The sequence below is a fragment of the Eublepharis macularius genome, chromosome 9, assembly GCF_028583425.1.
Source record: "Eublepharis macularius isolate TG4126 chromosome 9, MPM_Emac_v1.0, whole genome shotgun sequence".
In the NCBI taxonomy this organism is placed as follows: Eukaryota; Metazoa; Chordata; class Lepidosauria; order Squamata; family Eublepharidae; genus Eublepharis; species Eublepharis macularius.
The window spans coordinates 57,188,917-57,477,274 of record NC_072798.1 but is presented as its reverse complement, the minus strand read 5'-3'; the positions used below and the strand labels follow the sequence as shown (position 1 = coordinate 57,477,274).

At 41.8% G+C, this 288,358-nt stretch overlaps 1 protein-coding gene across 1 annotated transcript; it reads left to right on the top strand.

The window, feature by feature from the left end:
* Positions 1–84,779: 84,779 nt before the first annotated feature.
* SYT1 (synaptotagmin 1) lies at positions 84,780–285,291 on the top strand. Its single transcript, XM_054988878.1, has 8 exons — positions 84,780–84,966; positions 125,292–125,476; positions 140,666–140,788; positions 161,634–161,801; positions 176,943–177,110; positions 206,592–206,709; positions 282,178–282,311; positions 285,085–285,291. Exons 1-8 carry the CDS (start codon positions 84,780–84,782, stop codon positions 285,289–285,291), a joined length of 1,290 nt encoding a protein of 429 aa, XP_054844853.1.
* The last annotated feature ends 3,067 nt before the right edge of the window (positions 285,292–288,358 follow it).

Below are 288,358 nucleotides of genomic sequence, written 5' to 3'. Positions count from 1 at the left end.
CTACACTACACTGGCTTTTGTGGGGGGGGGGATACAGCTGTTGAACAGTAGCAAGCAGCCAGTCCTGGGTAGACATGGGCATGAAGGGGGAAAAACCCCCAAACACCCTGTTCGTTGTTTGGTGCCAACTGTTCCCAGACATGTTCGTTGTTCATTGTTCATGGGGGCCAGAACCCCCCCACCCCACCCCCCCAATCCCCCCCACTTAGCCCCCTTCCCCCCTGCCACCTGCCTGCTGATAGTTTAAAGGGCCCTTTCCTGCCACATGCAAGGGGCAGGGCCCTTTAAACACCCCACAAACTGACCTTCCCAATGTCCAATACCCACCAAATTTGCAGGGGACATAGTCCTCACTGTTGTCTGAAGACTCCCCCAAGTTTCAGAGAGATTGCACCCCAGGAAAGGCATGATCCTCGGGTCTCCCCGTTGGCTGTCATTTTCTCTTCACATTGGCAAAAACGGGACTCTCTGCTGGAAGTACTTTGAAGGGTTAAAGCCAGAAGGAAAGCCAGAAGGAGTTCAGACAGAGGGTTTTTTTTTAACAAACTTTATTTTAATTAACAGTTCAGTACAACAACATTTAACAGGTCAACATACAAACATAAAACATCTTTCACATAGGAATTGAAACGTGATTTCAGACAGAGTTCAGTCCCTCCTTGCCTCCAGTTACCAAGGGGATTGATTGCAGCAGGTGCCAGACTGGCTTGCTGAATGGCTGCCGAAGGCAACGAACGAGGCTTTTAACGACCACCTGTTCATTTAGGATGGGGCCTCACGAACAGCTTGTTCAAGAACAGCAGATTAGGCTGTTCGTGGGTTTTTTCTGTTCGTAATGCTGTTCGTGCCCATGTCTAGTCCTGGGTGAGTCATGTAAATTATCTGGTATTAAGTAGTGCAGTGGTGGTTTCTGGGCCTTGCCCTCAAAGTCCAAAAGAGTCCTGGAAAGTGCCCTCCTCCTGCCTTTTCCTGACAGAAATGAAGCCAGAATACTGGCTAAACTGTTATGGTTGCCTACCAGCAGCCACTGAGGGCATCCAGTTAAAGCAACAGGTGCTCCTTTTATCATTTTGGGTTTTTTTAACCCTACCAATGTATTTTTTTTTTTTTTAGATTTCAGATTTTTCTGCTAACCTGGGTCATTTTTGCAGATGTGTAGGAATATCTGTCTTGTCCATTCATGGCTTCAGTCTCCAGATTTAAGTATCCACAGATCTGGGCCACATAGCAATTACTATATAAGATATGAGACATTTACAACTTGTATGTAAGGCAAAATGAGAATATGTAGTGATGTTCTGTATGTGTAATGTACGTATGTATTTTGTATGTGTTTTGAAGAGCTTACTACTGTTTACTTTGTAGTAAAATGGGTGGTGGTGGTGGTGGTGGTGTGTGTGTGTGTGTGTGTGTGTGTGTGTGTGAGAGAGAGAGAGAGAGAGAGAGAGCAGATTAGGATATTGTACAATAAAAAGTCTGGAATGTCATCAACAGTCTAAAGAATCAAAGAGAAAATTTTTTGCTGAGGAAATACTTTGAGAGAGTTTGATTTCAAGGTTGATATCTGGGCAGACCAACCATGCAGGATGGTCTCTAACTAGGATGCATAAAATCAAAGCAGCATATCCTTATGCAGAGAGGAATAGAATATCCTGTTTAAAAACACTGGACATGGCCCAGACAAGGTAATTTTCCTAGAGAAACTCTTATTCCAGATTTTTCAGAGGAACAAGTCAGAGTCCTGGAAGTTGTTCTGGTAGTTTTTCATTACTTTTTGAATCATATCTAGCATCCTTCTTTTGAAAGATGAGTGCACTGACTCATGTCCGGCTTTCACTTTTATAGATATATTACCTGGAATCTCATTGCTTAGTGACATATATGTGTAGTCTTATTGCCTGATTGTTTCAGATTTCTATAATCCTAGTATAATTACTTTGCTTATTAGATTTATTATTAGAACTATTCCATCAAGCTTTGGCTCTTAACATCTCTTTATTGTGAGGCACAGTTGACTTGCTGGATACTGTAATTAATGGTAATACTGATATTATCTGTAGGATTTTATAATCTAGGGCTGGAATTGGTGTGGTTTTATGTGTTGTGTATTATGTTGTATGTTCTGTTTGGATTTTGTTGGATTTTTATTGTTTTGTTGATTTTAACTGATGTCATAGATATGAAACACTTCAAGTTTTTAACCAAAGAGAAGCAGTATAAAAAAACAAATGTGTCCAGCTGAGTGCATTGAATTACGCTGTTATCTGCCTTGAGTCTCAATAAGAAAAGCAGACTAAAAGTAACATAAATAAACTCCAGTGAATACAGTGACTCTTCCTTCTGATGACTTCCTATGCATTCATTTTGGATGTACCTACTAAAGAATCAAGAGAAGATAGATAACAAAAATGGCATATAAAATTAGAAATATTTGGACATCCCTAGTTGTCTTCCTTATTAAATTTCATACCTAGTCCTTTAACCAACTCAGTGACTTACGGCAAATGTATAAACTCGGTGTATGTGCTGATATAAGAAGCAAGTCAGTGGTGTTTGATCTGTGATGGTTGTTATGCATATCCACTTGATTTGGCAGCCATCTAGTGATCTTTTGATTCACCCAAAGCCCATATGTGTGGGGCATTTTAGCCAATGCTGGTCCTATAAGCCAGGGGAAAGCTGTCAGGGAAAGCTGTAGAGAAAAAAATGCCTACCATCTGGACATGCCATAGCTGGCTGCTTTAATACTACAGCTGACTGGTGGCCTTGGCTGATAATTGAAAAGGCAGAGTTCTGTGAGCTATAGTAATAACAATCTTGCACTGCTAGATGTAGGTGAATCATTTTAGTATTATAATTTGGTTGTCTAGATCTGTCTGTTGCTTGCTGAAAAAGTAGTGAGCAGAGAAACCTTTAGAAGTGCATCTAAATGTCATAATTTAAACTTTCAAATGAATTACTCACTGGCAAGATTCACAAATATCTTACTTTGCAGCTATGGACACTGGTCAATGCAGGTTAATTTTTTTATCTTAAGTAATCATGAGAAGTCACTATTCTCTCACCTAATGAAACAATTTCTCCCATTTACTTTTTATATGTCATGCTATATTTCTCTTTCCCTCTAGGTTTATCATGTGTGCCTTGCTTCTTCCTTTCTCCCAAACTATACATTCAGTCATAAGAGCATTTAGACTAGAGATGGGCATGAACCTAAATACGAACCAAAAAAACCCATGAACCAAGGTTTGTGGAAGCTTCTTTCCACAAACTTCCACAAACTGGACTACTGGTTTGTTTGGTTCGTATTAAAGGGCCTGTTTAAATGGCCATTTCCCTGGGGGAAATGGCCATTTAAACTTTTCCTGCCACTTGCAAGTGGCAGGTTCCTTTAAACTATCAGCTGGCAGGAGGCAGGAGGGGATCCCCCCTCGCTGACTGCCAGCTGATGGTTTAAAGGGACCTGCTGCTTGTGAGCGGCAGGGCTTTTTCAATGGCCTAACCCCCAGACACCCAGCCCAAACCCCCACCCCCCAGCTCCAGCCCTGCACCCCCCTCCCAAGCCCCAACCCCAGCCTCCCACTTACCTTCCATCTGATGCTGGGGTGATGGAGGCCTCCTCCGCTGCCCTGCAGGCCCGTGCGGCAGCGGAGGAGGCAGAAAAGGGCCCTCCCGCCCCTCAAATGGCAGCCTACTGGAAAGGGGCATTTAAACCCCACAAACCACGCACTGGTTCGTAACTGGGCTAGTTCCATGCCAGTTCATGGTTCGTGGTTTGTGGGGGAGATTCCCTTGCCTGCCAGCTGATCGTTTAAAGGGTCCTGCCCCTTGCAAGCAGCAGGAAAGTGCCCTTTAAATGATTAAATGCCCTTTTCCCTGCCGGAAAGGACATTTAAACCCCATGAACTGGTTCGTAACCAGTTCGTGGTTCATGGAAACCCCACAAACCCCATGGTTTGGGTTTTTTTCTGGTTTGTGCCCATGTCTAATTTAGACACTGCACTGGAGCCCTGTAGTTATGATCATTCAGCACCAAGCATCACCCTCCCCTTGGGCTGTTACTGAATGCCTTCCAGAGGTACAAGCATCATTCCTTTTTGAATTCATTTGAGATTCTGATATTTTTTAAAAGGTGAAAAGTGTTCCACATTAATTGCCAGCATTGCATTTTTCAAAGTGTTAGCTACATCATCTACAACAGAAAATCTATTTAACAAAAAATAAGAACATAAGAACATAAGAACATAAGCAAAGCCATGTTGGATCAGGCCAGTGGCCCATCCAGTCCAACATTCTGTCACACACAGTGGCTAGAAATCCAGTGCCATCTAAAGGACTGTCAGTGAGGCCAGGACACCAGAAGCCCTCCCACTGCCTTCCTTCCAGCACCAAGACAACAGAGCACCACCTCCCCACAAAGAGAATACCATCTATCTCCTGTGGCTAATAGCCACTGATGGACCTCTGCTCCATATATTTGTCCAGTCCCCTCTTGAAGCTGGCAATGCTTGTAGCTGCCACCACCTCCTGTGGCAACGAATTCCATGTGTTTATCACCTTTTGTGTAAAGTAGTATTTTCTTCTATCTGTTCTAACCCGACTGCTTAATAATTTCATAGAGTGCCCACGAGTTCTTGTATTGTGAGAAAGGGAGAAAAACACATCTTTCTCTACCTTCTCTAACCTGTGCATTATCTTGTAAACCTCTATCATGTCTCCCCTCAGTCGTCTTTTCTCCAGGCTAAAGAGCCCCAAGCGCCTCAATCTTTCCTCATAGGGAAAGTGTTCCAACCCTTTAATCATTTTAGTTGCCCTTCTCTGTACTTTTTCCAGTGCTATGATATCTTTTTTAAGGTGTGGCGACCAGAACTGTACACAGTACTCCAAATGAGGCCTCACCATCAATTTATACAGAGGCATTATGATACCGGCTGATTTGTTTTCAATCCCTTTCCTAATAACCCCTAGCATAGCATTAGCTTTTTTTATGGCAGTCGCACACTGTGCTGACGTTTTTAGTGAGTTATCTATCATGACTCCAAGATCTCTCTCTTGGTCAGTCTCCGCCAGTTCAGACCCCATCAACTTGTATTTATATTTTGGATTTTTGGTTCCAATGTGCATTACTTTGCACTTGGCTACATTGAACCTCATTTGCCACATGGATGCCCACTCTTCTAGCCTCGACAGATCCCTTTGGAGTGCCTCACAATCCTCTCTGGCTTTCACCACCCTGAACAATTTCGTGTCATCTGCAAATTTAGCCACTTCACTGCTTAATCCCAATTCCAAATCATTAATAAACAAGTTAAAAAGCATTGGACCCAATACCGACCCCTGTGGCACCCCACTGCTCACCACCCTCCACTGTGAGAAGTGCCCATTTATACTCACTCTCTGTTTCCTATTAATTAGCCAGTTTTCGATCCACAAGAGGACTTGGCCCTTTATCCCATAGCTACTGAGCTTACTTAGGAGCCTTTGATGAGGAACTTTGTCAAAAGCTTTCTGGAAGTCAAGATAAACAATATCTATCGGGTCTCCCTTGTCCACTTGTTTGTTCACTCCCTCAAAGAACTCTAACAGATTGGTGAGACAAGATCTTCCCTTACAGAACCCATGCTGAGTTTTCCTCATCAGCTTTTGGTCATCAATGTGCCCACTAATTTTATTTTTGATAATAGTTTCCACCAACTTACCCGGTATTGACGTCAGGCTGACTGGCCTGTAATTTCCCGGATCTCCCCTGGAACCTTTTTTAAAGATGGGGACAACATTAGCTACCTTCCAGTCCTCAGGAACAGATGCAGAGTTTAATGACAGATTACATATTTTTGTGAGGAGATCTACAAGTTCACACTTGAGTTCTTTCAGAACTCTTGGATGTATGCCATCTGGGCCCGGTGATTTATCAGTTTTTAAATTATCTAGCAGTCGCCTAAAAGAATCCTTTTTACCTTTTACAGCTTGTTAACCATGCTGGCCTTTTCCTAAACCTATTTGTGCCTTTCCTAACCAGCGGTATATATTTAATTTGAGCTTCCAGGATTGTAGTTTTAAATAGTCTCCAAGATTCCCCAAGTGTTTTGACCTTTTTTACTTTCCCTTTCAGTTTCTTCTTCACGTACCCCCTCATCTCAGAAAAGTTACCCCTTTTGAAGTTAAACATGGCTGTGTTGGTTTTATTAGGCAATTTCCTATTTATACATATGTTGTACTCAATAACATTATGGTCACTGTTCCCAAGTGGTGCAATCACATTTACATCTCTCACCAGGTCTTCAGCATTACTGAGGACCAAATCCAGGATCACCTCTCCCCTAGTAGGTTCTGTAACCATCTGTTCCATAGCACAGTCATTGAGACAGTCTAGAAACTCACTTTCTTTCCCCCGATTCGAACACCCATTGGCCCAGTCAATGTGTGGGTAGTTAAAATCGCCCATTACAACAAAGTTTTTTTGTTTAGCAGCCATCTTTAATCCTGTCATCATTTTATAATCCTCCTCTATTTTCTGATCTGGAGGGCGATAACAAACTCCCACAGTTAAGTTTCCATTTGGGCCCGTAATTTCAACCCATAGCATTTCCAGAAGCGAATCTAATTCAGTTACCTTCTCAATCTTACTGGAATGTATACCTTCTCTGACATATAGAGCCACCCCACCACCAACCCTTCCCTCCCTATCCTTCCGATATAATTTATATCCAGGAATCACCGTGTCCCACTGATTTTCCTCATCCCACCAAGTTTCTGATATGCCCACAATGTCTATGGATTCGCCCAACACTAAACATTCCAGCTCCCCAATTCTACCGCGGACACTTCTAGCATTTGTATATAAACACCTGTAACTTCCCCGGCACACTTTGCCTCGAGACGTAGTTAGGTCATCTGCACTGTTTGTCTCCATCTCAGTTGACAACTCTAATCTATCTCCCTGTAGAAGTGTTATACCTAGCCCTTCATCTCTCTGAGATGAACCATCCTGAACCAGAGACACTTTATCTCTTGTCGGCTTTCCCCTAGCATTTAGTTTAAAAACTGCTCTGCCACCTTTTTGATTTTAAGTGCCAGCAGCCGGGTTCCTTCTCGGGACAAGTGGAGACCGTCTCTCTTGTACAGCTCCCGCTTGTCCCAAAAAGAATCCCAGTGCCTAACAAACTTGAACCCTTCCTCCCTACACCATCGTCTCATCCACGCATTGAGACTCCTGATCTGCGTTTGTCTCTCTGGCCCTGCGCGTGGAACAGGTAGCACTTCTGAGAAGGCTACCTTGGAGGTCCTGGCCTTGAGTCTCCTGCCTAACAGCCTAAATTTTTGTTCCAAGACCTCACGACTGCATTTCCCAACATCGTTGGTTCCAACATGGACCACGACCGCTGACTCCTCCCCAGCACTATCTACCAGCCTATCTATAACACGCGTAATGTCCACTACCTTCGCACCAGGCAGGCAAGTCACCATACGGTCAGAACGCGGTTGTGCCACCCAGCTATCTACTTGTCTAAGGATCGAATCACCAACTACCAAGAGCCTCCCTCCCGCCCCACCCAGGGATGGTTCCTTGATGCGAAAGGAAACCTGCTCACCAACTGAAGAAGAGGTCCCTTCTGAGGGCATGTTCCCCTTATCCTCAGTACGGTGCCCTGATTCCACAAGATCCTCATTCTCCTTGACAACAAGAACGCTGCCATTTTTAGAGTGGGACACATCTATCCTGTCCCTGAGAATCTTGTCCTCGTGCCTATCTAACTGTCTCCGCTTCTCCAGGTCAGCCACCTTGGCCTCAAGGGTACGTACTCGTTCCCTGAGAACCATGAGCTCCTTGCAGCGAGCACACATCCAGGACTTCTGACCAGAAGGCAGATAGTTATACATGTGACACTCAGTGCAATACACTGGAAAGCCCCCAACCCCCTGCTGGCATTCTGACTTCATTATTCTGTTTTAGGAATAACACACTAAGAGGAAAGAAAACGGCTATGATCCCCCGGCTAAGAGCCACAGGCCAAGAGCCCTTTAGCTCTCGCCCTTCGGCTCGCGCCAAGGGCTCGCGCCCCTGCCCAGCAGTTGCCTTTTCAATGCAAAAGGTCACTTCCTGCTAAGCACAGGAGGTGAGCACAAAGGGGGTGTGTGGCTTGTACTCCAGCAACCCCCAGCAGCCTTACAAACACACTCACCCTCAAACACAATCAAGCCCAAACACACTCAGCCTCAAAACTACACTCAAATCAACACAAAACTACACACAAAAAGCCCCAAAGCTAGAGAGGACCACCCTTAGCTTCTCAGCTTAACCCACCACAGCCAAGAAAGGCAAAAAGCCCTTACCTCCTCTAGCAGCTGCAGACCATGTGCTCCTGAGCCCAGGTGATAGCATTTTTTGTGGGAGGGGGGATCTGAAAGGTTTATTTTCAGTGTAGGGATACATAAAATATGGCAGCTAAAGTTGATCTCCCTCTCTTTTTCTCACTGTATACTATACCTGAAGTTGAAATCCTTTTGCCTGTGTTTTATGCTGGTTGTGTTTCATTTTTGCTTCGTTTATGATACATCTGTTGCTATTTTTTTATTGTTTTACGTGCTTTGAATTCCATGCCTTTAATAAAGAATGCTGAGTATAAAATTATAAATACCTGTAAATATTACAAAGGCTATCATTATTACAAAATAGTAAAATGTTCATCATTAATACTTGTGGAAGACCCATGGAACTGAAACATCTAAGATGACCCATAGACAAGGATGGAGGACAGATTATGTTCTCATATCTGGTATCTCCCAGTGCCACACGTTATATTTCTCTATACTGTATGAATGAAATGGAAGGAATAAACTCCAGAGACTTTTTGGTGGTGGCTAAACTGTCTTCATGTCTGTGGTGACACGAGGAACTTCCAACTAGGGTTGCCAGCCCCTCCCTCTTACCTCAGGAGCAGGGGATGGAGAGTTACAAGACAGGCATGGGGCTCTAATCCAGGCTCCTCACATGCTTTCCTCACATGCTTTCAGAGGTCCCAGTGAAATGATCAAGGTGTCTCCCCTACCAGGTGGTCACATACAACCCTCAGCCCAAATCAGTTCAACACATCATCAATGACTTGCAACCTTTGCTGGATAATGATACTGTTCTCTCACAAGCACTAATGCACTTCTTAACACTGAGACAGACTCTTGGTCCAGAGCCTGCAATAAACCAAGATGCCAACTCTATCCCCATATTTACACTGAAAGCACAATCACTGGATCAACAACACCACTGATACCATCTCAGCTTCATTCACTTGTGCTCAACAAATGGTACAATACCACCAGCCCCCTGCTTTTCATGTGCCATTATCCCCCCGTCATTTAAATTTACAAATGTGGGCCCAAAGGAAGCAATCCATTTTTAATGACGTATTACATGAACCCAACTTTGTACTGAATCTGTTTTTTTAGTAATCAGAAGCACAATAAAAGTAGAACACAATACAGCCTTTATGGACAAGTTTTTATTCAAATACCTTTCAAGATTTTGCAGGAGAATTAGGTAATCCCATCACCTTCTCTTTTCTGTGTGAGATGAAAAGATACAGTTTGCACTGTCTTAGCAGTTATTCAGCATGCAGTATATATTTTGGTTGATAAGAAAAATATAAAAGGAACAAGACCTAACTTTCCTAGGTATGATTGTGTCCAGTGCTGTTTTTTTACTGTTTTAGTTTTCCACATAGTCTTCTAGTCAAGAAGCAAAGTCAACTCAGCTGCTTCTCTTTTTTAAAAAAAATATATATATTGGCTGTTTGAATGTGCCTTATTTTGAGGCAACAGTTTCTTGTATAACATGTTTCCAGTGAATGGAATATCAGCACTTATCACATCTACGGAGACACCACTGGAAATGATTGATGAAAAAAGCCCACCTCGTGGCATTTAAATTTAACTTTCAAGTGTTTACAAGTGTGAGCAAAGCCTCTAAGAAGAGTGATGGGGAAGGCTTGTATTTTCTTCTTATTGTTGCTTCAGCCTAAAAGGTTCAAGTCTATCAGACTTTGGAAAGGTTATCTTTGAAACCAGAAAGGATAGAAGCATCATGGCTGTAGAAATTAAAATCCTTATTTCAGAAGACAGAATAGACTGCACATTTATAAATGTTGATATTGAGCAAATTAGTAGTTATACAAAATTAGTATTTTTACTGTGCAATCTTAAGCAGAATTGGATCCTTATAAGCCCATTGACAAAGTTGCACTCTGAAGATATTGGCTATTAGACAATTATATTCATTCCTTTATTCAATGACATATTTAGTAAATTTAAAGAAATTCTAGGTTTTTAGAATTGTGATTCTAAACCCTTCTATTCATGGAGTATTATCAATTGACTTTTTTAAAGGCAAGGCTATATCTGTTGGTCCCGTTACAATTCTGAAGTCACCCATTACTAGACATGGGCACGAACCAAAACAATTAACGAACCTGTGGTTCGTGGTTTGATGCCACCGCCGTACCTGAACAAACAAACTGTAATGAACATTTCCCGTTACCGAACCGGTTCATGGGTGTCGGAATGGCCCCCATTGCACTTAGAGAGCCCATATTCACAGGGAGTGTTTAGCAGGCTCTCCTCCAGCCAGCACCCAAGTTTGGTTAAGATTGCAATAGGGATCTTGCAGTTATACCCTCTCCAATCCGAAGTCCCCAGAAAACTCCCACTTGATACAATTAGAGCCACCAGTTGACGATGGCCCAGTGTACAAGGGTTTGGCCATCAGAACTGCTTATCAGGCTTTGCAGGGATGAGATTGGAGTGCCCATGGCTACAGAACACCCCCCTTCCCCCTTCCTCCCCCGGGTGTCTTCTCCCATGTAACCAATTGTAACCAATTTGCAGCTCCATGGTTGGAAGGAAGACCTGCTGATCAAGGTAAGCTGGGCTTCAATTCGGGTTTCCAGGGTGACAGAAGGAGTGCAGACAGAGTTCAGGCATTCCCCCAGCTCCGTTTCCAAGGGAATTGATTGATGGTGCCTTATTGTCTGGCTTTACGAACCATGGGCGAACACAATGAACCAGGCTTCCAATGAACGCTGGTTCGTTGGCCATGAACCCTCACGAACCGCTGGATCACAAACAGACGATCAGGCAGTCCGTGGGTTTTTTTGGTTCGTAATGTGGTTCATGCCCATGTCTGCCCATTACTATTCTTCCAAACCTAGATTAGCTGTTTACATTATTTTTAATTTGCAGACCCACAATGAATTTCTCACACAAAATTGATTAAAATACTATCCATATCTATGTGTATTAAAAGTTAAAGTGGCAGTTTGGTTACCCTTTACTGCAATACATATGATAGATGCATGATGAAGTGCATGCTGAGATGGCAAAGTCACAGTGAGATTTTTTTTCTAGTTGGCAGCCACTTGTATGAATCCTTTGGTATATCTCACAGAAAATGTTTTAAGTATGGATTTGAACCACAAAGGGGCAAACTGTACTCTATACCTGTGAGATGCCAGTTCATTTATAGTGCAATCCTAAACAGACCTATACCCCTCTAAGTGCATTTACTTCAATCTATATATATAAAGACAAGTGTTCTGACAGACTCATCAATGCCCAGCCCAAACCGCTGGACATAGAAATGTGAAATTTGGACAGGACATTTCTTTTGTGATATAGGGGCTCACTAAGAAGGGATTTTAAGAAATTCTACCCCTAAGGGGGTAAAAAGGGGTAAAATTAGGTTTTCCATAGGGATACAGCTTCCCTGTGTGGCTGGCAGGGTCCCCCCCCCCACCGCCACCAGCTGCCACTCTTCCCTGAGACCATTTGCATATGCAGCCTCGATTGGTCATCTCTCCAACATTCTAAAGAGTATATACTTGCTATTGGGAGTCACTGAATGTGTCCTGATGTAAAAATACACCTCCCGATCTAGGGTTGCCAAACTCCCTGTGGGGCCTAGCTTTCCTATGTGGCTGGGAAGCTGATGGGTCAGCTGTGGAACTCTGTGTTCTGAGGTAAAACTTAAGTAAAGGAAACTGCAGACAGTTGAAGCAAGACAGTACAAGACTCCTGAAAAGGGGTTTTATATAAAAAAGGAGGAAGCCGGTGCTAAAAGGAGATAGCAACAGAGATGTGGCAAAGAAATATGCACATCGTACTCCTGCAGTGCACTGAGCAGCAGTGGCCAAGTATCAGCAAGTCCCAAGTCCAAAGGAAAGGTGACCATCTCTGCAGGCCTGGGCACAGTAGTGACGACCCTAGCATACCTAGATACTGAAAGTGGCAGAAATTGCCTTGAGGGAGGACTGCTTCTCACATGGGCAGTTCTATGTGGCTACTTCAAAGTGAGGTCACCCAGCAGCCTGGTGATCCTAGCACCTGAGGGGGAAACCACCAATGAGGTCTACAAAGAGGTCCTTAAGGGGGAAAAAAGGCTGTACGTATTTTTCACTTTATTTATTGCACTACAATCTTTCCTGTTTAAAATCTATTCAATAAATGTTACTTTTCAAAATTCACTTCATCAGTTTTCAGCATCAACACACTTCACTTTATTCAAACTCCTTTGTGAAGCTCAAGTACTATGCTATTATACTACAAAACCAACTAAAGAACGCCCCCACAAACCAAAAAATGTTACATACCCGTAAGTATTATAACTGGATTTAAAGTAGTTAAACACCGTAGCGAAGCACGGGCATCAAGCTTGTCTCTCTATATAAAGACAAGTGTCCTGACTGACTCATCAATGCCCAGCCCAAACCCCTGGACCTAGAAACGTGAAATTTGGGCAGAACATTCCTTTTGTGGTGTAGAGGCTCACTAAGAAGGGATTTTAAGAAATTTGCCCCTTAAGGGGTAAAAAGGGGTAAAATGTGTTTTCCCATAACTTCCCTGTGTCGGTGGCAGGCTGCTCATCCCCCCCTCCACCAACTGCCAACTCAGCCTCCCTGAGGTCATTTGCATATGCAGCCTTGATTGGTCATCATCCCAACATTCTAAACAGTATGCAGGACACATGTAGTACCTCAGGACGTATTCAATGACTCCCAGTCATTGAATGTATCCTGAGGTAAAAATACACCTCCCAGCCTGTCCCTCTAGGGTTACCAATCTCCGTATGGGGCCTGGCTTTCTTGTGTGGCTGGTAGGCTGATGGGTCAGCTGTGGAACTATGTTTTGAGGTAAAAATCAGGTAAAGAAAACTGGAGACAGTTGAAGAAAGACAGTACAAGACTCCTGAAAAGGGATTTTATATAAAAGTCAGTATGGCAACTGAGTTTTTAAATGTTCATGTGGAGATGGTGCACAACGTTTCTAGGGGCCATTTCAATTCAAACCACTCACATGAACCTGCTGAAATGTCCACCACACCACTCCTCCCACAGTCCAACTCCACCTCACACCTCTTGGAGCCTTCATCTCTTATTGCCCCCAAGAAGCGTCCTGGCAGATGTTGTGCAAGATATACTGATGCTAAAAGGAGGAAGCAACTTAGAGATGTGGCAAAGAAATATGTACATTGTACTCCTGCAGTGCACTGAGCAGTAGTGGGCAGGTACTAGCAAGTCCTGAGTCCAAGGGAAAGGTGACCATCCCTGCAGGCCTGAGCACAGTAGTGACAACCCTAGCAGATCTTACAGCCACAGTATACCCTGATATCATCACTATCATGGACAGGCTGTGCAAGTGTGCCACTCTGACCCCCAAGAAAGACAAGGCTGCCATCATTAATGAAACACAACTCCCTCGAAGGGGCAGAAATGGAGTACAGATCTGTGGACTCAGTGGCGCAAATGGATGATGCGGTCCACTACCCTATGGAGTTGCTCAACATGCTCAACCCTCCTGGCTTCCAAGCCCACAAGCTTCTACTCAAAGTGGGGGCTCCAAAGTGGCGGAAAACCACTAATGAGGTCTACAAAGAGGTCCTTCAGTAGAAAAATAAGGTTGTACATATTTTTCACTATTTCTTGCATTACAATCTTTTCCTTTTAAAAATCTCTTCAATAAATTACATTTTGAAATTCACTTCATCAGTTTTAGGCATCAACATGCTTCGCTTTATTCAAACACTTTTGTGAAGCTCGGGTACTATGCTATTATGCTACAAAACCAACTCAACCCGTTCCCCCCCAACCAAAAATATTACTTACCCATAAATATTATAACTGGATTTAAAGTGGTTAAATACCATAGCAAAGCACAGGTATCAAGCTAGTGGATTTATAAGGGTGTAACTCTGTTTAGAATTGCACTGATTTTCAGTCAGCAATCGGGGGGGGGGGTCACTTTATGGTGTCTTTCATTCTTCAGCTAGCATTGTGTTTCACTGGAGCCACTTTCAGAGCTATATTCATCTGCAAGTTATACTAGAAGCATACTTTTCCGTAGCAGTTACATACCTCACTTGTCTACCTGCTGTCATAAATTATAGTTGTATATCTGAGTGACCAGACAAAGCCATCCCATCACTAATAGTTGCCCATTTCTTTCATTTCTCACTTGTTCCCCCTTAATAAATCTATCAAGTCAGTCTAAATTACTTTTGATTGGTTTGCCTTGATACTGCAGCCAAATGCAGCCAAACATTTGATCAGTACTAAAAATTAAACCACTTTTCCCACAATGTAAGAATTTTCTACATTTTGTAAAAAACAAAATATATTTGATAACCAGATGGAATTCCCTCTTCCATCTGTTTTTTTTCCTTGAGCAGTTCTCTCTTTTAATGTTAAGTATGTTATCCATGTTATTTTAACTAAACAGAGATTGGCCTTTCTAGCTTCAAAACTAGGTAGGAAGTTGTGTTTTAATGCCAGTAAGCTTCCTGAAAATGCAATGGAAGATAAATGTGCTAATGAGGAAGTATTCAGAAGAGCCTCCAATGTCTTCTTTTCATTTACTGGATTGACTGTTAAGTAAGTAAAGCTTCTTAATTACATATAACTTTATAGTAATGTGCCAAAGCAATTAAAAGGTATGTGACTATTAGTACTGAAATACAGGGTTTCTAATTAGCAACAGAGAGAACTCACCTGGTTGGCGATCTTGATGATTAATCACTTTTTATTATATTTCTATATTAAAAGGAAGAAGAAATTACCTGAGCTTAGCAGTCAGCAGTATATTTCATATTTTTAATACATTTGTACATAATCATCTGTTTCACTTTCCTGGGAGTAAGACCCATTGACTGAACCTGAGTAGGATTCTGAGTAGGATTTCTCCCTAAGCTGCACTAAAGCCATTGGCCTGTAAGATTTTAGCAAAGCATCTTTCATGGGTTTTCATGAAATGCTACTTCACAACCAAATATAATAGGTAGAATCCAATGTGAAGTGAGAAAGTTTCCACTTGATAATGCACCCCTTTTCTTCTACGGAAGGATTTTTCCAGCAGTGGAAGGTTCCTAACTTAGTGGAAGGGACTCACTGGATCCAACTTATTATTTCTTTTAAAGCTTTCTGGATCACCTATCCATCAAAATGAACACTCAGGGCGAGGTATAACCAGAACACCTAACATGCCTCCTGCTAGCAATGTTAGTTTAGTATATGGAAGAAGCTTTAGTATTGGGAGACAAAACAGTTTCTCTTCCTTCTGAAGTCTGTAATGTTACTATTCAGCAGAAATATATATAATTCTGTAAATCTGTTGATCATGTAGCTTGACAGTAGGTGGCTTGTATCCAAGCTCACATCCAAAAGACTTCAGGGCACTTTTTCTTAACGGTTTTGTAATCAATGAGATCAACCCAGTTTAAGTCCAAGTATTCCATTTTCCCTTTGTTTAGGCAGACAGTAGTCCTGATACACACTTTGTTTGCGTGCTTTTATATAAGAATATGCTGCACTCAGTAACCTACAGTGTAAAAACACATGTGGAAAAACACTTATTATCACTCATCTGTGTTTTCAGCAAGCTTGGTTACCTAGAAATGGTTGTTTCTCCTGGTCAGGTGTTTAATTATGACTGTTCATGTCTCAGTTGCCCATGAACAGTTGTGATCAGTTTATTTATGTTTCATCTTTATATCCTGCCCATTTGACTCCATTGCTCTGTACGCAAACTGTATAGATGTTTTCTCTATAAATAAAACAATCTCTAGAAATAAAACAAAGTATAGGAAATAATGTGACAGAAATAAATGATACCAAATTGATGATATACCAACAACTATTTAGTCCAAGCTGTTTAGTGCTGTTGAATTGTTCTACTGCCTTTTATAGATGATTTATCACAGAGTGCACTGGTCCTTTCTATAAGCTCAAATAGATGTTCTGTCTAGTTCTGTCTGTGGATCAAATTAGATGTTACAACATCCACAGGTCCAACCCACAGATGCTGTTGGCATTTTAGAGCTGAATTTGGGACGCTTAAAAATAACTGTGGGCCTGCTCCTGATTGGACCCGCAGCACAGCAGGGCCAAGAGTTCTTGTCCCCTGCCCCCAAGGCTTTCCAAGATCTCCAAAACAACCACGCTGTAGCCCTAACCCTTGCAACATTTTCAAACGGCCTAAGTTCAGCTCTAAAATGCCTCCCTCCCTATGTTCCCCCATGGCAGCTTCATTCAACTGAACAAGGTCTCTTGCAGGTGCCACCTTACACATGGGCAAAATCAACCGCAGCCTGTACACGGGCTTCCTTTGTGGTGGCCCCTACCCTGCGGAATGGCCTGCCTGAGGAGGTCAGGAGAGCCTCCACTCTCCTAGCTTTCTGCAAATGATCCAAAATAAAATTATTCAAAAACTCAGATAGGAGGGCAGTATTATAGGGAGGGGGGTCTCAGATGCTTCACTAATGAGTTAGGGACCTTAGACATCATCACTGCATTGCCTTAGATTTTATCTGGTGCTTTAAATATGTGCTCCTATGAGCTACCTGTGCCTCATGTTGTCTGTTGTCAGTTCTAAAATTGTTTATGTTCTGTTTCAGCATTTCTTCAACTCTGTATTGGATTTTTGCTAATGCTATGTCTTGTAAACTTGTATTTATTACCCATGATACTGACTGTACTAATCTCACACTGTGTAATCCACCTTGAGTCTCAGTGAGAAAGATGGACTATTAATGAAATGAATAAATAAATAAATATTAAATGGTAGTGACATCCAAGAGTCTGATCTATGGACACTGTAACATCTGGTTTAGCCCTATGCTCTGGCATTGTGACATTCTGTCATTCATTGGTAGAAATAAGCGGGGGGGGGCTCATTTAGGAGTTCTCAGAAAGACACTGTTCCAGATGCATGCCTGCAACCCCCCACACTTCCTAGCCTTCCCTGCAGCTGGCTTCTCCCCACTTCCTTTCCCAAATTTATCTTATGAAGTAAAATGAGGAAAACCATCTTCAGGGAAGACCCCCCACACACATACACCTCATTAGAACAACAGTGACCTATGTGTAGAGTTATTGAGAATCTGAAAGGTAAGACATGAACAAGGTGCAAAAGGAAAAACTGGAAGATGGTGTGTGTGTGTATGTGTCTGTCTGTTTCTGTGTCTCTGTGTGTGCGTTATGTGTGTATTAGGTCTTTTATGATGCTTCTTGGTTTTATGGAGTGGGTGTTAATTTTAATGAGTTTATATTTTATATTGTGATCGACCTTGAGCAGGTCTTTTTAAGAAGAGGCATTCAAATGTTTAATGAAGTGTTATCATTTTTTTATAACTGCCGTCTGTCTGTCTGTCTGTCTATACATGTATATGGATGGCAATGTTTACAATTTTTTTTATAATAGTCATCTTAGCTATCTATTGGGTGGATCCAACCACATCCAAGTAGCCTTCCTCCAGCTTAAATGGCTTTTCCTCCAATGAAAGAGAAACTTAAGTTGGAGGAAGGTCTCTTAAGATTGGAGATAGGCTTTAAACTTGAGCCAAATAGAAAGGTGGGGTATCAGTAATTAAGAAATAAATAAGCTTTGCTCAGTGGAGTGATAGGATAGGAGTTGGATCCTTCCCACTATCTATATCCATATGTATGCACATATGTGAATGGCATTTTTAAAAAAAGATAAAATAACACTTCTTTATCTACTATCTGGCTTTATTGAGTCAGATTGTATCCAAACAATGGTGGCAGTGGCTTTTGCAACCTGTCAGGGTTACCAGTACAATCCTGGTCCATCCCTTTCCCCCCACCTGTAACTTCTTCAGCCACAAGAACCTGTAATGGATAAGAGACTTCTCTTTGTCAGGCAAACTGGCCAAAGACTCAAAGAAGTAGGCAGCTGGGAAGCTAACAGTACCCCGGAAGGAGATACCTCCAGTAGCCCCCTTGGATGTGCAGGAAGAGCCCTAAGAGTCTGAATCAGCCTGCTCAGCGTAGAATACAGTCCTTCCTTCTGATTCATACTTGAACTTTGAACTCTCTACCCCAGAGCTTGCTGCTTCACCAGAGGTCACTCCCCAACTGACCCTTTGAGCCTCTCAAGGCCCTGAACCACCCCAACCCCATCACAGTACTAGCCACTGTAACCTGGCCTGGCACCATTCAGTTCTGGTAGCCTGCTCCTGGAGGGGAGGGGCCTGTATCTCCACCTTCTCGCAAGACTATTTAAGTCTTCTGTTCATCCTCAACCTTTTCTGGAGCAACATCCATTCCATAATGTAGTGTTGTTGTCTCCAGCACCCTGCCTAGACTCCCCTTAACCTTGAGCAGATCTAAACCTACGTTGTGGGCACTTGGGTGCTAAGTGGCTGCCTGTTGCAAAATAAGAACTTGTAAGTTCCGTGAAGCTCTGAACAAAGAGAGCTTTACTGCCAATGTCACTATAAGAGAAGTTGCAAGTTCTAAATCAAACCAGGAAATGTCCAATTGTGCTAAGAATTACATGTATATTAGTAATAATTGTGTGGGGAACAGAAAAAACACATTGTATTGGGACTGTATGGGGTCATTGATTCAGAATACTTTGATGGACAGCAGGACTCAGCCTTCCTATCAACAACTTGAGATCGAAAATTAGCATACGGTTCCCTTGATTGTGCATGAGAATAATAACTGAGAGGAAGGTGAAATGGAAATATTGAAATGGAACTATTTTGAAGTACCATGTGTTAATCCTGTTTGTCTGCACTGTATATTAGGGAAGCTCCTTAAAACTATTAGGTCTGTTGCTGAGTGATCAATGAAAAGCCAGTGCTAGACTTGTGTCTCACCCAAGCAAATCAGGGCAAGGTCACTGCATAGAGTTCCAAAGAGGTACCATAGATGGTTCCAGTTAAGACCTTCATCACTGTGTCTTATTTTCTGTCACTACTCCTGGAAAGTGGTAACACAAAGAAAGCAATTCATTCCCCCCCCCCCCCGCCCTTTATTCCATCAAAAAAGGTGCAGGTCCCGATATACACTCTTTCTTATCTTAATCATGTGAATCCTTTCACAAGTAAATTCCCATTACTTTCAATGGAATTTACTTCCAGGAAGGAATGTGGATTTATTTTTTTTAAAAAAAAATTAAAAACAACTATCTCAACACTAAATTTCTCTGGAAAAAATATCAGCCTTGATGTAACCAGCCAACAGAGACAGGCAACATGACTTTATATTAATGCCACATGCCAAGGAACATTGTGTCACTAACAGAGAGATGGATGGAACAAAACGTTTCTCCATTTGGCATAAGGCTTAAAATGAAGAAACTGCAATCAATCAAAGGCTCTGCAGCACTAGTAAAACAGAAAAAATACCATGTAAGCCTAAGAACATCCTGAATAACTGTCGACTCTTAGCCCTCATCCATTTAACACACAATAGTGTAAGATTTCAGTCTTATCCTTACATTGTTAGGCACACAGTTCATGTTAAATGTGCATGGATCTAGTAATTGAAAGTATTTTTTATACTTTGTTCATCATCAGTTCATCTATATAAAAGGCACAATGCTGTAATACTTCACTATCAGCCACAGAAAAATGGGAGGAGTACTTTTTGAATAAAGAAATTGGGAGAAATAGGTATGACTGGTTTCAGTTTTTATTTCACATACCAGCTCATGCTCACAGAATATAAAGCATTTCCAAGGAAGGCTTTAGGTGGCCAGTTTTTCTGCTTCCAGTGTACAATGATGTGGCAGTCACACCCAAAGTCCCACCAATTCCCCAGGGCTCTGCATTAATCCTTGTGATTTTGGTCTCATGCAAATCTAAGTGATTGTCAGCCAATCAGAGCCCCTGGAACTCCACTGGATGGGAGGGGTGAGCCAACCACAGCTTTGTTAAACTTTTTCCTTCCTGTGGGGTACTGCAGATCTGGATAAGGGCATCAGTTTAGCATGATTTTTGTTTGGCTTTTAGGTAGGATTTTGGGTAGGCTTAGGGAAGAAAGTTTATTTTTAGGTGGTAAATAAGCACCCTGGTGAAAGGCAGAAACACTCAATCTACCTGGGCAGTTTCTGAGAACCAGAGACTGTGAGGTGATAGTATAATCCTATACTTTTGAGATAACATATCTGGAGAAGGAGAATCAAATCTCCCCTCAGTATTTGTGAGCTGCTGTCGCATAGTAGTTAAGTGGCTCTGTTATGAATCTGTTAGTTTAACCCCCACCACTGCTGTTGAACTCTGGGAAATTGAAAGCCTGTTGTACGTTATATACTGAAGTATTCCACACAAAACCTTCACCTTGTCACATGTTATTTTTCTGTAAATAAATTTTTGTTGTTCATCTCTGTCCAGTTAAAATAGCTTTGAAAGGGGCTTTATACTTACCTCACAATTAAGAACAGTACTGTTGTAAGGTCTCAAATGAGAGCCATTTAGGGAACACAGAGCTTACAAGCTACCAACCAGTTAATCAAGCAAATGTCCCCACCCCCTTTTACTGATTGTGGGAAGCTGAGGTTTAAACAAATAATATGAGAGTCTAGAGAATGTGGGAGTGGAAAGCAATATGTTCAGAAGGCAGTTACCTCAGAAGCCCCTCTCTCTCCTCATTCCTCCCTACTCATCACTGGTCACCACACACATGGACTTCCACACTTTCAGTAGTTTGGAAAGAAATCAGCTAAGTTGCACTAAGTAATTCTGGTACAATCCAATCAAAGATATGTTTGTTGATGACTCATTGATTGCAATGGGAGACATTTTAAGCATGTGCTTATCTTTTTCCCACTGAGGGACTCCGCGGTGCTTGTCTTTGTCTGTGTCATACTTGGCTATATTCCTAGCCTCAAGTCCACTTGATTAGAGGCAGTGTGGTAATGGTTTAAGTGTCAGACTAAAATGAGAAGACATAAATCCCTGCTTATCCATGAAGCTCACTAGGTCAGCAGTCCTAAGCAGAACTACTCAGAAGTATCATTTTATTCAATGGGGCTTAATACCCAGGAAATATCCTCACTTGATTACTTCTGGCTACTTACTATCCTTCATCCTGACTTAACTCACAGGGTTGTTGTAAGGATACAGTGACAATCTGGTATACACCACCCTGAAGAAGGGCCAGATCATAATAATAATTGTAAAACCTACTGAAAACAATAGAGCCAACTACTCAAGAACTACAGAAATCGCATTAGTTTTAATGGAATTTATCATGGCTACTGTAGTTGAATTAGGACTCCTGACTAGACATGGGCACGAACCCAAAAAATGTAATGAACCAGCGATTCGTGGTTCGGTGCCAGCGGCGATCCCGAGGTCATGAACCGCAACAAACATTTTCCGTTACCGAACCAGTTCACTGTTCATTGGGTGCGGAACGGTCCCCATGGCACTTAGAGAACCCATATTCCCGGGGAGTCTTTTGCAGGCTCTCCTACCGCCATCACCCAAGTTTGGACAAGATTGCAAAAGGGATCTTGGAGTTATACCCTCTCCAATCCAAGGCCCCCAGGAAACTCCCATTGGCACAATTAGAGCCACCGGTTGATGTTGGCCCAGTGTACAGAAGGTGGGAGTTGACGGCGGCCACCAGGCCTGGCGGGCACGGGGAGGCAGTGACGAGCCACCTCCCCTTTAGGGGGAACCAGCGGCACCCCCCATGTGCCCGCCCGCCAGGCCAAAGAGGAGTGCACGTATTCCCGGCATGGATGGGAGAGGACATGTCATTCGGATGGGGGCCTGATCCCCCAGGAAGCAAGAGTCCTCATCCAAGGGTCCGACTGAGGAACAGTGCAGCAGCAGCCAACAGCACCCACCTTCCTGCCTTGCCGGAAAGGACGGGAGGGAGAGGAGATGTCATTTGGAGGGGAAGTGGGAAGATCCACCAACAGCCGCGAGGCCTCCTCCGAAGCTCCCACTGAGCTACTCTGTGGCGGCAGCCGACAGTACCCACCTTCCTGCCTTCGCGGAAAGGACAAGAGGGAGAGGAGATATCGTTTGGAGGGGTTGAAGTACTCCAGAGAGGGACAGGTTGAAAGAGGGTCTGTGAAGTCGGAAGATCCCAACAGCCGCGAGGCCTCCTACAAGGATCCCACTGAGGAACTCTGCAACAGCAGCCAGCATCAACCACCTTCTTGCCTTTGCAGAAAGGATGGAATAGGACAGGACCGGAGAGGTCGTTGGGAGGGGACTCAGTGTTCTGGAGAGGGCGAGGTGAGAAGAGGGACCGTGTACTTGTGTGGGAGAGGAGGGCCGAGCCCGAGGCTTCCTGGACGCATTGCGCAGCAGGACCGGGACAGAGGGACCCCACATCCACCCTGAAGGAGTGCACAGACTGCTGTGGCAGAGGCTTGTCCGCTCCCCCTGTGTCACAGTGGAGGCTGTCACCAGCATCAATCACCTTCCTGCCTTCGCAGAAAGGATGTGACTGGTCGTGGCGGCATTTCCTGTTCACCCCTGCCCAGAGGGGACCACCGGTGCTGTTGGCAGGGGCCACCATGATGTGCAATTTTATGCACAACAGCAGTTGATCTGTCCCTCGTGGCCCAAAGCTGAAGCATCATACAGCACCCACCATCTGGCCTTCATGGGAAGGGTGTGAGGGTGAGGGACCCATTCCCCCCTGCTCAGTGGGGGCAGCAGGTGCCAATGGAAAGGGGGGTACCGTGCAGTGCCACGCTAACACCAGCAACAGAAGCAGAGCTGCTCCTCATGGCAGAAAGTGGCATCAGCTCGCAGCACCACACCTTCCTGCCTTTGCGGAAAGGACATGACTGGTTGTAGCGGCATTACCCATTCACCCCTGCCCAGAAGGGACAACTGCTGCTGTTGGCAGGGGCCACCGTGATGTACAATTTTATGTGTAACAGTAGTTGATCTGTCCCTCGTGGCCCAAAGCTGAAGCATCATACAGCACCCACCACCCAGCCTTCACAGAAAGGGTGTGAGGGCGAGGTACCCATTCCCCCCTGCTCAGCGGGGGCAGCAGGTGCCCATGGAAGGGGGGGTACCATGCGGTGCCACACTAACACCAGCAACAGCTCCTGAGCTGCCCATCGTGTCCAAAAGCAGCAGCAGCAGACCTCAACCACCTTCCTGCCTTTGCGGAAAGGACACGTGACTGGTCGCGGGTCCCATTCCCCCCATGCACAGAGAGGACAGCAGGTACACATGGATAGGGGTGCACTGTGCAACCTGTCAAGCTCAAACCTGTCAAGCTCAGCAAAAGCTTCTGAGCTGCCCCTTGGGGTCCAAAGTGGCGACAGCAGACAGCACCCACCTTCCTGCCTTGGTGGAAAGGGTGGGAGGGACCCATTCCCCCCTGCTCAGAGGGGACACCAGGTGCCATGGAAGGGGGGGTACCGTACGGTGCCACTCTCACATCAGCAACAGCAGCAGAGCTGTTCCTCGTGGCCAAAAGCAGAGTCAGCTGGCAGCACCACACCTTCCTGCCTTCGTGGAAAGGATGGGATGGGAAAGACAGGAGAGCTTGGGAGGCATCTGAGCAGATCCTGAGAGGGAGAGGTGTGAAGAGGGAATGGGAACTTGTCTGGGAGACGAGGGCAAAGGGTCACTAGCCATGGAAGCAGCCCCAAGAACTGAGGGAGGCTTGAGTCTGCTGTGGACGAGCTGGGTCGGCTACAACCCCAGGGTGGCCCAGAGCCCGGGTAGGTCCAGATCCATGGGAGTGTGCCCCAGTAGGCTGAGGTTCACCTTGATGAACATCAACATGTCCACCAGGTCCAGGTGCAGACGTGCGCAGCGGGGACGGAGGAGGTCTCCCAGGTGAGAGAACATCCGCTAACTCTGCACGCTGGTGGGAGGGCAGGACAGGATGTTGGTGGCGATGATGGACAGGTCTGGCCATCGGTCAGATTTCCTCACCCAGTACTGCAATGGGTTGGCATGGGGGGGCTCGGGGGGCTCAGAAAGGTACTCGTGCACCAAGGCCCCCGCCGAGTCCTCCACTGAGAGGGATGTGCCCACCGTGCAGCGGCCAACCACGCAGCCCACCGATGAGGCCCAGAGATCAAATGTGGCTGTTGGGGTTGCTCTTCCTTGGCTTGGCTCTCTTCCCACCGCCTGCCCCTCGCCGCTGCCCGGTTCCTTCTCTCCTGCCCTCTGTCTCTGGAAACGGAGCACCGCTCTGCAGAGCTCCTTTTTCCAGTGCTGAATCTGACCCGCCTGCACGGCGATGCTGCCCTTGATCCGGGGGTCACAGAGGGAGGCCAATTGGTAGGGCGTCTTGAACATGTTTGGCCGGTGTAGTTAACAGCAAGTAGAAAGCAGTGGGGCTTACCATCTAGGTTGATGTCTTTCCTGCAAAAGGTGCCACTGGAATCTTTACTATTCTGCAAAAAGAAGCGAGAGCAAGAACAAAGCTGTGGTAGTGGCACATGGATGGCTAAAGGGGCAATCCTTCCCCACCCTCAACACAGTGCACTCAAGTGAGGCAGTGGGGCCACACTACCGGTTGAGCTGTCCAACGAGCAAGCCCTCTTGACTAGAGCTAGCCCACTGCACATCTGGGGGGTTTACAGCTCTGTGTTAATAAAGTACAACTTCATTAAAAATGGTGACAGTAGACACAGGTTTAAATCCAGAAAAAACATCACTTGTAGCTTGGCCCTTGGGCATAACTTAAGAAGATCTTACAAATGAAATCTTGCACAGCCCAGTGTCTCATTTACATTGAATTGCTATGTCTATACTGCCATGCTTGCAACATTCACAGTCCAGCACAGTCAGTAGCAGAATGGGAAGTAAAGATGGCTCTGTATCAAGCCAAGCTAAACTATCTTTGTGGACTATGAGCCAGTTCTGCAGGGAACACCGAATAGTGTGAAATGGGCATTATTAGCTCACTCGTGAATTCTTCCAGCAAGCTGAATGCCCTGCAGTAGGGAACAATTCATGAACTTGACATTGTCTTGTGCCTGGTCAGATGATCTCCTCAGGAGTTGATTACTTGGCCAGCTGGCCTGCAAGGAATCTTGGAGCTGGAACACAAGGCTTGTACAAAGTGAACTGGTTGATCCAGCACTAAAGCTCTGTGAAGCCTCAGCCAAAATAGGCTGAGGGGTCATTTGGCTCAGCTGCATCTTCCAGCAGGCATTGGTGCTCAGGATTAGACATGGGCACAAACCCAAAAAAATTAACAAACCTGCAGTTTGTAGTTTGGTGCTGCCGACGAACTTGAACAAACGAACCGAAATGAACATTTCCTGTTACCAAACTGGTTCATGGTTCGTAGTTCATGGGGCTCAGAACAGCCCCTGTTGCACATAGAGAGCCCATATTCACAGGGAGTGTTTAGCAGGCTCTCCTCCAGCCAGCATCCAAGTTTGGTCAAGATTGCAATAGGGATCTTGCAGTTATACCCTCTCCAATCCGAGGCCCCCAGGAAACTCCCACTCGATACAATTAGAGCCACCAGTTGACGTTGGCCCAGTGTACAAGGGGTTGGCCATCAGAACTGCCTATCAGGGTTTGCAGGGATGAGATTGGAGTGCCCATGGCTACAGAACACCCCCCTTCCCCCTTCCTCACCCGGGTGTCTTCTCCCACGTAACTAATTGTAACCAATTTGCAGCTCCATGGTTGGAAGGAAGACCTGCCGATCAAGGTAAGCTGGGCTTTGATTCGGGTTTCCAGGGTGACAGAAGGAGTGCAGACAGAGTTCAGGCATTCCCCCAGCTCCATTTCCAAGGGAATTGATTGATGGTGCCTGACTGTCTGGCTTCATTGGAAGCCTGGTTCATTGCGTTCGCCCGCGGTTCATGAACGCTGGTTCATTGGCCATGGACCCTCACAAACCGCTGGATCGCAAACTGATGATCAGATGGTTCATGGGTTTTTTTAAGTTCGTAATGTGGTTCGTGCCCATGTCTACTCAGGAGGCTCTGCTCTGCTTTGGCCATCATCCTGCAAGGAAGTATCCATGTCAGAGTCCTTGCCAGAGAGTACAAGGAGACAGCGTGTTGCCAGCCTTGTACTTCACTTTCTCTGTGCCACTTCTGCCTGGGCCCTTTGCCACCATTGCTCCCTTGGCATGGGAAGCAATCCAGAGGGGCTATGAGCCCTGGTTCATGTCCTGCCTGAGGCCCTAATGGTGGTCTCTGAGGCAGGTGGCAAGGACTCACTTCCAGGTTCTGTTGGGGTGGTCTCAGGTGCTGCTGGGGCAGGGTTGGCCACAGCCCTGGTTGCAGGTTCCAATGGAGCAGTCTCTAGTGTGGGGTCAGTTGGTGCTTCTGTAGCACCAGGCCCGTCTTGACCTCACTGATTCCCAGTCTCTTCCTCTAAGCTTTCTGGGTCTGAGTCACTGGCCTGGTCACAGAACTGGTCAGAGGGGGTCATGACAGACATCATTGTCAACGAAAGGTTTGAGCCAAATGTTGGCAGAGTTACTAGGGCTTGGATCTGTTTACTCCTGGCCATCAGTGGCTGTCTAGGACAGTGGTCCAATGAGAAATTCCTCTATATATTAAATAGCCAATCCACCCCTCAGCACAATGCCCACCTGGCTATGGATTTCTATCATGCTGAAGCTGCACAAGAAGCAACTGAATGCCCAGAGGTTCTGGACAAATGAAACATTGCACAGATAAGATCCTATTATCAGCCATCGACTCATTTTAAACAGGCCCAGTTTCAAGAACATAACCCTCCATCTGCATCTATACTACACGAATTCCTGTATTTACCTCTAGCTGGCAAGAAATGGGTTGTATATATGTTAGATACATGTATGGAACAGTAGTAATGCCTGGGTAAGTGGGAAGGCAACTGTGAACTTTTCTACAAATAACAGTATGTAAGCTCATCAGTACAAATATTTTACTTGTTTTCTTTGTGATGCTAAAGTCACCATATATAAAGGTCTATTCATACGCCAATACATTAAGAAAACTATATGGTAAATAATGGTCAAATCAGTGTAGAAATTAGCATTCTTGTCACAATGCATTTATTTTATGACATTAGCAGAGCAGACTAATATAAACTGCTTGTAGATGTTATTACAACCAGAGGTAATTGCAACACCATCTGAGAGGCAAAAATTAATAACAATAGTCCAAGCAAATCAATTGATCAATCAGTCAAGTTTATTACAATGCAAGATCAGCTCCAGAAAGTCGGCAATAATGGAAATGAGAATAAAAAAATAAATGAAGCAAAAATAAAATAAAAATAGGGAGGGCACACACAGTGCAACAAGCTCAAAGTAGTGAACACAGATTGTGGGGGGACAGAGAGATAAAACCTTCCTCCGACAAAGAAAGAAAGTTATTGAGGCTCAGTCAGCCTCTTGTGTATCCCACATGCCCAAAGGCAAAATATAGTAACTTTACTGGTTATCTCCTGGGAAGAGTCTGCAAGGAGGGAGGCATTAATTTGTTCAGATCTTTTTGGTAAAGTTGGAAAATATTGGAGCTATATATTGAGATTGGATGTTGTTATAGAATGACCAGTGCAGCAAAACATATTCAATAGATTCTACTTTCCTTATATGGCATGGGCAGAGCTGTTGAGGGAGTGGAACATGTTGGTATCTGCCTTCCAGGAGGGCTAAAGATAGAAGTTGAAGCATGCAAGGGTAAATATTCTCCAATATTTGGAAATCTTAAGGGATCTGAGATAATCTGCTAGTTGGAATCATTTGGCATACTGCAGAATAATTGGATATTTCTATATCTGTGCCCTATCTGATTGTAGGGTGTGATCCCAGAGCATCTGTTTAATTGTTTCTTTTGTTTTTGGTACCCAAGATGCAGAAAAAATGGGGGGGGACTCCTGGAGTTTCCCCTCAATTGCTCTTTGCCAGGTTGAACAGTGGCTATCAACAAGGATCAAGGGTACTAAACCCACTGGATTAAAAGGAGCTTTATCTAATATGTGGATGTGTGTAGCCACATATGAGTCTCCAAGGGGATCAGCCCAAGGCATTCAGGCTACGTCATGGGACTCCAAGGATCTTTCACAGGAACTTGGATTGTACTGCTTCCAGTGAGCACCTTTCTTTGTAGATACAGGGCTGAGAAACATATGAGCTGAGATATAACCTTTCCTTGGAAGACCTTGATTGCTGCAGGTATAAAGGAGGCTCATTTTGTAAAGCAGAATCTTAAAATGGTGGAGTATGCTCTATGCAGAGCCGGCTCCAGCATCGCTGGCTCCTGAAGCAGCTTAAGACCTCACCGGACTGCGTGATGATGCCACTGCGTGTGACATCATCATGCAGGGGCTGGTGCATGCACAGGGGGCCTTCTAGCCCTCCCATTCAGTGGCCCGCAGAGTGGCCCGCAGAGCAACTGAACAGGAGGCTGCCCGCTCAGCTGCCCCACGTTGCCACCGCCAGCACACGCTCCTGGCCACCACCGCCAGCAGCTCCATGGTGCGCGCCTGTGCCCCTGGGCCGGTGCCCCTCTGGTGCCTTAGCGCCCTGAAGCAGTGGCCTCACTAGCCTCAATGGGCGGGCCAGCCCTGGCTCTATGGGCAGTCTCTGCGGCATGCAATGCCTGAGCTCTTCAATGTCCAGATGACTGGAAGAGTATTCCAAGATATTTAAAGGTTTTTGTTTGTTCAATGTAGTGGCCCTCTATTTGCCATCTATGAATTTGATGTTTTTTGGTAAAGATAAGGACTTTTGTTTTTTGATAGTTTATCTGAAGCTGCTTCTCTTTATAGTATATGGTGAAGGATCAGAGTGCTCTCCTGAGGCCCACTTCTGAATAAGATGATGGTATCATCTGCATATAATAAAGCAGGAATAGTTTTGTCAGCAAGCTTTGGCAAATGGAAGCTTGAATGTCTTAGATGTCACACCAGGAAGTTGATACAGTAATTAAAAAATAAAGAGGTCAGGATACAACACTGTTTAACTCCTTTGTCAAGTGGAATCTTACTGAAGAGATGGCCTTGAAGATTGCATCTTACTTTTAGAAAATTTCTTTCATACAATGAGCAAATAAATAGTCTTTCGTCTATTGAGGAGTTCTCAAGCTTTGCCCAGAACCTGTTCCTGGAGATGCTGTCAAACGTAGACTTCAAGTCCACAAGGCAGCATAGAGTGCTCCATTTGGCTTAGAGCTATATTTCTCCACAAGATGGTGCAAAATCAGACACTGGTCTATGGTGAAATGGCCAGTTCTGAAGCCTACTTGTTTGTCCATCCGTATGTTTTCTTGATCTAACCTGTCAAGGAATTTCCAGCATAAGTATCTTGAATATAATTTACTAACAGCACTAAGGAGGTTAATTGGTCAGTAGTTGGTAGGGTTCGGTTTTTCTCCTTTTTGTATACTGGAACACTAATTTCAAGGCCCCAATCTAAGGGGATGCAAGCCAACAGATTAATGTAAGTAAAAAGTGCAGCAAGCATTTGGGCCCACCAATCAATGTTACATTTTATCATATCTGGAGATATCATATCATTTCCAGGAGCCTTGCCAGATTTTAATTGGTTTATTAATTTTTAACTTCCTTAACTGTTACCAGTGGCCATGATGGAAGATTTTGTACTTTGATTTCCAGGGAAGTGTGTGGGTCTGTTTCAGACAAATAGAGCGGCTAGACGTGAGAATCCCAGAGTTGAGGGGAGATGTTGCAGCTTATCCTTGGGGGCTCTGTGTGAAGTTCAGCCCGGATTAAGTGCCAAAAGGTTGTTGAGTTATTTGATTTGGAAGCTAGTCCAAGCAAATAAAACAGCAAGTCTCAAGAAGTCAAAAAAAGTTGACAAATGAATTGTTCTGCCGCAACGTGTGGGCAAAATTGAAGTGCAATCATAGAAATTTTTTTAAATGGAAACATTGGTGAGAGTAAGAAAATTGTAGAAAAATGGCATGGAATTACAGCTTTTTTTTTAAGGTTCTTTCATAAGGCATCATCACAAGTGAGCAGCAAATACTTTTCTCTTTCAAGTGCTTGTAAGAACCACAAGAAATAATCTTTAAGAGCAGACAGTTCAAGCCTATCTCTATACTGACCTTTACTAGCTTTTACAAACAGGATATTTAATTGCCTGAGATGTTAAAAGTGCTTTTGGTGCAGAAAGGAGGCAATCTTTGTCGTTGTACCATTGACCTACTTGCTTAGTACATTTTATACCATTGCTCCAATCTGTGCCACTTTCCTGTAGCCTTTTGAGCAAACTTCAAGATGACCTAAAGTAACCTAAGAAGTTTAGGCCTTTTGTTCACTGTGGAACATCTCTTTCCTTCTGTCCATAACTGAGAGCAACCTCTTAATAATTTCATCAAAAGGCATTGGCTATATCACAGCAAATGAAACAGCCTTCATCTCCTGGCTTACAAAAATCAGATAAATTTCCATCTTTTTCTTTTGGGCTGGCATTTGAAGTTAAGCCAATAAGTTTTCTTAAAAAAAACCCTTTAAACTCTTTATTTTTGCTTAAACCTGTTTACATGCCTTCTGCTTTGGCACAAGGCCAAAAACAAGAGTAGCTGAATCAGTAATATTGGTGTGTTAGTAATCAGGGGTAATAACCTGTAAAAAGCAGTTGCTGGTGTAGCAGAAATTGTAGACATAATTAAGCTCAGAGTCAGGTTAAAGGAGGATAAAAAAGACAAGCCTGAACACTGATTTGAGTTTCTTGGAGGAAGAGATAAAAATACAACAGAAAACCCGAATAAGGTACCTAGAATGAAACAATAGAAAGCATTCACCATGCCAGAAACATCATGCAGATCTTATGCCTCATGGTTCCTGGGCTTTCTAGTATGTCTTGCTTCAACACAAATAGAGAGTGACCCCCAGAATCTTGTATGACATCACAGTGGGTTCTAGTACACACTCTCAGTTTGCATAGCCATGTTCGCAAACTACTCTTAGCCAGCCCAGGTTAGGTCCATTGCTTTGAGAGATCTTTCTTTGTGTGGCAGATCTGTTTCGCAAAGTGACAATTATGTGTGAAAGGGCATTTTGGTTCCTTTTTCCTTAATCATGGATAGCTTCAAACAATAACTGCAAGGAACAAAATAGCTGTATTCTGTCATTACTGCGGTTCTGCCTTTCTCTGTATTCACTAAAATTAGATTAAGTTCTGAAGCTATAAAACAATAATGATCATAGGCTAGTTCAATCTGTATTAAAATATCCATAATTCTGTTGTAGGAGAGTAATGTATGGATGTATTATTCGGTGTTCTTTATTAAGTCTGTAATTAATGTATTCAAACTGCATAGGGCTAGCTGACCCATTTTATAAAGTTTGAATAATTAGATTTGAGATTCTTGTTCGGATTAGTTAGTATACATGAAAAGATTTAGGACTGTTGCCAGTGGATGGTAAGATTCTATATCCTTGTTTTCAAGGAACATAAAAGCTATCACATGAGAAGAATAAGCATGTTATTTTATATTTTAGTAAACAACAGCTGGAATCTTCTGAGAATGTTGTTTAAATCAGATTTAGAAAGCCTGAAGCAAAATCTCTGTTTATTTTCTTATTTTATTTGACTTGACTGGTCTCTGTTTTCATTAACATTTTCTATTTTGACCTTTTGAATGGGAGAACCTGGCACAAGACATATTTCACATAAAAGTCCTTATATAAAAAGTGCTGTGTTTGCTCTTAAAGACTGTCCAATTCTAATCCAGTTCTCTGGGTTTTTGGAACAATGTTGTGGAAAATAAGACTGGCACAGGTGAGCATTGCGAGTGCAAGAAAGTGGTACTTTTGATAGGTCAGAAAAGGGCCCCCATATAATTGTCCTGCTTTCCTCTTTCAAATGTGTTTGAGCATGATCATTAGTTGGTTCAGCATCAGCACCACTTCTTAAAACTGGGGCTTCTTCACAATGGTTGTGTGATCCATAGTTCAGTATAATGTCTTTATGGCACCAGGTAGGTAATCAGATGCAGCATTCTGAACTCTTTACTCATGGTCGGAAGTTCTTGCAGAAGAATGGCGAGTTAACTTAAAACTGTGAACTTTTAAAAAAAAAATTCCCTCTGGTCAGTGACTCAGAAGTATTCTTTCCAGATTTCACACTGGAGTTTCATGCAATGGATATGTCATTAAAGAGCAGCCTTGAATCTTTCAAGATTGTTTGGGCAATCAGAGTTGAGTGAATTTGACTAGTTGTAAAAGAGAAATAATGTAACACCAGATCCTTCTATCCATGTGTAAACATTATTTGTTTCTTCTCCTGGGCCAGCAGTTAATCACCAAGGCTCTGAGATTTAGTCGTTAATGGTCATGAGGAAGAATTGTACTACAGTACTCTCATTACAGCTTAGCTAGAACATCTCATTCACAGCAACCTTGAAATGCTAAAGGCCTATGAATAGATTTCTGGCGATTTCTAAAACATGGCAGAGAGCCATTAGACAAAATAGATGCCTAATCCCATCATACATTATAAAATAGGTTGTCCCAGAGAGGGGCCTTGATTTGCCCACTGTCTGGCTATCAAATCATTAATCAGGGACTCTGATTAATCAGTATAGTTTTAGCCACAAGAAGGATTTGTCATATTAGTATTTCACAAAGAAACTTTCCCATCTTGAACTCACTGGTTCTGTGATCCAATTTAAATTATTGTCCTCATATTACAGTCCAGGCCAAGGTTCTGTAAGCATAGCCTTTCCTGTGTGGAAGCCACACCTATTATACTTGGTTTGGAACTTTTCCTAGGATCCCAATCTGCCCTTTCCTAATATGGCAGTCACACACTTTGCCCCTCCCTTTTAAAACATGGAATGAAAAAAAAACCCCTTTGCTCTCAGCAGCATGCAGTTGGGGACAGAATCCATCTTCAAATTAAGCTGCCTTGTTCTTTGCTATGTGCACTTTTGACTGTCTCCAAACTACCCATGCTTGAGTAGCTGCGTGAAGTCTTGTTGATATACAAAACATGTCCCTGCTTTGCTTTCCTTTTTAGATTTGCTGCCTGGATGCTTGAACACCTGTTTTGGGACTCAGTCCTCTGTTTGGGATCTGCATGATTGATAGCTATAGCTGCCTCTGCTTTCTCTCTTGGGCCCCTCTTGCATATCCTCTTGAGTAGAGTGAACTGAACACTTGTTTGGATACTTGGAGTGACTAGTTCTTTAGGTGGTCTTCTTCTGGTATTGGGTACTATTTTCCTCAATAAAATTTATTTCTGTTTTTACCCTGTCAGAATTTCAGTGTGGCTTCCAAGCTTGTAGCAGCACCTTGTGCCTAAATTATAGATTCCTTATTACTGTTGTGTGGGTCAGTGCCTTGATGTGAGAGTTCCTCTAATAAACTGGCTGTAGAGCTTAAGCAGTGGGTCCTAGGAAAAGAGACTACTCTGGCTGCTTTTCTATTGATGTAGGCTTGAAGTAGAGAGTGTGCCACATGTTTCTAGAGTACTATTTCCTTGACCACATATGGTAGCAGCATCGGGATTTCTGCATGGAGAAATACCACAACAAAATTCTGGTACTCACCTTTGAAGCTGAGTGCCTTTGATGGCAGATTCATATGGGTCAAAGTAGTCTGAAGGATAATACCCTTATTCTGTCTAGACAATCCCTGGCACTCATGGAGAACAGCAGAACTAGTCCGGACCATTTTGATCAGCAAGAGTTTCTGTGGGAGTGGCAGTGCAGCTGGGTCAGAGGCAAGCCCTGAAGAGCTGTCAGTGCTGTGGGCTCAGCTTGCTCCCAGTGAGTCTTGTCAACTTGAAACCTTGCCTCTCCCTGTCTCCCCAGTTTGGTGGCATGTCAATGTTTCATAGGTAAATAATTGTGGTATTTGCACTAATGGAAGCTTCTGAACTGGCTTCAAGGACAATCAAGAATGGGAGAATTTCTTGCAACATCTGTCTGTCTGTCTGTCTGTCTAAATTTATATCCTGCCTTTCTGCTCTCACGGGGCCACCAAGGAAGCTAACAAGTTAAGATATCCATAATAAATCCTAATTTTAAAACTATTAAAATCAACCAAAACAATAGCAACAAATCATTAGTTCAAGAAGAACTAAAAACATGCAGACACATAAAAACAACAGTTAAAACATTTAAAACAGTTAAAAACATTGGACATGAAAGAGGGATCACTGAGAGAATGCCAAATAAAACAAAGAAGTCTTTGCTGATATAAAAATGCTGATATACAAATGCAACAAAAGGGGACAGATGAATCTTCCTGGGAGAAAAATTCCAGGGTTTTGGTGCCACAACCAAGAAGGCCCTTTCCTGGATCACCACCCGCCTAATCTCAGAAGGTGGAGGCACCCAAAACAGGACCTCTGAAGATGTCCAGAGTGGTTGGGTAGTTTTGTAAGGGAGTAAGCGGTTCTTGGGATGATAGCCAGGATGATCAGTTTCACATGTGCTTGCACTGCATTTCTGGCTGTAATAGAGGGACGTTGGAGCATGGATTTAAGCAGGGCTTTTTTCTGGAAAAAGAGGTGGTGGAACTCAGGACCACACAATGACATCAGTTTGGGTCAGCTGGAACAAAGGGGGAGTTTTTTAAAGTTTAAATTGCCCTCAGTGAAAATGGTCACATGGCCAGTGGCCCCGCCCCCTGATCTCCAGACAGAGGGGAGTTGAGATTGCCCTCTGCGCCACTGGCGTGGAGGGCAATCCCGACTCCCCTCTGTCTGGAGATCAGGGGGCAGAGCCACCAGCCATGTGACCATTTTCAAGAGGTGCCAGAACTCTGTTCCACCGCGTTCCTGCTGAAAAAAAGCCCTGGATTTAAGACAAGTGGTACATACATATTAGGCTATGTACAGATAATTCTTTGATACACTTGCCTTATACAATATGGATTCTTCTCACATAGTTCCATGTCTATTGAATTCAGCATCAAGTGAGGGGTTAAAGCTATTTCAGCACAAAGGAGGCCACAACTAAGAAAGAACACCCACAGAGTTTTTAGTTATTGTTCTCAGGGTCAGTGATCCTTTTGTCTGGATGGACTAGCAGGCTGGCCTGTAAGACTAACATTTTGATTTGAGAAAGATACTTCAGTTTGTAAATGAAAAACCTGCTTCCATTTGGCTTTAAGTGAATTGTTGCAGGCCCATTTGGCTTAGTACCTTGGAACACATACATTTCTCCTCAAATCACATTAAAGCTATGCACAATGAAGTCTAGGTGAAAAGCTTATTGTAAATCCCCAAGACCTCACAGGAAAAGCTGAAAGCAGAGCTTCAAATTAAGGTCTAAATTATACAGAGGCTTTAAAAAAAAACTGAGCCACTGAACTGTGAAAAACTTAAATGGTCTTTATCAGAGTAGCATGAAGTTTACTAATGGAGTGCCTTTGTTAGAAATAGGCATGTATGCAGAATGTATTTTAAAGCTCTGAGCTTATAGTTTTAATGTAGTTCAGTGCCTCTTCTTCCCCTATCCTACATTGTATCTTTTAATAACTTTGGATCTGTTCAGTTAATGATGGGCCAAATCCACATGCACTCACCATCCGCTTATCTTACGCAGTCATGGCAGTTGGGTTCATTCCGCTACCATGCTGTACATCATCACATTCACCCTCCCAGTGTGTCTTCATGGCGCAATCAGTTCTCCACACGCCACTGAGTAAAGTGTTATAGTGGGTAGTTCCCTCCTCCATCGTCAGCGTTGACGGCGCACATCACTTCCCTTTTTTTAAAAAAAGAAAAAGTTAATTTTGCGCTATACCAATATTCCGACTCTTATGTAGGCAGAGCCAGGGAAAAGCCAGGGTATTTATAGGGAGGAACCAGGTTCCATTCAAAGCCGAGAGCAGAAAGTAACTGATGGTAAGATAAGGGACCATCATCTGTTTCTTTTCCCGTGCAAACCGCTGCTCATTAAAGTAGGTTTTGCTGTATACCAACCTTTCTTTATTGTGCAAATGCGCTATGAAAGCCAGGCAAAAACAGATTTCAGCCATTATCACGTGGTATGGAAAGGAGGCGCAATTGTGGCGTGGTGATGGTGGGGAACACGTGGAATCGGAAAGCGTGTGAGTATCTGCTTGAACAGCGCTGCAGTTGCGAAAAAGGCATGGAAACAAAAAGGAAGTGTGGATTCAGCCATGGATACTTTCCTCCAATCTAAGGAGCTCTCCACTGATTCAAAAGGCTTATATACTGGAGGAAGTGCCAATTTATTAATTTATTTACATTATTTGTAGTCCACCTTTCTCACTGAAACTCAAGATGGATTACACAATGTGAGTCAGTACAGTTAATAGCAAAGGCAATTCAATAAACAGGTAATGAGTATATATATGCAAATTTGCAAAGATTTAAAACCAGCAGAAATCCAGTACAGAGCTGAAGAAATGTTGAAACAGAGTGTAAGCAATTCTATGACTGATATATTAAACAAGAACTATCCAGTAGGATGTTACTGATATCCATTGTAGTAAAGTCTATGGTCCCTCAATATTCACAATACCAGTAAAGTCTTTGGTCCCTCTTTATCCCTTTATTGATGGGTTTCCTAACCCTTTACTGATGGCTCTCTTGAGACCTCTTCTTTACAGTACAGCCCTCCTATCTGAGTAAAAAGCCCTCTTGCCCTGAGTAAAAAGCCCTCTTCAGTTTTGCATCGTTTGCAGAAGGCCAGGAGAGTGGGTGCTTTCCTAATCTCCTCAGATAGCCCATTCCATGAAGTGGGGGCCACCACAGAGATTGCACATGTACAAGCAGCTGTTGATTTTTGCCCATGTGCAAGCTGGCACCTGCAGAAGACCCTGTTCAGATGAGCAAAATTACTGTGATGGAACATAGGGAGAGAGGCAGTCCTGTAGATATAAGGGACCAAAGCCATGAAAAGCATCTGTTGAAAACTCCTTGCTCCAGAGCAAAGTGTCACCATTAGCAGAATGGGTCTGTGGAATGCAACCAATTGTTTCTGCTCATTCTAACTATGAAATTCACATGCTCAGAAAGAAAATCACTTCCTCTAAACTTCATCTGGACTGTTACCATTGGACTGTTGCTGCTTCTCATTGCTAGTGTATGTCTTTCCTCTGGTAAAGATTAAAAATATCTTTTCATATTCTTCATCATAGATTGCTAAATAGAGTCCTGTTTCTGAAGAAAGAATGATAATCTGAGTAACTGCTAAGAAAATTGCCATATTTTATCTGAGATAAGGAATCTTGGAGAGCCAGGGAAAATGGAATTTTCAGCTTCTTCCATCACATAGTTTAAATAATGCAGAAAATTGCTCTTGAGAAATATCATCCACCTATAGATTTCAAAAAGCTGGGAGCCCAGTCCTGCATGGAATATAGTTTTTTTGCATACACTATTTTGGCGGTTACTATATGATACTCCAGAACAATAATGCTAATCCAGGCTTCTTGGGAATAATGGAACCCCCTCCAAGAATAATTCCATACCCCCCTCGATTTCCGGTGCTTCCCAGCCATAGAGCGTGAGCCTGTGTTTCCTTTTGATTTTAGTGATTTTATGGACAATGGTGTTTCTCCCTTCCATTCCGATCCCAGCAAGAGAGAAGCATAGAGTACTCCCTGCCAGTCCCAAGCTGCAGAGAGATGCCATTCTCCTTCTCCCCTCCTTGTGGGGTGGAGAGAAAATTCCTTCCCCCTCCGAAAGTAGAAAGCTGGCCTTTGTCCAATTTGGGAGTACTTTGGTGGACAGGTGGAAGAAGCTCTGCTGCAATTTTGGTGACATTTTGTTGAAAAAATGTCTCCAGCCCACCAAGAGTCCCCCATATGGAATAATGGCAGACTGCTGGGGTGGGTAGGGGGTTCTGAAAGGAAGCCTCCCTCACTTTGTAAAATAAAACAAATGGAAGACTATAACAAAGAAAGATGGCAAATGCAGAGTTCTCAGCAAAAAGGTTTAAAAATGTATTGTCAGTCACTGTAATAGTAGGGAAATGAAATGAATGCAGACTGAGCTTGTTTTTTTAAAAAAATGCTGGTGGCCAGGTGGAGGTCTCCTGCTGGCTGCTACCATTTTAGAAATTAGTAGAGAGAACTTAGTGTGGCTGCTTTTTGGTTCTGTAAAATCAATCTTCTTTGTTCAATCTACTTGAAACTTAGGTGGTCTTTAGATTAGAGGGAGGACTATGTTCTCTGCAAATTTGCTGCCATTATTTTTATAAACAGCTGCCCTGGACTGTCATATACATTCTCCAATGAAAATAATGGTCCCAGAACTCCAGAACTTGGGGGGAAAACTCATGGATTTTAATCCAAACAGGCAATGTTCTGCCTGGAAATAAGCTGTCTCAGACCACCACCACACCCAAACGCCAGGTCTGAAGTTATAATGACATGTTTTTCAGTTCAAACCCCAAGTTACAGGGCCCTAAGTGTGCCATTACAGTCCTCTTTACAATGGAGTGTATGTATTTCTTATGTTCCTTCTCTTGTATGAGTGAAGGGAAGGGTAATATGAAGGGAGAATGCAGGCACTGATGTGAATTGCTTGGCAGCTTTCATGTATGCCAGACACAGAGCCAGTGTTGATATGCTGCTCTGTGATTGGTGGGTGTGGGTTGTGGTGCTATGGACTTCAGTGGGATTGTTATTTCTCAGCTCCATTTAATTCTATCCTTTCTGCTATAGCATAAAATACTGACTAGCTACGCCGGCACCGTGTCAGTATCAGAAATGTGCCGGCATCCTTTGTCTAAGATTGAACTGCCTGACAGGCAACATGTACATGCAAATTATTGTTGTGTATAATTAGTAATATTATGAATCAGAGCTTATACGTCTGTGCAGACATACTGCTACTGAATGTGTGTTATAAGAATGTATTGGGGACAAAGGTGAAAAAAATAGATGTGGTAGCACTCATGTTAATGCTTTTAAAGTGTGAGAAATTTCCTTTTCAATCTTTCCCATTATTTTGTCTCATGTCAGTTGTTTACTTTTTCATGTCCAGAAAAGGAAACTGCATTTTCTCTGTTCTTTGTCATCTAAATGAGGTCTGATTAAACAGTCTGGTAGCATTTCATTTCAAATCATATATTAATTTTGCAATTTGTCATCTCTTAATGCAAGGAGGACAAAAGCTATTAAAGTCTGCAACGATTTAACCCATAAATTACCTGAAATCTATTGAGTTTAAATAGATTTCATCTATCTGTTTTACAGACAACAATTCTAGGCTTTATAACACTCATCTAATCTTATATGTAAAACCCTCCACAACAAATAAAAATTGTTGTGTGAACTTGACTCACATTATTCTGAATTGGCTTCTGTCAAAACACTCTCAGCAAATTAGAATGATTATGAAACCTTTTACTATTTTCTCAAATCAGTGGGAGAGTGCAAACTCACAAGGTAAGAAAAGTTGATCCATGGATTAGGAGGGGAGGATATAGTACATTTCAATTTGCTTAATTTTTGAAAACACAAAGCAAGGCTTTTGTGCCATCCTGCAATACTTCTCTTAAATACACTGGAGAAGTACAAGGTATTCAAATAATTAAATTCCGCCATTTTAGAAATACGCAAGTGTTGAAAAAATGGAATTTGTGGCTTTTTAAGATGTCTAAGGGGTTTTATTCATCCCTTCAATTAGGGCTTTTATTTAAAAGTTGCTTCAGCCCAATTTTGTTGGTCCAGTCCCAACAATTTGCCACTTTCCCTAGTGTCAGAACAAGACAAGATGTTGGATCCAGCCTGCTTTTCTCCTGGTGAAAAAGGGGGAATGGATCCCTTTTGGTCACCGAAAAGGCTATGCTGAGGATCATAGTCCCTGTATGGACAAAAGCAATATAGGATGGAGGCTGTAATCAGAAGGGGACTGGCCAAGACTGAGTGAAACAGTTGGCTGCATCCAGCTCAAGGAAAGCTATGAGGATAGAAAAGAAGATAACCTAGACTGCAACCCATCTCCAAGTCAATGGTATCCCAGTAAAACTATAATTCTTGTGATATCTGTACTCAACATTTTGATGTATATGGTCATTAAAGAGTGATACTATGCTTTGTTTAAGGTTCTTAAGTGTTTCCAACAAAAAGAGCCACATATTTTGAAAATTCATGTAACATTTCCCAATTAAGGCCTGACCGAAGTCCTCTTGGCACATTACACTTTTAAATGTCAACCTAAGGTGCTTTAAGTTTAAACATGACAATATAAAATGTGAATGTTACAAATGCAAGTTTTCAAATGCATTTTAAATAGGTAGACACATCAGAGAGCCATTGTAGCCTGCAGATCCCTGTTGAATGTACACTTGGAAGTAAACATAGTTTGCCTTTGTGTAATTTGCAAAATTGTCTGTAACAGCCTTAGTGGTCATGCAAACCTATGTTGCATTACTGGAAGAAAGAAATTCACCCCCAAACTATCTGATTATTGGCTTGTCAGCTTGAAGTGAGTTGTGCATTATTTCAAAAGGCTTGGTTTCAAATATGATGAGAACCTGTAGTTATGAATACATAGTGATTTCTGTGCCAATAATGTTCCTGCTTTTACTTAACATTTCCAGTTGGTATAGTCTATTAAAGTTTCAGACTTACAACTGCAGAATGTTAAATTGATTTCAGAATAGGGTTGCCAACTCAAAGTTGGTAAATTTCTGATGATTTTAGGGGTGGAGCCTAGAAAGGGTGGAGTTTGGAAAGGGGAGGAACCTCAGCAGGGTATAATGTCACAGAGCCCAACCTCCAAAGCAGTGATTTTCTCCAGGGTAACTGATCTCTATGGCCTGGAGATCAGTTGTAATTCCTGGAGATCTCCAGCCTGGAGACCAGCAAACCTATTTCAGAATAGTAGACATGTTGGTCTGCTGTAGCCAAAATAAAAAGAAACCTGAGATCTAACAAATTTGTTGTGGCATGTTTGAACTCATGCATCTTTTGGGAAAGAGTGGAATCGCTTTTCAACTTGGTATAGCTGTTTAAAAATTGTTTATAAATAAATGAGTACACAGTTTCCTGGAGGTAAAGTGAAGATGACTGGGGAAGGCAATGACAAACCACCCCATAAAAAGTCTGCTAAGAAAACATTGTGATGCAGTGTCCCCCCATGGGTCAGTAATGACTCGGTGCTTGTACAGGGGACTACCATTACCTAATACCAATTTATTACATGATTACAAGGAAATCTATGTCAACTCTAAAAGAATATAGCACATTGAGAACAATTGTACTTTTGTGTTACAAGCTTATTTATTTTCCTATTTTTGATATAATTTTATGTCCCCTCCCCCAACATTTGTGCATTAAGTAAAAAAAGAGCAAATGAATTTATAATATGGTATCCTTTTCTTGAGGGAAAATGAGAAAAAATGTTTTCACCTCTAAAAATATTCACTTCTAATTATTTATAATTTTAATAGAAATTTGGGGGCAACATATATATGCCTCTCTTGTATTATTTGCAGCTAAACATTATATGATCAGCATATTGTTCCAGATGTATGCAGAGCTCTACTGAAATGCCAAATATAAGTCAGTATTTGTTGTTCTACTCGGTAGAACAGAACAGAAACCACAGCTGTTGCAAAATTGTGAACTAATTTTTGCTTTAGAATGTTTAAATTAAGCATTCTAGAGGGGTAGCCATGTTGTTCGGTTGCAGCAAAAATAAACAGGAGACTAGTTATGCTAAGCTAGATAATGTTTCTACTGAGTGGATTTTCCTGGTAGTTAACACCTATAATGAGTGAGAAATTCTTGTTTAACCTGGGGAGGTAGTGTGAATAAGTTTAGAGGTTTCATACTATACTCCCCCTTTTCTGCTGAACAAACAGATTTCTTAAGTCATTACAAGTGTTGGCTAATGTAGCATAACTAGTGAGTGGTTTCTGTATCTTTCTGGACTAAATTTGATTTTTACATAATTTCATTCTGTACTTCCTGCATATTATGGATCCTTCACTTGCTAGGCTGTTGTTGTTTTAACCTTAACATAAAAAGACTACAGAGTAGGGGTGCCATTCCCCCATCCGGATTGGGGGATCCCCTACTCCCACCCTTCCCCCCATGCCCACTTACTTGGGTGGCAGGGGGCATGCACCCCAGGGCACCCCCCTGGGTGGCACGGCATGCTCCCATGGCCACAGCGACCTGATTCAGGCTGAATCGTGCCCTGCAGTGGGCCGATCCAGTCCACAGGAGTGCTCCCAGCTGCCCTTTGACACCACGTGATGACATCACTTCCTGAAAGTGATGTCATTGTGCAAGCTGGGATCACAGGACCCAGGGGCACAACAAGATAGGTGCCAGGCTCCCAATCTCCTGCTGGGGGAATCAAGGGACCTGGCAACCCTAGTACAGAGTAAGGATCTACTCAGTGGCTCAGATCCAGCCATGCACAATCAGAAAAATAAACTGACTTGGCATAGTTATCTTGTCCGAGATATTCTGCTATACACTATCTCTTTTCTTCCAATATCGGATATTGCCCAGAAATTACATGACATCTTGCATAAGCAGAAAAGGCAGCATTCCAATATTCCACGATTCTGGAAAAATTCACTTATCCAATGATAGGCAATCACAAAATTATTTTCCTTGCAAAGTTCATCTCAGTAATGACATGGTGGCAGGTATGCCACCTACTGACTGAAGTAACATTATTGTCAAGCTAATGGACAGATGTGTGAAGGTGGCCTTTGGGGCAGCCCAGCCAAAAACACCCATTAATTAATTCTTTGTGTGGTAAGTAAATATAAAATGAGTATGATAAATTTAGACAGGTGCAGAGAAGTTATTATTTATACCTCATATTTTTAAATTAACAGCTGTGTTTAGTGGAGTGTGGAGCAGCTGAGGGAGTCAGGAACCATTACCTTTTATAAAGCTACTGTTCAGAAATGCCTTCATGTGATACTGTTCTTAATTGCTCTTTTCCAAAGATAACCTGCTTTGTAAGCACTTCTTGACTAATAGAATTCATTAGTGTATGACCCATGTTAACTGCTGGAGCCATCTAGTCAAGTCTCATGGAGCTTATCCTGAGTTCTTTGTCATGGTATCACTTGTTTTCCCCTGCTCTCTGCTTGTTGCAACCCATAAAGCAGAATGTCTAGGGTGCATCATCTTTTGGAAATCCCATGCTAGGATTTTGCAGCATTTGTTATGAAGTCTCTGGTCTGCACTGGTACATCTGCACAGCAATTCCAGGTTCCTCTATAGCAGTGATGGCGAACCTTTTTGAGCCCGAGTGCCCAAACTGCAACACAAAACCAACTTATTTCAAAGTGCCAGAACTGCAATTAAACCTGAATACTGAGGTTTTAGTTAAGAAAAAACAACTCATACAGTTGTCCCAACTAATTAACATCTCTCTCTCTCTCTCTCTCACTCACTCACTCACTCACTCACGAGCCACGAATGAAAGTAAAGCAAGTTAAATCAAAGCTGTTTGCCCTTCTTTAGACCAGCAGCCCTGCTTGCAAGCACTCTCTCTCTCTCTCATTCAAGAGCTATGACTGAAAGTAAAGCAAGTTAAATCAAAGCAGTTTGCCCTTCTTTAGACCAGCAGCCCTGCTTGCAAACTCTCTCTCGCTCTCTCTCTCTCTCTCTCTCTCTCTCTCTCTCTCACTCAAGAGCCACGACTGAAAGTAAAGCAAGATAATCAAAGCAGTTTGCCCTTCTTTAGACCAGCAGCCCTGCTTGCAAGCACTCTCTCTCTCTCACGAGCCACGACTGAAAGTAAAGCAAGTTAAATCAAAGCATGTATTGTCGAAGGCTTTCACGGCCGGAGAACGATGGTTGTTGTGGGTTTTCCGGGCTGTATTGCCGTGGTCTTGGCATTGTAGTTCCTGACGTTTCACCAGCAGCTGTGGCTGGCATCTTCAGAGGTGTAGCACCAAAAGACAGAGATCTCTCAGTGTCACAGTGTGGAAAAAGATGTTGGCAGGTCATTTATATCTACTCAGGAGGGGTGGGGTTGAGCTGAGTCATCCTGTAAGAGTTTCCCAGGGTGTGGAATGCTAATGGCAGGAGGCTTCACTGTATCCTGAGGAGGTTCTTTTGCATATGGATTGGTACTTGATGTGCTAATCTTCTCTGCAGGGCTATTGTCGGGGATAGAATGTTTTGTTAGCCTGGTGTTTTTCAGAACTGGAAACCATGCTCTGTTCATTCTTAAGGTTTCTTCTTTCCTGTTGAAGTTTTGCTTATGCTTGTGAATTTCAATGGCTTCCCTGTGCAGTCTGACAAAGTAGTTGGAAGTGTTGTCCAGTATTTTGGTGTCCTGGAATAAGATACTGTGCCCTGTTTGAGTTAGGCTGTGTTCAGCCACTGCTGATTTTTCAGGTTGTCCAAGTCTGCAGTGTCTTTCATGTTCTTTTATTCTTGTCTGGATGCTACGCTTTGTGGTCCCAATGTAAACTTGTCCACAGCTGCAGGGTATACAGTATACTCCTGCAGAGGTGAGGGGGTCTCTATTGTCTTTTGCTGATCGTAGCATCTGTTGTATTTTTCGGGTGGGTCTGAATACTGCTGGAAGGTTATGCTTTTTCATAAGCTTTCCCATCTGATCAGTAATTCCTTTGGTATATGGCAAAAACACTTTTCCTGTAGGAGACTGTTTTTCCTTGGTTGTTTGATTCATCCTGGGTTTGATTGCTCTTCGGATTTCATTTCTGGAGTAGCCATTTGCCTGAAGTGCGTGGTTTAGATTATTAATTTCCTCATTGAGAAAGTGTGGCTCACATATCCGTCTTGCACAATCCACTAATGTTTTCATTATGCCTCTTTTCTGTCGGGGGTGGTGATTGGAGTTTTTGTGTAAGTACCGATCAGTATTCAGACCCACCCGAAAAATACAACAGATGCTACGATCAGCAAAAGACAGTAGAGACCCCCTCACCTCTGCAGGAGTATACCGTATACCCTGCAGCTGTGGACAAGTTTACATTGGGACCACAAAGCGTAGCATCCAGACAAGAATAAAAGAACATGAAAGACACTGCAGACTTGGACAACCTGAAAAATCAGCAGTGGCTGAACATAGCCTAACTCAAACAGGGCACAGTATCTTATTCCAGGACACCAAAATACTGGACAACACTTCCAACTACTTTGTCAGACTGCACAGGGAAGCCATTGAAATTCACAAGCATAAGCAAAACTTCAACAGGAAAGAAGAAACCTTAAGAATGAACAGAGCATGGTTTCCAGTTCTGAAAAACACCAGGCTAACAAAACACTCTATACCCGAAAATAGCCCTGCAGAGAAGATTAGCACATCAAGTACCAATCCATATGCAAAAGAACCTCCTCAGGATACAGTGAAGCCTCCTGCCATTAGCATTCAACACCCTGGGAAACTCTTACAGGATGACTCAGCTCAACCCCACCCCTCCTGAGTAGATATAAATGACCTGCCAACATCTTTTCCACACTGTGACACTGAGAGATCTCTGTCTTTTGGTGCTATACCTCTGAAGATGCCAGCCACAGCTGCTGGCGAAACGTCAGGAACTACAATGCCAAGACCACGGCAATACAGCCCGGAAAACCCACAACAACCATAAATCAAAGCAGCTTACTCTTCTTTAGAAAGCCAGCCCCAGCAGCCTTGCTGCTGCCTCTACTTCCTGCTGCTAAAGAGACAGGCAGCAGGGAGGCAGCCTTGAGGAAAAGGAATCATGTGGCCAGGGCCAAAACCCATGTGATCTCTGCTCAGAGCTACTGGAACGCCATTGCAGGCATTCCCCCTCCAAATGAGCCCTGGACCTAGCAATTGGCGACTTGGCTCGCGTGCCCACAGAGAGGGCTCTGCGTGCCAGCTGTGGCACACATGCCATAGGTTCGCCATCGCTGCTCTATAGTCTTGACTATAATACTATCTCTGTAACCCTTATTTTAATTCTTTGGGTCCCTTTATTTCGATCCTCCGTTTGGGCCAAGCTCATTAGGTCTTGGGATCTAAGCATAGTCAGCCAGAGTCAGTACTTGGATGGGAGACCACCAAGGAAGGCTGAAGCTGCTATGAGGAGGAAGGCAATGGCAAACCACCTCTGCTCATCTCATGCCTGGAAGGGGTCATCATGAGTTGGATGCAACTCACAGTCACATTCTTTTTCTTCCATTCTTACTTTTCTACCTTCTGTTGTTTCTTGAACAGGCTGCACATCACTTCCTTTAGTTCTCCTGAAAGCACAAACACCTCACATTTTTTCTTCATTAGTACCAGCTATGCTGAATACCAACCTTACCTCTCCTTTGTCAAATAGTGTCCAGTGATTCCTCTATTTCTGCCCTACCATCTCTGAGCTTATCAACAAGACAATCAGATGGTTTGGTTATTATTAGACCTACAGTACAATCTTAACACGTTCCTGCGAGGAAGCCCAATTCAATAATTCCTGCGAATAACCCCTGTTCAATAGAATTCTGAGTAGACACACTCAGCATTGTTGCCTTTATTAGGTTAGATTACAAATGGAGGTACACATTTCACAATGCAATTTATCCTTTGGACATTATAAATAAGCATACTATTGGTCTGGTCCCACCATGGATATTGCATTATTGTTGTGCCGTAATAATTATTCTGTGTGGACAAGTCAAGCAGGAGGTGAATGACAATGATAACTCAGATGTAGCACACTAGCCAACACTGTGTGGATCCAGCATTTGTATGGTTTGCTTGTTGTTTTTGTTTTAGGATTTGTTTAGACTTGTAACATTCATCTATTGTTAGGGTTGGGGACATAATAACGGCTGTATTTTTAAAGCACTAATTTTAGAAGAACAACCAAAATATTTTTTTAAATTATTAATAAGTTGATTTGTATGTTAATTACAAAAAAACCCAAATTAACTAATGGTTATTTTGAACAAATGTAACTGTTCGTATTTTAAAATGTTAAATAATGTGAGGTAAGGTTTCTGTGCATGTGAACAGCTGCTTGCTTTTGCCTTTCCATATAAAACATCAGGGTCAATTGGTAACTGCAAAGATTTTTTTTAATGACATGGAGAATATAAAGAATGCAAAGTGTAATCATAAGAGTGCAAACCATAGTAATGTAAAGAATAAAAAAAAATTTAAGTTGATTTTAAAGATGGCTGTGCTAAATATGGGATAGCCCCGTTCTTCTTCATCCATTGGCCAGCCCCTCATGTAAGTATTGCTGAGCAGACATCCAAATCACATAGATGAGGATTCTCCTGGCTCCTGCAGCCTGTCAGATGAACCCATTGCAGCTTGTAGACTTTGCCACTGATGGCATCTTCTGCTCCTGTTTCAAGATGACTGTGTTTTAGCAGATGGCCAGAAGGAGCTGTTATGCTGCTGGGTTTGACTCTGGCTGTTGAAAGGGTAGGAGGAAAGGAGTCACCACTCTTGCTGTTGTAAAAACCAATATCCTTGTGACACAAAATAACAACAACAAAAACCCTGCCACTTACACAATGGCATTCTCGGATTAATGGCATATTTAACAATGATCAAATAATAGACATTCAACTGAGAGTGGTCAATTAACAGAGCTGGACAAGACAGTTAACCAACATGCCGACCTTTTATTCCATTGTGAGTATCCATGACTCTATTGGCTGGCATCGTTAGTTTTAAAAAAACACCAAAAACTGAGTTCTATTGGGAAAATGACCCCCTCAAGGTATGTAACAGATACAAAACTTAGACGCAAGACCTAAAACAAATATTTCTGCATTTTAAGGACTTCTACTTGCACAGTCCTGTATTAAAATACAAGGTTTATGTAAAAAGATTATTCTAGATTACATACTGAGATCATAAAATTATGAATGACATTTACAAATTCCTATGTTCAGTCCTTTTATATGCTCTACAGTATAGCTTGACACCTTCCTTATGTGCCTTTGAAATACTGAAAAATAGAGTATGCTTCCAGTTTGACAAAAAAGGATGACACAGGAACTTTCAAACATGATACAGACTTCGAGGATTAAGGAGCTATCACATTAAAATAAATTCAGTACTTCTCAGTTCAGAAATTACAATGAAGTTGAGAAGGGGAAGTCAACTGGGAAACAAACTACTTTGTCTCATTCTAGATCTCATCACATCAGTGATGTTCAATATAATATGAAGAGGTCTTAGAAATATCCATTTCAGAAGTATATTTCTTGTAGAAAAATAGAATATAAGTATTTATATTATCAGCTATTGTGAAAATATATTTTCAGCTTATTTGTCAATAAATATTTGAGAATATTTATTAGAGTAAACAACATTTGCACTGATACACTATTATTTGAACCCAGATGGTTTTTGCATCTATTGGTAGGAATTTTCATTTATTTATTGAATTTGCAATTATGATAGAGATGTTCAGAACAATATAGTGAGTACAAACTTTGGATTCTGAGCATCTCCAAAAAGACCTTTTTGGAGTCAGATATGTGGCCTTTATGGTATAATTGTGTGGATCTATCATGCCATCCAGTGGTTGGTCTAGTTAGTGTTAGATTTGTTCATTCTTTTTCTTACCAGCACTATTGTCCATATTCTTATTTTAACAGTAACACAGTGATGGCATATAGGGACTGATTTCGTAGAGTCTCTCTAAGTAGGCTATTTCTTCTGATGAGACTTTTCTATGTACTGAAGGCACATAGCAGTGATTACCGAGATGATCCCATGGCAACTATTTATGCAACATGTGGAAAACGACCCTTGTTTGCATCAAGTAGTTTTTAAACAAATATAATTTTTAAAATGTGCAGAACGTAGCAGCAGGGGAATTCTACAGGGTAATGTTATATGAACCAGCATGTTAGCTCAAGCAAAACTAAAAAGCAACATTAAAGGACAATAGCTAGCTGTGAAAGTTGAAAATTATGCAGGTAGTCTTTATTAAAGGAGTTGTATCATAAATAAAACATGCCTAAGAGTCTTTTCTCTTGCTTTGTAGACTACACCGGCTTTCAGCACTGTACAGAGTGTTCTACATCTAGCAAGTAAGGTAATGGTCAGAGCTGATTGAAGATGGGAATAAGTCCATTTGATCATAGAATAAACAGATATAGATGTGAGGGGAGGGGACTGGAGGTCTTTCAGGCTCTGAGCGAATCAAGAGAGAGGAAAGAAAATCTGAAAGATTGAGGCCCCTCTCCTAAATTTAGAACAAGACAAAATTCAAATGTTTATATGTTTTCTTTAATTAGAATACAAGAGCATTCATCAATCACTGCTTTACAAAAATATCACAGGTTTCTAAAAGGTCCATGGCTATTTCATTACATAGAAATGGACAAATAGATAGGGATGACAGTGGTGGGCCATTTTCCTGTTGAAGGTCTTCCTTGTAAACTATAACCCCATGGTTTGCTTTTAGATGAGACATGGGAGATCTAGGATCAGATTTGCTGAGATTTCTATTTTTTTCTTTGAAGCAACTGTGGATTGGAACTGGAAAAGAGAGGGATGTTATCTCTTTTCCCCATGCTGTATTTCCAATGTAACCCCCCACACACACGCACACACATATGTGCACAAACTCCCTAAACCCTGCTGTTTGACTTGCTGAGCACCAAATCCCCAATCCAACTTAAGGTCAGCCACGCCACAGCAACTATAAAGGGAAATACAAACTGTGGCAGATATCATCACGGAACTCCTGTATTATGTCTAGTTTATCTGTAAGTTGAAGGAGTCCATAAAAGTATATAGCTCACACATTTTTACCAACCCACCATATACCAAGTTCTTTGTGGCACATCAGTGAGGTCAAGAAACAACACTCTTCTAATTTGCCAGATCTTTCTTAAAGTTAGCCTAAAGATGAAGAATGTCAAAGACCTTCGTTCTGAATGTTGGATAACATGTTATAACCTAGACCAGCACTATTTATTTATTAAACTGTAAGCCTGTTACATGCTCCCCAAGTCTGACTTGCATAAGAGTCTGTCCAAGAGGAAAAACTGAAAGGTCAAATGTCAAATTGAATGATAGTTGGAGTGACGTTGAATGGTTCTCATGAGGACTCAAGAGTGAAAGGTTTTACCTGAGCATGTCTCAGTGCAATCCTAAGAATTAGGAATGCCAGATCCAGGTTATAAAAATTCCTGGAGGTTTTTTTTGGGAGGGAGGGGTAGAGCCTGGAGAGGGCAGAACAGATTTCTGTAGCTTGGAGATCCATTGTAATTCCAGGAGATCTCCAGTCACCACCTGGAAGCTAGCAGCCTTACTACAAACACTTTCCTGGAAGTATGGTCAAATCCACATTACTCATTCTAAGTCGCATGTTCCCCGCATTCCCCATGCAATCCCGAGTGCCAGTCACATTACCTCATTAAACAGACGCATTTCATTCGCATTTCTCCCGAATATGTGGTCACAGGTTTTCAACGGGAGTTTCACAGTGGCCGTGAACGGGCTAATGCGCAATTTACGTGTTTTTTTTTAAAAAACCACCCCCCTTCCTGTCTCTCCGGCCGTTCCGAGAGTTCCTATTGGCTGATTCAACTTGCAAGTGCTCTGTAGTCTGCAAAAGACTGTTTTTGACTTCATAGCATTGGATTTATTGATTATGCTGTTTCTGAATCAAATCTGGTAGTTTGAAAAATCATTTTAGGGTGAATCCATCCTCAGAACGGACTCGCGAAACTTCCTTTTTAACTGTTTTTTATTTTTTTATTTTATATTACTGTAATATCGAAATTACGAAATATCAAAATAATGACACTCCAAGGAAGTGAAACTTCAGTAAAATTCAGGCACTGAACTGTCCTGCATAGGAAATGCCCACGAAAGCTTCCCAGATGCTTCCAAATTTCCAAAAAAGAAATGGGAGAGAGCCATCAGTGCTGTCAGTGGGGGAAAGAGAGGCATCATTATCTTCAATGATGTTTCTTTATAAGGCAAGATCGAAATAACGGAAAAGTGCGCTCAAAAAAATTAAAAAAAATGGGCGGGAAAAAAGGTCCCGCCCAAAAAAGTGGTTTTCGAGCGGCCATGTGACCGGAGGGACGCGCGAGAAAGACGGATTGGAAGCAGGAATGTGAATGAAGAGGGAAAAATCACGGATTGGAGGCAAACGGAAGATACCCGATAAACATGCGGGTAATGGGTGAATGTGGATTTGACCTATGTCTCACTGAATAGACTGGTATAGAATTCTGAGTAGACCTGCTTAGGATTGCTTTCTCTGAAGACTAGGAGGCACCCTCAGCCTGTCATGATAGATATAGAAATATTCTGAATAAAAGAGAATTAGTGCTCTGAAGCTCTACTGGGCCGATCTCACTATACATCTAATAATTCTCAGAGAAAGGTTGAAAACTAACTGGAACACTCCAAGATTTGGAATACAACGTCTGTTGCTTCTCTCTTCCCCTTAAACAGTTTGATTTATATCCTACTTATTCATCATATCATTCTTTTGGATTACTTTTTTCAGTTTAGGACTGTATACTAACGGGTATGGCTATCTGTACATATTATTTAAATTTTAACAACAATAATAATGAATGTTCTTATATACTGCTGTTTTAGATAGATTAGTGCCCCACCCAGAATAGTGAACAAAATCAGTGTTATTATTATCCTCACAATATATCAGGGGAGCTAGAGCTGAGAGGAGTGGCTTACCCAAGGCCACCGGCTGAGCTCAGATGGATTCAAACCAGCAGAGTGCCAACTCGCAACCCAACTGCTTGTACAGCTTCGAGCATATAGTTTGTTATGTGTTAATTAATAACTAATCATATGAACATAAAAGTGAGGCTTAATGCAGAGTGGGTGTGTCCATATTTTTGTAAATATACCAGTTTATCTGAAACAGGTATATTTTATCTGAAAAGCAGGAGTGAGTTGAAACTATTTGCTTTAATAATTTTGTGTTTGTAAGAAAATGCTTCCTTTTTGAAATTTTTAGCACCTATTATGAACACATTCATGTTGTTGCAGTGCTGTTGTTCAGGCTACTATCAATGCAAATATCAAAATTAGAGTGTATGTGGTAGAGCCCCTAGTAAAGAGAGCATTCCCTTCAGAGCCACTAGCAAGTTTATTGTTGCTGTTGTTGCTATTGTTGTCATTTATAGTCCACCCTTCTCAGTGAGACTCAGGGCAGATTATGCAGTGTGAGATTAGTACAGTCAGTATCAAGGACATTTCCATAAACATTGCCATAGGGTAAATAAATACAAGTTTACAAGACATAGCATTAGCAAGAATCCAACAGAGAGTTGAAGAAATGCTGAAACAGAGCATAAGCAATTCTGGCACTGGCATTAAACAACATGAAACACAGCTAGCATATAGGAGCACATATTTAAAGCAACAGATAGTATGTAAGGCAACATAGTGGTGAAGTCTATGGTCCCTAACTCATTAGCAAAGTATCTGAGACCCCCTCCCTACAATACAGTCCTTCTATCTGAGTAAAAAGCCTTTTTGATTCATTCAGTTTTGCATAGTTTGTGGAAAGCCAAGAAAGTGGGGGCTTTCTTGACCCCTTCAGGCAGGCCATTCCACAGGGATGGGGCTGCCACAGAGAAAGCCCATGTACGGGCTGCAGTTGATTCTGCCCATGTGCAAGGTGTCACCTGCAGGAGACTCTGTTCAGATGAGCAATGCTGCCGTTTAAAAGTCAGATCAGAACCAATGGGTTGAAATTAAATCAAAAAAGTTTGCCATCTTCTGGACATGGAGCAAGGGACACTGTGGGTATGGGGAGGAGGCTGTTGTGAATTTCCTGCAGGGAGTTGGACTAGATGACCCTAGAGGTCCCTTCCAACCCTATGATTCTATGCTGTCGAGTCGCAACCAACTTTTTAACACTATATTTATCCAGTCATCCATTCCAATACACAGACTTTCCTAAGGTCTAGTTATTTATCATTGCTATATGGTTTGTTATATAGAAACAAGACCAATCAAGCAAAAAAAAAATGGAAAGGAGTCCAAGCAGCAGGACTGGAAATAGGTTTAAAAAATAAATGCAAAGCTTGCAAAACTGTCTAAGCTGCATAGCACACAAGAGATGTTGTTGCAAATTTTCCCAACATCTTCAAGTAATGGAAATATTGGCAACAGTGCCTTGGTTGGTTTCCTTCAGATGAGACCAGCCTGAACTCTTGCGATGTTTTTAATGCACACTTTTGAGAAGGAAAAACAAGGATGGGGAATAATAATGATGAGCAAGACAGTTTTCATCTTTCCACCAAGACCAGATAATAGAACATTTCTTCTTTCTATAACTTGTATGGAATTTGCTAAGATTTATCTGACAATACATGTGTTCTTTCAAACCTTGCTCTAGCATGCAATTATAACTATTATTAGTAATTGTTTGCATTTATATGTCTCTCTTTCTATCATCCCAGCCTTTTTCTGTCTTTGCCCTCTTGTTAAAAACCCTGTTGTATTGGAGTGTTTTAACTTTCCACAAGTAGACAGCCAGGCACATAGAAAAAGAAAACAAACAAAATCATTTCGATCTGGATCTGGATTTCAGGGATGCCATAAAAATTGAGTATCCCTCAACTCCAGCTCAGATTCTCTGATCACTTTTGGTAGGATTAGAGAACCCCAAATTTATCCATCCATTATTCCCTATGGGGAACTATCTGGGTTCATGGGGACATTTTTTTAAGCAAACCCAACCAAATTTGCAGGAAACCTACTACTTACTATCCACTAAAGACCCCCCCCCCAAGTTTCAGGAAGATTGAACATGGTCCAATTCTATGGGCCCCTGAACAAGCTTTCCAAGCCACTCTCCATTGTTTCTTGTGGGGAAAACATTTCCAAGGCTTTCCAGGCAAAGAGAAGCCTTAAGCCAAGGCAACCCCTGGAAAAGCCAATCCCAATGCTAGTCCCACTCCCAATGCAAGCTGAACCAGCAAAGCCCAACAGAACCAACTAGATAACCAATGCCAAACCACAGAATCCCAATGTAGAACCAGAGAATCCTCAAAATGAAGCAAGGGGGGCTCGACAGAGCCAGATCAACTGTGATGCAGTGTTTAAAAGGCAGCCAACAGCAGCTTTTGGAGCTTGGGGTGGAGGCAGGATGGCTCTCACAGAGGAGAAAAGTGGGCAGCAGATGTAGAGCAGCAGCAAGAGGGCAGGGCAGTGGTGCAAAGTGGATCAAAGTGCCAAGAGGACTCAGGAGAGCGGTGGTGGGGTAGGAAATGCAGACATCAGAGAGGCTGGGAGAGGAGCCTGCCAGGAGCATGGGGAGCCATGAGGGCATGGGCTGAGAGAAATGGTCTTGCCTTCCCTCCCCCATGCTTGGGGAAAAAAGCTTGGCGAAACCATTTGCTGGATTAAACTGAATAATCCAGCCCATCAGAGTTTGGCTTCCTAGAACTGATCCAGGATTCTCCAATGTGATCTGACGTAGCTGGAGTATGCTGAACTGGCATAAATATGGCTAGCATTCCTTCAACTCTTTATTGGATTCTTGCTAATGTCATGTCTTTGTAAACTTGTGTTTATTTACCCTATGGCTTGATTATGAAATTGTCTTTGATACTGACCATACTAATCTCATACTGTGTAATCTGCCTTGAGTCTCAGTGAGAAAGGTGAACCATACATGACATTAATAATAATAATAATAATAATAATAATAATAATAATAATAATAATATAAGAAGACGGTTCACGAATCCCAGATTGCACACTCCTACTTAACAATAGCAATAGCAATAACAATAACATTCAATTTATACACCGCCCTTCAGGACAACTTAATGCCCACTCCGAGTGGTTGACAAAGCATGTTATCATTATCCCCACAACGAAACACCCTGTGAGGTGGGTGGGGCTGAGAAAGCTCCAGAGAGCTGTGACTAGCCCAAGGTCACCCAGCTGGCTTCAAGTGGAGGAGTGGGGAATCAAACCTGGCTCTCCAGATTAGAGTCCTGCGCTCATAACCACTACACCAAACTGGGTCTCTGGCTCTACTTTCATCTGGGTCCTGTATACATTTACTTAGAACTTGTCCTATGTAAATGTATATGTATTTCAGCTGCAGCAGTCCAAGAAAAAATTTCAATCTTTATAGCACATTATTTCCTGGCATGAATGAACTACATTTACTTAGCTTGTTGATGAACCAGCCTAGAAAAGATCTTTCAGTGTTGTAGGCATTCTGTGAACATTTCATTATAGATAAATCATGCCCTAAGCAATGTGTAGGCTAAACAAACAAGACAGATGGGGTGTCTATAATCTAGTCAGCAGTTTTTCAGTTTTACACTGTTCTAGTTAGATTTTTGAGAACAACAGAGACAGCTGTTATGCAAACTGAGTGAAGAGTGAAACCTGAATTAAAAGCAGTGCAACAAGACCTAGCGAGAACAATCCTGAGGAGGTCTACTCAGAATCTGTCTCAGGTCTGTTCAGAGGGGCTCACATCCAGGAAAGCAATCTTAGGATTGCACTGAGCATCTAAAAAGAGGAAGAAATGTGCAGCCTAGTTGTGCTACAGAGCTGGAGTGACGAGAAAAGTTGCACCCACCCACCAAAATTCCCTCTTAGAGGAACTCAATCCCTTCTCACCTGTATCTTTATGAAGACCAACATCTGATAAGTAACTTCTACATTGAAATAACATTTGTATCATGAATCAGGCATGTTCTGCCTTAGCCTTACCATATAATTCCTACTTCAGTTGTCAAGGAAGGCCTAAAAATGGGCAAGAGACTCTCTGTTCTTAAGAATGGGACAGGAGAAAATGGCAGAGCATGTTGCCATTGTATTTATGTATTAGATTCCCTAATAAAATAGTGCCATATAATTCCTAAGATACATGAAGCTTTGTACATGCTGGACATTATGGCTAGGTTCTTTTATACTTGATTTGTTCTTGGTTGCTGCTTCTCCCCCTGCGCCCCCACCCCTAGTATCTTGCAATTGTCTTTGGCTACAAGCAATAAAGACTCTTTGACTTCTGACTGTGCATTAGGAGCTAATCAACATAGGTGATTGGAGTCTAATTTTTCTGCCACTTGATTGTTTAGCTTTAAGGGGAAGTAGCGCATGCTTCAATATGAATTCCTTATTATCTGAAGTGCCTCAGTATTCTCAGCATGGCGGTAGGAAATTGGTGGGACGCAGTGCTCTATCGCCATGAGTTATTGCTGTCAATTGATAGTTGAAGCTGTTGGGAGGCAAAGTCTTCACTTTTGTTCCCTAAGAGTCCTCAACCGATTATGGACTCCTGGGACTTGTCTGCAGGATAAACAAGTAATTAGTCAGGCAATCACCAAGCTTTAATCAGGGTTGTCAAGCCACAAGCGATGGCAAGGGATGCTTTGTGTAGGAGGAAAAGAAGTTCAATTGGAGGATGCTAAAGATCACTAAAAAAAACAAAAGGACATTGTGTTTATTTTTGCAAAATGTTCCTTGCTATGATGAAAATGTTACAAGCCTGTATGGAATGGGGTTGCCCAAGCTTTTGGAGAATGATAGTATTGCTAGATTTGCTGAATCCAGAAATTTGAGGAAGTTCAGGACTGTACTGAATGGTGGCAAAGTGTCTTTCCCTTACCATATTTCCCTACCACTTTATACTTGTATGGAAAATAACATTCTCCCACTTGGGAGATAGCCAGCTGCTTCTGTATTCCTCCATTCTCTCTCCCTGCTATATTTTTGCACTAGATTTCTTTTACAGCTGTGATTACAATTTGCATTTACAGAGTACTGGCTTAAGAAGAAGAGGTGTTTAACAGTACTGACAGATATTGTCCTAAATATGAAATGATGATGGAAATTCTTGGTAGATTAAAAACTACTTTTAATTTTTTAAAACATTGGCAAGACATTCTGTTCTATCTCAACAACTTATCAACTCAACAGCAAATCATTGCTACAGCATCACCATTTTGTTAAAATTGGTAATACTACAAGCATTCTTTTTAAATTTTTGGTCCTCATTGATGGAGTATGGAGAACCATGAGAAGAGTTCCACTGGTTCCAAACTGTTTTTATAACCCTTTTGTATTGCACATTCCCAGTGCGGATAATTGACAAGAAGAATTCAGTAAAGATTACTAGTTCTTGCTATTTTGTTTTCACAAATCTAATAGGAAGTAAATGAAACATTTTATTTAGTAGAACCAAAACTTCTGAAAGCAAATAATGAATACCAAAAATATGTTTCTTGATAAGATCTTGATTAAAGGTGTCAATGATTGCATATCTAATTCTAAAAGTTTGGTGGGCTTATCCAGAAAAAGAAAATATGTATTTGTTGATGGCACAGATTTTGGAATTTGGATACATTCCTCATCCTGAATCCTTTAAATGCATTTTAATAATCCCATTGTAGAAGGAAATAGGGGGAAATAAAATAAACAATTGCAGAATCAATTGTACCTCTGCAGAAGCAGAAGTACTGGAGCAAGCATATTAAAGTTCTTTTCTTCATTTAATATTACACTTTAAATAGTATAATTCTTTTAGAAATTTAACAGCTTTGCAGTCGCTTTTGTGGAATAGTAATAGTAACAGCCTTTGTGGATTTTCATAATTTTTCTAGGATTTATTAAAGGTAGTAATTTGGAAGTAATCAACTATATGACTATAAATATATGTATGTAGAACAAACAACAAGAATTTTATTGACATGATTTGTAAAGCTGCACTAAAATTACTTTGAAATAGCAAGAAATCTCTAAAAGATATTGGAATATCATGGCTAAATGCAGTTGAACGTTACTTTTTATATGAGTGTTTTCTTCCCTGATGCAGTATAAAAGAAACTCGCTTGTTGGAACTAAATATCAGGGGAGCACAAATGCAGATTAAAGCTTTAGGAAACAAGATGTAAGTGTGAAAGATGACAGAGTGATCATGTGGGAGGAACTTGCTTATTCACAATTCTGGCAACAGGAAAGGCGAAATGACCCTTAGTCATTTTACTGCAGTATTTGCATATAATGATGGAAGATGAGGTTTAAATCATACACATTCATACATCTTTAAAGGTTTTGATAATCTTAATACATGTCTAGAAAATCCTTGATTAGGCACTTCTGTTCTGAATGTCCAGGTTTGCTTTTTGGCGTGTGAAAGAACAGGGTGGAGGTGGTGAATAATGGCTCAAAGGGTAAATGCAGAGTTTTTTATCATTCAAAAACTTGTAATGTGCTAATCTTAGAGCCCTTTAATTTGAAACCTGAGCCCTTTAATTTGAAACCTGAGCCAAAACCTGAGCCAAAAGGATTGGTGGGTGATAAATCTTTAAATAAGAAAATACATACATAAATAATCATTGCTCAATGGAATGGTAGGATAGGTGTAGGATCCACTCCACTACTACTACTACTACTACTACTACTACTACTAGTAGTAGTAGTAGTAGTAGTAGTAGTAGTAGTAGTAGTAGTAGTAGTAGTAGTAGTAGTAATTTCTTTGATTTATAGCCCTCCCTCCCAGCAAGCAGGCTCAGGGTGGATTACAACAATATAGTAATGCAGAATAAAACCATTCAAATATATTAAAACCAGATCAGCAAGGCCTGAAGTTCTGCTACTGGTGGGTAATCAGAAATGACTAAGAGCACAATTTCACTTTTAAGGATCTCTTCAATAAAGCGGAAATAAAAAGTACTATGAAAGAAGATTCTGTATATCTTGGGTCAGAGAAATATATATTCACTTTCAGTTAGAATAATTACCAAACTTCCTAATATCTAAGAAAATAGCCAGGATCATTGTAATAAGAACATTATGATGGGCTAAAACAAAATGTCCTTTAACAGAGCGCTAAAAAAGTTGACATCCTACAGCAGCAATGATTTATTTCAGTATTTTTCATTAGAAAATTGGACTATGCTTTAGCTTTATTGGAATTTACAGCACAAGAGTCCATTCTTTGACTCGCCATTCCCATCTCCCTGTTGAACATGGGCTCTCTGTAGCGTAGCAGTAGAGATCTTATTTCATTTTAGATCTTCTAGCATTTATTAGGAATGACATACCAGTTTCCTATTGGAAAAGCCATTATAGGCATTTTTATACAGGTTAGACCTTCTTTGTCTCAAAGACGGAAAATGTTACAAATTAGCCTATTAAATCTGCTATAGGAATACTCCAGCCGATTTTTCTGGAGAGGGATATTTGCAGCCTAGTTTGGAAGTTTTGTCCACGATGAAGTTGACCAAGTTTTGGCAGTATATTCTGAGTAATGAAGGGGAGTTAAAAGTTGGGAGTTAAGGTAAGTGTCCCATAAAAGGGAGAAAAAAAGGAAACAGCAACTAATCATAAGAGTATTAAAATACATAATGATTGCAATAGTCTAAAATTAGGGTTGCCAGCAGCAGATAGTCAAATTCCTAGAGATTTGGAGGGAGACCCTGAGGAGGGCAGAGTTAGGGAGCGGAGAGCTCAGAAAGGATGTTTCCATAATAGATTTTTTTATTGGATGGGTCAATATATATTCAATTTCAAATACAAATACATTCCATTTCAATTCCCCTGTGTATATTTCCCCATCCCTCCCCTCCTCCCTTTTCAATAATGACTTCCAGCAGCACTCCAACCCCCCGTTATTAATAATACCTTATTTCTGTACTAAAGTTGTTCTTTTCTTATTAGTAGTAAAGATCTTAATTATATCTTATCTTACTTAATTTCTTTAAACCCCCTCGAAAGACCATAATTGTCCCTTAACATCCCATTTCTTTTCCATGTATTTTTTCAACTTTTTCCAATCTTCCAAAAATGCTTCTGGATCTTGCTCCTTCAAATTTCTTGTTAATTTGTCCATTCAGCCATGTACAACAATTTCCTTGTCCATTCTTCAATTTCAGGTATTTCTTCTCTCTTCCAGTACTGAGCATATATTATTCCAGCTGCTGATATCATATAATATAACAATATCTTATCATTTCTATTACCATCTTCCAAATGCAATGATAATAACAACATTTCTGGATTTTTTGCAACATTATAACGAAGTATCAAAGACATCTCAGTACATATTTTGGTCCAAAAGTTTCTAGCCTTACGACAAGTCCACCACATATGAAATAGAGAACCTTCATGCTCCTTACATTTTCAGCACTTATTAGATAGCTGTTTGTTGGCTATGGCTAATTTTTTTGGTGTTAAGTACCATCTATATAACATTTTATAGCCATTCTCTCTAATACTGGTACATGTTGATATTTTTAAAGTATTTTTCCATAATTGTTCCCATGCTTCCATCGTTATTTCATTATTACAATTTATAGCCCACTTTACCATTTGCACCTTGACTGTTTCATCTGAGAGCTCAGAAAGGATGTGATGCCACACAGTCCACTCTTGGAAGCTGCCGTTTTCTCCTGTCATCTGGAGATCAGCTATAATTTTGGGAGATCCCCAAGTCCTATCTGGAGCTTGACAACAGTAAATAAAATAGTAGTGATAACTAAGAGCTCACCCAAATTCCAGGAAAGCAACTCATCCCCAGCACACCCCCAGATGTTCCAGAGAACAAAGCTTTGGATGCTAGGAATACTGGATTATTTAGCTGTTTTGAAATATAATTTCATTCAGCTTTTCAACAAAATAGTTGCACAAATCTAAAAAATACTGAGCCGTAATATTATGCAACTAATTAATATTCTCAATGAAGAAGCTTTTACACAATTGAGCTAATTAATTTCAAGATTAATTAGGTTGCTAATATGAAATACATATAATTATTTAAATAGTGAAATACAAATATATGCAGTTCATTTAACTGAAGAATTGTACATAGTATGTTATGCTCCTCTATGACAGTTTCACTCATCGGAGCAATGCCTTCTGAAAGTTCCCACTGCAAATGGGTAAGCTCAACTGCTGCCTGTACTCATGCATTCTCTGTTGTGGCTCCCACTTCATGTAACGTCCAGCCTGAGGAGATCAGGAAGGCTCTTACATTTCTGTCATTCCACAGTTTGTTCTTCTTTTAAACAGGAGTCTTACAAACTTCCTTTGTCTCCCCATCTTGCTTTGTTTTAATACTTTTGATTCACTCCCCCCATTCACTCCCCCATTATCAAATTTTAATTACTTTAGCTGGAAGTTGTTGCATACAACGTTTTACTACTTTGGAACACCTTTTTCTCGTTTGTTATCCAGGTTGTCCAAGAGCACTGTGAAGACACATTTGTCTTCAAAAGTCACCTGTTGACTCTCTCAAAATCTATTTATTTCAAATAAGATAAGCAAAAATTTCTTAAAATTCTGCTATGTAGTCTTCTGTATGACTCTAACTTTGATTTTGCAATTCACTTGTTTTCTGCTTTGGGGATTTAAAATATATTTCTTTGTTTTAAAAACATCTATACTCCAATAAACCAAATAAACTTAAAGTTTTAATGTTGGCAGATCTCAAAATTATTTTAATAAATTATCATCAGCATTAAGGGATATAAAATTGCAAGTTGTGACTATTTTTTAAAAGCCAATCCATTGTTTCTCCTCTCCTTATGTTGGATTGATCAAAGATGTTAGATAAATCAACCTGTTCTCTTCTTTTGAGGTGGACCTTTGGGACTGGGCCTGAATCCACGTTACCTTGGCGCGTCCCAGTGTTGCACTAAATGTTCACTAAACAACCGGAAGTATAGTGTCTTTCAAGCGTGATTTCTGAATCGCTCGAGAAAGACGCTATACTTCCGGGTGTTTAGCAAACATTTAGTGCAACACCAGGACGCACCGAGGTAATGTGGATTCAGCCTGAGTGCATTTACTAGAGACCAAAGGAGTAACTTTTAAGGTTTTAAGGAAACTTAGGGGAAATGCCATGTGAATGCAACCACTCAGCATTAGACATAATCAAAGATGAGGTTGGTTGTTGTGGGTTTTCCGGGCTGTATTGCCGTGGTCTTGGCATTGTAGTTCCTGACGTTTCGCCAGCAGCTGTGGCTGGCATCTTCAGAGGTGTAGCACCAAAAGACAGAGATCTCTCAGTGTCACAGCGAAACGTCAGGAACTACAATGCCAAGACCATGGCAATACAGCCCGGAAAACCCACAACAACCATCGTTCTCCGGCCGTGAAAGCCTTCGACAATACAAAGATGAGGTTCTAGATGCTTTAGATTCCCTCCCCCCTCCGCCTGCCCAAGTCTGGCTTTTCTTTATGGTTTTAATATGGGGAAAGCAAGTCACATTGCATGGATCTGAGCAAAGGGTTGTTCTATTTTAGAGAGATGAAACAAAGAGAAATGAGAAAGGAAACAGAAACCCTGTCCAACTCTTTGGCAGCTGCTTCCCCCTAAATGAGAAATGTATATCTCTTCAAATCTCACAGGCATGGAAAAGAAAATCTTGGAAGAGTTATGTGCTCAGAGGGACTCATCACTCTTAGGATACATGTTGATATTAAGATGAGGCAGGAAGAGTACCTCAGAACACATACGTCCATCAAAATCATGTGATTTGATCATGCTTATTGATGTTCCATTGATTTCAGTGCAATTTAGTCACAGCTAACTTCTGTTGGATTGTGTTCTTAGTACTATATCATTCAAGTTTTCATATATACATTCAGATTATATTGGTAAACTTGTTAATACATTATCATTACATTTTAGCCATTTAAAATCCCTAGTAAAGAGTTAACTTTTTTTTTTATTGGCTCCAACTCCTGTGGAATGCATTTTGTGTTTGGTGTCGTTACCCCCTCTCCAAAGTTGCCCACTCACTGAAAAAGGATGGAGACACCATCTGCAGTATAATTAAATGGAGGGTGTTTTTTTAAAGGGAACAGAACTATCTTGTACGTCTTGTCTTATTTTATCTATCATCTTTCTCTTACTGCATTGTTTTCTACTTTTGTAATACCATTTTTGCACTGTTTATGACATACCATGACTGATTCTCTTTTGCATTATTTCTTATTTTATGACCCTAGTCCTATTGTGTCAGCGCTTCCTGTGTCACTTGCAAATGGTGCATGCAATAAACTGGAAAGGGGCTGTGACTCTAGAGTCAACACTCCCCTAGAACCATTCAGACCACACCAAAGACCAGTTCAAGTCATGTTTGTTGAGGACTATTTAACTTCACCTCCTCTGTGGTCTTCTAGACCTGTATTACTGGGTTTCAGTTAAGGCACATTAACTAAATGCAGAAAGCTCTCATCCAAGTTAGAGAACCAATAACTTTATTTATCTAAAGAAATATATTTACATAAGTTTAGTGGTGAGAAAGAACTAGTAACTGATCTAACTAGTTAGGATGGCTTTAGATTGAAAGTAAGCCATCTCTCTCAGGAGGAGACACCATGCCGCCTCTCCTGGTGCATGCAGAGAGAGGAGAGGGAGAGAAGGGAAGGAAGTTCCTCTGGCAGGAAGGAGGCCGATAGCAGCCTATCTATCTAAGTGACTCTATGGCTGTTGCCTTCCTTCTTCTCTGCTGGCCGTCCTAAACACCTCAGCAAGAGACATCACCAGTCCCTTCTTCTAACACCCCCTCTCGATGGATCTTGGCTCAGTGTACCAGGCCCATCTTCAGTCGGAGAGCTTCAAAATGTTCTCTCTGGAGAGGTTTAGTTAAAACATCAGCAATCATTTCGTTGGTAGGACAGTAGACTAATCTAATAGTCCCATCTTTGTACAGATGCTTAACTATGTGGTACTTCAGGTCAATGTGCTTCAAAGATGTACTGATGTATCTGTTTGTGAAATACAAATGCATGTTTCATTATCCTCATATATGATGACAGATGTAGGTATATTTAGGCCTAGATCTTTATTTTGAGTAACCACCGAATTTCTCTGCATCCTAATGCTACTGAAGCGTATTCAGCTTCTGCAGTAGATCCAGCAGTGATGGTCTGTTTCTTAACTTGCCCAGTTTACAGCGCCACCACCATAGAAGATTATGTTGCCGCTTCTGGACTTCCTGTCAGATTTGTCCCTGGCATGATCTGCATTCACGTAAAGTGTCAATTTAGGCATGTTGTCTGCTGGTAGCCTAAGTTTAAGGCTTGCAGTTTGCTTTAAATATCTTACTAAAGTCATTAGGGATTTCCAGTCTTTCTTTGTGGGTTTGGTAAACTTTCTGCACAATAGTCCTACTGCTGAACTAATGTCTGTTTGTGTCAAGGTTGAAATGTATAAGATCTTACCCAAGATTTCACAATATCTGTTCTCTTTGGGTAGCTCTTCAAATGCTTCATTTTCTTTGATATAGTTAGGCTCCATTGGAATGTATTTGGGAGAACTGTCTTCCAATTTCAGGTCTTTCAATAAATCTCTGATCTTTTGTTCTTGGCTGAGAGGGAAGCTTCCATTAGCTTCTTTCTGTGTTTGAATACCTAAATAGTTAGTCATGTTCCCAAGCTGTTTGATTGTGACTTCCTTTCTCAGATGATCTACAACTTCTTTGCCATCATGTGAGTTCTCATAGGCTAAAATTAGATCATCAACATGAACTAGAATGTAAGTCCATTGTTGATTTTTACATCGCGTGTATAGTCATGGGTCAGACTCACTTCTTTGGAAGCTTGCCTTTAGAAGAATGTCATTCAGTTTGTCGTTCCAGCATTTTACACTTTATTTTAGGTTGTAGATTTGTTTCTGAAGCTTGCATACAGTATCTTTCTTGCCTTTTTTGATCTGGTTTTGTAACGTTGGATTTTACCTTCATTGTCTTGTTTCCACTTGCTCCCCAAAGCTTTCTTATTTCTAGGGAGTTCAGTGAGCACCCATGTGTTATTCTTGTACATGGCATTTAACTCTGTTCTTGCAGCTTGCTTCCATTCCTGTGCTTGAGGAGGTAGTAAGCTTGAGATGTCTGTCCAGGATCTGTCCAGTTCTTCCTCAGCCCTATTCATCAGGTTTAACTTTCGGGCCGGGATACCTTTGTTGGAGCATTCTGACCGTCTCAAATCATATGTTCTGATAATTAACTTGGTGAGGCTGGGTCCATAACCATTATTGGGTTTTAGTTAACTAAACAAACTGCACACAGAAAGCTCTCATCCAAGTTAGAGAACCAATAACTATTTATCTAAAGAAATATATTTACATAAGTTTAGTGGAGAGAAAGAACTAGTAACTGATCTAACCAGCTAGAATGGCTTTAGATTAAAAGTAGGCCATCTCTCTCAGGAGGAGACACCATGCTGTCTCTCCTGGTGCATGCAGGGAAGAAGAGAGAGAGGAGGGGGGAGAAGGGAAGGAAGTTCCCCTGGCAGGAAGGAGACTGATAGCAGCCTATCTATCTAAGTGACTGTATGGTTGTCGCCTTCCTTCTTCTCTGTTGTCAGTCCTAAAGGCCTGAGCAAGATACATTGCCAGTCCCTTCTTCTAACACTGTATCCCCAGGTTTTGATTTACCATCCTTTTGATTTGACCCTCGGCATTTATGAATAAAGCTTTGGATTGCAGCAGTGGTCTTTTGGCGTGTCCTTAGTGTGCCTTTGCTTTGGAGTTTGGGACCGTTCCCCCTGTCCTTTGCTTTGATTTACCATCACCATTCCTGGCCCATTGACTCCCCCTCCTCTCTGCCCACTTCTATCCACCACAAAGTGCATTGGATAACTGCTTGTAATGCCCTCCCCAACATCCAGTCCTGCCAGTGGGCTCTACCTCTGCTGTTGGCCAAACTCTTCTCAATCCCAAGTTCACACAGTGCAGTTAAGACAACAGGAGCAGACAGCTGGGTTCACCACACCAGAGTGAAACGCGCAAACCCACCAGGTGATCCAGACAACTCACCAGGAGATGATCCCAGAGACACCACAACACCAGCAGCAGACAGCAGCAGCCCTCAAGAGGACATCCAGTCATTGCAAGAACCTCCAGCAGCATCGACACCACCAGAGAGAGATTGGAGAGCGATTTTGTGACCACAACCATCCATAGCAGAGACCTGACTCCGCCCCAGGGAGAAGGATGCATGAACAGGAATCTGGAGGACACCCCCCCCCCAGGCAGCTGTCAGACCAGCAGTTTGGACAGCCGCCAGTACTACTGATTGCCCCACCCCCCTCACCAGAGGCAATCTACCATTACTTTCAGTTTCGATTCTGGCCGGAGGCAGGACTTCTTGGAAACAGCCTCATAGTTGAAGGTACTCTGCAGGTCTGGTGGTGCATTGAACAAGTTTTCCTGAGAACTGATAACCCCTGCCCGCACGGAAGGTATACCTGGTCCCAGATATCCAACTTCTATGGCACAGTCGAGCTTTGTGAGTGGGAGCACCACACTTCCACTGAACTGGAGCTCCAAGACCAATCTGTGGGTGAGCCTTGCAAACCACATGAACATTTCTTCATTTTGCCTGCACAGTGGACTATCAGGGGATGAGATGTTTTCATCCTGCCTTTGGGGAATACCCACCACTCCACAAGCACTGTACAATGCAACCAAGTTCTCCTACTTCCGAGAACCGATGGCCTTCCAACATCTTTACCAATGGGCACATGAACCAGTTAAAATGCAGACCCCATGCATAATGACAATCGGACTGTCTAAAGTATTGCCTACACAAGAATGCTTCCAGTTTCCAGCCTGCACGAAGCAAGGAGGAGGCTGCTTTGATCTATCACATGGACATACCCTGCGCTGCAACAAGACATATCCACTCAGGCATGAGAAAGGGAATGTGGAACTGTCTTCGGGATGGTTCATGCTATGTGGGACTGTACCTTTTTCCTATATTCCTGAGTACTCATCGGGAGGACCCTGCACAATAGGGAGACTAACGCCATTATTGGTCCCCTGGAAGAAAGAGACACGTAAACCCTTGTCCTCCTGCAACAAAAGGACTTTAGTAATTGATGACCACTGCAATCCCAAGCTAGCACTTGTCACCACCACAGGAGAAGCACTTTTGGCAGGATTCCTGGTAGGAGTACCAGGGCTGGCTGTTCGGAATACCAGGAACATTGATGGACTGGCCTGCCTAGTGGCTAAAGTAATGAATGAGACATCACAAGCATTAACGGGGCTACTCCAAGATCTTCAAGCCACCGAAAGAGCGACGCTGCAGAACTGTATGGCCATAGACTTTTTGCTTCTGAAATCCAACCATGGCTGTGCGGAATTTGAGGGAATGTGCTGCCTGAACCTGACTGACCACTCCCACACTGTCGAATCACACATTTAGAAATTGCAAGACTTTGCAGAAAAGATTTCCAAGAGCACGAGCTGGTTTGACAAATGGTTTAGAGGGTGGTTCAGAGGATTGGGGTCAAAATTTAAGGCTATACACATTTATGTAGCAGTAGGGACTTTAGCAGTAGTATGTGTATGCACTTGTATCCAATGCCTGCCTCTTCTCGCTTCCTTTGCTCAATGTTTTATACCAAAGCCCACCCCACAGACCAAAGAGGAGCATTTGATGATGATGGTGCGCCCACTGTGCGAACAAAGTAATCAGAGTGAACAGAATGCAGAGGAGTCTCAGTGGGCTGAGCAAACATGCAATGAGACCTCAGAGTTGTAAAAATGCACAGTTTACACTGCACATTTCTACAAAATGAAAAGGGGGATCCGTGGGAAATGGATTTAATGAAAGATTTTATGTGACTTTATGTGCCTTCTATCACTGTTATGCACTTTTACTATTCTCAGGAGCTAATGTCGTATTTGGAATGCAACATGCAAGAAAATGAAACTTGAAACAAAAGACCAAAGCTGAATGTATGTTACACATGTAAATCACTGTGAGATGTCAGATCAAAGCACTGAGAAGCTTGCTATCAGGTAGATTGCGCTTAATAAGTTTAAGAAGCACCTGTTTGATTTCTGACACCTGTTTCTTACTTGATATAGAAACCCCTTTGTGAAATTGTCCATGCAAAATGTTGCAATGAAAGCTAGCTAGATTAGCAACATCTCTCAAGGCTGAGAGAGAAAACCACGTAGAGGAAAAGGGGGACTGAATGTAATTATAAGCACGTTCCTGGGGAGGAGAGCATTTCTCTCCCACGGAACCCAGAGAAATGTTCTTCGCTTGAAGCCTCCAATGTTGCAAGAAGCAACATAAGGGCACCACTATTAAATGTTACATAGACCAAAGGAATGGGCATGAATGAGAAGCCCATGAAAGAGATGGGTGAGAACAGAAGGAAGATGTTCCTTCCAGAGATAAAACCAAGGACAGATAAAATAAGAAATTGCAATCGGGTAATGCTGTAACTATGCTGTTGACCTAAGTTGTTTCTCCCAATCAGAATACCCTTAGACACTTGTATCATGAAAGGTGGTCACCCACTTGAGCCAATGGGGGCCACTGTATTCTTTGAGCCAATAGAATAAGAAATATTATAATTAACCAAAAGGTATTAATTGCTTTGTACAGCTATTGTAACTTTGATGAGCATTGGGCACGAGGGGACCTTTTACTCTTTGTGTAAACCTTCATTCCTCCATCATTTAATAAATGGTTATAGATTGCTTCATCTGCAGGACTCCGCATTTGTCTGTTATTATGATTGGCTAAAGGGACAATCAGGACACCACTTGTGTCCAACAACACTCTACCATCTTAAAGGCACTGAAACAACCAGCTAGCCCCATTTGACAGTGAGAGAATTGGGCCAAACCCTTCCTAGCACTCATGCAGGCAACCTTCACTGAGGTCCCTGTGCAGGGACTAGTCTACCCCAGGTAGGGTTGCCAGAGCCCTTACCTTCCCAGTGCAAGGGGAGATCTGACATCACCTTTGTCCCTCACGTGCATGCTTTGCGTGCACACACTCCCAGGCCTGTGCATTGACATCTGTTCCAGGAAATGTCATCATCATGCAGGCCTCGGAGTGCATGTGTGTTTCGCAGCAGGCCAATTTGAGCCCCAAACGTGCCCCCGTTTGGGGACCAAATCATCCCACTGCAAAGTGTGGGAATGCTCGGTGGTGCGATGGTGTCACTCCTGGGAGTGATGTTGTCACACTGCCCTGGGTGTGCGCCTAGGAGGCCGATTTTCCCACTTTTCCCCATCCCACTAGCCAGGTGTGTGTGTGGGGAGGGGGTGGAGGCTGGGAGCAGGGTATCCCTGCCCCCTCTGGGGGACCTGGGATCCGTAGCCCCAGACCTCTCTCTGCAGTTGCCACTCTGGGGCTTGTTTCTCCATAGACACTTGCAGCTCAGAGCAATTTGCCCCAGCCTTCCTTGGCTACAATGTCTCATGCTGTATGATTGGATTGTCTTACATTGTGTGGACTGTCTTGAGTCTTAGCAAGGAAGGAAGGCTATAAATAAAGTAAATATATAAATAAATATTCTCAAATATGGAACAGGAGATAATTCTGTTTGTGTGCAGGGGGACAGAAATAATTTTGACAGTGTGGGATAATAATTTGTACTGGTAAACAAGCAAATTAAGTTCACAATTGATAAGGTAATAAATATAAGTTATATGGAACCAATAAAAATTTAAAGATTTATCTCATCCAATTGCTTGATTCTAAATTGAATGTTTTACACACACACAAAGAACTAAAACTATAGAATTCCTTTAATTGATAAATTATAAACATCTTGTAGAAAAAAGAAAAATGCAGAAATTTAAGAGTGTTAGTAGAATAAACATACAGCTATACAATGGTGCTTAGAGAACTATCTAAAATTTATTAACAGGAGTGAGCAATAAACCATAAAGCAATCAATAAGTAATAAGAATATACAAATGAGTCTCTGAGGTCAAGTGTTAATTATCTACAAATTGATATCTGAGTCAACTAAACAAATGAGATTTATACTGCTGATCAATTTATATTGTTCACTGAATTTAAATATGGTAATACAAAGTTCTTTAACTTTATTTGGTTTATTGGAGCATAGATGTTTTTAAAACAAAGGAATATGCCATTTTAAATCCCCAGAGCAGCAAACAAGTGAATTACAAAATCAAAGTTAAATAAGAGTCATACAGGATGAAGACTACATAGCAGTATTTTAAAAATGTTTTTACTAATCTTATTGAAATAAATAGATTTTGAGAGAGACAACAGGTGACTTTTGACAACAAATGTATCTTCACAATGCTCTTGGAAAACCTGGATAACAAAGGAGAAAAGGTTGTTCCAAAGAAGTAAAATGTCACCATTCATACAGGAAAGCTTCCATTTGCTCCACAAAAATAAACCAGTCCTCTGTTGTCCACTTGTACTAAGGGTGAATGTTGCAGGAAACATTAGAAAGCATGTTACATTTTTTCTTCACTCAACGCCTTCATTTTTTATTGATTTTCATTTTAGAACATATGAAGAAAAATATGAATTTAAGATAGTGTGGGTCTCTAGGTTAATGGTCCCTTACTTAATTTTTTTCAATAGGTCATATTTAATAGAATACCAGAATTCTTGTTTCTCTAAAGTTGGATTTTGATTTTAGCAGTCTATTAGTGACCATATGAGTTCTTGCAATATAAAGTTGATACTCAAGATAGGCTTAAAGGGTCCCTTAAAGAGACAAAATAACCCATATTCCCTTTCATCTTTTGTTCAGGCACTCTTCTAATTCATAAATTGTATCTCTGAGAATTACTCAGAAAGTCAATAGTTTTATTTTTCTGGTATTGTGTCTCTCCCCCATACGTGCAGTCCACATTCAAACAGATCAGCCATTCTCCCCTAGGGTGTGAAAAGTCAGATAACTTTTTATTTCAGATCTATTAAGTGACTCTGAATAGAGTAGAGTACTATTTCATAGGAATAAAACATGAAAAGCCAAAACACCTACAAGTGCTTCTTGAGTACTGTGTTTCATGGACTGTTTGTTAGATAAAGTAGCATCTTTAGAAAGTTACTAGATTAACCCTTCAATTTAGCTTTCATTGGGGGCATTCACCAAAGCAATTTTTTTAGCCTCAGAAGCAACAACTCATTACATAAGGTTAGAGAATGGATTATGCCAGCCTGGCAAACATTAAAGATCTAAATATCATTAATATTCCTGTGGAGTAGTAGAACTTAAAAGAGATGTGTTCTGTAAGTTTTTAGAATATCCTTAACATCTAATGCTAGTTCCCTGATATTTCAAATATATTTTTAGAAAATTGTATGCCAAAGGCACAGGCTGAATTATGGTGCAAATACTGTGTATATATGGATTATACTGAAATATACAGTAAGAGCTTTTTCCAATAAGATGTGCAGGTCATATTGCTGCGGTGGTCAGGATTCTTGGAAGTTTGAAAACTAACACCTGCATGTGCCTCCCTTGCCCCTCTTCTCTATTAAATCTGCTGAGGGGGTTGACAGACTGGATCTCAGAAACAGTAAATGCCTCCCTGAGAGAGAGGGGTAGTTGCTCCTGCCTTGAAGCAAAAAAAGGAGAGAGATCATGGTACAAAGAAGAGACAATTAAGGAATGACCACCATGATAATCTAACTACTACTACAGTTTAATCAAAGTTCTCTTGTGAAATATAACTATATCTATATATATTTTTGTGTAAATATACAAAATTGTCTTCTCTCCATATACCTATTTAAAAGCTGCTAACATTATCATAGCCAATTGAGATTCACAAAAATTATATAAATTGAAACAAATCAGTATATAATGCACTTCAATTTACTGCTGTCTTCTGAACAAAACAACTCCCCAAAAGCAATCCAAGAGCAAGTGTTTGTTTTTATTAATTTATTTATTCAATAATTTTTCAAATAAACAAACATTAAACTGATTTAAAACATTTGAATATGTTGTTCTAGTCTCTTTAACATTAATATAGCAATATCGACGAAATAGCATAAAATATTTACAAACTATTTACAAATGTACAACTATACAGTATTCTAAGAAAAAATTCAAAGATATGCCAGTCTTTGATAGTATTCCATTCTTGGGGATGTTTGGTTTGTGGATTCATTATTAGTTAGATATTCTAAAATACTCTCCACGTCAACTTAAATACCTGTTTTAATTTTGCTTTGAGGTGCGTTTCTTGTAGCACCAATATATCAGGGCATTGCTTTAAAACCATTGTTGAAATTCTTTTTTTCTTAACTAAATTGTTCAGTCCCCTACAATAGAGAGACAAAACTTTAAGGGACTTACCAAAAAAAGTAAAAAGTTGCTGACTTGTATATCCACCTTATTGCTGCTGTTATAATTGTATATTGAGGTGACTTGCCCTGGTGGAATACAGTGAGTCCTGTAGAAGCTACCCAACAAAATCTAATATTGGCTACCAACAGTTTGGAAACAATTGGCTTTAACTCTCTCCTTTTAGTAAGCTTCTCTGTGGACAAGTCCTGGTAAATAAAGATCCTTTTATCCTGAAAGGAGAGAGAGCCTCTAGTTCTTGCAGCTTTCATAATTTTCTCCTTTGTTCTGTAGTCCATAAACTGAATCATGACTATATCTCTTTGCCTTTTTATGTTTGGGTTCCTTGCATATCCCAGTCTATAAGCATTTGTTATAGTGAGGGCAATTCCTTCTTCCAGCTTCAATTCTTGGGCCAGCCAACCTGCTAGGAATGCTGTGAGATCAGTGGTACCTTCTTCGTTGTAATCAAAGCCTCTTAGCTTGATGTTATTTATTCTTAATTTATTGTCAAGATCGATTAATTTGTTTTCAAGCCCTTCTTCTGTGTTTTGTATTTCACATACCTCCTCTTGTAGAGTAATTCCCAACTCCATTGCAGTATCAGCAGTCTGTGCCACCTGGTACAATGAGTCTTTAATCTTAGTTGCCGCTCTGTAATAGGCTTATGGAATCCTTCAATTTTTGATACAGTTTTTCCTTCCATTTTTTTGATGGCTGTTTTAAGTTCCCTTTCTAAGGCTTGCAAAATAGTAGAGTCCTTTAAGACTAACCAACTTTATTTTAGCATAAGCTTTTGAGAACCTCAGCTCTCTTCGTCAGATGCATCTTTACTAGACTTTACTGGGCTAGTCTTTACTATTTTGCAACTCTTAACAAGGCTAACTCCTCTGGATACATTTCTAAGGCTTGTATTTCTTCCATTTCGTCTATGTCCATTTTTTTTCTTGCCACGTCTTCTGTTGCTTCTGCAGTTGCCAAAAATGCTTTCATGGAAGGGTTAGTCTGACCCAAGGGCTTCCCTTTGCCTCCCGCAACTTTACCCATCTTTATTTTAGAAGGCTCGCTGCTTAAAATGCTTTAAATCAGTCAAAGGTGGGAGATGGGGCTTGGAGAGAGGAATTCAAGCATATGCCATGTTCACATGATGCTGCGCCTCCTGTCAAGGGTGAGTGTTTGTCAATTGCAGATGGAGGATATACAGTGGGTTGCTTGTTGATTCTAAATCCCATTTCTGTCAAGATCTTCATCAGCTGTCCAGCCATATCCCAAACAAATCTCATATGATCGCATCAAAAGCCCATTTTCATTGGGCCTCCACATGCAAGCAGCCTGAATACATAACACATTTCCAAAATACTTTTACACACAGATTCTCATTGAGCCTTCAGAATCAAGCAGTTAGATTATCACAGTGGTTATTCCTTTATCTTCTCTTCCTGTCCTGAAGTAAGCAGCAGTGTGTCCACTCCTAAAGAAACCGACTCTAGATGCATGGAAGTTAAATAACTGCTTCCGGTTTTAAATGTACCCTTCTTGAGCAAGGTGAATGAATGACTTGTAGCAGGCCAGCTCCAGGGATTTCTGAATGATGCAGATTGTTTGGATCCATTCCAGTCTGGTTTCAGGCCTGAAAAATCCTTGGTTGCACTGATGGATGATATGCACTGGGAGATGGACAAGGAGGCTACTCAAGGCCTGAGGAGCCTTCCCTGCTCCCCCCACACCGAGGATCCCTGTACCCTACAACCTCCTTCTTTCTCAGTTGCAGGAAATTCCTATTCAAGGTCCACTGAAACAAACTTACCAGGAACCCCCAGTGTGAATCTTTCCATGAACAGCTCTCCCAAAATCCTCCTCTGGGACATCAGCAAAAAGAAGGCAGAGAGACAGAGCAATGGAGCGCATGCCTGGCCAGCTGAGTTATCCTGTTTTCCTGTCTCATGTAGGATGAGAGCACCACTATCTAGATCTTTGGATCCAGGACTCAAGGCTAGTAACAAAAGGGGCAGGGTGTCTAAATAAGCCTTCAGTAAACTGGAACTGAAACCTTCACTGTTTCACCAGTTATCCAGCTGTCCTGGGCAGCTCCTGACAGCAAGGCTCCTGCTGTTTAGCTCTTATACCAAGTGTCTGCTGCTGCCTGCCAGAGACCTTGGTTGGCTGGGCAGAGAATGGAAACAAACAATGGACCTACCACGGACAGTTCTAACTGGCCTATAATATTAACAAGACACCATACAGCTGTTAGATAGCATAAATATGCCACACACTTTAACAAAATAGATCACATTTATGTAAAGCAGTTAGGTGTTCATACATTCAGTTCTTGAACAGCATATATATCAGTAATAATCCACAATCAATATAACAAATTAATAACAGATGAGAGCATCGTATTCCCAATGGCAGAGAATGGGACAGTCACATTTTTTCACCTCAGCAATGTCCAAATTATGTATATCCTTAATTAAACAAATGTTTGGTGCTATCTTTGTAGGTGTGTTTATCTATGTCCTGTTATAAATCATAAGGCTTATTGCACAGAACTTTCTACCAATCAAGATTTTTTATTTAGCCTGCTACTCACCTATTAACTGTCTTTGGCATATAACATTCAGAGGCTTTGTAGCAAATCTCAGAGCATTTGTGCATGCCTCATTAAATGTAGTGACCTCCAGCTGCACTGTAAGTCCACTGAGAATTGTTACTGGAGATCAGAAGGCTCTACTTGTTTCATTACTTTTCCTTTCTTTCAGAAAAAAAAGAAAAAGGAAAGGAAAAAGAGATGTAGTGCTTTGCATCAGCACTACCAACACAGTTTCCAAATATGATGCCAAAATTGGAAGCAAATAAATTACAACATTTGACTTAATGTTTAATTAACTGCAAGTTATCACTGCAAATTGTGTCTTCCATTACAAGCCAGAATTCTCAACTGCCAGACCTGAAATAATTAAGCAATATATTACAATTAAGAAATGTAATTTTAATTTAATTATGATATATCATACAACTGTTTGTGATTTAGCTGACATTCATTGAGCAAAGTGCTATAATATCCAATAACAACCCAATATGCAACTAATGATTTCTCAAGCTTTGTTTCATAGTATTTGGTGTTTCCCAGAATAAACAGGAAAAGAGGGTTGCACTTACTTGTGACTGTTGTTCATCAAGCGGTCTTTTGTGCAAGTGCACATTGGGATTGTGCATGCTCAGGCCAGCCATGGAAAAATTTCCAGAACTGTCTAGAAGACTAGAAGCACCCCTCCTCCTCTTAGTGCTTTCCCATCAAAAACATCATAAGACCGGGAGGAGGGGTGCTATCCCATCAGTTCTCTCCATGCTTCTGCTGGAGACTCCCCAGAAACTAAGGTCCCAGGGAGTTCACATTGGGGCAGGAGGGAAGGATGTGTGGCTGCACAGAAGACCACTCCATGAACAACAGTTACAGGTAAATACAACCGTTTTCACCTTCATGGCTCCTGTTCAGTCCCACAAGGGGAGAGTAGTACACTCTCTTACTGAAGGATGTAGATGTGAAGTTTTCAAAGCAAGAGACTAGGGATCCCAACAGATGCTTAGCATCTCCTTGACATTCACCCAGAAGTGCCTCTAAAGAAGCAGGGAGCTCTCTGAAAGTGCCCCTGACAAAATACAGGCAAGAATTTGGCAAGGAAAAACAGTGCTCTGGTGTGGAGAGCTGTGCTAGGTAAAGGACACTGAGCATTCAAGAGAAAGTGTGATAGCCTCTACCAACCCACAAAGGAAGAGTTGTTGAGAATACTTCCAAGTATCTCTTGCAGCCTAAATGACTAATACAACTGATAGCATTGTGAGACATAAGGGCTGAAAGTTAATCCCTGATACAGAATCCTGGCCAAAGCATTGGACAAATGAATGGGGAACATAGATTAGAACCCACAGTGTGCTAATCAATAGCACAAGGAGCAAGGTCCAAGTCCTGCTATAGTTTCAACAGAGATTCTTGCCTACTTAGAGGTGCAAGATATGGTAGTCAAGGAGTGGCAGTTGCCTCTCAGAAAAAAAACTGAGGCTACTGCTATAGTGCAGGAAAAGAAACTGACTAAAATTGCCGAAGTTGTCAGCAGAAGTGAAAACATAGTAGACACACACTAGAATAAAGAAAACAGTGAAACAGCCAAAGAAAGCACAGACAGTATGCACCATGAATGAACCCATGAATGAACCTTGTGCTGTTAGCAGAGCAACTTGTACAGTCAGAAGATAAAATATAAAAACAGTGTACCTTGCCATTAGATTAGCAATGGAAATCCCCAATGACAGAGGGTCAGTGGCAGCAAAGGAACAAACAGAACTTTTTCACGGTCAGAGTAGTTCAAAAGTGGAATCAGCTGCCTAGGGAGGTGGTGAGCTCCCCCTCACTGGCAGTTTTCAAGAAGAGGCTGGATGAATACTTGTCAGAGATGCGTTAGGCTGATCCTACACTGGGCAGGGGGTTGGACTAGATGGTCTGTATGGCCCCTTCCAACTCTATGATTCTATGATTCTAAGGGCAGGGCATGGGTAATCACAGTGTGTGGCAAGGCCAAATAGCAGGGCCGGATCTACAGGGGGGCAGGGGGGTAGTCTGCCTCCGGTGCCGCCAGGGAGGGGGCACTGGGAGCAGCTCCCAGCTGCCGGAGTGCGCAGGCGGCAGTGCGGGCAGCCTCGCAACCCCCGTGCTGCCTTTTGCCTGCCCTGCAGGGCAGGGGGTGTGCGGCAAGCCGGCCGCCCCCTGTCCTGCAGGGAGGCGAATGGCACGGGCGGCCTTGCAGCCCCCCGCGCTGCTTTTGCCTGCCCTGGAGGGCAGGGGGGTGCGCGGCAAGCCGCCTGCTCCCTGTACTGCAGTGCAGGCGAAAGCAGCGCAGGGAGCCGCACTGCCTCTTGCCTGCCTTGGAGGGCAGGGGGTGCCCGGCAAGCCAGCCGCCCCCTGTCCTGCGGGGAGGCGAATGCCGCGGGCAGCCTCACAGCTCCCCGCGCTGCTTTCGCCTGCCCTGGAGGGCAGGGGGTGCCCGGCAAGCCGGCCACCCCCTGTTCTGCAGGGAGGCGAATGCCGCGGGCAGCCTCGCAGCTCCCCGCGCTGCTTTCGCCTGCCCTGGAGGGCAGGGGGAGCGCAGCAAGCCGGCTGCCCCCTGTCCTGCGGAGCAGGCGAAAGCAGTGCGGGGGGCTGCGAGGCTGCCTGTGGCATTTGCCTGCAGGGAGGCGAATGGGGCGGGCGGCTTCTCAGCCCCACACGCTGCCTCCGTCCGCCCTGCGTGATGATGTCACCAAAGTGACGTCATCATGCAGCGCGGGAAGCAGCGCACGCACGAGGCAGTAAGCCAAGGGTTGCCGCGGGCATGGGCAACCCTGGATACAGCACTGCCAAATAGCCCATGCCTACATCAGGGTATCTAGGAGTTGGCACCAGTTAACTGAGGAAAATATAATTGCGATGCATTGCAATAATGTGGAGCATTTGCAGCAAAACTAAAGATGAAGAAAGATAAGGAATGTCTAGTACTCTAGGTGAGAGTAGTAATAGTATGAGAAAGTCATTTTGCAGAAGACCAGGAACCACATGGACTCACATCCTCATAGCAGGGCCCCACACTGCAGCACCTGAGATGGCACTAACTGTCAGAGGCAGAGATTTACGAGAGTGCCCTGGGAAGAACAGAGTGAGGAAAGCACGAGAATGGTGCACATAACACTCTGCTAGGGGGGAAAAAGGAAACAAATCTGGGTCCACTTTGAACTTGAAGTGTGAAACTTAAAGACCAAATTGTGTCATGGTGTCATGCTGGATGAATATTTGTCAGAGATGCTTTAGGCTGATCCTGCACTGGGCAGGGGGTTGGACTAGATGGTCTGTATGGCCCCTTCCAACTCTATGAGTCTATGAGTATGTAAGAACACAGAAGTGCAATTGTGAAAGTGAAAAGCCTAACAGTATTTAGCAAAAAGTGGATTGACTTAAGACTTCAAAGGCAAAGGAAAACTCTTTTGCAACTAATACGACAAAAAAGGGGTTTGCCCTGGAAAGGGTCAATAAAAAAATGGGAAGCTAAACATGTGACAGCTAAATGTGTGACAGAATCAATCCATAGCAGATGTGAAGTATGGCTCTAGATCTTTCAAATCCAAGATCAAATGTCTATTTACTAAACAGCTTTGATTCTAGAATCTTTGTAAGTTCATCATTAATATAGGAATAATAATAATAGTGAATTACCATACATTTTATTAGCTAATGGGGTAAGTGGCTGGAAGTACACTAATCAATTAGAATACTAATCCAGTAATGCCCATCATAAATTGTCTAATCAAAACACCATTACTTTTGACATGTGGGAGTGGTAATGTTGCAGTCTGATGAGTATTCTCATGTCTTGCTACCTGGTTTCATTTTCTTCAGCAGTAGGAGAGGTAGAGAAGAAAGAGATATGCTTGTGAGATATGTCATCAAGCAAAAACAGTCTAGGTCTAACAGGATTTTTCCTATGAACATTTCACTTTTTACAAATTATATTATTGCCTCACTGGCTTTGGGAGAAATTTCCTGTTGCTTCTAAGCTGTGACTACTAGGCCGGCTTCACTTGTATATTTATTATTTTATTTAAAAAATTATGCCTCCTTTTCTATCCTCTTCAGAGCCAAGAAAACTGCTAACAGATTAAAGATATACATAATAGAAACATGACTTTAAAAACTATGGAAATCAAACAAAACACATTAAACCAATTAAAACAATTAAAATACACATACAAAAATATACAAACAACAATTAAAACAAAGAACAGAAAGGAGTCAGCACTGAGGGAATGCCGGATTGCGGGGGAGGGGGAGAAACTTTACCAACTGGTAGAAGATGACAACAGGAGGAGAGAGATGAGTCTCCCTGGGCAGAGAGCACCAGAGTTTTGATGCCATTTCAGAGATGACCCTCTCCCAGGTTGCTACCTGCCTAATTGTTGTTGTTGTTGTTGTTATAACATTTCAATTTATAAACCGCCCATCCTCAGGGGCTCTGGGTGGTGAACAAGTTAAAATCAATAAAAACAAGAAAACAACAATTCTAAAATCAACATACAACATACAATAAACAATAATGAAATAAATTAACTAGATACATTAAGGTGCAATGGTGGGGAGAACCCCTCCCACCCCAAAGATGGGAGGCCGACATGGCACCGCCCCCTTACACAAAAATAACACAACTCACTTCACATTAAAGAATCACCCCAAAAAATTGCTGTCAAAAGCACTTTATTTCTGTAACTGCTTTAGGTTACACAGTAGGAAGGCACCACAGAGCAGGAAAGCAGTGTACTACACAAAAATAACACAACTCACTTCACATCAGAGAATCACACAAACACAATTGCTGTCAAAAACGGTGAAGTGGGTTGTATTATTTTTTGTAGTACATTGCTATCATGCCCTGTTGTGCCCTCCTACTGTGTAACCTAAAGCTGTTCAAGAAATAAAGTGTTTTTGCCAGGAATTGTGTTTTTGTGATTCTCTGATGTTAAGTGAGTTGTGTTATTTTTGTGTAAGATAGTGCTGCCATGCCCTTTGGTGTTCCCCCCTGCTGTGTAACCTAAAGCTGTTCAAGAAATAAAGTGTTTTTGACAGGAATCGTGCTTTGTGATTCTCTGATGTTAAGTGAGTTGTGTTATTTTTCTGTGTGGGGGACTGCTGGTGTAATGTGTCATAATGCTTTGCCTACTTGTACTTTGGAAGGGAGAAAAAAAATTTAAAACTTTATTTTGTGTTGTTCTTGTTTTATTCTTTGTTGTGCAGTTGGTTCCCATCATAGGGAACAATGGGGCTGGCTGGCCAGCCATCTCTGTAGGTGGTGGGGGAATTTGAGGGAGGGTGTCTGTGGTTCAGGTGCTCTTTCACAGGGACCAGCTGGCACTCAGAAATGTGCCCACCATTGTGGCACCCCTGGGCTGTGCAGAATTGCCCAGGGAAAGAGAGTTTAGAAGTTCCCAGCATAGGGAACAAAGGGAGAGGGCTGGCCTTTGCCAGCCTGTTCCTGGGGTTATGGGTGTGGGGCAGGTGGGGGTGGATTTGGGTCTGTGAGGGGCTAATGTGGGGATTTGGGTCTGTGTGTGGCAGCTGGGGGGGAATTGGGTTTGTGTGGGGCTGTAAGGGGTGGACTTTAGGGGCTGAGAGGACCTACTTGGGGAGGCCATGAAATGCCCCCCCAAGTGGGAGCAGTCTGAGCCTTGGTGGGGGGTGGGAGGAAGGGTGGGAGAAGGGCCACAGAGGGCTGGGGGGCATTTTGCCACCCCTGGCAAGACAAGCCTTCCCCAGCTGTCAGTGGTAGAGAAAAGAGCACCTACTTGGGGAGGCCATGAAATGCCCCCCCCCCAAGTGGGAGCAGTCTGAGCCTGGGTGGGGGGTGGGGGGAAGGGTGGGAGAAGGGCCCCTGAGGGCTTGGGGGCATTTTGCATGCAAAATGCCACCCCTGGCAACACAAGCCTCCCCCAGCTGTCAGTGGTAGAGATTAGAGCACCTACTTGGGGAGGCCATGAAATGCCCCCCCAAGTGGGAGCAGGCTGAGCCTTGGTGGGGGGTGGGAGGAGGGGTGGGAGAAGGGCCCCTGAGGGTGAGGGGGCATTTTGCATGCAAAATGCCACCCCTGGCAAAGGAAGCCTGCTTCTTCATTTTTTCCCCATAGGAAATAATGAAGAAGATGAGTAGCAGCATGCTAACAATATGCTGCTCCTTCGCTTTCTTATGGGAGGATGGGGGGACCTGCTTTGGGGGGCCATAACATGGCCCCCCAAAGTCCAATCTGTCTGAAACTTGGGTGGTTGTTAGAGAAGGGTTAGAGGAAGGTCCCCACCAATTTTGGGCTTATTCGGTGGGAAAATGCCTCCCCCAGACATCCGGGAAGACGGAGGCATTTTCCCATTGAAAGCCGAAAGAAAGCCAAAAGAATCCCGAAACGTTTCGGCTTTTTTCTTTCGGCTACCCGAAAGGTTTCGGCATTCCCCGAAACGTTTTGGCATTCCCCGAAAGAAGCCGAAACACTTTTGTTTCGGCATTCTTTCGGCATTCTGAATGCCGAAACGCACATCCCTAGTCACTATAGCCAGGTCCTGGGGCATCAGGTAGGGGGCAAGTTGCCTGATATGACGAAGATGGAAAAATGCAGACTTGGCAACCGCCATGACCTGGGCCTGCATCAACATGGAGGCATCCAGGAGCACGCCCAGACTCTTTACCAGGGCAGGGAACTGGATCTCATCCAGGGCAGGGAGCTGGATCCCAACATCTGGTAGCCCCCATCCTAGCTGCAGGAACTCCGTCTTCACCGGGTTCAATTTCAGCCTGCTCTGTTTCAACCATGCTGTCACAGCCTCCAGAGCTCTGGCCAGATTGTCTAGGGCCATGTCTGGCTGTCCGTCCATCAACAGAAAAAGCTGGGTGTCATCCGTGTATTGATGACAGCCCAGCCCAAACCTCCACACCAACTAGGCAAGGGGGCACATGTAGATGTTAAATAACATTGGGGAGAGTATCGCCCCTTGCGGAACCCCGCACACCAAAGGGTGATGGGGCGATAGATCTCCCCCAAGCGTCACCCTCTGTCCCCAACCCTGGAGAAAGGAGACCAGCCACAGTAACTCTGGTAATCTCAGAAGGTGGGGGCACCTGAAGCAGGGATTTAGAAGATGGCTGTAGCAGTCAGGTAGGTAAGGGATCCCAAATCATATAGGTCTTTAAAGGTCAACACCAGTACTTTGAGTTGTACCTGGAAACAAATTAAGAGGCAGTGTAGATAGGCTAAGATTGGTGTGATATGGTCCTCATGGACTCATTCCATTCTGCATCATGGCTGCAGCATTCTGCACCAACTGAACTTTCCAAGCACTTTTTGAGGGCAGCCCCATGCAGAGTGCATTGCAGTAATCTAATCTAGATGTTACCAGGGCATGTTCTACAGTGGCCAGATGTTTTCTGTTTCTGCCCAGGAAAGATAAGTGTTGAACATAACATGAGAGTTAGTCAACACATACTTAAAGAAAAATCAGGTGTAAACTGTACATGAATTGTATGGTCATTCTCTGTAACAATCTGTTTAAAGCGTACATTTGATTTTTATTTATATGTGTGTTGAATAACTGTCTAGTTGCATTCAACACATGGACAGGGAACGTGATTTAAAACCATATTTATCTAGGTATCGATCCCCTGGTTTTATTTGTAAAGTAATGTGCATTGACTTTTTCTTATAAATAGGTATGTGGATGTTTGTGCATTCACTGTAATTTGTGAACAGAGCTAATGTGTATGTAAAGTGCCATCAAGTCAAAACCAACTTATGGTGACTCCAGAGGATTTTCAAGGCAACAGATGAATAGAAGTGGTTTGACATTACCTGCCTCTGCATAGTGACTCTGGACTTCCCATCCAAGTGGTAATTAGCTTAGCTTCCGGCTTAGCTTCTGAGATCTGACCAGATCAGGCTAACCTCACCCAATAGGTCAGGGAAAGAGGGTTGCCAGGAGTCCAGTTTTCACCTGGTTTTCACCTGAACAGCCCTGTATTTGGAGGGACTGTCTGGGGAAAACATTCCAAAAATTCTGGACAGCTGGCCTCTTCCCCTTCCTCCTGCTTCCAGGCAGCTCCGTGCTTGCCAGCCTGACTGGCCTCCTGTGTGGCACCTCCTGGGAAGAGTGACCAGCCCAACCGGCCTCCTGCATGGCACTAGGAAGAGTGGCCAGCCTGCCCAGCTGCCTGGGCTCCTGCGCAATGGCCAGGAATAGCCAGCCAGCCCGCTCATAAGTGAGGGAGCCATGGTGACAATATCATGCCAGACTGGGAGCACATGAGCACAATGTATGTGCACAGATAAAAGGAAAAAGTAAGTCCCTTTGCTCCCCGTTCTCCTCAGGGTCCAGTATTATTCCAGGCCCCATCTGGCAACCCTACAGGGGAACAGGGCTAATAGCAGAGCAAAATTCACCAGGTCTTCCCTGGTGAATGCCACCACCTCTCTAAGAGGCAGGGTTTTCACTCAGGCCTAGTAGACTACGCTGTTAGCATTTTTTTATCCCAGGCCCATTCTACATGTTGCTAATTTGCTTTACTGCTTCACACAGATTGAATCTCAGTTACATTATAAGCAGACACTGCAAAACTGCTGTCCCCCTTCTTTACTTAAATTATGTTTAAAGGCCTGCCCTGTTTAACACTTTGGGACTTCAGCATATGAGTAGGACCTACATTTGGCAAAGCAGAGAAAGCATTTATCTTAGAAAGCCTTTATTTTTATAAAATTATCTTAATTTTAAAAAGAGCATTCATTATTTGATTAAATTATTCTTTGAACAATTCTAACAGCATCCAAGAGAATGCTTGTGTGAGATAGATGTGGTAACATTGCCTATAATGTATGGTCTCTCTCTCTGTCTCTCTCTCTCTCTCTCACACACACACACACACACACACAAAATTGCATGTATCTTGCACCTCTTGGTTTGATAAGTCTTTCATTTTATTGGTTTTTAAAAAATAATTTCCCAGTGGGAAGCTACTGACATAATTCTTTGTAAGAGCATGCAAACAATTGTACACTCAGAGCAATAATGAATGATTGTTATCTCTCAAATCCCTTCTCTCTCTGGTTCTCTGAAAATGTTTTTAAAAATGTGAAAGATTATTCAAATCAATGTTATTTAGGACATAGTGAAGTATCAGAGCAACCTGTTCAGAACCAAAGCAAACGCTTCAGCCAGCCCTTGGGCGATATTCAGATTGCTCTAATACAAGCTCTATAAAAATACTTTTCATTTTGTCACAGCCCAAGTAAAGGTATCACAAACTTTCCATAAAACAAACATTAAGTTTAAAGTATGATAATGTAGAAGGGTATTTATTTCAGCACAGCAGGTGTTCTAATCTGGAGGCAGTTAACTACCCACAGATGCAGTGGTTTTGTCAGTATACCAACAAGAGAAGTAAATAATTTAACAGAATATTGTTTGAAGCAAATGTCAGTGGAAGTAAAATGCCTTTCGATAAATGTGACTCCAGAATAAAAAATGGGAACCACTTTCTTCTGAATAATGTACAGTACTGGTGTTTAAATGGGGTTTACTCTTGCCTACAGAGTTTAATTATCCTGGTAGGATTCCGTAGCGTTGTAGTTCCTATTGGTGCTCAGAAACTTACTGCACCAAGGCAGATATACAAATAATTATGCAAATGCAGTCAAATGTTTGTATATATGGAACTGCTGTCAGTTAGTTTGCTTACACTTTCAAAATGAAAGGGCAGAATCCAAAGTTTAAACAACAGATGCCGAGCCATATTGATATATCCAACAAATATAACTGTTCGAGACTTGGTAGTGTTGAAAAGAAGTTGCAAGAGAAGAAAAAGCAGCAATTACCTTCTAGAAAACTCTTTCTCCCTGTGGCCTAATAAATATTGTATGAACTAACATGAAGCAATATGATAATGATGTGATATTTACCCAGTAAGCAGGTGCACCCATTAAGGTTACTGCTGTCTGTTTTTTGTTGAGGTAAGATGCATTTTAAACCTTTTGAGGGAAAAAATGTTCTTTTTTTTTCATCATAGCTTCTCTTGGGACTAACATGACAAAAGAAGGTCAATTCCAGGCTGTAGCGGCACTGCAAGGCACCACGGCCGCATCTGCAACAGCAAATAATGGCACAGAACCAGCAATTCCAGGAGGAGGTGGCAGCAGCGGAGGAGGAGGAAAAGAGGATGGCTTTTCCAAGTTAAAGGAGAAATTTATGAATGAACTGAACAAAATTCCATGTAAGTAAAACAGAGTTGGAGAGACTTTCCCACCTGAAATTCTGCTGCGTTCACTCTCAAAGTTCTTTAAAAATGCATATGTTTTGAGTGTCTTCATTATCATAGGATAATGTATAAGCAATATAGGTTTTTTCATATATAAGCAAATATGTTTGGATGATTTGGTGCATTTAAAGGGGGTGGGTGGGCTTGCATTGAGACCAGAAGACTTCAGAGACTAGCAGGATGTGACTCTGAGAGTTTTGATGAGATCTGATTCTATCCATTAGTCATCAAAGAGACTGAAGTTCGTATCTGGTAGAAAGGCAGGGGAAATTCAAGCATGGCACAGATTTAATCTTTAAGTGTGATTATGAGACGGGAAGCAGAACTGCGAATGCTCCCACTCCCAGCATCTCCCAGTTTGTCCTGCCTGTTACCATTTTTTAATGATTAGATATTTGATACCATAGAACCACTCCTTCCCCTGCCTTCCCCACCTCTGACCCCGGTTTTGTTTTTGGCATCAACAATGATGCCAACAATGACAACAGCACCGTCAGGTGAAAATCCTGATTATTTAACGCACGTGAGGAAGAAAATAAACTATCTCCACAACTGTAAAAATGCAAAAGAAGGGCAAATGTGTGGAAGAACCATACCCAAACCATACCCAAACCAGTCCATTGCTTGTGGACTGAATGCTAAAAAAATTAAGAACATGTTGAGCATGCAGAAAGGCTCTTGCCCTACCTGCATCCAGGCCTAATCGGGTTAAGGGTTACACCGGTGCTTTGGTTAATGCTCTTTGTTTGTTTGTTTGTTTAAAACATTTGTATGCCACCTTTTTATCCAAATAGGTTTCCCAGGACAGCAAATATTAAAGCATTTAAAAACAACATTTTAAATAGTATAATAATAATAAAATACACACACACACACACACAAGAACAACAAAAAGAACAGTTCGGAAGGCCAATAACACTTATTGGGAGAATGCCGAACAAAACAAAAAGAGTCTTCACACACAGGCAGAGGACAGCAAAAGAGGGAAACAAATTAATCTTTCTGGGGAGAGAGTTCCAAAGCTTTGGTGCCATGACTGAGAAAGTCTGTTCTTGGGTGACCACCACCTGTCTAACCTCAGATGGTAGGGGCATCTGAAGTGGGGCACTGGAAGATGACTGGAGTGAATGGGGAGGTTCATATGGGAGAAGGCGGTCCTTAAGTTATGCTGGCTGCAAGATGTATTGGGCTTTAAAGGTCAATATCAGCACCTGCCTGGAAGCAAATTGGGAGTCAGTATAGATGGAACAAGACTGGAGTGACATGGTCTCAACAACCCATTCCAGTAAGTATGTGGGCTACAACATTCTGTACTAGAGCTCTGCCTTAAGAATGATTTCAGACCAAATTCAAAACTTGCTTTCAAGATTGTTGTATCAAAAGAAGAATTATTCTTGGACTGGATTGAGAAAGCTCTTACTCCCAGTGAGGGTCAATCTGAGCCTGTCAGCTAGCTAACTATTTGCCATCCAGATGTTAATGAAAAGGCTCCCAAGACATTTCAGAAATCTTGAACTATTGGCACAGGTTTATTCTTTTCTTAAAGAGTATTGCAAAGGTATAACGTGAGACCAGTAATAACAGGCAACAAATTAGAAAATTAATTGATTTTTGTCTTTGAAATTAATCTAGGAAATTTTGGCTTTTGAGCTGTCGGTAAACATTTCTGCTTACAAAATCAGTGTATTAAAATGGCATGAAGCCTGTTTTTCATTAGCTTTCAAGTGTGCATGGTGGTCCAATTTATCCAATATTTACACATCTTTACCTGATCATAGGGGAAATTTTCACTTAGAAACTACTACACATTATCATGGCAAATACATGCTTTGCAAATGCATTTGCAGGCCTAGAATGAAGGGGAGAAGATGGGCAAGGGCAAGGCAACAGAAGACACAGATGACTTGCTGGGTTTTAAAAGGCCACAACTGTATTGTTTACAGCTTAGGAAGCCTTTGTGTGCATAGGGTGCAGATCCAAGCATTGACCAACCCACCTGCTGGTTGAGGACTCCTTCACCCCTTCAGGGCACCAGCTGAAGGGGGGGGTACTGTGTGATGACAGGCTGTGGGATTCCACCTGGGCACAGGCCTCTGCATGGACCCCTGCCACCTGGGAATGAGCATGCCCCAAAAGCCCCCACTTGGGCTTGTCCCTGCAATGCCTCACCTCAAGATCCTCTAAGAGGATCCCCAAGGATTGGGAAACTGAGCTCATGGCCCTGTTTCTCCCTCTAAAGGATCTGTGTCCAATGCCAAAACTGTCTTTCCCAATGTTGTGATGGAGGTAGAATAGGAAGAATAAAGTAGAGATTCACCAAGCCAGAGCCAATCAACCCCAAATGGTCCCTAGGACGAGGGTGGGATGGGTGGGAAGCTGGCTGAGGGGCCAAGTGCTGGGCCCAGCTGGCTCCATGACCTCATCTTTCGCTGGCAGACTGGAAAGAAGCTCCATCTACCCACCCCATGCAGAAGCGAGCTGCCAGGCCCGCATGATGGCGGCAGCCTTTTCCTGCGTACCTTCTCCCCTGCAGGCCACTAACCGAGCCACAGGTGAGTCTGCAGCTGTGGCTTTTGGTTAATTGGTTAATTGTAATGCAACAAAATTTTGGTTAATTGTAATGTGACAGAAAGAATTAGCACGTGCGATGGGTCCTTAACTGTTCCCTGCCCGCCTATGAGGCACAGTCCCCCAAAGCGTGGACTGATTTTGGTCTTCAACTGGCTAGGTGAAAATTGGGGAGAAATCAAAATAGGGCAGTGAAGAAGTGTTGAATGTGAAGAAAGTTGTGCTGTACTATCCCACCTTTCAGTTCTCCCCTGCAAATGTCCTTCCAGCCTGTCCATTAGCCTTATGAGGGAATTCAAGGTTCCCAACACCATGTTTGTTTCTGAATATGAAATTCTGCCCTACTTGTAAGGAGAAACCCACTGATTTAAGCACTGTAAGCTTTTAATTTATAAATAACCAGGTTAAAATTGTATAGAATGCTCTCTTCCAAACCTGGTATTTAATTATAAATGGTTGTGTGAATGTGGGGGAGGGACAGTTCATTACCAGCAAACAAACAAACCACTGTAAAATGCAATTTTTAAAATACCTAGAGTAAGTAAAGGAATACTGTATTGATATTGAAGCTGCTTGGTGGAAAGACTGAATGATCTAATTCCAACAGCTTGTCTCAGTTTATTATTAAATGTCTAGTGAAAATGACATGGGCCTTTATGCTGAGAATCCCTGGAAAGGTGGTGTTACATCTTAGAGAAATATGCATCCTATATATTTTTTTAAAAAGCAGGACTATGTTTGACAATGGATGCTGGTAATTCTGCTAAGTCCCAAAGGGATTTAGTTGAAACAATTCTCATGTCCCTGTGCTGCTCAGACAGAATATGACATTCATGATTATTTTCATCTCTAATACTTCAAGCCATGCCTTTCATATAGGAAATTCGTGCATAGGAACATGACACAGCAATAGTACCCTTCATAAAGACTCTTGTTGATGTCAAATAATATTGTCCCATCCAAGCACAAGGACATTCTCCCATTGCAATGGATACCCTAGATTTACTTGAAGTAAATTGTGCTGACTTCAACAGAACCTACTTCCAACTAAGTCTATTCTGAATTAGAACTTGAGTATATAATAGGGATGTGCAAGAAAAACGTATTTGGTTAGGAAAAAAGTCAGAAATTGCTTATTGACTGGCTTCGGTATGCTCCATAAAGATTCGGAGCATACCAAAAAGGCATTTAAACTTTCAGCACCACCGCTTATTTGACCCAAAAGGAGAGGGAGCAGGGGGTTCCCTCCTCCCCCTCCCATAAGTTTAAATAAGTGGTGGTGCTGGAAGTTTAAACCTACACTTTTCTAGCCACTTGCAAGCATCTAGGAATGTGTAGGTTTAAACCTATGCCCCCTACTTGGCCTGCGGGAGGGACCAGGGAATCCCCTGGCCCCTTCCACAGTGGGTGAAGGGAAGCGGCGAGACTGTAGGCTTAAGCCTGCAGCCCGGCCACTGGGTGCTCCATTTGGCCACTGAAGAAGGTGCCAGGGAATCCCTTGGCTCCTTCCACAGCAGGCAGAGGGAATGGCAGGGCTTCTTCACCCGATCACATTGGGTGAATGATAGCAGCTCACCTGATGTGGGCCAGCTGAAGCTGGGAAGGGTCCTTTCCTGCCACTTGCAATAACAACAACAACAACAACAACATTCAATTTATATACTGCCCTTCAGGATGACTTAACACCCACTCAGAGTGGTTTACAAAGTTTGTTAAAGGGCCCTTTAAACTCAGCTGGCATGCTGGGGGGGAATCCCCCTGGGCCAGCTGAAGCTGTGAAGGGCTCTTTCCTGCCACTTGTGAGCAGAGAAAGGGCCCTTTAAACTTCAGCTGGCCTGCGGGGGGAATCCCCCCATCAGCCCAGTGAAGCCGGCTGTGGGGTTTGAAAGTACCCTGAAGCTTCCCGAAGCAACCTGAATAGCTTCGAGAAGCTTTGATTCGGCATGCTGGCCCTGATTTGGAAATCCTGAATCTTTACAAATCAGGTCAAATTCAGGTATTTTTCCTGAATTGGAAACCCGAATTGTGCCCCTCTGGTATGTAGAGGTGGGGGAGGGGGGAATGGGTAACCATATCAGCACATGCAATATATGCAATCTTATATTTCTGTGGGGGAAAGTACTGTGGTGAGAAACGGGCTAGTGTTTTGAATCCCACCAGAAGTAGGGATAAGACTGAGCTCATATTTTGGCAAGCACCAATCCCAGTGTCAGTAAAAGAGAAGGAGGAGGCAGGACTACAGCTCACACTGTACACTGTCATCTTCACCAGGACCTGGGGTTATCTGTAAAACAAGAAATATACAACATTAGGACTTTCACACAGATTATACAATTGTCACATACCTCTGTTCCAGGAAGTTGGCTTCTGTTTGGAAACTTTGGTTTTTGCAGCAGGAGAAAATTGTTACATTCGTATGATTATCATTGCCTCAACCAGTAGAAATTGTAACTGTGACATATTTATTATGATATTTTGTATCTTGGTTGTCATTACTCTAGTTACTATTTATTAATGTCTATATATGATACATTTGATACTGGTATTTATTGTTTGTAGCACTTAGTATATTTGCACTTTAAAGACATTAGTTTTTCAAAACTTAAGATTCTTGATTGTTTACCTTGGAGGGATTCCCCCCACCCCGCTTTAGCCTCATATACAGGACAGGAAAGACTGCAAAGAGAAGTATAGAATTTGGAACAGGAAAGGCTTGGTATTCATGAAGTCCTTGGTTCAAGCCCTGCCAGAGAGGCCATGCAGGAGTTCCAGAGATGGACCCATCATACTGATTGGCTATCTCATTCAAAACATTTTGCTAAGCATCTTCCTATCCCTCTGCTGGATTTATAAGGTTAATCTCTACTGCCTGCTGCTAATCATCCCAGCAATGTTTATCACAGCAGCAGTGACTGGGGAGGATGTCTGAGGAACTGCTCCCCTTTGCTGGAGCAAGATTATGCAGACACTGGAGGACCCTCTCAGCATTTTCCCAGTAGGAGTCTCTTGATGAAGTTAATAATGAGCAGAGAAGGGCACAGATGGGAACAGATGGGCCATTAAGGCCAACATGAAAATCCCAGCCCTCACTCTGCTTGTAGCAGCTCTTGTAGTTGCTGTGAGTGAGCCAACAGGACAGGACCTGTGTGGATTAGGCAAGTCGCTGCCATAAGCAAACTTACTACATGGGTGTCATGCATTGCAGGCAAGCCACAGTGGCTCTTCCACCTCACAGGGGGCTGGGGCAGCCAGCTCACTCCCAGTGGCAGTTCCCTTGCCCACATAGAGCCAGGGCAGCTGGCTCACTGCAGTGTCAGCAAAAGAGCCACCTTTTGCTCCTCCCCTTTCTATTGTGGGGACTGGGCAGGGGCATGTGAGGCCCTTTCCAGGGCCATTTTCGCTTCCCAGTTTGTCCCTGAGTCCCAGGGTACAGACTTTTCCCAAAACAATTGCAATTGAAATGTGACTGTGAAACGATCTAAACAATTTTAGATAGCATCAGAATGTAGTTAAGAATGCAAATCAAATGAATGGAGTTCATTTGGCTATCTCTGTTTGGCTATCGAGATTCTTGTGTCTTTGAAAGCTGTGCTTGATAGAAAGCAGAATAAATGCCAGAACTGTTGCCGTCACTGCAAGCCCATGATTACAGCTGTGATGTCAGATTGAGAGCCAGCATGGTGTAGTGGTTAGAGTGTCGAACTAGGATCCAGAAGGGCCAGGTTCAGATTCCCACTCTGCCATGGAAGCTTGCTGGGTGACCTTGGATCTGTCCCATCTGGGGCTGCCAGGTCCCCCTGGGGGCAGGGGATCCCCTGCTCCCAGCCTCTGTCCCCTGCCACCACTCACCTGGCCAGCAAGGGGGGAAAGGCTGGAGAATGGGCCCAAGACGCAAAAAAACTCCCTGGCCAGCACGTAGCAGGGACACTCCTACCAGTCCACAACAACATCACTTCCAGAAGTGATAGTATCGGGCCTGTCCTGTGAAGCATGGGAGCATGCTCGTTGATGGGTACAATTACATCACTTCCAGAAGTGACATCATTGTGCCTGCAAAGAGATCAGCCATATCAAGTGCCAGGTCCCCTTCCTACCGTGAGGATCAGGGGACCTTGCAATCCTAATCACAACCTCTGAGTCCATCCTACCTCACAAGGTTGTTGTGAGGATAAAATGGAAGAGAGGAGAACAATGTGAAGCACCTTTGGTCCCCACTAGGGAGAAAGGTGGGGTACAAAAAAGTAAAAAAAAATTAGCACCTTGAGATGATGCAAAAACTAGACTAGAGAAACAACTATACAGCAGAGTAGCTAGATGTACACTGAACACTACATTTGTTGGTCATGATGGAGACTCAGCAGATGTTTGGCACTATGCTTTAAATGGGGTCCATCTTCACCTCTACCAATGTTGGAGGACTAACAGAAAATAGCTTAAGCAGACACCAAGAGAGTAATATTTTAATGACCATCTTCTTCCAAATGCACCTACCCACCACTCCCATTTTTGGAGGCCCTGTTTTGAGTGCCCCCTGCCATCTAAGGCTAGATGGATGGCAACTTGTGCTGTCAGATCCCCTAGTGGAGTCGGGGGATTCCCCACTCCCACCCTTTGCCCCACCACCACCACTCACCTGACCAGCAGAGGGGAAAGGTGGGGAACAGGCCTTTTTGGTGCACCCCTGGCGTGGCACAATTACATCACTCCCAGAACTGACATGATTGCACTGCCCTGGGAACACTCTCACACTTCACACCAGGCCATTTTAGGCTCCAAACAAGGGCTTGTTGGGGCCCAAATCAGTCTGGTGCAAAGTGCAGGATTGCTCCCAGCCCTGTGCAATGATGCTACTTCTGGAATTGATGCTATTGCACTGTCCTGGGAACACATGTGCACAAAGGATGCACGCAAGACAAAGAGAAAGGTTGAGTGCCAGGGGCCGCCTCCCACCAAGAAGATAAAGGGATCTGACAGCCCCAATGGCAACCTGAAAAGGGAGGTTCTTGGTCATGGCACAAAAACTTTTGAATTCCCTCCCCAGGGAGATTTGTCTGTCTTCCTTTATGAATGTTTTTCATTAATGGGTGAAGACTGGGGGGGGGCATACCCCCAATACCTAATACGAGCCCTCTTCCTGGTTTTGGCATTGTGTATATATGTATTTATATGTTCATATTGAATTGTTTTGTATATTATTTTAAATGTTATTTTGATGTTCACGTGTTTTAAAGCTTTGCCGTCTGCCACGTTGGGGACCCTGTTTGGATGTAAAGGCAACATAGAAATGTTTTAAACAAACAAACAGATAACGTTCAGCAGTAGCAATAGACAGAATGTGGTGATTCACTTGGGGATGAACAATGGATCTGAAAGAGTGGTGCCACTTGGGTCCTCTTCAGCTTTCAGTATATCTGATTCATGTGTTAGGGGAACTAGGAGTAGCTGACTGAAGGAATTACCCAATCCTTTTGGGATGTTGCACTAGAACTTTGTAAGCAGGTTCAGTTTAGGCTGTTTCATGGGGCTTTGATCCTGCAGGACAAAAGTGGTCATAAATAGTTGTGGCTGGCATTTACCCAGAAATGTGATTTTACACTCTTCTTGCCCCAGTTGTGTGTGGAGTTAAATCAACGTGGCAGTGTGTTGACATCACAGTGGTGTCTTACCAGCATATGTCCAAGGGAAAAGGCTTTTCTACACCGTGCACACTTACCCTGTGTCCCCACTGCAGGAGATATTAATAACAACTGTAGAGGGTAGAAGGGTTGTTCCAAGCAGGGAGGTGGCATTTGCAGTGAGTCCCTGTTTGGAGTGCATTGCCCTTGCACCCCAAGTTGGAGGAGTATAGAATCCAGATCAGCGTTTTTGTCCTGAGGTGGAATACCTGTAAGGGGCCGTTTTTACACACACCGGTAAGATTGTGCAAAACTCACGGAATGAAGCATCTTCCTAGCATGATTTCCTGGCACGATCCTCTTTAATGGCACGATGACATCAGAAATCGCGCCATTAGACGGGATCATGCTAGGAAATCACACTAGGAAGATGCTTCATTCTGTGAGTTCCATGTGATCTTCCAGAGACTTTGACCATGTGAAAACAGCCAGAGTTCTTATCAGTGTAAGCTCTATGCTGAAACAGTGTTTGTCCTTCTGTTTGATATTTGTGAAAAGCACTCCCTTTTTATACTAAGTGTCCTTTTTCTAGATTTCCCCTCACCAAAATCATTCCTGTGTGTGTCCCAGTTCTGCACAACATTAAGGACAGGGTGCCATGCACCCAGCCATCTAAACTGTAAGCTGTCTTGCTAGGGTTTATGTAGTGTTGTGACTGATTGCAGATTAAGTCATTATCCTAAACTACGTAAACATGGCAGTTGCTTTCCTTTCCCAATGAATTCTCAGGTCCCTGCAACAGTGCAGCTGTGCCAGAAACAGGTTTATGGTGATGTGGCTCTGCCATTATGCCAGTGTATCGAGGTACATCAGAACAGGGGTTTAATTGCCATCCAAAGCAGTTCCAGAATGGTATTTGGGTTGTGTCCTAAATAGACCAAGTAATATGCTGAATGTAAGTACTGAGAAGTGGAAATGCGTTCTACCTGTATCTCAAGGACGATGTAGTCCATGTAACTTTTTGCCTCCCTGCATCTCTGCTAAGAACAAGGCAGAATATTTACATAACAGTGGTTTCTCTGCATGGGGAAATAGTGGGTCTGACAATTACTTTCATGTTCCAGAAACTGAGAATCCATTCTCCATAAACATGTACAATAATGAGCACCCAACTTATTTCACAAGTACAAAAATGCTAATTGATTGTTTTGCTGGCACAAAACATATGGACAAGGTAGTAAAAGGGTGAAACTATACCATTGCTAGCTGTGATGGAAATAATAGATAAGTGTACTATGGAGATAGATAGCCTAAGAGTTAGAATTCTAATAGGACCTTTCATCCATTTTGAGAGTGGAGTTGTTACCATGTGAAATGTTCAAGACTGTTTGTCATGTTGTTCTATGTACTGTGGATAAAATGACTGAAGTCATTTTGTTACAGTGAGTCATACAATTAAAGGGTAGGGATGCTCTAAGACTACTGAAGCGTGACTGTACCATTTTCTTCTTAGTTATGCAAATCCCTGTACTCTGGTTGTGAGTGCCTGATTAGCATAATCACCAGACTTTTTTTCTCTTTAATAACTACACTGTGACCAAGTCTGTCTCTCAACTCTGACTGGCTAAAATAATCCTTATATTCTGATATTTTCCCCCCTGCAGTGCGCTAAAGTTTTGAGCTGTTTACCAGATCTTCACTCTTTTAATCTCTAATGGAAAAATCCTATCATATTCGTTTATCTCAAAAATGAGGAAATTCCAATGGTAGATAAAATGATCCTGTGAACCTGCTTAAAGGGAAATTGTTCTGAAATGGTTTCAGAACAAGATCATTATTTTTGTGAAATGAAGTTATATCATATTCTGGAATTCAAAAAATCTTTGGTTTAAGATAAAAGTTATGGCACTTACACATTCACTTCAGCTCTAAAAAGAATGGAAATTGTACATTAAGACATCTCAACTTCCACGCTCCTGCAGCTACTATACATAGTGTACAGCCTCATGTATTATGTTCACTTACCAATGAAGCTGCACATCAGAGGATGTATGGGTGCAGAAATTCAGCAAGAGAAACATTTCCAAACACTGGCTGTCCATTTCTGCCTGATATATCCCTGAACTGCCCAGCGCTTAACCCCCACAACGACAACTGTAGTGTATGTCCTGTTTCCCCACTCACTTATTGCCTTTACACATAATAGTTATTTGATGAATCCTTAGTAGAGGTGGGCACAAACTGGAAAACGGACCAAAATTTTGCATGGACCAGGGCAGTTCAGCATTTGCAAACTGGTGGGTTGTGGGATGCCCATTTTCCATGGACCCACGGATTCAGATTCAGATTTATTTAATTTGGTATATAACCAGCACAAGTCTCTACAGTAAAACCAGAGTAACAGAATAAATAAAGACACACTAAAATTCAAGCTATAAAAATACATTAAAATCTATCTACAAGATTTACTTTAAAATTCCCCACCTTCTCTATAGAAATTAAAATCAAAGTAAAAAGATACTCGTTCTCATAAGTCCCCAGCCTCCCAGCTACTTTAGGCTTTGTCTTTACAAATCTTGTGGGCTATAGCTAAAAATTTGGCAGAATTCAATATGTATTGAGAATTAGGATCGAAAAGTAGCTTTTGGCATATTCTCTCATCTGTAAGCCCATAAAGCCTCTTTAATAAGGGGTAGATAAGCTTTACTCTGCTGTCCTCATAGAACCTACAGTGCAATAATACATGATCAATCGATTCTATGTTCCCTGACCCACATGGGCAGAGCCGCTCTATCAATGGTACTTTTTTGTACCAGCCTTCTGTTACCACTGATGGAAAGATGTTACATCTGGCCATCGAGTAGGCCCTGCAGTGTGTTGGAATCCCTACCAGTGATAAATACGTCACTGGGGCTACTACATATTTTATTTTCTGTGGGGCCCAGTAGCTAGGGACCCTTACAATATCATTCTGCCTTTCTAAGTCATATATTCTTTGTTTAACTATCGCCTTAGCTTTTCAGAATGGCATTATCTGCAATGACTCGAAAGAGAAACTCCATAGGGATATCTTGTGGTATACAGCCTTAAACCAAGATGAGTGCTGGCTTTCTTTGAGAATTAGAGTGGTAATATCAGAGGGATTATTACATAGTCCCAGCCAGACATTTATGGCAGCCAGAGTTATCCTGTCCTCTAATCTAATCAGACCTGTTTCTAAGCATAGGCTGGCATTAGAGGCACTGGTTGGAAAGGAGAATATTGCTCTTAGAAATTTTGATTGGATCTTTCCCAAAGGAGCAAAGTTCCAGGAAGGGAAACCCAATGTGACACCATACATTAATTGCAGGATTGTTTTAGATGAATATAACTTGCGGCTGGCGGGAATGAAGCCCCTCCCTTTAGTCATGATAAATTTGACTATACTAAGTGCGGATTTACAGTCTTGATTAGCATTGTGTGCGTGGTGGTTCTTTTTCGCCCCTGAGCATTGGAACATAACTCCAAGATATTTATAATTCAGTACTTGCTCTAGTCTATGGCCCTTAATGGACCAGGACTCTATTTTGGGCCTCTTGCCAAAGACCATAACCTTGGTTTTTTGGTAATGGATCTCCAGAGAATACAAGTCACAATAGTGGCTCAGTTGGTTTAGTGCCCTTTTAAGTCCAACTGTTTTCCTGGACAGCAGGACCATGTCGGCAGCATAGAGTAAAGCAACTATAGGGCGATTAGCTAGGGTGGGGGGATGTGTCTCAACCATCTCAATATTGCTAATCAAGTCATTTATATAAAGGGCAAAGAGGTAGGGTGCCAGGACGCAGCCCTGCTTGACTCCTTTCTCTACTAGGATGGTGTTTGCTAGATGCCCTTGTTTATTGCATCTAATCCTGATGGTTGTATCTGTATATAGAGTTTTTATCAGGAATAGGAGCCTCTAATCGATTGTTGTACTGCTCAACTTATCCCAGAGTCTTGCTCTGGAGCTGGAGTCAAAAGCAGATTTTAGGTCTACGAAGGCTGCATATAAAAGAACCCTACTATTTGATAAATCTTTATCTTTTAAATCAGTAAGGATAACATGTCCTAAGGTGGAACGCCCTTCCCTAAATCCTGCCTGTTCATCAATTAGAAGCTTCTCACTGTCCAGCCAGTCTCTAAGCCTCTCAAGGAGGTGGCTTGCGTATAACTTCCCTAGGATGCTCAGTAGGCTGATGGGTCTGTAATTCATCGGGTCAGACAGACCCACAGACTTTTTGCCAGTCCGTTGGTCTGTGGTCCATTAAAGCCTCCCAGCACCACTGGCAAGATAATCTATAGTGTGCTTTTCCTTGGATTTTTTATTTTGTTCTTCTTCCTACTTCTTTTGAATCCACCCCCCTTCTCCCCCCCCCTTTTTTTTGCTTAATAAACCTTCCTTCTATACAGGCATTTTTTAACTTCCTTAGTACAATACATTTCTCGGGTATATTTATCTGAATCTCTTCCCTACGTGACAGATGATTTGGGCACTACCTATAGGGTATTTTTCAGGGTTTCTGCCCTGTTACTTTGTTATTTTGCTATGATTGAGCTGGATCTCAGCAGATCAGTCTAGATGTTCTCAGAAGGTACCTGAGTGGTGGCAAGCGATCGACAGGTTTCTTTCCATGGAAACCTTGGTCTAAGGTTGCCCCTCGCAAGGAAAGCCACTTGCCCTTCTTTCCTAACCCAAACAGCATCCATGATATCACTGCCTCTTTGTAACTGGAGGGGACATAACCACATTGTGGGATGCTCTAGGATTCCCTCAAAACCATTCAGTTTCAAGTGAATGCTGGAGCATCTATCTCATGGTGCTGATTGTCTGATGAGAGAAATCTGGGCAGAGGAAGATTACATATGAGTAATGTGATGACATCAGGGCACCACAGTGAAACAGCGCCCCAGAAACTGCTATGTTCCCAATACATGTCTAATATAACTGCACCATAACATAACTGAACAATCCATTTCCATATGCAGCTATTTATTTATTTTTAGAAATTATATCCTACCACTAAACCATAGTTTCTGTGGCAGCCATAGCAATGTCTTTCACATGCACTGCCTGTCTCCCTGAAGAAGGAAAGAAATTCCTGGAAAACATTTCTTTGGGTAATAAAATTGTTTCCTCTGGCACCACAAACAGAAAAACAGAATGCCTGAATGTGTGTGTATATGAATGTCTGCATGTGTGTGTGTTGGTTGGTTGTCAGGCTAAGAAATGGACAACATGGATGAGAGGACTACAAAGACAGAGTAACTGTGTATGTGTAAGTGGGCAGAGAGAAAGGGAGAGAGAGATGTGCCTGTGTTAGAGTAGGGCAAAAAGAAAGGGGTTTGATACTAGGGTTATTGGGGGTGGGGGACAAACTAGGGAATGGGGGACACAGGGGCAGTTGCATGTGTGAGGGACTTAACTCGGGAGCACCCTGAGTCGCACCAGGGGCTGGAGTGATGCAGAAATAATGGGTCTCACCAGGGGCTGATTGAGTGAAAATTGGGATTTTCATTTTTAAATACTATTTGTGTGTTAGAAATTGGGTAATAAGGCTGTGTTTCTGCACTCAAGTGGGCTTGCATAAGTCACATTTTCTCCCACATATGCCCCAGAGGCATGGTTAAGATATATGTTTTAAAATATTATTTATGGACCTGCAGGATGCAGATTCTTTTGTCTTTCTGCAAATTACCTGCATATACGCGCTTTTTTAAAAAAAATAAATCCACTATGTGTGTAATGAATTATGGATGATTTCATTGTAAGTGCTTTGAAAGAAGAAGTATGTATGCAATAGTTATGCAAGAGTTACAATGAACAGTAAATTGAACTCAGAAGTTATTTGCAGCCTATTCATATGCAATATGACATCCAGTAAATGGGTCTGATACAGTTGGTATAAAATCAGCACAAAGGTAACCTATAAAAAAAGAATGTTGTTTATAAAGGAAAATAATTCATCTTTGGCTCTGCCATTTATTTTGTTTTGTTAAAATGCAAATTCTTGTAAAAGGATGCATAAGCATTGTGGCCTTGGTGTAACACCTGGCATGCTAAATAGTGGGATGCATCCTACCACTATTCAGCCAACTGTGAAGCCATCCATCTGCTTAAGGAGACTTCTTCCAACTTAAATTGATTTCTATCACTTGGAAGAGATGGCTCCTTAGGCTGGAGGATATTCTTCAAAGTTAGCTAAAAAGAGTGGTAAGAAACATATCAGGAGCTGAACACTTATCAACCTGACTATGCCTATCTTGTTTCTTGACCTATTCACACATTGGTTCATGCTTCTCAGTCTAGTTAGAAGCTAATTAGAAGCAAAAGGAAGCTTTTTCTGGGAAACTGCAGGCAGGATGCTGCTGCAAGTACCCAAATAGATAAGGGAGAGGGAACCAGCCACAGGCGCAAGATCACAGAGCTTCACCCACCGATCATTGAAGGGAGTTTTCACACCAGCATTCAATCTCATTAACACATAGCACTCTGGGAGTGGAGTGATTTGCTCCCCCTTGTGCAGATGTGCCATCTGCAATGGCCTGTTATCACAGGGTAAACCCTTCACTGGTTGGTCAAGCTGGTCAGGCCACGCTGCAGGCAAGTAGCCTTAAAGCTTGAGCCCTCATTATAGTTCTGTCCTTCCTAAGGATACGATCCTGGTTAGAGAGAAGACCTTTGTCTCTGTATGTTATATTTGCTGAGATGGTTGCTAGTGGAAGCCTGTAACTATATACCATCTTGCCTTTGTTCTCTGGACTCGGAACTTTGAGACTTTGACCTGCACTTTTGTGCTCTAGCTGAAAGGTAACATCTGGTTTAGGATTAAAAGACTTTATTGTGATTGTTAGCTTGGTAATTTAGCTTGTTATTATTTCTTCTGTTTTGCACTCTTCAATAATTTGTATTTTCTTGCACTTCTTTTATTTAACTTTATTAATTATATCCTTGTGGAGTTAATTGGTTTGCAATACTTCAGTCTGAATCCAGCACCTTAGCCACTTTGCCATAGCTACCTAAGCAATTGTTTTGTGGAATTCTGTCTGCAAAGTGTCCTACCTTTCAGGGCTGACCTCTATTTTGCTTAATACCCTGTAGGACATGGGATTTGCTTCTTGGTCTCAAGTTGATGGTTAGTCAAAGAGGCTGGTGGTGGCATTCCTTCTCTGGAAGTGAGGCTTCACATTCCAGCTTTGAGAATTTTGATTTACGCCTTCCACCCTGCAAGAACTGCCCTGTGGGATAGAGAGGTTTTCCACAATGAGAACAAGCAAAAATTAGCCATAATTAAAGGCACATAGTCATCATAACTCATAACTATCACTGAATTACTCGTCATGGCCTCAGAGTATTAGGACCAGAGGTACAATTAAAGCCCCATCTGATATTAACTCAGAGGTATGGAATCTATTGCTGCAGTGGTCTTTCATGCAGCATGAAAATAAAGTCAAAAGTTCCAAGTTATATGAGAGGAGCCAAGATTGTGGGTCCTTATGATGGTGCTGTCCTTTCTGGAAACTGGAGGATGGGTGGTGAAGTAGATTTTTTCCACGTGACCTTAGCTTCTGACCATAACTTCTGTTGCCAAGTAAGCCCCCTCTCCTGCTTTAAGGCCTGCCATGGACTGTGTTAAAGTTTCCTGCATTGCTGCTTTACTGCTACACCAAGATTGCCCTGCACGTACACGTGTCAGTTTCCTGCCTGCTTGTTAATTACCTTTCTGCTGCAATAGACTGTGTTAGTTTCCTGACACCATGCTTGGACAACTGCACAAAGGACTTTCTTCCTGGGCAACCCTGCCCAGACTTATATCTGGACTTCCCAGTGTGTGTGTGTGGACTTTATTACAAATGTGCCCCGTGCCTGCATTGCCATTCTCCACGGACCGCGCCTGTTTCCTGCTATGGACTGTGTTTTTACGTGCTGTTCCCCCTGCCTCCATGGAAGCCTGCCTCATCTGGGCCCAAGCCGCTGCTAGCAGCCGGGCGCCTGCCGGGGAAACCTCCAGCGAGCCTGACTAGGTGCTCCCTGGTCAGTTCCCACCTGGAGCCTCCCGCGGGCCAGTCCCCGAGCTTGCCCTCGCTACCGGGCAACCTGCAAACCAGCCTCCGCCATGCCCTGCCGGCAACCATGTTCTTAGGCAGCCAGAAGACCGAGGGAAGAAGCCTGCTTTGAGAAGACATTTCGGCGAAGCGGACACACCACGTCCGCAGCAAGAGAACCTCGCCCTGCTCTGCATATCTTAGGAGCCGCCCCGGAGAAGAAGCTAAGTGCCGACCATCCCAAGCACTTAGAGAATGCTTCTCAAAGAAACCTCCGCATCACAGAGCTGATGACATCAGGGCAAGCCCTATCCACTGGAACATCCATTCAGCCCACTCGGATTTCCCTCTCCCTCCTTTGTCCCTTCTTCCTGAGGTGTCACTATAACACAATCAGATTCCTAAAGTGGCCCATCCAAGCCATTTAGTAACCCATTAGGACCTTTGTTTTAATCTGTGAGAACCACCAAGTACAGCACCAGCCCCAGGGTACGTTTTGGGGTATTTAAGCTGGTCCCTCAGACCGCATGGCGCGTTCGCCGTTCCTACCCAGACCCCCTTGCTGTCTGTCTGTGGATCCATTGCTGGCATTGGACCACCTCGCTGTCGTGTCTCTGCTCCGCTTCAGGATTGTGAGTATTTCCCTTATCATCGTTGGGTACCTGCAAATGCGACCGTCTCTATATTTCCTACTCTGCATTTCCTAGTCCCTGTGTGTTTTCTTGTATGTATGTGCAAGTTCAGGCTTACGCCACACTATTAGTAAATACATGTGTTTATTGAACCTATTTGTAGTCTGCCTCTTTGTCACTAGAGTGTCTGGAATCAGGACCTCCGTAAACATTGGTTAGATCCGCGCTAATTTTAGTTCCAGACTGCTAAGCTAATTTCCCCATTATAAAAAGCAGTTCTGGTAACACTTCATTGCACATAACAAAGTTGCACAGTACAGCATCTTCTGTGTCATGAAGGAAAAGACAAATGGGCCCCTTGGAATGGTTTTCCTTCGCTTGGTTGTGTTACAGGATAGCCACTATGGTTGGTCCCCAAAAGAACTTGTAAATATTGTCTGCAGTTTCAAGACAGCCATGTTCTCAGGCTGCTTGAGAAACGAAAGTGATGGTTAGAGCATTTGCAAAATGAAATTAAGGTACAGCATTAGCAATGGTTCACCACCTAGAACAATGACATGGATGTAGGGGTACCGACATGACACCAAGTCAGTATCATAGAGTATATTGCACAAATGACAGTATAAACAAAGCACAGTTTTGGGTTAGAAGTGGCCTTTTCTTTTGTATATTTTCTGTGTTCTGTTTCAAATTTCATCAGTCTGTTTGGAAAAAAAAAACTTTTAAATGTCTCAGTGTCATAACTTGCTCATCACTTGTTTGCAGTATGACCCAGATAGCAACTGACTTGAACCATGGGAAAAGGGAAAAAATGACAGCAAAAAATAAGACAGGTTTGCTATTCATAAACTCCAGTTTGGCATATCCTTTTTAAGATTATACTTCTGTGAAGGTAATAACTAATAATCACTTCACATGAAATCATTCCAGAAAGCCAAATTTTAAACTGTCTTGTTTTGTGAAACCTTTGTTGATCAGTTTTAAGTTTCAAGATTGGGTTTGGTTTCCCTGCTCACAGACAGAAAAATAGATTTAAAAGAAATGTTAGTAGATGAAAGAATATGTTGAAAGTATTTTTAACTCAAGCATGGCATTTGGAATTATAAAAAGGCTTGGAGGGCAAAAAACTGTAAAAAGTGACTTGATTGATAGCAATTGTCAGCAGCCATGCGTACATTGAACAATGATTGTATATATGGAACTATTTAGAAGGATCACTTTCCAGCATATAAAATATTCCACTGCAGAAAAAAATAGACTAGGAAAAATGAAAAGTCTTTTTCCATTACTAAATTAATATGTAAATTTGAAGTTGGCAAAGCTTAAATTTCAGCATCTTAACAATGGCAAGAGAGCTTTTTATTAAACAGTTTCTATGGCTTTATCCTTTAACCTGTTTGTGCACATTAAAAGAGTCTCTACAAAATTTATACAGCGTATTCCATGTATATGTTTTTTTTTAATTCCCATAAATAGCAATGATTGGCATCCTATTAAGGCCCCTAAATGTCTGGGTATGCACTTTCTGCAAGGACAGTTAAATCATTTAGAGTCTCCTTCTCATCAACAGAAAATTATTTGACTGACATGCATTTCTTGTTGCTAGTTTCATGACTGAATCTTTTGCTGGGTTTTTGTTCCTAGTTTTCTTTTGAAACTGTTGTAAGCTACCTTAGGATATTGTATAGGATTGAAAGATGGGGTGAAAGGGGTTATTTTTAGTACATAATAAAAAATTTGTTTTGCTTGTATGATTAAAATATCCATGCCTATTATATTTTTGAGTAAGTAATGCCACATTCAGATCACTGATCTATCAAAGTGAATATTCTCTACTCTGACAGGAAGCAGCTCTGTAGTGATTCAGAGAGAAGTCTGGGGTAGCGGTTAAGAGCAGCAGAACTCTAATCTGGAGAACCAGGTTTGATTCCCCACTCCTCCACTTGAAGCCAGCTGGGTGACCTTGGGTTAGTCACAGCACTCTCAGTGCTCTCTCTCAGCGCTCCCCTCGCACCTCACGGGGAGATTGTCATAATAATAACACAGTTTGTAAACTGCTCTGAGTGGGTGTTGTCCTGAAGGGTGATATATAAATCAAATGTTGTTGTTGTTATTAGAAACTACTTGATAATTTTAACTTGAGATGCTCCTCCAATTAGGTTGCCACTTGGCAGGTCCCCTGGGGCCCAAAACGAGGGGCAAGAAGGGGGTTACAGGGGAAACTTACAGGTTCAGTGCACAGCGTGTGCATGCACTCCAGAGCCTTCATTGTAGCACCAGGAATAATGTCTTTTCTGGCATGACAACAAAGGGAAAGCCTCGGTGTGGGGGTATTTTTGCTTAAAATTGGCTTGCGCTGGATCTCCCATTCCCCATACCTTCCCCCCTCCCCACTTGCCAGGTAAGAGGTGATAGGGAATGGTGGCTGGGGGTGGGGGATCGCTTACCCCAGCTGGGGGACTGGGAACTCTACCCCAATATTTAATATGAAATATGTGAGAAAAGTAACGTGCAACCTGTAACCAGTTTGACCAACTCACCAGGAATCCATTCTTTGTTATGAAAAATTCCCCCCTTCCCCCCAAAAAATCCATATCAATGCATGGACATTTTGTTTCATATAACTAAGCAATTTGCTTAATGTATTGCCCATGCCTACGCTGAATCCACTTCACAGACATGGCTTCCTACATGAAAAAGTTTTTTCTAATGCTACCAGTAATTGGGATGATGTGGACCTCACTAAGGTTTAACAGAACTACTAAGACGAAATCTGATGGACTAGTAACAGGCTATAAAAAATGAATAACAACCTTCATCCATTAATTAATTACAAAAATTGTTTTCTTGTTTTAAAGTTTTGCACCAAATGAGTGCCATTTTGGTAGAAATGCTAAGCTCATAAATGTTGTAAATTTTAAAAAAAATCAGTGAAATTTGTGTAGGATTTTTGCACAATTGCCAGTGATATAAATGGAAAAGTCATAGCATGTTTCTTGCCATGTTTGTGTGTCATGGTTAGAGATCAGGTCTACTTTTATTCAGAAGTAAGTTTCCAGAGACTGCAGCTAAGATTCCAATCCTATGCACATTTATTTAAGGCCAAGTAAGTCCCACTGAAATAATTGAGTCTTATTTCTGAATAAAACATGCACAGGACTGGGCTGCAAGCCAGAAGTTCAGAACTGTTTTCAGTTCATCATATCTGTTTGATCCAACTTATGATGTGTGAAAGCTTAAAATGCATTTCCACTTGACACATGTTTTCTTAGGAAATTCTACAGATAATTGACTTAGGAGATAATCTAAGTAATATCACAGTACATTTTTTAGAAATTATCAGATGTCTCACATTTACATGTAACTTTTCATGCCACTATACATATCAAGCTACCCAGATGCCCATGAAAATAAGAATATACTTTCCCCTTTCTATTTAGCAATGTTGTGTTGGCTTTTCAGGCTAACTGACCCTGTGCCTAACTATCACAACATGTTTTTTCACATCTAGGTATCAAAAAGACAGTCCTAAGCCAGTTGTTACATTCAACAGTTTTTCACTTAATTATGTTTAGGGCTGCTTGAATTTTTCAAGTGAAACAGCAGGAAGAATTTCAGTACAGGGGATGTAATTAACTTGGCTGGAACTTGGCCAGACAACTGAGAGGACTGATCAGATTCCCACTGAAGTAATCTGCCATCTTCCCTTTAATTTGCTGGTTGAACTGGCTGGAAGGTCACGGAAGGAAGGTTCTGTGGCTCCTTTAATGTTCGTTCGCATAGTTTAGTTTTAGTTTAGTTTTAGGTTTAGTTTAGTTTAGTTTATTCGGTGTTTAACCCGCCCTCCCCGCAAGTGGGCTCAGGACGGGGTACAACAGTCATAAAATACAATTGCATAACAAATTTTACAATAAAATTCAGCAATTAAAATCATATATATACAAAAACCTCCAATGGTTGGCTACATATTCCTGCCCCCAGCATACAAAGAGGAGACAGACAAACAGATGAGCTGTACTCGAATACCGGAGACCGGTGGGAGGCTCAATGATGGTCCTGACGCTGGCCTTAACCGTAAGCCCAGTGGAACATCTCCGTCTTGCAGGCCCGCCGAAATGATGCAAGATCCTGGCGGGCCCGAGTGTCCTCAGACAGAGAGTTCCACCAGGTTGGGGCCAGGACCGAAAAGGTCGAGCCTGTCTTAGGTAGAAAAATGAGGGTCGAAAATTAAACTAATAGAGATAAAATTATAAAAATAGAGAAAATTAAACTAATAGAGATAATGAACAACATTCTTGCTGCTAATATTCTTAGTCATATAGGTTTTCCCAGGATTCAATTAGAATTCCTTGCAGATTCACCTAGGAATTGGTTTTCAGTTTTGATCTTAATTCTAAAATGCCTCAGAGTGTGTGCAGTGAGGTGCCGTTCACTCAATGTATTGGTAGGTTACTGCAGCTTATCACTGTCCCCACTGTCTCAGCTGTGGCTGAGATCATCTACTGGAGCCCTAGAGAGTCCAGTAGCACCTTTAAGACTAACCACCTTAAGACTAACCAATAAAGTTGATTAGTCTTAAAGGTGCTACTGGACTTTTTTTGATTTTGCTACTACAGACTAACACGGCTAACTCCTCTGGATCTGGAGCCATAGAGACTCTCTACATGAGACGAATTACATGAGGACACTCAAGTGAAGGGAGATGCAACATTATCCAGGAAGGGTAGTTTAAAAGACAGATTGGAAGACTCTGTCAGTTTCACCTCTGGCAAAGATCACTTCTCAGAGGGTTTGTTTATTTCTTCTTCACCTTCCCAAGGGGGAGGTGAAATTGACAGAGCCTTTGGGGAGGCTAAGATGAAATAAACTAACCATCTGAGGAGCTATCTTTGCTAGCTCTAGAGAGGTGAAATTGACAGAGTCTTCAGCACTATCTTTTTCATTACCCTTCCTGGCTAACTTTGCATCTCCCTTCACTTGAACATCCTCATGTAATTCATCTCACATAGAGAGACTCATAGTTGCTAAGTGGGGTTGCCAGGTCCCCCAGCCACCTGGCACCTACCTTTTGGTATCTTTCATGTGCCTAACGGTAGCACCGGCCCTGCCTGTTCCACCAACCAATCAGAGGATGAAAGGGAGGCAGTGGCATTGATGCTGAGGCAGCAGTTCACCTGCAGTGTAGCCTCACTGTTAGTTACCAAAATGGGTTTTCAAGCCACTGAGATATCTACATCAGACTCAGAAACACAGAACTATAACGTGAGAATTGAAATGACTGTATCATGTAGGTCTGGAGACACTGAATTAACTACCTCACTTTCAGGTCATTTTCACATACAGAAACTCAAGCCCAGAAGTAATTAACATTGGAAATCTGAAATGCTAGAGCCTAACTTTGCCCATGTAGTTTAGTATTTTGTACATCCCTTCTCCACCATACATAAGATCAGGCCTGAGCCAAATCATGGAAATGCTTTTATTTTCTGTACTTACAACAGGCATTTCTGTAGTTTCCCTGATTTTTCAGCAGTCATCTTCAAAATTAATAACAAATATTGTGGAACCATGTGGTTGGGCATCTACTTTCTCCTTGGTTTAGTGCTACCTCATTCCAGTCTGATTATGCATGACCTGCCAATAAATGGCTGCAGAAATTACGAAGATGAAAGCAGATGGCACAAGAACTTAGTGCACGGACCAGAAGCAGAGAAAGAAGACATCACCACCTTGCAGGGACTCTTCAATGCCAAAAGTCCTGTGAGGCCTCTAATAAGAGCAGGCTGAAGGAAGCAAAGTTCAGGGAGACAAAGTTCAACCATCTGGTGGAATTCAGTTTAGCTGTAGATGATGCACAAGCCTTGGGACAGGAGATCAAATACCACTAATGCCAGGGATACTCACTGAGTGGTCTCAAATCCCCATCTATAATATGGGATGCTAATCCTCCATCACTGGAGGACAGACTAAATAATCGTGCTTCTTTAATATTCAGTCAAGTCTGGTGTTCTGTCCAGCAGGTATTTTATAGTCTGAGATTCCAGTCTTTCTTTAGGTGGACTGCAAATGATCTAGGCATATGCTGCTCAAGGCTTCAATGTGAACTTTCATTTAGCTTCAGACAGGAAAGCTAAATACTCTTTATTTTATGGGTCCTTGTAGATCCACACTATTGATATTCACTAATCTCTTTTATCCTCTTGTGCTCCTGGTACAGTGCAGATGGGTGGACAAGGTTTCTCTGTTACCAGCATGAGATTGTTTGGTATTAAAGACTTTTCACGAGGTCTTTTGAGAATTCCAGTGCTATATATATGAGAGGCCGCTAGTTGGCTTCTCGTAAGATAAATTACTTGGTTAAGGACTTTAATAAAGCCGGTTTTCAAGAAGTTCTGGAAACTTTATATGTCTCACGCTCTTTTCAGAGATATCCATCACATTCTTGCTGCAGGACTATTCCATTTTCTGTAATTGTTTTTAATATAATTACATTGGACACAGTATTTGTATTAATTCAGATATCTGTTTTATCCATGGCAGAAAATAGGGAGGGGGCTCTTCATTCAGAATTTTAAAAGTTCAGATAAAATAGAATTATTACACTGTAAAAGGCCAAATTGTCTTATCCAAATTGTAACTAAAACATCCTCAACCCAGGTTTATCAAAAGTAATCAAACCTACCACCACACTGTCTTGGAAAAGGTTCCATAACATTTAGAAATGTTGTATATTCCTCCATCTTTCCAAACATTTAAGCTTAATTTCTCTGGACTAAATATGCCCATTTCCTTCTTTCAAGATATGCCTTTATGTATTTATATGTCTTTTTATAGCTGAATCTCAAGGCAGACTGGTCCTCCATAAATAATTTCCAATTTACATGAATAATTTTGAATTGTAGCTACTGTATTGGCTTATCAAAGCCATGATGTAACTTCTTTAGATTTAGGAATGATGTTCTTGTTAACACAAAAAACTTCAAATAGCATTAGCAGTTGTTCTCAGGCTTATAATTAATATATTTAATTCACAACATGGCCACACCAGTAGATATTTAAATCTGGAGACTGGAACAATGAACAAACAAGACAGATCTTGTTACCATGTGAATTGCATGACTCACCCATATAATTGCCACCCTCTAGGTAGGTCCTGCAGTTCTCCAGGAATTACAACTGATCTCTAGTTTATAGAGATCAGTTTCTCCTGGAGAAATGGGTAGTTTGGTCCCCGCTGAACTCCCTCTCATCCCCAAACTCTGCCCTCCTCAGGCTTCTCCTCCAACTCTCCAAGAATACTCCAAGATGGATTTGGCAACATTACTCATCCAGGCCAGGCTGCCCACTGCTGTTTCCCAGCAGCCACCTCACAACAGCCAGTGTTGTGCAGTGGTTAGAGTTTGGGTCAATATATCTATTTTCAATATGACCAAATCTGTCAAAATTTAAATCTGGAGACCAGAGCCATGAACAAGATAGCTCTTTCTCCAAACCTGAAAATCTCCCAGGTCTGCAGAAAAAAACTGACTTAAAAAAAATACACTGTTGGCTTAACCCCACCTTGATGATAAAAGGGGCCTCTCTAGCTTTAAGAAAGAGATTCCTTTAGTGACCATTACTATGCAACCTCAACAATATCGTTAAGCCTTTTCTGGCAGCAAAAAGAAGGGGGTCAGAGCAGGACCATTTTGGCCTTTGAATGAGGACTTATCAGGGCCAGGGCCAGCAGCAACCACTGGACAACTTACTACCCCACGACTTGCATAATTCACCCAGGCCCTGCTGCTTGCTATGGTTCAACAGCAACACTGTTGCATCCTACAGCATTCTGACCAGGCCCAGCAAACCCTCCTGTCACACCATTATGTCATTTCAGACTCAGTGTCAGTACATAAATCCTGACTAGCCATTCATCTTGAAGCCTGATATCGAGGATCTTGGGTAGTGAGTAGGGCTGCCAACTCTGGGTCGAGAAATTCCTGGACATTTAGGAGAGGAACCTGGGGAGGGTGGGGTTTGTGGGAGGGAGGGACCTCAGCAGGGTATGATGCAATTGAGTCCACCCTCCAAAGCAGCCATTTTCTCCAGGGGAACTGATCTTTGTTGTCAAGATTTCCAAAGCCCACCTGGAGGTTGGCAACTCTAGTAGTGATATTTTTTCATACTCAGTGGTAGGAAAGAAATTCAGTATCTACTTAGTCTGATTTGATAAATAGATATCAAGTTTTTAAAAACAAAAAATAGTCAAAATAATTAAAGACCAGTCGTAAGCATAATTACTCTGGGAACTAGAACCTATGTGCCAAGCTACATGTGACGAATGACACAGGTTGGACACTTGTCAGCTTCCCTCAAGTTTTGATGGGAAATGTAGGCATCCTAGTCTTGCAGCTTGGCTCTCCAACTGCTGTCCAATGGACTTTTCAACTGTCACTTGTCCAACATTCCACCAAGCTGCCTACATTTCCCATCAAAACTTGAGGGAAGCTGACAAGCGTCCAACCTGTGTCATTTGTCACTTGTAGTTTGGCCCTATGTCATCAGTTTCCCTGGCAAGCATACTTGCATTAACTAAAGAAGCAGCTGCACTCTTTCTTATACACGAATAGAAACTTTGTTAGAGGTAATCAACAATTCTTTGATACCTGTAGCATCAACAGTAATGAGCGATTAGTTCTGTCTCTCTTCAGAACCCAGGATGTTGGCTACCGGAGAAATAGAGACTGAGCAATAGAAAGTGGAGTTGATGAAGCATAAAGAAATAAAAACAAGAAGAACGTACCTTTCAGGAGAAAGTGAAGGGGTGGGGGGAAGCAATCAATAAACTCAAAGGCTTGCAAAGACTGTCTGGGAAAATAAATGTCCTTCCAGAAATGTAGATAACTGCTAATTTATTTAAGAAGCAGGGTTATTATTCAGAGTAACTTAACTCTCACATTACACTTGAAGGATGTTTTCTTCTAAAAACACTTACACTGCAATCCTAAGCAAAGTTACTCCAGTCTAAGCTCATTGATTTCAATGGGGTTAGACTGGAGTAACACTGTTTAGGATTGCTCTGTTATTGTGATAAACAATTATCAAGAGCCAAACTATGTATGTATGAAATGAGATTAGAACTTTGCATGGTTTCATTCACCTGTGGAAAATTCACAAAAGGAGCACACATCTGTTTTTACCATTGTATCAATTGTGCACATTTCTCATACTTCAGAGAAGAGTAAAATAGTACATACATTCCACCCCAAATAGCTTGAATTGTTGGTCTTCAGTTGATGGAAAGGGATCCACAAGTGAGATATGTTTGTGGTGCCAAGGAATTTAATACTGATGGCTAGTATTTTCAGCAATAATTTTATTGTAAAATGTATTGCAGATTTCACATTTGAATGTTTTGCTGTATGTCATAAAATGTGAATGGATGACATACTTGTTCTTGCTGGTTTATATTTTAACTTTACGCAATTTAGTGATGGTGGATTAATTTTTTTCTTTGTTGTTTTCTATACTGCATCTACCATTCAATTAAATTGGGCTTTTTAAAATTAATACTGAAATTATTAGAAATTGGTGAGAATGTAGTTAAGGGTAGAGATTAGCTTTTTTTGTGATAACAACAACCAAGTTTACCCCACATTTATTTATATGATACAACACTTTTGTCATAGCTTTAATAAAATTGTGAACAGTTTAGAAATACGTTTTTAATAGAAATAGCTACAGAGTGAAGACCAGGAGGGAAATGGAAACTGTTGGTGGAAATTTTTTCCTCACTTTTTCCAAGGACATTTTTTTAAAACTTTTTTTTTGTAAACTTCATTCATGGTTTTTAGCAAGTTCACAGAACTTGTGAGGCTCCTCCCTCATTGTCGCCCCCACTTGACAGCCTGCTATCCTACACAGCTCTCTAGGCAGGTGTCCTCCAGCCTCAGAGAGGCAAGGAAGGGGGTTGTACCACCTTGTTTTTTCTCCTGCCTTAGGAGTAACAGCACGCTCCAGCTCCCTCTCCCTGCAAAATCCTCCTTGGCCGTCATAGGAACCTGAATTTAAAGGCCTCTCCTTGTCCCTCCTCCCTGGCTTTGCTCTCGATCTCCACCCAGTCTCCCAGACTGGCCCTGCTTCCAGCCTATCTGATAAGAGGGCTAGGTAAACTCTGCAGTCTCCTGGCCCCACCCACTCCATCCATTTGGTCTGCTCTCTGCCGGGCTCACCCCTGCTGCTTCTGAACCCTCCCCAGTGGCTCTCCTGGCAGCTTGGGGCCTGTGCTTGCCTGGCTTATGCTGATGGCAATCTCCTGTGGGCTTGGATGAGGTGGAGCTGTCTGGGCAACTGCAGGAGAAGGCTGCAGGCTGTTCCCCAGAGTTGTGCCTTGGTGTTGGCTGCGACTGGCCTAAGGGTGAGGGAGGCCTGGGGGCCTGTAGAGGCTCCTACAGCTAAGGTACTGCCAGAGGCCATGCTGCAGGGCCTGAAGATGGTGTCTGCTGCTGCAGGGCTGGTGGGGTGGGTGGACAGAAGGACAGCGTCGCTGGACAGAACTGGGGCTTCACATAGGCCTTTTTCGGCTTAAGAGCAGGCAAGAGCAGCACTGTGAGGCTTCTTCACACCAGAAGGAACTAGAGAAAATTGTTTACATGACCCTACCCCCAAATCAAGAAGATGGAAGAACCCATGACTGGAAAAATTCCATCGCTGAAGAAAATTTTGCTTCTCCATGCAGCATTGAAAATGTTCTGAAAAGAACAAACTTTTATCTAACCTCTCTGCCGCCTTGCCTGAATGAGATTCTTTCTGACCAGAAACGATTAGATGGATGCCTATTTAGAGCACTTTCCTCTTTTTTCTTTTTAGCTTTTACCAAAATGTATCACTGGCAGTTTTATATCCATTTATTCTAGATTTTTTTTGGCCTAAATACTTTCTCTGCCCACTTACTTCCTCTATGGTAGCAAATAGTGGTACTTGTTTATTATTAAATGCAATTCATTAACGGTGAAACAGAAAGGCAACTTTATCTTCTCTCTAATTAAAATTAGTCTGCAATATGATGCATGTGTACAAAGTAGCTTAAGAGCTTCAGTCACACAGCTGGATGAGAATTCCTTCTGTGCTTTAGAGGTGAAAAAGCCTTTTAGGCTGAGATTTTTGCACATTTGCTTTGGAGTATTGCCCTATTAAAATCAAAAGGACTTCTGAGTAAATATGCAGGGATAACATGGGTCATGTTTGGATCTCTCTCATCCTCTCTCTCTCTCCCTCTTGCTAAACTACTTAATATATCATATAGTTATAAAGTACCAGCTTGATACCCATGCTTCGCTATGGTATTTAACTACTTTAAATCCAGTTATAATACTTATGGATATAAGTATTTTATTTTTTGGTATTTTATTTTTTTTATAAGTTAGTTATAAGTTATTTTTAAGTTATAAGTTATTTTTATTATAAGTATTTTTTTAAGTTAGTCTTGTAGTATAATAGCATAGTACCTGAGCTTCACAAAGGTGTTTGAATAAACTGAAGTGTGGTATCCCTATTCAGGAGTCTTGTACTGTCTTTCTTCAACTGTCTGTAGTTTTCTTGACCTGATTTTTACCTCAGAACACAGAGTTCCACTGCTGATCAGAGACAGGGAGGAGCAAGCAGGCAGGAGCCTTCCAGCTACACAGGAAAGCCAGGACCCACAGGGAGATTGGCAACCCTAGTGAAATTTGAGGGGAAGGCAGGGAGGTGCATTTTACCTCGACACATTCAATGACTCCCAATAGCAAGTGCATAATGTTTTGAATGTGGGGGGAGAGGACCAATCAGGCCGCATATGCAAATAACCTCTGTGTTCCAACTATCTCGGGGGGGGGAATGAGGTGTGGAATGTTGTGAGCTTCAATCAGCCCACATATGCAAATGACCTTGAAAGGTTGGCCCAATCAGGGAAGAGCGGCCGAGCTGTCAGTGGGTGGGGGCGCAAGCAAGCAGCAGCCTACCAGCCACACAGGGAAGCTGCATCCCTTTGGGAAAACACATTTTACCTCCTTTTTACCCCCTTAGGGGGCAGATTTCTGAAAATCCTTTCTTAGTGTGTGTTTATATCCAGTGTTTTTTAATAAAGATAGTTCACATATGATTGATTCTTGTCTTTGGTCAGAATCGGTTGGTTGGTTGCTCACACTACCTTTTAAAAGAATGCAAGAGCCCTATGTAAACATTACAGTGTGTAATACATACACAGTAAACGTTTGATATTTCTTTATATATGTTTTGAGTAATTCTCATGTTATGTTCAACACATGTACAGCTGAACATGTAATTTAAACCCTCCAATTTCATTTGTAAAGTGAATATGTTAGTTTTCCCCCATACAAACAGATGTATGCACATACATACAAGCTGTATGTGCGTTCACTGTTACATGAGAACAGGACAAGAACTGTGTTTTCCCCATGAATTTTCCATTTGCTGAGGACAGGCAGGATTGTTTTTGAAAGGGGAGAGCAGGGCAATGACATGCTTGACTTAAGCTTGGTATAGATAATTTGTTTTTAAATAGTGTTTTGGCTGGATGGGGGGTGGGGGTTGCAGTAGGATGAAAACCTGAAGAAAAAACTAGATTGTTTGTTGTGCAGACTAGAGATGGGCACAAACCGGGAAAATTCCAAACCATGCAGTTCGTGGTTCACTGCATTTCATGAACCACGAACTTTCACAAACTTGCCCCGGTTCGTGCCATTCATGAAAATGTCACTTCCAGGTCAGCAGAAAGTCTGTAGAGAGCCCCCCCCCCCGCCGTTGTCTTGGAAACTGATTGATCAGTGCCAGGCTGTCTGCAGTGACAAACCAAAATACAAACCAAACAAACCAGGCTAAAACTCACCATGGTTTGTGAGGAATGAGCTCCCATGAACCGCCTGTTCATGAACCACAAACCGGCCCAGTTTGTGATGAACTTTGGTTCATATTTCAGTTCATGCTCACCTCTATTCCAGACTCCTCTTTCCTTCTTCTTTGTCCTTAAACAGCAGAAATGACACAAGAGGAATTTTTAAAATTCAAAAATAACTATTTATGTTAGAGGGGGGAAGTCAGGTAAAATTAGGGGCTTAAAATTTCTGAGGTAATTCAACATAGATATCACAGAAGTAAAATCAGTACATGCACAGATTTTCGTATGCTCTTCACAGATATTTAAATCTATATGTTTAGAAAGACTTTTGTTCTCATGTTTTCCCCCACTCTAGCCCTCTTTCTTTTAGTATTTTCTTTCTCTTTTGGTTTTAAGAATGCTGGTACCCACTTTCTAGTACCCCAAACCCCTTCTCTTGAAACACCAATGCTTTCTTTCAGTTTTTCAATACTGAATCTTAAGGTCTCCAAAGGCAGTTTCCAACCAGAGCTCTTTTCACTCTCCAGAACTACCTCCAAGTTTAACTGGGTAGGGAAAGTCTCCTCTCCTTAGAAGATCTATCCCCTTTCTTTGGCCCAAATGGGAGTCTGTGTAGGCTCTGGCATGTCTTAGGAATGATCTTGAGTCTGATTAAGGAGTGAATGAAGATAGTTTATTCAAGAACTATAGAAAGGACAGAAGCAGAATAAATACTACCTCAGTAAAAAGGGAGGAGGTATTTCCAGGAAGAGGCAGGAAGCAGCCTAAGAATACCGGTCTGGAGACTTGCAATAAGGACAGAAGAGAGGAAGAAAGAAGGATTCCATTCTGCCATCTAACTGTCACATCTCTGCCCCGGTATTCTGTGTCTTCTGCCTTCTGTGTACACAAGACATTGTATTTCCAACAGTCTGTACCTACTTCCTGAACTTCCTTGCCAACTTTTTCTCAGTTCTCCCATCAGTGTTAAACTGCTCTCAGTTAGGACTCCATCCCTCCACTTCTCACACTTGATTCCGCTCAGCTAGAGCTGAAAAACAGAGGTCGGGTGTTGACAATAGGGAGACCCATTGTCCTAAATTATGCAACTTTTCAGGGGCAATTAGTCAGCTGCTCTGACTCCCCTTCTAAAATATTTCCCAGGCTTTTACCTTGCTGGCATCCATTTTGTTTCATTTTAGGCAAGGCAGTGTCTTGCACTTAAACTGCCCCTAAGTGAGAGGAGGGGTCTGACTGCTAACATACGTAGCCAAGGACCCAGTCTGAGACCGTGAGCTCTTATAACTGCTACATTATATGTTGAATACCACAATGTTTACTTAATATTATTAGCTAACTATTGTACTTCTTTTGATTACCATGCTCTAAAGATCTAATAATGCTTTTGGGAGAGAGTTTGTCATGGTCATTGTGTGGCAATGTGTCATTGTCACACTTGGGTTCAACAGCACATCAAGAGGTAGGGGCACCTGTCACACACAGTTGTCCCCTTTGCCCATCCTCATCATCAGCTGCCATGAGCCCTTTATTTATTCTCTTTTACACACATCTTAAAAGTGCTATTGCTTTCATTTGAGTCTGTGGTCTCTTCCCCAGTTTGGAGCCTGCTTGTTGGCCCCATCTCACCTAGGGAGCAACTCTGCCAAGCATTGCTCTCTGCTGCCTGGTCCTCTCTGTCTCCAGTCTCTTCCTTGGGAGCAGCCTCAGCTCTTCCCTTGAGCAAGCGGCCTGCAAGAAAGCCTTTCCTTGCCATGCCCTTGGCAGTTTTCCCTCCTTGCAGTTTGTCTTCCTTTTTCCCAGCTGGGCCTGCCTTTTTATCCGGGGAAGCGGCCCAGTGCCCCACCTCTTCCCTGTCTGCTTTTAAAGCCAGTTGGGCCTGCTGTAGTGTAGGGTTTATGTGTCCATTGAAGCCGGTTGATTTAGAAAGGTCCAGCTGCTGATGAGGATTGCACTGTGTGTGTATCTGTGTAGAGGCTGACTCGGCTTTCATTCCCTTTTGCTTCATAGAAAACAAGAAGAACTTGATGAATTAGATGGCAGAGAATGGTTAACTCTGTACAAAGAAAATCAATTTCATGTAATGCCAAAAACAGAAAGTACAAAGGAACAGCTGAACATCATGCCTTGTTAGTATTATTTTTTGTTACTTTCAATTATTTTGCATTTTAAAAGAAAAGCCATTCTTGGTTTAGCTCTAAAGATGATGCAACTTTGGATTTGATTAGGCTCCATTAATGAGATCAAATGATGCTTTTGGTCTCAAGAAGCTAATGTAAACCAAATCTATTTATCACCTTGGCAGTGGTTCCTGCAAGGAAGTTAATGACCATTACTGTGCTACTATGAAGCCAATCAGAAATCATGCTTTTTGTGCAGAAAAGCTGGAGCCAGCAATCAATCCTCATCATTCTCATCATAATAATTCTGTTAAATGGGCATCAAGAAAGGAAAGGAAAGCAACTTGGCCATTAATCCAAATGCATCTTGGAAATGGCTTTCTTTGTGTGCAGAGTGCCCTGGTATCACGGTTACAGCTTAGGCTGTGAGAGTTGTTTGCAGCATGAAAGAGCTGAAAACACCAGGCAAGAGTGAAATTCACACTTAGGTGCTTTATTGTGTGTGTAGAACAGGAACAGATGGCTAGATAGATTAGATAAGGTATAGATATGTAATTTGATTCGCCAAAGGGTAGCGGCACAGATTTCTTACCTTTGGGATCTGAGTTTGTTGCAGACCAGGGCTTATCTAACAGAATTTCTTCCATGTCTGAACTGTGTGTTTCATAGTTTTCATTTTCAGTATAGAGACATACTCAAATCAAAGCCTCACTTATAACTCCTCTTTTCTGTAAAGCTTACAAGAGCACTCAACAATAGCAAAGCAATTGGAGAAGTGGCATTGTTCAGCACCAGACACCTGAGTCTTTTCTCATATCTTTCCTGCTTTATCAACCTGGTGACTTTCATCCTGCACAGTGACCTGGTTTACAGGATGAGTGAAGTTTTGCTGGAGAAAGCGCTGGCTCTTTATTACAGTCATGTACCTTAGTACAATAACACTTTATTTTTAAATACAGAAAATACAAATAATATTTGTAAACAACTAATGTTTCACTAATACAAATTGATAATGCCTAATTACATGGTTTACATAGGGGAAATTATGGCATGGATCCAGCGATGCACAAGAAGAAACATAAATGGACTTAGCACCATTCCACCCTAATATTTAAGACAAAGACAGATGTAATTTGAAAACAGAGTTCATAGAGAATTCTCATACTGCGGTACAACTCTTCTTTCTTCTTCCTCCTCTTTCTCAAATGAACTGAAAAGTGACTCAGTTGTAATTTTTGCACTACACCCCCATGCCATGCTTCTAGAGCAGTTTTCCTTTTTAGTTTTTAGAAGGACACATGAAGATTCATTTTTGCCTTATTTTCAAAGGAAATTTTTAAAAGAAACTTGAAACTTTGAAAGTGCTGAAATGTTCCAAGGATACCTCATGGTGAAGTGGCAGGCAGTAGCCACTGTATATGTAGATAAGCCTATAGATATCTACATAGGGAGGGAGGCTCACGAAAGCTCATACCTTACCACTAATTTTGTTAGTCTTGTAGGTGCTACTGGACTCTTGCTCTTTTCCACTGCTACAGACAGACTAACACAGCTACTCATCTTGATCTAACATAAATAGTGTTCTCCCTAAAGAAAACTGTCTCACCACCCTCATGTCCTCTGTGTTCAAAGCTACAGGCGGGTCAGCCAATATAATTTAGCTCCTAAACTCTTTTCCAGTCTTATAATGAACCTGTCTGTGGTGTTGCAGAAGAAATTGTCAAGTTGCTGGGGAAAGGGGATATTGCTGGGAGGGGGGAATTCATTAAATTTCAATACATCGTTTCTAATATCAATGGGTTAAAAGTTCAGTATAAGCGATTGCTCTGAATGAATTTTGATGAATAACTTAGTATAGAGTTGCTATATTTCCCCTGGAAATGGGAGATATGTTTCCAGCAGCAGGTGGGAGAAAAAAAATTTAAGCAGATTGGCAAAAGTATATCATACCTTTCTAGGAATTGCCAGAAACTCTGTGGATAAACCATAAAGTTTTTGGCAATTCCAAGAGAAGATTGCCATCGCTTCCAGGTTTTCCATAAGTTTCTGACAATTCCTACAGAAGTTTGCTCAGAAGTGATATAACATTGTTGCTGATGCCTCCCCATGGCTCTACCCCCTGGTTTCCTGCTGATTGCTAGTTCTGGACAGAAAACAAAATGTAGCCATCTTTAGAGAAAACCAAAGGACATCAATTCACAGTATTGGATGATAGAACTGATAGTCAATTTCCAATTGCAATGGATGCCAAATCCTTCTAATGCCAAACTCACAGAATGATCCCAAGAGTCTCTTAACTTCTGGGAATTTCTTTGGTGGCATGGTGATAATAATTAGGTATAGAATAGCAGGATTTGAGTCTAGTGGTACCTTAGAGACCAACAGGGTTTTCAGGGTGTAAGCGTTTGAGAGCCAGAGCTCCCTTCTTTAGAGACCTCTAACTCTCAAAAGCTTGCACTCTGACAATCTTGTTGGTCTCTAAGGTGCTAGTGGACACAAATCCTGCTGTTCTACTGCAGACTAACATGGCTACCCACCTAAAACTATGTGGTAAGAACATCCTTTCTGTGTTAACAGGTATGATGAAAGTTGTACAAGAGCAATTTACTTGTTGTTTTCTTTACAAATTTAAGCCTGTGAGAAATTACTCTAAAATGGTCACTTTACCCCTTGCATGATGGGAAATTTGGTTTGTAGGACATCTCATTTAAAAATACTTCCCTGTTCCCAGTGGGCCAGCCCACTACTAGCTGCCATCAGTGCATGATTATGTACCAAGACCTGCTGGAAAGTTGAGATGGGAGTCAGGACTAGACATAGGCACGAACAGCATTACGAACTGAAAAAAACAATGAAAAGCCTAACCTGCTGTTCTCGAACAAGCTGTTCATGATGCCCCATCCTAAACAAACAGGTGGTCATTAAAAGCCTCGCTAGGTGCCTTCAGCAGCCGTTTGGCAAGCCAGACAGTCTGGCACCTGCTGCAATCAATCCCCTTGGCAACTGGAGGCAAGGAGGGACTGAACTCTGTCTGAACTCCTTCTGGCTTTCCTTCTGGCTTTAACTCTTCAAAGTACTTCCAGCAGAGAGTCCCGTTTTTGCCACTATGAAGAGAAAATGACAGCCAATGGGGAGACCTGTGGATCATGCCTTTCCCGGGGAGCAATCTTTCTGAAACTTGGGGGGGTCTTCAGAGAACAGTGAGGACTATGTCTGCTGCAAATTTGTTGGGTATTGGACTTTGGGAAGGTCAGTTTGTGGGGTGTTTAAAGGGCCCTGCCCCTTGCACATAGCAGGAAAGGACCCTTTAAACTATGATAGTTTAAAGGGATCTTTAAAGGGCCAGGTAAGTGGGTTTGAGGGGAAGGGGAGCTAAGTGGGGGGGGGGGTTGGGGGGGTTCTGGCCCCCATGAACAATGAACAACAAACATGTCTGGGAACAGTTCATGTTTGTCCATGTTCTTTGTTCGTTGTTCATGGATGTCACTGAATGATGAACAGGATGTTTGGGGTTTTTTTCTGTTCGTGCCCATGTCTAGTAAGGACTACATCACACATAATCGCATGTCATCACAAGTGTGATGGTGTTCATGAATTTGGGCTCAGAATAACCCAGAGCATTTTTTAAACTGTCAGCAAATAGCTCATTTTGTCCAAGTCTGATTCAAATCTTTTCCAAGTATGGAGAAAGCTAACGTAGCCATTCATACAGTTCTGTACTGGCTAAGAGGTCAAAGAATATAAGGCCATACTACGAGAAGAAAAACAATATTGTGCAGGTAACTGGTACAAAATGATCTTATCTGTTTTAAAGTCAATATATTTGATACCAAGTCACTACCATACTACCTTAATTTATTGAAATAATAAAAATCTTTTTATAGCATTTTGGTCCCATTCTAAGGATATGAAAAAACAATGAAACACCCTTCAGGAACTGGACAGTGAAAATGTTATGCTTGATAACATATATTAAAGCTGATTGACTGTCTTGCAAAGTGGGGTCAGATACTGCATCTAGAAAAAGGAATGACGAGAAAAAGAAATTGTGGTATGTGGAGGTACTTCTTTGAATGGCACTGTTCAGTCAAGCATATTATAAGAAGAGGAAAGAAGCAATGTATTGTCGAAGGCTTTCACGGCCGGAGAACGATGGTTGTTGGGGGTTTTCCGGGCTGTATTGCCGTGGTCTTGGCATTGTAGTTCCTGACGTTTCGCCAGCAGCTGTGGAAAGAAGCAGTTTGTGCCAGAATATTTTTAGTGGCGCTACATGTGGAGCTGGGTAAGCATATATTAGGTGTGGGATCAAACTGTGACATGGGATCAAAACTTCCCCCATCAGGAAAGAAATCCATAGCAAAAATCAGTGTAGCTTTCCAGTATCCAGATACCAATTATCAGAATCTACTCAAGGCAAATACAGCTTTGGGCTTTTAAGAAATAAAGTCAGCAGGTATGGCTTGTGGTCTGCTGTAAATTCGTGCCTGCAAAACTAACATTAGTTCATCTGCTGGAACTTGGACCTGAGATTAATTCAAAGCTTAGCTGATACTGACATGTAATGTGGAACAAATCATGCAGGCAGCAGCAATTGCAGCCAGCTAAGCATATGCAATTGGTACATTTTTGTCAGATTGTTTTACATATAAGAAAGCCTGCTGTCATAACATTCATCTCTTACTCCAATAACTTTCCATTCCTCTTCTTTCTGTGAAATGTTAATACAGAATTGTGCAATGCTCAAACAATAGGGATGACTTTTTAACTGAATGCCTGAAACGCTGTGTATCTAAGTATCCATCTATGCAACTCTCATAGATTTTAACTGGACTGATTTCCAAGCTTTGAGCTTCAGCCTTACAGTCTGATCCTGCACATATTTTACCCACACCATAGGATTTAGGATTATGGGCAGATCTCCTCCTAGGATTGCAGACCTCCAGATGAGGCCTGGATATCTCTTACAGCTGTTCTCCAGTTTATATACTTCAATCCCCCTAAAGAAAATGGCTACTTTAGACTCTATGGCATTATATGCTGTTATCCGCCCTGAGCCTGCTTGTGGGGAGGGCGGAATACAAATATGATATAAATAAAATAAATAAATAAATACTCTGCTGGGGTCCCTCCCATTCTCAAGCCTCATGTTCCCATCTCCAAATCTTCAAGAATTTCTCAGCCAGGAGTCTAGGTTTGGATTAACATTTTGTTGTGACTCTTTAATGCTATTTGGAGTCATTATCCAGATTACATTGCCACTGATCTGAGTGGGACACTCATTTCTTCTTTTTACTTCTTTATCCTTAAACTAGTTACGATTCAAATTCTATCTTTACTTTTCCACCAATGTTCAGGCAGGTAGTAGAAAACTTCCTCATTGCATAAGCAATTCAAATTCTCCGTTTCAATGGAATGGGAGGGGATGTATTCTTCAAATAGCTATGCTTTCAGCACAAAAATGCATACTCTGCTTTTAAAAAGCTTTTGCATGTGAATTGGCAAACTTGTGCTTATCAAACTTCCCCATAACTTCCTGTTTAAACCTCAGTTTAGAAAAGAAAATTTAGGTCTGAATTAGTAATTTTCTCCTTCATACAGACTTGTTCTGATCTACCTCCACTGTCATCAATTTCTCTTGTATCTATGTGTTTGCTTACTCATAGAGTTGCCAGGGACTTGATGTCACTCGACAGGAGATCCCCAGGTCCCTGTAGTCTCCCGGCGGGGGATTGGGAGCCGGTACTTACCCTGGCTTCCTTTCTCCACATGAGCACGTAGTATGCATGCGTTCCCAGCTCGTGTGATGATGTCACTTCCATGAGTAATGTCATCACGCGGGGTCAAAGGGTGCCCCCGGGTCAAAGCAGGCTCTTGTTGCCGCTGCCGGCTTTCACTGCAAGTGTGGCCACCACCACCGCTCGCTCTTTCACTCTCATTTGGGGCACAGGGGCCGTGGCGGCGAAAGGCAGCAGTGGTGGCGGCGGCGGCGGCGGCAAGAGCCGGCGGCAGTGGTGGCAGTGAGAGCGAGTGACTGCGCTTGCAGCGAGAGCCTGCTCTTGCTGCTGCTGCCACTGCCGCCTGCTCTCGTGGCACAGGAGCATGCCCTGCCTGGGGGTGCACCGCGCCACCCAGGGAGGGGGCTCCCCAGGGAGCATGCCCCCCGCCAGCCACGTAAGTGGGCACGGGGGGAAGGGTGGGATCTGGTGATCCCCCACCCCCAGTGGGGGAATGGCAACTCTACTTACTCATCACTACGGGGTAGGCCCTTAAACCTCTTTTATTCCCTTCCACAGGTCAGGTGAGTTGGCTGTCACAGGTGGGGAGGATAAAGCTTGGGCATCTGTCTCTATTCTCCCTCAGTAAAGCTTTATCTCTGCTTGTTTAGCATGTGTTCAGTTACAGATAACAGAATAGCTGTGGCAAATGTGGCCCATAGAGATATCTTCTGATATTAAATAATCTGGCTCAGATTTTTAGAGCAATAAATGACCTGAATATGACTCTGGCTTTTTTTTTTAATTGCCCATCCCTAACAATTACCAGTCCATGAACTCTCCAAGGATTTTCAAGAAACAAAAGGATATTAAACATGCCACATCAAGACCTAGACTGAGGGACAAAGTATATGATACACTGGAAGATGTGTGTTCTCCTGCTTTGTTGTTTTGTTTTTGGCTAAATGAAACTGCAGGGTAGGAGGGTTGCTGTTTTGACCATGTATTTAACCCTTTCTACACATTGTCATGCCACTTTGCCAGTCAAAATTATGCACCCACAAGCTGCTGCTTCCACGGGGGAAAAACTACAGGTGCCTACATCATGCCTGTGTTTGCTTTCTCCTGAAGAGTAAATATCAGCTTGCGTAGGATAATTTAGATTGTAAAAATAGTAGAAAAGGGTAGAAAAGAGAAAAGTTCCCACCCATGATCACTTTCTTGATCAAATTAGTGTGTGTACGCATGCATGTGCATGTGCGTGCACACACACACACACACCACACACACACACTACTGCAGTTTCATTTAATTGAGGAGGGGCTTAAGTTAAAAACGCTGGGAAATCATGAGGTATAGATCTTCTGTGTAGTTTGGTCCTCCTGAATCCAAGATTCACCAGGTTTAATCTTCCAAATCTGTTTTCAGTGACAGGATTTACCTTTTGCTTAAATCAATAATAGAGGGGAGACTATTTTTCATTTCACCAATAAGTGCACTGATATCCACAGATTTGAGCAAAGGGGATACATTCTTGCCTACCTGTAGATGTAACGTTCATGTGGTCTTGATCCCTGTCACCCCTTATTATGGAAATTAGTGTGTTGGACGTTCATACTCCAACCACGGTTTTATTCTATAATGCACTTGGTTCCTCTTTATTACTTCACACAGCTAATTTACTATATTTCCACTGTCCATTTTAATTCACTGACACCATCTGTCAAATTCCATCCACTCTTCTGTTTTGTGAAATATAATTGTAGGTGCTTAAGTTGGTTGACAGACTATATTGCTGATTGGATTGACTGGGTGCATATCTAGGAGCAAACATGACTGTTTTGTTTAAATCCTGTTTTACAAGATTTTAATGAAATTTTAATCTTCATAGAGAAAGGTTATTATGGTGATCACACTGAGGTTTAGTTATATAATTGCCTTTTTCATTACGTGATTTTCATTTGGTTCAAATACTGATCTCCACAATCCAACTTCTTACCATGATTTCTATAAATGTCAATTTGCATTGTAACAGAGCCTTCCTAGATGGCTCAGCTAAATGAATAAAGAAAATAATTTTGTTGTCATGTTCATCAAAGCAGACTTATATATGCACACGTGTAACCAGACATGGCCAGTGTCAAGAGAATACTCAGATAACATACTCTTAAATTGGCTAATCCTTACACTTGGCTAATGTTTATCAATGACCTTGACCTGCATCTGAGTCACTGTCAAGAAAAGACAGCAGCAAGTGGAGAAATGCTGTTTATTATATCGAACTATGTTGATCACAGGCATTTGTTTTCTAAAGCCCTGGAAAATACTCATCTCCAGCATGTTCCTCTGTGATCCAAGTTAGCTTACATAATGCAAGGCAGGTTTAACAGGGTGATAACAAAATTAGGGATGAATAATTCTCTAAATACTCTGATCACAATGAATTATGCTATAAAATTAAATTGATTGCTCTGCAATGTCCTACTCGCCTGATTTATGTAGGCAATTCATATCTGTGTATTATATAAGCTGTCTTTATATAGAAAGAGGGGCATATGAAATTTTGGGATCTTTTCTTGGTCAGTGCTATAGATAGTTAGATGTATTGCTCAAAAGGCAGGTTCTGTCTTTTTTAAAATCTTGAGCTTCATGACTAACAGTGTACAACTTTGCTCTTTGTGTTCTTCTTTTCACAGTGCCACCTTGGGCCTTAATAGCCATAGCCATAGTTGCCGTCCTATTAATCCTTACCTGCTGTTTTTGTCTCTGTAAGAAATGCTTGTTCAAAAAGAAAAACAAGAAGAAGGGAAAGGAAAAGGGTGGAAAGAATGCTATTAACATGAAAGATGTAAAAGACTTAGGAAAGAACTTGAAAGATCAGGTAAAGTATACTTCTTGTTCTTGAATTTTTTGTTTAAAGGCTTAAATCTGTTGCAAGAGGGAGAAAAAAATAAGCTTTTCGGTGGCTTAGACGCAGAGCTATATATTAGATACTGGTTTTGTTAATTCCAGTGCTCAGACTAGGGTAGGATACTATCCTGATTCTTTTCAGTCAAACATAAAAACATGCCGCTTCTTACTCAATAGATGAAAAACATGAAGCAGTCACACCATTATTGCAAAATGTCACCAAGAAATCATTTTATGCTTTCACCTGTATGGATAAGGCCAGTTGGAAATGGGTTATATTGACCTTGGGGTTTTGATTGTTGGAGGACGATGAATCTGGCTCTAGGCAAGGCTAGAAAGAAATAGCATGTTCCTCCTACGCTTGGTCAGGCCATAAATGTTTATGGATCTGGGCATGGGAGAGATAGGCAGTGCAGAGACAGGCTCTTGACAATACCACTTCCTCTTTCTCCAGCCGCTGTAACAGAAACCTGCTTCCACAATGCCTACCTGCCTCTCCTGGTTCCACAGATAGCTCTGGTCTGAGTTTGGCTAGAAAATGGCAATAGGTGACTCATGCCATTTCCTTTTTTTCTCCCACTGAGAGCTGGTTAAGACTCTACTTGAATATAGGTTCTGTAGGATGCAGTGCAGCACCTATTTTAATGTATAGGTTTGCTTCCAAACATCTAAAGTGGGATATTAATATATCTAATCCTAAAAACAATCACCTAACACCTACTTGGCACTCTTCTCTGATTTTTCAAGCCTGTACAAGCAAGCATCAACTCTCTTTAATGGTCATGGCTACCAAACAAGAAAGATTAGTTTTCCTTTGATGCATCTTTAACAAAGAATTCTCACAAATCTAAAATATTCAGGATTCTTTGAGGGAAAGCATTAAGAAGGTTTTTTTAAGGAAAGTGTGTGCTCCAAATGTTATAGTTATACCAGTTATGTGTTATGGATCACTACAACATGTACTTGTTAAAAATCATAGCACATGCAGAACCCTCAGATCACATAATATATTTCAAGATGTCTTAGAAATGGAGTCTCACAACATCCATTTCCAGGCATTCCATTTTTTGCCCCTGATTAACACCAGTCAGTACTGTGCATATGGAATTGGTAGGGTTTCCAAATCAGAGGGCTTGGTTTCGTCTCTTGTTTTTGAAGTACAGATTACTTAGAAATGGAGTTTAATGTTAAAAATTATTCTTCTTATACCATATGCATTCATAGCTAATAATAATAAGCTAAAACATAATACTCCTATTAATATGGTTGAAAGTAAGAAGGTCAAACTGCTTGATGTGGCAATCTCAGGTTATAGTCAAGCTGAGGAAAAAAACCCTGAAAAGATAAAATATCAAGATGTAAGATCCTGAAGTTCAGCATCTCTGGGAGAAAATACAGTGGTTAATCCAGTAGTGATAAGAACACAAGGTGTGATTCCAAAAGGACTAAATAAACACCTAGGCAATATTACCATAGACAGGATAACAGCTGGCCAACTGCAAAAAGCAACACTATGCCTTATACTAAGGCAATGCCTCTCTGACTCCTAGATTCTTGGATAAAATCCAAGTCAATGAGAAACCAAAAATTTCAGCCCAAAGATCTGATGAACTATGGCAAACAGAATGAGGAGGAGGAAGAGGATGGTTAGTTTGTATACCACTCTTCTAGACCGATCAGTGCCCACCCAAATCAATGAACCAAGTCACTATTGTTATCCCCACAGTACAGCTAGGAATCTGGGACTGAGAGGAGTGGCTTATCCAAGGCCACCTGGTGAGTTCATGGCAGTAGTGGGATTCAAACAAGAATAGTGCTGCATCCCTGCTTAATTGCTTACCCACTGTGCTATACCAGCTCTCTACAATGCAGTAATAGCAGCTATTCTCTTAAATTACAATCCAAATGGTAGCTGTGTTGGCCTGTTGTGTCAAAATAAGACAGAAACGGAATGGCACCTTTCAGACCATTCCAGTTTATTCGTTGTCAATGATAAATTGATACAACTATTTTGCCCAGCTGCCTACAAGTAAGCCTGCACAAGCCACTTTCAGAGATCTGCCTCTTTGGTGGCTGGTTCACTTCTCTCCTTATCAGAGAGACAATATTATATATGCTGAGGACAAGCTTCAATAGTAACAGTCTTCTCCAAAGCATCTATACATTATCCTTCCCATTGTATTTGGGCTAGAACTGTGTACACTGAAGTGATGAAAATTGCTGGTTTGAATTGTCAGGCAGGACTGGATGGAGTCTGCTAAATTGTTCTCTAGAAAACAGAAACACTCCTCCAAAGATGACAAAAAGCATTCAGTTGGAGAGTTATTGCAGAGGAACAACAAAAGAATAGGGATATGGAATGGAAAAGAAATTAAAGCGAAGAGGATTGAGAACAGTATGTGTGAGAGAGAGAAAGATTAAAAGTGACAACACAGTTTTAGCTAAGAGCTCACTTTGAACAGTTTCAAGATACTATTGGGGGAGTACAACTTATTCCAGCGGAGTTGATTCAGACAGTGCTTGCAAGAGAGGTGATATATCTGGGCCATAAGTAAAGGTTACAGCCTTTTCCTATTCCACTGTGGCCAAAAGGCATAGAGCAAATTAATGATGATCTGCAAGTTCCTCGTGTCCTGCTTTCTGTACAAGTTATAGCATGTCAGTAGTGCCTCTGCAGAGAAGACTGGAGGAGTTTAGTACTTGATTGCCCAGCACTTGGGTAAAAGCAAGGCTTGGGGAATGGAACTGTCTGGGCAAGCCCTACTGCCAGGAGGGAAATAAGCTAATTGTTTCGACCCCTAGAGATAGGGAAGGTTTAAAAATACTAACATTCCAACTAAGGTACTGGCTTTGCAGGATAAAACTTCAGACCAAGTATCTTCATTTAGAATTAGTGCTTCACTGGCAGTTACACAGATAGCTCTGCCACTCTGACTCTAAACATTTCTATGATCAGTAATCTTCCCCTAAAATGTAATGTGCTTTTGGATAATCTTGCCATTGTTATGCCCTCTTCTAAACATGTATGTGTTGATTTAGTAAGACCTGTTTTAAATGGGATGCTGGGAAGGCAAAATATTTGTTTGACTGTGTACTTCTCTAGCAGCTGGTTTAAACAGGACAGCTACCTTTGTAAACCCCATGGTACATGCTCAGCTACAAGATCAATAGCCAGAGACCTATAGTAGAGGTGGCTGTTGCACTGGCACACTAATGAAGCACACACAGATGCTAAGCACAGGTAGAAGCCCTGTTTAAGCAAGACACAGACTGAGTGCAAAGGCTAAATTCATTTGCCTTTCCAACATCACGTTGAAATCAGGCCTAAGTGTTTGAAGTCTGCATTAAGAACAGAAATAGATTAAGAAATTATGTGCTACTTCAGCAAATCATTCACCTTTGCCCTAGGGGTGGAAGTACTACAAGAGACAAAGAGCAGTCACCATCATTTCTCTTTTTCCCCACTCTGTGGTCACATCTGAATAATACAATGTATCATGTACGGTAATTGTAATGGATGTTTCTATATCCAACAAGACACTGAGCTATCTTAGATGTTACTAGGAAGAAAGGACTCAGTCTCTTGTAACAGCTAATTCTGCCTGAAGGCATGCTGACCAACTTGCATTGCTGTTATGTCGGCTTCAACAGGATTTCTGCAAAAGATAGGCTTTTGAGTGTGGCACTGAATGAGTTAAAATTCCAAGCTAACCTTAATCAGTGCTGGTTAGTTTCCAAAAACATGATTCAGTGAATATCTTAATCCAGCAAAGGATTCTGCATTTCATTTACATGCTAATTGTGATTTGCTGCATCTTAATTGTTGAGTTAACTACAAGCAATTGTGATCAAACCTTTCCACTTGAAGGCTGAAATTATTTGAGTAATGCTCTGTGAGCCCTTTGAAAAGTCACTTTGTACACTGATGAACAGTAACAACCTGTCATTTCTTGGTAGGACAAATTTATGTATATTTTGTTGAAACCTTTTTGTGAAGTTTGTTCTGTATTATGTAATATTTTTCTTGTTGATTCTACCTATTATTAAGTGTTGTTCACTACATTTGTTCAGACGTGGATAAATGACCAAACCTGGTAAAAAATATTGTAAATATTCTGAAACCCAGCAGCATACTTTAATATTCCTAAAGAAGTCAGTAGAAGACCCTTTTACAATGAAGCCCGAAGGCCAAAGGCCTTCCTTGTTATTTTCAAGAGATAAGCAAATTTTTAGAAGTAGAAAATGCTTTCACTTATTCCTACAACAGAAACCATGGCTAATTAAGAAGAAACTTTTTGAAAATGTTTGTGTAAATATTCTGCAGTATTTAGAATATATAAATACAGAATCTTCATAGATATGACAGTACTTAAAGTTATCCTCTCTCTCTCTCTCTCTCTCTCTCTCTCTCTCACACACACACACACACACACACACACACACACATTTATATGCTCAGAATTGTGCTTTCTAAAATTGCTGCTTGCTACTAGGTTCCTCCGTCTGTAGACAGGGTGCAATCCACTTATCCCTTCTGCTACCAAACTTCTATGAATGGCTGTGGAAAACAGCCATTCAGCTCATGGGCTCAAGGGGGAGACAAAAAATACTGTAGCTGTACATTTGAAATATACATTACTATCTAACAGCCCCCCCCCCCATAACACTATTAAGGCCAGGGACAAAAAACGACCTAACAGCGCGACTGGTCAGGAGGACTCAGGAGGTCTCACACACTGAAATAATGAAGCCTGTGCCGCATCCACAGGTAATATATTGTGGCCATAGAATCCAAATGAAAGTCTTCATTTTCCAAAGTCCTGGGTCTCCCAAGGTCTCATTACTTTTAGCTTCTAAAAAAAGAGTAGTATCGGCAGAATGCTTTTAGTACAAGGTGATGTTATAACTTTGACTTTAATGATGGGAAGTTTAACAGTTCAAATGTAGGGCTCATGAATCCTCAATATAATGTTAGATCTTTCAGATAGCAGGCGCAATGATTTCATTTTCGTCAGCATTTAGTTAAAAATAGAAAGCTTGGATGCCTCCTGAGCATTAGAGTAGTACATTTAAAGCAAGCTGATGAGTCTGCATGGTTAAAAAAAAAAATCTGCCTTTGTGCACTTTAAAGAAGCTGTTATATTTACAATGTACATTAATGCTGCCAGAGCTGTGCACTAGCAACAATGTAATCATGCCAGAATTAGCTCTGATTTTGTCCTAAAACAGCTGAGTAAATGGTTCAAGGACATTGCTCAGCATCTCATCAGACAACGGCCAGCTTGTCCTTAGCATAAGCAAAATTCCAGTCCTAATTGCTGCAAAAGCATCAGTCACTTGCAATAAAGATTATTTTCTCCGAAACTTTTTGTCCAATACAAATAAGATTAGCCTGCTTCTGTGACCTAGCCGCTGTGCCACACACACTAAAGCCGATGGAGCACATATATTGATTGACATGTTTTTCATTTTAGGGATATATCTGGATTGTAGCTTTCATTATCTAAATCTTCAGAATCTGTGACATTAAAAAAAAGTTTCTGCCTTGAAAGCTCATTATATAAATAAGATGAAGGGCCCACAAGGCCTGGGAAAGGATGTAGAAAGGTTATATTCAGCTGCATGGTTGATACTTCTCTGAAGCTTTTCTCATATTCCTGTCTAGCAGAGTAGCCATGCTGCATACTGACTGCTGTCACACGCTGGGTGCTCATGTGAGACCTAATGCCAGAGCACAGTGCAAAACAGCTGTTCATATACAGCTGTTAAAAGTAGGTTTAGAGCGCACAGTAGCATGCAGAAAGCCATTTTGTACTGTGCTCTCTGCATGGAGCCAGGCTTCACATGAGCGTATCTCAGTGTGATGGAGCCAGGGCAGCTTGTCTGCACCTGCAGCAGCTACTGCCACACCATGTAGATTATGATAACATATACATATTCATGAAGACATGTTTTACAATTTCACCTGTCTTTCTGCATTGTTCTCAAGCTCCCACTCCTTGCATTTAAAGCCACCCCTCCCCAATTCTGAACCTGTCTTTGTGCTTTTTTCCCTTTGTTGATCACTATAATGCAAATAGTTTACCCCTTTTGTTCCCTTTCACCACTCCATTCTTTTTAATTTAAAGTTTATTATTGTTTTTAAACATATACAGCTCTTACTATCAAACAATCCTTTCCTTCCCATAGACTCACCCTGTCCCCTAAAACCTAAACAGAGGAGAGAAAGGAAGGGGTAAAAAAATGAATTTTAAAAAATCAATAAAATGGGGGGAGGGCAGAAAAGGCAGGGAGGCTGAACCTTATCCAAAAAGGCAAAATAAGTTGTAAAACAAGTTCCATAAAGACACTCCATATTACTTGTACAGCTTTTCCCTCTTTGTTTATAGATCTTATTCACATCCAAACAGAAAGCCGTTCCTAATTTACTTTTGATCACCCACACCTGCAATGTGTATTGGCCTCAGTTAACCTTCTCTGGATCCTATTTTCACTAACCTCTCTGGCATTTCATAAGCATTTTACATGAGCTCTCACACACTATCAAATTCGGATAATAAAATAATAAGTACCTGCATTAGATTAATAAATTTTGTTCTAAAGAGAGAGGCAATATGTTATAGCAAACTGGAGAGAAGCTAACAGTGCAGTCCTAAACATACTTACATCCTCCTAAGTCCATTGAAGTCAGTGGCTTAGTGGGGTGTAATTCTCTTTAGGTTTACATTATAAAATTCCAGCAAGGCTTCCAGGCTGATGTTTACAAACCAATTCAGCAGAGATAAACTTGCAATATATAATTTACAGTGAAATCCTGAGCAGTTACTCCAGTCTACAATTGATTTCAGTGGGCTTATACTGGAGTAACTCTGCTTAGGATTTCATTGTTAGTCTGATTGAAGTTCTACTGATTTCAATGGGACTTAAATACATATCTTGATGGTACAGTGAATGCATTTAGGATCAAGATATAAGATCATAAACTTCCAAGTACTCTGGTTTAGGTGATAAATGCTTTGCAACTCCAATCTCTAATAGGGCCATCATAAGCAGAGTCAAGTTTTAAATGTAGGATTAACCTGTGCATCTTGAGTGTTATGGGCAATCTATATGCATGTGGGTAGGAAACAACTGCCTAAGAAAAGATCAAACATTGCAGATCCTAATTATATGAAGAGGTTGAATAGAAAATGTACAGCGTATGTAAAAGGTCATTTCTCCATGATTTTACTAATGTTTTTGCGTAGATGTTTTAATTTTTATTTCTTCCTTCTATGTCCTCCTTATCTATGTTGTGTCTCATGACTGTTCTGGATTGTCACTTGCGGTAGGTTTATTTTGCTCTTTGGACACATCTAAAGCTTTCCAGAGCAATCCCATGCAGAGCTACTGAAGTCTAAACCCTTTGATTTTGACTTAGAGTGGAGTAACTCTGTGTAGGATAGCTTGGTCAGTCTCCTGACATCTGTGGCTCCTCAGCAGAGATTTATACATGACTTTGACATACATCAAGAGACTGAACTAAATTGATTTCTTTTGCAGGATTAAAGGAGTTTTTTTCTCTTTCATTTTCTCCATACCAAACATCTATTAAGACAGCAAGTATTAGAAAGCTCGAGTTTTGATAAGCACAAAAAATAATATAATTGTATTTCCTTTTTGCATATAGGTATGTATGTTGCTGTATTCAAACTAGACCAAAAGCACTCCCCTATCCTCAAAGAAAAGAAATAAAATATCCTATTCCCATTGGCACTAAAAAGATTGGAATCTCATTCAATTACTGGGTGCTCCGTATCTCATGGTGTTTATATGTCCTTTGCACTTTTAGCTGTCTCCACAACCCTGTACCGTACTAAACTGACTTCAGGAAATATGTTGGTGTTATTGGAAAATATTTGGTCCATTATTTTTTGAAGTATCTTCCCATCACAAGTTTCACTGCCATAGTTTATCAATCTGCAGCAATCCTCCTGTGTCTCCTATAATTTTCTGCTGCCATTTTTTCCCTTGTATGAAGAGGAGAAAAAAACCACATTCAACTCTAGAGACACTCTAATAGGTTCTGATTTAATGACTCTGAATTTAATGTATTGGTACAGCAAATTCCTTGCTTAGGCCCAGCCTTTGGGAAAGAAGCAGACTTAATCATATCAGTGATGAACAGTGGCAGTGAGAAATTATCAAAAATTTAGTCCCATGTCTTGAAGAATAATTGCATCCACTGTCTTTGTCTTTTATTAGGTCAAAAAGGATTGGAAAAGGGGGAGATGTAATTTCACAGCTCTTCCGAACTGCATCAGGCTAAAATATTCTCACTTGGTTTTACAAAGTGCGCCTCTTGATTAGGCCAAGACATTGGGACTTAGCACTGTTTTTTACCACAAAGTCATATTGTGTGTTGGTTTATAACTGAGCCTTACTTCTTTCCCTGTTTACCTGACGGGGAGGAAAACATACATTTGCTACATACATATTTCCAAGGATGTGACTCTAAACCCGTAAGCTTCCATCTTTTTAGCTGTCTGTGATATTGGTATCTGGCCATCACAACACCAACATAATGTCATGTTTTCTGTTATTGGGGTGACATATTTATTGACACTTATGCCTATCCTGTGGGTGGCACGGGGAGTCTGAGAAATGGGCTATGAAATCTGCTGTAAAACTATGACAGAGTACTTGGTTTTAGTTATCTAGAACATTTTTATTCTGCTCTTCCTCCTGAGACCTCAAGCAGCATACACATTTCTCCCTTCTGCATTTTATAATCACAGCCTATGAGGGAGGTTAAGCTGAGAGTGTCTGGTCCAAGATCACCAAGCAAGTTTCATGGCAGAGTTGGGATTTGAACCCTCAACTCCCAAATCCTAATCTTTTTTTTACCACACTGGCTTTTGCTTTAGGCATCTCAAGAGTTCATGTTCATATACCATTTTTCCATATATGGTTTTCTGTATGCAGCAGCTAAACACAGATTTTCAGTGTCATTTTACAGGGACCCTGTTCTTAATTGTGCTGTTGAATAAGTATCAATATGTGCAGCAGGATGTAAGTTCAGTGACACCTTAGAGCCCAACAGATTTTCAGAGTGTAAGCTTTAGAGAGTCAGAGCTCCTTTCTTCAGACACAAGTAGGAATGGAGATCCCTGAGTTTTTATATTCCAGCCAAGGGTGGGTGGGATGTTACAAGAGAGGACATCAGGATGTAAAGGTACATTGCAGCTAGATTAGATGGGAGAAAGGTAGCAGAGGAAGATGTCAGGATGCAAAGGTACAATGCAACTTCATTAGAGAAGAAATTAGCATCCTTAGTGAGATAAGAACCTAATCTCCTTTCAGTCCTGGAGACCCCATTGTTCTGAATCTGTGGATAAACTCCATTTCAGCAATCTCAATAATGTACTTCCCAACACTGATATGGACTCTGGGACCAGAGCCTGAAATAAACCAAGATGCCAACTCTGTTCCTATATTTACTGTGACAACATAATCACTGAACCTAACAACACCAGTTATACCATGTCAAATTCACTCACTTGTTCATCTTCCAGTGTTTTATGCTATCAAAAGTCAGCAATTTCCATTTACTCTCTACATTGGACAAACAGGTTAGCCCCTGCGCAAAAGAATAAATGGACATAAAACTGACATTAGAAATCACAACACTCAAAAAACAGTGGGAGAACATTTTAACCAGTGGGAGGACATTGTATTGCTGACCTAAAAGTGGCTGTGCTCAACAGAGAAACCTCAAGGGCAGATTACAATGTGGGTTTGCTGGGATATAAAGGCTCAGGGATCTCCATTCCTACTCATGTCTGAAGAAGGGAGCTCTGACTCTCGAAAGCTTATACAATGAAAATTTTGTTGGTCTCTAAGGTGCCACTGGACTCAGTTCCTGCCATTCTACTGCAGACCGACACAACCGCCCACCTAATCTATCAATATGTGCAGTCAGTCTTCTGACACCTATTGTTCTCATGACTCAAGTGAGACTATACTGCCTTATATCCAGTCCTTTTTTGGTTTTGGTTTTTAAAGTGCCGGTACTCAACTTAAGGTTGTGCCATTTGGGTATAACCTACACAGTACCCCACCAGAACAGACAGCAACTCTGCAGGGCCATTACAAATCAGGAAAATGGCATGGGTGGGGGACAAGGACTTAAGCTCCCGTTTCTTCCCCATGTCATGGTTCCAGTCCAAATTGAGGTCCTGCGTACCTGCTATTTTTAAAAAAAAATGGTTGGGATCTCTAAACACAGAACGACCAGCATCTTTTCTGGAATAAACTATTAATATTTATGTATTGTCGAAGGCTTTCACGGCCGGAGAACGATGGTTGTTGGGGGTTTTCCGGGCTGTATTGCCGTGGTCTTGGCATTGTAGTTCCTGATGTTTCGCCAGCAGCTGTGGCTGGCATCTTCAGAGGTGTAGCACACCTCTGAAGCAGAGGTGTAGCAGAGGTGTAGCTACACCTCTGAAGATGCCAGCCACAGCTGCTGGCAAAACGTCAGGAACTACAATGCCAAGACCACGGCAATACAGCCCGGAAAACCCCCAACAACCATATTAATATTTATTTTTATTCTCCTTTTCTACTTGATGAAACTTTCTACAACTGCATCTCCATGTAAGGAAAAGACTCTTGTACTGAATTTCTATTACATAACTGTTAAAAAAGCAGGCCTGCTCCTTCTACTTTCCACCTACACTGTCTCTGTGCAGAGGACAGATGTGCATTTTTTGCAGCAACTGAATCTTAAATGCAATCCAACCATAGTAATTGCTCACTGCATTTGACTCATCCAGCTTATGCACTTCTGTAGATATTTTTCTGAAAATTTACAGCACATTTTCAAGCATGCACTTTTTTCACAGTCTAATTCATTGGTTCTATATTATAGGACACTATTGGAATAGTAATTGAAGCAAGCCATCTGTATTGCTTTGTTAAGTGATAAATAATGTTGTGTAATCATAGCTTTAAAGAAGCCAATATTAAATAATCAATTTTTTCCTTTAAAATAATTTATTAAGCAAGTGAGGGTTGTGTGATATGTGCCCTTACTCCTATCCTCTGTGAAACAAAGCCAAGTTAGACTCTCATTTACTTTTATAGGAATAGAAGAATTTATATCTTAGTTTCCCAGGCTGCTATCACTACCTGTTGGCATCTATGTAAATTTTAGAAGTTTAAAGTTCATCTTTTAAAAGTGGAAGGCATGGGTATAAATCTGTGCTGCAATCCAATTTTCCAATTGTAATTGCTGGTAAGAAGCAAGCATTAATTCTTTCCCTAATGCACTGAAATTTATTTTTATTTTTGACTGTGTTTTATTTATTGTTACTATGCAGTTGATAAAGAAATTGCTATCAAAGAAAAATGGAAAGCTGTCATTTAATTAAAAGGTACATGATGAAATACATTTAGGTCCGAAACAATTAAAATTAGTGCTGCTGACTTAGGCACATTGAGTCTAATGGAACAAGTTGGTCATAGTTAACATTTTCCTTTCTTTTTTCTTTCCTTTCCTTTAATGGTGGACTCATTTGACCAGAAGCCTCAAGTTAAACCACACTAAATTCAAAGGGTTTATTACAGTCACAAGACCAGCCAAGTAAAATACAGACAAAAAGAACAGTTTTTAAATACTTAAAACGGGTAAATACATAAAAGATAAAATCATATTTATGTAAGAACATAAGCATAAGAACATAAGCAAAGCCATGTTGGATCAGGCCAGTGGCCCATCCAGTCCAACATTCTGTCACACACAGTGGCTAGAAATCCAGTGCCATCTAAAGGACTGTCAGTGAGGCCAGGACACCAGAAGCCCTCCCACTGCCTTCCTTCCAGCACCAAGACAACAGAGCACCACCTCCCCACAAAGAGAATACCATCTATCTCCTGTGGCTAATAGCCACTGATGGACCTCTGCTCCATATATTTGTCCAGTCCCCTCTTGAAGCTGGCAATGCTTGTAGCTGCCACCACCTCCTGTGGCAACGAATTCCATGTGTTTATCACCCTTTGTGTAAAGTAGTATTTTCTTCTATCTGTTCTAACCCGACTGCTCAATAATTTCATAGAGTGCCCACGAGTTCTTGTATTGTGAGAAAGGGAGAAAAACACATCTTTCTCTACCTTCTCTAACCCGTGCATTATCTTGTAAACCTCTATCATGTCTCCCCTCAGTCGTCTTTTCTCCAGGCTAAAGAGCCCCAAGCGCCTCAATCTTTCCTCATAGGGAAAGTGTTCCAACCCTTTAATCATTTTAGTTGCCCTTCTCTGTACTTTTTCCAGTGCTATGATATCTTTTTTAAGGTGTGGCGACCAGAACTGTACACAGTACTCCAAATGAGGCCTCACCATCGATTTATACAGAGGCATTATGATACCGGCTGATTTGTTTTCAATCCCTTTCCTAATAACCCCTAGCATAGCATTAGCTTTTTTTATGGCAGTCGCACACTGTGCTGACGTTTTTAGTGAGTTATCTATCATGACTCCAAGATCTCTCTCTTGGTCAGTCTCCGCCAGTTCAGACCCCATCAACTTGTATTTATATTTTGGATTTTTGGTTCCAATGTGCATTACTTTGCACTTGGCTACATTGAACCTCATTTGCCACATGGATGCCCACTCTTCTAGCCTCGACAGATCCCTTTGGAGTGCCTCACAATCCTCTCTGGCTTTCACCACGCTGAACAATTTCGTGTCATCTGCAAATTTAGCCACTTCACTGCTTAATCCCAATTCCAAATCATTAATAAACAAGTTAAAAAGCATTGGACCCAATACCGACCCCTGTGGCACCCCACTGCTCACCACCCTCCACTGTGAGAAGTGCCCGTTTATACTCACTCTCTGTTTCCTATTAATTAGCCAGTTTTCGATCCACAAGAGGACTTGGCCCTTTATCCCATAGCTACTGAGCTTACTTAGGAGCCTTTGATGAGGAACTTTGTCAAAAGCTTTCTGGAAGTCAAGATAAACAATATCTATCGGGTCTCCCTTGTCCACTTGTTTGTTCACTCCCTCAAAGAACTCTAACAGATTGGTGAGACAAGATCTTCCCTTACAGAACCCATGCTGAGTTTTCCTCATCAGCTTTTGGTCATCAATGTGCCCACTAATTTTATTTTTGATAATAGTTTCCACCAACTTACCCGGTATTGACGTCAGGCTGACTGGCCTGTAATTTCCCGGATCTCCCCTGGAACCTTTTTTAAAGATGGGGACAACATTAGCTACCTTCCAGTCCTCAGGAACAGATGCAGAGTTTAATGACAGATTACATATTTTTGTGAGGAGATCTACAAGTTCACACTTGAGTTCTTTCAGAACTCTTGGATGTATGCCATCTGGGCCCAGTGATTTATCAGTTAGATATATATACATTTCCCAACCCCTAGCTGGGAATATATCTAACAGTAAAAACTCACTCACTTCGTTAATTCACTTCCCAGCAATTGACGTTTCCTTCATCAAATGATACTGCTTTCTGAGTGCACACTCAGACTAAACTAAATTATTTTTATATTATTTCACCATTATTATTCTTACATCTATATCTTGAATTCTACATTTTCTCAAATTTTAAAATTAACCCTCTAAAATGAGTCTTAAATTTTATCCTTAGCCCAATCAATCAAAAATGCCTTCTTTTCTTTCAGCGTAATCACCACTGAAAATTTGTTTGCCACGGCTGAAGAGTCCTTGGGTCCCCATCTTTTAATAAAAATGTCAGCATCTATCAACAGACACTAAATTCCTTAGGACTGGATCCAGCCATTTCACTCTGTATATCATACCATGGACTCGTGAAATCATGTGATCCAGTGTCTCAAGCTATCTCCATCCACATCCGTAATATCTCTCCTGAAATGTGATGTAACATTCATGCAACATTCCCTCAAAATTGCTAAGGGGAGCACATTCATACTAGTTAGGAAGAAAGCTCAACTAAAGTTGGGAATCATAACTGATATTAATCCCTTTTCTTTTATCATAGCTTTTATTGGATTGGAGCCTTAAGTAGGGTTGCCAACTAGGGGTTGGGAAATTCCTGGAGATATGGATATAAAGACTGGGGAGGATTGGATTTGGAGAAGGGAAGGAGTTCAGTGGGAATGTGATACCAACAGCCATTTTCTCCAGGGGAACTGATCTCTCTAGTCCAGGAAATATTCAGGCCTCACCTGGTGGTTGGCAACCCTAGCTGTAACAGTGCAGTCCTAAACAGAGTTGTACCCTTCCAGAAACATTTACTTCAATAGACTCAGAAGGCTGTAAATCTGTTTAAAACCTTTTGCTACAAGGCTTTTAACTTGCAAAAGCAAAAGATACGAACTTGGGCTTTCTAATACTACCTAAATTTTCTCTTGTGTAAAATCTATGTTGCTAACTGCAGTGCCTTTTGAAAACAGGGCTGCTGTTTTTATCTAACAATCCCAGTTTATCCCTCTATTGTTGTGCCAAAATGTTTAAATCAATTTGGTTCAGCCTGGCTTTAAACTGAAATCAAATGAAGGGTGGGGGGAGAAAAAGCCTTCTTTTCTGCAAATGTGCATTTGCTAATGGCATGGTGTTACTTTTGCTTCCATACTCATCATAAATGAAAAAGGCATTACAATATTTAGCATCTTGTTTTTATGAAGACCTCTTATACAACGACATGTTTCTAAATAGCTGTAATTCTGCAGAAACACTTTGCTTTTGTGCAGACAATTCACAGCATGCACAACTGTTTTAAATTTAATGGATGTGTGACCTTGCCTATTTAATAGCATGTTCATCCACATTTGCCTCTGGACAAGGTAATTGGATTCCATTCAGAATTTAAGAAAAATAGATCAAGTTGACGTTCTCTTTTTGTTTCAGGCTTTGAAACAATTGCTGCTTGCACTGTCCTCAAGAACTGCTTTTCCTTGTTTCATTGCTTCCTTGCTGCTTGCTAATGATAATTTTCTCTTGTGCATCCAGGGTGTTCTAAATATATATGCCAACAACATATATGGGGTTTTTTTGGCCGTCATGCTTGCTTTTAATGGCTTCACCATAGGGCTGAGCACGAGTGCCTGCTTTTCAGGGGAATGGTTGGAAGGATCTCATATTTATTACTGTTATTGTTGCCCCTTCCCCTTGTTTTCAGGCCCTTAAGGATGATGATGCTGAAACTGGGTTGACTGATGCAGAAGATAAAGAAGAACCCAAAGAAAATGAGAAATTAGGAAAAATCCAGTACTCTTTGGATTACGACTTTCAGAACAACCAGGTTTGAAACAAGATAAATGAGATAGGGCTATATGAATGAGAAGATTGTAATACAGCTATCTATATAGTGTTCATTTCGGAAACCTTTCAAATATCTTTTAGACATCAGGCAAAAAACTTTTTTTAGCCCAGGCTGTGGCATTTTGCCCCCTTTATGTGACCTACATGTTGCTGCCTACCCAATTTCCTTAGTGTTCCCTTAGATTTTTGCTGCCATCAAAGATTCTCACCTTAGAATTTGACTTAAAGTATAGGATGGCTTAGCTATAGACAGCAGTATGACAGAATGGCCAGCACGTGGGAGTGACCGTGAAGTTAAAAAAATGAATCCTTTATGCTAAATGAAACAGGTATCTTGCTTAACCAGAAAGAGAGTTTGTTCATTAGTACCTATGTATAATGGTTGCAGAGTATTTATAAGCATATTCATTTTAGAATAGGTTTATAAGCACAATGGTTTCAAAATAGATATAGATCCTTAATTTTTTTATTCACAGACTCAGTCACAAAGACGCATTTCTCTCTGTTCTTCACTCACAGAATAACAGAATAACTTTCACCACACAGACTTCTGCCCAGACTCGCTGAACTAGACTGACCTCTCTCCATCGGCACTCTGGCCAAAAGTGCAGTTCACGCTGCCCCCTAGGGTACAGCCATCGAATAACAAGCACGCTTCACTCACCCATCCAGCTCCCCTCCTTCTTACTTCATAGGCCTGTACATTAAACTACAGTAAAAACCTCCACATTAACCAGCAAGAACAAATCATAAGCTATTATATGGCAAAACATTACACAGGCTTTTAACAGAAAGGGTCCTATCTTTTTTAAAAGCTTTTTTTATAGTCTGTTTTTAGCCTGAAGACCATTTTGTAGATATCATTTTAGGTTGCTGAAGGTTTCTATGCTGTTTGTATGCCCTGGCTTGTTTTTATGGCATGTTTTATTATCCATAAATCTTTTATTGTCATGTTTATAATTTTATTGTACTTGTTTTCACTTTGTGAGCTGCCTCAAGCCGGACTTTGAAGAGGCGGCATATTTTTTTTCTAAATTAAATTAAATAAATAAATTAGTGATCAGGATGAATACAAAATATAATTCTCCTGTAATTAACAGCTCTAAGGTGATATCATAGAATTGTTGCAGACATTTAATTTCTGTAGACTTTTATAAGAAACTTCTGTGTGTGAGAGAGAGAAAGAGAGAAAGAGAGCAATTGCAAAAGGATAGTGAAAATTCTATTTAATTGATTTTTATTGTGTTTTTAATAAAATTGTGAATGAAAAGTCTGGTGCTTATAAGGTTGCCAGGTCGCCTAGGTCCTGGCATGCCCTTCACACATGTGCAGTCCTGTGCTGGTGCAATGATGTCACTTCTGGGAAGTGATGCTATCATGCAAGTCAGGGAAGCCCATGCATGCTTCACAGCAGGTGTCGCGCACAGGGCTGGGCACAGCAGGCAGGAGGCTCACTGGTACTGCAGGGCTGAACACAGCAGGCAGGAGTTCAGGATTACCAGACAGCAAACCGGGGTCCAGGAGTCAGGCCAGGTGTCAGGATCAGGCTATCAGTCAGAGAGAGAGAGGGGCAGGCAGAAGAGTAGTCAATAGGCAGGCCAAGGTCAAAGTCCAAGCAAGCAGCAGAGCAGGGTACACGAACGTCCAGGTAGCAGGGAGTGGCGAGCTGAGTTGCTTCCACGCTTCGGTCTTCCCAGCGTCTTCCTTTATTGCTGTCCTAATGAGGGGCAGCTGTTGCCTCTCCCTCGAACAGCCCAGTCCGGCGTTGTGCTAGTAGCCGGCCACTCCTCCGCCTTTCCAGGAACGCTGCCTTATCTCTAAGTTTCCTCCTTTCAGCTGGCCCCAGAGGCTCGGATTTCGCTCTTGCCCTGGGGGAGTCTTTGTCTCTTACAGCCTCTGTGGAGGTTTCTGGCTGTTCCTCGTCCCTGACAGTCTCTGCAGAAGCTCCAGGCTGTTTCTGCTGAATTCCCTCTGGAGCAGCAGCAGTAGTTTCTGGCTGCTCCTCCTCTCCCATAGCTTCTGCAGGGGCTTCCAACTCCAGAGGAGATCCTGCTGGCCCTTCCTGCTCATCTTCTGAGGAGGACTCTGAGGAGGACTCTGAGGCACTGGGTAAGGTGGCCAGTTGGGGCTGGGGCTGACTCATGACAGCAGGCCAATTTGGGCTCCAAACAGAGCCCATCCAAATCATCCTGCTGCAAAGCACAGGAGTGCTCTCAGGGCAGCACAATGACATCAATAACGTCATTGTGCCAGCCCTGGACACGTGCCTAGGAGGCCTGTTCCCCACCTTCTCCCACCCCCACCCACCCCCCGCTGGCCAGGTAAACGGTGATGGAGGGTGAAAGGTGGGAGTGGGGAATCCCTAATTCCTATCAGTAGAATGGGAACCCTAGGTGTTCAAAATTGTACATTCTCACTGAAAGTACATATCAACATTTGAAGCAGTTCTAGTTTCAGTCCAGCATTACAATGTGACTTTTCACAGCCCTGCCCCCTCCATCATATTCTTCTCTGGGGCATGGGATGAATTGAGAACTCCCCCTCCCCCCCCTCCACTTCCTCCAACTAGGAGCTCATTTACCAGAAGACAATCCTGTTCTTGAGATATAAAGCCTCTCCATATGGCTGAGGAAATGGGGCAGAGAACAAGCAGCAAACTGTTGTCATGTCTGAGCCCCATCCATACCAATGTTAATGGTCCTTCTATGCTGAACCACTGAATCCTGCTGTAACTCAGTGTCATTCTACCAGTGTCATAACTATTTCCTTCTCAGGCTTCCACAGGTGTTTATCTGATGGACTGTAACAGCATCCAGTGTTTTTGACCTTGTACTCCCTCTCAGCTTTTGCTATGTCTTGCTTCTTAGTGACTCACTTTGATATTACAAGTATGTAGAACATTCTCACACTCTCTCACATGATATCAATCCTATCAACTTTTACTCTTGCTGCTTAGATGCTTACCTTGCTTCTGAGTAGTCCTATGGACATATATATGGAAATGATCTGATTTATGAATAAAAACCATTTAACCAAGAACCTGTGTCTTGCTGCAATGGTCCAGGGATCTATCTGCCATATCCTGTCATCCATAGCCTGACATTTTAATAGGAATCCTCGTTTTTCCTCTGTACCTGCAACCCTTGGATAATGGCTACCGTCTCCACGTTGTTAGAGCCTGACCTGGGGCCACCAGCGCCAGAGAATCCTATCAATCAACTGGGACAGGGTATAACTCTGGAGAGGAACTCCAGAGAGCTGGTACCTGTGACCCATACTCGTTTGGACTATCTAATGGACCATAATATCTCTGCTATGAGGGGACTCGGTGCCGCAGGAAACCTTCCAATGTATCATGAACTGGGAGCGATCCCCAAAGCCGGGTCTACCTACTAACAATGGAGTCTGCCAACCACGCACGAGTGGAGCCCTCGCAGATCCATAATGGCAGAGGAGAGAATGCAGCACTGTGGAACAACATATTTTCGACGTTCCCTTGAACTAGAAACTTATGTCGGAGAGCTGACTGCAAGGAGGGACGCCGCTTTAGTGACCCATATGGGTTGGAGCTTGAACCCACCACAACTGGAGGAATTACAAATATTGGGGACCCTAGATTACCCCCTCGCAATGCTGTGGAATATCGTGGGGTTGCTATTAACCCAGGAACAGATCCTTTGGATACTTGCGAGCTGGGGGCTGTGGCCAGGGCAACACACCAGGATTGGGGCCAGATGCCGCAGCTACCCGCATTGCAGGATAAAGCAACACAATGCGTGTTGCCAGATGTACAAAGGCAGGGGGGTTGTGGATTAACCCCTAATAACAGACACCCTTTGGTGGATTATACCATTGAGAAAGAGACGGGATCCCTGGAATCAAGCGACTCAGAGGTGGCGGCTGGGCTAGAAATCCCTGTCGGGGGCCAGACACTGCAAATTGAGAGAGATGGGATACATCCAACTCGAGAGGAACTAGCTCGTGCCGTGAGGATACAACAAGAATGGGAACGGAACCTCCTCAAAGAACAAGGGAACTTAAGTGTGCCGGAGGCACCAGCGAGGACAATAACAGGAGTTAGCGAGGAGTCAGAGAGGCCCCCTCTCCTGCCACAGTGGGGAAGAGTCTCGCAAATTGGGCAAGAACCAATAGACTTTTCAGGGATTGTACCACTGGAAAGGGGAAGAGCGGCTTTAATGACTCCCACGCAGTTCATGGATGACAAAAGAGTTCTCTTAAGTACACAGGTTCCGGTAGCAACAATGGGAATAGAGGGAAAAGGTATCATACCACCTTCCCCCCTAGTGACTGCACCAAATATACTATCCTGGGGAGTAGGGATGGGTATGTATGGGAGAGCACAATCGTTGTCCGTTCCCCCAGTTGGGAACGGCACAGGGGTGCCAACTACCACAATGGGGATGAAAGTGCCAACGAACTCACAGAGTCAACCTCCCCTACCAGTACCGATAATCTCCACTTTACCACCCCAGGGGGGAGTGAGGATTCAACAAGGGGGGGACTCAGGCAAGAGGGACCCCACAGCCTTTGACCATACCTCCGATCATGAGAGGCGCAGGGGCACCCAGTGCCACAACAGGGATGAGAGTGTCAAGCTCAAGCTCAAGCAAGCACAGGGGCATCAGTTGCCACCAGTGGGATGAGTGTGCCCCAACCAGGTCAACCACAAGGAAACCCCATCATTGTCTCCAGGGGGACAGGAGTACAAATACGACACCCGCAAGTGGGGGGTCCTCCAATGAATCTCCCTCAGGGAGCCCCAAGAGTGCAAGCACAAGCCTTTCAACCACAATATGGAGGTATACTGCAGGCTGCTCCAGTGGGCTATGGAGCAAATGGAGTCTACCAGATACCTTCTGTGGCACCGGGATACTTGCAACCACCTCCCTTTGGAGCAGCCCTGATCCACCAGGCGGTGGGATACCAGGGAGCAGGAGGTCTCACAACGGGATTGCCGCAAGGATGGTTCAAATTGGAAGCCACATTTGATGAGAACCCCAGAAACCTCAGATTCTTCATAGTAAAAGCCATGGAGCTTTTCCACAATTGGGGACATTTGATTCCTTCAGAACACAGTCGGGTGAGTCACCTGGGATCTCAAATGGTAGGGGCAGCAGCCAAGTGGTATGTAACCCTGTATAACATGGGAGCACCTGAGCTGCAAGACTTAAATGCTTTTATATATGCGCTCAAAGCTCAATTTGACGATCCCCTGGAAGGGGAGAGAGCTAGAACAAAGCTTAGAACCATCAAATGGGTCCAGAACCATCAGAACTGCTGCCAAATTTAGACTAGCCACCAAAGTACAGGGCTACCATGAGGAAGCAAAAATTGAACTTTTTCGAAATGGATTAAATGCTGATTTGCTAGATAGAGCACTAATACAGGATGACCCACAAACCCTTTTAGGTTGGATCCAATTGGCATGTGAGGTAGAAAATAGAACTCAAGTAGTAAAACTTGTTAGAATGCAACAGCATGCTGGGGCGAGGAGCCCGACAACTGCAGACAGGGGCAGGGGCCATACTGCGCTGGGTCCAAAAGCTCCTATCTCCACAACTGGGAGAGAAGCACGATGGAGACAAGGACTATGCCTCAACTGGGGGGGCATGGGACATTTTGCAGCACAATGCCCCATAAGACTGGTACAGAGGGGAAAGAGCCAAGGTATGCCCAAACCCACAGCTCGCCCTAAACCACCGGGTCAGAAACTGGGGCCAAAATGTCCCACATTTGGGATGTTTGCAATGTTAGCTAATGATTTTTGAATAACTCCATGGATCTTTAGAGAGACGCTAAGCTAATTAGACAGAGAGGCTTGGATTTTAAAACAACCACTTTTTCCTGCAGTCTGCAAAATTGTTATCAGAAAAGGGGAACCCCAAATTAAAAATCTGAGAGCTTTTGCCTAACAACTGGTTTGCATTTTGCACAAGCTACAGCAGCAGAAACCTTTTGAAGTTTTTCTCTCCCTTGAACACAAACAAAGTTGCATAGGAGCCCAGATAGCTATTTGTATAGATTCGGGAAGCTTTGGGTCAGTCAGTCAGGCAAGCCTTTATTGGCATATATAAAATATAAATTTTTTAAATACAGAGACTCCATATAAAATGAGATTAAAATACAGATAGGAGCAGGGCAACAGTGCAGCAAAACCAGTACAGAATATTACTTGTCAGGGCGTATAGCCATGGCACTGTAGAGAAACTTAGCTACTATTTCAGTTATTTCCCCATCTGCGTTGTCAAGCAGGAACTGAACTTTAAAATCATCAGAAAACTCTGAAAGTTGGGCTAATATAGGATGTAGAAGATCCCAGCGTGGCGCCAGATAAAAAGGGCACTGGAGAAGAACATGGAAAACAGTTTCAACACAGTCCATCAAACAACGACAACACCTGCTATAATAAGGAATCCCATGAAATCTGCCAGATAAAATGGCTGAAGGAAGAACATTAAATCTAACCAGAGAAAAGGCTCTACGTAAATTGGGAGCCAGGAGTTGGTAAAGGTATACTGCTGGGAAACTTACATTAGGGAAAATCCCCAAGTTTAGGGGAGAACAAGTTCTATTAGCAGAACTATAGAGAGTTTGTAACTCTAATCCCAAAACACTGTATTTTATTTTTGAGAAGGCCTCAGACTCAGATAGCAGTGATATAGATTCTATAGATAAGTTCAAGGAACTTATTTTACCTTCAATACAGGCTTTGGGACAAGGAGTTTAAATGCCCGTTTCCCTGCCACTGCGCAGTGGCAGGGAAAGGGGCATTTAAACCCCTGAATCAGCTGCCCATCAGAGGCTTCCCCGACGAGCGGCTGAGTGCTGGGCTGCAGAGCTTAAAATGCCTCTTTCCCTGCTGCTGCTCAGTGTGAGAGGGGCGAGGGAATCTCCCCACCCCTCTTGCACCAGGTGCAGCAGCCCGGCAGCCTCACCCAATGAGAGCGGGATGGGGAGATTCTCCCCTCTCCTCTTGCATCAAGGAAACAGAACTGTGGGGAAGTAGGGTTAAGCCTGCAAATCCCCACCCAGCACTCTGTTCACCCGCTGCTGTTGGGGCCAGGGAACTCCCCGGTCCGGTCAGCACTGGGTGAAAGGGGCGGCAAGGAAGCAGGCATAAGCCTGCACCTCCCCGCAGGGCACTCCGTTTACCCGCTGCTGATGGGGGCGGGGAAATTCCCGGTCCTGTCAGCGGTGGGTGAAAGGGGCGGTGGGGATGACGGCTTATGCCTGCAGGTCCCTGCCGGGCATTCTGTTCACTTGCTGCTGATGCAGCCAGGGATTTCCCCAGTCCCATCAGCAGTGGGTAAAAGGGGCAGTGGGGATGCAGGCTTATGCCTGCAACTCCCCGCCAGGTGTTACATTCACCCACCACTGACAGGGCCAGCGATTTCCCTGGCCCTGTCAGAGGCAGGTGAAAGGGGCAGCGAGCAAGCAGGTATAAGCCTGCACCTCCCCGCAGGGTGCTCCATTCAACTACCACTGATGGGGCCAGGCATTTCCCCAGTCCCGTCAGCAGCGGGTGAAAGGGGCGGCGGGATGTAGGCTTATGCCTGCAAGTCCCCTCCGGGCGCTCCGTTCACCTGCTGCTGATGGGGCCAGGGAAATCCCGGTCCCGTCAGCGGTGGGTGAAAGGGGTGGCGAGGAAGCAGGCATAAGCCTGCACCTCCCTGCTGAGTGCTCCATTCACCTACCGCTGACGGGGACAGAGATTTCCCTGGTCCCGTCAGTGGTGGGTGAAAGGGGTGGCGAGGAAGCAGGCATTAGCCTGCACCTCCCTGCCGGGCGCTCCGTTCACCCATCGCTGACGGGGCCAGGGATTTCCCTGGTCCTGTCATTGGCAGGTAAAAGGGGCGATGAGGAAGCAGGCATAAGTCTGAACCTCCCCACCAGGCATGGGAGAAACAGCCCAGCGCGCTCGCTCTCCCGGTGGGAGAGAGGGGTGAAATCTCCCCTCCCTTTCACACTGGGTAAGTTTGCACCACCAGGCTTTTTCTCCTCAATGTCAAAGAGACACGGAGATTTTCCCCGTCTCTTTGACACCAGGGAGAAACAGCCCAGTGCACTCGCTCTCCCTGTGGGGAAGAGGGGGGAAATCTTCCCTCCATTTCACACCAGGAAAGTCTGTGCCACCAGGCTTTTTCTCCCCGATGTCCCTGTCTCTTTGACACCAGGGAGATGCAGCCTGGCCCACTCTCTCTCCCAGTGGGAGAGGGGAGGAAATCTCCCCTCCCCCTCAGCACTGGGAAAGTCACCGCCAGGCTTCTTCTGCTGGGTGTCAGAGGGAGCAGCCCCGCAGCGCCCACCCTTTAAACTATCAGCTAAACTATCAGGAATCCCCCTTGCCGCCTGCCAGCTGATAGTTTAAAGGGATCTTTAATGGGCCAGGTAAGTGTGTTGGAGGTGAGGGGGGTAAGTGCAGGATTTGGGGTGGGGGTGCTGGGAGAAAACCCAGCCCCCTGAATCACTTTGGAATTCTCCAAATCTTTACAAAGCATTCCAAAGTGATTCAAATACCCTAATATTTGGGTATTTCCATTTTTTTTTCCTGCTTCGGGTAAACCTGAAGCAGGGAATCCAAATATTTTCGGAGTGCACACCTCTAGAATCAGATGCATTGACTGTAGCAATCCCAGCAAATTGGCAAGAGAGGATTGATTTTCTTAAGCAAGATAGTTTGGCAAAATCCTTAATTATAAGCTCAGTAATTCGTCATGAGTTGGCTAACTTGCATACTCTGGAAACAGCAAAAGCTGTGCTTGAACTTTTAAGGAAAAAGTATGAAGGGCAAATAAAGTTCTATACTTAAAGAGCCAACTGTGTGATTTTAAAATGAGAGAAGGTGATGACCCAGAAACTGTCTAGAAAAACTACTGTTTTAAGTTTGAAGCATGGCTACATAAATAAAAAGATTAATTGCTTTTCATGTGGGGAAAATCATTTCTCCAGAGACTGTGAATCAAAGAGGGTGCATGGCCAAAAGCCTACTGGCTCACATGCTCAGTATGAAAGAGTGCCACCTGCCAGCTGAGAAAATGTTAACAGCAGAGAAAATTACAACAGCAGAGGAAATTTAGTAACAGAAGGAATTTCAGACCTCATACCAGAGGAAATTACTTTAATGCAATGTGAGGCAATGGCAGATATATTCAGAGTGTTGAAAGTGATCATACGCTAAGAATTTGTGATACTCAGGATGTTGAAAGTAAGAAATTGTTGTTGGACAGTGGATCGTGCATGCACATTTGCAAAGATTGTGAATCTTTTTGTGAACTTGTTACTGAAAATAGACCCAGACTTCTACAAGCTAATAAAGAATCTCTTCATGTAGAAGCGATTGGAATAGTGCCTATCAAAATCCTTACTACAACTGGAGATATAGTGACTGCTAAATTACAGAATGTAGCCCTGATTCCTGAAGCAGCAGAGAATTTGATTTCAACTAAGAGACTTGTAGAAAACAATCATATGGTGATTCTCAAGAAGAAATTGGGTGGAAGTATGATCTTTGGTGAAACAACTTGCATTGAGTTTGTGGTGGAAGAGAGAAATGGATTTCACTATCTTGTGGATGTTAGTGAAGACTCAGAAATTGTTGACAATGATGAAGGACAAATTTGTCAACCTAGTTAAAGTGTTTGTAATCACTGCAGATGTCTGTATTCGTGGCATGTGAGACTAGGACACCATAGTGTGCAAAGTGTTCAGAAGTTGTTGAAAGACTGTGGAATTTCTGTTCCTAGTTGTGATAAGACAAGAGAAAGATGTGATACATGTCTTAAAGCAAAGGGGACTGGCCCAGGTTTCACAGGGAAGTCCACTACTCATGATGAGGAGTTTCTAGAGACTGTATATTCTGACCTTGTCAGCCCACTAGCGCAATCTTTTGGCAGAACAAGTATTTTGCAACATTTACTGGAAGCAAAACAAAATACAGCTTTGTATACCAGATGAAGAGCAAAGATGAAACACTTGAAAAATTCAACTACTTTGTTGCCACAGTTAAGAATAAGTTTGGCAAAGCACCCCATAGTCTGTGCACTGATGATAGTGGAGAATATTGCAATGCAGAATTCAAAAGATTTTTGGAACATAAAGGCATTGAGCATAAAGTAACTATACCTCATTTACCACAACAAAATGGATGTTCTGAGAAATTGAACAGGACTATACAGGATATGTGCAGGTCTTTGCTGATATGTTCTGGACTGCCTAATGGATTATGGGCTGAAGCTGTGAACACAGCTGTCTACCTACATAACAGAGTACCTTCAAAGGTAACAGGCATCACTCCATTTGAAGCTTGGGTTGCCAAAAAGCCAGCTCTAAAGCACATCAAATCTTTTGGCTCCAAAGCCTATACCCACGTACCAAAGGAGAAAAGAGGAAAGCTAGATCCTCAAGCTGAAGTTGGACTAATTGTGGGTATCCTGTTGGTGGAAAAGGATAAAGAATTTTCACTCCTCAAGAATGCAGAGTGAAGGAATGCAAGGTCATATATGTGAATGAGAACCATTTGCCACATGCTTCTAACACAACTGAATCCACAGGGACAAGTGATCCAAAGGATGCAGAGACTGCTCCTGAAGAATTAGTTGTTTGGTTACCTGCAGAGACACCTGGGAAACTGGCAAGTCCACCTTCTCAAGAGAGTACCCAAACAGAAGGGGAAGCAGGGACTGGACCACAGTGGTTGCAGAAATATCTAAACTGCCTGCAGAAGAAAGAGACAAATGGATTGAAACAATGGAAGAAGAATTGCAATCCATAAATGTAAAACAAGTATGGAGTCTTACAAAGTTACCTCCAGACAGAAAATCTGTTAGAGGTAAATGGGTGTTCAAAATCAAGTATAATGCTGGTGGGACTGTGGCGCGTCTAATAGCCAAAGGATTCTCACAGGAATATGGAACTGAAACTTTTGCACCAGTTATCAACCATGCAACATTCAGGACACTGCTTAGTGTTGCAGCCTCAAGAAACATGATAGTGGAGCATCTGGATATAAAGAAAGCTTTTCTCAATGGAGAATTATCTGAAGAAATATATATGGAGCAACCTGAAGATTTCCAGATGAGAGGACTAGAAGATCATGTGTCCTAACTCAACGAAGGTCTATATGGATTAAAGCAAGCAGCAAAAGCCTGGTATGACAAAATATCAGTTACTGCAAAAGCAAAGATTTAAGCAAAGAAAAGCAGAACCTTGTCTATATACCAGAGTTAAAAGTGGACAATACCAAGACATTCTTGTTCACGTTGATGATTTGATAATATCTTGTCAAAACAAATGAGACATTAAAGAAATAGTTTATGGACTAAACAAAGAGGTGGAGGTCAAACAACTTGGAGATGCAAAACACTACCTCGGGATACAAGTTGAAAAACTTGACGATGGAACTTTTCTTTTGAGCCAGAAAAGAAAAACACTGGACTTTGTAGAATTTATTGGCATGAAAAACTGCAATGTGTCAAGTATACCACTTGAACCCGATTACCTGAGATAAAGGGATGGACAACCACTTAGGAATGTTGGTGAATTCAGTTGGTGAAGCAGTCAGAAAACTCCTGTACCTGAGCAAAACTACAAGACCTGATATTACAGAAGTTGTTGGCATCCTATGCAGAAAAGTAAGTTCACCTAATCATCATGATTGGAATGCAGTAAAGAAGCTGGCAAGATACCTGAAAGGAACAGCAGACTTAAACCTGAGAATTTCACCAACTGAAAAACCATGGTTGATTGGATATATGGACGCTAACTGGGGAGAAGTATCAATTAACTACAAATCAACCAGCAGTTACCTATTCTTTTGTGGAGATGGACCGATAGATTGGACTAGTAGGAAACAAACTATTGTAGCACAATCTACAGTGGAAGCTGAATGTGGCTCCCGGAGGCTCGCAAGTTCACTTCTCCGCCTGGTTCCTTTTAACGGGCAGAGAGGACCAGCCGCTCTCCCGATCTATGCACCCAGCGTGTATACCCACCTCTTCCTCTGAAGTCACTTCAGTGCATCATGTCTTGTGGCTCTCAAACATCTCAGGTTTATTCTATGTGGCTCTTACATTAAGCAAGTGTGGCCACCCCTGCTATATACACTTGATTGAAAATGAATCCTACTGAATACAGAGGAATTACTTCTAATTAAAGATGCTTAGGATAGCACCATTAGTAGGAAATTAAAGGCACGTGCTTTCTTTTTGTTGCCACTACTTTAGAAAAATACTAACTCCTGAAATTCTTTCTTCTGGAAATGCAGTCCTTAATCTGGTTTGGACTTATCATTTCCATTCCCCCCCACCCAGTGGGGGCAGGGGATTGCCCGTTCCTACCCCCAACATCACTTACCTGGCTGGTGGAGGGGGGAAGGTGGGGGAACAGGCCTCCAGGGCATGCTCCAGGGGCAGTGAGGTGACATCACTCCCAGGAATGATGTCATCATGCCACACCAGGAGCACTCCCACACTTCACACAGGGCCAATTTGAGCTCCAAAAGGGAACAATCAGGCCTGTATGGGACCCAAATCGGCCCAGTGCAAAGCACATGTATGGACCCAGGTCTACAGAATGACATGACTCCTGGGAGTGATGTCTTCACACCACCTCAGGAGCACACATGTGCTTTGCATGCATGTAAATAGAAAGAGTAAGGTGAGTGCCGGGTTCCCCCCCCCCTTTGCTGGGAGGGTAAGGGAACCTGGCAACCCTATTTGAATGCTGGTGTTTTGTTATTTCCACAGTGTAAGGAAATTTATTTATTATTTATTTTATTTAAAGCATTTGTATGCTGCCTTTCTACACAAATAGGGTTGCCTAGGTGGTGAACATTAGAACGTTTTTATTTTTACTTTTGTTGCAAGCAAAAAAGCAAAAGAACAAGTTGCACTCAGTCGGCACGTGCATAGGGATCAGTTAAGTGTTAAGGAACTGTATTTGCAGTGATTAAATGTTTTTTAGTTTCATTGTACCAAGCCAGGCATTACTGGACAAAAACAGGGCTAGCTGACTCCATGTACTGTTAGCTCTGGCTCCATCTTCTATCAACTGTCATGTTGTTGGTCTATCCCACCAGCTGCAAAGCCATCTCTGCAAATATATCCCTGTCCATTTTGACAGGCAGGCGCCTGGTTAATGGTTGTGCTTGCTGCCTGTCTCCTTCACTACATGGCACAGCATGTGGAGATTGAAAGTGAAACTCTTCACCTAACTCCAATTAGTCATAACATATACCTGGACTAACTGGAATTTGTTTCATCCCCTCAAAGTGGTATTCTAAACCACACCCTGGAGTGCTAGGGTTAACAAATATTATATGTCCATTAACCAGGTTTGTGCTTGTCACAAACTCACTGAGTTTCGTCTAAGGCATCTCAGTACAGCCTGTGTTTTGCACTGACTTAAGCATTTACTGGGTGCTGATTGCTGCATAGCAAAAAGATATGCCCTCAGTCTTTTTGCCACAAGAGTAAGATTGTACTCCATATTCTATAGATCTTCTCAGCTAACTCATCATCTTGTCTACTTTTCAGAGAAGGCATAAAAGAATTGAAGAGCCTATAGAAGCTTTTTCCTCAGTACCCAAAGCAAACACATATGCAAAAGTAGTATGTGAGTTCTGTAGTTGGCCACTGTACATCACTAGGATCTCTTGAAAACTGTAGGAAATTTAAATCTTCAAAGAGCAGATGTTAAGGGAGGAAAAAAGAGAAAAGGCTGTAAATTTTTGGTAATAAATAGATTTGACCTTCAATATATTGAGGGGAAATTGTCATGAATTTTATTAAAAGGAATGTCATGCTAGCTTTGAGAACTTCCTTTAAAAAGAGCTTATTTTTGCAATGAAATCTTAGATTGTGTTCTTTGTTCAATCAAGGTGTTAAATAGCTTGATTACACAGTCATATTTTGTTGGGCTACTATACGTTACATTTCCCTGCTGGTTCCTGAAATTCCTTGGAATTGGATTATATGTTGCAATGGCTTTAAAAAAAATAAAAGAAGAAGAAACTCATGAAGACTTGACCTGGAAATTCAGTTACAGTCATTACTCGCCACAGAGATGAAAATAGGGACAAGATTATCAAAAAGCTCTAGAGCATAATGACTCCATTACAGGCAGAATAATTTGCTTTTTAAAAATTAAATTAAATGCCCCCTCTGTGGATGAACTGATCCTATGATTTTGTTATGCTAGATGGCTATTTCAGTTATTATCTCAACCTGAAGTAACACCACAACAATGGCTGTAGAAACCAAAGCCAATACAGAAACACCCTACAGTGTCACTGGTCAGTCTGCCAATACCCACTAATCACAAAACAGCTTGCAAATGACTTCTCCCCATTACCCCTGCAAGGAGGACCCAATCAATGCACAGTAATGTCCATACAACCCCATGATTTCACCATGACCCATACAAACAGTACACATATAATGCCTAATACTCATAACAGGTAGGTGGAATGTACAGGCCACCATGATCATCCGCTGTCTTTTCAGGCCACATTGATGCAGTGGGCAAGACAGCTGTCACTGGCAGCCATAAACACAACTCCAGAGGTTTCCACAGACAGTTCCCTGGCAGTACCAACAAAGGCATCCTGAAACAATCACACTTTTTCCAAACAAACAGCCAAGACCATGTATGTAAGGAAAGTGCACATTTCAATCACAACAGCCAGATACACAATCCAGGGGATAGGAGACATTGGCCTCTCTCTCTCAGAGTGTCCTGAGAGTTTTTTGTGCTACCTCCTTCCCCTGCAACTCATCACCAAACCCTACAATTTTTTCCCCTTTCTGTCCCTAACTATCCTATTGATTGGCATGTCTCGCTGCCACCTAATATCCATCACCATCTGGAGCTCCTGGCAGGTGTTAATGATGGTGCAGCTTACAGCCCCTAGAGCTCTCCTTGAGGGTTGTTTGCTGCTGCTGCATTGAACTATTCTGCTTCTCTTGCAGGGGGTGGGGTTGCTTTCTACTACCAGAGTATCCGTTCTCTGGCCCGCTTTTAGCAGCTATGCTATACAATGACTTATTTCCAGCCTACAGTCTAGTTCACTATCAGACTGTCGATGTTCACAGCAGGATGGTCTGCCCATGCTGTAAGGCACTTGTTTTGGGGACATCTCAAAGGATATAAGTCCTGATCTTTTTAACAAGAGATGCCCTGGCTTGAACCTGTGACCATCTGCATGCAAAGCCATGGATGGTCCAACCAAAAGTGAGAGTTACAAATCAAGGAACAGAAACTGCAATTGATAGCTCATAAGCAACAGGATTTTTTTGTAGCTCACTGAGGGAAAAAGACATTGCAGTGTAAACACTGTATGGTTCAAATGGACCCCTATAAGCCAAATGTTACCTATTGCATGTTCTGATGGCAACAATGATTTCATATAAAAGAGAGGGGCACAGGACTTAAACCTACATTTTTACTCCACAGAAAAAATCTTTAATGGTACAGCCATAGAAGGATGGCAGATTCATGATGGGCCATTGCAACATACTGGGATCCCAGCTCATGGCAGATACCCTTTCATCCTGCCCCACCCCGCCCTGCTATGTAGATGAGAAATAAAGGGATCTTGTTTAGGACAGGAGCCCTAAAATGCAAAAAGTTCCAGAGCACTCAGAGAGCTGGAAGGGAAGGAGTTAACAATTGCCTGGAATGAAAGCTTGATCAACAGGCTGCTCCATTCTCTCTGGCCAGTCAGAACCAACCTTGAGGATGACAGTTAGTTGCTGACAGGTTTTTGAGTTCAGTAGAGTTTCTGAACGAGTCTAAAAGGGAAAGTCAGACAGATTCCCCTCTGGTGTGAGAGAAAAGAAATCTTTTGCCCTAACTGAAACGTCATTTTTTGAGGAGGAATTCTAGTTAAGAATTTCAGTATAAAAGCCAGCATACGCTAAAACCAGTTTACACAGCCACAATAGAACTGGGGGTATGTTTTTGGCAAAAGTGAGTGGGTAGTAAGTGGAGACTCCCATTCAAGCCACGTGAAGAAGTGTTATATCTTTTAGGTAAAGATGATTAACTCCTGCTCAGTGTCTAAATGGGATTTGGCTCTGAGGAGGACCCCAGTCTTCTATGAAGGGAAAGCAGTTTTGAACTAACGTCAGGAAACCTGAGTTGTGAATGAACATCATTGCTGTAACCAAAGTATGAAACAAACCACCTCTCGCTGTTAAGGATTAAGGACATAGAAACTAAGCTTCTAGAAAACTATTTTGCCTGTTACTTAGAGTATTCTGTTCTACCAACAAATTTTACCTCAGCACTTTCATTCCCTGACTGCCCTTATTCCATCCTGGTCTGTTCAATAAAGTTGTTTCTTTTGAACATTATACAGTATTCAGTGCCATTTCAAATACAGTGGAAGAGGGCTCCTTCTTTCCCCCATCAAGTTTCTGGGCTGGTCTAGAAAGCTAAAATAATAACTGCTTATCAGGTGGGACACAAAACAACTTTAACACCACAAATGGAGACATGCTAATTGGGGCTGTTCAACCAAACCAGGCAAACTTGGATTTTGGTAGGGAAAACTGCCTCAGAGTGAGGGAGTGAAGGGAAATCCATCATAACAGTGTCACAGGAGAAAGGGCTGGGAAGAGCCACATGGGCAGAACCATATGCCGGGAGGAGCACATGGGCAGAAACAATATGGGTTCATGACACAATAATCACCTTCAGGTCTGACCCAGTCACATGCCAGGTTATCGTTTATTTTTTTCCATTCTCCTAATCCAATCACAAATTCTGTGTTCCATTGATTCGTTTCCAATGCCTGCTACTTATTTTCTTCTGCAGATATTGTAATCTGTGCCCCTGCTCAGTATCAGAACAACAGCATTGCTTAGTTTGATATCACACTAGCAACAAAGACCATTGTGGGAAAAAATACAACGGGGTCTAGAAAGGGGAGGGCAGGCAGGCGGGCATTCCCTCCTCCTCTGTCACTGATCACAGCCAGATGAAAGTGGGGGGGCAGGCATGGCCACCTCCACTGTGCATGATCCCGGCAGTGAAGGAGGGCGGGCATTGCCACCTGCTCTGTGCCTGATTCCATCCAGGTGAAGCTGGGTGGGCATTGCCACTTGCTCTGCTTCTGATCCCAGCTGGGTGAAGAAGGGATGGGCATTTCTTCCTGCTCTGCAACTGATCCCTGCTAGGTGAAGTCAGGAAGCAGGCATTGCCACCTGCTCCGTGCCTGATCCCAGCTGGGTGAAGGGGGGGAGGACATTATGTCCTTCTCTGTGCCTGATCCAGGCCAGGTGATGGGGGAATGGGCATTTTCTCCTGCTCCACAGCATATCTGAGCCAGGTGAAGGGGGTGGGCATTGCCACCTACTCCATGGCTAATACCAGCTGAGTGAAGGCAGGGGGTGGACATTGCCACCTCCTCCACTCCTGATCCTGGCCACCTGAAGGAGGTGGGCATTGCCACCTGCTCTGCTCCTGATTCCAGCCGGCTGAAGGTAGGGGATGGACATTGCCATCTGCTCTGTGCTTGATCTCAGCCACATGAAGGGGGGATGGGCATTGCCACCTTCTCCACGCCTGATCCTGGTCGGGGGAACCTGGGACGGGCATTGCCACCTGCTCTGCTCGTGATCCCAGATGGGTTAAGGGTGGGGCAGGCATTGCCTCCTGCTCCATGTCTGATTCCAGCCGGGTGAATGGGGCTGGCATCGCTGCCTGCTTCGCACCTGATCCTGGCTGGATGAAGGGGGTGGGCATTGCTACTTGCTCTGCTCCTGATCCCAGTTGGGTAGTGGGGGTAGTGGGAATTGCCTTCTGCTCCACTCTTGATCACAGCTGGGTGAAGGGGAGATGGACATTGCCACCTGCTCCGCTCCTGATCCCACTTGGGTGAATGTGGGGTGCGAGCATTGCCATCTGCTCCACTGCTGATCTTGGCTGGATGAAGGGGGGAGCAGGCATTGCCACCTGCTTTGCTTCTGATCTGAGCTGGTTGAGGGGGGCAGGCATTGCCACCTACTCTACTCCCGATCCCAGCTGAGTAAGGGGTGGGCAGGCATTGCCTTCTGCTCCAGGCATGATCTCAGCTAGGTGAAGGTGGCGGGAGGGCATTGCCACCTGCTCCGTTCATGATCCCAGGTCAGGTATTGCCACCTGCTCTGCGCCTGATCCCAGCTGGGTGAAGGCGGGGGTGGGCATTACCACCTGCTCCACTCCTGATCCCAGCTGAGTGATTATGGGCATTGCCACCTGCTTTGCTTCTGATCCCAGTTGGATGAAGGTGGGGGGCAGGTATTGCCCCCTCTCCACTCTTGATCCCAACTGGGTGAAGGCAAGGGGAGGGCATTGTCACCTGCTCCACTCCTGATCCCAGCTGGGTGAAGGTGGGGGGAGGGTATTGCTGCCTACTCCACACCTGATCCCAGCCTGGGCTTCCCACTGTGGCATGCTCTCTGGAAGTCTGGCTACCTCATCTGGGCTTCCCTCCACAGCCACACCCTCTGGAGGTGCACCAGGGTAGGAAGTGAGTTCTTAAATACGCCTAGCCTTTTATATAGTAGGGTTAGCAGAAACCAGGGGAGAAAGGAGAAAAAGAAAGTTGCTAAGACTTCCTATTTCAAGAGTTCATGTTCAAAGTGGCAAGGCAGTGGCCAAGATGCAGACTCCAAGGCCTAACAGAGACCTGCCCCCTAATAAGGTAGGAGTTATCTGCTGGCACAGGGGCCACATTTATTGAATAGGATCTATAGTGGGGAGAGTTCTGGAATCAAAACCTAGAAAAGGGGTAGCCAGTCTTGCTGCCCAAGAGTTCCTATGCCTGCAGCAGCCACAAGACAGACAGGTACAGGTTCCCCGTCATCACTGAGCCTTCATGCTAAAACTGCTGTACCTGTTATAGCTATCTGTCATCCACGCTAGAAAGGCACAAGATTCCTAAGAGAATAAAGGTGGCAAACACTCAGAGGAACATCTGCTTTCCCTTCCCACTACTGCTGGAGACTATGCTGGTGGTTCTATTTATGCCCAGCAGGTCTAATGTGAGAAAGGACTTCTTTGGGTTTTTAAAGAATTTTTACACTTTGATATGTAAGTTGTGATGTAGCTATGGAGGCCATCAATGCATTTTTGAACACTTATGCATCTGGAACTACAATGGGCAAAAAAACTGAGTGTATGAACAAAAGGCTAACGTTACTTCATGAACATAAATGTCACATGATTAATTCATGTAAATTAAACTTACAAAGCCCCATAATTAAAATGACTCCCAAGATAACTATAAAATCAGTTTTCATTCCAATTTCACATGCTTGTAGTTCAAGGTTTTGCAGTTGGTCTGGATTTTTGGCTATTATAACAATAAAGAAAAAGCTCAGAAATCTAGGTTTAGTTACCTGTTGTGCTGTAGATTTCTAGAATAATTTACTCTTCTGTTTGACATATACTGTAAAAAGTTAGGCAATTACAAATATTCTTAAATTTGTTTTTTATCTGAAATTAAGATGTGTAGCTATGTATCCAATGGCCAATTGCAGTTTTAGAAAATAGAAAGACCAGAATAATAGTCTAGCATTTCTAACCAAGAACCTGTTATTAATACCAACTGGCAGGGTGAAACCAATTTTTCTATATATAACACTTTCTACCCTCCTTTATCTCTTTTTCTCTCAACTTCTCCTTCTGTTCCTATTTTCTTATTTTTTTATATTCTGTCTTTCTTCTCCTTTCTGTTATTTACATTCTCTAGCTTTTTGAAAAGATAGCTACTTCTAAAGTTACTGTAGTTCTCTTGACCCACTTCTAAACTTACTGTAATTTTTGGACCCACTTGCAAAATTACTCGATATTCCCATTCACTCCCAAATCCAATAGCATAAAATCACTGAACAAGTTTCTATTTTGTTTTCCAAGTTAACTATATAGAAGTCTATGGCCATTTCCACACACGTTGAATAATGCACTTTCAATGCACTTTCGCAATCCTTTGGAAGTGGATTTTTTTGTTCCACACATGGAAAATCAGTTTCAAATATTCACTAAAGAGTATTGAAAGTGGATTATCCAACATGTGTGGAAGCAGCCTATGTTTATGCTTTGTTATGTAATGAGTGGAATTGCTGTATGTTGCAAACACTCGTTTTGTCATTGGGGGTGGGAGGCTGACACAACAGAACTAAAATAAGTAAAAGGTGAGGAATATTTTTGATAAAATATTTTTTTTCTTAGCTATCTATTTATTTAGCTTTGTTTCTGAGACAGGATGTTCTGGTTATGTATAATATTGTAACTCTAAATTACATTGTTCAAGAAATGCTGAAAATTCTTCCCTGCCTGCTCAAATACCTATATATTTTTTTAATAATCACTGTTTCATGATTAAGAAGGTCATTTAACTTGCAAATACCTTCTTCATATGCAGTGGGGGGGGAATCTGTTAGAATGCTGTTTGGCATCTTCAGTACAAATTTTAAAATCCAAATATAGCAGGAATCAGCTGTGCTTTACATGCTTCCCGCCTGCTTAAGAACAGCTTCTTGAAGCCTGCAGCTGCTGTAATTAGGGTTTGTTCTTTTCTATAGTTGAACACCATTTATTTAAGTTCTTCAGTTCTTAGAATGTTTCCAGCTTTTTATAAATATAACTATAAAAGTGCATGTGCATGTTTGTATGTATGTGAATTCATACACTGATACATGCCTGTATGCCTGCATTTATATGTAGGAAAGTCAGGAGCCTGCACTTTCAAGCTGTCCTTAAGTGCGTATTTAATATTCTGCCTTGCTAATTTTTCTTTCTGTTTCTCCCTCCTTTTTCAGCTTTTGGTAGGGATTATTCAGGCTGCTGAACTGCCTGCACTAGATATAGGTGGTACATCTGATCCCTACGTGAAAGTTTTCCTGCTTCCAGATAAGAAGAAAAAATATGAAACAAAAGTTCACAGGAAGACCCTTAACCCTGTCTTCAATGAGCAATTTACTTTCAAGGTATTCTTTTGATAATTACATGGTACCCTTTTTCTTTTTGCAGTCTACCTGGGGTGGGAAGTACTGTCAAATCATAGCTGACTTGTGGCCCCTGCTGGGGTTTTTAAGGCAAGAGACTAACCGAGGTGGTTTGTCATTGCCTGCCTCTGCATAGCAACCCTGGTCTTCTCTGGAGGTTTCCTGTCCAATTACTAGCCAAGGCCAACCCTGCTTAATTTTCGAGATCTAATGTGATCGGTTTGCCTGGGCTATCCAGGTCAGGGTTATATACTAAAGGTTAATCCCATGCTCCATTACAGAACTGCATATGTCCTAGTTAATTGGTGACCTAAGGCACAATGCATTTTCTTTCACAGAATTTTGAGAGATTGCCAATAAAGAAAACATGTTAAGAATTACTACCAGTAACATAATTCAATTGTAGTCAATGAAGCTCTGCTGTTTTAAATCATTTACGGATCTGTGTTAGATATTTAGCAGAGTAAATAAAGTGCAGTGGAATAATGCAGCACAGACACGTGTATGTTTCACTTCTAAGAAAAAGTTTACTTTAAATATTAGGAAAAGGATTACATGGAAAGAAAACAACAGTCTAACTAACTAATCTTTCTAGTTCTGATATACTCCATCTAGTTTCTTTCTTCCCTCTTACTCTCTCTCTCTGACCCCTTGCATAGATGCAGGATAGCATGAACTATCTCCAATATATTGATTAGCCAATAGTCAATCTTTTTGGTGGGAAGAGTCTACTCTACACACCTAATTGGCTCTATACTAAACTTCCTGTCATGAGCTTACAGAAACTTCAGCTTAACCCTTTCATGACTGAAGGGATGACACTTGCAAAATCCAACAATCTGTCCTTGAATCTGGAGTCCCAAAAATTGACTGTACATTACAGTACTGTACTGTAGCAATGAATTTATAGGATTTCTGGTAAAATGTCCTTCCTGAAAGGGCATTTCAGAAGATCCAACTTCTCATTGACCTTTTTGAGGATAGTTTTTGTATCTGCTTAAGTTGGGACACACGATGGCATGCACCTCATTCTCATATCCATCTAAATGATTGGCTGCAGTATTTTCCACTTATTGAAGGTGCTAGAAGTTTGATGCTAGGATGCCTTTATTTTTCACTGCCCTTTTTGGTTCTCAGGAGAGCTTGCTCAGAATTTTGTACAGCACAAAACAGAGAGAAGCACTCTTAGTAATAATAGCCAAAATCCACAGTGGAGAACCACAACTAAGGGACTAAAGGAACATGAACCAAATTATAATAGTCTTTTTTCCTTTTTTTAATAAATACTAACAATTTAAATTGACTCCGTGCAAATATATAAGAAGCAATATACAAAACTAGATTCTCATACAATATACAATAGAAAAGACAAGGAAGAACATTGCCATACAAAGGCAACCGGCCAAATAGCAAAGTTCTAATCAGTGTCTCTTCATCCATGGCCAAGGTGAGGGTGCGTCCGGCTGCCACTTGAGAATTTGCTATGTGTCAGCGCGGATATGATGGCAAGGTCTGTCGACCCCTGATGAAGTTTTCTATCTGGAAACAAGTATCTCAGATGACTGGTTCCTTGTTGGGCCTGCGGTCCTTTTGAAGCTTGCCATCCTTGTCACGTTCATCTGTAAGAAAAAAGAAAAAGGAAAAGTTAATAATTAATTTTAATTTAATTTAATTTAATTTAATTTATTGTATTTATATTCTGCCCTCCCCGCTTTCGCAGACTCAGGGCGGATAACAGAATACAAATATGCACATCATTAAAAACACCTTAAAAACACAATCATCTCATCTACATCTATTACATATAAATAATTAAAAAAAAATTAAAGCAGCACATAGCAAAAGTTTAGTGTATCACACAGCAGTGTTACCAGAGCAAATCCATACCGTAATAAGTGTGGCAGCAGCATCTGCGTTCACATGGGGGAATAGTTTAACCCCCCCCTCCACGGGGGGGCACTGCCCGGCATCAGCCATATGTCTGGCAGAATAGCTCCATCTTACAGGCCCAGCAAAATGCAAGCAAATCTTGCCGGGCCCTAGTCTCGCAAGGCAGAGCATTCCACCAGGCCGGGGCCAGGACCGAAAAGGCCCTGGCCCTGGTCAATGCCAGGCGGGCCTCCCTAGGGCCAGGGACATTTAGAAGATATTTTCCACTAGATCAAAGAGTCCTCTGGGGCTCATATGGTGAGAGACGGTCCCGCAGATACGTCAGTCCCAGTCCGCATAGGGCTTTATAGGTTAACACCAAAACCTTGAACCTGATTTGGTACTCCACTGGCAGCCAATGCAGCTGGCATAGCACTGGCGTAATGTGCTCCCACACCAGTGCTCTAGTAATGACCCACGCCGCTGCATTCTGTACCAGCTGTAACCGCTGAATCAGGCCCATGGGAAGCCCAGCATAGAGCGCGTTACAGTAATCCAGCCTAGAGGTGACCATTGCTTGGACCACTGTAGTCAAGTCGCGGGGAGATAAATAAGGGTCAAGCTGCCTGGCCTGCCGAAGATGATAAAAGGAGGATCTGGCAACTGCCTTGATCTGGTCCTCCATCTTCAGGGAGGAGTCCAGAATCACCCCCAGGCTCCTAACTCTCGAGGCCAATGTAAGTGGTGCCCCATCAAGTGTAGGAAGCCGGGGTCCCGAAGCCATCTCCCCACGACTCACATACAGGACCTCCGTCTTCGTGGGATTCAATTTCAGCCAACTTTGTCTCAACCAACCAGCCACAGCCTCAAAAACATGCTCCAGGACTTCAGGGGTCGATCCAGGCCGCCCGTCCAACAACAGATAAAGCTGGGTGTCATCCGCATATTGATGACACCCAAGCCCAAAACTCTGCACCAACCGGGCGAGGGGGCGCATATAGATATTAAATAATAACGGAGAGAGTATCGCTCCCACAACAATTAATGCATAAACAAAAATAACATGAAATAGAATTCTCTCTATGATCCAGTTGTTCCAGTACACATCTGTGTCATTCTGCACATGTTGATTTCCCATTCTCTTTAGTGAGCAGGAGAATCACAGTTTATGCAGTGGCAGATCTTTTGATGTGTATGAAATGTTGGTCGCTGCAGAAGAGAATGGGAAGCCTTCTATGACTGTAGGGTTTTGACTTGTATATTTGGTATACAGGACTGTAGTGGGGGCGTTGACTGGAATAAGTAGCAAAATATAAATTGCTAGACACATAACATTTCCAGTACTCTGAGATGTCAAAATGAAAAATTCGCGAAGAAGGAATCTGGAGAACATCTAGGGGGGAAGGCTGTATAACAAATGTTGTGCTCCTTTTCTCCTGATCCCTTCACCTCTGGATCTGATATTATCTGATAGTAAATCTTTGTCATTACAGCATGGTAATTCAAATGCCTATGCAATAGTGGGTGAGGGGAAAGCAAGACACATGATGAAGTAGTATCTCTTTTCAAAATATAAGGAACAGCTAATAATGTTTCCCAAACACAGATTGCAGTTCCAGCAATGTTAAAGCACCATAGCTGAACATAGTTGGAAGAGTTTTAGACTGAAATGTTCACTGCACTTTAATAGCTATCGGCTCTTCCTTCTTTATACTTAGTCTTATAATGACAGCTCTAGTTTGAAAGCAGGGACAATAGATTCAGGCTATGTAATCACTCAACAAGAAAGAGATCCCTAGAGGCCTCCCACCACTACTGCAGACATAAGCTTGTTTTCTCTTGAAGATGTTCATAAAAATAATACTCCCCTCCTTTTTGAGAGCAGAGAAGCAGAAGTTCTTTGCTGAGGATTTTCCTTTGAGTATATTTAAAATGAAACAGAACAATAAATTTCTAATGCACATATAGTATGCGAAAGAGAAGGCATAGCCAACTTCACTGTCCAAGAGAATATATCTGTTGAATAAATCCGGATGACCAGTCCACCAAGTCATGCAGCATCTTTACCTTTTAATGAATTAAGACTGTGCCAATGTGGGCTTTGGTGGGTAGTAGTCAGTTGCCAGTAACCAGTTTTTTCATGCACACATGGAAATTCCAATGCATAAAGTTAACATAGAGCTGCTGTAGCATAGTGGTTAAGTGTTTGGGTTGCAAATCAGCACTCTGCTGGTTCGACTCCCACTGCCATGAACTCTGGACTTGGCCTTGGGTAAGTCACTTCTCTCAGTCCCAGCTCCCCTTCTGTATTGTGGGATAATAATAGCACTGACAATTTTCACTGCTCTGAGTTGGTCCAAAAGGTGGTATATAATCACACTGTTGTTGTTAGTTACTCTGTTCTTTCTTTTAGCTCAGGGAAAACACACAGTGTAGGGAACTCTGCTTTTCATAGAAAAGTCTCAGCAACTCTTCCGTCTACTGAAGTCTTGCGAAGCTTTGCATCATGCTCAGTGCATCCTTAGCATTCATATTTTATTATCGAGATGCCTCCATGAATATTTGTCACTTAGCATGGCATGGCTAATGAGTTCAGGGTAGCGCACCATGAAATGTATCCTGTCGTCTTTGGGCAAAACATTTATGACACTTGTCACTCTGTGCATAATGGAGGCACAGGTTCACCATCATGCCTCTTTTGTATTAATCATTCCTGTAGTGACCATGTGGGCAATAGAGCCACATACATTTCTTTACAATAACTTGATACAAATCAGAATTCCTTCTTGCCTTATCTTCTTGAAGGGTAAAAAGAGAGAGACTGAGAAACACTAAGGTGAAGTCAGCTTTTAATTGCTTTTAATTAGTGCATTTACAATCATACATATTAAAGAGTGAAATATTAGAAGGGATTTCACCTCTGGGGTTACACCTTGACTAGAGTACCATGAGTGTGATTTTTTTTTAAACCATTAGCATCGGAAGGTGGAATGCCATGCAGAATAATGTGTTTACTCAGGGGGGAGTCTTCAGGTAGCTCCATGATGCCGCTGGAGGCTGAAGATTCTTATATGAGCAGCGCCTGTGATTTCTGGGCTGCTGCCATCAGTTGTCAGAGTGAAATGGCAGCCACAAGACTCCTGTGCCCATGTTAATTATGTGCTTTGTGTCAAGCTCACATAAGGGCTTCGTAAGCATCCAGCTGTGTCACTGAATATAAGGGCAGGTCGTGGTATAGCTTAAGAGGGGGGGAAAACCCCCACTGCCGCTGAAATTAGAATTTATGGTTTTCTTTATAATATTGCAGGTCCTTCAGATGCTCCTATTGTTGCCCACCCCCAATGTACTTTGCACTGGGTGTTGTAAATAAATACAGTGCCTGAGGGATAGCAATGACAAAAATCTAGTGATGTGCTCCAAAAGTAATAACCTATACATTGCATGACATTTTGGTATGTAAAGGGCAGCAGAAAGAGAAAGTGTCTTCAGAATTACTGTTTTGAATTGGTTTTTAGAAATGCTCAGGGTTTTTGAAAGTAAATTTCCTCAAAAACACAAACAAAAAAGAAAACAGACTGGAGTAGTGATCAGAGAGTTGGACAGGCGTCTGGGAGACCCATGCTTAAAGCTCCACTCTGGTATGGATTTCCTTGGGTGACCTGGGACCAATAACACTCTCAGTCTGATCTAGCTCACTGGGTTGCTTGGAGAATAAAAGGAAGGAAAGAGCTATGTATATTGCCCATGCCCCTTGGAGGAAGGGGCGACATAAAAGTGCATTGGTAATCAACTGCAACACACAACTAAAATAGGGGCCATTATATAACTGTAAATGCATTATGCTTGGATGTATATAATATGAGTATGCATGTTAACAAGCAGATCTTCTTCCCATTTATATTAATGAAAACAGCATCGGGTCTTTAACCTAACGAGTCCTTCATAAATTTCTAATAACAAGCATTATTGGAAGAGAACCAACACTGCACCTATTCTGTCAGTCTTTTTGGAAAATAAAATGAAAACTAAATGGCCATGAACTCAAGGGACTCTGGGGGACTGGGGTTTGGATAGAATGCTGCCCCATAGCAGTCCTCTTGTCATACAGGATGAAGGCTCCTCTCTAGGGGTAATTTTATTTTATGTAGAGCCCATGAGAGATCCTTCCGTATCAAAAGATAAAGTAGAAATCGAATGAATAAATAAATGCACATAAATACATGGTGATCTGTCCCTCCTGACTGCCGTGCTTTATGCCCTGCCACCCTGGATGCAGCTTCATGGCTGCACTTGTAGTTTTATTGCAGTCTTAGCACCTGATGATGGACACCGTTGTACTGTAAATTTTTGTAATTTTTATTCTTTAATTTTACTGTATCTTAACTTTGTATTTTTTATTGATGTGAGCCATCACATCAATAAGGGCGGGATATGAATTTGATTAAATAAATAAATAAATATTATTATTATTTTTATTTTATTTAATGTATAGTCCACTCTCCCTGCACGCTGGCTCAGAGTGGATTAACAACATATAAATACATATAATAAAACAATACATCAGTAAAACTCTGGTAGCAATCATAAAAATACAGCAATAAAAGACATTAAGACAGCCCACATTACACCCTACATCTAAATAAATAAATAAATAAATAAGTGATGGTTGTTGTGGGTTTTCCGGGCTGTATTGCCGTGGTCTTGGCATTGTAGTTCCTGACGTTTCGCCAGCAGCTGTGGCTGGCATCTTCAGAGGTGTAGCACCAAAAGACACTGTGATACTGAGAGATCTCTGTCTTTTGGTGCTACACCTCTGAAGATGCCAGCCACAGCTGCTGGAGAAACGTCAGGAACTACAATGCCAAGACCACGGCAATACAGCCCAGAAAACCCACAACAACCATCGTTCTCCGGCTGTGAAAGCCTTCGACAATACAATAAATAAATGGTTGTAAAGAACCCAGATCCAGTTCAAGCAGCCCAAGCACATCAGTGGGGTGTCACAGGGAAAGTCAAGTATGCCCCCACACCACCCATGCCTCTGCTTGTCAGACTGTGGCTAGATAAGGTACTCTCTGCAAGATTCCCTTTAGAAGCAAGAATAAGTCCAATGTCTGGCAAAGGAAGCTTTATTGCAGAAAAGGTCCATTATAGTCCACTGTCCTGAATAGGAGACTCAGGATGGTACATGATCATTGTTACCAATGAAGAGCAAGCATAGGATACAGAGTAACAATACCCATCTGGAACAGCCTCCCCCCACAGTTCTCAAAACAACATCTTTCAGTCCTGGGAAGCTGCTCCCCTTCAAGGCCAATGCCTGGTGGAACGGTGTTAGACATAACAGTCTCCTCTGGTGGGAATGCTGCCTGGGAACTGGTGCACCTGAGGAGAAAATACTTAAACACTAAAAGCATTAGAAAATGGAGTCAGTATAGTTAAGATATATACTGGATCTGACATTTCTGCCCCCCTTAAAATAGATCCCCCCCTGGTTTATATGGGTAGCGGGTATGAAAAGCTTTGGTTAATCTAGGAGCATGAACATGTGCAGAGTTCACCCATTCATCGTAACCAGAATCAAAGTCCTTCCACCTAATGAGGTAAAAAAGCTGATTTCTCTTGATTTTAGAGTCCAGAATTTGTTGTACCTCATAGTGTATTTGGTCGTCAATCAAAGTTGGAATGGGTGGAGCTTTGATATGCCATTTGTTGTCTGTGGGAGCTTTCTTCAAAAGGCTGACATGGAACGTATCATGCACATGGCGAAGGTTCTTGGGCAATGTTACAGCGACAGTCACTTTATTTATTACCTTGCGCACAGGAAAAGGTCCTAAGAATTTCAGAGCGAGTTTGCGGCTTGTCTGAGCTAGCTTTAGGTTCTTTGTGGAAATATACACATGGTCTCCTGGTTGTAATTCCCATTCAGCCACACGATGGCGATCTGCGTATTTTTTGTAATCCAGTTTGGCTTTTTCAAGGTGTTTCTTAATGATAGTCCATTGCTGTACCGCCTCCCCCCACCATGAGGATACATCTGGCAATTTAGAGGAATGGAGAGGTGGTGCGTCCAATGGGAAGGGATTGAAGTGAGTCCCATATACAATTTTGAAGGGGGCTTCTCCCGTTGAAGCGTGTACACTGTTGTTATAGGAGAATTCGGCTAGAGGGAGAAGGTCCACCCAGTTATCTTGTTGAAAATTGATGTAGCAACGAAGGAACTGTTCTAATATTTGGTTTGTTTTTTCGGATTGCCCGTCGGTTTGTGGGTGGTGGCTTGAACTGATACCTTGTTCAATATTCAACATTTTCAAAAGCTCCCGCCAGAAGTTGGCAACGAACTGTCCGCCGCGATCCGAAATCACCTTGGACGGAAAAGAATGTAATTTTACGATGTGTTTTAGAAACAGATCCGCTAGTTTTCGAGCGGAGGGTATAGCAGTACAGGGGATAAAATGGGCTTGTTTGGAGAACAGATCTACCACAACTAAAATACAATTATGTCCTTTTGAAGGAGGTAGATCAGTGATAAAGTCCATGGAGATTACTTCCCAGGGCCTATCCGGCGTTTCCAATGGTTGCAGGAGACCCGGAGGTTTCCCTTTCCTGGTTTTTGCGCTGAGGCAAATAGGGCAGGAACTAACGTATTGGGAAATGTCTTTGCGTATGCCCGGCCACCAGAATTGTCTTTGAACTAGGTGTAAAGTTTTCAGGTACCCATAATGTCCAGCAGTGGGAGCATCATGACAGCGTTGCAAGACTTCCAGCTTAAGGCTGTCCGGGACATAAAACTTGCTCCCCGCTAGCCAATCCCCCTGTGGGGATTGGGTTAGTTTGTTTCGCGGAGCTTTATCCCCCTCCTTCTCCACTTCAGTTTTAAGTTTCGATTTCCATTCTTGGTCGGCCGGGAGGGGCTGTTTAGCACGGCTGCGAGTAGTCACCACGCCCCCAAGTTGCTTAGGCGAGAAGACCGTGTCGACAGTCTCCGCCCGTTTGCTCTTATGTTGGGGCATGCGCGACAGGGCGTCCGCCAAAAAGTTAGTTTTGCCCGGGAGATAATTGAGGGTGAAGTTGAACTTGGAAAAGAATTCCGCCCACCGCAATTGCTTAGCATTCAGTCTGCGTGGGCTTCGGAGGGCCTCCAAATTTTTATGATCTGTCCAGACCTCAAAAGGGTATCTCGCCCCCTCCAGCCAGTGCCTCCAGTTTGTGAGAGCTGCCTTCACTGCAAAGGCCTCCTTCTCCCACACATTCCAATTCCTTTCTGCTTCTGAGAACTTTCTAGACAAGAATGCACAAGGCCGCAATTTCCCATCCTCCCCCTTCTGCAGCAAAACCCCCCCTATCGCCGTATCGCTGGCGTCGACCTGTACTATGAAGGGGGACTGTTCGTTGGGGTGGGAGAGGATGGGTTCCGTTACAAATTGCTTTTTAAGGCATTCGAAGGCCGTTTGGCAATCGGGGGTCCATTGTAGTTTAGCAGAAGGTTTTCTGGCTTGGTCCCCTTTATCTTTGGTTTTCAGCAATTCTGTTAAGGGGAGTGTGATTTGGGCGAAATTTGCTATGAAGTCTCTATAGAAGTTGGCAAAACCCAGGAAGGATTGCAGTTCTTTGCGGGTGGTGGGTGTTTGCCAATCCTGGATCGCCTGTATTTTGGCTGGATCCATTTTCAACCCCTCTTGTGAGATACAATACCCAAGGTAAGTGAGTTCGGTTTTATGGAATTCACATTTGGACAATTTGATGGGCAGTTTATTTTTCATCAAGGTGGCCAGGACCTTTTGTACCATTTGAACATGTTCTTCCTCGGTGTTAGAATAAATTAAAACATCATCAAGGTACACTACCACCCCTTTGTACAGAAATTCATGTAAAACTTCGTTTATCATGGACATGAATACAGACGGGGCTCCCGTCAATCCAAAAGGCATAACTAAGTATTCATATTGTCCGAGGGGCGTATTAAACGCGGTTTTCCACTCATCCCCTGCCTTTATACGAACGTGGAAGTAGGCATCTTTTAGATCTAATTTCGTAAAGATCTTACCTTGGGCCACGACGTTGAGAAGGTCTCGGATGAGTGGTATAGGATAGGCGTTGTTGGTGGACACTGCATTTAGTCCCCGGAAATCCGTGCACAGTCTGAGTCCCCCATCCTTCTTTTTCACGAAGAGAACTGGAGCGGCGTGGGGGCTAGAGGCTGGGCGGATGAACCCTCGTTGGAGGTTGGTGTCGATGAATTTCCGGAGCTCTTCACGTTCATGGAGACTCATGGGATAGAGTCGTCCTTTAGGCAATGAGGCTCCGGGTAAAATTTCCACCGCACAGTCCGTTCGTCGGTGCGGGGGTAGAGTATCAGCTTCCTCCTCCGAGAAGGCATTTAGAAAAGGCCAGTACGGTTCGGGTATTTGGTTGACTTCTTCTTGGGTGAGGAGGGCCTTTTCTTTGCAAGTTGGGTCTTCGCCCCAGTTTTGATTCCAACGGTGAATTTTACAGTTGGCATGATTGAAGGTAATACATCCTTGAGCCCAGTCTATGTAGGGATTGTGATCACATAGCCATTTACTGCCTAGAATTAACGGGTACTTGGCAGTAGAGCTGATGACAAAGGACCTCTTTTCCCAATGTTGTCCCATGCCTGTGATCACCGGGATGGTTTCAGTCGTGACCGGATTCATGTTGGTACCATCCATTTGTTCAAAAATTACTGGATTTTGTAAATCCCGAGTTGGTAAGACCAGTCCATTGACTAGAGCTGGGGCTATGATGTCTCTTGAGCAACCCGAGTCAATAAGAGCTTGCACCCGAATGTGCATTTTTCTCTCTGGGTTGATTAGAGTCACTGGCATGAATAAAATGGACCCAGGTGGCCGGTTCCGTGCAGGGACGGGCTTGGGGCGGATCTGTCGTTTGGGCCCTTTTACGACAGATCCATCTCGTTTCCCGACTGGGGACTTTCTGGATTGACTTCTGCAGATGGGGAAGCGGGATCGAATTCCATAACTTCTTCCGCTTCCAGCCCTCTTTCTGAGGCCGGCCTTTGGGAAGCGCCGCGGCCTCTGTTGGCTCGTGGAGCTGGAGTCGGGCGTTGGAGCGTAGGGAACGGAGCAAGGGTTGGACGCCGTAATTGAAGCGGAGGTCTTTGCACAGGCCGGTAGGGGCATTGTGCTGCAAAGTGACCAGCCTGTCCGCATTGCAAACACAGCCCTTGTTGCCATCTAGCATCTCTCGCTCCACGGGTGGCGTAGCCAGCTCCCCGAGCTCCCTTCTGTAAGGTCAATGGTCTTCTTTGTCCCGTTTGTTGTTGTTGCTCAACCAAACGGACTTCTAAAATGCGATTCTCCACTTCGCAAACAAGTTGAATCCAACCTAACAGCGTAGGGGGATTGTCTTGCATGAGGGCTCTGTCCAAAAGTCTCGGATTAAGTCCTTGTTTGAACAGAATAATTTTTGTGGACTCCTCACACCTGGGGCACTTGGCAGCCAGTTGGCGGAATTTTGTGATATAGTCTCTCGCTGACATGCTGCCCTGCTTAATGGCCTGCAGTTCTGTTCGGGCCCTGGTTTCCTCTAAGGGGTCTTCATATTGTGCTCTAATAGCATCTACCAACCCCTGGAGAGTATCGAGTTCTGGGGCCCCGATATTATATAGTCCTACGTACCAGTCCGCCGCTTTCCCTTGTAAGCGGGAGCCGAGATGTTCAATTTGGCTGGCCTCGCTGCCAAAGAGGTGTCCCCACCGGTTGAAGAATTGCACGACTTGCACTAGAAAAAAGCCCAGTTTGGAGGTATCCCCATCAAAAGTGGCGTCCAGTTTCACCCAACCCATTGGGAGGTCTTGCCTCGGAGCCGGTGCTGGGTAGAAGTCCGCCGGAAGCATCAATGGCACTTGAGGTATGGGGGGACCCGGTTGTGCTGGCGGTGCTGGTTGCGCTGGCGGCGGCATCACCGGTTGATCCGGGGGTAGCGGCCTCGGCTGGGCTGGCGGTGGTGCTCTCGGCTGGGCTGGTGGCGGCAGTCTGGGTCGGGCAGGCGGCTGCAATCTCGGTCTGGCTGGTGGCAATGCCGGAGGTGCTGGCCGTAGCGGTTGAGGTGCTTGCGGTTGAGGTCGGTGCGGCGGAGTAATGATCGGCCGCGGAGGGGTGGGTTGGTGGGGTCGTAGTGGTGTAGGCCCCATCGGCTGGTTCGGAGGTGGTCTTACGGGCTGTTCCAGTGGCAAACGTATCGGCTGCAGCGGCGGGGTTAGTTGTGGTCGAAGCGGAAGGGGCCGCAGCGGCGAAGGCCGAATGGGTGGAAGGCCGCGCGGGCTTGCCCCTCCAGGCGTTGTTGTTTTGGGAAGCATCGGCTGGCCTTTTGGCGCTGGTAGACCATCTCCCGGAGGTTGCCCGACGGGAACAGTTTCGCGCGGTTGATCAGGGGCTCCCTCCCCGGATGGAGCCGCGGGTGCTCCCGCTTGGTCCGGCCGGACCGTTAAAGGGGAAGTATGGGGGGGTATCACCGGTGTATCACTTGGCTTTTCCTCCCCTTCCGTAGGCCTCTCAACGGGGGTCTCGTCTGGCGGCACATCCCCTCCCGTGATAGGAGGTTCGATGGGAGTCTCGCCGGATGGCACAACCGGGTGATCCCTTCTCGGTGGAGTTTCCCGCTGTGTGGGAAGTTCCTTGGGTTGTTCTCCCGATTCGCCAGGATAGGTGCCCCCCTCGCCGGTAGGTGACGACCGCTGCTGAACTTCCTCCATCGGATAGGAGATGACACTTTGAAGGGTAGCTATCTGTATCGCCATCTCTTCCGGAGACAGTCTTTCTCCTGCCCCCATTGAGGAAATTAAATGAATGGCGTGAGCCAAACTTTCTTCCATATCCATCAGCTTAGCTTCAAGTTGTTGCATTCGACTTGGCCCTGGTTGTTCGCTCAGGGAACCTTCATTCACTGCACTCACCGGGGAGAAGGGGCCCCACGGAGGAGGGTCCCCTTGGACTATTCGCGACCTCGCGGCTAGAATTCCCTTGGCCATACCCGTCACGGCCGAGATGCTGGTATCTACCGCATAGGTGCGACCTTGTATCTGCTCCCAACTTTGTTCAGGGACTTCCGTTGGCTCTTTCCACGGAGCAAGTTCGGAATAATCCCAACTCAGGGCGCCGCGGCGAGACGTGTTCCCCTCCATCTGCTCAAACGTCCTGTTCCAATATCGCCATGGTTGGCTGCTATCTAGTTCCGGGACGGTTTCTAGGCTTCGGCGCCCGTCCATCGAGACTCGTGGATGGAGTCCACCTGCCCGGCGCTCTCTGGTTTCTCGGGGTCTGGCTCCCCACTCCGACGGGGTGGGTACCGAGATCAAGGGGAGAGCGGTTGCTTTCGGCCTTGCCCCGAGGTTGCTTTCGGTCTCGTTCCGAGTACTGAAGTCGATGAGAGGCAGGGTAGAAGTGGAGGCTCCGGTTCCGTTCCCGGTTGCTCCCAGCTCCTGGGAGTCTTGGGTTTGCACCGGTTGATTGTCGGGAGACGCATACGGATCAAACAAAGGATCCCTGTCCGGGACAACCTTGGATTCCGCTGGGCCCGACTCAGACATGATTGGTAACAAAATGTCAGACTGTGGCTAGATAAGGTACTCTCTGCAAGATTCCCTTTAGAAGCAAGAATAAGTCCAATGTCTGGCAAAGGAAGCTTTATTGCAGAAAAGGTCCATTATAGTCCACTGTCCTGAATAGGAGACTCAGGATGGTACATGATCATTGTTACCAATGAAGAGCAAGCATAGGATACAGAGTAACAATACCCATCTGGAACAGCCTCCCCCCACAGTTCTCAAAACAACATCTTTCAGTCCTGGGAAGCTGCTCCCCTTCAAGGCCAATGCCTGGTGGAACGGTGTTAGACATAACAGTCTCCTCTGGTGGGAATGCTGCCTGGGAACTGGTGCACCTGAGGAGAAAATACTTAAACACTAAAAGCATTAGAAAATGGAGTCAGTATAGTTAAGATATATACTGGATCTGACACTGCTGTCCCTCTGGGTGTAAGGCAAACACTAGCAGAGACAGGGAGTGCTCCCCCCTTTGTATGCCATCCCTTCGTGGTTTTCGCAATCCCAGTGGACCCAAGCCAGGTGATAGAAGCAGAGGGATGACTGCTTATGTGCTGCTCTGCGGGTTGCTGGGTAGGCTGCTTTTGTCTTGGACCCAAGCAGGGCAGTAGAAGTAGGGGGACGGAGCCTGCACCTCCTCTGTACTGTCTCATCAAGTCCAAGGTGAGCTGCCTGGGACTCAAGGTGGGCAACAGAAGGAAGGATGCCCTCACACCCTTGCTACTGCTGCTGAGCACAGATTCAAGACTGCTTCTGTAGCTCTTCCAGCATTCTGCAAGACCGCATGGGAGGAGAGTTCTTGAGGAAGCAGAACGTCTCAAGCCATCCCTGAAAAAACCACAAAAAGGCTGATAGAAATGCTCAAACGTTGTGCTTCATTTGAATTTCCCTGTATAAAAAACAGTAATGTTGAGAAAGGTTTTTAGATGTTATTGGAAAAATAATAAGAAACTTATTAAAAGTGACCATGCTAAGTGACCGTGCCAAGTGCAACCGTTTTCCTAGCAGACTTCAGAAGTGCAGCTTGCTTCAACTTGTATCACTTTCCATGAATATTAAAAACATGACTAATGACCATTCTTCTAATCTAAAGCATCTGTCCTTAACACATCAGAACAGCTGGAAAACTAGCTGGAACCTGGCCTCCTGCTGTCAAGAGTTATAGCGATATATCATGCCATAGGGTGAGTGTCAACATTCATGATGTAAAACGGAAAACCAAGCCACTAAGAAAACTTCTAGTCCCTAATTACTCTGTGTCAGACATCGAAAGCCACTTTTTTTGCTCTCCCATCAGTCTGTGTGCTCCCTTTTCCGGAGAACGACAGCATGATTTATTGAGAGAAACATACTGCAGTTTCAAAAATGCGTATATCTGCAGGACAAATAATTGGTCTTTAGCTTCAAGGTGGAGTCAGATGTTGAGAACACATGGCCAGATCTTCAGCATGACGACTGAGCTTCTGCATAGTTCTATAAGATGTTTTCCAGTTTTACAAAGCAGTACATCAGATGACTTTCAAGAAAATCTCATATTTTTTCTAGTTCAATTTCCTGAGAATGACAGCTAATAAACCAAAGAAATAGATTTGCATTGTAGTGAAACCCTATTTACTGTGGAAATTACAGTACATGCTTTTTCTCTTTCCCTGTTTTTCCTCTCTTAGGTGCCGTATTCTGAACTGGGAGGAAAAACCTTAGTGATGGCAGTATATGACTTTGATCGCTTCTCCAAGCACGATATTATTGGAGAGTACAAGGTGGCAATGAATACGGTGGATTTTGGTCATGTAACTGAGGAGTGGCGGGATTTGCAAAGTGCTGAAAAAGAAGAGGTAGGAAAAATTAATTGGTATAAATACATACCAATACAGTCTTCTTAGGGTAACTGGGCCAACAGTGTTTTCTGTTGCACAGCAACATCTGTTTCAGATAATAAACCATTTTAGAAACATTTGAAAAACATTTGCTACTGAAAAATATTTCTCTTTTTAAAACTGTATTATATATTGTCTCCTTTATTATTTCTCCTGATAATCATTCTTGCTCCTTTAAAAATTGCACCTGAATAATACAAAATATTTGTGTTGAATGTTAATTATGATTGCAAATCTGAATATTTTGTGTGTTCATCCCTATATTAACACTACTATCCTAAGAACAATTATACTCTTGAGTCCATTGAGGTCAATGGGCTTAGAAGGTTGTAACTAGAGATGGGCACGAACTGGAATAAAATGAACCATGCGGTTCATGGTTCATCACATTTCACAAACCACGAACTTTCACGAACCTGCCCCGGTTCACAAATCAGTTTGTTTTGGTTCATGAAAATGTTACTTCCAGGCCAGCAAATCACCACTTCTGGGTCAACAGAAGGCCACTTCTGGGTCATCAGAAGGTCTGCAGGAAGTTGCCTAGGAAACTGATTGATCGGCGCCAGGCTGTCTGCAGTGACAAACCAAAAACCGAACCAAACAAACCAGCCTAAAGTTCATGGTGGTTCGTCAGAAATGGGCTCTGATGAACCGCTGGTTCACGAACCACAAACCAGCCTGGTTCGTGCTGAATTTTGGTTTGTATTTCGGTTCGTGCCTATCTCTAGTTGTAACTGCTTAGAATGGCACTGTAGTCCTGCAAACTACTTATTTCATGATGCTACCCACATTCTGCAAGCAAAAGCTTCCACTGCTGCTATAAGGCTATGGCTGAGTACAAAGAAAGGACGGTACAGTTTTAAAAGTTGTGGTTCTCTTTGGAAGTAGGAACTACTGGTAAGAAAGTAGCAAGAAATGCTTCATTGGTTCTTTACCATGCACATGTGCCTTTCTTCTCTTCATCCTTTGGATTATACAGGGCATAAATGGAAAGGTGTACATTTGGATAATTTACATCATTGTGCGTAGAATACAGATTTTGGGCAAGAGCTTTCTGTGTTCAGTTTTAGATTATTTTATATTGATGCCTACCCACCCTAGACATCTTAGCCATGATCCAAAAGTGCCAATATTAGGCACAAACATGACAGTGAATATGCACATTTGTAGATTATTTTTGTTGGTGGCATTTTTCTTTTCCTGAGGAACCCATAAAACTCCTTCTCTGTTGTTATTGTTATGTATTGCAATTTATCCTAAATTTATTGTGTGTTATTGCAATTTATCCCAAATTGGCTAGCAGCAAACTGGTGAAACTAGGGTAACTTTTTTCTCAACATTTATATATCATATGACGTATTCTATAAGGATAGCCTTCTTAGTCTGTAAGAGCCTTGTTAGTCTATCTGTGGCAAATTACAAGGACTACACCATTTGGTGGCATGATTATTCATAGGCTAGAGCATACTTAATGAAAAGCAATTTAGAAATCTCAGTTTGGTTAGTCTTTACATGTTGCTTAATTCATTTGGCATAAGGCACTAGCATGATCCTCATCTTTTTCTTTGGTATTTTTGACTGCCATACTAATGCACATCCACGCATTCTAATTTAATTTGCACGCAATGAAGACATTTCAGGTATGATGCATAAAGAAGAGGGCTTCCACTAAAAATAATCATCATCATGTTGTGAGTGGACTGTAGTCACTGCTTGCATCCTCTATTATATCTGAAGCTGTTCAACATGGAAATGAGGTGTCTTTATGTTGAAGCAATTTGTTTGAATGCATTTAAGGTATTGCCATAAATGAAGTAAACCTTCAGTTTCTTTTGCCCCCTCATCTTTTGGATTATGTGCTAAAGCCATCTAAGTGAAGAGCCAATAAATGTGGGAATCACCATTCTTTACATTAACCAGGGAGTTGAGTTGAAATTTATTTTGATTGATATTTGAGAAAATTTATTGATAGTCATGACATATAGTTAGATTGGTTTAGCATTTTCTCTTTTTAAAAAATATACTTTATTTATAACTAAAAGAGGCATAAGAGTTTTGTAACCCATATAGATTAATGCTTTCTACATGGTACATCCCTAGAAGAAGATTCAGAAACATCAGTTGGTGCAAAACTTGGTAGCCTGTTTGTTATCTGCAGCTATCCACTGTGACCACATTACACCAGTTCTAAAGTATCATCACCAGCTGCCTATGTGTTTCCAGGTCCAGTATAAGGCACTGGGGCTTACCTCTAAAGCCCTTCATGATCTGGGTCCCACATACTTGAAGGGGGTCAACTCAATACCTCAAGCCTCACATTCAAGTAGGGTTGCCAGGTCTTCTTACCCTCCTGGCAGGAGGGGAGACCTGGCACTCACCTTTTGAGAGGCCTGGCATGGTGCGATGACATCATTTCTGGGTGTGATGTCATCATGCTTGTGAGAAGTGTGCCCACTATGTACTGGCCTGGGTTGTTTTTTGCCTCCCTGACCCATTCCTCAGGCCTCACCCCTGCTGACCAGGTGAGTGGTGGAGGAGGCAGCAACTGGGAGCAGGGGATCTCCCACCAGGGGACAGGCAGCCCTACTTTCCAGAATAATGGGAGCCACCACCAGTCCCTCTCAACTAATTCTAAGTTTAGAGACCAAGAAACATTCTCCAGCCCTACTGGGTGCTAAACAAAAAGTCAGCCCTGCCAGGTTTGGTGCCTGCAGGTTGAGTTCCACAAAAACAATTACTTGGTAGCTGTGGCCAAGTTAGGCCAAGGTACTGGTTTTACATAGATGCCCCAAAACTCAAATAACACTACAGAAATATAATTAAGAAGATTGCAAAAGATTACAATTTGAGAAACTGTGCAAGACAGGAAAGAATATAATATAACTAAATATGTACTGTATGATACTGTACAGGCTTTTGTTTCCTAACACAGATGTTACCTTGTCAGGTTAAACCAGATAGTCCAGCAAAACATCAAAGGTCCAAGGTTCAAAAGCTCAAAATTGCATGTAAGCAGCTAATATCCACAAACAGCAAACAGTGCATGCACAGAATAGAATGAATTCCCTTGCTTTATGCCAAGCTGCTTGCAGCATCGCCTGATCCAGCTTCCTCTGCAACTGGGTCATGTTTGCAATAAGAGCAACTTGCCCCTTCCCATGTTCATTGCACTAATGGATATAGATCCTTCCCTCCTGGTCTATGGCCTTGAAGCCCTCGCATCCCATGATCTCACCCACACCTGTGTCCCATCTTATCTCTCTGAGAACAGCTAGCTCAAAAGCACCATTAGTTTCCAGAGATTTCTTTTCCTGTGGCCTAACTAAGCCCAAAAGCCTGAACCAAAGATTTAGAAAAGCTAATAAATGGACTAAACAAGACGTGTTTCTTGACAGTGACTACTTTCTCCTGAGCTGGTCTTGATTTAGGATCCTTCTGTTTCTGGGTCTTTGTATTCTCCCTTCAAGAGAGAATCCTAGCTATTGTCACCATGAAACAATGGTGTTGAGAAGCACTGGAAGAATACTGACCCTGTGTTATATTCTCTTCCAACAGGAATTCCTTCTTCACTTCTGTTTTCTCCTTTTGATAAACTGTAATAATATGACTTAAGCTGGGTTAATATGCAACATGAATGTGGGTTGATAATTGAGAGGTTTACCTACAGCCATACCACCCTGAACACGCTCGATCTTGTCTGATAAGTGGGAGATTTGGAATTAGAGCGTGGTGTTGGAATAGATGGTCCTGTAATCCTGTCATCCTATGCTTATGTATTTGAGTGATGTGAGTTGTGCTTTAACTATTCAGTTCCATGCTAAATTGTCTTTGATTCATGGCTTACACAGTCCAACAACAAGCCTTGCTTGTTTACAGAATAAAATGTCACAGAGCTACCAAAAACAATGCAGCAAAGATTCAAGTGGAGATTGCTTAGGCCAGATGTGCAACAGTGGGCATGTGTTTATCTTGTTAGTGCTCATCAGCACAGTACCACAACCTGGCCCACTAATTACAACAAAAGCATAATTAAAATAGACTTAAAAACCCTAAGCAACTGGATCCCATCCAAAATTATACAACAAATGTAATTATGTTCAATTACTGTGAAGACATTTTATAACAGACTTCACTTTATTTTAATTGGTGAATATAACATTTGTAATGGAAAACCCAATTCACAGATAGTCTGTTCAGTTGTAATAATGCACATTGTTATGAAGCATTTCACTTAGTTTTTCTTCAAGTTTTAACTTTTCGCTAAGAGAAATCATAAAAATTATTTGTAAAAAAGTGGCAATTATATGATGAGAAATGAGCCCTTGAAATAGGCTTAACATTTCACTTGTAACCTTGAAGGAAATTATATTTAATCCTTCATGAATGACAGTCATGACCTTTTGCTTCATCTTTTAGAGTGACCTTAGTCTACCTCTTGTCTACGTTCCTATCTTACACCGTATTCACTTTCTGAACATAATAGCACATGTTTCTAATAAGCAAGATGTAACCACAGAGAAGGAAAGACATCTGACAAATTGATTACCTTCTCCACTGCTAACTAAAATTCTGTTCCCCACCACACTTCCTTAAAAGGATCAGGGATTAAATCAAAGGATGGGATTTTAATGAGACACGAGAGGCTTCCTTCTGAATCCCATGACTCAAGCAAATTCGACAACTATCTTTACAGCATTTCCAATTTCCCTAAAATGTTGGTAAAGTACTTTAAAGATGAGAAGGGCTATGTACATATTTGTTATCCTCTTCTATGAAAGTTTCATAGAACTACACCAGACTGCAAGAATGAGTCCTGGATACTGACCAGGCTGCTGTGAACCTGAGCTACAAGTCACAACTCCATTTTTACTTTACTCTATATAGCTTTGTCAGTGTTGGATGTCATTGCCACTTGTATGGCATTTAGGGAGAATCAGATTTAATGAGGCAAAGAATTGGTAAAAATGGAGCACGAGAAAAGTAACCATTGGCTAGTGAGTGGCTTGTTGAAAATGGGGTCAGAAACATGAATGAGGGAACTGTGATTGAAAAAAACAGATTACAGTAGAAAGGCAGTGGCAAAGGGAATCTCTATTAGAGTTGCCAGCTCCGAGTTGGGAAATTCCTGGAGATCTGGGGGGGTGAAACCTGGAGAAACCCTGAGAAAGTGGGGTTTGGGGAGGGAAAGGACCTTGGTATGGCATAATTCCATAAATTCCACCACCCAAAGTAGCCATTTTCTCCAGGTGAACTTATCTCTGTGGCCTGGAGACCAGTTGTAATTCCAGATTTCCAGCCCCTACCTGGAGGCTGGCAACCCTAATCTGTATTGATATTCTTATCCAGAAGTGCAGTACGGATGCTCAATGTTTTTTCCTATCCATGGCTTTCTACAGAAAGCTATAAAATGAGACTGGGACATGCTATAACAGGCCATACAAATTTGCTTGTACAAAAGCAAGGTTTCATTGGGCATTTAAAAGTGATCAAAATCTTGTAACAGAAAATTGTTACAGTAACAGAAAATTGTAACAGAAAATTGTGTAAGTAATAACAATGAATTAAAAATGACTCAAAGATGTATTCCAGGGGCTGTTCTCCTATCGAGAATGTATCCATTGCAAATTTTAATTTATAAAGGGCATAAGCCAGTAGGAAATTCATTTCAATAGGTTTGCACAGAAGAATTTCCTCAATGGATTGTGCTCAAAAGCAATAGAAAAAGATGCATTTCTGAAAAGGTTAAAGACAAAGCACTGGGAGGAGCAGTCTAAGGAAAAGAAAGCTTAGTCATTTTCTTCACATTCCTCCTGCCAATTTTTAAATGCCAATTTAGACCATGTCAGAGATTACCATAGTAACCATTTAGCCTCTTTTCAGATCTTGTTGTATTTTCAGTTTAGTTTAACTACTTGCTGAACTGACATTTAAAGCACTTTGTACAGGAGCTATGATGGACAGGATTTATTTATTAAACACAAAGAAATAAATGTCTTGCACAAAGCGCAGTAATGAAAAGAGTAGCAATTGGATTCTCATTGTAAATTGCTATAATGATTTTAGACAGGCTGTACAGTATAAGGAAATACTTGATGTTGAATATTTCTTGGTGAATTTATTGAGAACCTATGCTCCTGAATGAAAGACAGCTCATCTGTCATAATTTATCAAAGAACGGAGTTGTGTTAAGCAATAAATACCTCAAAGAACATTAAAATGGCCTTGCTAGATCAAACCAAAGTGTATCTAGTCCAGCATCTGAAGTGCACACAGTAAGATGTTAGATAGAATGCATATCTTGGACAAGGAAAGATATCGCCAAGTCTAAAAGGATGTTAGCATGGTTAACAACCCAAGAAAGCCATAAAAGACAAAATGACTTCCTCGCAAAAGTGAAAGGTTTGCGTGAATGAGGTGTAGAGGTGTGAGCACAGCACAGGTTCTGGCAAAAGCAGGGCTCATTTTGAGGGGGAATGCACAGGAATGCAGTTCCGGTAGTTCCCCAAAGAGGTCACATGTCAGGTGGCCCTGCCCACCTGACTCTCAGCCATTTTGGGCCTGTTTCAGCCTGGATTGGGGCTGAAACGGCCCGGATCGGGCTTCTGACGGGTGGTGGATCACTCTCCCACTCAGCAGCGTCCCAATCCTGACCATTTTGGACCCCTTTTTGGCCATTTTCAGCCCCTTTTTGCCATTTTGCCAGGATTGGGTCCAAAACAGCCAGGATAGGTGATGTCAGGGGGTGTGGCATATGCAAATCAGTTATGCCAATGACACACTTCCAGTGATGAAAAAAACCAACAAACCGGGGGTACACAAATCTAGAAATTAATTATATATATTTTTCCCAAGTGCAAGGTGCAAAAGTGCTATAGTAAATTTAACATGCATCATAAATACAATTACAAGAGAGACTGTTCTCCCACCGCTTACAACAAAGAGATATTCACGGACTGAATATCTCTTTGTTGTAAGCAGTGGGAGAACGTGTCGTGTGCCTGTAATTGGATATGCTTCCGGTCTGATTATCTTTATGCCCAGGATGAAGTGAGTCTTTTTCACTCACGAAACGGGTTAATAACAATTTGCCTGCAAACTCCCATCGGCGTTTTTTCAAGTATTTATTCTATTTCTGGACCGTGAATGAACAACACCTTGCACAGTCTCCCCACCTACCGGCTTCTTTCATTGTATCCAGCATTTGCACTTTAAAGTTTCAAATGAATTCCGGACGGTGAAGATTGATGATTTCATGTTCTAAACGGATGGACTTTGTGATTTTGTAATTGTATTTATGATGCATGTTAAATTTACTATAGCACTTTTGCACCTTGCACTTTGGAAAAATATATATAATTAATTTCTTGATTTGTGTACCCCCGGTTTGTTGGTTTTTCTCAGTTTGGTTCTGGGGCTGCCCATTGTCTTCTTTCCTACACTTCCAGTGATGGCAAGGGGTGTGGTATATGCTAATGAGTTATGCTAATGAGCTATGCTAATGAGTTCCTCCAGCTCTTTTTCTAAGAAATGACCCCTGGGCAAAACAAATGTAAGTTACAAGTACAGAGAGCAGGAAACTGGCCAAGGAGGCATTTGGGTAGCTGAATGACCAAGGAGTGAAAGGATCTTTTAAGAAGATAGAGAGAGATGGTAGAGAAACCAAATGAATTCTTTGCATTTGTTTTCATTGTGGAGTAGATGAGGGTTCTTACCTACACTGGAATCATTGCTTTCAGGAAGGATGTTTGAAGAACTGAGTCCAAGTATAGTGATGACAGATGAAGTTCTAGGGGTATTGGGAAAATCAAAAATAATTATGTCTCCAGACCTGGCTGGCATACACCAAAACTTTGATCTTCTAACAAGTATTGTTAAAATCATCCTCAGTGCTCTGATTTTTTTTTAAAAAAGAGTCCAGTCTCCAGAGTCCTTACAGCACTCAAGGCAGCTAATATTAGCTAATGTTATCCTAATGTCTGTTTCAGGTAATCCTAATGTCTGTTTCAGGTAAGTTAGTAGAAACTGTTAAAGACAGAATTAATAAGCATGTAGAGAATAAAAGCTTGGTTAGGGAAACTCTGCATGGCTTCTGCAAAGGGATGTCCTGCTGTAACAGAGCTGGCTCCAGCTCCACCTCTCCTGAGAACCAACCAATGAGTGGGTGGAATGTTGGGACAGTGATAGAGTCCATTGGGGAATGTGAGAGAGGGGAGAAGGGTTTGGGATGCTGCTAAGGCAGGCAACAGAACGACACCTGGCTGTAAATCTGTTACATTGAAATACTCCGTTTAACCTATTTAACCCCAGTATGTTTATGAGTTTAAAACCATTCACTCCTATGTTCCATCTGGTAAATAAAGTTTGTTTTTGTTTTGTTTAAACGTGGGTGATTTGAAGTCATTGGCTGAGGGAAAATATCACACACAGAGACCTCATGTTAAATGGGCCAAATTTAAGAAAACAGTTGCAGCATATATAGAGAAAGTAAACTCTGAGTTCCCTTTCCCTGATAGCCCTGGGCTGTAGCTGGATGAGGGGAAGTAAAAAGAGGGAACAGGCTGCCTGTCTAGGGGAGCCTTTGAGTGAAGAGAGAGGCGACCCTGTGAGGATTTGGACCAGGGGTCTCTGCCTGCTAAATTGGAGGTTAGATAAGTAACATGTGGTACTGCCCTTTACTGCCTGGGAAGCCCACAAACCTGTGAAGGGAAGTTTAGGGAAGGTGGAAGTGTGGGAAAAGGCAGTGGCCATATCTGCCTAACCAACCTTTTGGAGTTCTTTGAGAAGCATGACTAGCATGTGGATAAAGGAGGTCTGGTAGATATTATATAGTTGGCCTCTGAAGGACTTTTGACAAGATACTTCACCAAAGACTCCTGAATAAATGTAGCGATTATGGGATAAGACAATATGCTGTTTGATGGATTTTTAAAAACAAGTTAAATGACGAGAAGCAAAGAACAGAAATAAATGGACAGTTTTTGCCAGGGAGGGAAGTAAATGGTGGAGTCCCACCACTATATCAATACTGGGGCTTATATGAACAAATTAAAGTGATCTAGAATATGTGGCAAGCAATGTTGAGTTCAAGTTTGTAGATGATCCAAATTATTTAGGATGGTGAAAATCAAGGTGGATTGGGACAACCGGTTGGCCACTGTATGAAACAGAATGCTGGATTGGATGGACCATGGGCCTTATCCAGAAGTGTACTTCTTATGTTTTCTTCATGCCTTCATTCCTACTGTCCCCTTCCCAGACGAAAACAGATCTAAAATCAGGTTGATTCCCAATATACTTGTTTACTCAACCTGTCTTTGAACAGATTCAAGAGTCTCAGGCGCTGCTTAGTAGGCACCACAAGCTGTTGGCAAGGTTTCCACCTTTCCCCATGACCCCTCTTACTCACTACAAGTTTGCTATATAGTGAAAAATCTTATAACTCTGGAATTCACTTTTGTGCAGTCCACAGTCTTTGCTTGCTGAAATGGGCCCTTTTCACACTCACAGTCAAAATCACTATTTCTCAGCAGTTGACCCGATCACGGTGGCTTCTGATTTGCACCCATGTGTTTTACACTATCTGCTGCCTATTCTTTTTTTTTTTAATATAAATTTTTTTATTTTTCATAACTACAAAACACTACACAAGACTATCACAAGGAAAGGGGAGAGGGAAGGGACAAAGGGGGGTGGAAAAAGAAAAGAGGGGGGGAATGAACTACAAACACTAAACACTACACTTCAATGTTTCCCTTCATACTGTCATAATACAAAAATAGCTCCATAGGATAATGATGGAGTGGTTAATCATACAGAGAATAAACATTTCAAATTCTGATTAAACTTTCCTCCCCCTTCTAGGTCCCGGACGCAGTTCTCTCTGTGCAACTGCTGTTGCGGTGCTCTCCTCCTCCTCCCCCCCCCCCCGGCTCCTCCTTTTCTTCGTTCTCGGTGCAGCAGAGTTCTGGGTTTTTATTCTCAAAATCCTTTAGTTGATCTTCTGATAATATCTTATAGGCCTGATCTTTATATCTGAACCATATTCCTTCCGGGAATAACCATTTGTACTTTATTCCATGGTCCCTCAGAAGAGCTGCAAACTTTTTATATTTAAAACGCCGTTTCCGGACTAGAAATGGAACGTCCTTCAAAATCTTGACTTTCAAACCCATAAAGTCCAAATCCGCATTGTATGAGTTATATAGGATGGTGTCCCGAATCTTTTTAGATGAAAAGTCAATAATGATCTCACGAGGCAACTGTCGCTTTGTTGCATATTTTGAAGAAGCCCGACGGACCTCCAAAATGGCGCTTTTAACCTCTTCTTTAGTCGTCCTCGCGGGTATCGCCAATAGTTCCGAGACCACCTCCCACAGATCCTCTTTTTCCTCCTCTTTCACGTTTTGGAGACGCAAAATTGTCTGCGTTCGTTCCACCTGTAGCCCGATCAGCTGGTTCTCCACCAACTTCAGTTCCTTTTTTGTAGCCTTCACAAGTGACGCACTTTCCAGAGCAGACTTTTCTGCCCCCCCCCCGCTGCTGCCTTAATGGTTTTCACCTCGCTTTCAATTAAGCCCACCCTTTGATCAGTTTCGTTCAGCTTGTCAACAAAGGGTTTTATAGCTTCCACCACCGCCCTGCGCACCAACTCTTCGAGCGACTCCCCCTTCTGCAAGGTAGCCGAGATTGACTTACCGAGAGCGGGACTTTGCTTCTTTGCTGCCATTTGGGGGGGGGGGCGCCAACAAAATTCTGGAACTCAACGAAGGGGAAGAGCGAGTCTTCTTCAGATCAACCTCTCCTTCACAAACGCTTGTAGAACAGAAGGGATTCGCTTGTTTACAGGCTTCCGCCTGTTTCTTTTACTTGCCGTTTCTCGTTGCCCGGCGACACTCGAGGCGCCGCGCACGTCTGCCGGCCTCCATAGGGACAAACGGGCAATTCCCCCCCCCCCGCATTGATTTCGGGGAGTTCTTCCCGCCGCGTCCCGGACCCTGGCTCCCTCCCTGGGAGTCCTGGGGGCTAATCCTTGCGGATCAGCCGCCCGGTCAGGGTGCCCGGTCGTTTCCTCCCGGACCAGCCGAGAGGAGCGTCCGGCATGGCTGAGAAACCGAAACCGAAACCCCACTATCTGCTGCCTATTCGATTGTGCATCTGTTTTTTTCATTTTACACTTGTTAACAGGTACCAGTCCAGTTGCAGGCTTTGTGGGCTTGGGATGTAACGTCACTCTTTTTTTTAAGTTTGAGCATGCGCTGTAACTATGTGATGATGTAAAGTTGCTTCTTCATTTTACTACAAAATCCCACCCCTCCCTGTGTTCTTCATTAGTTCATTGGCCTTGTATCTCCCCCAAAAGAATTTCCTTGCAGGGAGCAATCTGTTTGGGGATGCAAAAAGTCCCAGGTTCAATCCCCAGCTCATGGCCTCTTCCTGACCCCCTCCCACGCCCAGCCCCACAGAGTGAGCGCACCGGCTTCTCTGGGGCAGTGGGTGGCAGGTGGATGGGCTGGAGCATTGCTGCCTCTTCTCCCCCCTCCCCCAGCCTTGCAGAGTGAGCACACCCAGCTTGTCCAGGGTGGCGCGGCAGCAGGCAGGCTGGAGCGTCGCTGCCTCTTCCCCCCACCCAGCCTCGCAGAGTGAGCACACTCGGCTTCTCCGGGGTGGTGCAGCAGCGGGTGAGTGGGCTGGAACGTTGCTACCTCTCCCTCCTCCCTGCCCAGCCCTGCAAAGCGATGCGGCTCCAGGCCATGGCCCAGCCTCACAGTGCAAGTGTGCCGGGCTCCTCCATTAAGTGTGATTATGGAGGAAAGATAAACAACGCAGAAACGTTACTGCGTATTTGATCTATTTAAAAATAAATGTAATTGCGCAAATGCATGCAGGGTTGAGCTAAGGATGGGAGCGACTTTGGGATCTGCACTGACCAATCAAAAGGCGAGGACGAGGAGAGGGGGAAGAAAAACGAGAGACACATTCATACTGACATTAATTGCAACAAGCGTGAATGGACAGCTGATTCAAAATTAAAGTCACACTATGTGCACAGGGAGAAAAAGCGGACAAAGAGCGTGGTCGCATCCTGAGACTGCCTCAGTAGTCTGAAACCGCTGAAAACATGGGATGCGAACCAGGTACTGAGACGATGGAAAGACTGAGTGTAAAAGAGCCCATAGTTTCTTGAACTGCCGTAAAACTCTGATTTGGGAGTCTTCTTCCTGTAGGCCCAGCATGAGTCCCAACTGCAAAATAAAACAACAAAGAACATATAACCTCTTTTTTTGTTTGGATTCTGTGGGGCTAATTTAGAAACCAAATTTGTAACACAAATATAAGTTAAGAAATTTCTTTAAAACCAAACCTTTCAACAATCAGAACAATACATCTACCTTTTTTTTAAACCAAACACACAGGTGCAACAAAGAACACAAAATAGCAAGCTGTGACATCTTTAAGTTCAGCCAAGTAACTGGTTGTCTTTTGAAACTGCTTCAGGATAAGTAATGTCCAACTTTTCAGATTCCACCAAGTGGCACAGTTCTTTGCTCCTTGATTATAGGACAAAGTGGAACCCAGGCTTCTGTCTCCAGCTTAGGAATTACAGCCCTGCGATAATAATGATTCCAGTAATAATACCAAATTATCTATAACTTACACACACACACACACCTCTTTTACTCACTATTGTTCACATACAGTGTGTTCCCAATGACCTTATTCAAAGTGATAAGAGCACATAAAACCAGCCTCTTCCTCAGCAGCTGGCTCCAGATACTGACTCCACCCTACTGGGCTAAACCAACTAGCTTATGAGGGTTAGAAACCCAATAGTCAAAAATAAACTTATTAGAGTTAGTGTTTAGAGAAAGAATACATGAGGGCTGAAAACAAGATGTTGGAAATCAGAGGAACAGCTCCTCCTCAGAAAACACTAACAGTGAAATTCTCAGCAGACATACTCTAGTCTAAGCCCAGTGATTTCCATTGAGCTTAGACTGGAGTAAATCTGCTTAGGTTTCACTGTAAGAGTAGGAAGAAAACCTGACAACAGTCATGGCAACTTAGAGATGAACAAGTTAAGCAAAACAAGGTAACCAACTGTATCAAGTACATCAGAGGAATCAAAGAGCATGAGCACAGAGTATCCATGTTTGGATATGTATTCTATAAATATAAATATATGTATTTATTTACTTCATTTATACCCTGTATTTCTCCCCAATAGGGAACCAAAGTGGTTCACATCATTTTCCTCCTCCATTTTATCCTCACAACAGCCCTGTGAAGTAGGTTAGGCTGAGAGCCTGTGACTGGCCCAAGGTCACCTAGCAAACTTTCATGGCAGAGTGGGGATTCGAACCTGGGTCTCCCACATCCTAGTATAACACTCTAACCATTACACTACATTGCTCTCATATAAAGAGATTGTCAAGACAATTCCAGTAGAGTGAGTGCAAAGGCAAAGCTGAGTTGTAGCAGGTTACAAGAGAAGTTCAAAAAGAAAGACCAAAACAATAAGAGAAACTGTAGAAGGCAAATATGGTGGTGGTTAGCAGGGCAGGATTAGCGAAAGAATGTTTATTTGAGAATGGGAGAAAAGGTGAAATCTTTGAACGGTAGGGAAACAGAGGGGGAAGGCAGATTATTTGGTAAGGGAAGAATAGCAGGAGATAAAAACTTGTCTGGGAACAGGATCAAGAGAACACATGGAATTGGGGGTGAGCATGAACAGAATGGCAACCAAATTTGGCAATAACAGAACATTTTTCAGAATGATGAAAGCCTAACCTGACTGTGCAGAGCTCCTGGAGCATCTCTAAGTTTGGTGAATGAGCAACAATGTGACAAATGAAGTTCAATGTAGGCAAGTGTAAGATGATACATAATTAAACAAAAAAGTCCCAACTGTAAATTTATAATGATGGGGTCTAAACTTGCTGAAGCTGAAAAGGAAAGAGATCTTGGAGTTCTATTGCACAGCCCGATGCAAATGTCAATTCAGTGTGCAGCAGCACTGAAAAAGACAGACTCCATGCAGGGGATTATTAGAAAAGGGTTTGGAAATTAAAAACTGCCAGTGTTGGAATCTTCCTGTATAAATCTATGGTGTGGCCTCATTTGGAATACCATGTGCAGTTTTGATCACCATATCTCCAAAAAGGCATTACAGAGCTGGAAGACGTACAGCAGGGAGCAACCAAGATGATTAAGAGGTTGGAGCGCCTTTGCTATTAAGAAAGGCTAAATATTCTGGAACTTTTCAGTATAGAAAAAGATGACTGAGGAGGGATATGATAGAGGTTTATAAAATTATCAATAGAACAGAATGTGTGGATACAGAGAACTTTTTCTCCCTCTCCCAACTAGAACTCAAGGGCACCCAGGTAAATTGGTTCAAGATGGACAAATTGAAGTACTTCTTAACTTAATGATGAATGATAAAAATATGGAATTCACTGCCAAAGGATATGGTGATGGCCACAATCATAGACAGCTTTAAATGGAGATTAGGCAGATTCATGGAGGATAGGTCCATCACTGGCTACTAGCCACGGTAACTAAAGGGGACCTCCACATTCAGAGGCCGTAAACCTCTGGATACTACTGTCTTGGCCTCTATGCCCTGTTGTTGACCCTTCAGAATAACTCAGCTGGAGCAGATGAACCACAAGTCGATCCAACAAGATTCTTCTTGCATTCTTATGTTCTTAGGAGGTCTGTTTTATTTTCTAGGGCTTTTGGTGTGGTTTGAAATTCAGATGTTTCTTTGGAGAGCTGGGTTACTGAGTTTTATTGTATTTTGTAGAGCAATATTTGGGCGCAGTAACACCTTAGACCAACTAGGTTTCCAGGGTATGAGCTTTTGAGAGTCAGGGCTCCCTTCATCAGATACTGAGAGCTCTGCATCTTGGACAGTTAGGATTCTGGCATGAAAGAGCCAGGAAGTGGGGGGGGGTGAGGCAGGAGGAGAGAAGAACTGGAAGAGAGATGAAGACATTTTCAGTTTCCAGGCTCAAGCCAGAACTCAAGAACACATTCTCGAGCAGCTGCGAAAACAAAAGTAGACACCATAGGAAGCACCTGCCCGATAAGCAACTCGCAGCCAAATAGGCCACCAATATGCAACTTCACATACTCTCAGAGGATCAGTACAGAGTACAGAGCACAGAAAATACTCATGGCAGATATGTAGACAGACATATATAACACCTAGCAATAAACCAGCTTCATGCCCATGAACACGTGAAGGTTCCCTATACTGAATCAGGCAATGGATCTATAAAGACCAAGATTGTCTCTTCTGAGTGGCAGTTCAGGTCTCAGGCAACTGCAGGAGCCTAAGGGGCAGAGCCGCCTTTTAAGGCATCTGGCTCTGCCTCTAGCTCAGAGGCCCAGATGGCTGGGAAGAGGCTTCCTGCCTCTTCCTCTGTTGGGCAGGCAAAGGATGGCCCCCGACTTATACACCTGACTCTGCTGGCTGGGAAAGGGCCACATTAGCAACAATATCCAGTAAATGAATTTGATTCTGTGTAGCCGCCATTCTACATAAGGCACACTATCAAACCTAGCAAAGAGCAGGAGGAGATTACACCTTCCCATTTTAAAATGTCATGTTTTAAGTGCTGAGGAGATACATTATTTTCACTACTAGCTTGAAGAAAGATGACTAGAGTACCAACAAAGTTATGCAATTATTCCTAGATAAAAATGTTGTCTGTAAAACATCTTGTGTTATCTTTGGTTTTGTTTTTAGCAAACGGTTGGCTTATTTTCTGGGATCTGATTCCAGATTGCAGTTCCTAATGTCCATCCAGTAGCAGAACCAGAACTGTCAATCTTCAGTAGTCTTGCCACCTGTTCCCTACTTATTTACTTTAAGAAATAATAATGAAAAAAGAGAGAAACCATAACTGAAAAAATCAGCTTGGACATATTGCACACAGGATGTTCTAATAAAATATGATAATGTTCTTACAAATGCAAGTATCATTTCTTTACAGTTGCACATTGTGTTCCTCTTTGGAAATTCTTTTTGGTGGCAGCTCAAACCCTTCAGTAGTAGAGGTGGGCATGGACTGGGAAAACCCCATGGACCTCCTGCCCATGGTCCATCAATTTTCACGGACCACGGACTGTGAACTTTTCACGGACCAGCCACATTCCCGGACTGGTTTGCCGGTCTGTGGTCTGTCACTTCCAGCAGCTCTGGCTCTGCCCCTGTCATGCCTATAGACCCCAAACTCACAGAGAATCTTCAGCAGCCCCTCTTCCAGTCACCCTCCAATTTTGGTCAAGATTGCTTTTTGGATGTCTGAGTTACAGACCCCTAAAGCAGTCACCCCAGGAAACCTCCAGTAAATACTGGAGTCGCAAATGCCAATTGACTTGCTTTGGCTAGCAGCACCAAAAAGTTGCAATGAGGCAAAATCAAACAGAAAAGGGTGGGGGAAGAGCCCCCTCACTCACCACACAGACACCTTCCCAGCCGTTGCCTAGGGAATTAATTCTTGCTCCTTGCTCACATATAAAAGAATGGGAGCTCTCTGGTTGGCAAGCAGAGCTGCCTATCAAGGTTTTGAGGGCTAAGATTGGCTGCAGAATGTCTACTCCTCTGTTGCAGAATGGGAGCTCTCTGCTTGGCAGGCAGAGCTGCCTATCAAGGTTTTGAGGGCTAAGATTGGCTGCAGAACGTCCACCCATCCGTTGCCTAGGGAATGCATTCTTGCTTCTTGCTCCATAGAGCAGAATTGGAGCTCTCTCGTTGGCAGGCAGAGCTGCCCATCAAGGTTTTGAGGGCTAAGATTGGCTGCAGAATGTCCACCCCTCCATTGCAGAATGGGAGCTCTCTCCTTGGCAGGCAGAGCTGCCTATCAAGTTTTTAAGGTCTGCAAAAGATCTGCAGACGTCGCCTCCATTGCATAGGAAATTGATAGATTGTTGCTAGGATGTCTGGACCCACGGATCAACAGACTGGCCCAAATGGACCAAAATTCATGAAAAAGGTGAGTCCCATGAACTGTGTGTTCACGAACCACGAACCGGGCCAGACTGTGCAAAATTTTCATCTGTTTTCTGGACCATGCTCACCTCTATTCAGTAGTCAAGGGTCATATGCCTTTAATATTACAAATTGTATGACTCTGGCAGAGTGATAACATTATTTTTCAAATAGTCCTATTTTTTCTTTGTCAGAAGAATGCATTCTTTTGAATTAAATCTAAATATTCATCTAGGCAGCATTTTTAAAAAAAATAGAGGTAGGAAGATTAGAAGGCATATTCCTACACATTGATGCCACCATTGTTTTCTGTTGTTAATGTTGTTCACATAGCATTTGCAAGTTGGCAGCAGGAGATGCAGGAAGAAGTTGGAGATAGTTGTAAGGGCAGTGAAATTGTATATCAGAGAGTTGGCACTTCCTATGAAGTGGTAAACTTGCAATGTGAGAAGATTCACATCCAGGATTGGGGCCAGCCCATTTTGTGTCTTGCTTTGAACTCATTGAGTACCCTTATTAGACAATCATAATGCATATCTTTGAAATGAAAAATAAAGTTGACAGGTTCACTAATCCATAGAGACAGGAGCATAAAGGCAGCTTGAGCTATTAGAGACAACTGGGGAAGCTTATTAACATTTATGAATAATTGTGTTATTCTTACCATGTCTTCCTTTCCTCCATTACCACACATTGGATTGTTGATCTGTCAGCTATTTTCTTATTATTCCAGAGTGTAATTTGAGATATGTTAATAAGGCACAGAGAAATGTAGACATTAAGTTGGTGAGGAGTGCCAGTGTTGTGGAAAAGAACAGGGTGCAAGTTTTCCTGATTCTGCTGCCTTCTCTTACCAATAGATATTGATTGAACAAAAGACATAGACTTAATCTGATCAAAACTGAGCAATTCTTGCTTGTCCTGAACCCCCAAAGCCCAGAGACATAAGGTCTTCTGTTACCATTAGTGGCAGTGGTAGAGATCTTCATGCTGTGCCATTGCCCTGCCGGAGCGATAAACAAAACGCCTGCTATAAATAGGGACTAGTCGCATCTTACATCCCTTTTCAACACTAATATGTTATGGCAGAATGACTATTTTCAGCATTACTGAGTTACAGCAATTTACTACGGTTTTGCAGTTCTTGGATTATATGCAGGAAGCCATGAAGAACTTGATGCAAAATCTACTCAGAGGCCCAGCAAGTCCAATGGAACCAATTACAAGGGGACAGAGGAAGATAAGTGATTATTGCTCAATAGCTCAAGTATAAGGTTTCACCCTGGAACCTTTCAAAGAATGTTTGTAATTAAATAAATAATCACAGGCATGGTTCAGATTGATTGTTCTCATAACATCAATTCTGCTAAATCATCTCTTACATATGCTAGTCTAGTTGCATAAGGTAATATGCATAAGGTTTTCAGAGTAAGGGACCTTTTGATTTATAAAGCAGTGTAGTATAGTTTAGTAGGTGTTCTGGAAGGAAAGATTTGCTCACACTGATTCAGCCATAAAAAATTTATTATCTTGCTTCTGTGAGTTTAGCCTGTGCATTATCAGATAGGTGGTGTAATTTCCAGTCTCTGATATAATCACTTTTGGATTCACAGACAATCTCTTGATAAGGTGAAATACATTAACTAAACATTAAAAGCTTATATACATCTATTACAAGAGAGTTTTTAAAGATCAGGTTAGAGCAACTTAATATGACTTGCAATGTCCTGATAGAACAGGACAAAGATTATTTTTAGACTTTCTACAATAGCCATATAATTGTACTATAATTATGGGAGGCTTTGGTGATTTGACTTGTTGTAATGCCTGATAATCCAAAAAGAACATCCTTTGAATGTATTACATTTCCTCTCAGTGTTGCACTTAAAACTGTTCTTATCAAGAGGAGCCTTGCACCATGTTATAGTTAATACATTTTCCATGCTGTCAAAAGTAATAATATTAATGTGCCATTCTGAGTTAAATTAATTTTGTTTTGCGCAGTTGCTTGCATAAACGTGAATGACATTTAGAAATGTGATCAGGCAGGAGCTGAGGAAAAGCCAAGTGGAGAACACAATGAGATGCAATCATTAAAATCTACTAGCAACTGAATACAAGAATACATGTCTGTAGGAGGGGGGAATAGAAGATACCATTCTTTCATCCTTGAGGGGGGGTGTAGCTTTTTAAAAATTACTTTCTCTTTGATCTAGAAATTAGATTTCAATTGGGAGTTGATATTTAGATATTAATTCAAACAAAGGGCAAATCAGTTTCCAGATGTGGACCTCCTATGTGCTTAAATGGACGAGCATCTTTTTGTTAAGCTCCCATTGCAAGTTCCTTTAGCCGTGGCATCTCATTCTGTAAGAGGCAGCTGATTGTAATCACTTTGCAACTGATGACCGTGAAGTGGCATTTTCAACTCATCATAATGGTGTTTATCTCTTTATTTTCAGCTACGTGCTTCCCCTCCCTTTTGTAGAAACACTTTCTAGCAGTGGTTAAAATAATTATGAATACTAGAAGGAGAAGGCTGGTGGAGGATGACTCAATAGCATATTATGGTCAGAATGATCAATCTTCTTACTGTAGGTGGTTAATTGGCACTATTTATGTGAACATAGACTGTTCCAGTAACAAGAGGCCCAGCTGCTGGAATCTTCCTTGTAGTTTCAGAAAATTTGGATGCTCAGAGTAGTTTTTCAGAATGTAAATGTGACTAAATATGAAGAAATCACTCCATTTATCATGAAAAGGAATGGAGATTTTGTTGAAAAAGTGTTAATTCCTTTAAAACAGGTTATGCTTGTCTGGCCATATTTCTTTCCGATTCAACAAGACAGCATATGCATAAGTGATCGTTAAATTACCCAATTATTTTATATTTGTATCTCTCAATGATAAAAGTAGTAACAATGACCATGACTTCATTTCAGTACAATTTCCAGAGGCCCAGAGCAATCAACAGGATAGTCCTAAATAGGGTTATACCCTTCTATGTCCAATGAAGTCATTGGGTCTAGAAAGGTGTAGCTGTACTTAGGATTGCAGTCAATGACTGTTACACGAGCAACAGAAGTCCTGGGTTCAAATTATCACAGGGCCTTATCCTCCTTTCATCTGTGACAGTACTGGACAAATATGTTCAAAAGGCAGAAAAAAGCTACATTAGTTGAGATCAGGCAAATTTTGTCTCTCTACAACAGTATTTATAGTTCCTTGATGAAAACCTGCATAACCATAATATAATAACCTATATCCTAGTCCCTCTTCTTTGTTAATTGTTGTTGTTGTTATTTAAAATGTTCATTGAACTTAGTGAACAATGAATTTGGATGCCCGAAGTATGCAGGATTTCAACAGCTGAACTGTAGTTATCTTATGGAGACATTAGTTGACCATATTGTCATTATATCCATATGTTACTTTCCAGAAGTAAATGAACTTAATCTGTCACGGAAAGAATAATTTGTTTATCTCCCTTTTCTCCCTATCTCCCTTTTACTGTGTAACTTTTAATCTTTCCCAACTATGTAGTACCAGTGTTCTTCTGATGGCATTTTTAAAGATTTAACTTGGAAAAAATTACTACTATAATTAAATTACCAACTATTTCCTCATCTGTTTTTCTGATAGATTTTTCCACATAACGAAAAGGTATCACTAATGGGTCCATGGGGAATGGGTTTCCAAAAATTCTTCCAATTATCTGAGTTATTTGTCTTGAGAATTTAAAAATATTCTTCCTCCTTCCACCAGTGCTTCAAATCTGCTTCTAGCTGCCCACATTTCCTGCAATTATCAGAGATACTGTACATCTTTTTAAGTTGGAGTCAAATGAATTATTTTATATTTATTTTCTTTCATGTAGGTAGAAATAGAATTTCTAGAGCCATTTTTAAGAATTCTGAACCATTGTTTTCAGCTTTTTAAAAATTTAGTTGCAACCATAGCATAGCATTTCAACATCATTCGGAAAAATGTTATTTGTATCCATTCTAAACAAATATTTTAAAAATAATTAAATCACCAATATTAGTCCCTTTGTTTCTTTTTATAAAAATATGCAAACTGATCTCTAGGCTGTATTGTCGAAGTATTGTCGAAGGCTTTCACGGCCGGAGAACGATGGTTGTTGTGGGTTTTCCGGGCTGTATTGCCGTGGTCTTGGCATTGTAGTTCCTGATGTTTCGCCAGCAGCTGTGGCTGGCATCTTCAGAGGTGTAGCACCAAAAGATAGAGATCTCTCAGTGTCACAGTGTGGAAAAGATGTAGCAGGTCATTTATATCTACTCAGGAGGGGTGATCTCTAGGCTATTTCAAAGTATACATTTCCAAAAGATAGTAGCATTCTGAATCAAAACAATCTATTTTATTTAGTTTATTTTTCTTCATATCTCATTAGGAAGCTATTTTAGTAGAATAGAAGAGGAACTAGAAGGGGAGGACAGAGAAAAACATTTTTTAAAATACAAAGCCAGTTGGAGGACAGTTTCTGTCTCAGTGAGGCTTTAAATGGTCCTTTATTGTCAATCAGAAAATGGTCCTGTCTATTAAAACTTTTAATTCCTTTCTGTTATGTTTGGTGGCAGTAGTCTTATGCATAAGGAAATTATGAGGAGCCTTTTGATTGGCAATTGATGATTTGAAGGGAAGAAATTAACCTCTATGATCCTTACAGTTGGATGGTTCCAACTCTAACTGAATGTTTCCATCCAGTGAGCAGTGCAATTGGCTAAAATAAATTGTGTACATAGTTGAAAGCTAATCATAATGACAATAAGGCACCTCTGTGAGATAATCACCTCACCAGAGGCACTCTTCTGTACCTCTTAGCCCAGCAAGGATTTGCAGTTATCTTACAAAGCCACACCTCCAGCTATGGCTCATATTGTCACATATTGGCAGCCAAATAGTTTTAAAGGCTTTGTTCTGTGGGATTAAAAACTAGTAGGTATAATTTATCCCAGAGCAATTTCTGTTTGACTTTGGATATATTTATGGAAAAGATTTTTACTGAAGAAGAAGAAGAAGCAACAGCAGCAGCTGCAGCTGCAGCAGCAAGGGCTTTTCAAAATAGTAAAGAGTTCAGTAGCACCTTTAAGACTAACCAACTTTATTGTAGCATAAGCTTTCGAAAACCACAGCTCTGTTCATCAGATGCATGGATGAAGAGAGCTGTGGTTCTCAAACGCTTATGCTGCAATAAAGTTGGTTAGTCTTAAAGGTGCTACTGGACTCTACTGTTTTGCAACTACAGACTAACATGGCTAACTCCTCTGGATCAATGACCATGGAAAGCATGAAGTTTTTAAAGTATGTGTGTTTCCTTTGAAGTGAAAACTTTACATTACATCAGTTTCACAAGTTCTAACCCACACATAACTTATTGGTTCTTTGTAGAACAGTGGCCCGTGTAGTGTCAGAAAAAAAATGTTGACAGATTTTGTTTTTAAATGCTATAAAACATGCTCACGATTAGAGATGGGCACGATCCAAAAAAAAATGCCAATCCAGCTGATCATGGATCAGTGCCGGTGAGGATCCCGACTAAACGATCCACACCGATCATCTCCCGTTCCCGATCCGTGGATCATGGATCGTGGAGGCCAAAGCGGGGCGCGCTGCTATTCCCAGCTATGTGGGAAGGTGAGTGTTGGTGGCGGCCACTGGGCATGGGGAGACGGCGACGAGCCGCCTCCCCTCAGGGGGCAGGGGGTCTGGCTGCTCACCGGCGGCACCCCCCATGTACCCGCCCGCCAGGCCAAAAGGGAGAGCGCTGGTGAGAAAAGAACAGTGGGTGATGCCGGCGGCATCTGTGTTTGTGTTTGGCCTTCTGTGTTTGGCCGTCAGAGCTGCCTATCAGGGTTTGCAGGGATGAAATTGGAGTGCCCATGGCTACAGAACACCCCCTTCCCCCTCCCTCCCCTGGGTGTCTTCTCCCAACTGGTGACTGCTTTGCTGCTCCGTGGTTGGAAGGAAGCCCTGCTGATCAAGGAAAGCTGGGCTTCCATTCGGGTTTCCAGGGCGACAGAAGGAGGAGAAACACATCTCAGGCATTCCCCTGGCTCCGTTGCCCCGGGAATAGATTACTGGTGCCTGAGTGTCTGGCTTCCCGATCCAAGCACGATCCAGCCCCCCTCCCGATCGCTGGATCGTTGACCGTGGCCGATCACGATCCGCTGAGTCACGATCGCGTGATCGCCATTATCGTGGGTTTTTTTGGATCGTAATTCGGATCGTGCCCATCTCTACTCACGATACACCTTGCTCTATAGCACTAACTGCAGCCCTTTACACTTTTGTTACCCACAATTATTATTAGTTTTACCTATATTATAGAAAATGTGAACAAAATAATTCTAAATTAACAGAAAGAGGCTTAGAGAATATGATATTGGATCTTTTTAAAGCTAGGGGTTAAAATACAGTACAAAGACTAAAATGCATATTACAAATATTAGATTGAAAGTATGACCAAAAGCACTTTATATCTGAGAATTTAAAGTCATGATGAATATTACTGAACGTCATTGGTAACACTGCCATCCTAAGCAGAGCTACATGCTTCTATGTCCATTGATTTCAAAGGACTTAGAAGCATGTAACTCTGTTTAGGATTCAGCTGGTGATCTTGGTGCATTATAGTTAAGGCTCTACCAAATGACTGCCCTTTCAGTTTTCAGGTGAAATTAGTGTTTGGAGAAAGTCTGAAATATTGGCTACCCCCAAAAAAACCTGTACTTTGGAGAGTGCCCATCTTTTTTCATGTCTGTTCATTACCATTGTACTCCCATTTCCCACTTCTTCAGTGCAGTTTTTTTCTTACCCAAGGCTTATTTTGGCAGTAATTCCAGCATGAACATAATGATATTACAGGACTATATAACAAATCATGTCTGATGACAAACATAGCTAATTTCGATTGAGGGCAATGTTTCAGGACTACTTATGTAATTTACGTAAGTGATTCTTCATAACTCATCAGGAATGAGGCAAATGACAGCAGAAAATATTCATTGCATTGAATAGGGATGTGCAATTCAGATTTAGTATTTGAAGTTAAAACCAGCTTTTTGCTGATCTGGCTAAATCCAGCTTTATCAAATTAAATCAGAGATTCCTAGATCCAATCTGGAAACCCAGATCCTTACCCTTAGGTAAATCTTGGAAACGTGGCTTCAGCCTCTGACTGGGTCCTTCTTGGGCTTCTCCTGGGGGAGGAGGAAGGGGGGAGTGAGGCAGGGAGTGGGGAATGAGTGACCAATCCATGCAGGAGCTCTCCTTGTCTGCCTTGCTTCTGTGAGTAACACTGGTTCAGTTGGGCTGAGCTGCAACAGTGTCCATTACTTCAATTTGGTTTGGGTGAAACTCTCTGTTTTGACATGATTCTCTGGTTTGATGTTGCTCCCTTTGGTTCTTTTGATTCTGGAGGGGGGATTCCATCCATTCCCTTGCTTTAGTTTGGTTCTGTTGTGCTTCCTCTTGCATCTGAGAGTATGCCTTTGGCCACTGGCAGCCTTGCCCCTGTGTGTTTCTGCCCGAGAACCTGCTTGGAAATGTTTCCCCCATAGGAAACAATGGAGAGTGGCTCAAGGTGCCTTCTTCACGGGCCCATAGAATTGGACACAGGTTCCAATCTTCCTGAAACTTGGTGGGTCTTTAGAGGACAATTGGGAATAGGTTCCCTACAAATTTGGTGGAGTTTACTTGAAAAATGATCCCTGGACCCCCACCCCCGGTCCTCTTGATAGCCCCCAGATAGTTTTCCCCATATGGATTAATGGCTGGATAAATCTGGAATTCTCTGATCTATCTTAACTGAATCAGAGAATCTTTCTCAAGTTTAAGGAATCCCAGAGTTTTTGAGGATCCCTGAAACCCAGATCCAGATTACCTGGATTATTTGTGTGGTGCACACCACTGCAAGGCAATACTGCCTACATGGACAATCACTTGCATCCATTTTAATGTGGTTCCTGAAAAACTGCTGAATGAATGGTAGCCTGTGACGCTGCTAAAAGTCTTCAAGCAAATGATACATGCACACTTTCAGTTAAGTTCTAATTGTAAGAACTAAAATATATTTGAGAACCTGTTAAGAGTTGTAGTCTCTTCTCTTTAGAATCATAGAATCATAGAGTTGGAAGGGACCATACAGACCATCTAGTCCAACCCTCTGCCCAATGCAGGATCAGCCTAAAGCATCTCTGACAAATATTCATCCAGCCTCTTCTTGAAAACTGTCAGTGAAGGGGAGCTCACCACCACCCTAGGCTGCTGATTCCACTTCTGAACTACTCTGACCGTGAAAAAGTTCTTCCTAATATCCAGCCGGTACCTTTGTGCATGTAATTTAAGCCCATTGTTTCGGGTCCTACCCTCTGCTGCCAACTGGAACAGCTCCCTGCCCTCCACCAAATGACAGCCTTTTAAATACTTAAAGAGAGCAATCATGTCCCCCCTCAATCTCCTCTTCTCCAAACTAAACATTCCCAAGGCCTTCAGCCTTTCCTCATAGGGCTCAGTCTCTAGACCCCTGATCATCCTTGTTGCTCTCCTCTGCACCCTCTCGATTTTGTCCACATCCTTTTTGAAGTGAGGCCTCCAGAACTGCACACAATACTCCAGGTGCAGCTTGACCAAGGCAGTATAGAGAGGGGCTATGACCTCCTGCGATTTTGACGCTATGGCCCCTTTGATACAACCCAGGATTGAATTGGCCTTTTTTGCCACCGCATCACACTGACTGCTCATATTTAGTTTACAGTCCACTCTTACCCCAAGATCTCTTTCTCATATACTACTGCCCAGAAGTGTATCCCCCATCCATTATTTGTGCTTCCCATTTTTGTGGCCCAGATGTAATACTGTGCACTTGTCTTTGTTGAATTGCATCTTATTACAGCTTCCCACTTCTCCAGAGTATTCAGGTCAAATTGAATTTTAATTCTATCTTCTTGGGTGTTTGCTACTCCTCCCAATTTGATATCATCAGCAAATTTAATGAGCAGCCCTTCCACTCCTTCATCCAGTTCATTGATAAAAATATTGAAAAGTACCGGGCCCAAAACTGAGCCCTGCGGCACCCCACTGGACACCTCCCTCCAATCTGATGAAACGCTGTTGACCACCACTCTTTGGGTACGGTCCTCTAACCAGTTCCCTATCCACAGAACTGTCCTATAGTCCAGTCCACAGTCTTCCAGTTTGCCCATCAGAATGTCATGGGGGACCTTATCAAAAGCTTTACTGAAATCCAGATAAATCACGTCAACAGAGTTCCCCCGATCCAGTAAGCTGGTCACTCGATCAAAGAAGGAAACCAGGTTGGTCTGGCAATATCTGTTAGGAACAAAACCATGCTGAGTTCCCCGGATCACTGAGTGGTCCTTCAGATGCTTACAGATTGATCCCTTTAAAATCTGCTCTAATATCTTCCCAGCAACAGAAGTCAGACTGACTGGCCTGTAGTTTCCCAGGTCATCCTTCCTCCCTTTCTTAAAGATTGGGATAACATTCGCTCTTCTCCAATCTTGTGGCACATCCCCAGTCCTCCAGGAGGCCTTGAAGATGATGGATAGAGGCTCTGCAAGTTCTCTAGAAAGTTCTTTCAGCACTCTTGGGTGCACCCCATCCAGCCCAGGGGATTTGTATTCATCCAATGCAGCCAGATGCCTCTCCACAACCTCTCTGTCAATGTCAATTAGCCACTCAGGTGTCCTGCCACATTTTCTACTATCTCTAGATGTGCCTGAGTTCTTCAGGGAGAAAACAGAGGCAAAAAAGTCATTAAGCCTGTCTGCTTTTTCCCTATCCTGCACCAGTTTCTCTGCATCTACTCCCAACAGTGGTCCAATTGCCTCTTTTACCTTGTGTTTGCTTCTCACATATCTGTAGAAGTTTTTCTTATTGTAGCGAGCCCTCCTGGCCAGACCCAGCTCATACTGAGCTTTGGCCTCTCTGATGGCTGATCTGCAGTACCTAGTAACCCTCATATACTCCTCTTTAGAGGTCTGTCCTTCTCTCCATTTCCTGAACGTTTCCTTTTTCTCCCTTAGCTTATTCTCTGTACCTCCACATCCACAGCTTTACCGCTATTAGTTCATATACCTTCTGGATGTTTATAATTACCTTCAAATGTAAAAAATGCTTAAAGGATTAGGTGCACATTTTTAAACGGAGGTTTGTAATATTTCAATCAGTTGATTAAAATGTTGTTGGAGGAATGAAAAGTATATTTTGTGATAGTTTCAGGTAGGTACCCGTATTTGTCTGCAGTAGCAGAACAAGATGTGGGGCCTGGAAAATCTCATTGCTCTTTAAGTTGCTTGCTAATGGGTTCAGATCTTGCTCTTATATTTTTATGGTATCATTGAGGCTAGTAATACCTACCAACTCAAGAGAGAGCTTAAGGAAACAAGAAATTCAGTCTGATGTCTTCTAACTATTGCATCTAGTGATTAGAACTGGCCAAGTCACAGCTAGCCCCAAGAGTCTGTAACTTCCAGAATACTGGAGCAAAGATCAACTCTGTGTTCTTTGTTGTGGAAAGGATTGTTAATCATAGTTTGCTTTTAACCACAATTTTGAGACCCAGTTGATCGGTGTTAATGTCAGACACTAGCAGATATGAACTGTAATTAAGGTCTGTGCCAATGTACCCAGAGTTAAAGCATGTAGAGAAGTTAAATGAAAGAGGAGGGGGCCACTTGGGTTAAAGGTGACGTCTGCATATGCTTCCAGAGTCCTCTATCTTTGATCATCTTCCTGGCATACAGAAGGCTGCCCTCAAAGTTTACCATCGTGCTCCCCAAAGTAATTGTAGAATTAAACTCAGTACCATAAGGAGAGTTGTCTTTTTATAAAAGATCAGGGAGGCCTGAAATGCCTAATTAGAGTGTTTAGTGTAACCTGATTCTGCAGTTTTTGAAAGCAACATCTTTTCCTCCCCAGGGATAGCATTGTGCAGAGAACTAAGAAGACAGCCAGCAAAATATTCTTAATGATCATTACTGAGCAGCATGTGGTCGTCTACTTATATCCTTCTTGCGTCTTCAAGCTCAGATATATTCATCTTTGCATTTATTACAATGATTCTGTAATTTGTGGCTGCAGCTCATTCTTTCGGCATGCTAAGAAATGCCACTGTTTTAAGGATGCCCTTTAATAATATAGCACAATGAGTTGTAGCTATAATGTCTTCTCTGGGAACAAGACTAAGTACTTTCTGCCATTAATGACATCTATTAGATACCACTGTGACTCTTCAGAAAATACTTGCATTGTCTGCTAAATGTAGGGAAAAAACAAAATGGCTTTTAAATCTGGTTTGTTCATTACAAGACGTGATGAGAATAAACCCAGGTCCCTGTTTTTGTGACAACAAAACTAATGGCATGCTGATTACTCTCACAACTAATCCTATATTGGTGCCGAAGGGGGTGCTAATCAGTGTCAGCTAATCATTGTTCACTGTGAGTGAACAATTAATTTTTGGATACAGAAAAATTCAAATGAGTAATGTATCTGCTGCTGCCATTTTGACAGATGATGACAGCATTTGGTCCTGGAACCATTACACTTAACGTTCAGTTGATTAAAATTATTGAATAAACTGGCTAGGAAGGTCACACTAGGCTGCATAACTGGCAGTAATTGTTGCCCATTTTCTGTACTCTGTGGTTGGGTGAAAAGGAGAACTACGGGCAAAGCAAGTCAAGCCTACTAAGCCACTTAGATTTTTTTTCACCAAGGCCTTTTTCACATGTGGATGTCATTCCAACATCTTCATAAACAAGTAAAATGCAACCTAATAGATTGTGCCTGTGAGCATAATTATTTTTTTCAATTTTATATTTCATGGAAATATATGGATTTCTAAGGGAAATCCATATCCAGTATTTACTTAAATACAAGACTAGGTTTTTTTTCCAGGTATGCCAACAAAAAGGGGTGGGGTGTCTTACATTTTCATCCAAGTTACAGTTATGTCCAGTAATAATTTGGAGGGGAGTTCATCCTATATTTAGGGTCATCTTTCTATCAAGTAAACACAGTATTATTGGTTCCCACGTTGCATATTTTCATTTTTATAGACACAGAAAAAGCAAATATCTGAAAAATATAGTATTTGCATTGATCCACCAGTGCTTATTAGCAGGTAATATCTAAAGGGTGCTAAGAACACCCTTTAGATATTACCCCTATTATCCCTGATCCCCCCCCTGCCAGTCATTCATAAAAGCAATAATTTGTTGAGGGTTCATTGATTTGGAGAGGGGAGTCCTTTAAATAACTTGGGATTCATTTTTATGGGCATTTCATTGGTTTTCAAGAAACGTTAGAAATAAAATCCAAATCAATGATTTTGAATGTGGTGCTGGATATTCTGTTGAAAGGGAAATGACAGCGCTCTCTGCTTCTTATTGCAGCAAGAGAAGCTAGGGGACATCTGCTTCTCTCTTCGCTACGTGCCTACTGCTGGAAAGCTGACTGTTGTCATATTAGAAGCAAAGAATCTCAAGAAGATGGACGTGGGAGGCTTATCAGGTAAGCTGATGGCAGTAAGCATATAGCAATGACTGTACTCGTCTTGATTTTCCAGTAACAGTTCTCTCACCATTATAAAATGAGGATTGCTGCTCATATGCAGTATATTATTTATATTCATTAAGTCTGAATATTATTTCTATATAGAAGAATAGAAAGGGAATGATTCAGGTGTGTATACTCCTTCATTCTAGCCTTTCTCTTACCTCCCTTATGATCTAACAAGAAGGCCACAGATATCAGAAAAGCCAGCACAAACAAAACATGATGGCTTCTTCGTTCTATCAATGCACTTTTAAGTTTCATGCACAGGAGCTTTTTTAATGAGAAATTTTAATATCGCAAACCTTTTCATGAATTCAACAGTCAGCTTGCCCTGTAAACTTTAATTGTTCTGTATACTTCTATATATTTTAGAATATTCCAAAAAATATTTTTCATTGTAAATTACCTGCTTAAATTCTTGTTTGGTATACAGAGTTATTGCTGTACATCTTAAGAAACTGTAAACTGAACATCAATCCTTGCTTCATTTAGAGGGAAAGTATGTAAGCACTTCCTTCAGATGACATCGTTTTATTCAATAAAAACCTGAATCTCTGATGTTCTTCTGATTCTTGAGCCAAAATCAATATCATTTTTTTCCATAATATTTCACACACTGTACACTCTCATTATGCCAATATACCTGGCTGAGAGTGCATTCACACGATAGACACTCGGCATGTATAAAATTAACATATAAAGTGGTGTCACAGGTATCACCAGGATGGGGAAATTCTTCGCTGTCCCTGCCTTACTCCTCTGAGTGTAAATGATATGCCCATTAAAGAAATATCGTGCACCACAAAGTGACAAATGAAGTTCAACATAGGTAGGTGTAAGGTGATGCCCATTGGAACAAAAATCTCATAGGTCATAACTGGCTGGAGAGGAAAAGAGATCTGGTGTTAATAGTGGATAGCTCAATGAAAATGTCAACTCAGTATGCAGCAGGAGTGAAAAAGTCAGACTCCATCTGAGGATTATTAGGAAAAGGATTGAAAATAAAACCACCAATATTGTAATTCTCCTGTATAGATCTATGGTGAAGCCTCATTTAGAATACTGTATCTGGTTCTAGCCACCATTGTCTCAAAAAAGATACTGCAAAGCTGGAAAAAATACAGAAGAGAGCAACCAAGGTGATTAAGGGGTTAGAGCACCTTTCCTATGATGAAAGACTAAAGATTCTAGTACTTTTCAGTGTAGAAAAAAGACAAGTAAGCTAGGATATGACAAGAGGATTATAAAATTATGCATGGAGTAGAGTGGACAGAAATAACTTTTTCTCCCTTTTCCAAAATACCAGTACCCAATGAAGCTGATGGGGAATATATTCTGAACATACAATAGGGAATGCTTCTTTAGCCAACATATAATTAAATTGCAGATTCACTGTCCATATGTTATCTCCTAGATTGTATTGAGAGCAGAGTAAAGGCAACACTATTCCAATGTCAATCAATATCATTTTACCTGAGCCAGGTGCTTTTTCTTACTTTGCTCAGCAGGTTACCTCCTTATATGATTATCCTTGCAACTTCTAGAGAAAGCAGTGACAAGGAAAAAAAGATTTAATTGGGCCTATGTATACTTTTAGAGAAGCAGGAGACAACAAAAGAAGAAAAGTATAGAGTGTGAAATAAAATGGGGGTAGGAAATGGGGGGAAAGAATATAAGAAATTGAATAAAAGAAAAATAAGTGATAAAGATAAACCATCAAGAATATGCACCTGGGTATGGTTTGACTCCCCCTTTCTCTCTCATGCATTCAAGTCCATTAAATAGATGTAAGTTACATTTTCTTATTATTTGAAATGGTTCTTGAACGGAGAGGCCACTATGGGGCAAAGCAATGCATGCCTTTATCCATGCCTCTTTATGCTTTGTACTATTTAGACATAAAAAAGATACTGTGTTATAAGAAGGCCCACCATCGATACAACAGCAGATACCTCAACTTGGAGTGGAGGGGAGTACGTGCATGTGTATTGTCCACAAGTATTCTGGAGTAATATAGATTATAGATCTGAAATCAGGATTTGGGGACCAAGGCAAGATACTTTCCAGTGCCCCCTGCCCTGCTTGCCTTCATTCACCATGCTGTGCATGCATGCACACATTCTGCTTTGATGAGCAAGGGAATGAATTCTGACTTTTACGCACTGCTTGAAGTACCCTTGGTGTCAGCATAGTTAAAGTGAGTGTAAAAGAGTCACATGGTGTTCCCTCCAGTGTCTTTTCCTCCAAGAAATAGTGCATCACAGATCCCTGACATGTCACATGGTAGCCAGGGGGAACAGGCTTGGAAGTGGTAATTCTCCAGAAAGGCTCATTTTCCCCTTTGTTCAGGGAGAACACATGATGTAGAAACAAGGAATAAAGGCCCAGAAGGGCTCCGTTCTTGTCACTACTCAAGACAGAGGTGAGGTGATGTAATCACTGGGGCCAGGCAGACCAGCATAGGTGTAGCCTTGGGCCCTTGGAAGGCACATTGTCCAGCAACCCTGCTGGGTCTGGTCAGTGCCTTTAAGGTTATGCATCTTGAGTTCCATGATGGATAAAAATGTTTAAATGTAATAAATAAGTACAATTAACAATATGGCATTACTGAGACAGTTCAGGGATAGAAATCAGTAGAGAGACAGTTTACAGTGATAGTGAATTCTCTGTAAAATAACATATTCTACTAGCAAAATGTTTAGGGCATGACCTGATTGGTTATATGCAGTGAATTCTGGCTTGTCTGTTTTGTTTTGTTTTCCACATCTGTCTCCTTTACACTAACTTTGTCAGTTTTCTGGTTCTGTTGATCTTAAAGTATATAACAGTTTTGTGGACATGGAAATGGTAACTTCTTGGTCCAATGATTGCTAATGTACAGACTGTAATGAAGTCCTGATGGCTTGATGAGTAGATGTTGCTGGTTATTAACTGCTTGGTAAGGAATTTCAGATACTGTCTGTATGGGATGAGAGACAGTGTGTCTACTCTGATAAAAGGAATTTTAAGAGTATTACTGTTTAAATTTTGGAAATGCAACTGACGCTAGGTCCATTACCTATATCATGTCACAATTCCTTCCTTACTTTCCTCTAGCCACAAGCCTTTTTCATTCAAGTAGCAGCAGAAAGTAACCTGAGTGGCACTGGGAAATGACAGTCCATAAGAAGGGCAATCTCCAGGTCGCCACTTCCTATCTACCTTCTTCTGAGTGATAAACCCATCCCTAAGTATCATATTATTGCATGTTGTTACATCACAAAACTAGCCCCAACCTGGAGATCCTTTTAATCAACAAAAAAAAAACCCCTGCACATCTCTGAAATATTCATGTAGAGTACTGAGTAGGAGTAAAAATGGAAGAATTTGGCATTAGACCATTATTTTTTTCCCACAGCTACTTTCTTTTCCATTTCCTCTCAAAACTAAAATAGCTTTCAGTTGTTCCAACAGAAAAGTTGTATACCATAGTGGAGGTGGGGGATTCAGTGTGAAACTAAAAATGTTATCAACATAATTGGCAGCACTTACTGTCACCCAAGGAGCCCATTATCAGAAAAGCAAAATAATGTGTGTGCATGTGTGCGTGTGTGTGTGTGTATAAGAGAAAAAGTGGTAAATATGAATTTAAAATCAATCTGCTCTTTCTGGAAAATTATGAAAAAAGAGGAAAAGAAAGGCAGAAAAATAAAAAGAGGGGGTGTGCAAGTATGGTTAGGAACACAGCTTGGCATCATGCTTTGCCTTCCCAATGGAGTCTTTTATCCATAATGTGCCTACTCACATGAATGGCCTGTTCCTCCTTATGTTCAACTCATTTCACCTTCATTGGACAAGAAATGTTGGCTCCCTGTTTCCCAGGGTTGGGCAATGTCAGCACAGCAGGTGTGCATATAATGCTGAGGTATTTTGGCTGTCTCCCCATTTGCTGGGCTATTGTGAGATACTGTTTCTCTGTCCACTGTTGGCTCATGATGTGATAAATATAAATTGGAAAAATACCAAATTTAGCATGAAACTGAAAAACTGAAGTCACTTGCTGTATTCAATGTGATCTGAGCATCTTCTCATAGTTATTTTTGAGTTTTCGTTCGTTTTTAATACAAATTCAAATTATGGCATGGTTTGAGCCTGATTCTCCACATTCTCTCCTTCCCTCCTTCACTTCCTCTTTCTTGATATCCCATAGTACACAATTAGAATTTCTCAGCATATCTTTGATACTAAAGGGCATCTGTTCCTCTTTTGTCAATGTTCGGCGTGCATAAATTCTGTTAATATAGGATAGGCTGCAGAAAGAAATCAAGTGTCAGTTCCAGGCAGTGTGAAATGTTTGCAGGAGAATGGCAGGATTTGAGTCCAGTGACCCCTTAGAGACTAACAAGATTTTCAAGGTGTAAGTTTTTGAGAGTCAGAATTCCCTTCTTCAGATATAGAGGGTATCTGAATGAGCCTCTCTCCCGGCCTCTCTCCAAATGAGCCTCTCTCCCTGTCTTCTCTATGTCTGTAGGGGGTATTGACCATCTACCTCTCATATATGAGCGACCATGCATGGTTAAGCCGCACCTCCACCTCCATCAGATGCTATATGGTTTTTGTACAGTGAGCAGGTGTTTTATTAGAAAGCTGTGTTAATTGATTGTGATTTTATCTTGTATATTTTATCTCTGTTGAGACCCGCCCTGAGCCCGGTTGCGAGGAGGGCAGGATATAAATATAATAAATGATAATAATATTATCTGAAGAAGGGGGCTTTGACTCTTGAAAGCTTATACCCTGATAATCTTATTGGTCTCTGAGACATCACTGGACTCAAATCATGATATTTTGAACAAGTTCCTGAAGAATCAGTCCCGGTGCAATGCTGTCATTCCTGGGACACACTGGAAGTGACATTATCAATATGCCCCCACTTCCACCTCCCTTCCTGCCCATTGCCGGGGGGACCTGGTGACCCTCTCTATATGCTAGTTAACTTACTTATGAATAATGTATCTATGGATGCATAAAATTTATCTTAGGTATATTTGCCAACTCCAGCTTGGAAAATTCCTAAAAATTTGCAGCAGTACCTGGGAAAGTTGGAGTTTGAGGGAAGGATGAAACTCAGAAGAGACTTGATACCATGGACTGACTTTGCCCTCCGGCTATTTTCTGCTATCTGGAGATAAGCTATAATTCCAGGAGAACTCTAGACCTCACCGGGAGACTGGTAGCCATATGTTACATGGTATTTATATGAAAGCAGTGTCCAGAGGATCTGAGTTCTATGCACAGTATAACAAACTCTGTTGCAATATGAAAAACAAGGCCACAACCCACAGAAAGCCAGATGTGTTGATACTTTATAGCATTAGCATTTAGCAAAAGCACGTAGCTAATCACAGTGCTCCTAAGAGAGAGCAGGGATCCTGAAGTCTGTTCATATGTTACACTGAATGTTCATACAACCTGCATGTACATCTATTTGTAAGAAAGAGTCAACATGTGTTTGTTTGCTTTACAAATGAAACCAGGGATTTCAATCACACATTTATCTGTACATACATTGAATTACTCAACACACATATAAACAACATGCATTCACTGTAATTTATGAACAGGGCTTGAGAAAGGAGGAAAACAGAGCTGATGAGAGTAAAGGGGGGGTACCGTGGTAATACTGCAGGGGTGATACATAGTGACAATCATCATTGCAGGGCTTGGTAGGATGAGATTACCTGGGGAGAAACAAGTCTGGAGAAAGTGTGATGCATTTCTGGCATAGACCGAAAGCTGCAGCCCATCATTACCCTGCAGAATTTCTGGCGTTAATTGTAGTATTTTGTTATGGGAGGAAGCTCTTGCTGAGCCCAAGAATCATTCCTGCCTTTGGAAACCCAAATTTATACCTAGGGAGCCACTGTGTTGAATTATGGTATTTCTATGATGGTGCTTGTGTGCATTATTTTGTAAATTTGCCAGCTGATGCTCTTATGGTTAATACTACTATCATTTGTAAAAGCTACATCATATTTTGTATTTCCTCCTAAATTACTGTCGAAAGGCATCTTACAATACTTTAATATTATATAGTGCTTATATTGTGTATAAAATGTGTTATAATTCTTTGCTAGTTTAGACATTAGACCATTCATCAGATTCATTAGGCTCCTTGAAATAGGCCTGGATTCACCCATATGAAGAATAAGCAAGCACAACCTGCATTTTATTTTATTACTGCAGCAGGCAGCAATCAAAATAAATTAGAACTGAAAACTAAAACTGATCACCCCTATCATATTAAGCCATGATGAACCCAGCTATCTACACTTCCTGGTGAAAGAGCTTAACAAGCAGCAATATTTACCTTTGGAAATAAGTCTTTTAAATTATTATCTGTTTAGTTTCTAATTAACCTAAGCGTCTGGATCCTGTTAGCTAGTATAATCCAGCAGTCAATGTATGTTACATCTGATGTGAAAGATGATGTGAATTTGCAGGCAGCTACAGAGCACAGGAACCTGAACAGTTGAGCTCAAGGTCTTCATATGTAGGTCTCTATAGAGAAGTCCTTGGCCCTGTAGAATTCCAAAGCCTAAGCTACAAGTTACTTGTGCAATACTAGGCACTGTATCGTTCCATCTGTGGAACAAGCATCAGTTTCCTGTGCCATGTAATAATTCATCAGAGCAAAAAACTAGGAAGGTACACAAGAAAAAAAATGGGGAAGGGTATTTAGTTCAAGCCCATGAACGAGCAGAGAGTAACCATTGTAACTCTGAAGCATTTTGGAGAGAATGACCTATCCGTATCATCTTCCTTGGTCATAACGGCTGGCTGACTCCATTCACTGGGAAATGTTCCCAGTGATACCACTCTCATCTCTCTAAGCTGCAAAATAATATATTACAGTAAAGAGTCCAGTAGCGCCTTTAAGACTAACCAACTTTATTTTAGCATAAGCTTTCGAGAGCCACAGCTCTCTTCGTCAGATGCATGATCAGTTTTCGTCAGATGCATGATCATTCAATGTATGCATTTGACGAAAGAGAACTGTGGCTCTCAAAAGCTTATGCTACGATAAAGTTGGTTAGTCTTAAAGGCGCTACTAGACTCTTTACTATTTTACTACTACATACTAACACGGCTAACTCCTCTAGATTTAATATATTACTGTGTTATTTTTTTCAATGAGTATTCATTATAATAACTTTATTAAGAATTTGAAGGTTTTTTGTTGAGATTTTAATATTAATATCAAAATGAACATCCCTACAAAAAAGCTAGTTACTGTCTATCTAACCAAAAACTAAATTGAGAAAATTAGGACCTGGATCTTGAGACAAGATGTTGGATGCATCCAGGTTCCACTGATTACTTCATATAGCTTCCAGGGCTGATCTGGGCCAATTTTAGCCTTATCTAGGCCAAACCTTACCCTCCCCCCCATGGAGCACAGGAGCGCTCCCAGGGTGGCCACAGCCTGCGTGATGACATCACGCAATAAATGCATGCACATTTATTGAAAGGCGCACCACCTCCTCCCAGAAGTTGCCCCAGGTGAGAGTTCCCCCATCTCTTTCCCCAGAAAAAAAGCCCTGATAGGTTCTGATAACCTCAGCTATCCATTATGCAGTGCTAGAGGAGCCTCACTGGACTTCAGATTAATCTGCTATGCCTGATGATACTTATGTACATGCTCTCCTTGTCCATAGACTTTCCCTATTTTCTCGTGTCCCCGTAGATTAATTACCTAGACCTTTAGATTGCTTTAAGAGTCTGTTATCTTGGCAGGGCAACCCATCAATTAGACAGCCCTAGGCAATTGATTAGGGCACCAAAGGTTTGAATGGGTGTCAACTAGCCCTGGCTCCCTCCCCTGCCATGGCATTCATGTCTGCCACAGCAAGCAACAACCCAGGAAGGTGCCCACTGGCCCCTATAGGTGGCTGTGGGGAGCCTTGGGAGGGGATGAGCTCAACTAGGGTGCCAAGAGTGCTCAGGCTGGCCCTATAGTTTGGCCAACTGGAGATGGCTTCCTGAATGTTCACCCAGTACATGATAGCACTTTACCAAGGCTTTTTATGTATGGCACTCACTGATACTGAGTACCAGCACCTTTTGGGTGTCTCTCCCAAATCTTGAGGGGAGAGTTGGTGGAAATCAGTACAAATGTATATATATGAGTACCAACACTTTTTTACAAACAAAAAATCCCTGCATTTCCCCATATACTTTGTATGGGCATACACAGCTGCATGAAGGAATTTGATTGTGTGAAGTGACTCAGAAGTAACTCCCATTTTATTCAGTGAGACTTACTCCCAGGAAAGCGTCTTTAGGATTTCAGCCTTACATTCCCATTTTTTAAGACAGACAGCTCAGTCTAAGGTCTGAACTAGCGATGGGCACAATCCGCATTACGATCGAAAAAAACCCACAATAATGGGGATCACGCGATCGTGAATCGGTGGATCATGCTCGTCCACGGCCAACGATGCAGCGGTCGGGAGGGGCCCGGATCAGGGCTTGATCGGGGCGATCGTGCTCGGATTGGGAAGCCAGACACTCAGGCACCAGCAATCTTTTCCCCTGGCAACGGAGCCAGGAGAATGCCTGAGCTGTGTTTGCCCTCCTTCTGTCGCCCTGGAAACCTGAATGGAAGCCCAGCTTTCCTTGATCAGCACGGCTTCCTTCCAACCACGGAGCAGCAAAGCAGTCACCAGTTGGGAGAAGCCACCCAAGGGAGGGAGGGGGAAAGGGGTGTTCTGTAGCCATGGGCACTCCAATCTCATCCCTGCGAACCCTGATAGGCAGCTCTGATGGCCAAACACAGATGAGCGGCCAGCCCCCCTGCCCCCTGAGGGGAGGCGGCTCGTCGCCATCTCCCCGTGCCCACCGGGCCCGGAGGCCGCCGCCACCACACACCTTCCCACATCACTGGGAATAGCAGCGTGTCCCGCTTTGGCCTCCACGATCCATGATCCACGGATCGGACACGGGAGATGATCAGTGTGGATCGTTAATTCGGGATCGTCGCCGGCGCCAATCCACGATCAGCTGGATCGGTAATTTTTTTTGGGATCGTGCCCACCTCTAGTCTGAACTAAGGTCTTTTCCTACAAAGATATCTATGTCCGTCTAAATACATTTTATTAAACTTATTCTTTGTGCTGAAGATATGGTTCATGGGTTATTAATGCCTATTTGCTCTTTCTGGCACTTTATGATCTGAGTACATAGACTAAATGAGTAGTGATATTAGAGCTAAAGAAACTTTCTTTAGTTCAGGAGACTGGACATAAGTAATTTTCAGGTCTGTTCCTACACTATTATCTTAGTTATAAGCAGGAGAAAGGGTTATCAAAAATTTTGTGCCCTTTTTTTTATCTGCATAGCAAATAAAGCTCTCCCGAGTCCCGAGTGATCAAATTATATTGCTTATGAAATGAAGTGACAGTTTTCTACAATTAGAAATCTATTTTAAAAACACTGTTCATATTTAGAAAAGTTTATAAAAGAAAAAATAATTGTTTAGAGCCAGAACTCTTAAAGAGACAGAGAATGCTCATGATGATTATATAAGGTATAAGGATGATTATATAAGGCCGACGTGGGGATTAGGGGGACAGTCTTACAGTGGCTGGTCTCCTTTCTCCAGGGTCGGGGACAGAGGGTGGCGCTCAGGGGAGATCTATCGCCCCGTCACCCTTTGGTGTGCGGGGTTCCCCAAGGGGCGATACTCTCCCCGATGTTATTTAACATCTATATGCGCCCCTTCGCCCAGTTGGTGCGGAGGTTTGGGCTGGGTTGTCATCAATACGCGGATGACACCCAACTTTTTCTGTTGATGGACGGCCGGCCAGACACGGCCCCAGACAATCTGGCCAGAGCTTTGGAGGCTGTGACGGCATGGTTGAAACAGAGCAGGCTGAAATTGAACCCAGTGAAGACGGAGGTCCTGCAGCTGGGATGGGGGCTGCCAGATGTTGGGATCCAGCTCCCTGCCCTGGATGGGACACCACTGGCAACTTTGCCAGTGGTAAAGAGTCTGGGCGTGCTCCTGGATGCCTCCCTATCGATGGAGGCCCAGGTCACGGCGGTTGCCAAGTCTGCATTTTTCCATCTTCGTCAGATCAGGCAACTTGCCCCCTACCTGACGCCCCAGGACCTGGCTACAGTGATCCATGCAACGGTCACCTCCAGGCTAGATTACTGTAACTCACTGTATGCTGGGCTACCCCTGGACCTGATCCGGAAACTACAACTGGTCCAGAATGCGGCGGCACGGGTCCTGACTGCTATACCTTACCAGTCACACATCACACCTGTCCTGCGCCAGCTGCACTGGCTTCCGGTTGAATTCCGAATCAGGTTCAAAGTGTTGGTTCTTACCTTTAAAGCCCTGAGTGGGTTGGGACCGGCATATCTTCGGGACCGCCTCTCCCTGTACGTTCCCCGGAGATCACTCCGATCAGCGAATAAATACTTACTTGTGGTCCCCGGCCCTAAGGAAGCCCGCCTCGCTTCAACCAGGGCCAGGGCCTTTTCAGTCCTGGCCCCAGCCTGGTGGAACGCTCTGTCAATGGAAACCCGGGCCCAGCGGGACATATTATCGTTCCGCCGGGCCTGTAAGACAGAGCTGTTCCGCCAGGCGTTTGGTGATTGAAGGGGGCGGTGCCATGTCGGCCTCCCACCTTTGGGGTGGGGAAGGTTCTCCCCACCACTGCACCTTGTTAATTTGTTTTATTATTTGTATATTGATTTTAGTCTTTGTTTTTATCGATTTTAACTGTTCACTGCCCAGAGCCCCTGGGGATGGGCGGTATATAAATTGAATAAATAAATAAATAAATAAATAAAAGGTAGACTTTCTATTTTAACAACTTCATTAAAACACAGAAAAACTAAAAAGGCAACCAGTCACCATGAATTTAATATAATATACTAAGAAAAATATGCTACAAGTGGTAAGATCTTGTCAAGAGCCTTATTTAAAAAATCCTGATAATCATTATGACCAAATGATGAGTTTTATTAAAGACTTATATGAACAATAAAAAATAAAAATATTCTATACTAGTGGCTGTATGTTCAACTGAGCTAATTTCAAAAGCTAAAAAAACTCAGAAACTACCAAACGTTATATTCTCAAGTAACTGCATGAAGTGGCAATATTCATACCTCAGGGTTGGATCCAACCAGTTTTTCTGCTGGTGAAAAAAGGAGGGTTCACCTTTGACCTTAAAATCGCTATTTTGGGATCATGGGACCTACATGGACTGAAGCCATATGGTATAGAGACTGTAGTAAAGTGGAGAATTGGGTAGTATTCAGAGAAGAACCTGGTTGGATCCAATCCTCAGTTACTACCGCTACACATTACTTCCCCAAAATAAATGCTGGTTTTCAAACAACTAAGTGTAGAAAATCTTCTCCTGAAATATCACCAGGAATCCCTGGTATCATCTCTCCTTAATATTTCTTTAGTTCAAATGGTATGCTATGTACTACCCATAATGTAGTAGAAACATAATTTCACCTAATCAACCTTAGGCCAAGGTAAAAAGAGACAACAAATTTCGATACAAGAATAGGAAAAGATTACCTAGGAGAAAGCAGCACATAATAGGATAATCAATAGTAAATTCTAGAACATCCCAGATAAATAAGGTAACAAACAAAAATGTTACAGTCACTCCTAATAGGCACTCAGCCCACAAGTATGTTATCAATAGGCCAGCAAAACAGTCCACTTACAAATAAGGAGGGACTTTTTAATATATATTTGTGAACTCTATGGAAAACTTTGTAAAAATGAAGATATATCCAAAAATGGGCCTAATGGGAAACTGACCATTACCTTCTAGAAAACAATGAATGTGAAGGGCAAATAAATGTCATTTAAATGAGAACACAAATGAGAAAAAAGGAAATTTGACTAGCACTAGCTCTTAAGAGCTTATTGCAAAAGATCAGATTTGGGATGGCAGAAAACTCTCCAAAATGATCTTTCCACTTTGTGGAATTCCTCACAAGCCTCAGCATTAAAACTCAACATCAACAGTGAAAAGTGAAATCATAGATGCACTGATGACTTACTGTAGTAATCATCAACTAGTTCTACCAAGCAAATAACAGTTTGATCTTAGATTGAGAGCACCACCTCTGAACACTTCAAAATGTGTTCACATTTTTCAGACACTTTACATTGTTTTAAATTGTATCACAAATATTTTGCACATGACTGTCCTTGCATTACTTTTGCGGTTGCCTCCATCCACACACTCCCAATCAATATAATCCATACAACAACAACAACAACAACAACAACAACAACAACAAATATCAAGTTGCTAAAGAATTGCTTTCCTTGGTTATCTTAAACCTGCTGAGGTAGAGATGGAATATTCCAGCCTTGCCCATTGTGCTGGCAGGACTCCCAAAGTTGAGTGCGTCTCTGGTAATTAGATCAAAAATCCTTTGTGTGTTCTTGACTCTCTACCTGGGAGCTGTAGTTCAATCCAGCAAATCCTGAGCATGAATCCCTCTGATACATGCCATCAATTGCACAGGTACAAAATACAGCTGTTTTGAAATGACGCATGAATTGCCCATGCATGCCCAGGGCAAGATATATGCCCAGTAAAGCTGTAAACTGTTGGCATACGCCAACTGTAGCTGCTCAGCCATGTCGAATGCTGCGACTCAGCATATGCAAAACTATTTGAAATATTGGTTATTTTGATCATTAGTGCATCAGTGTAATTGTATGAAGTGCTCAACTCAAGAGTAAATGGGCATTCCAAACAAGGGAAGTTTGATTTTCAGTTAGCTTATTTACAAAAATTGAATTTACAAAAATTGAATGCTAGCCGGAGTTTTCCTTTGAAATCCCTTTTTTCTCTCTTTAATATAGAAACTAGGGTCATACCTTAGAGCACATAGAACACATCTATGACTAATGGGCATGTCAGTCCTACATAAGGAGTTAAACATTTTTGTGCATTTCTCTCTTTGAGAACCTCAAAACCTTCTGAAGTTCAGTTGATCAGTACAACGACCTGGCTAAAGCAGTGCTAATGGACGAGGGAGCAGAGTTCCATCCCCAAACTGAAAATCCTTACACTGTCATTCTAGGGAAAATCCTTACATATGCCATTCTAGGGAAAGGTAAATGTAGTCCCCTGTGCAAGCACCGAGTCATTACTGACCCATGGGGGACGTCACATCATGATGTTTTCTTGGCAGACTTTTGTTACGGGGTGGTTTGCCATTGCCTTCCCCAGTCGTCTACACTTTACCCCCAGGAAACTGGGTACTCATTTTACCGCCCTCGGAAGGATGGAAGGCTGAGTCAACCTTGGGCTGGCTACCTGAACCCGGCTTCTGCTGGGATCGAACTCAGGTGAGCAGAGCTTGGGCTGCAGTACTGCAGCTTGCCACTGTGTGCCGTGGGGCTCAGAGTGTAGATGCACCCTTCTACTTAAGTGCAATAGAATGTAGGATTGAGCTGTCAGTCCCAAGACTGCAGGTGTAGCCTTGATATCATAGCCCATTTTGGTGATACACATTTTCTGTCAGCCTACTTTCATTGCATCTGTATATTAGAAATAATAATTAACTATCTTATAGGAATATGGGTAGAATAGGAACATCAGTGCTTTTCACACAAGATAGTAAACAATAATAAATTGCCATCCATGGTATGAGCAGCCGTAAAACAAATTCATAAATATTGCAGGCTCCCAATTACAGCAGAGAGTGTTTGCTGCACTCGGGGCAATCTGTCAGAGTGGCACGTAGGCTCATCAGCAGGTTTAATTTATTTTTAATAGTGCTGAAAGCTGTCGCACTTGAGACGCTGCCTGAAAAATGTGGTTATTATTTGTTTTGGAAGAAAGGGTTTGTAAGAAAAAAATAATACGTGTACACTTAAAACACAGAAGAGGCCACCAAAGACTGAAACAGTTTGCTTGAAAATGAAGGTCAGGGCAAAGTTTAAGCTGGCAAAAATAAGAAAAAACAGAGAGATATTTTAAAACTTTAAAACATTTATAATGGTATCTCAAGACGTAAATCTCAAGCTTTCTAGAACCTGTTGCTTTTTTTATGAAAGGGAAAGGACTGGTTGATTATTCTGTGAACTTTGCTCCTTCTCTTTATTCACTTGTGACTGAGCTGGTAAATGTGATCATTAGTGAATATGTGATATTTTGTCTATGTGCAACTTGTTCTGTGGGTTTAAATACTGTCTTTCTTGGATGGACATAGTTTTAGGGACCTGCCTTTCAAAAAAAACCCTCAGAAAAACCACTTATTCCAGAATATTTCTGATTTCCAATGAAGTTGGCAAATATTGATTACTAGAACTAAAACTACATACAGGTTAAGATGGGTAGCTCTCTCATCAGATGAGTGGAACTACAAGTGACAAAAGGCACAGATTGGACACTTGTCAGCACCTATAAGACTAACAAAATTTGCGGTAGAGTATGAGCTTGTGCTCATAGCCTACCACAAATTTTGCTAATAGGTGCTACTGGAATCCTTCTCTTTTCTACATGTAGGTTGTGCTGTTTTGGCCTTTGAGAGAGAATTTACTGGGACCAGGCCCAGTTCCAACTACTAGGCTGCTTGCTGCCTACCATTCAACTTGCATAACTCACCGAGGCCCAGCTGCATGATACTGTTCAACAGCAGCCACCCCACAAAAGTGAGTGTTGTGGTTAGAGTTTCAGATTAGGATCTTGAATCCCTGTTCTGCCATAGAAACCCACTGGCTGACCTTTGGCCAGTTACACATATTCAGCATAACATTAAGAGCACCAAGACACCAAATCTGTGAAAGAAAAGCTGAGTCCAGCTCATCTGAGTCCTGTGCATGGCAAGGCAGGTGGCACCCAGCCCAACTGATGCCAGGTGGGGGAGGTGGCACTTGGCCTGCTTGAACCCCATATGAGGCAGGGTGGTGGAAGTGGTGCTCAGCATGCCAAAATCACATGCAAGGCAAGGAAGGAAGGAAGGAAGGCAGCAGCACCTGGCTTGGCCCACCAAAACCACCCCACGTCCAGCCACTGGGTATAGTGCATGCCCAAACTTTCTAAAAAATGTATGGCTCAAACAGGACCTCCTTTGCCTTTCGATGCTCCTCTGGTACAGAAATCTACTTAAATAAATACTATATGTAAACTACAAGGATAGAAGGAGGTCTGCTGCCCCACTTTGATGACCTTCCTTTGCAATAAGATACTAATAATGGTAGCTTTTCTAGCAGGGGTGAAGGCTGCAGGTATTCCAGTGAAATGTAACTTCAGTATTAATCAAAGTGCATTGTTACAGTCAGGCTTTTCTTGATCAAGTGTTCTTCATATATCTGAAACAAGTGCAAGGAAACTGTTGGTTCTTAAGGTGAAGAATTGATTTTCACTCAGTGCTGAATACGGAGAAAGAGCTCAGTTTTGATTCATTACCTTCCTCATAATTTTGCCTTTTGAAGGGAGATAAGTATTTCTTCTGTTTGTCTTTATTATGATGTCTTTCTTTTGTGCTGCTGATGAATAAGCTATTCAAGGTTCTCTGCATGAATTTCTTCCATTCTGTTGCGCCACCTTGTGATTTACAAAGAGCTACATCTCTAGCACTTCTCAAATCAAAAATTTATGTACAAAGCTTTCCTATGATATAGCACCATATTTAACGTGGTTTGCTAAAACCATGTTATTCAACTACATAAGTTACATCAGGCAAAGCCCCAAGTCAAGCACAGCCTGTGTAGTGTCTGCTTGATGTGCCTGGTGCAGACCAACAGAAATCTGGCTTCTTTATCTGTACCATAAAAATAAAAATTGCCCTCACCCCTTGGAATGATTTAGGTTAAGTAATCTTAGATTCTTTCTTGCAATTAGTGCCTAATATACAAGAAAATAAAACCATATAATAAGTATCAAAACTATATAGTCATTGCTTAAATGGAGGAGAGTGTGAAACTCTCAACTGGTGTATACGTTTTGAAAAGAATGCAGTGAATAATAGGAGCCAGCATGGATTTGTCAACAGTAAATCCTGTTAGACTAATCTTCTCTGTGTTTTATCAAGTTACTAGCTTACTGGATCGTGGGAATGCTGTAGATATAATATATCTTGATAACAGTGAAGTATTTGTTACCTGTGATGTTTTGGTTAGCAAACTGATTAAATAAGGGCTAGTTGATAGTACTGTCCAGTAAATTCACAGGTGTTTGGAAAACCATATTCATTGCATGCTCATCAGATTTGGCTGGGCCATCTTCAATATTGTATCAATGACTTGGATGAAGGGTAAAGAAAATCCCTATCACATTTGCAGGTGACAATAAAACTGGGAGGAATTACTAACACCTTAGAAATCAGAAATAAAATTTAAAATGACCTTGATAGGTTAGGAAATTGGGCTGAAACCTGAAACTAACAAAATGAACTTCAGCAGAGACAAGTTCTACACAGGCGCAAAAAAATCCCTTTAAAAAAAGAAACATTCTCCTTAAACTTTTGTGTGGATGTTTGCATTTAAGTTTCCATTGATTTCACTATTTGGGGCTTTGGCATCCATTAAATCAGCTCGGGGGCGGGGGGTGTTATTGTGGGACTTCCATAGTCAAGAAAATAACTATTAAAGGATGTCTAAAAATAGAATGTAGAAACAGTGGGGACATATCATGGGGGTCTGAACACAAATCTTCCAAGCCCAGCACTCTTTCTACTGTATCACATTGGTTCTTTTTTGCATTTATGGTTTAGAAACTGTCTTCCATCACTCATTTAGCATGTCTGTCAGTTATCTTAGTCACAGTAAATCTATAATATAATTTATAATGAGGTATTCAGACTCCAAAACAGCCAACTACAAAATAACACACAGACTTGTTTCAAGTCCTCCTACATGGATTTTGTTAGATCTAGCAAAACAGAAGAACTGCATACTTACATATTTAAAACTGCATAATGTACTCCAAAATTGGAAGCCCCATAGAAAATAATGGTCCTTCAAAATTTAAAAAGACTGGAGATACCAACTACCAGGTAGACCGGGCCTGGGATGCCATAGATAATAATGGAGCTGTAATTTCCTAAGAGGCCAGGTCTCTTGTTCCATAAGGACTAATGGGGCCATTATTTCCTATGGTAAGTAGAGAGGTCAAGTCAAGTCTACCAATAGGAAGTAATGGAGCCATTATTTCCTATGGATGGTACAGAGGCCAAGTCTAGTCATTATTTACTGTGAGTAGACCTAAGCTCTAAGGCCAAGCCCAAACAATCGTTATTTTAAATTAAACTTTAAATTACATTTTAAAGTGACATTCTTTTTATGGAGGAACCTCTGGCCTCTGGTTTGCGTTTTATAAAATAGTTGCTGTCTGCTTTTGATTTTAGACCAGAAGATAACTGAACATTTTTCTTTCTGCTATTTGCATAATAATTCACTTGCGTGGAGACAATTTGGACACACGCATAAAGAGCCTTTGCTTGTTTTCATTCTGCCTGCTTTCTCTTCTCCTTGTTTACAGTTCTGGCACATTGAATGCTGTTAGGTAACGGAAAGGAAGAATGTTATCATTCCAAATGCTGCTGCATGGTCTACCCCAACACACACAAACACCTTGCTTTTAGAAAAAGCCAGGCATTCTTTGAGGTAAATTTAAATCTGCTTTGGCATCTGTCCAGCCCTGCATAATATCAAGCAGGGGACATCCTGTCTGAGAGAACAGATTGTTAGTTCAATTATACTTCTGAAATTGAGTTAAATTTCCATGAAATCTGCTTCTAAATGTGAAAAGCCCAAGGGAATTGTTTTGACTTAAATTGCAGCAATCAGGCATCCCAAATAGGATAGTGGCACACATCATGTAAGTATGTGTATTGTTTGCTTGTTGGAGCTGTTTATTTCCAATAGTACTGTGTAACAAGGCAGAGGTGAACCATTCTAACTCGAAAAGATATGTCTGGTGCTGCCATCTAAAGGCAAAATATAGCTTTTTCACATGGTAGTATTAAAGAAGAGAGGTTTAGCATCAAACTACTTGTATATCTTTGCTTGTCAAATAAAACAGGAAGAAGCTCTGAACTCCTGCTCTAAGACCACCAATTGTCAATTGGCTTTTGTATGGCTGAGGGTAGGTCAAGGCAAAACCAGATGAAGCCTTTGTAGAAAGGGGGTGGCAAGATCTCCTTTTTGCTCAGACCTCCAGGCAAATCTGAAGCGGAAGCCTTAATGTGGTCTCAGAGAACCCATTTAATTGCTCAGACCTCTTACTGTAAAGGGATATTTGTTGGCCTGGTCTCTTGCTGATTGTGTTTGGCCATAGTTCAGGGGTGATCCACAGGTTGACTGCCTACTTGATAGCCTTCAAATAACATGCCCTTTGTACCCCATGCATTTGCATTTATTGTTATCCTGTCCTGCACATTGTCTGGCAGGGAGATTCTTCAAACAGTTGATAGCATCAAAAAATTATTCAGAGTTTGTTTGTTTTTGCAAAAGGAAATAATGTCTTTAGCTGCAATATAAACTTAATCATGATCTAGAAGTGACATATTTGTGAACTATGGGTATTCTTTGCAGTTCATAGGTGCTATTATTTTTATTCGTTTTTGTTCTGCTAGTGCCACAATTGTCTCCTCCCCCCCCCCCACTATCTCCAGAAAAAAGTCAGGAAATCAAGACTGGTATAAGGCTACTTGGTGACCACCATGGGGGCTTCCCAGGCAAGAGACAAACCATTGCTATTGCTTCTCTCTGTAGTGACCCTAGATTTCCTATGTGGTCTCCCATCCAAGTACTATCCAGGACCAAACCTACTAAGCTTCTGAGACTGATGATATCAGGCCAGCCTGGGCCATCCAGGTCAGGGAGGCATAAGGCTACAGTTTTGTAAGAGGATCTCCATAAAAAGTATAACCCTAATCACATTAGTGACTCTGGGCATTCTTTAAGAAACACCACCTGCCAAATATGGAGCTTCTTGTAATGCTTGTAAGGGATACCTGTTTAGGGAATTTGCACTGGCTGTCACAGTTGGCCAATGCCCATCACATCTAACTACACCTCATGAAGGGGTCTGCCAACTGCAGATCCCCTGCATCACTAAATTTTGGGTGATTGACAGCTAACCTATCAATCTCTAGCTGTTTGACTGAAATTAGATCATCTCTTGCCTCATGAGGAAATACCAAGGTGTCCTTTCCCCTCTTTTGTTTTAATTTATCTCAAAGATAAATGTTAATTTATAATTAAGTGCCATCAAGTTGCAATGAACTTATGACAATCCCTCAAGGAGTTTTCAAATCAAGAGATGAGCAAAGATGGTTTGCCATTGCCTTCCTCTTCCTTGGTATTTTCCCATCCAAGTACTAACCATGGTTGACCCTGCTAAGCTTCCAAGCTCAGATGAGTTTGGGCCACTTTGAGCTATTCACAACAGTCTAATGTCATGTGTCAACACTAGCCTGGTACCTACAGCTTGTCCACCTTACTTACTGTGCAATGCATTTGTATAGGGGAAGAATAGGTTACCTCCCTACTTTTGAGAGGGAAGAATGGTATAAATTGAACTACCATCAGTGTGATTTTTTCCTGAAGCATCTGCCTTACATGGGGGAGAAGTATGAGTGCATGAATTGGGCCACTATCAAGCTCCATTTGAGGGGGGGTGAATTGTGAAATAAATAAAATTTAAATAAATACATTCTGTCGTTTTTTAATGTATGTAATTACTGAAATCCATCTTTATGTATCCCCTTCTGGGGTCATGTGGCACATTTCTAGATACCATCTTATTCTCTATCTATGCCCTTTGTATCTTTGCTTGTATTGGTAATGCCTAACTTTTCATGTTACTTGAATAAGTGTTCTATTTAATTGACATGATTATTGAAAACAAATTAAAGTTGAATGCTAAAGACAACTTCCTTTATGGTATAATCTTTCTCATAAGTTTGAGAAAGTGCCTCGACTTCTAGGTAGTGTTCAGTTTTTAAAAAAACAGCCAGTTCAGTCCTTAAATCAACACAACTTGTGAAGTGTAGCACATGATGTTTCTTTTGTGAAAGAAATGAAGAATACTCCATGAGAGTGAATAGTGCACTTTGCTCAGCTATCACATGTATAAAAATAGCATGAACTGAGATGGTTGGACAAGCTATTCCGAAGGGAAGAAAGACAGGGACATAACAAGGTACAATATGTCACTTGATTACTTTATTAGATTATTCTAAAATCTCATAATGATAATCATAATGTTATGTATCCTTCAAGTCCATGTCAGTACCACCAGTGCTTTTTCATTACACATTTAGTTAGAATGGAACAAAAGTATTGTGTTTGTTGTTAATAGAATTGCTTTAAGCATTGCTTTATACATAAGAGAAAGTATCAATTTGAACTTGAAAGATTTCTTTGTTTTGTGTGTGTTACTCTATGTGCGTATTATTCTGTTGCTCACAAGAAAATGAGGGTATTCTGTTAAGCCAAGAAGAGTTTTAAGAGATGAGATGGGGAAACAACTTATATTTAACCTTTCAAATGCAATCTTAAAGGCTAATATTCCATTCAATATCTTCATAGTGAATCATTAGCATATTGGATTATCAGTTGAGTCCAGTGGCACCTTAAAGAGCAACAAGATTTTTCAAGGGTGTAAGTTTTTGAGAGTCAAAGCTTCAGGTATCTGAAGAAGGGAGCTTTGACTTTTGAAAGCCTACACCCCTGAAAAATCATGCTGGTCTCCAAAGTGCCTCTGGACTCAAATCCTGCTGTTCCACTACAGACCAACACTGCTACTGCTACCTGAAATTAGCATATAGGTAAGGTAAAGGTAGTCCCCTGTGGAAGCACTGAGTTATTACTGACCCATGGGGAGGATGTCGCATCACAACGTTTTCTTGGCAGACTTTTTATGGGGTGGTTTGCCATTGCCTTCCCCAGTCATCTACACTTTACCCCCAGGAAACTGGGTACTCATTTTACTGACCTCAGAAGGATGGAAGGATGAGTCAACCTTGAGTCGGCTACCTGAACCCGGCTTCCACCAGGATCAAACTCAGGTCATGAGCAGAGCTTGGGCCATGGGGTTCTTAAGAAATTGGCATATGGGCATCTCCAGTTAAAGACAACAGCAAAATTCTGCATGAGGGCAAGATCAAACTCATATAGAGTATGAAAAAAATAGCAGACAGGATCATTAAATACCATAGACTTCTCAAAGTTGTTTTGTACCATTCTAGCAGAGTCCCCATGTTCCACTGACCATCATAAATTCTACAGACATGTCATAAGACATGTACATCCACTATGTAAACACAGAGTGTTCTTTGGGCTATATCCTTCCATACAGGAACTATTATCAGTTTGCTGAAGATCTCCAAAAAAACCACATCATTTTGTTATAGCCAGTGACAAAATGATACATCCCACCTTGTGATAATGAGAAACGCCAAGGTTGTTTACCGTTATTTAGACCTGTGCTCAATGACCAACATGGGTTACCTAAGCATCAGGCCCAACAGATAGAGTTACATTGTTAAGGATAAGATTTTTATGTTCTTACTTTCTATGCTTCAGGGCATAAATTGTTCATGAGATGAATTCTTTTTCATAGTGTAGCATTGTACAGTACATTTTTGTGCTTTTCCCTAAATGTGTAGTATAAGACCTTCCCTGAAGCGTTTGTCAGAGGTCACTGCTGAAGGCAGAATGGTTCTTGTAAGTGGATTCTACGCAGACATCTTATGCACTCTGTCTAGTCATATGCTTATCTCAGTCCTATACCTTCCAAAGTAAGCCTACAAAAATAAAAGGGAATACTCATGGCTGAGCTGTTTAAGAAAGATTTCTTAGATATTTCAGAACATCCCCACTGCTGGAAATTAGATATGTAGGAATAAAACAAGGCATGAAATTCAGCCCAGTTCTGATAGTCTGGTTGGAAAAGGCTTACTGGTAGAATATACAATATGATTGAACAAACTGAAAAAAATGTGTAATTTTATGTCTGAATGTTTATAAACTCTTTGGCACTTTTACAGCTGAAATTATCTCAGGTTGCCATCACATCTGATAATTCTCTCCAGATACTCATGACAATAAGAGGTTTATATCAATCATTATGTGAATGCAGAGGTAAAAGTAAGTTAGTATGGGCTGGTATACCTTTGGCACAGGGGATGAGTCTTAACCACCCACCCCCAGTATCCTCTATCTGAATTGAGTCCCAAGATGCCTGGAAATTAAAAACAGGACCAGTCTGCTTTGGTGAGCTGTGATGGAAGTGCCTATAGCTTGTGAGTGTGTGAGCCATTGTTTCTGTGACTCAGCCCAGCATTCTGCAGCCCAAATAGAAGACTCAGGCTGGGAGCTGGTCAGCTACCTTCTTGGCTATGAAGGAGGATAACAAGAAAATTCTCATGCCTTCTCTTCCTTTTCCACCTCACAGGGAGAGATGTGAGACTTCTCTTAAAGTGGGCATTCTTCCATTCTTCAATTAAAGACTGGGGATGAAAAGAAACATTGCCCCATTGTCCTCTGCCCTGCAGAAGAGTCCTGAGGGTTGCTTTTAATGGCCACCCTCCCCAACCTCATGCCAGAAATATATCCTTGCAAGCAGCCTGCAAATCCCACTATGAGTCTCAAAGCAACCAAAATGCTCCCCAACTCTTTGTTATGGCTCAAGCTTCAGAGGCATGGGTGGAATGGGACAACTGACTGAGGTAGACACACAGGGGGGAAAAGAAGAAGCTGGCAGAGTGGAAACAAAAGCTTCTCCTCCCCTCCAAAAGGCACAGAAGGTCTGTCATAATCCTCTACATCCTCTGTATGTGTCAGAGCCTTGAATAAATATACTTCTGCATCTTTTGACCCCATCATCTGCTTTTTTGTTAACATGGATTTTTCTCTGGTGGAAAGACAGAACTGAGAATAAGAGGATTAGTTGTAGTCTGATTTGTGTTAGTTTGTCAAAATTTGTGTTTGTGTACTTATTCCCACCTCTACTCTTTAGAAGCTTCTACTGCTACAATAAGGCTGTTCATCACAGTAGGTTCTTGTGACTTTTGTTTAGGAATAAACAAACGACACTTTGAAAAATAATGTTTATTCCAATGTAAGTTTTCCTAGACTTTTTCAGATTCTAAGGAAGATTCTTCTTTAGGAAGATTCAGTGCTTTGTTGACATTTGCTGTTCCTCCCCACCCCTACATATGCTAAATTTCATAGGACTTAATACCAAGTAGGTGTACCTCAGACTGCAGCTTTACATTGTTTGTAGAAGGAATATATACTTTTGTCACAAATTATCTTTCTTGTTAAGATCTTTTGAATTAACTTCTCTGTGCATTACATTCTTCGTAGTGTTTTTTCTTGTTGCCTTGTGTGCTAGCCAGACAAAACAGCTTCCCCAAGGGGATCTTTTGATGGTCTTGGCATGGAAATAATACGTTCAGGGAAAAAGAATTGATCATAAAGCATTATGTACATTTTATGATACTTCATTAATGCATATGCTTAACAAGAGTTTCTTCCCACCAGTCACGTGGAAAAGCTTCCATAATATACCAGTTCCCCATTCCAGACAGAATTTTCATAAATACATCTTAATTGCTATTAATCCTATGCAATACATATAGCTATAATCCTATGCACTACAGAATTATAATGGCATGATCTTACCATCATGAAGGGAGGGAGAGTAGCCTTGTGGAGAATCCTCAAGTCAGCAAATTCCTGGCTTCCTCAAGATGGGTTGAAGAAGGTGCAAAGGAAGTGTATGCACATACCACATGAGGAAGTGAAGTGTGTACCTATACATCTTGTCCTTCTTCCCATAGGCAGACCCCTCTATTCTTATACTCTAAACTGAGAGTCCACCTCTATGGTTTTAGGATTACAATCTCTCTGTATCTGAGTCACATGACCATAACATCAGATACAGTCTCTCTGTATCTGAGTCACATGACCATAACATTTGCACTTGGCATAAACCCAGCTGGCATGCAATATGTAGAAGAAACAATAGGGATGTGGCATTTCTTCAAAATTCATGCTGAATTTCAGCATTACATCATGAGGGATATTCCCACTTGTGGGAGTTGTTAAGAAGTTAGTTCATGCTTATTTATATATAAAAGTTGTATTTTATAATATTTGTAGTAGGTTTAAGTACAGAAGTCTTACATGGGGTTCCATTATGTCAGCAGCAGTAGGGGTGGGCAACAATATGAGAGTACCAATAAGAAATGCAAGTTTCTTTCACCCCTGCATGAAATTCACAAAATTCAATCCCCGGTCAAAGCAGGTTCATTGTAATGCAGGAAACATTAGTGCTTCTCACATATCTAGGCATTGTGTGTCAGAAGGTTATGAAGGATTTGAATAGGGGATTCTGATTTAGTGATATTTGCTCCAGATGAGACCTCAGATGATTGCTTGTTCCTGGAGGGTAAGTGAAAACAGCTCATCATATGGGCATTTGTGGAGATAATACATATACCTTTTTGAAAGATTTAATATCCTTGGTTGAAATATAAAAGTCTACAGCTCAGAGGTTAGGGAAGATGGTTAAGCTTAAAATCACTTGGAAGCAGCTGATTTTTAAGTTGCCATGGTAAAGGATTCTCAGACAATGAGAAGCTTTTACATTAATATCTTTGTAAGCCTTGTGATAGAATTATCTTGTTGAAGAGCAGTCTCTTCTTTGCTTACGCTGACATACACACTGATAACATCATAAACTAATTATAAAGTGTTATAATGATTTCTAAGCTCCTTCTCCAAGAGCTTTGTAAGTGGTGTAAAGATTGCTTCTCTGATTCTTTCTTGCCTTCCTAATAGGCCTTGCACATTATTCAATGTGTTTATCAATCAGTTATCGAGATCTGTACCAGTGCTTGCAAAAATGCTGTTTTATGGAATCCACAGGGGAATCTTACTTGTGAAAGTGCATTCATCTGGAAATGTTGGTGAAAAGGAATAATCTTGCAAATATTTTCTGAAGGTATTTTTTTATTCTGATGCCTATTTTTTCTTGATACAGCAATATTATTTTGTCCACTATATTTAGCTGCTTGTTCTTTCTTCAATGCTGATTCAATACGTAAAGTTTACTATTCCCAAAATATGGGAAACTAATGTGGAGAAATTACTGTTTATTTAGGACACATGCACAAGCAGATTTTAACATTTAGGATTATCACTTAAAATGCTAAGTAATATTTGTATAATTATTATTACTTTCTCCCCTACTCCTCATCTGTATTCAGATATGACAAACAAACCTCAATTTGTCCATATGAAGAACAACCCTTAAAGCTTTAGGATGACACATTTTTCTTTCCTCCCATGAATACTGTGTCAGGGCTGAGAACATAACAACATAATTACATAATAACATTGAAATCCAGTGGCAGTTTAAACACTAGCAACATTTATATCAATGAGCTTTTGTGAGTCACAACTCACTTCCTCAGATATGTGGAAGAATATCCAGTTAGGAATTTTATCTAAAAGGAAAATTACAAAGAGAAGATTAAAGGGCTAAGAGAGAAAGGTAGGGTATAGCTCTTTCAAATATAAATTATCTGTGTAAATGACTAGAACATGATTAGCAAGTATAAATATGATTAACAATTACAGTTACTTCTAGGGGGAAGTAGGCAAGGTGAAAGAGTTATTGAAGGAGAAGTCAAAAATTTAAGTGAAAATTATATCTTATTGCTAGCAAGGTTTATGATCTAATAAATATTAACATGTTAAGCCTCTGTTTAAACCAGAAACAATATCCCAACTTGCCTGAACTTGTTGAGAACAAGAGGGAAAGAAACCTTGGGGTCATAGAGGATAGATCAATGAAAATATCAATCCAATGTGCCAGAGTAGTGAAAAAGGCAAACTCTATATTGGGGATTATTAGAAAAGGGATTGAAAATAAAACAGCCAACATTATAATGCCTCATTTAGAATGCTTTGTGCAGATCTGGTCACTGTATCTCTAAAAGGGCGTGGCAGAGCTGGAAAAAGTACAGAAGAGGGCAACCAAGATGATTAAAGGGTAGGAGCACCCTGAAAGTCTGAAGACTCTTTTCAGTTTAGAAAAGAGATGACTGAGGGGGGACATGGTAAAGGTTTATAAAATTATGCACATGGTAGAATGAGTAAACAGAAAGAACTTATAGTCCCCCTCACAAAATACTACATGAGGGAATCCAGTGAGGTTGATAGGCAGTAGATTTAAGATGGACAAAAGGAAATACTTTACACAACAAGTGATTAAAATGTAGAATTTGTTGCCAGTGGATGGAGTGAGATGACCACAAATATAGACATATTTAAAAGGGGATTAGACAGATTCATGGAGGAAAGGTCTTTCAGTGGCTACTAACCATGGTGACTAGGGGTAACCTCCACCTTCAAAGGCAGAAAACATCTGAATATCCATGCCAGGAGGCAACATCAGATGAAGGCCTCAACCCCTATGCCAGTTATTAGCCCCCCATAGTAACTGGTTGGCCACTCTGTGAGACAGGATGCTGGACTAGATGGACCATTGGTCTGATCCAGCAGGGCTCTTCCTAAATTCTTACCATTATCAGTTAATTTTCACTTAAACTTCTACTTCTCCCTAAGTAACATTGTCTGTAACTGCTTCACACTATTGCTCCCTGACTTCATCACTTTCCTTATCTGTTTTCATTGCTATGTGCTAATAACAATAATAATAACACTTGATGTATATACCATCCTTCAGGACAACTTAATGCCCACTTAGAGTGGTTTACAAAGTATGTTATTATTATGCTCACGACAATCACCTTGTGAGGTGGGTGGGGCGGACAGAGCTCCAGAGAGCTGCAGCTGACCCAAGGTCACCCAAGTGGAGGAGTGGGAATCAAACCCAGGTCTCCAGATTAGAATCCTACCACTCTTAACCACTACACCAAACTGGCTCTAGTTATTTACACAGAAATTTGCCCTTAAAATACCCACACCCATCCTCTCTGTCTCAACCTCTCCCCTTGTAACCTTCCTTTTGCAATCTTCCCTTTATATAGAATTCCTAGTTTGATTTCCTTCTGCTTATCTGTGGGAGTAAACTGTGAGTCTCATTGAATCTCATATTAAAATAAATGTTGTTAGTTTTTAAGGTGCCAGTGAATTTTTGTTTCATTTTGCAAGGACAGACTAATATGGCTAACCCTTTGCATTCATTCTAATAACAGTTTGTCAGTAAGTCAAATTTCAGATTAAATTTAGACTCCCAGTTGGAAAGGGATCTCTATGGTGTTGTACTCCACTGAGGTTGCATTTAGATTGCCAGGTCCCCTTCCCCTCCTGGCAGGAGACGGGCCCAGCACTTATCTTCCTGGTGTTCATAGGACCATCCTCACATGTGCGGCCCCATGCAAACACGATGACATCACTTCAGGAAGTGATGTCATCACACAAAGTTGAGGAGCATGCCTGCAATTTGCAGTGGGTCAATTTGGGCTCCAAACCAGCCTGATTCAGCTCATTTGAGGCCCAAACCGGCCTACTGCAAAGCACAGGCACACTCTTGAGGCAGCGCAATGACATCAGTGGCGTTGTCGTGCCAGCTCCAGGAGCACACCCAGGAGACCCATTCCCCACCTCTCCCCCTGCCAACCAGGTAAGCAGTGATAGGTGGTACAGCAGCTGCAGGTCTTCCTAGATCCTTTGCAGACTGGCTTCTGTCCGGGACATGGGACAGAGATGTTACTGGTCGCCCTGATGGATGATCTCCATAGACAGCTGGATCAAGGCGGGTTGGCGCTGCTGATATTGTTAGATCTATCAGCAGCATTTGACATGGTCGATCATGACCTGTTGATCCACTGCCTTGCCAATGTGGGGATTTGAGGGACAGCCTTGCAGTGGTTTGTCTCTTTTCTCCACGGTTGGGGACAGAGGGTGGCACTAGGGGAGAAGTTGTCATCTTGCCACCCGTTGGTGTGTGGTGTCCCTCAAGGGGCAATACTCTCCCCCCTGCTATTTAACATATATATGCGTCCCCTCACCCAGCTGGTACGGAGTTTCGGACTTGGGTGCCATCAATATGCAGATGACACCCAATTTTATTTGATGATGGACGGCCAGCCCAACTCTGCCCCAGATGTCCTGGAACGTGCCTTTAGAACTGTGACTGGATGATTGAAGCAGAGTCAGCTGAGACTGAATCCCTTGAAGACAGAGGTCCTACATGTGGGTCTAGGGTCCATGGGTGCAGGACTCCGGCTCCCCGCTCTCAATGGAGCGCCACTTACGCAGTTCTCGGGAGTGAGGAGCCTGGAGGAGGTCCTGGATGCTTCCCTGTCTATGGAGGCACAGGTCACAGCGGTTGTTCGATCCTCATTTTTCTATCTAAGACAGGCTCGACAACTTGTCCCTTACTTATCAACCCATGACCTTACGACAGTGATCCAGGCAACGGTCACCTCCAGATTAGACTACTGTAACTCACTCTATGCAGGGCTTCCCTTGGGCTTGATCCGGAAACTGCAGCTGGTTCAGAATGCAGCTGCATGGGTGGTTGCCAGAGCTCCAATCATGGCACATATAACACCCATCCTCCGTCAGCTGCACTGGTTACACAGGTTGAGTACCGGGTCCAGTTCAAGGCTCTGGTGCTGACCTATAAAGCCCTATGCGGACTGGGCCCAGCATACCTTCGGGACCGCCTCTCCCCATATGTTCCCTGGAGGTCACTTCGATCAGCTAGTAAGCACTTGCTGATGGTCCCTGGCCACAGGGAGGTCCACCTGGCCTCTACCAGAGCCAGGGCCTTTTCGGTCCTGGCTCTGACCTGGTGGAAGTCTCTGTCTGAGGAAACTAGGGCCCGGCAGGATTTGTTATCTTTCCGCCGGGCCTGCAAGATGGAGATGTTCTGCCAGGCATTTGGTGGGGGCTAGGCTGTCCTCTTGCTGGCCATACCACTGAAGACCATCCACCACCAATAAGTGCGATGCAGGGCATGATGCAAGAATCAAGCCCTGCATCTAAAATGCTGTATTTTAATATTCATATCCTCCAATTTTAATTGTATATGGAATAATATTTTAATGTTTTTATAATGTTTTTATTGTTTTTAATCTTTATGTAAAACTCATATGTTGTTACACCACCCTGAGCCTGTCTGACGGGGAGGGAAGTCTAGAAGTGTAATAAAATTGATTGATTGATTGATTGATTGATTGATTGATTGATTGATTGATTGATTGATTGATTGATTGATTGATTGATTGATTGATTGATTGATTGATTGATTGATTGATTGATTGATTGATTGATTGATTGATTGATTGATGGTGGGAGGAGCATGTTGGGAGGAGCATGTTGTGCAGAGGGAGGAGGTGTAATGTGCTGAAGCCCAAGGATTTTAGATTTGTTCTGGTCAGGAACAAATTTGTTGTTTATTTCTGATCTCTGTATAAATCCACCAGGAACAAATAACATTTCTAATGTTCTGCAATGTCTTCTTATTAAACTAATCTTGGAGTAAAGGGTAAGCTGAAGGTAGAGAATGTTGGCCCACTGAGTGGGTCAGTCCTGCCATTGCTAAAATTTAAGGCCACTTCTTCAGAACAAATTTTTCTTCATTGCTGTTTCTCTGAGAAATGCAAGATGTAGAACAACAGAACAAATGCTATTGGGAAGACAAACATAAGAGCAGCATCTTAATGAGGTGCAGACCACGTCTGGTATCCCAATACCACATTTTACTCCTCTTTACATTGCAGATAGGGGACATCTGTGAACTGTTGAAAGGTGTTGTGTTACTCTTGTAGGTCAATTACATTACATACATATCTGCAGAAATATACGTATAACTTTTTTAAAAAGCCCCTAACCTAAACCACTATTCTGTACTTCTGGCATCTTTTGCATAATGGTGACCTAGGCCTAAGCAAAAATAACTTCAAGTACATAGCTAGGGCAACTTGTTTCAATTTGGGAAGAACAAGGTTTCCTCATCTCGGTGGCCTACAAACAGTGCCTCTGCTTTCAATTACAATTTTCATTCAAGACTTTCTAGTGAACTTCAGTGAAGTGCCTTTACCATAACAGCACTGTTGGGGTTCAGTAGGAGCATCTAGCTGATTAGGTTTTTAGTGTAATGGGTATTACTAATTCTGTTTTAGATATCAGCTAGGCAGATTCTTACATGTTAGTGATCTTTCAGCACCTTTCAACTCCTGTAGAAGAAAGTAGAAAACTTTGGTGTTAGGCAACTTTTTTATTCAAGTATAATGATAACACCATCTCACAAGACAATGGGGTCTGACAGCACTTGAGACAGTGTTCTTAATTTAATGGTATGCTTTAGACTGTGTGAAGTGCCATGGTAATGTACAAATATGTTTTAAAATAAATAGATTAATCAAATCAATCTCCAGCCCATTTTCTTTCACAGTACTGTGTGGCCTTTCAGTTACTTAGCTCTCATTAAAGTTAATGACCAGTGTACAGAAGCAAAACAAACACTCTTGAGTTATAAAAACCCCAGGGCCCCTATTTTCAAAGCACTTTAGTAGGACAAGCACTGTTTACTTTATTTCAGACATTCAAAACTCTAGAAAAGAAAATTGTGGCTTGATCAAAATCTGCTGTGAATTACAGCTTTCACTCAGTTCTATAGTAATGTAAGCATGGAAGAAATTATGCCCAACAACAGTTAGCATTCAAGTATTTCATCATAGAGTGCTTGGAGTGAGGGGAGTTCACAGTTGAGCTTCTAAATATCCATAGATCTTTGAAAGATTAGGGGTTAAAATAAGAAACAAATCCTCAGAATAATTCTACCAATCAGTTGTTAAAGGAAAATATTTGTATGTCTAGTATATTTGCTATGTCAAGTATATTTGCAAGGCTTTTTCTTTCTGGATAGTATTTGGTGATTAAAGAAAGTCTTTCAACAATCTGGGATTTTTGTCGTATGTTCTATAATCTAGGACTGTGCGCCTGAAAAAAACCCAGTATTTTTCAGATTTGGATTTCAGGAAAAGCATAAATATTGGTATTCAGTGGTATTTGAGTCCTCTGTTACCATTTCAGGATTCAGGTTCAGGTTTTCCAGGATTCCAGAATTATTCAGGTTCTATTATTCCATATGATGGAATTTTTTTTCAGGAAGGAGGATTGGAGTGACTTTTTTTCAATCAAATAACACAAAAATTGCAGAGGTACTCCAGGTTCCCCCAAGTTAACACCCAACCCCTAACTGGAGTGGTGTCAGTTGATTTCTGTGCCTTATCCATCCAGGGTTAATCCATGAGGACAGGCAGAAGAGAGTAGAGAGGGTGAAGTGTTGCGGGCCAGTCTGTCAGGCAGAAAGGGTCTCTTCAGCCCATTCCCCAACCCATTCCAAGATCCCTACTTCTGTGACAACTTGTTAAAAATATGTCTTCAGTTAACAAATCAGACCTTTCTGTTTGTTGCTAGCGTAGTTCCAAGTAATCTGTATTGGATAATTAATGGTAGTCGTCCATATTTGGAAATATTTGCATGTCTGTTACTGAAACCACTAGAAGTAGAAAACAAAATGAAAAAAGGAAACATATGCCTTTAATAATTAATATAATGAGACTCAAACAAGTTTTTTTAAAAAAGAAAAAGAATTTAAAATGATGGGGAAGGGGGGAGATATAGTGCACAATCCAAGCACTTCTATCTTTGTTACATACAATTAGTGAATACATACATGAACCAAGATACTTTTTTATTGTCATTAAAATTACTACATAATGCCAGGGAATTACTTAGCATCCTCTTTTCACATTCTTTAAATCACTATAGTTTCAAATGAGAGGCTTGGCAGGGTTAATACAGGGCATTATGAAGCCTCTGAACAACTCATCAACCTCTGCAAGAGCAAACTAAATTCCCATTTCTTGGCAGGTGTGGAAAAAAAAATTAATTGCTTTTTACCTATCAGCTTTGTTGGCTTATTTTCCAATTACACATTATTTGATCGTATATATGGATTTTAATGCAAACAAACTTGATTTATTATATGACTGTTTTCCTCGAAAAGATTATTAACCAGGTGTGATGGATTGCATGTTTTAAAAAGCCTGGAAGTGCAATACACACACTACTGCAGGACTGTTAAGGGTTAATCTCTCACCGAATCAAATTGCTTTGAGTGACAAGCTGCTCCAAAGAACCCTGATTGGGCAATATGAGCTGGAAATAGGAGGATCTTTTTTCAGTCCTAAAAGAGAAGAATCAAGTGTGAAGAGTTGGGAGACAGAGGTCTAGCAAGAGCAGTTTTAACACCAGCAGGAGACCTGGGAAAAGTTGGCAAGGAGGTTTGGGAAGTAGGTGCAGATTCCCAAATGGGCCAAGGAGAGGAGATTTTCCCTACCTAGCCAAACAGGAAGGTAGTTCTGGAGAGTGAAGAGATCCTTGGTCAGATGTGGTTGGAAACTGCCTGTGGAGACCTTCAGATTAGGTTAACAACTGAAGGAAAGCACTGGTGTACTTGGAGTACTACGGACTGGAGTACTAGAAAGTGGGTACCAGCATTCCTAACTCCAGAAGTGAAAGAGAATACTAAAAGAAAGTATACTAGAGTGCTTGGACAAAAACAAGGGAACCAAAGCCTCAAAACATAAGACTTTAAGTATCTGTGAAAAGCATAAAAACTAAAGTCTGTGCAGGTTCTGATTTTATCTCAGAGATATATATGTATGTTGAATGACTTCTGAAATTTTCAACCCCTGATTTCACTTGACCTTTCCTTGTTACAATAAATAAACCAGTTAAGTTATTTTTGGAATTTTAAAAATGCCTCTGGTGCCGTTTCTGTTGTTTAAGGATGAGGGAACATCATATCAGGTCTAATTCATCTGGTTCATAGATTCTGGTTATCATCTTGGAATAACAGAGCAATTATGTTAAGTATATGCCCAGTTTTGATCAGGCATCTGATGAAGAGAACTTGATTCTCGAAAGCTTATGCTATAATAAAATTGGTTAGTCTTAAAGGTGCTACTGGACTCTTTTTGATTTTGCTACTACAGACTAACACGGCTAACTCCTTTGGATCTATGTTAAGTACTATATCCTAGAGGATGGCATTATTATGCATCATAATCTGTTATCTGTGAATCAGCGTGATATCTGAATGTCATTCTTACATGTCTTTGAGATGTATGTGTGTGTTACGTGCCATCAAGTCACTTCCAACCTATGGCGAACTTATGAATGAAAGACCTCCAAAATGTCCTATCGTTAACAGACTTGCTCAGATCTTGCAAACTGGAGGACTAGGCTCATTTTATTGAGTCCAGCCATCTTGCTTTGGGTCTTCCTCTTTTCCTACTGCCTTCAACTTTTCCTAGCATTATTGACTTTTCCAGAGAATTTTGTCTTCTCGTGATGCGACCAAAGTACAATCGCCTCCGTTTTGTCATTTTAGCTTCTAGGGAAAATTCAGGCTTGATGTGATCTAGAACTCATTTATTTGTCTTTTTGGCTGTCCATAGTATCCGTAAAACCTTTCTCCAATACCACATTTCAAATGAAGCAACTTTCTTCCTGTCAGCTTTCTCCCAAGTCCAACTTTCACATCCATATGTAGCGCTGGATAATACCATGGTTTGGATTGTCTTGATCTTGGTTCCCAGAGAGACATCGTTATCTTTAAAGATCCTTTCTATTTCCCTTACAGCTGCTCTTCCAAGTCTCAATCTTCTTCTGATTTCTTGGTTGCAGTCTCCCTTTTGGTTGATATTGAGGCAAGAAATAGAATAGAAAATCTTGAACAATTTCAATTTCCTCATTGTCAACTTTAAAATTGTGTAATTCCTCAGTACTAATTACTTTTGTCTTGATGTTCAGCTGTAATCCTGCTTTGGTGCTTTCTCCTTTAACCTTCATCAGAAGTTCTGACAAGTGTTCTCTATTTTCTGCTAGTAATGTGGTGTCATCTTCTTATCTCAAATGTTCCTTCCACTAATTTTCACTCCACCTTCTTCTAAATCAAATCCAGCTTTCCTTATAATATGCTCTGCATAGAGGTTGAACAGGTAGGGAGATAAAATGCATCCTTGTCCAACACCTTTGCCAATTGGAAACTATTCTGTTTCCCCATATTCTGTCCTGTGACTTTTCCAGGAGTTTAGACTCCTGACCAAGCTTTCACTTGGCATTGCATTCAGCTTCACTGACACATCCAAACACATTCAAACTTCTTCACCACATTAAGGACTGTATCCGGGGAAGGTGTCTTTTAGATAGCTATACTTTTATGTACATTCTTTGCTTAATTAGCATTTTTCTGATATCTTATTTACACAATTCAGATTAAGTGCAGGGCATTCTGAACTTATCAAAATACCAGGAATTTTCTTACAGTATTAGATGCAAGTAGTCAAAGGGTTTCCAGATTGCTTAGTAATTTGAGACACAATAATCCTTATGGCCTAACCTTTGACAAATCGATTGTTATCAGGAGCGAGCAGGAGCATGAACATCGCTCCCATCCTACAGTCGCTCCACTGGCTACCCATCATTTACCATGCTCAGTTCAAGGTATTAGTTATTACATACAAAGCTCTTCATGGCTTTGGTCTGGCATACCTACGGGATAGCCTCCTTCCCTATGTTCCACCATGGCAGCTTCACTCATCTGAACAGGGTCTCCTGCAGGTGCCAGGCTGCACACAGGTGAAGTCAGCAGCAGCCCATATATGGGCTTTCTCTGTGGTGGCCCCTATCCTGCGGAATTACCTGCCTGAGGAAGTCAGAAGAGCCTCCACTCTCCTGGCTTTCTGTAAACGATGCAAAACCGACCTATTCAAAAAGGCTTTTTACTTAAATTGGAGGGCTGTATTGTAGGGATGAGGTCTCAGATGGTTCACTAACAAGTTGGGGATCATAGACTTCATCACTATTTTTGCCTTATATATTATCTGCTGCTTTAAATATGTACTCCTATGTACAACCAGCACTCCATGATGTCTAATGTTAGTCCTAGAATTGATTATGTTTTGCTCCAGTATTTTTTCTACTCTGTCTTGGATCGTTGCTAATGCTATGTCTTTTAAACTTGTATCTGTCTACCTTGTGGTATTGTATTTAAATGTGCTTGATACTGATTGTTTTAACCTCATACTGTGTAATCTGCCTTGAGTCTCAGTGAGAAAGGCAGACTATAAATGATGTAAATAAATAAATAAATAAAATTTATAGTATGACTCACAGTGCAATCCTATGAAGAGTTACTCCAGTCTAAGCTGATTGACTTTAATGGGCATAGACTGGAGTAACTGACCATAGGATTGCACTGTAAATGTATTTCTAAAAGATATAAGATATATCTTTGCTCAAAGAAAAGGCCTTTTTACAAAAAAATGAGACAGAAAAATATATCATTTATGCTGTGGAGAAGGTCAGAGTAGATTATCATATTGATTCTTTCTCACCATAAAATCTGTCCAAAGAGTGCAAATTCACTAGCATTTTCTGAAAAGTATGTAAAAATAGCTGAATAATTCAGTTTTTATTCCTTTTTCCACTGTTCCACATAACATATGCATTATTTAAAAGAGTGGGGCAATGTAGCGAGCAGGAAAAATGTGCAGGTGATACATAATCATGAAGACTGCTGGGAGTTTACATTCGCTGAAACTCTGGGAAATAAATTCTTAGGAGATGATCACAATAAATTATTTTAAATACTCCTATGGCATAACTATTGTGCCAGGATAGGGTTGCCAACTACAGGTTAGGAGATTCATGGAGATTTGTAGGTGGAGCCTGCAGAGGACAGCATTTGGGGACAGGAGGGTCCTCAGTGGTGTATAAGGCTATAGAGTCTACCCTCCAAAAGCCATTTTCTCCAGGGGAACTGGTCTCTTTAGTCTGGAGATCACCTGACATGGGGCAACCCTGTGCCAGCATTATTCTTACAGGTATCCATGGACACATGTAGAATCAGAGTGGAAGATGTTGAGAACCTTTTTCAACCTTTCACAAGGGTTTAATGAACACATGATTATTTCCCTGATTATTATCACCCTCACCCATGATCCTTGATCATGTGTACAGTTATATTTGTTGAATGACCAAAGATTTGGAGAAGAGATAGCTGACATGTCTCCCCACAATCTGCACCTTTAAAAAGTGATAAATAATGGAAGATTAATAGAAGTCTAATTTCTCTTGAATGTTCTGGGCAAAGAAAATGGATATTATAATTTACTTTTTTGTCAGATTAGGAAAGGTTTGCTTATAGTAAAGTTTGCAAGTTTAATATGTGCAAGCCCTTTTTTCTACACTGTGTGTGATTTCCTGATGCAAAAAAATATAAAAGCTATGGGTGCTGTCTTTTTTTGTCCACCCCACCATGAAATAAAGTGGATTATGTAGTGAGGTGTAGACATCATTGTTGGCATCACTGTCAGTGTCACCGGTGCCATCTCATCACCACCACCTTTTTTTCTATTTTTGCGTATGTCCAATTGCATTATTACAGTATGACAACCAGAGGTGCCCAGCACTGAGGCATTAGCAGTGGAGCGGGGGGAGAGAAAGAAAGCAAAAGGAAATGAAACATGGCGTTCGTGCAGTGTTGGCGCAGAGTAACTCCAAACACAGACCTTTTTACACCAAAAGCATAATCTTTGAAAACCTAAAAGTGATTCATGTAACTACAACACAAAGTAACCTTCCCATTACATTGTTACGATGTTATAATGTCATTACCCTTGCTTTAAATAAAGTTTCCCCACTACATGGCAACCATGCTCTGAGTAGACATTTTTGTTTATGATTTATGATCCAAATCAGAGAGCCCTGTCTGGACCGACTCAGATCTGGGAGGCAGAGTCCGGCACCACTGGGGCACCTACACAATGCAATAACAATAACATTATAACATCATTAACTTTTCTTTTTAAAAAAGTGTGTCTTGGGGAAAGTGGGAGAACAGGGGAAGGAGGTGGGAGAAGGAGGAGGGAGGATGGAGAGACCAATCAGCAAGAAGTGGCCTACAGAGCAGGGGGAGGAGGTGGAACAGAGGGCAGAGGGCAAAAAACTAATGGAAAGTTCTGCATGATTGAAAAAGCCACCTCAAAACTGCATCAAGAAAAACATTGGGGAATAAGTGAGGAGAACCCTTGATAATGTCACATTAAAATCTGAAGGGGAAGTTAAATGTGTGGCATTTGGAAAAGAACCAAAAGTGACATGTGACCAGAACTAGCAAAAATCACCCATGTGGAAAAGGCTAGATTTACATCATACTGTCATGTAGCTAAAGGGAAACAATAGGAAGCTGAATCCCTACAAGATGGAGGTGGTGGTGGTTGGGAAGGCTGATAGCATAAGGGGAGTTGTTCCGCTACTAAAGGATGGGGAACACTTTATTGCTAACAGATGAGAGGGAACCTCTGGGGGTGGGGTTGCTGTGGGCCTCAGCTCTGTTGATGGGGAAAAACCCCAGATCAATGCTATTGCCCAAAGCTCCTTCTTTCACTTACACAGCAGCACAATGGGGCCAGTCACAAAGAAGAGAGAATCCCAAAAAGTGCAGAAAAAAACAGATTCCCAAAAATTGAAAGAGGACTGTGCATCCGTGCAGGGGGGGGAATATTGAAATTCCTGCCATTTTCGAAAGCTGAGAGAAGAGCAACAATATCTAGGCTGAGTCTGAGAAAGGGAAAGTAGTGAATTGCCACTCAGCTTTCCAGTCCTCTTTGAGAGAGAGAGCTCGGTTTTCCTCTGTATTCTTGAGAAAGTAGCAGGAATCTCTCTGCCTCAGGCTGAGCCTCTGAAAAGTTTTGAAATCAGAAAGGTTCATCCTCTTTTGAAATCAACCACTGCCCACTCCAGAACAGGAATATTGCATAATGCTTCCAAGTCTCCTGTTCCAGGTCACTGGAGCCCTAACCAGAAAGAGTCCCCTTAGCTGGGAGATAGAAACTAGATTTTCTTGTGCGTTTTTGACTGTCATTGTTTCTTTACTCATTACTAAGTGGTTTTTAGTATCTTGTGAAGTGCTTCCATTTAAAAGTATGGGTGTTCTACCTTAGGCTAGAGGAAGGATCAAGATGGAGGAAACCACATTTGGCTGGAGGAAGGCTTCAGATTTTGCTGTGTTGAGTGTAGAATATAGGTCATTGTCTTTGAAATGATGTCAGGTCAAATAAACCCTCAGATCATCGTTATTGTTCCGTGATAGCATTTGGCATATTCAAGTCATGCTGACCATTGGAAAGATGGGCCTTTTGCCCTGAACACTGTTAAATGATAGGATTAGTGGATAGACATTAAGGACAATGAGAAGGGAATAGGGATTGCACTAAGTAAAAAGGTTGGGTATTTTTATATACCGGCATATTTTTAGGTTTTTCTTGATAATCTTGATGCCTAGAAATACGATTTTCATGATTATATACAAGCTACTAGACTTGTATTATAGGCCATCATCTTCACTCTGTGTAGCTTCTATTTGTTTATTGTACTTGTTGCCAACCAATGCAAATCATTTGTCTGATAAAAGGAGCTTCATATAGTTATGATCGATAAATTGCATGCAGTGTATCATTAGGGGTGATGATTGCCATTGAAGTTCACCATTTGGCAATATGTCATCAACATTTCAATGCCTACAAGATCTCTGTCATTTTGAATGTTGTACACAGCAATAATAGCAACTGTTAATCTCATTTTTTTACCATTGTGGGAGGATTTCACATAATATATGTCTAGTAAGTTACAGCTGGATACTGTTCAGACTTCAGTATGTTACAAAATTAATTGATTTTACATGTGGCATAATCTATTTTTTAAAAAGAAAATGTAGTATAATTAGTTGGTACAATATTATTGATCTGGAGGAAAAATGTATTGCCTCTTCTAACATTACTTATATAGATCTCTGAGTCAGATAATGACCCATACAGTGTAGACTTCTGTTTGACAGCATTTCTAAATAGTATGCACAGAAATGAATATTTCTTTGTAAAAAAAGGCAAAAACAACGTTTTGAAACACTGAAAAAGGATCACATAAGAATGCTTGTAGTGTGGATTCTCTGGGAAAACACTCAAGAAACGGGCCATTAATTGCAAAACTATATAAGAAAGATGGAAGCTAAATTATATTTTCTTTCATTTCTAGATATAAGTAAGCATGACAAAAAGGAAAGAAAATACCATTTCCCCTGTAAAATAATTACAAATAAATCTTTAGTTGATCCTCCAGCAAAAATTACACCAGTTTATGTAAGGGGTGTGAGAATGGAAAATAGATGGGCCTTTCTTTGTGTATTGATTTAACAAACCAGAAAGATACTTGGAGTCAAAAATATGTAACAAAATATAAGGGACATGCTTGAACCCACAATGAGTGGACGTCATGAACAACATTATGGTTTTGTAGTAAAAAACAGTCATTCAGAGAAGCATTAAGAATTCTTTAGAGTGACTCAGAAAAGACCTTTGGCTAAGCATATGAAGGTATTGTAAACTGTGACCTTTTTAAAGAGAAAATGTGTCAACAAGACAGGCAATAGTGACTGATTTTTTTGAGGTTCTTTAGAAAGCTACCTGGGTATTCATATAAGGTTAGCTTCTCACCAACTCTAAAAGAAGAAATAGTAAGGTAGAGGGGAAACACTAAGATCGCACCAGTTTAAAGTCCTGAACATTTTTATGGTGTACATAAAAGGTTGGATCCCATAAGAACTATCCATGCATGCAAGATGGTGGGAGGGTGATTTTTTTCTCATTCCTGCCTCCTGTAGCAGCTGTCCAGTTCCCCCTTTATGCTGCTCCAGGGGGTCCCCAGTGCCCAGGAACAACATTTCAGGTGACATTTGGGGCTGAAGTGAGAAGGCAGGAAAGTCATGCATCCACACACAGGAAAACTGAGGACATAAATGTTAGACAGGACCAATGCAATGCTTGAAGAAGATTGCAAATCAAAAGGCTTTTCTTTAAGTTCAGTTCAAGACTCCTATCCCTGGCACCTTTTCAGGAGTTCCACAGATCCACCTGATTCAGCTGTTGAGGAGACAGAGACCTTGGTGTCAAGCACATATTAGTGGCACTTTATACCAAATCCCCTGACAATCTCTCCTAGTGATTTCATGTAGATTTCAGCTTACCCAGCAGCTGTTTAAGCTGGGAGCCGTCTTTGCAGCCCCACCTGGAGGAATGGAGACAGGCTCCCTTCCTGGGCATCCGGGGCTTTGGCTGGGGGTGGAGCCAAGAGCCTTTTGCAGGTGGCTCCACTTTCCCCAGCCGCAGTTTCATCACATGCTCGGCCCACCCACCTCACCCTGTTTTAGTGCAGGATTAGCCGTCTGCTGTGTCCAAAGCCAAGTAAGAATTTTTTACCCCTTTTCCCTTATTGGCTTTGGGAAAAGTGGCTTTTTTCACCTACCTTGCACTAATGGCAGTGTTTGAGGTATTGGTTGGTTGAGGCTGTGTTACAGTGTCACTGGCAGGAGATTTTTGGGAATAGGGTGAGGGCTGGTGAACACCCAGTGGCGCTTCCCCATGGGTGGGGAACAGGGTCTGCTGTCAGTGCAGTATGCTTGTGGAAGCTACCATAGCACAGGCAGACACCTGCAGGGATCCCCAGGGGCAAAGCCCTCCCTCATGCTATATGGCTGGGGTATTAGGTGCTTGATGGGGGGATCCATGGCCTGGCTGGCCGGGTTGCAGCCATTCTAGAAATGGCCTACACCCAGGGCTTTGGGGCTTGCCCAGGCAGGTTAAGGTAGAGGTATGAGATTGACCCCATGGCTTGACCTGTACCGCTTAGTTGGCCCTTGCCATGGTTTTTGTTAATGGTCATTTTAATAAACGGCCCTTTATTCCAAGCCTGTGTCTGTCTCTTCATTCCGGCTGGGGTTGTAATTTAAACAGAATGGGTAAGAAGATTTATCTCTGTGGGACCATAGAGCATAAATGCTATGGGTCCAAGGAGCAGTCCTCCAAAACCATCTCCAGAAATCAGCTGGAAAGTAAGAGTGAAATTACAGAAGCACCGTGCCCCCTATTTCCAGCTTGGCCAGGATCTCCAGAAAAATGCATGGTTGATTATTTCAAAATCAGCCAGGAGATCCAGGAAAATCATTGATACACTCCTCCCATCACTCTTCCCAAAAAGATGACCATTCAGGGCAACAACTCCATTTCTATCCCAAATCAAAGCCTGAATGCAGTTTGAAATGCATCGAAATAATCCTATGTCCTCCGAAACCACCTGAGGCTATGTAACCACTATCAGCTTGAGCATCTTGCCCCAAAAAGGAGTATTGGCTACAGAACAGTAGTCATTTAACAGTAGTCATTTAAGTCATTGGGGTCCATGGATGCCTTCTTCATGAAGGGTCTCAAAATTGCCTCTTTCAAAGTAGTTGGTAATGCAGCATCCTACAGAGAGGTGTTTTATACTCTGGGCCCACTCAAGTAACCCAACCCAATTAGATATATGCAGCCATAAAGGGCAACATTTGAGTCTGGATGCAGAGGTTCATGCATTTCTATGTAGTTTGTCCACTTAATCAGTTGTGCTTCAATGGGATGCTGAGATTCAGCTAGATCAAACATGAGTCTAAATTGCAATGGATATCGGCAGCTTTATATGCAAAATGCAACTCAGAAGAGTCACAGTGGGCCTGTATGTTTTCCAGTGCTAGATCCTGAGAGGCCCAGAATAAGAGCCCCTTCACAATCTATAAAATCTCCACTAGATTGTATTGCATGAAATAATCATGTAAACATAGAGCCAAACTACAAGTGACACCTGACACTGGTTGCACACTTGTCAGCTTCTCTCAAGTTTTGATGGGAAATGTAGGCAGCTTGGCGGAATGTTGGACAAGTGACAGTTGAAAAGTCCATCGGGCAGCAGTCGGAGAGCCAAGCTGCAAGACCATGATGCCTACATTTCCCATCAAAACTTGAGGGAAGCTGACAAGTGTCCAACTAGTGTCAGGCATCACTTGTAGTTTGGCTCATAGTTGTCCAGCATCTCTCTCATGATCAGAATGGCAATTTTACAGCTGTTCTGCTTCTTTCATTAAGATGAATGTACAAATATATAGTTCAAATTTATTTACATTTCTGTTCATTTTTCTATCCCTATTCCATCTCTCATTGTGCTACGGAAACAATAATTGCTGCAGAAAAATATGATGTGAAAATAACATGAAAGCAGCACTAATATTCAGGTCACTGATACTCAAACTATTAAAATACATATATGCAGAGCATTTTAAAAAACTGTTCACAGTTCCATCAAAATCAATGCACAAATAAGAAAGACTATATTGCATCTAACTCCTCAATGTCAGTCTCTTTAATAGGAAGAACCTGCATTGTTATTTTCAGTGAGGAATGATGCCAGAAAAACTGACAAGAATTTCTTGATGGAATCTGATAAATGCAGGAGTTGTGTCAAGGGCACCTTTTGTTAGATGATAAGAAGAATTACTTCTACTGTGGAATTATGTTGCAAAGAATAACTTGAGAACTCCTGCTGTTTTTACTAGTCATATTTGAAACTAATCAACTGTGTTTTTTTATTAACATGAAGATCTTCATAGGAATAGGTTGTTGCACCCTGCCAATTACATAGACAAGCTCTTCCAGGACATGAAATCTTATTTTGATCTATTTCATAAAACCACATATGGCAGATTGTAAAGAGATGTAGAATTGTAATTCTTCTCTCTCCCTAGCCCTGCTTTACTATCTCCTTATTTTCAAATGAAAATTGGTGTCATATCTAAGACACGTTGGGTTGTTTTAGCTAAAGTTAGATACATTCTAAGCTTCCATACCATCCATGAGTTAACAACCTGCTTTAACTGGGCAATCATGTCAAACTGGCTTATTGAATATGATGCTCTATGTAATGCTCATCATTAAAATTCTAGCCTTATTTTGTTCTTCAGCACACACTACTGTATTGTGTTGCCTATTCTAAAAATAGCCAAGAATTTAATATTTAATGTGCAATCCTAAAACAGAGTTATATCCTTCTAAGCCCATTGGCTTCAGTTGCTTTAGAAGGGTTTAACTCTGTTTAGGACTGCACTGTTAATTTTGATTGGATGCAGAAGTGGAGAGGATAACGAAGTGTATAGCCCTTAGCTCCTATGTTTCATGAGAACCAATCCAAATGTTTCAATTACCCCCTCATGTCAAACAGATTAGCAGGCGAGGAAAACCATTCCTTAAAGCCACATTTCAGTGGTTTTCTATGATGTGTTGGACACTGGATAATGCAGCACTTCTCCCTCTCACCCCCCAAAACTTTTTTACCTTGCCATTTATGAACCGACCATAAATGAGATTAAGAACTGCAACCAAGATGTATAAAATCTACATACATGTAAACAACTATACATTCCATTGTAGTCTTCAAAATCAACAAGGTAAAGTAACTCTGATGTGACTTTAATCTTTCACTTTTGCTCATTTCTTCTTATTTTACACAAGGCTGATACTTACTATATCCTAGACACTGATAGAACACAAATGTTCTCCAGGAATTAAACGTCACATTAAGAGAAAAAAATCTCTGTAAACGTCACAGTGTGTTGTCTTTACCATGCTAAAAAGTAATACAAGGATCAAACCATAGGCCAAATATAATTTGACAAAAGAATTGATTCAAGGTTCTAGTACTATATTATAAATGATTTGATGTTCTCCTTATCTCTGAAAACATTGATTCATTGCCATATTAAAGGGGCATTTATAAACTGGATAATCTCTACCTGTTACAGAGATTATAGATTTAAATGAAGCCTTACATTTTGATTCACAAATAGGTGTAGCACTTTTCAGAATTCAGACAGAAGCCCAGCTGGAATCTTAAAACAAACATTGGCAGCCCCCTAGTAACTAATGTCAAACAAGAACTTTTTGTAATAATTCCTTCAGTTGTTGATCAGTATCACATGGGCAGATTTAAACGTTGATTCTCCTTAGTGATTTTCTGTTTTGTGAAGCAGCAAAATTGTCTCAGATAAGCAGGGTGCCATCAGAAAGACAAGAGAATCCAAAGACATTTTGTACAATTCTTGACATTCTAAGGTCAACTGTGAGTCAATCTATAGATATATTAGCTTTTCTCTCTTACTATTCCAGAATTTTAAAGATTTTTTCTCTGTTAGTTTGATTATTTGTATGCGACACATACATCCTACACAGGAACATACCTTCCATTTTATAAAGTGATGTGCTGTACCTTAAAAGATTTCGTACGAAGTGAGCTGAAGAAAAGTATTTTTAAAAAACTCTACCAGTTTCTTCCCTGAAGTATATTTGATTGTTGAGCAGAAATAATTGTGATCATTCTGGGGGTAAAATGCATCCTGCTTTCTGCCTACTGAACATTTTCAAGCCTTTAATGTGTAGTTAAATGTTTCTTGGGTGGCTAGAGGTGTATTCAGGCTTAAGGATGAAGTAAATATGGCTTTTAAAAATCATCATCCCAAAACAGGATGTGGAGGGCATTTACAAGCAAAAATCAACAGGAGAAGGTGGTGCTATTGTAATTAGTATGCTCAAGGGTCATTTCGTAGAAAAAGAGATGCAGGAACTCATTAGCATAACTCATTGGCATATGCCACGCCCCTTGCGACCACCAGAAGTCTGTCATTAGCATAATTGATTTGTCAGAAGGCAACACCCACCCCTCAGGCTCCACCCCAAAAATCTCCAGGTATTTCCCAACTCAGACATAACAGTAACAAGAACAGTGTGTTTCTATAGTGCTTTTCTAGACAGATTAGAGCTCACCACAGAGAACAAAGCCAGCAAAACACAGATTTTTAAAAAATAATGTTGCAAGTTACACTGTACATCTGGGGAAGGGGGACATAATACAGTGTGTTAGAGCTTTTCTAGACAGATTAGAGCTCAGAGAACAAAGCCAGCAAAACACAGATACTGGGGAGGGGGGAGATACCACCACTTGGAGGCCTGGAGGAAAGAGGTGCAGGCCCAGATCTGAGGCCCTTGTGGCCTGCGCGTTGGGCTTGCAGGCCTGGAGGAATGCCTGTGCAGGCTGCAGTGGTGCCATCTGGATGCAGGGCTGACTGGAGGCCACCACGGGCCGCCTCAACTGGCCAGCAGGCCAGGAGGACGGACTGCACAGGCTGCAGTGATGCCAGCTGGCCATGGGGCCAGCTCCGGAGGCCAATGCAGACTATGCAGGGCCAGCTCTGGAGGCTGACGCAGGCCGCGCACCACCTCAACCGGCCAGCAGGCTGGGAGGACAGGCTGCGCAAGCCGCAGCAGCCCTGGCTAGCCGCGGGGCCAGCTCCAGAAGTTGACATGGGCCGTGTGCTGCCTCAACCAGCCAGCAAACTGGGAGGATGGGTTGTGTGGGCTGCAGCAGCCCCGGCTGGCCATGGGGCCAGTTCCAGAGGCCGATGCAGGCTACGCGGGGCCAGCTCTGGAGGCTGACACAGGCCACACACCACCTCAACCAGCTACCTACACTTTGAAGCATGTTTGTAACTTCTCACAGCTGCCCGTCAATCATGTGGCTGGTATTGCTAGTTTCAATAGTAATGAGCAGCTGCTGGAAGGGGTGTTAGTGCAATCCTAAAAACATTGTCTTGGGAGTAAGGCCCATTGAATAGCTCTGTGTAGGGTATGAGTAGAGTTGCTTAGGAATTCTGGTCTGCATTTAGTATTTTGGGATGCAACTAATTTATGATCTGGGACCTATATTTATATATTAACTAAGCTTATATGCCACTTTTATATCAAGTTAATCAAAATGGTTTATACATCATAAAAATACAGCATTAAAGTAAAGAAACAATAAAACAAAGAATGGCGGCAGTTTACCACTAAAAACAGTACAGTAAATCATAGAAACTGAATATTCTACCACCAAAGCCTTGTTGGAGTAGGAAAGTTTTTATCTGTCCCTTGAAAGAGGACAGACAAGTTCACACACATAGCCATTGGAAGGAGATAGACAGCTGGATGGGCATATGGAAAATCTGATTGGCTTCCAAGAAGTTACTGTTGATGCATACATAGCTGACAGCCACCCTGGAACGGGAACAAAAGAATAATCTCTCTGTTGAATCATATATGCACTGCTTCACCTTAAAAGATTTGAATCAAGCCATTTGACATATTATACAATACCTTTTCACCAAAATTCAGTTTTATATTGTAAAGTTTCTACTAGATTGTCTTGCTCTGCATGACACAATACTCTGGGCACTTCAAGGTATCCTTAAATTGTGTTGAATGGGATCCTATTGATCTTTTCCACCAATGCAAGAACTTTCAGTTAGAACAACAGATTCCACTAGAGCAAGAAGCTGATGGGGGCAGTTTGCCCACACCTCCTCCTCTCTGTAGCTGCCATGTTTGCATCGCTTTTTCTCCATGTTGGCCCTCCAACTCCTGGCATTATCCTTTTGGTCCTCACTGATAGCTTCTGTGGAAAGGGAACAATGGGAAAAATCTTCTACTTCCAGCACCTTCCATTGGTAAGGCAAATGAGATTTTTATAATGTCAACTTTGCTCTTCCACTATTCTGATGAAGAAAGCATAGGATGCAAGCCTATATAGAGAAAAGATGCACAAAATTATGTGCACAAAATCAAGTGTGTTTCACCAGACAAAGAGTTGGCCAGTTAAATATATAACCATATCCTATCTTTCCATATCGAACTCTCAGGCACAGCTGTTCACTGCAGATGCCAGTACTTTTTAGAAGGCACAAGGTATTTCTGTTGCTTAGCAATATATCTCTCTAGCTCTTTTTCTTCCTCTGAATTATCCAGCCTTATTATGGTTTTCTGACTGTGGAAAATTGCAGCTGCCTGAACATATATTCGTGTGGATTTTGTAGCATGTCATGTTTTCACACTATAGTGTTGTGGGGAAAAAATATGCTAATGGAACAATTATATTCTCAATCCGTGACATGTGACAGTCAACTGACTTTAAGCAGAGAAACATTTATTAAGGAGCTAGAATTCCTGGAATATTATTCAGCAACAGTCCTTAAAGGGTAGAGCCTCACTTAGTTCAAGATAGAAGTTCCCTTCTTAATATTTTTTAAAATATATTTATAGATGAAGATCAGGCTGGATTTTTACCAAACAGTCAGTTAAAAGACAATTTGAGAGTAGTGATAAATGCTATTGAATATTATGATAAGGAAGTTGGCTTTTTCTTTGCGGATGCAGAGAAGGCCTTTGACAATTTGAACTGGGATTTTATGTTCGCAGCTATGGAGAAGATGGATCTAGCTAATGAATTTATACAAGCAGTGAAAATAATTTATAACTTACAAAGGGCAACAATATGTGTTAATGACGACCTGACAGAGAAGTTGGAAATAAGGAAAGGAACCAGATGTCCACTAACGCCGCTTTTGTTTGTGATGGTTTGTGATGGAGGATTAGAGAAGATGATAGTATAAAAAGAATAAAAATAAAAGGATCCTCCTACAAATTGAGAGCATTTGCAGACGATGTGATGTTTATAGTGGAAAACCCTCTACAAACCTTGCCAAGACTGCTGGACAAAATAAAGGAGTTTGGAGATTTGGCAGGTTTCTATATAAACAAAAAGAAGTCAAAAATAATAACTAAAAATATGACTAAGAAGAAACAACAAGAATTAAGTGAATTAACAAACTGCGAAGTGGTACACAGAACTAAATATTTGGGGATAGAGCTGACAGCTAAGAATATAGACTTGTTTAAGAATAACTATGAAAAGCTCTGGACTCAAATTGAAAGAGACATGATAAAATGGAATAAATTAAATTTGTCATGGTTAGGTCGAATTGCCACAATTAAAATGAATGTACTGCCCAGAGTGATGTTTTTAATGCAAACAATTCCAATTGTGAAAGATAAGAAACAATTTGAAAAATGGCAGAGGAAGATATCGGAATTTGTCTGGGCAGGAAAAAAACCAAGAGTCAAGATGAAAGTTCTTTGTGACGCTAAGGAAATAGGAGGAATGCAGTTACCTGATCTAAGACTTTACCATGAAGCGATATGTTTGGTGTGGCTAAAAGAATGGGTGTCTTTGACCAATCATAAGTTATTAACATTGGAAGGACATAATAAACTATTTGGATGGCACGCATATATGTGGTACGGGAAGCATAATATGGATGCAATGTTTCAGCACCACTACCTGAGAAGAAATCTACTGTCAACCTGGCTTAAGTACAAGAAATTTATAGAGCTAAAGAAACCACTTTGGATTGTTCCAGCTGAAGTAATCAACCCAAATATGGAATATCAGGGAAAGGAATGGCTTACCCTCAAAGAATTAACAGTATTAGAAAATGATGGGTTGAGACTTAAGCGAAATGAGGAGTTGCCATTTAAATATGGTTGGTTACAATATAGACAAATTAAAGATTTATTTGATTCAGAACATAGAAAGAATGGTTTTAGAATTAAAAATTCAGAACTAGAGGAACTATTATTGGGGGATAATAGTAAAGCAATATCTAAAATGTATAAGTTGTTATTGAAGTGGTTTACAGAAGAGGAAACAGTCAAGGTGCAAATGGTAAAGTGGGCCATAATTGTAATAAGGAAATAGCGATGGAAGCATGGGAACAACTATGGAAAAATACCTTAAAAATGTCAACTTGTACCAGTATTAAAGAGAACGGTTATAAAATGCTGTATAGATGGTACTTAACACCGAAAAAATTAGCCATAGCTAACAAACAGTTATCGAATAAATGTTGGAAATGTAAGGAGCATGAAGGTTCTCTATTTCATATGTGGTGGACTTGCCAAAAGGCTAGAGACTTCTGGTCTAGAATATGTGCTGAAATGTCTTTGATATTACAATATAATGTTGCTAAAAATCCAGAAATGTTATTACTATCTTTACATTTAGAAGATGTTAATAGAAATGATAAGATATTGTTGTATTATATGATAGTAGCAGCAAGAATTTTATATGCTCAGTATTGGAAAAAAGAAGAAGTACTGAATATTGAAGAATGGACAAGAAAACTGTTGTACATGGCCAAAATGGACAAATTAACTAGAAATCTGAAAGAGCAAGATCCAGAAATTTTTCTGGAAGACTGGAAGAAGTTTAAGAAATATTTGGAAAAGAAATGCGATGTTAAAGGACAATTGTGGTCTTTGGAGGGATTTTAAATTTTATTAAGTAAGATTTTAATGAAGGGAATATATATAAGATCCTTACCATGGGTAACATAATATAATTGTACTATAGTGAAATAATAATCTCTATGAATAAACGGGGGGTTCGGGTGTTGTTGGAAGTCAATAGAGAAAAGGGGGAGGGGAGGGGTGGGGTTATATATTTAGAAAGGTTTAATTTGGATAAGTTGTATGTATTAACCAACTATTTTATATCACCTCATCCAATTATATATATATATATATATATATATATATATATATATATATATATATATATATATATATATATATATATATACACTTTTCTCCCAATGGGGTCTCAAAGTCACTTGCACCATTGTTCTTCCCCCTTCCATTTTATCTTGTCAACAGCTAACCTGTGAGATAGCTTAGGGTTAGAGAGAATGAGTGGCCCAAGATCACCCAGCAAACTTCCATGGCAGAGTGGGAATTCAAACTTGGGACTCCCAGATCCTAGTCTGACACTGTAACCACTATACCACACTGGCTTTTATGTTTCACTTGGAGCCAGAAAACAGCTCCACCACTTTCTTCAAAAGTCAGGAATAGAAGTGATACTCTAGACCATGTGAATGGAGCCTATAGTGTGGCTTTTTGTCCTGTCAGGATTTCTTATCACAACCTGAGAATCTGCTAACATTGTGGGCTTTTTCAGCATGGCCTGAAGCTTTTGACATTATCACTGTGTTCTGGAAAGAAGATGCACTGCTGCAGCTCCCATACAGCTCGGGTACAGAGTTGAAGGGGGAAAAGTTGAGTAGATTTACCCCAAATATCCTTTTTATTCTATTTCTGATGCTTCACTAGTAGCCCTTAGCAGACTAGAAAAATTCTCTCCCAATCTGGAGATGCCAGGATTGGAAAAACTATGGAGAGATCAGACAGGCTCTGCTATGGTAGGTGGATTGTCCCTGACCACTGGCCAAGCCTTTTCAATCTCTCAACCTGCCTGGCATCAATATAAAGAAACTTTTGCGTACAGGTGGTAGGAAAGAACACAAGGGATACTGTTGGAATGTTGTCTGAGTGACTTCTTGAGAACATTACTGGTGACTAGGAAGGTGCACTTCAGGTTACAGATCCAGGTTTTTAATGCGGATTGGGCCCAATTCAGGATGTTTTGGCATTCCCAAATCATCCTCAGCATTGTTGAGGCTGATTTGGGAATACCGAAGCAAATTCAGGAATGCCAAAGCAAAGCTTACCAAAGCACTTAGGAACACTTTGGTTTCCGGTAGTGCGAAAGCAGTTTTTCTCCCTAAGCAAAATAGAAAAGAGTCCAGTATCACCTTTAAGACTAACCAACTTTACTGTAGCATAAGCTTTCAAGAATCACAGTTCTCTTCGTCAGATGCATGGAGGGTAAGAAGAAACTGGTCTGATATATAGGTGGAGAGGGGAGGGGGGAGTAGATGCAATCAGTAGCTTCTGATAATGGGATCAGTTACTTCTGATAATGAAATCAGTTACCTCTGACAATGAGATAACCATTCATAGTCCCTATTCAATCCAAGCCTGCCTGAGTCAAATTTACATATGAATTCCAATTCAGCAGCTTCCCATTGGATTCTATTATTGAAAGGTTTCTGTTGAACTACAGTGACCTTTAAGTCCTTGATGGAATGTCCTGGTAGATTGAAGTGTTCTCCCACTGGGTTTTGGATGTTGCCATTTTTAATGTCAGATTTGTGTCCATTTATTCTTTTGCGCAGAGGTTGGCTGGTTTGTCCAATGTACAGAGCAGATGGACATCATTGGCACATGACGGCCATGTTGTTTGCCACTTTGGGGAACCTGAATGTTTTAAGTAAATAAAATAAATATATAGTACAGTAATTGAAAATATTTTGTGACTTTGGAAGAAAGATAAGATTAATAGTTCAGTGTCTGTATTCTGTGTCATGACAATGTGTGTCATCTTTTGATCTGGGGCAGTAAAACAAATATTTGAAAGCCAACTCAAGATAGCTCGATGTAAAATTAACCAAGGTAATTTTTTTTTACATGTATGGTTTACTTTCCTAGTTTTTTATTAGTATTAGAATACAGATTTCTGTCACAGCTGTGCTGTTTTGGTTTTCTTTTCATGGCATTCCACATGCTGGAAAGAGTTCTTTGGAAGTCAGACAAAATCCTCTCCTGCTACCATATTAGGAATGAAAATTTGCATCAGAAACTGAGCAAGTATAACAAAGAGGGAATGCGTTTGCCTTCCAGTCAAATGAATAATGCAACTTAACAGAAAGAACAAAATAAATACATTTAAAAATTAATGCTTGAAAGTTCCAAATGTAGGGGTTTTGCCAGAGTTACAATCAGAGTTACTGCTGAGAAATCAATGGGCTTAAACATTCCAAGCTTTGTGTTAAATTCTGGCCTAGATACTTAAAACTGAGTTCATGTGGTATTTATTTCAATGAAAAGTATATTTTTGAAATGCCTTGTGAAGGACAAAAATTTCGAAGTTTTCTCTGCTTCTGGTAGTCTGTGACTTCAGCCCATCTGAATGGTCACATTCTGGCTCTCCATTACAAAAAAAAATGATGAACTTTTTAATGAAAGAAATGGTTGAGTGCAAAGCCACCCTTAGAAACTGTTGGTCTTTAGTGACTTAAGACAATTCAGTAATTTGCACTTAATTTAACGTTGCGTGTATTTATTGCCAAAATCAACCAATTTTGATTCAAAAATACACTGAAGAATGGTCTTCTCTTTGATTCAAAAAGAATTTTTAACAAGCAAGTGCCTTCATTCTTTTTTCCCCCCAGACATACAGTCATACTTCATAAAAATGTCATTTGAGGTACATATTTTAAAATGATAGTTGCCTTGGGTACAAGCTGTACTAGCTGATATTGAGCTTCAGTGCATAAATGTGGATGCATTTTGCAACATCTCCAATAATGAAATCTTGCTAGCTATTTATCTCATTGTGTCATCACTGGAAGGAAGGAACCGCAAGGTGAAGATGATTAAAATGTATTGATTTTTGGTTCCAATTGTAGATATACAATTCACTTCACTGGAAAATTACCCTGGCAGAGCACATTGATGATCAGAAGGAATAAACCCCTTAAAAGGTGTTCTCTAATAGGCTCTCTTGAGTATCACAAATGGGCAGTTGGTAAGTCCAGAGACTTTCAACAATTAGATTATGTGATAGCTTCAGCCTATGGAATGTAATAATTATCAGATTTTGGAAAGTAACATATCCATCTTAGGGGGAGAGACAGAATCAGTTTTGCAATATTAATTTGGAGAGAGAGAAAGATGTGGAGAGTTTTGGATGGAAGTAGCAAGAATTGGGGTGCAGGCCTTGGCTTTGGCTGAAACAGAGGAACTTTAGGAAACGCAAGCGGGATGACTGATTTTACGGCTTTTTCAGATCCTGTTTCCTTTCACTGTGTCATCTTTTGATCTGGAGCAATAAAACAAATATTTGAAAACCAACTCAAGATTTTAAAATTGTATATGACCCCACTTTGGCACACTCCTAATAGAAAGTTCAGCAAATATAAATGTATATTTATGTTTGCTAACTAATATATATTTATGTTTGCTAACAAATAGAATTGCAGTTTGCAAGTAATAAACCATTTCATCTACTGCAAGAAATTGAATTAAATAATTTTGTATCATTTCATGTATTATATGTATTAAAATTTCATTACCTGAGATGGCTTGGATCATGTATCAAATAGATGCATGTAAAGCCATCGGCTTCATTCCAAGAACTATGTTTACATGTGCTCTTCTTTCCACAGTGGTGAAATGTCTATTACTAATGTTCACAATGGTTATTTACCCTCGGATAAAAAAGCACTGGATGATATAAACCTAAAAAATGATGTAGTGGAATGAGGGGGCCTTTCAAGAACTTTGTTCCGTGGAAAGCCAGTACACTCAAGAGCTGGCCTATCCTCTACTGATGAAAAGGGACGGTGGGTATCCTTGGCTTCAATGTCTAGGAACAAAAAGAAAAGAAAGGGTGACAGACTGAATCAATCAGGGAATAAATCATTCCCTAGTGATACTGACCACTTTCACATTTCCAATATGACAACGTGGCAGGACAAGGTCCAACATTACCATCTATACAAATCCTACTCATATCCTGAGTTACAAGGTAATAAAAGGCAATGTTTCATCACCTCCAGAAGATTTGCACACTCCTGTCAAGTAGCCAAATGGAACTATTCAGCAATGTATTGTCGAAGGCTTTCACGGCCGGAGAACGATGGTTGTTGTGGGTTTTCCGGGCTGTATTGCCGTGCTCTTGGCATTGTAGTTCCTGACGTTTCGCCAGCAGCTGTGGCTGGCATCTTCAGAGGTGTAGCACCAAAAGACAGAGATCTCTCAGTGTTCAGCAATGATTCCTGTCTGCCACCCTGATCCCAGTGTTCACGAGAGCATACAACCAGAAAACCTAACAAAAATGACCAAGAACTCAAAGATAGAGCAGCTAACATCCCACACTGTCAACATGATGAGTCTCAAGATGAACAGATACATCTACTCAAATTCTCAGATACCTCATCGTGTTACTGGTCAGGTTTTTCTGGTTAACAAAAATACTCAAGATGCTGAAAAGGCTCCTGGTGGACTGCTGTAAGTTTCCCTGGAGCCCCACTAAAGTGTGGTTTCCAAAATACTGGAGCCCAAACCACAATGCATTGTGTAGGCTCCTGCTCTGTGACATATGGAGCATTTCTTTGGACTTGTCTCAAGCATTTTATCATCTTCCTTAGATTTAATGTTTTACCTTTATGGGCTCACATGATTGCAAATGAGATGTTCAATCTAACCAATCTGTTTTATGTAAATAGTGAGCCAAATCCTGCTTACTAGGACCTGATTGGTCCTCTGCTGCGTACACTTGTCTCCTTCATAAGCCTTGGACACCTAGTCTCCTGTTGAGTTGTATTATTTAATGTTGGATGTAAATAAATGACATCAGGAAATTAATTCAATAGTTATTTGAATGGCTTTCCATGGAAGAGGACACTCCCTGACTCACACATTCCATTTTTGCTTACGTCTTTTACAAGTAAGGGACTTGCAAGGATTTGCAGGGTGCAGTTCATTTCACCTTATATTCTCCTCCACCTACCAAGCCTCATAGCCTCCCCTCTTTCCCTGCTTCCTTCTTTCCCAACCACCAACCCACCATTGCTCCCACACCATTCAGATTTCTTTTTTCTTTCTCTTGCTATTTCCCCGCCTTTCTTTGCTTTTACTCATCAGCCGTTTTCAGTTCTCTCCCCAACAGCTTCTCCTTTCCCCATTTCCTTCCTTCCGTTCCATATTGTACCATTTTCAATCTCCCCACCAGCAGCAGCACAATGGTGCACTGAAAAACCAGGGCTTGGACAGCTCAGCAATGTTGTGGCGGTTACCTAACAACCACCCCAAAGACCTCTGAGATCTCAGTCTATAGTCTTGATTCAGACATTACTTCTATTATTTGGGGGTTATTTAACCATTCAGAGTATTTTTTTAATTTAAGATTTTTCTGCAAATCTGATTTGTAGAAAAAATCCCCCTTCCTGTCCCTGTCTCTATTCTGTGGATTCTTTAAATTTCTAGTGCCCAGTCCAGAAGTAGATATACAAGAAACTCATGAGGGTGCATGGAAGCCTCCTCCATCTCCTTGCCACTTGTCCACTTCTCTGGCAGGGGGAGGTGGGGCAGCAAATTAAGGGGGGAGGAGAATGCAGCATCAATGCCTCCTCCTCTTCCTTCTGGTCACTGCTGCTTATCTGGCACAAGCAGTGCTTAGAAAAGGAAGGAAAGTGCAAAGCTGCCACTTTGTTCCAGCTGCTGCCACCACCATCACCTTGTTGTCTGCCTGGCTTTTTTCTAGCTTACAGTGGCTTCCTTTGCCATCTACCTTCTTCCCTCTCAATCTGGTTCTACTTGTCCCTCTTTTTTCCTTGCCCATCCAGCTTTTTTCCTGACTTCTCCTCAATTTCACCAGCACTTTTGGTCTTATCCACATTGGCTGAGATCTTTTATATGTGCACACATGCAAGCACAGACAGCTCTTCTCTGATGTTGGGTTTATAAATGTTTGTATTTCTGAAACCCAGATTTGTAGAAAAATGACTCTTGTCTGTACCTAGCACCATTGTGTAGGTTTACTTGGGCAGAAAGGGACAGCCGTGGCCTCTATCTGTGTGGTATATAAGTACATTAAATAAATCCCTCCACCCTTCCAATCTTTCTGAAGGACAAATAAGTTGTCTATCATCAGAAGGGAGCAGGCGGATCAGCGTAACAGCCCATTCAGTGCTTGCTTGTTGGTGGGAGAGAATAGCCATACCTTCTGCCTCTTCCCCCACCATCTGTTCTGTCTTCCAGCATATGTAAGTGAAACATCATCTTATTTCCCTACTGTCTACCAAGGGAGGAGTAGCCTCTTATTTGCTTATTTGTATCTACTGCTTTACAGTAGATACAAGGGGAGCAATTCTCCTGCCTATCTAAGCCGAACGCATATGGATCCCAAAAAAACAGAGTAGCCCAGGCAACAAGAAGCCTCGGCTATGTAGGATAAGAAAGCCCTGCCCGAGCCACTGAAACAATGCAAAGATTGGCAGAAAATGGAAATACCAAGCACAAAATCCCAGTATGGACAAAGTTGTCTTGCAAAAATTCTTCTGGTTGGAAGGCCACGTAGCTGACACGTACATATCTGCAGATGATGATCCCGTCTTTCTCTTGCCTGCCCAGCCTTTTCACCTGCCCAGAAAAAAAAAATCAGAAACCAGACACATCCTAAACTAACCATTAGAACAGAACACTTCCAACAACTCTTGAATCTCAGGGGGGAAAGTTAGTCATATTAGGAACCTACTGAATATTTCTAAATGGGGTATGGTTAAGATAGTATCTTATTTAGCAAATTCATTATAAAATATCTACAGTATCTATAACATGACATGTTTTATAATCTACTTCCTCTTGGTGACAAATCTCCTAACAAGCATGGATCTTGATTGGGAAGACAAACTTCAGCATCAGTTAGTGTTGTCTCTATACATGTGCGCAACTTCCTGCTTTCACAGCTGTTCAGTTTTAACAGATTTTTAAATACATGCTTTATGTTAGTTTTTTAAAAAATTTCATAGCAGATGGTTTTTTGACTAGACTGTGTCAAGATCATGTCTCAATTGTATATCAAACAGAAATATGCTGAACTCTTCAAATTTAATCAAGGTAGTCAGTGAACCACAAGATCTACCTACCCACCCTCTTTTCTACCAAATGGTGTTTAAATTGTAGCGGGTATCTGAGCGAAAAACGATCATGTCCCTTCATGTTTCTGATGCCTTATGTTACGTTTCAATGCCTCTTCAGTGAGAATAATGTACTGCAAATGGCAAAACCATTACATGCCAATCCAGTATCCATTTGTATCACTGAATGCTTGGAAGAATTTGAGACATCCTAAGTTACACGGGGCATAAACTACTGACCACATTACCATGTACCAGTTCTGCCTTTCATCTGTTGAGGCATCTTTCTCTTTAGCCATATGAGAAAAATAGCTGCTGAAGTATTCTCACCATTCCTGTTGTTGGTCTTCTGTTCCGTATTGCTCTGAATACCAGTATATAGATACTCACTCTGCTATATGAGAGAGGAAACTTGTCCTGCACTTTGCCGTGAATTACCAAGCACACCTAGAGTGCTGTAGAATAATGGATTCTGATGTCTTCAGCTTCCCAGCAAATGTCAAGAGCTGTGTGTATCTTTTAGAGGTCATCAATAAGCTCAGTCATGTTCTCAGAATTGTATAGCTTTTTAGAGGCTGCTGCTTTTCAAACAGAACAATGAGTAGCTTCTTTAAAAATATGCTGTGTTCAGAAGCTCTAAGAGCATTAGCTGTGTGTCTGAGCATTTAAATTAACCATGCTGCACAACTGTTCTGCAGTTCCTATTGTAATGCTTCTTGGCATAATTGTTCTAAACTAAATTAATCTGCTCTTGCAGGAGACAGGTGTAAATATTCTAATACTTTGGGAGTTTAAGAAAATGTAACCTAAGAAGAAAGCAGTAAAATGTAATCTAAGATAAAAGTAGTCAAATCATTCAAGATGAGAGGCTGTCAGGGAAGGTTAGGAATTCTGCAGTGCTCAGTTCTGCAGTGCTCGCGGTTCTGCAGAAGTCCAAGCCACGCACAGAAAATGACCCAAATATAATGTTTTCTTTCATTTCACGGAAAGATCCTTTTATAATGGGTGTTGAAGTCAGTTTAGGTGGCAAGCTTCATATGCATAATGGAAGTTTCTGTATGTATACTGCAAGATCAAGGATAAATTGCTACTCTTTTCAAGCCATTGCTAGGTAGCATTGACACAAGAATCAGCAGTATAGCATGACATTAAAGTTTTATTCAATGAGGGCATTTTAAAAAAAACAGACCAACTTGAAGAAAAAAAATCGTATATGGATCCTTTGTAAATGTTACGTAGTGCTAATGTAAAATGAAAAAAAATCCTGTTAGCAGGATCCTCGTCAAAGTGTTTTTTTACAAAAGACCATTACAAAATCCACAAAATAAAATACATATCTCACCAAATTTATCCATCATATTTGTATCAACAGATCACATTCATCTAAGATTCTCTGCAACTACTAGAAAACAGGGATGTGGACCAAAAAAAAAAATCCAAGTAACACTGGGTTTCAGGGATTAAAAAAAAAATTTTCCAGGGTTCCTGAAATCTGGGTAAGATTCTCTGATCCAGGCTAGAGAATCCCAGATTTAACCAACCATTATTCTCTGAGGGGGATGTATAGGGGACTGAGAGATTTTTAAAGCGATCTCCATCAGTACCCCTTTCACACTCACGGGTTAACACACCATTTCCAAGGAGTCGCCATGATCGCAACAGATTTGGATTGGCAACCGTGCATTTCACACTGTCTGAGAAGTTTCAAATTGGCATCCTGCATTTTGTTTCACACTTGCTTCGAAGCCACAGTCTTGTTGCGGGCTTTGGAATTCACATCACCTTTTTTTAAAAAAAAAGTTTGCACATGCATTGTAATGTTGTGACGTTACACTTGAAATCCCACCTGTCCCTATACTGCATCTCTGTGCAGCCATTTTTGCACCCTAACTTTGAAAATAGTGCCAAGGGGTGTCCCTGCCCAGCAAATTTTCTGGCCACCTTTGGTCTCATGCGATCACATGAACCCTGAATGGGTGGGGTGGGGTGATCTTTTTGGAGAAAATGTAGACTCCCCATGCTTGTTCGAACACCATTTTTTTAAGGCCATCATTATCATTTATATTGAGCATTAAGAATCAAAAGGGGTGTGTGTCCATGTGTTCAAATGAACAGAAGTGGTTCTTTGCAGAGCCAGAAAGCATGGTGGTGATTTCCCACGGCATCTTTTTCCCAAACAGCAGTAATGTAAGAGCGTTTAAAAAAGATGCACAATGCTGAAACGTTACTGTCCTTTAGAAAAACCAAAGAAAATTACAGAAAAAGCAAATGGTGCTGAGGAGGGTGGATTTTATTAGATCCACACAGACTACTGGAAAAGGAGAGGGCAGTGTAGAGAAGCAAACACCTCAAATGTGATGAGGAAGCCGCGGCAGCAGGATGCAGAGGTGGAGGGGGTGCAAGGATGGGAGCCAGAAGAGAGGAGAGGCTGAGCGGAGGCATTGCTGGAGGGAGAGTCCCCCATGCCCCTTGCTCATTCCCAGCCTTCCACTCTCCTTCGCTCTGGGCCGCAGATAATCCCCAGTTCACAAACTCGCCAGGATTTGGCAAGGGCAAGAGGCCACTGAGAGAAGATTAAAATCAGCTCAGCCTTATAATCAGGGGTCATTTCCTAGAAAAAGAACTGCAGGAACTCATTAGCATATCTCATTAGCATATGCCACACACCCCCGACATCACCGGAAGTGTGTCAGAAGGCACCATCCACCCCTCAGGCCGCTTTCCCCAAAAATCTCCAGGTATTTCCTTAAAGCAGATTGAACTCAAAGCAGCTTACCCTCCTCTGGAGAGCTAGCCCTGCTTGCACGCACGCACTCGCTCGCTCGCTCGCTCACTCACTCTCACAATTCAAAAAGGAAAATAAAGCAGCAGAATGAATTCAAAGCAGCTTACCCTCCTTTAGAGTCCAACCCCACCCGGCTTGCACTCACTCACTCATTTTCTCTCTCTGTCCCTCTCTCTCATGAGTCACAAATGAAAATAAAGCAAGCAGCAGAGCAGAATGAATTTAAAGCAGCTTACGTTCCTTTGAAGCCCAGCCCCACTCGGCTTGCACTCACTCATTTTCTCTCTCTCCCTCCCTCTCTCTCACAAGTCATAAATGAAAATAAAGCAGCAGAGCCTGCTGCTAAAGACGAGGACAGCCAGGAGGAAAGGGAATCATGTGGGCGGGGCCAAAACCCACATGACCTTTTCAGATCTACTGGAATGCCGTTCCAGCGCATTCCACCTCCAAATGAGCCCTGCTTATAACAACAACAACAACAACAACATTAGATTTATATACCACCCTTCAGGACAACTTAATGCCCACCCAGAGACGTTTGCAAAGTATGTTATTATTATCCCCACAACAAAACACCCTGTGAGGTGGGTGGGGCTGAGAGAGCTCCAGAGAGCTGTGACTAGCCCAAGGTCACCCAGCTGGCTTCAAGTGGAGGAGTGAGGAATCAAACCCGGCTCTCCAGATTAGAGCCCCGCACTCTTAACCACTACGCCAAACTGGCTCTCTTAGACCTCACACCGAGCACCAAGCACGCTGCACAGCCAAAGCCCTCCCACACACACTGGGGCTGCCTGCTAAGCCAAACCCGAGTTCTTCAGGGGCATCGCTTAGATGGAGATGCTGGGGCACAAAGGGTTAAAAAAAAAAGCTGACAAAGCAGTCAGGGAACTGAGGAGAGTGGTTGTGGTCATATCTGCACAGACCAATCAGCTCCCTAGGAAAAGGAGAAGGGGGGAGAGAAGCAAAAAGAAGAAAAAAGTGTTCACACTAGCATTAATTGGGCCAGCTGCAAGTTGGCAGCAGGTTCAAAATAACATCGCAGTATGTAGTGGGGGGGGGAATCGGGAATACCATGGACTAAGAGCAGCACTGCATCCCATGACTAGCTTGCAAGTGTGAAACCTCTGCAAACATGGGATGCGAAACAGATACAAATACGCTGTAAAGTATAAGTGTGAAAGGTACCCAGATTTGCAGGGAACTTACTCCTGATTATCCACAAGACTCCCCAGATTTCAGGAGGATTGAACGCTGGCATCTAATTGTACGGGCCCCTGAACAAGCTGCCCCCAACTACTTTCCATTGTTTCCTATGGATGAAACATTTCCAAGACTTTTAAGTCTGCAGCTCCCCCCCCCCCTTACTTGGGATTCTCTGGTTTGACATTAGATCTCTGCAAGCTTATTGTCAAACCAAAGAATCTCATGGAGAATCCTTTTAGTGAACCAAAGGGGAAAGCTTGTCTACCCATGGAGTTTAAAAGGGGGCCAGTGGTGAAAGGGCTTTTTCGGAGATTGGGAAGGAAAGAAGAGAAAGGGATGGTAATCCACTCCTGTTGCTGCCTCCTCTCTGTCCTGCCAGGAGCTTGGCTCCATTCATGCCACTGCCCTCTTGCTGCTGCTTTCTTCTCGCTTGCAATGCTGCTTTGCCTCTGCTGCAGCTGCCTGTGGCAGCTGCCTTCAGCTACATAATCCAGCCCAGTGAGTGCAGGAGCCTGGATCCAATCCAGGGTTCAGGCATGCAGTCCATTTTAACAGGATTAAGCTGAATCGGCATTAATCTGGCTTTTAAACTGGTTGCTGAACCTAGATAACAAACCCCCTATTAGAAAAACAGCCAGTATCTGTTTTATATTTTTCAATAAATCTAGCATAGAGTGGCAGAAGATTCACAAACTGTGCAGTGCAAAGGATACTGACAGTTTACCTATTCCCTGCAATCTATTGTGATAGGCATCTTAGCATATCACCCTTTCAAAAACGTGAATGGCGTTGACTGAAACCTGCATGCATTAAAATCATGTAAAAGAGTAAAGGTTGCACCATGGAGATAATTTTCTAGCCTATGAAACTGGCATTGGGGAAATGAATTTATGCCATATATTCTTAGTTGTTTTACAGTGCAATCCTAAGCAGAGTTACTCCAGTCTAAGCCTACTGATTTCAGTGGGCTTAGACTGGAGTAACTCTGTTTAGGATTGCTCTGTAATTCTCTTAAGCATCTTTTTAACCAAGGATTTGACACTACATAAATCCATAGACCTCAGAAAATAACCTACTGCCATCCTACTGCCATATAATACAACCACATTCCTGCAGCCAGTTATCAGTCTGCTGCACCTCCTGTTCAACTAAGCAAAACTTTTGGAGTCTAATATGACAGAGCTTACACAAATAAGATAAAATATATTAAACCAACCAAAACAGTTTGATAGGTTATTATACAAAAATGATAAGAAAGGATCAGTGGATGGACAATGATCTTTCTCAAGCTGTTACTGATTAAGAAAATGCACTCATGAAAGAGAAAAATAGCCTCATCTATGCTTTGGATTTTCCCTGTGAAAATGGTACCGGAAATTTGTTTGAGGTTTTTTCAGAAGAACCAGTTCAGTCTATTTCTTTCTATGCAAATCAATCAAATCAAATAGTGTAATCTGTTCTTAAGATGAAATATGGCCTTTGCCAGACTGGATCTATCTCTAAATTATGTGGATTTTAAAAGTTTCTTTATTGATCTTTTAGCTACAGAAAGAAATGCAAGAATTGCATTTTATATTCTTCCTGTGGAGAATCCTTGCAGTATTAGCTGTCATTGATTTGATGCTTTTGACTTAATCAATAGAATCATAAAATGTGCCTCTTTCACGCTGTAAGACATCAAAGAAGCTGCATGTTTACCAAAGTTTTAAAATTTTGTCAATAAAATGATAACATTGTCAATACAAGACTAGTGGTGTAAATTTAAACAATACAGCAAATAGTTTATCCTTTGTAATCCAGATTTATGTCTTCTTGAAACTACTTGCATGAAACTTTTAATGGTGGGTGGGTTGGTGCACTCTCTGAATGCTTTTATCTCAACAGAGTATGATCCAATGAAATTCTTTATTGTTTAGAGCCAGCTATAGCAGCAGTTGTCTGTGCTGTATAGTGTATGTTCCTGACTCAATCTTGTCCCTTTTTCATTTGCCTGATCACTTTCCAGAGACGTCCAGCACAAGCCAGTCCCAGCATCAGTGCTGCTACTATGGATGAGATCCAATTAGCAACATATCCACAGCCCTGCTTATTCATCATAGAATATATGCTAGTAGTCAGACTAGGCTTCAACCCTGAATACTAGGGAGAGGGATCTCAAGTGTGTATATTTGTTTGTATGAGTTTCTGAAGATTTTTTCCCCAGTTTTTTCAAAGGAAAATTTGGAAATGTTGGGAAGCACTGAAAAAACTCCTATGAAATGTTTTGTCTTTTAGAATAAGCTAAGTTGAAAAACTAAATACAGAGGAGTCAGCCGTGTTAGTCTGTAGCAGCAAAATAGAAAAGAGTCCAGTAGCACCTTTAAGACTAACCAACTTTACTGTAGCATAAACTTTCGAGAATCACAGTTCTCTTCGTCAGATGCATCTGACGAAGAGAACTGTGATTCTCGAAAGCTTATGCTACAGTAAAGTTGGTTAGTCTTAAAGGTGCTACCGGACTCAAAACTAAATCCAGTTTCCTTGGAATAAAGACCTGTCAAATAACTCAGGACTTACATCTGCATAGACCTGCCTAGGATTGCTTAGGACAAAGATGTCATTCAGAAACTGTAGTATGAAGATTTTTCTGCAAGGCAATCTGCATCATAAGATAATGATAACCCTTATGTGTACTGTGAATACATTTAACGTATTTTGAAATATATACTTATGTTTTAATGTGACTGTCCACAATGAATATGTTAAAAGCTGCATTGTGATAATATACACTTGAAAAGTTATGTTTAAATTGTTGTTGCTGTTGCTGTTGTTGTTTATAGTCTGCCTTTCTCTCTGAGCTCCAAGGCGGATTACAATACTGCAGGTAAATAAGCTGTTAGCTCTTTTATGACTATATTGAGATTGTTTCTGTGCAGATAAGGGTTGCGACTGGAGACTAGCTATTTTCAGAGGGGAATGATTTTGTGGGATTCCATAGGGCACAATCTTATCGCCCATGTTCTATATAAAGCCTTTAGAAATCATTTGTAGCTTTGGAATTGGATGTCATCAATATGTGGATGACACCCAGGTCTACATTTCACTATTCAAATCCCCTAGCGATGCAGTAGAGGTCTTGAGGCGTAGCCTGACAGCTCTGGACAAATGGTTGAAAAGGAACAGACTGAAACAGAATCCAGTCAAGATAGAATTGATGCAGGTTAGGAAGTCAGAGATATTGAAGGACATTGTGCTCTCCATTTTCAGTGGGATTCAGTTGAGCCTTGCAAACTCAATCAAGACCCTAGGGGTTATCTGGCACTGCAGCTAGAGAAGCAAGTTAATGCAGCTGCAAAAAATGCTTTCTTTCAACTCAGTCTAGCCCAGGAGATGGCCCCCTATCTTGACATGGCCAGTCTGACCACCTGGATCTATATCGCATTAGACTAGGCTACTATAATTCTGTCTACATACGTCTTCCCTCAGATTCAGCTTGGAGACTCTATACCATTGTTTGGTTATTATTAGAAGGTAGGCAGAGCATGCATATTACTCCCATTCTGCAATCATTCCATTAGCTACCCATCAGTTACTGGGCTTAATTCAAGGTTTTGATTATCACATACAAAAGCCCTTCATGGCCTTGATTTCTCATATATCTGGGACCACTTCTCTCCCTATGCACAGCCATGGCAGTTTTGCTCATCTGAACAGGGCTTTCTGCAAGTGCCACCTTGCAAAGGGGCAAAATCAACAGCTGCCCATACATGTGTATTCTCTGTGGTGCCCCCCACCTTGTGGAGTGGCCCCCACCTTGTGGAGTGGCCTTCCTGAGGAGATTAGGAGAGAGCTCACTCTCCTGGATTTCTGCAAACTGTTCAAAACTGAATTATTCAGAAGAGCTTTTTATGCAGGGAGGAGGGTTGTACTGTAACAAAATAATTCAGAAAGATGCTTTGGTAAAAGTATAGGGACTGTAGACTATACTGTTGCGTACTGTCTGTTGCTTTAGATACAATAAGTTGTAGGCTCTGGCTGTTCGTTAAACCATCAGTGTTGTATTAAACCAATTGGTGCTCAGTTTTGTGGTCACTTAGGCCGATTCCACACCACCTTAGATCTCGCGTCAGTTTTTCGCCTCTGCCACGCCATTCCCTGATCAGTTCACACACATCGTCTTTGAAGTCGCCATTAAATCGTCATTGCGTCGCCCCAGCCTATTGCGCTTTTGTCACCGTTTTTTTTCTTTCAAGTAAGAACCTCCCCCCCGTTGATTTCAAATCCTCTCCTGACCCACCCCCAAATTAAGGATCAACTTTCCGCCCCGCCCTTGTCCAACCCTTTAAAAAAAAAAATTACGGTGTCGATAGGTCGACATCTCATTATATTGCTTTCATTTTCAGGTACTGCCTAGAACTCTAATAGCACAGTAGTAACTTTGATCGTTAAACCATGAATATTTATTCATTCACGGGTCAGCGAAATCAATTCTCTGATGATGGACAACACGGAATGTGCTGCCGATCTTTTTGTTGCTCCCAAGTTTGCGAAGAAATTATGAAGCTCAGCTCTGGCATCCTCCTGCAGGGCATCCTTACCAAACCCCCTTTCCCATGGATATTTCACACTTCACGCTGGCCGTTAATTATCCTGTGGTAATAGGGACAATCTGACCAATGACCATCGAGGGAGGGAACGTGTCTTCATTAAATCAAGATAATTGCACGTCGATATATCGTCCTTTTCCCCTTTTTAAAAGAAAAGAAAAGAAAAACCCAGAACTGGTTGGGTTTTCCCCGCCCCTTATCCCATCTTTTGAAATGGGGATGTGATCATTGTTTTGCGCGGTAGAGGCGCTGATTAGGGGGGTGTGAACATGGTTTTGCGTGAGAGAGCCGCTTTTAGAAGGCTGATGTGGACGACCGAGTGAGAAATGCGCCATAAGAGACTGTGCAATCATTGCACAAGAAAAACGGGAGATAAGGTAATGTGGAATCGGCCTTAGTGAAATTGAATATGAATATGAACTAATTCTGAAAGAAATATTAATTAATTAATGGAGGAATGCTCCCTCCACCCCGATTAGTCGTGTACAATTAAAGTGGCAGAGAGAATCCATACTTTAGCATTGCATAAATACTTTAGTTTGGAAAATAAAACAGTCCTCACCCACTTCTGCCTTTTCTCCTTCTCTATCTACTTGCAAAAGGTGATTGACAAGCAGTCATGTCAGTTTTGGATGTAGGAGGCTGGTCCTTGATGAGTAGAGACAAGTTTCTTGCTTTACAGTTTAGAATTTTATCATAACTATATTTTCAGGGTAATTAGCCTGCTTTCCTTTCCCACTAGGAGGTCTTGAAGGGTTGGCTCTGGATTAAAGTATGAGGTTTTCCATTGCTTCTGGATTTATCCCGAACTGGCTTTATATGCTTTATTTAAGCATGGAGAATTTGTAGGTGGTCCACAGGATTCATGAGTTCACCTGTCCATTCTCTATCCTGCAATGTATTGATAGGAAGCGGTGAGACAAAGGAACATTTTCTGTTACTTCTCTTTCACAGCTTCACCTTTTTAAAGTGCAACATTTGAACCATTTTGCTTGTGCAGTGACATGTAAGTGGAATTCCAAAAATCAGAGTAAGCTCGGGGCCATATGATCAGCTCTGTTTTGATTATCTGCTATATATGGTTAGCAATTCCAGACTGGAATTTTTGTGTGAATAGATTACTGGGTCTTTGATTATTTTATAGCATTGACATCCCTACCAGTGTTCTAGAGTCACAATTAAGTTGTACTGCCCCCTAGAAGCAATCACAGAGTAGCAAAAGAATGCTGGGTGGACTGGGAAAATATAACACTGCCAGAAGCCAGGAGTATGGACTCCATTGGGCAGCTGGATTTTTTATAAGCACAAGGTTGTTTTTTAAAATGAGTGGGAGTGGAAGGCTGGCCTCTGATTTTTTTTTACCATCAGAAGAATTATAGAAGAGGAATTGCACAAGTACTTGCATAACATCTTCTGTTGTACTGTTCATAACAGAGCCATGTACACACCTCACCTATGTCTGAGGCAACTTTCACATCTCACCACAAAGGCAGCAGCCAGTCTGCTACTGAGGTACAGCAGTAATCCCCAACCTAGTGCCCACCAATGTATCTCCTGGGGCCTGCCCCCTTCTTTCCAAAGCAGATAGCCGGTCCTGGCTTTCCTCCTTGTGGTGGCAGGCACTCCTCCTGTTCTCAAACTTCTGCAACTCAGCAGCCAGTTGCACAGGAATTTGCCCTTCTCGCCCCAATCTTCCAGTGAATTACATGACATCAGACACAGCTTCATTTCCCCAATACATTTCGTAAGAGCTGCTCTGAGTGAAGGATAGCAGGCAGGGCTAAGAGCTGAGCTGGCAGCATTCTGTTTTGGAGCAGGCAGTCTATGCAGGCTAATTCCCTCTTACATTATAACTTTGCTCCTAAAATTCTATTGTGCCAAGAAGTTCTATTTCTAACTAGAATGTTGGTCAGTGTTCCCCGTACCGCTCCTAAGACAGTGTCAACCTTTTTCAGTATAACGCTCTGTCTTCATGAACTTCCACTTGTAGCAAAAAGCAAAAAAGACAACACTGATTTAATGTGAGCTATAACATTTATGTAATATAGAAGGCACCCACAACTCCTGTACACAGTCTGTAAAGACCAAGTGAGGCAATTGCTTCTCTTCACCCTCAGGCTTTCTGTCTGCATAACGAATATTGATTTAGACAACCCATGCATGTGATCACTCTAAACTCATTAGAGATTTTTTCTGAGGCCTTAATTATATCTTCCCATACACAAATCTACAGGAGGAAAAATGTTAAGGAAAATTATCCATGGCTTGAAATCCCCAGGCAGCATACTGAGTCATCCTAGCACAAGGGATAGGTTTACTGGCCTTGAAGGAAGTCTGGCTTGAGATCTGTGGGGGAAGGAAAACCCAATAGCTTTTCTGTATTGTAAATATGATAATTTGTTGGCTGCCTGTTATCTGGATAGACATGTAGATAGGCCTGTTCTCAAATGCCCTTAATAAACTGAAGGAACATTTTCATTTACTAATGCAGTTGAGGAAATCTGTTTGGCTAAAAGTGTACACCCTGATCCAGTAATCCCCTTTTTCTCTATCAAGATTTAAGATCCTTGTGAATGGGATCAATTTTTATTTATGATGCTTCTTTGTAAAGTACCAGGCACAGAGATGGCACTATATAAATAACAACAAGAATAACAACCTATTTCATATGCAAGAGATCCAGTGTGTATCCAAAGCATCCCCACTTATTGAAGATCTCCTTTGGTTCTTACCTTTAAAAATTAAATTTAACTCGGATTTTTAAAGCTCCATATGCTCTTGTAAGTAGGGATGCCAGGCCTCCACTGGGCTGGCAACCCTGGACAATGCTCTTTGTTTAACTTCTCTTGCTGACACCATGGCACACAATGCCTGAGGCCTAAACACCTCTAGCACTCCATGAACATGTTTTTCATCTATGAAGGACAATCTAGAGAGAAACTTTTCCCTGATTTCATCAGGACTTGCCATTAGCAGAACTGAGAGGGAGCTACAACTGGAGCTGGAATGATCCCATCTGGGATTTGGACCAGCCAGGGAAGTAATAGTGGGGAGGTGTTTTAACTGTGGTTCCCAACTCCGACTTTGAAAATTCCTAGAGATTCTGGAGAGGTGCCATGGGAGAGTGGAATTTTGGGAGGGGAAGTTGCTCAACAGGGATGTGATGTCAAAGAGTCTGTCCTCTGAATCTGCCATTCCGTCCAGAGAAATTGGGTTCTGTAGGTTGGAGAACTACAGAAACTCCAGGAGATGTTCAGGACCCTGGAGGTTGGAGAACTACAGAATCTTCGGGAGACTTTCAGGACCCTGGAGGTTGGCAAAACTTTTTCCTGAGAGCCAACATGGTGTAATGGTTAGCATGCCATACTAGGATCTAGGAGACCCACGTTCAAATCCCCAGTCTGCCATGGAAGCTTGCTGGTAACTTTGGGTGAATCACACGCTAAGCTACCTCACAAGATTGTTGTGAGGATAAAACAGAGAAGAGAAAAATGATGTCCTGTCTGGAGAGAAAAGCAAGGTATAAATTAAATAAATAGATACAAAATTCCTTCCCACACTTTCTCCTCTCCAAGTGCTGCCTTCCCAAATATGCAAAATGAGTTTTAGCTCTTTCATTGTGATAAGGGAAGCTAGCATGTATAGGGGGAGAATGATCCGGCATACAGAAGAAGGTGCAGGTAAATTATGTAGAGGACTGTATGTGTCTGTGGATTTAGGGGGTCAGGCACATCAACTTCAGGGAAGTGCCTAGTAGTGTCACTAATCAGAAATGAAAGCAAGGTACTAGTAATAGACAATCCAGCTTCCATGCTGTGTTGCCATGAATTAACATACCATGCTGAAGCTGTACAATAAAACTCTATCTTATAGTGCTATGGAAGACCCACTAATACCCCCAAACCAACCCTTCCTTCCCCTATACTCTCTCCAATGGATCTGGACCTGACTTTGTGCTTACGTTCCATATGTTGACTTTATTTCTGCCTTTCAGGCTTGTAAGAAAAGCCTTGATATCCAGAACTTGTGCTAATTCTGTTCCAGTCTAGCTGTCTTTGATCACCTCCATTCTGCAAGCACTTCATCCAATTGGAAATTCATGAGTTCTAAATTTTGCCTTCTGAAAGGGGATAAATTGATTTTTTCATAGAGTACTGATCAGCTACAACTTAATTTCCATCTGAAGAACCACTGGCAATCAGTAGCTTTCTCGTTATTCTTTGTTTGTACAGATATTTTATTCTCGTCTTGTTGCATTCCACAGACTTGATCTTGTCCCTATATATTTGCTATCACTGTTAGGCGTTCAGCCATTCTGTTCTGTTCTCTGTAAGATACTTGATTTTTCTCATAAATGTCATATTCACATTTTCTTTTACCATCTACTAGATTGAACGCACCTTCTCCCCAAGCCTTTTGCTGTGGGTACTGGAGTCTTTTTTAAAGATTAGCGGCACTTTTACTTGTATCAAGATCACCATATTTACTGTCACTGTGTTCATTCCAGATGAGATGCAAGTCTTTTGTTTATCTTTAAATAATGGGCTGACATCTTTGGCTCTCAACTTCCAAAACCCAAAGCACATCACTCAAGAACCTGCCTGCTTCTATATTAGCTCCCCTGCCACAGAAATGTTCTTGTAAAATCAGTAATGCACAATACAAATGGTTGTGAATTTTTTCTGTTTGTGAGCATCCATGTGCTGAATATTAATCTGAGTAATTGAAGAAGCAATGGCTTTCATTTAGTCCTCACTGTCAATGCTGCAATGCATAGCCAGCAGCCTCATCTAAATCTACCAAACAACATCCCCTCACAGGGACTTATAGTTTGTAAGGCCAAAGGGTTATTTTGGAGAAAGCTTTTCATGGAAAAATTACAGAAAGGTTTCTCTTTGTGCCCCCTTTTAAAAGCATTTCTGGTACAATTGAATGGTGACTAGAGATGGGCACGAACAGAAAAAAAAATGAACATGATATTCGTTGTACATTGCCATCCACAAATAGGGACTCACAAACAACCACGAACATGGCCCTGTTCATGAACATTTTCATGGTTGGCTGTTCATGGGGGCCAGCAGGCTCTCCTCCAGCCATCATCCAAGTCAAGATCCCTACTGCACAACTCCCAGAAACCTTACCTGAGCAGGTAGCAGGAAAGGTACCAATAATAAATAATAGCTTGGCCCAGCCTGGCAGCAGCCCTGGAACTTGAAGGGGTAGATCCCTATCCCTCCACACACAAAGAAAATTCAAGTTCCAATGCACTCTATCAAAATGCCAACAGCAACTGTCTCTCCACTGTCTGCAAAGTCAGAGCTGGGAACCCCCCTCCCCCCTGGGCTTTGCTTCCTTGTTATAACAAATTTGGAGCTCCACACTTGAAAGGAAGACCTGCCTATCAAGCTAAACTGGGCTTAGATTGGGGTTTCCAGGGCAACAGCAGGAGTTCAGACAGAGTTCAGGCAGTCCCTGCCTCCAGTTGCCAAGGGAATTGATTGCAGGTGCCAGACTGTCTGGCTTGACGAACAGCAAGACTAACAGCAATGAACGAGGCTTGCAACGACCACCTGTTCATTTACAATGGGGCCTCACGAACAGCTTGTTCGTGAACAGCAGATTGGACTGTTCGTGGCTTTTTTTGTTTGCATTGCTGTTCGTACCCATCCCTAATGGTGACACTCACAGATGGTATGTGCTACTGTAGACAGATATCCTGATTGTATGACAGGCAATAGATCTGTGTTCTAGTAATTTTCTTTGTGCCTCTGTAGTGACTCAGATCAGGCTTACTTCCATATAATTAACAGCTCCTTGTACTTGCTGCTTAAAAACCTTTGAAGCAAACACCTCTGTTCCCTCCAACATGTCTCTAGAAGAACTGCCTTCACTGTTCATGGGTAGCCCACAGCTGCAGTTTTTGCAATAGTATCTATAATTCAGTAGAGGGTACAAGGGTTTAGACTTGCTGCATTTGTTTCTATCTTTATTCACACTCAACTGTTGCAAATAAGTAATTGTGTATTAATACTATGATACTATAATGATACTATGAGGTCATTCTCTCATTGTGACAAATTCTTAAGATGAATATGAATGCATTGTGAAGCCTTTATGTTTTAGTTATTGTCATTTTAAAAAGGAACATTTAAAAGTAATGCTGTCAATAGCATCCACATGGAAAGAGTTCTGTGATTTACATAATGATTCTCTCATCTCCTTGAGTGCTATTATTGCTTTGCCCCATTAGTGGGACAGCAGACCACCTCCTGGTGTGAGCTTTGAGGCAAAGGGTGATGGTGATGTCACAGTGTCAGCCAATACTGTGGAAATAGTTTCCAGATTATCGACTGACACACTGATCTCACATTTCAGCCAGACAGGATGTTGATGCATTGCATGACATCATTTCCACCTTCCCACTGTTCTCCTGCTAGCCAAGCAAGAAGGGGAGACGGGATAGTCAGCAGTCAAATGGCATGCCTGTCCTGTTATCATCTTGTTGCCCTGAGTCCTAATTTAGAAGAAAGACGGTCTGTAAATGCTGTAAATAATAAGTAAGCATAGATTTTGCTACTATATGAAGTGATGATTGCCAGTTTAGTTCTGTTAATGTGCAATGAGTTGTTTGTAACATTTTGCCACCCTGGACAGAAATGCACATTTCCCAATCATGTGAAAAGATACAGCCAAATTGACCAATGAGCATTGGATCAACATTAGGAGGTCAATGTAGCTACACATCTGCATCAGCTGCAAGTGTGTAACCTACTCCCTTTTGTGTATTTTCTGATTTGTTTAACCAGAATAATTAGACAAAACACTACACTGGTAACAAAAATAGTGATATTTGACTCCAGGAGGGCTGGAAAATAGGGTTGCCAACTCCACCCCCAGCCCATGCTTCCTGGTGCCACTCAACTGGGAGAAGGGCAGGCAGCAAGGCTACATGCCAATGTCACTCCACACATGCCTTTAAGTGATGTCATTATATCACCAGGTGAAGCCCTAGTATTTGGGCAAAATCCATAGAGTTTTGCTTAAATACTAGAGTGGTTCCAACAGGCTCAGCAACATGATGATGTCACTTCTGGGAGTGATGTCAGAGAGTCATCAGCGATGTGAAGATATCGCCAATGAGCATGCTAACACCCAGTATGCCCCCCCCCGCCTCTCTAGCAACCCTAATGGGAATTGAGAGGCAAGGTATATCACTGTGCAATTCAAATTGTACTTAATAATACTATATTACTATAAAATATTTTGCGATAGATACATTCACAGTTGCACAGAAATAACTGTTCATAGTGACTTTTTTTTAATGAGCTGTTGAGGCCTAAAAAAAATGTAACCATCTAAAATGTCTGTCTTGTGTGAAGGAACTAGCACTGAAATGCGGTGGAGAAGATTAAAAAATAAAATATCAGGTGGTCTCCAGAGTTCATCTCAAGTAACAGAATCATACTGGTTTAAATTAAAATGGAAATGTATAAAGGAATTTGATTTTCAGAAGCCAAATGGTTAATACAGAAACACAGCTACAAAAATAGTCCGTGTGTATACGTATGCCTATACTTTTGTCACTAGGAACTGCAACATTTCAGTAGGGGTCTGCAGGAGAACTTCTGGGTGGGTTGTGGCTTGGCCTTATACAACACATTAACTTCAAGGTATGAGGTGATTATTATTAATGTGGGTGAGAACTGTTGAGGAGAAATTACAACTTCAAGGGTTTAAGCCTTTAACCCAACAGTATCTTGGGCTTTGGGGAGCATGAGGAATAATTAAACAACGAATATGGGATACAGTCCTTCAAGCTGATAGGGCATGGGCCCAGTCTTCTCTAGTGGCTTGAACCTGTGCCAAAAAATTATATAGCCTAATTTTCAGTTTTGAATCTTATTTTATTTATGTCTTAACTTGATACCTTCACCAAAACATTTGTAAAAAATATACTGCGTGCCACCAGTGTTTTAATCTAATCTATACTCTTAATTTCTTAAATAAATATGTCTCTTGTCATTTAGCAAGAGCTGTTGTTGTTTCAGTCTTGATACTCTCGTCCTGGAGCTGAAAGAAAACAAATGATGTAGCCTCTCGCAATTCAAATTTGAGCTGAACTTGAAGGAAAGAAGCTAGATGGACAGAGAAGGCAGGTTGCTTTGGTTGGGAGGCAGTGGAAAGAAAAAACAAGGGCAACTGGGAAAGGCGGGTGCAGGCGGTATGTGTACGGGGAAGGTTCGAGCTACAGCCACTGGGCTCCCTTCCTGCCCAAACACTACCAGTGCCTGCCTTCCCTGACCTCCCCTCCCTACCCTCACCTTATTAGAACATAGTCTAAAACATTATTTTCCCCATACCACTGACAACTAGTCAGCACATCAGCAGTCATCTGCTCAGTAGGGCAGTAGAACAGCTTGACTATGTTTTCCTTCTGTAGTTTCTTCACCCTGTGGTGCTTTATGTCAATATGCTTGTGCTGATTCATTTTCTTGCTGTGAAAACTTGATTCAGGCTTGGTTGTCCTCATAGACTGGCATAGGCTTTGGAATATCTATGCCAAGATCTGTGAATAGTCAAAGTAGCCGTTCTACTATTTGATAACTCAGTGATGCTGATAGGTATTCAGCTTCCATAGTAGAAATTGCAATCTTGACTTGCTTCTTGCTGGACCAGCTTACGATTCAATCACTGAAGAAGAATAGCTGTCCACTAGTAGAGGCCTTATCCTTTCAGTCTCCTCCCTAGTCAGCTTCAGTTGTCAGGGTTGCTCTTTGAAGAGTAACCTATAAAGATTCCTTCTGCTTCTCTGTCTTTTAATTTGTTTTCTTCTCTTTTGGGATGTAGGCATAAGCTTTGCTCCCAAAGACTCTCAGATGTTTTATGCTAGGCTTGTAGCCTTGCTAAAGCTCACAAGGTGCAGTCTGTGTTGTTTTTGTGGGTAGCCCATTCTGTATGTATGTGGCAGCCATCACGGCTTCTCCCCCAAATGTGTGTGGAAGTGATGCATTGGAAAGCATGCATCTTACTATATCCAGAAGACTTCTATTTTTCCTTCCTGCCACTCTATTCTGCTGAGGTGAGTACACCATGGTGATCTGGTTTTGGATGCCTTCCTCTCTCAGGAACTGCTGTGTATCATGGCACACATATTCACCTCCATTATCACTGCGCACAACCTGTGGTTTTCTGCCAGATTTGTTGTTCTATGCACTGTAAATAAACTTACATTTATTTACTCAATGGCATTTGTTTAGTGAAGTATCCTTGAAATTGACTGTAATATCACACTATGTAGTCCATCTTTAGTTTCAATGAGAAAGGTGGACTATAAATGACTAAATAAATAGTCTGATGTGGTAGAATGGGTAGTACTTCATGTAATGGAGGGGCACGATTGTAATAAAAACTCCCAGCAAATATTAAACATAACAACATACCGCGGAAAGGTTTTATCTTAGTCTTTTGCATGCTGTGCTGACTTTCCATTTAAAGGGAATTATTAATCCATAGAAACATTGAAAACTGTAAGTTCTCACCTGTAGTCTAAAGTGGTACAGTCCATATACGCCATAAGTCAGTTGTGATGCCACATATTTTGAATATACTTTTCTGTTGTTGTTTAAATTTTGCCTTTTGTATAAGTTTCTATGCACTTTCTATTGCTATTTGTATTTTTATTTTCAAATAATTTTTAAAAAAATCTTTAAAAAATAAAAATGAAGTGGTACATGTCTAGAACAGGTCTTAGCTAGTGCCCATCACCCTACCGTGCAGCAAAGAAAACAGCTTTTTTGCCATTTGGTGTCCGTATGGCATGGATGAAAGATGCAGGAAATGTGTTCATTTCAATCATTAGCATTCTCAGGTGTGTACAGTAGACACTGCTGCTTTTGAACCCATCTCTGGAAGAAACACTAAAGAGGAAGAGCATAACCCACTGAGATTATCATTTCTTGGAGCCTTGTGAAAGAAAAAAAGAAAAGCAAACCTGAATAGCAGAAAGCACATTATTCATATTCAATAATCAAGGCAGGCAGTTTGTGACCCAGTAGCTTTCCTGTCAAGCGCAAGACTTCAGAGATCTATATACGTACAGGCAAGCATTTCAGTTTAGAGGCAAATTAACAAACCCTCCTCTGGCTATTTGCATAATATTAATTTTAGAATGTGTCATCATTTGGCAAAGCTTCATGATTTGAACAGTTCCTTTGCAACTTTATCCAATTTTTATCTTTTGTAAATATAGACTTTGTTAACAATGTAGGTGCAGTATTCTTTGAGAGAAAATGTTATTTTTCCCCTTCCTCTTTGTCTCAAGGATTATCCTCATTAGGGTATGCACAGCATTACCCAGAACACCATTTCCTAACTATATATTTTCTTTATTGTCATTGCTCAGATCCCTATGTGAAAATTCACCTGATGCAGAATGGCAAACGGCTGAAGAAAAAGAAGACAACAATTAAGAAGAATACTCTTAATCCCTATTACAATGAATCTTTCAGCTTTGAAGTACCATTCGAGCAAATCCAGGTAACATCAAACACTGCTGTCCTGCCTCACCTTGGAACACCATTGCTCAGCTCTCATACATATTTAACAGGAACTATGCTAATTATCAGGTGTGCAGGTGTGCACACCTTCATTAGTACCTATGCACCAATCCAGCCCTTCATAAATGAGCATGAATACTTGAAGAGGGAAACAGTAAAATATACAATAGTTAGGAAGCATCAATTTTTCAGCAAAAAATAGATAAGTGACATTTTATATTCTGCAGCATTGTATTCTAAATGGGAAACACACTGATAGGGAAACAGATTTATTGACTGTGGGTCTGCAGTCATAAGGAAATTAGTCTTGACCTTTACCTTTTTTTGCATTAATTATTTAATTTCTCTCATTGCATATTAAGGACAGAGAAGTAGTGGGTGTGCTTCTTTCATCAAGCTATACAGCTACATCTGTTTTTATAAATATAAACTAAATATCTTTGAGAATAGATAATCTAAAAGAGAGAAGGCTTAAATATTTCAGTTTTCACATCTCAAAGCAGGGTTCAGCTAGAACAGAACTTTATAAGACTCAATGCAGTACTAGAATTGAAGCAGCCTTACTAATGTTCTTCAGGTAGATACATCAACTCATACCTAGTGTAACATCTTGGTAGTGTTATTAAGAATAGAGTTGACTACACATGCACCTTCCAAAACCAAGGTAAGAGATACAAAGTCTGTATATGCTCAGGTGCAATCTCATGGATGATAAGGTAAAGGTAGTCCCCTGTGCAAGCACTGAGTCATTGCTGACCCATGGGGGGGATGTCATATCACATTTTCTTGGCAAACTTTTTACAGGGTGGTTTGCCATTGCCTTCCCCAGTCATCTATGCTTTGCCCCCAGGAAACTGGGGGTAAAGTGATGGATGGTATTTGAGGTGACATTATGAAAGGGACTGAGAGAAGGGGTTTATTTATTTTATTACTTGTTTGTTTTATTTATGTCGTGTATCGTCCACCTTTCTCACTGAGATTAAAGGCAGATTACATAGTGTGAGATTAGTACAATCACTATCAAGGACATTTCTATACAGTATCAAGGTCATTTCCATACACAGTCAAGGACATTTCCATAAACAATAACATAGGGTAAACAGATACAAGTTTGCAAAGACGTATTATTAGCAAGGATCCAATACACAGTTGAAGAAATTCTGAAACAGATCATAATCACTTCTAGGACTGACACTGGACAACATGAAGCACAGGTAGTACATAGGAGCACATATTTAAAGCAACAGATAATATGTAAGGCAACATAGTGAGAAGTCTAAGGTCCCTAACTCATTAGCGAAGCATTTGAGACCCCTCCCTACAATACAGCCCTCCTATCTGAGTAAAAAGCCTTTTTGAATAATTCTGTTTTGCAACTTTGAATGTATTTAGATGGCAACTTTGAATGTATTTAGAATGGTTTAGATAATAAATTAGATAATTTATTCGTTTTTTCTAATTTATTGTATAATAAATGCAAAAATAATACAATAAAATACAATACTCCAATACTGGGGGACATACTAAGATTTATAAATCTCAGAGTCACTGCTTCAATACAATGCAGCAAGCTGAAATTGACAGCGACAGGAAACTGAAATTCAGGGTTATGTTGTTACTCTGATGGGGATGCTAACAGGGCTGGAAATGACATTATATTCTTGATGTGCATCTGCATGGTAAGAGGAGTTCTTGATCGGAATAGAATTTTGGGTTATTGTCCTGCAAACACCAGGCTTGGTATGAAGGAATACCTGAGAGCTATACTACATGAGACGAATTACACGAGGATGTTCAAGTGAAAGGAGACGCAATGTTAGCCAGGAAGCATAGTTTGAATTTCACCTCTCTTTACAGTGCCGGTTAGATTGCTTCTCAGAGGGTGTGTTAATAATTGACAGAGCCTTTGGGAAGAGGAAATTAACAAACCCTCTGAAGAGCGATCTTTGCCCACTCTGTAGAGACATGAAATTCAAACTGCACTTCCTAGCTAACATTGTGACTTCCTTCACTTGAGTGTCCTCATGTAATTCATCTTGTGTGGTTTAGCTCTGAGTCAAAACATGAAAGGAAACAGAGCTAGCTGCAGAGGATCCAGGCATTATGAATAGGGAAGAAAGAAATGGGTAGTAGATCCCCCTACCTTCTCACAAGCCTAGTCATTGCCTTGAGAGCTAGAAATATGCTTTTTTTTTACTTACGAATTTAGGCATTTTTCTAAGGAATTTGATGAACCACTAGTTTATGCACAGGAAACTAAACTCTATAATTCATTGTATAATTGGGACTATGAAAAAAACCAATTTCTCTATGAGCAACTTATTCTTTGTTCTTTCTTATTTTCCGGTATTGGTAAACCATTAGATGTAATGGTTAAATTTAAATCTTGTCTTCAACATGAACTTGTGCTAATACTGTCCCTAGCATGTGATGAGTCCTAGGGCATTAGTCACCTTTCCAAAAAGCTATGCTCTTGCAATCAGATCAGGTTCTAGAGAGCAAGAAGTCTACTGAGGCATTCTGCACTCAGGTACCTTTAGTGAAAGGCAAGACACTGTATGAAGAGAGTACAGTTCCATGTATTGGTCTAGGCATGGGATCACATTTTTAAAAAACGTAAATGAGAGACCCAATTCTCCAGTTTATCACTTGACTTGCTGTAGCTCCCGTGATCATCATGGCCATTTCAAGGTCTCATGCATGAAGTTTACTTGTTTCATCTCTTTATTTGATCTTTTCTCATCTTGTTTCAGAAAGTGCAAGTTGTTGTGACTGTTTTGGACTATGACAAGATTGGCAAGAACGATGCCATTGGCAAAGTGTTTGTGGGCTACAACAGCACTGGTGCAGAGCTGCGACATTGGTCAGATATGTTGGCCAACCCAAGACGACCTATTGCACAATGGCACACCTTACAGCAAGAAGAAGAGGTAGACGCTATGCTTGCAGTCAAGAAGTAGATGGAAAATGAAATGAGAGAAAAAGCCTTTCTGCATTTACCCATATAGTGCTCTTTAGCCAGTATCTGTAAATACCTCAGTAATATGGGTCCTTTTCTTTCCAGCCATGCATCCCTAACACTGATCAGTGGTACTTCAAATCTCATTTTAATTTGCACAATTTTAAATGTAGAAAGCCCTGTGTGGCCCTCCATCACTATTGCCCTCAGATCTACTCTTCTTTTAAGCAATATGTGTAGATAGAGCATGACAGAAATTATTTATTGTATCACACAGTTGTACATACCAGTATGCTCAAAATTTATTTCTAGTCTGTTTATTTGTATGTTGTAAGCGTTTCCTAATCTGTGTATATCTAGATGTTTTTAATAAGATGTTCTATTTTAAATTATGTAAATTGACTGAGATATAGGAGAGCTGATAATATATTATAGGGTAATTATCGTATCGTCTGCATTCCAGCAAAAATTCCAACTTGTAAGGCACTAGTAGTGTTACACTGACATCTTAAAGGACAACTTAAATCTGAGCGTTCAAGTGAACCATTAAAATATCGAGATATGCTCACACAGTGCTCCTTGAAGGGGCAAATCCCATTAGTAGACTTTTCTCGTGGGCAACTTAGCATGATCTGAGCAGCTCCATAGCTGGCCTCAAGGAAGCGTAGCCAAAAGCCAGTAGACCATTTTTTTCCTGTATATATATATTTATATACAAACAAACTGAAATCATGGCTTTACACTTAGAAATCGAGGGTACAATTCCTTTCAGGGAAAAGGAGCTTGAATGATTTCACATGGAACATACAAATTTGGGGGGGAGGGGGATGTTAACCATGGTGGTGATGGGAAATGCAGTAGTAGTAAACCCCTACACCTAACCATGGCAATCGCATACCTAAAACCCAGTAGCTCTCCGTTATCATGTTTATACAAAATTTGCATACTGTGAATCCCATTTGTGATTTCACGTTCTCTGATTCTAATGAGTTTGCACATTAGACTTTGTAACAAAATATTTTATTATACTAAGCCAGATGAGAAGGAATGCAGAATATTTTTTAAAAAAAATCACAGCAGTGTGTGTTTATTATACAAAAGTAGTTTCATGGTGACAAGACAGTATTGTGAACTCCCATCAAAAGATTACAAAAATTTAGCCATATTTCTGAATGCACTTCAAAGCAAGCCAAAAGATTACAGCTAGTGACCTTTTATATACTATTTATACTTAATAAGTTTTAATTTGTCCTTTAAAAAAAGTGAAACAAAACAAAGAACAAGTTCTAGCAAACTGAAGCAACCTCTTATGTACACTAGATGCTCATTTCAGGAGGAGTTTTTAAATGTTTTCAATGTTATTATGTAGTAAATGGCACTATTATGAAGCTATTAGTCATTCCATAAGCGTCTTAAAAGACTGCTCTGTGTATCACTGTGACTGCCGTGTGTGCTTAGAAACTGTAGTTCTCTCAGTGGATAGCAATCAATTTATTCTGTAGTGATATTGTAAAAAATACTGCCATTCCCTTCTACTGCACTGCCGAAGGAGTGCATAGCACAAACAGTTCTCATAACTACGGACCAATTCAGAACTGAAGAGCTATGCACAGGACAAGGGCATCATACAGACTGGATTGACCACACAGCATTTTGTCAACACTGTGCAATATTCCACATAGTCTCCCTCTATTCCATCCTCCCTCATTTTAGATGGTAGATCTTCAATGACACCATTTCATTGGGTCATGTTGCGGGCATTACTTTTTAATTCTGGACTCTTCTTTGGAAACAACTCTCTATTTGTTTATTTATTTATTTATTTATTTATTTATTTGCCAGACTGTGAATACATTTAAATATTTTTGAAGTACTTCTCTCTCTCTCTGTATCACTCAATACTAAAAAAAATATACAGGAAAGCATTTTTAAAAAGCACTCTTGGGTGGAAAGTGTGAGATTTTCCTGAGGACATAACTCTTGATGCATTTTTTTAAAAACCTGAAAGATATCACTAACATCATTTGAATGATAAAATCCCCCTTCCTCAGGGCTGTGGGACCAAAACATACACTTAAGAATGAGATAATTTAATTCACACGCCACAAATGGAGTTTGTGACAGCATAATTCCCATTCTACATAGCTTCCCAGAAAACAGAGAATAAGCGATAGCAACATCTATCACTCTGAACCTTTAGATTTTCTGTATAAAACAGAAAAAGGCACAGTCAAGTCAGATAAGATGAGATGTACATAGGAAAATTTCAACAGGAATATTTTTATAATCTTAAACTCTAAAGGACCAAATCCCACCAAAGACAAAAGCTAACAATGCAATCCTATGCTAAGTTACTCCAGTCTGGAGTCTGGACCCATTGAAATGAACTGGAATAAGTTGGCAAAGAATTGTGCTGCAAATAAGAAGAGAGAGCTTTTGCTCCACTGTAACTTACTTTATGTTGTTCATCATAGCAGGGATTTTTAAAAAATGTTGAAATTTACGGGCTCAAACTGCCAGAACTGATTCATTGTGTTGAGGTGTTCTTATTGCATTTTTTGCTACACTGCCAGACTGAATGTCACCACAGAAATGGTTGGTAATGTACTATCGTTCTCAGCAGAGAGCAGACCTGCTATTTGACCAAGATGACATTTTCATCCTCAAAGAAGCCACATGTACCTTTCTGACAAAGCTGTGTAAAGTATTAGAATCTGATGCTGTAGAAAGATCCTAGTTGCCTTTGTGTATATTTACTGCCTGCTTGAGTGTTTCTATGTGTGGGTTTTCTCTGTAACTTGTAGAAACGTTCGGGGTGTTCTATCCTGCCATATTGCTCGTGGCCCGCGAGCTGACAAGTTTAGCTGTATTTTAAATTCAGTTTTGATGAGGTGGTTTATATTTTGTTTCACTTTTGTGTAGTGAATCCCACGGTAGAGTTTTCCAGGTGTTGTTAAAATAAAACATACATAATACACAGATATTCAATAAAAATGTTTTATTTCCTGTTGATGCCTTGACTATTTCAGGTTTTTCTTTCCAAAGTTTGAAACTTATTAGACACAGGG

What these genes read in the sequence shown, in the direction of transcription:
- SYT1 (XM_054988878.1), top strand. Translation starts at nt 84,780, where the DNA reads ATGACAAAAGAAGGTCAATTCCAGGCTGTAGCGGCACTGCAAGGCACC. An exon ending in GAAAGAACTTGAAAGATCAG is followed by an intron (nt 125,477 to 140,665) that starts GTAAAGTATACT and finishes CCTTGTTTTCAG; the next exon opens with GCCCTTAAGGATGATGATGC. An exon ending in TACCATTCGAGCAAATCCAG is followed by an intron (nt 282,312 to 285,084) that starts GTAACATCAAAC and finishes ATCTTGTTTCAG; the next exon opens with AAAGTGCAAGTTGTTGTGAC.